This window comes from Nerophis ophidion, linkage group LG20 (assembly GCF_033978795.1).
Source record: "Nerophis ophidion isolate RoL-2023_Sa linkage group LG20, RoL_Noph_v1.0, whole genome shotgun sequence".
Lineage (NCBI taxonomy): Eukaryota > Metazoa > Chordata > Actinopteri > Syngnathiformes > Syngnathidae > Nerophis > Nerophis ophidion.
Genome location: NC_084630.1, coordinates 43331655 through 43620012, shown reverse-complemented (window position 1 = coordinate 43620012; position 288358 = coordinate 43331655). Strand labels below are relative to the sequence as shown.

Below are 288358 nucleotides of genomic sequence, written 5' to 3'. Positions count from 1 at the left end.
AAAAAAACATGTCAATAATCTAAAAGTGCGTGCATGTCTAATTAGTTTTCAACCACTGTTTCCGTGCCGTTTTGAATGTTAAATAGGTGTCACAGTTTCTGACATGGGCTGGCCATTTCAATTTAGATAAAACATAATTCCAATTAGGAAAGCATTGCCGGCAGTAAGTCGGACACGTTTCCAGTGAGGGTTGGACTCCGCCAAGGCTGTCCTTTGTCACCGATTCTGTTCATAACTTTTATGGACAGAATTTCTAGGCGCAGCCAAGGCGTTGAGGGGATCCGGTTTGGTGGCCACAGGATTAGGTCTCTGCTTTTTGCAGATGATGTGGTCCTGATGGCTTCATCTGGCCGGGATCTTCAGCTCTCACTGGATCGGTTCGCAGCCGAGTGTGAAGCGACCGGAATGAGAATCAGCACCTCCGCAAGTCCGAGTCCATGGTTCTCGCCCGGAAAAGGGTGGAGTGCCATCTCCGGGTTGGGGAGGAGACCCTGCCCCAAGTGGAGGAGTTCAAGTACCTAGGAGTCTTGTTCACGAGTGGGGGAAGAGTGGATCGTGAGATCGACAGGCGGATCGGTGCGGCGTCTTCAGTAATGCGGACGTTGTATCGATCCGTTGTGGTGAAGAAGGAGCTGAGCCGGAAGGCAAAGCTCTCAATTTACCGGTCGATCTACGTTCCCATCCTCACCTATGGTCATGAGCTTTGGGCCATGACCGAAAGGATAAGATCACGGGTACAAGCGGCCCAAATGAGTTTCCAGGTCTCTCCCTTAGAGATAGGGTGAGAAGCTCTGCCATCCGGGAGGAACTCAACGTAAAGCCGCTGCTCCTCCACATCGAGAGGAGCCAGATGAGGTGGTTCGGGCATCTGGTCAGGATGCCACCCGAACGCCTCCCTAGGGATCTGTTTAGGGCACGTCCAGCTGGTAGGAGGCCACGGGGAAGACCCAGGACACGTTGGGAAGACTATGTCTCCCGGCTGGCCTGGGAACGCCTCGGGATCCCCCGGGAAGAGCTAGACGAAGTGGCTGGAGATAGGGAAGCCCAGACTTCCCTGCTTAGGCTGCTGCCCCCGCGACCCGACCTCGGATAAGCGGAAGATGATGAATGGATGGATGGATGGAATAACAAATAAGTTAGTGTTTTAGTGTTAAAGTGGGCAACACATGGCACACTAACAAGGCTTAACCTATTGTTATAACAATCTACAAGGTTAATATAGGTGGCTTCTCTTTCTTCCCCTCCATTTATCTGCTTTCTGTTGTATTTCAAGTTATCATTACATATATGTATTGTTGAATTTGAACAACCGTATTGTTGACAATAGAGGTAAATTATCGGTATTGTTCATTATCAATAGTGCTATTTCCATTGATATTTGTATCGCTCCCTTCGTAGCGTAATAATGCTCATTGTCATTTATGTATTATTATTTATTTCACTAACTGCTTCTTTGCTATCACTTTTACTATCATATTTGTACATATCCTATTCCTGATGTTGCTCTATTGTTGTTGTTGTTGTCGCTGTCGTTATTTTGTTTGCTGTTGTTTCTGTTTTATCCCCTTCTTGTCGCCACAATTTACCCCTCGTCTTCCTTTTTTTCTCTTTCTATCCCCTTTAATAAAGTCAAATACAGATAAGGCAACAAGAGAAGTATCGTACGCTTCTCTTTTGTAAAGTCAATCAATCAATTAATGTTTATTTATTTAGCCCCAAATCACAAATGTCTCAAAGGACTGCACAAATCATTACGACTACAACATCCTCGGAAGTACATTTGTACAGCCGATATGGGCATCTACATCAACTATATGATTTACCATGAATTAGCATGAATTGATTTACGTGGACCCCGACTTAAAAAAGTTTAAACAAACTTATTGGGGTGTTACCATTTAGTGGTGAATTGTACGGAATATGTACTGTACTGTGCAATCTACTAATAAAAGTATCATCAATTTGCCTGAGAAGCTGGACAGGACAAAATAAATACATCAAATAAGTTAGTCTTTTTCCACACCTACCATTGTTTTCTGTTTGACTAGTTTCACGTGATCAAACCTATTCTAACATCCGGTAGTGAAAAAGTTGTAACGGGACTCTTCTACTTCTAATTTTTATTGATGAGAGGCCTGCTACCATGAATTGATTAACGTGGACCCCGACTTAAACAAGTTGAAAAACTTATTCGGGGTGTTACCATTTAGTGGTCAATTGTACTGAACTGTGTGAGCCACTAATAAAAGTATCAATCAATCAATCAATCTATAAGACATTCTAAACATACCGTGAAAGCAGCTCAAGACTTTTCGAAAGCAAAGACTTTGAATGGCCTGATTTCACACTAATAGAGGATGCTTTTCATTTGTTCATCCATTTCCTTCCGGGTGGTATAGCTCGGTTGGTAGAGTGGCCGTGCCAGCAACCTGAGGGTTGCAGGTTCGATTCCCGCTTCCGCCATCCTTAGTCACTGCCGTTGTGTCCTTGGGCAAGACACTTTACCCACCTGCTCCCAGTGCCACCCACACTGCTTTAAATGTAACTTAGATATTGGGTGTCACTTTGTAAAGTGCTTTGAGTCACTAGAGAAAAGCGCTATATAAATATAATTCACTTCACTTCCGCTTACACGGGTCGCGGGGGTAGCAGTCTCAGTAGCGAAAACCCAGACTTCACACTTGGGGGGGACACCAAGCCATTCCAATGTCCTCTGGTCGACCTTAGGGCCTCCTTCTGACAGGGCAAGCCTGAAAGACCACACCAGGAGTCAATACGGCTCCTAGACAGACGGTTGCAAGCAATAGTGTCTGGCAAATCATCCAGGACAGTCAATACGGCTCCTAGACAGACGGTTGCAAGCAATAGTGTCTGGCAAATCATCCAGGACAGTCAATACGGCTCCTAGACAGACGGTTGCAAGCAATAGTGTCTGGCAAATCATCCAGGACAGTCAATACGGCTCCTAGACAGACGGTTGCAAGCAATAGTGTCTGGCAAATCATCCAGGACAGTCAATACGGCTCCTAGACAGATGGTTGCAAGCAATAGTGTCTGGCAAATCATCCAGGAAACACAAAAACCGGTCACATCCATGGAATCCAGACTACATCCATTGTCCAAATTGTGACAACAACCCCTGACAAGCCTCTTCAAGACTAACAAATATCTACTGTGTGCAGGTGGTAGAGCGTATCCGAGAAGTTCCTCATCGTACCAGACTATTGGTAGTGGATCGATATACCGACGACTACCTCCAGAGCTGTGGCTTGGAGTGCACAGAGGATTTAGCCATCGAGATGGGATCCCTCTCCCCGCGTCCCTCGCCTGGGCCCTCACCCTCTACCTACCCCGTTCCCCGAGTGATTTCACCCAAGTCCCCCAAATCTGACGACACACTTCCTGCTGCAGACTCGCCCGCTCTCGCGTTCCTTCGAGGCAAGGTCAAGAGCTTCTCTTTGACATCGAGCTCTGTGACGGATACAGAGGTAAGGCACTAAAAAGTATGCAAAAGTGTGTCATAGACATAGTCGCTTTACGGGGAGCATGTACGTAATTGGGGAAGGTTGACATTTAAAAGCCAGTTTTTGTCCCTAGTAGTGTTGTCCCGATACCAATATTTTGGTACCGGTACCAAAATTATTTTCTTTTTTGGTACTTTTCAAAATAAAGGGGACCACAAAAAATGTCACTGGCTGAACTTAAACAAAAATCTTAGGGTACATTAAGCATATGTTTCTTATTGCAAGTTTGTCCTTAAATAAAATAGTGAATATACAAGACAACTTGTCTTTTATTAGTGAAGTGAATTGTATTTATACAGCGCTTTTCTCTAGTGACTCAAAGCGCTTTACATAGTGAAAAAAGATTGGCAACACTAAATGGTCCCTAGTGTGTGAATGTGAGTGTGAATGTTGTCTATCTGTGTTGGCGACTTGTCCAGGGTGTACACCGCCTTCGGCCCGATTGTAGCTGAGATAGGCACCAGCGCCCCCCGCCACCCCAGAGGGAATAAGCGTCAGAAAATGGATGGATGGATATATATATTTTGTGTGTGTTTGTCTTGACAAAGCAGAAGACATCCAAATGTTTATACATAATTTACTGTACTTCTTGTATTCATTCCGCATTGTTACTGATGCAACAAGAGGTACAAAGTGTCCAAAGGCGGCGATGACGTCTTGATGTTCACAATGTTGCTGAGTCCGTCAGAACTTTGTTTAGCCTCCAAACAAAGTGGCGCTTGATCGTCAAGACCAGCGGCTTAATGTATTTGGCTGAATGCAGGGTAAATAGAGGTTGTCCTTTGGCTGGCTGGTGGACTTCTTTTCCACATTCTTGCATAAAATGGCTGCGATATAAACATACAAACCCCGTTTTCATATGAGTTGGGAAATTGTGTTAGATGTAAATATAAACAGAATACAATGATTTGCAAATCCTTTTCAACCCATATTCAGTTGAATATGCTACAAAGACAACATATTTAAAGTTCAAATTGATAAACATTTTTTTTTGTGCAAATAATCATTAACATTACAATTTGATGCCAGCAACATGTGACAAAGAAGTTGGGAAAGGTGGCAAAAAATACTGATAAAGTTGAGAAATTCCCCTCAAACACTTATTTGGAACATCCCCGAGGATGTTGTAGTCGTAATGATTTGTACAGTCCTTTGAGACATTTGTGATTTGGGGCTATATAAATAAACATTGATTGATTGATTGGCCGAGTGTGAAGCGGCCGGAATGAGAATCAGCACCTCCAAATCCGAGTCCATGGTTCTCTCCCGGAAAAGGGTGGAGTGCCATCTCCGGGTTGGGGATGAGACCCTGCCCCAAGTGGAGGAGTTCAAGTACCTAGGAGTCTTGTTCACGAGTGGGGGAAGAGTGGATCGTGAGATCGACAGGCGGATCGGTGCGGCGTCTTCAGTAATGCGGACGTTGTACCGATCTGTTGTGGTGAAGAAGGAGCTGAGCCGGAAGGCAAAGCTCTCAATTTACCGGTCGATCTACGTTCCCATCCTCACCTATGGTCATGAGCTTTGGGTCATGACCGAAAGGATAAGATCACGGGTACAAGCGGACGAAATGAGTTTTTCTTCCGCCGTGTGGCGGGTCTCTCCCTTAGAGATAGGGTGAGAAGCTCTGCCATCCGGGAAGAACTCAAAGTAAAGCCGCTGCTCCTCCACATCGAGAGGAGCCAGATGAGGTGGTTCGGGCATCTGGTCAGGATGCCACCCGAACGCCTCCCGAGGGAGGTGTTTAGGGCACGTCCAACCGGTAGGAGGCCACGGGGAAGACCCAGGACACGTTGGGAAGACTATGTCTCCCGGCTGGCCTGGGAACGCCTCGGGATCCCCCGGGAAGAGCTAGACGAAGTGGCTGGGGAGAGGGAAGTCTGGGCTTCCCTGCTTAGGCTGCTGCCCCCGCGACCCGACCTCGGATAAGCGGAAGAAGATGGATGGATGGATGGATGATTGATTGATTGAGGTGTGCAGGATAATTGGGTACAGGTGGGTGCCATGATTGGGTAGAAAAGCAGCTTACATGAAATGCTAAGTAATTCACAAACAAGGATGGGGCGAGGGTCACCAATTTGTAAGCAAATTGTCGAACAGTTTTAGAACAACATTTCTCAACGAGCTATTGCAAGCAATTTGGGGATTTTACCATCTACTGTCCGTAAAATCATCGAAAGGTTCAGAGAATCTGGAGAAATCACTGCACGTAAGCGATGATATTTCCTGACCGTTGATTCCTCAGGCGGTACCGCATCAAAAATAAACAGTGTGTAAAGGATATCACCACATGGGCTCAGGAACACTTCATAAAACCACTGTCAGTAACTACAGTCGGTTGCTACATCTGTAAGTGCAAGTTAAAACTCTGCTGTGCAAAGCAAAACCCATTTATCAACAAAACCAAGGAACGCCGCTGGCTTCGCTGGGCCCGAGCTCATCTAAGATGGACTGATGCAAAGTGGAAAAGTGTTCTGTGGTCTGACGAGTCCACATTTCAAATTATATTTGGAAACTGTGGACGTGGTGTCCTCCGGAACAAAGAGGAAAATAACCATCCGGATTGTTATGGGCGCGATTTATAAAAGCCAGCATGTGTGATGGTATGGGGGTGTATTAGTGCCCAAGGCATGGGTAACTTACACATCTGTGTAGGCACCATTAATGCTGAAAGGTACATACAGGTTTTGGAGCAACATATGTTGTCATCCAAGCAACGTTATCATGGACGCCCCTGATTATTTCAGCAAGACAATGCCAAGGCACGTGTTACAACAGCGTGGTTTCGTAGTAAAAGAGTGCGGGTACATTCCTGGTCCACCTGCAGTCCAGACCTGTCTCCCATCGAAAATGTGTGGCGCATTATGAAGCGTTAAATACGACAGCAGAGAACGACTAAAGCTCTACATAAAACAAGAACAGGAAAGAATTCCACTTTTAAAGCTTCAACAATTAGTTTCCTTAGTTCCCAAACGTTTATTGAGTGTTGTTAAAAGAAAAGGTGATATAACACAGTGGTGAACATGCCCTTTCCCAACTACTTTGGCACATGTTGCAGCCATGAAATTCTAAGTTAGTTATTATTTGCAAAAAAAAATAAAGTTTATGAGTTTGAACATAAAATATCTTGTCTTTGTAGTGCATTCAACTGAATATGGGTTGAAAAGGATTTGCAAATCATTGTATTCTGTTTATATTTACATCTAACACAATTTCCCAAATCATATGGAAACGGGGTTTGTAATTAGATTACCATAGTAACTAATTAGATGACCATAGTAACTAATTAGATGACCATAGTAACTAGTATATCATGCAAAAGCGCACACTCCAACCATTGAAATACTTTTCATAGTTTAAGACTTACGGTCATTTGAAAACGTAACTGCACATCATAATGGCAACTGAAGTTTCCATCTTAAAGATCTAAAAAAAATTATTTGGGAATGTCCGGCGGGCCAGCTGGAAAAGTTTTACGGGCCGCATGCGTTTCCGGGCATTAATTTGCCCACGTTTGTGTTACCAGGTTTAAAGGAACATATACAGTACATATTCTTCATATGTTCATTATTTTCACAATTACTAATTATATTGAATAAAAATTGCTTGTCAGCCAAGTCTGGCGTTAATGGTTGTCACTCACCAGTGTCTTGTATGTTACTGTAGATGATCGTTGATCTAATATATATTCAATGATTGCTAACGTTAGAAGCTAAACCCTGCCAAATCGCGATAATTAGCTGACAACACACAAAGGCAATGCATCTATGTTGCGGCGTTTACGTGCTTAAAACCAGAAGAGGGTGGGCGGGATTTAATGTTTGCAACACTTTGGTAAGTTAGCGCTCTCAAGACAGCCGCGTAAAAATTTTTGAACCGCCTGTTTAAGTATTTTATTGAAAGCATTCTATTGATCATTTTAAGAAGAAAAAATACTTTTGACAGTAGGTCCCTGTTAATATATTATAAATGATCCATTCTCACAATTAGAACGTAGGGATGGACGGATGTCCAAATACCAATTATATACATATGTTTTATAAAGTACTGCAGACGGTTTGAAAATGCTGAATTATTGCTGATGTTCTCTTAACGTTAGTTTAAGTTTGGCTCTAACTAACCAAGGGAGAAATATTCGCTAACATTCTTCAGTATGTGTTTCCTCTCTCCCACATAGGAGAGAGGAAAATAATAAATATTGTGACAACCGCAACCACATTAGAGCAGAGAGTAACCAGCTAAGGAGAGGGAATTAGCAAGTAGATTAATAAGCCTGTAAAGACGAGAATATCCACAGTGCGGCAACACGTCTGTCAGCTATAGATAGGAATGAGCATATAGACGACACACGTCTTTCAGTCGCAAGTTTATGGTGGCTGGGGCCAAAGTGTCTGAACATTCTGTGGTTTAAGAAAGCACAAAAATCAAATCAAGGATGCCTGCTCGCAATATATATATATATGCATGTATATAAGTACCAGTGTAAGAAACACAAGTGTGCTGGTGAGAACAGCAGCAGCAAATGAAACTGCAGGATTTGAAATAAACTGTCAAGACTTTCATTTTGACTTTCTAACAACATCAGCACATATAACATGTGTGACATTGTTGTTTGTCTAACTATCTGTTTAATATGATCTTTACATTTATAGATTAGATAGTTTGAAATATAAAAGTATTACTTATTTGTACTTCTAATTGTTAATAACCGCATAGATTATCACCTTTATATGATATACATATGTACTGGGGACGGCGTGGCGCAGTGGAAGAGTGGCCGTGCGCAACCCGAGGGTCACTGGTTCAAATCCCACCTAGTACCAACCTCGTCACGTCCGTTGTGTCCTGAGCAAGACACTTCACCCTTGCTCCTGATGGGTCGGGGTTAGGGCCTTGCATGGCAGCTCCCTCCATCAGTGTGTGAATGTGTGTGTGAATGGGTAAATGTGGAAGTAGTGTCAAAGCGCTTTGAGTACCTTGAAGGTAGAAAAGCGCTATACAAGTACAACCCATTTATCATTTATATATATAGTGGCCTTGTGGTTAGAGTGTCCGCCCTGAGATCAGTAGATCGTGAGTTTAAACACCAGCCAAATCATACCAAAGACTATAAAAATGGAACCCATTACCTCCCTGCTTCGCACTAAGCATCAAGGGTTGGAATTGGGGGTTAAATCACCAAAATAATTCCCGGGCGCGGCCACCGCTGCTGCTCCCTGCTCCCCTCACCTCCCAGGGGGTGAACAAGGGGATGGGTCAAATGCAGATGTTCATTTCACCACACCTACTGTGTGTGTGACAATCATTGGTACTTTAACTTTATATATACTCTATATATGGTCTGCGCACTACTATTCAAAAACCGAAAATGCTGCATCACTACATATGTCAGTAGCCAAAGGAAGTGTACAACCATCCATCCATTTTCTACCGCTTATTCCCTTCGGGGTCGCGGGGAGCGCTGGAGCCTATCTCAGCTACAATCTGTCACGTTAGGGTCGTACCTTCCAGATGCAGACAGACAACTCCGGATGACAGCGTGAGGTAGGAGATAATTTATTCATCATAAATCATAGCAAAACAGAAAACAAGCAAAAAGGATGCGTACCGATGGCACGCGGAACCTAAGGCAAAAACTTAGCACAGGAAACATGGAAACAAGAACCAGGAATATCCAAACATAACGGTTGCATGAAACAAACAATGAAGCCTGACTGAGCGTGGCGAGAAAGGTGAATAAATAGCTCTCTGATTAGTGGTCGACTGCAGGTGAGCGTGCTGACCACTAACCATAGGCAGGTGAACCCAATTAATCCCCATAGAAACCAAAACAAACCCAGAGGTGCACAAAACAGGAACTAAGGGAGTCCAAAAATAACAGAAAATAACTCAACAAAACATCATCCGGCCACGGATCATGACACAATGGGGCAGAAGGCGTCTTGTAAATATATTATAAATATAATGAATATTTAAATGTAACCAATCAATCAAGCTTTATTGCAGACTCCAACGTCCAAGTAGACTTTCAATCACATACAGTACATAAGACTAAAAAATACAGTATAAAAAGCATTATGACATAATATTAAAACAGTGCTTGTGCATATTTAATAAATGGCATCTAATAAATAAAAGCAGCAATTAAAAAAAATACATACATATATATATATAAATATATATATACGTAGGTGTGGGAAAAATCACAAGACTACTTCATCTCTACTACTTGATGAAAGCGGATACAACTTCACCCTCACCTATGAACCCACTCCAGGAAACCAACCAAAAAAGAGCAGAAAACGAAACAACATCTTCTGGTACAATCCGCCATTCATCAAAAACGTCTCAACCAATATTGGCCACAAGTTCCTCACTCTGATTGACAAACACTTCCCCAAAGGCAACACCCTAAGAAAAATATTCAACAAGAACAACATTAAATTGAGCTACAGCTGTATGAATAACATACAACAAATCATTTCAAACCACAACAAAGCAATTGCAAAAGGACTGCCTACCCCCAGACTAAACGACTCTTGAAACCAATAAGGAATGTAACCGTCGCAAGAAACCTGATTGCCCTCTCAACGGAGGGTGCTTACAAACATCAGTCGTTTACCAAGCTAAGGTAACACGCAAGGACATTAATTCATCCGACACGTACGTAGGATTAACCGAAGGAGCGTTCAAAACAAGATGGAATAATCACAACGCCTCCTTTAGAAACCAGACTTTGCGGAATTCTACAGAACTCAGCAAACACATTTGGAACCTCAAATACAATAATGTTGAATATTCTATAACATGGCAAATTCTTGCGTCCAGCACACCTTACAACAGTGGTAATAAAAGATGCAACCTATGCTTGAAAGAGAATCTGTTTATTATATATCATCCAGATCTATCATCCCTCAACAAGCGCAGTGAAATCATTTCAACATGCCGCCACAGACGGAAACACCTCCTAGGTAACACATGAGCCAATCACCACACCCTACGCCTGCTTGTACCCACCCACTCTGTGCCCTATATAAACCATTGTATGTGAATGCTTCCATTAAAATCTCCTGATGATTGAGGGAACCCCTCATGAAACAGTTCTGTAGAGATGAAGTAGTCTTGTGATTTATCCCACACCTACATATTGCGCTCTACCACGGTATCGAGCACTATTCTCTGGATAATCCAATCAAGACACACACATATACATATACATACATATATATATATATATATATATATATATATATATATATATATATACTTTAAAAGAGTCTAAACACTATCAAATACATTGAGATTATATAATATCAATATATGACATATGAACAATATACAATATAATAATACTTTACAATGTAATAGTTATATATTTTATATATATATATGTATAAAAAAAATTATTTATGAGGAAATTGAAGCCTCTGAGTCGTGATCGAATCATTAGGTACCCAAAGATGAACACATGTAGTTATGCTTACTTACGTAGAATGAAATGCGTATTTTCACATATTTTTTTTTTAGAAAATATAAAAACAATGTATCTAAAATCGGCAAATTTGCAGCATTGCAAATATTGAACCGTCAATTGTCTGAACAGTTTTGACTTTGTTTTTAATCAAAGTTTTTACTTCCTGATGCAAACCTGGCCAGGAATTGAAACCACGGATACCATAATGCCACCAAAGATACAGGATAGCAAGACAATAAATGTTAATTAAATTGTGATGACTAAATACAATAGTTATTTCCTATGCATACGCAGTGACAAATACCACATTAAATTTCATGGGTCAGGGTGTTTTGCAGTGCGTCAATTGGTTTGGGAGGATGTTACAAATATAGTAATGAGGCCAACGACAGAACTCTGCAGGATCAATGTCCCCACAGCTTGGTGACCTGCTGTCACCATAGCAATCTGTTGCCTCGGTCTTCCTCCCCGTCGCTATACAGCAGGTATAAAGAAACACTGCCAAGTGTGAATCGCATTATGCACAGCTTCATAGGATAGGATAGGATAGGATAGGATATGTCTTTATTGTCATTGCACAAGTACAACAAAACTTTGTTTTCAGCGCAAACCTGTTCAAGATTAGACAAACAAACAGTGTACAGGGTTACAGACCAAGAACGCTGATGGGTCGCCATAAGGCGCCCCGTAAAAGATGGGAAAAAGGTAAACGCTGGGTAAGGATGAGTAAAAAAAATAAAATCTAGACTGGGCTCCTAAGGGGGCCCAGTCTGGAGTGGGAAAAACCCTCCATAGCAAAGCACATATACATAAAACAAAATACATCTTGAGATATCTAGCAACAGAGGGAAGGTAGTTCAAGGGCATGGTGGTAGGCCGCAGCCCTTCAGGCGCTGACCATCCATTCATTACCCCTATGGGATTTGCGTCGATGGCGTTTGGTTGGGTAGGGGGTTGGGGAGGGGTTTGTGCATGTGTGGCATATATTTTTTCGTGGATGTGTGTGTGTGTGTGTGTGTGTGTGTGTGTGTGTGTGAAGTGAAGTGAATTTTATTTATATAGCGCTTTTCTCAAGTGACTCAAAGCGCTTTACATAGTGACACCCAATATCTAAGTTACATTTAAACCAGTGTGGGTGGCACTGGGAGCAGGTGGGTAAAGTGTCTTGCCCAAGGACACAACGGCAGTAACTAGGATGGCACAAGCGGGAATCGAACCTGCAACCCTCAAGTTGCTGGCACGGCCACTCTACCAACCGAGCTATTTCGCCCCATGTGTGTGTGTGTGTGTGTGTGTGTGTGTAAGCCCGCAGTGTGTCTCTGTTCCGCAGCCTTGATGTATAATGCAGTAGCTGGTCCAAAGTCAACAACAACAGGTGTATGTCCATGAGAGACAAAAAGGGAGTTTGTTGTGTCTTCACTCCAGTGACCTTCGGGAGAGTCTCGAAGCCAGGGAAACAATCCAAGTTAGAATGATGTGTTTACGAGTGAAAATAAAATTTGCTTTTCACTCTAAATTGTCTATGACTGGTCCTCAAAATCTGCAGGGTAGACAGTCCGATGTAATCCACAGTTCTTCCCGCATCCTCCAATCATATACAGTACCTCATATACAGGACCTCTATGGCGTTAGGTTATGTTATGTAAGTGTGCGTTGGTGTTCCCATGTTGTTGATGGGGCAGACAAGACTGTGAGAAAAGTCACAAAGCCCTCATGTTGGCTTGGTGACCAGACGGTCACTACCCTGAGGAAGCCTGACGACAGCGACTAATGCGACGACCTGGCACAGAACACGCTCCCTGCCAGCGTCATGTCATGGCCGGCAAGTCATGCAATGTGTCCAAATGTGTCGCCGGTAATTAGGATCAGGATTGTCTCTAATGTTGCTCAGACGGATCCATTCAGTTCATTCTATTCATGTCAATAAGACCTTTGTGGTAGTTACTTTGCACTTTAATGCACCTTAGTTACTTCAAAGGGCTGTTTGCAACCTGTGCAGGCAAACGTCTTAGCCAATTAGTCTACAGATGCTTGCAGATATATGTTGAAATGATCCAACTCTGAAAATACGGTATCATAATGACTTAATAATAAGATGCTACTTTTTCCACCCTCAAAAAAATCTAAAAAAAATAAGGTTTGTCTTATAGTTGGGATCTGGGGAGTTACACATGCAGACAAACAACTTTTACACAAGGAGTCAAAGCTTTTCTTCCTGTCGCTCACCTCGCACACACCATTGAACCGAAAAATCCTGGCAATCCTGGGAAAAAAAGTGTCTAAAGAAAGGTTTGAGCGAGTCAGCAATCAATTGAAGGGGAGTTTTGATGTGTGTGTATATATATATATATATATATATATATATATATATATAAATAAAACACAGAGGCTATTTCATCCCTACAAGCCTGTTTCGCAGGTTTTCTTGCTCTTCAGGGGATTTTATTGAAGTGTCACTTCAATAAAATCCCCTTTTTTAACTTTTGCTTTTTTATTAAAGTGTCACTTCAATAAGATCCCCTAAAGAGCAGGGAAACCTGCAAAACAGGCTTGCAGGGATGAAATAGCCTCTGTATTTTTTCGTGACCTAACCTGTATTCCGCTCTTCCCCAGTATTGAGCACTGTATAACGGATAAACCACAGAAACCTCCACTAATATATATATATATATATATATATATATATATATATATAAATAAAACACAGAGGCTATTTCATCCGTACAAGCCTGTTTCGAAGGTTTTCTTGCTCTTCAGGGGATTTTATTGAAGTGTCGCTTCAATAAAATCCCCTTTTTTAACTTTTGCTTTTTTATTAAAGTCTCACTTCAATAAGATCCCCTAAAGAGCAGGGAAACCTGCAAAACAGGCTTGCAGGGATGAAATAGCCTCTGTATTTTTTTGTGACCTAACCTGTATTCCGCTCTTCCCCAGTATTGAGCACTGTATAACGGATAAACCACAGAAACCTCCACTAATATATATATATATGTATATATATATATATATATATATATATATATATATATATATATATATATATATATATATATATATAAAACACAGAGGCTATTTCATCCGTACAAGCCTGTTTCGCAGGTTTTCTTGCTCTTCAGGGGATTTTATTGAAGTGTCACTTCAATAAAATCCCCTTTTTTAACTTTTGCTTTTTTATTAAAGTGTCACTTCAATAAGATCCCCTAAAGAGCAGGGAAACCTGCAAAACAGGCTTGCAGGGATGAAATAGCCTCTGTATTTTTTCGTGACCTAACCTGTATTCCGCTCTTCCCCAGTATTGAGCACTGTATAACGGATAAACCACAGAAACCTCCATTAATATATATATATATATATATATATATATATATATATATATATATATGTGTGTGTGTGTGTGTATGTACACATTGTGCACACATTATATATATATATTCATACACTTCTGAAGTTAGTGTAGTAATATACTGCAGATATTAAATATATGTCTAATGTGGTAAAATAAAGCATCTAAAATCAATTTAATGTCAAAATCACTACACTTTAGTTGTTTGTTTGTTATTATTTGTTCCAACTCTGTATGCTGTCTCATTCAGGACCTGAGTGCTCAAGTTTACAAAGATGTTTTAACACGTAATCGGCGATCGCAATTACTTAAATCTGCTATGATCCGCTGCCCGGATCATACCATATTCTAGTTTGTTCCGTTTTTGTATCATATTCTGTTAGTGTTTGACTTCCTTAGTTCCTGTTTGTTCGGTCACCATGGTTGCTTATTATTTTCACCTGCCACGGTTTCCAGACGCACACCTGTTTTTGCTAATCTCTGTCCTTATTTAAGACTGCATTTTCTGTTCATTCACTCTCGCTTCCTAGTTTGTGTTTCATGCCGTTTGTGTTTCGCAACAGTGACGACTCTTATACCCATGTTTTTACTTGCTAGCTATCGCGCTATGCCATGGTTTTCCTCTAGCTCCCATGGTAGTAGTTTTTGTTTTGCTTTTTGTGCCTGGTGCAAAGTTTTTCTGTTTTCTAGTCTGTTTTATTTATTAATAAATCATTGTTTCTTACCTCCACGCTGTGTCCGAGCCCGACTGAATCCTTGGAAGAACGAACCCGCATCACCATGCGTTACAAAATCTGCATGTTAATTTCATACCAAATTGAAAAGGGAAAAAATACAGTACAACCTGCGGTAAAGCTCAATTTTCAAGCGTAATCATCATATTGATTGATTGATTGATTGATACTTTTATTAGTAGATTGCACAGTACAGTACATATTCCGTACAATTGACCACTAAATGGTAACACCCCAATAAGTTTTTCAACTTGTTTAAGTCGGGGTCCACGTTAATCAATTCATGGTATGTGCGTGCGCCATATGGATGGCGCACGCACGCACACACACACACACACACACACACACACACACACTTCCTGACTCTTTTTTTGCCACACAACAGAATGTTGGTTGTGACGTAACAACAATAATCTGTAGAAAAATAAAGAACATAAGATTTATAGTAGGATCAGGAAATGACCCAGAGGGACAAGCTCTAAAAAATGGATGGATTAATAAATCAGAGACACTTCAGCTTGAATTGATTAAAGCAAACTTGTTAAAAAGATAAAACAACCACACATGCCTAACTGTTATTAATACCCCCACACATCAGATGCTGACGACACTCCAATATGATTTACAAACGATAAAATATCAAATATTAGGAGTATGTGAGAGTTTGACTCCTACCTTGTTTACTTCCCTGACAACATCCTTAAAGTTTTGTAATCAATCAGAAATATCAAACAGATAAAATGTGCCAAACATGGCAAAGGGCGAAGAGAGTGTTTCTTTTTACCCATCATGCTTTTAATGGGTGTGATTTTTAAATGATGTATTCTGCTTAAACATTTTTTTTATAATGTCCACATAATTCAGTGAGCAGGTTATGTTGTGTGTGACCATACGTGTTGACTTTCTGTTTTGTTTAGTTTATCTAAACCATGAGGGAGAAAGGTTGTCTGGACTGGTCATATAAACTCATGCTGTGCTATCAATATTTGGGAAACTTCAGGGTCATTGACCTAATTTACTACAACTGATCACAGAACATTGTTGAATTTTTAGCAATTAGACTAACTATCCATCCATCCATCCATCCATCCATCCATTTCCTACAGCTTGTCCGTCTCAGGGTAGCGGGGGTGGCTGGAGCCTATCTCAGCTGCATTTGGGCAAAAGGCGGGGTACACCCTGGACAAGTCGCCACCTCATCGCAGGGCCAACACAGATAGACAACATTCACACTCACATTCACAAAGATATGTAAATTTAAGCTGAAAACATCCCACGATCCAGACTTCTTATGAAACTTGTGACGTCGAGACTATACCAGTGGTTTTTAACCTTTTTTGAGGCAAGGTACGTTTTATTAATTAAAAATTCCACCACCAGCAGGAAACGTTAAAAAATTAAACTCCACCAGGTCGTCGTGCCTTATTTTGACTTTGTTGGTGTTTTCCTGCATAGTGCTTTAGTTTTTGTCTTGCGCTGTTATTTTGGTGGCCCAATGCCGAGAATACTTTCACCACACCATAGTGTGTGTGTGACAATTGTTGGTACTTTAACTTTAACTTAACTTCCTGTTTTGTTGGTGTTTTCCTGTAGCAGTTTCATGTCTTCCTTTGAGCGCTATTCCCTGCACCTGCTTTGTTTTAGCAAGGTATTTGAGTTGTTGCTATCCTTCTTTGTGTGGACATTGTTGATTGTCATGTCATGTACGGATGTACTTTGTGGACGCCGTAAGTTTTTGCTGTCGTCCAGCATTCTGTTTACTTGGTAGCCTGTTCAGTTTTACTTGTGTTTTGCATATACATTTGTATGCTTCATTACCTTTTCCTTATGTTCATTTTTTGTTTAAGCATTATATACGTTTTTCCCTGCATATTGTGATCACAATAAACCATCCTCGTCTCACCCGACACATTACGACTTTTAAAAGCAATTAACTACCTGCTGCCACCTCTACTGACATGGAGTATTACGTAGTTACCCTGCCGAGCTCTACACAGCATAGAAACTAAGCAACGGCACATTATTTGCAGATTATAATTATTGATTTGGAAACAATATTTTTGGGACCAATTAGGTGAAGTTGCATAATATGTCACGGCACAGTGGTTGAAAAACACTGGACTAGACAATCTGTGACGGCCAGGTCAATTTCGATTTTTTTTGCCCATATGCGACCTGTATTAAATGTTTGTATGTCAGTGTGAACAGCGCAATACAGAATTATTCATATCCCACCCAGGGCTCTTTTGTATGTGGAAATACATCGGATATATATGCCAGGCGTCCTCAATGTCAACGCTACGGCACTCAGGTTGCATTCATGCGACCAGAACCTCATGAAAATACGATAAGCTTCATAATTACTCCCCAAAATATACGTTTACAAAATGAAAAGTTGACAACGGAGCAGGAAACGAGTAAAATTAATATGTTTTAGGAACTCACATGAAAGTTCCAACACTGCTCGCCCACAGACATGCTCTTCAAGTAGACATCGGAGCAAAATATCCCGTAAAACTGCCAAAGCCAAAATACTTTTTCTTCTCAATCTTCAAGGCGCAATAATTTTGTTCAGAAAATGTTGACTTTGATTGCAAATTCTTGAAATGTCCAATACCGAGGCAAACTAGTGTTAAAGCCATTGTTTACGTTTGTAAACAATGCATGTGCGTGCAATGTCATGGCGTCATGTCCTCATACAGGTCAGGTTGCATTCACGTTAGAAATATATTTTTTTGTAATGTTAACAAGGACATAAATAGATCGGATTTGATAAGAAAAATCCAAATTAGAAATCCAACCCCGTAGTGGGTACGTAGCATAACACTATATGAGCACTCCAGTTAAGATCAGTTGAATGCTCTGAGAATACAATGGCCTGGATGAATGAGAATATTTATATGCAATGACAACCTCGGATTCACTGACAATGTTATTTAAAAAATATTTTTCAATCAAAGGGTCTTAAAAAAAGGGCTTGTCTTATACTCTGGTCAATACAGTATTTGCTTCGGTGTATTATGAGCAGCTGTAAAAATGTTTTAACTATAACTAAACTCAAATGGGTTTCAAGTTTTATATCCAAATTGTAATTTTGTGATGACATTTTGAATCAAACTATATGGTATGTTGAATGGGATCTGTGTTAAGCTTGGTCATGTGCTACTACGAACGGCGACCAGCCAAAAGTTGTAGCCCGCCCTACGGTAACTGGAATAGGTTCCATCTTCAGTGTGACCATGTTTCTTTTATACCTTCTGTAATTTTAAACCATTTGAAACGTTCCCACGTTACAGACGGAGGCCTCGCCAGAACCATCAACCAAGCTCCTTCCCCGCCTGTGTCATCTGGTGAAGGGGGAACACGGCTATGGTTTTAACCTGCACACCAACAAGGCCAAGTACGGACAATTTGTACGCTCAGTGGACCCCCACTCACCCGCCGAGTGTGCTGACATGCGGCCAGGAGACCGACTGGTGGAGGTAAACACGCCAGGGCCTTCCCTGCTTTGTATTTCTATCCCCAAATGATGCATGAGTGGTTCACTTTTCATGTCACATTGCATGTCTTGTTACATGTCACGTTATATGTCACTTTACTCTTCACGTTACGTCATGTTACATGTCACCTTTCATGTCACATTACATGTCTTGTTACATGTCTCATTATGTCACTTGACATGTCCCTTTACAAGTCACGTTACATGATATGTTACATGATATGTTACATGTGACGTTACATGTTACATTTTATGTTGCATGTCATGTTACATATCATGTTATATGTCATGTTACATGTCGCATTGCATGTTATGTTACATGCCCTTTTAGATGTGATGTTATATGTCACTTCACATATGTTACATGTCATGTTTGATGTAATGTTACATGTTTCAAGATATGTTACATGTCATTTTACGTGTCACATTGCATGTTATATTACATGCCATATTAGATGTGATGTTATATGTCATGTTAGACGTCATTTTATATGTCACTTTACATATCATGTTACATGTTATGTTACATGTCACGTTCGATGTCATGTGACATGTCACGTTATATCGGATGTTACATGTCACATTTGCTGTTATCTGACATACCATGTTGGATGTCCTCTTAGATGTCATGTTACATTATGTCACTTTACATGTCACTTCATTTATCATAGTGCTTGTTATGTTACATGACATGTTACATGTAGCATTACATATTACATTATATGTAACATGCCATGTTATACGTCATGTTACGTGTCACATTGCATGTTACATTACTTGCACTGTTAGATGTGATGTTATGTCATGTTATGTCATGTTACATATCATTACATGTTATGTTGCGTGTCACTTAACATGACATATTAGATGTCATGTTACATGTCACGTTATATCGGATGTTACATGTCACATTTGCTGTTATCTGACATACCATGTTGGATGTCATCTTAGATGTCATGTTACATTATGTCACTTTACATGTCACTTCATTTATCATAGTGCTTGTTATGTTACATGACATGTTACATGTAGCATTACATATTACATTATATGTAACATGCCATGTTATACGTCATGTTACGTGTCACATTGCATGTTACATTACTTGCACTGTTAGATGTGATGTTATGTCATGTTATGTCATGTTACATATCATTACATGTTATGTTGCGTGTCACTTAACATGACATATTAGATGTCATGTTACATGTCACGTTATATCGGATGTTACATGTCACATTTGCTGTTATCTGACATACCATGTTGGATGTCATCTTAGATGTCATGTTACATTATGTCACTTTACATGTCACTTCATTTATCATAGTGCTTGTTATGTTACATGACATGTTACATGTAACATTACATATTACATTATATGTAACATGCCATGTTATACTTCATGTTACGTGTCACATTGCATGTTACATTACTTGCACTGTTAGATGTGATGTTATGTCATGTTATGTCATGTTACACATCATTACATGTTATGTTGCGTGTCACTTAACATGACATATTAGATGTCATGTTACATGTCTTGTTACATCTTATATTACATGTCACATTACATGTTATGTGACATACCATGTTACATGTCATGTTACACATCATGTGATATGTCACGTTATGTCAGTATACATGTCACTTCACATATCACATTGCGTGTTATGTTACATGCCATGTTACATGACATGTCACATACATTAAGGAAGGAAGTTGATTGTAAAAGCAGCACCATCGCTCTTTGTATTAATCAGGTCTGTGCACTGATTTGCGGTGTGATTGGATTGAAGCAGATCAGCTGGAATTAAAGTGTGTCTTAGTTAGACAGGAAGTGAGAGAGACAGTGTTTGCAGGGTGAAAGGCCAAAAATCCATAGTTATATAACCAGCGAAGGACATGTTGGTCCCAGACAGATTTTAGTGTTGTAGAGAGGAAATTGTGTCATGCAAATCAACCTGCTTCCACTCAAATTACTTTTTTTATGTCCTGTGAGGGGAGACATGCCTCCCGCTGTCTTGTTGTACAATGGCTACTTCCTCATCATCATAGTCATCACCTCTAGCTCTTCTTTTCTTCACAGTTTCCTATACCATGTCTCCTGTTTCTCAGGTAAACGGAGTGAATATCGAATGCCTGAGGCATACGGAGGTTGTGGCACTCATTCGAGCAGAAGAGCGAGAAGTGCGTCTTCTGGTGGTCGACGAGGAAACAGACGACCTGTTCCACAGACTTGGGATCACACCCACAGCACGACATGTATATTTTCTGTTTGCTTATTTATTTATTTACTTACTTATTTATTGCAGTTTTATACACACACACACACACACATTACATTTTCAGGGACAATAATTGATTTATTTTTCACGTCATATTTAGTATTAAATTATTTTATATAATCACACAGGAACAATGATAATATCTTACAAATTAGGTTATTAAACATGTCAGATTTACAAAAAGTGATTGCTGATTACAATATTGTATTCAAATATTTTCTATCTACAAATGGTACAAAATGGATGGATGGATGGATGGATATTACGCCTTGAGATCGGTAGGTCATGAGGTCAAACCCCGGCAGAGTCATACCAAAGACTATAAAAATGGGACCCATTACATCCCTGCTTGGTACTAGGCATTAATGGTTGCAATTAGGGGTTAAATCACCCAAAAAAATTCCCGGGCACAGCCACCGCTGCTGCTCACTGCTCCCCTCACCTCCCAGGGGGTGATCAAGGGTGATGGGTCAAATGCAGAGAATAATTTCGCCAAACCTAGTGTGTGTGTGTGTGTGACAATCATTGCTACTTTAACTTTTAACTTAACTACATTCGTCCTAAAAGGGTGAAAGTAAAATAAAGAACTGTACTTCCAAGTTGCAACCAGCAGAGGCGCTGTTGCCTCAAGAAACAACAACATGCCAGTAGCTACTGTGCCGTGAGAGATCATAAGGTGTGTTGCGGTAAATTATTCAATGTCATTATTTTATTATATATATTGATAACAATATTAATGTTGAATGACAATTACTTAACTGTCCATCCATCCATTTTCTACCGCTTATTCCTTTTCGGGATCGCGGGGGGCGCTGGCGCCTATCTCAGCTACAATCGGGCGGAAGGCGGGGTACACCCTGGACAAGTCGCCACCTCATCACAGGGCCAACACAGATAGACAGACAACATTCACACTCACATTCACACACTAGGGCCAATTTAGTGTTGCCAATCAACCTATCCCCAGGTGCATGTCTTTGGAAGTGGGAGGAAGCCGGAGTACCCGGAGGGAACCCACGCAGTCACGGGGAGAACATGCAAACTCCACACAGAAAGATCCCGAGCCTGGATTTGAACCCAGGACTGCAGGACCTTCGTATTGTGAGGCAGACGCACTAACCCCTCTGCCACCGTGAAGCCCAATTACCTGACTGAATTTAGCTAATTAATCACACTTTCGAATTTTGATTTATTTAAAAAAGACCCCAATTTTTTTAAGACAAATTAAAATATGTTATCTGAATGTCATACATGAACATTTCCTAAATGTTTTACTAAAATTCATGTCATGTCATTGCTCAAAACGTGTTAAAAGTTTTGTCTAATGTTAGGGGTTGAATTTTTGACCCCTCCTCTTGACAAAATTGGTGCAGCTCAGCTAAATTTGTTGGTTTTCTGACATGGACTTGTTTCCTCAGCATTGTCCACAAGTTTAAGTCAGGACTTTGGGAAGGCCATTTTAAAACCTTAATTCTAGCCTGATTTAGCCATTCCTTTACCACTTTTGACGTGTGTTTGGGATCATTGTCCTGTTGGAACACCTAACTGGGCCCAAGACCCAAACTCCGGGCTGATGATTTTAGGTTGTCCTGAAAAATTTGGAGGTAATCCTCATTTTTCATTGTCCCATTTAAAGCACCAGTTCCATGGTGTGCTGTGGTCAAATCGCTCAATTTGTGTTTCATATGACCATTGAACTTTTCATGTCCAAGTCCATGTCAGAACACCAACACATGTAGCTGAACTACACCAATTTTGTCAAGAGGAGTGGTCAAAAATTCCACCAGAAGCTTGTGGATGGCTACCAAAAGCGCCTTATTGCAGTGAAACTTGCCAAGGGACATGTGACCAAATATTAACATTGCTGTATGTATACTTTTGACCCAGCAGATTTGGCCACATTTTCAGTACACCCATAATAAATTCATTAGAGAACCATCCATTCATCCATCCATTTTCTACCGCTTGTCCCTTTTGGGGTCGGGGGGTGGGGGTCGCTGGAGCCTATCTCAGCTGCATTCGGGCGGTAGGCGGGGTACACCCTGGACAAGTCGCCACCTCATCGCAGCATAAAAGAACCAAACTTCCTGAATGTTTTTTGTGACCACCAAGTATGTGCTCCAATCACTCTATCACAAAAAAATAAGAGTCTGAGAAAATATAGGGAACTCAACACAGCCATGACATTATGTTCTTTACAAGTGTATGAACGCGACAATATATATAAATATATATATATATATAAATAAATAAATGATAAATGGGTTGTACTTGTATAGCGCTTTTCTACCTTCAAGGTACTCAAAGCGCTTTGACACTACTTCCACATTTACCCATTCACACACACATTCACACACTGATGGAGGGAGCTGCCATGCAAGGCGCCAACCAGCACCCATCAGGAGCAAGGGTGAAGTGTCTTGCTCAGGACACAACGGACGTGACGAGGTTGGTTCTAGGTGGGATTTGAACCAGTGACCCTCGGGTTGCGCACGGCCACTCCCACTGCGCCACGCCGTCCCCATATATATTTTTTTTTTTTTTTTGATTAATTGATTGATTGATACTTGTATTAGTAGATTGCACAGTACAGTACATATTCCGTACAAGTGACCACTAAATGGTAACACCCCGAAAAAGTTTTTCAACTTGTTTAAGTCGGGGTCCACGTTAATCAATTCATGGTACAAATATATACTATCAACATAATACAGTCATCACACAAGTTAATCATCATAGTATATACATTGAATTATTTACATTATTTACAATCGGGGGGTGGGGGGGGGGGATGAGGAGCTTTGGTTGATATCAGTACTTCAGTCGTCAACAATTGCATCAACAGAGAAATGTGGACATCGAAACAGTGTAGGTCTTACTTAGTAGGATATGTACAGCCAGCAGAGAACATAGTGAGTTCAGATAACATAAGAACAAGTATATACATTAGAAGTACATTTGATTATTTACATTAGGTTATTTATAAGCCGGGGAGATGGGATGTGAATGGAGGAGGGTATTAGTAAAGGGTTGAAGTTGCCTGGAGGTGTTGTTTTTGAGCGGTTTTGAAGGAATATAGAGATGCACTTACTTTTAAACCTGTTGGGATATATATATATATATATATATATATATATATATATATATAAAACAATTTGTGGTGATTTGTTGTTATTTTAATCAAAATGAGGAAGTAACTTTTAATTGCTACAACCGAGTAGTGTTGTAATGCACATTATTTTGAAGTGGGGTTTAAAGCATGATACTGATAAAGAATTTTCCCTGGGGTCACATGCGCACATTTTTTAAAAAGTCATACGCAAAGTTTGGGCACCCCTTTGTTGGTTCCAGAATTTTCACTGTTTAAAAATATGTATATTTATTTAAAATCTTCTCCTCCTTCCCACAGGTGTACATGGACGAATCCTCTACAGAAGTCGCCTCATCCGCGCCTTCGCCCACCACTGAACACCTTTGTACCCCCGAAGCACCCATCGTACACGTCACACTGGCGGACACCGCCATCACAAACATGTCCCCCAAACCGCGAGCCAATGGGAGCTATGCATCCCAGTCCTCAACCGGCTCTACCACCCAATCCGAAATCAGTAGCTCTGATATGAGCTTCCAGGTGAGAGAGAAAAAAGTGTGTGTCTGAGGTCAATCTAAATAATGAGATATGATTATAATTATGTTTATGTTCAACGATTGAGGTCCCCGATGAGGACGACAGGCGTGTTTCGGACCCTTTCATAGACAGTGGTCTTCGTCTGAGCCCCACAGCGGCCGAGGCGAAGCAAAAGGTTCTTGCCGGGCGCAACAGAAAGAGGGCGCCCCCTATGGACTGGAGCAAGAAACAGGAGATCTTCAGCAACCTCTGAGTGCACAGAACTGAAATAATGCAGACTATGATTTATGAATTCTTATGTCAGCACCATCAACTTGCGAGTAACTGAAACTAACAAGCAAGTAAAAACCGAACACCTCCAGCCATAGCAATATTTTTAAGAAAGTGGGCCCTTCCACTTAAATCGGTTCCATTTGCATCATAAGGAAACTACTTTATCATGCATTTTAACTACATTTCATATTAGAGAAAGTGTTGTGCACATTGATTTAAATGCACATTGGGAAAAAAATTAATTTTAAAGATTAATTTAAAGCACTGGAAAAATTGCAATTTTTTTGCCTGTGCCCGCTTCCTAAAGTTAGACTTGATCATACAATTTCTCTCTTATCCCATTTACTATATTTTATTCTTAAAAGAACAGAGTGTACCCTATTTCCTAGACCAGTGTTTCTCAAATGGGGGTACATGTACCCCTGGGGGTACTTGAAGGTGATTAAAGGGGTACGTGAGATTTTTTTTAAATATTCTAAAAATAGCAACAATTTAAAAATCCTTTATTAATATATTTATTGAATAATACTTCAACATAATATAAATGTAAGTTCATAAACTGTGAAAAGAAATGCAACAATGCAATATTCAGTGTTGACAGCTAGATTTTTTGTGGACATGTTCTATAAATATTGATGTTTAATATTTCTTTTTTTTATTAAGAAATGTTTAGATTTAAGTTGATGAATCCAGATGGATCTCTATTACAATCCCCAAAGAGGGCACTTTAAGTTGATGATTACTTCTATGTGTAGAAATCTTTATTTATAATTGAATCACTTGTTTATTTTTCAACAAGGTTTAAGTTATTTTCATATCTTTTTCCAAATAGTTCAAGAAAGCCCACTACAAATGAGCAATATTTTGCACTGTTATACAATTTAATAAATCAGAAACTGATGACATAGTGCTGTATTTTACTTCTTTATCTCTTTTTTTCAACTAAAAATGCTTTGCTCTGATTAAGGGGTACTTGAATTAAAAAAAAAAATTCACAGGGGGTACATCACTGAAAAAAGGTTGAGAACCACTGTCCTAGACTATAGAGTGCACCTGTATTTAAGCCGTAGCCACCAAATTATAGAAGAAAAAATATTCACTTATTTTAGCCGCACTGGACAATAAAGCCGCAGGTATATACGAGATATTTTTAAATGTTTATTTACATATCTTAATTGTTTCCAAACAATGCCTGTAACACAGCAGTAAAACAGGTGATCGAACAAAACAGAAGTCATCGTTATGGACCCTCTAGCTGCGGAAGCTCTCTCTCTAATCAGCTAAACAGACTCAATAACTTCACGGTGACGTTTTGGTGAATTTACAAAACTGAAACAATACAAAAAATAATGTTATTGTAAGTAATACTCACACAGACATTTGTAAACTTGTAAATGTCTTAGCATATTTTCTAATGCCAAAGACGCTAACCAGATTACACTACGATAGCACGTACAAATATGCATGAAAAAACTCCTACAGACTTTACACATGGGATGGTTTGCTAAGCATGAATTGTTTTAGATAGATTGTAAATACGTACAAACTTTGCTTGGAGTAATGAATGAAAATCCTTTCGAGCAATTGTGTACGATTTTTACTTATGGTTCGAGGAACGAAAAAGGAAGTACATTTTTTAACCAGCAACGCCTGCAGTGAGCGAACTCGTCCAAAAGATGGCACCATAGCACAAACAATAACACACCTTTTCAGTGTGTCTGTCAGTGTAATACAAACCATTTTTGTTGAATACAAATTATTATGGCCGTTAAAGAAAAATCCATAAATTAACCCCACCGTTTTATAGGCCACTGGGTTCAAAGAGTTAGGAAAATGTAGCAGCTTAAAGTCCGTAAAATATCGTAGTTAAAATTCACACTTTATTTGGGTCCCCCCAAGTGGAGGAGTTCAAGTACCTAGGAGTCTTGTTCACGAGTGAGGGAAGAGTGGATCGTGAGATCGACAGGCGGATCGGTGCGGCGTCTTCAGTAATGCGGACGTTGTGTCGTTTCGTTGTGGTGAAGAAGGAGCTGAGCCGGAAGGCAAAGCTCTCAATTTACCGGTCGATCTACGTTCCCATCCTCACCTATGGTCATGAGCTTTGGGTCATGACCGAAAGGATAAGATCACGGGTACAAGCGGCCCAAATGAGTTTCCTCCGCCGGGTGGCGGGTCTCTCCCTTAGAGATAGGGTGAGAAGCTCTGCCATCCGGGAGGAGCTCAAAGTAAAGCCGCTGCTCCTCCACATCGAGAGGAGCCAGATGAAGTGGTTCGGGCATCTGGTCAGGATGCCACCCGAACGCCTCCCTAGGGAGGTGTTTAGGGCACGTCCAGCTGGTAGGAGGCCACGGGGAAGACCCAGGACACGTTGGGAAGACTATGTCTCCCGGCTGGCCTGGGAACGCCTCGGGATCCCCTGGGAAGAGCTAGACGAAGTGGCTGGAGATAGGGAAGTCTGGGCTTCCCTGCTTAGGCTGCTGCCCCCGCGACCCGACCTCGGATAAGCGGAAGATGATGGATGGATGGATGGATTTGAGTCCTCAGATTTTCTTTCACTACTGTTGTCATGACAACCCTTTGAAAAATGTGAAACACTACACAAGTCACTTGATCCACAGGAAATTGCACCATTCAGAAAAAAGAAAATACATTTAAATGTAAATAAATCGATTTTTCTACAAATTGCCATTCTTATTTTTAACGATTATTAATCCATAAAAAAAATAAATTAATTGATTGCTTTGTTTTTTCAAAAATATGTCCCTTGCAGCCACTTTTGTAAATGTTTGGGTAGAATTTTAATAAACAAGACCAGTTTAATTTATAGTAATATATAAATTATTCAGAGTTGTTTATTTTATGGAGGAATGAAGTTATTCGTACAACTGGCACACAATGTTATTTAAAAAATACTGATTTTGAATCTAGAAAAGTTTGAATAGAGAATCGATTCTGAATTGAGTCATTACCCCCAAGATTCAAATCAAAGTGAATCGTGTGGTGCCCAAACTATTCGCATATAAAGGCAGTGCATGTTTTTGCTAATTATATACTTAAAACCCCTGTCTTGTGGCTCAAATAAGTCATCTTGGGCTTAGAAATATTGTTCAAAGACAAAATAAAGTTGCCTGCAATGGGCTGACACATATAAAGAGTAGTTCAATGTCTATTCTCAGTAATCTCATATTTAGAGTTGGAAAAAAATACAGAAATGTAAGAGTATTTTGAGAGAGTTACAATAAGCAAATGGCACTGATTCAGTGGAATGGCCATCATAAACGACTGAAAGTGATGTACATGCATACATGATCTGTTCTGTGAAATGCTCACACTTCACTCGGTGGGCAGACACACACATTAATGACAACTGTGACATTGTGTGGACCATACACATATTCTGTACTGTAAAGTAGTCTTAAAGATATGCTTTGATTTTATCTGCGTGTCTGATTCAGTTCTAGAGGTTTTTGTTGTTGTTGAAGCTTTCGAAGCTATATTGTCTATTTTCGACCGTTGGTCCCTGTCGGGGTTGCGGGGGTGCTGGAACCTATCCCAGCTGCATTCTGGCGGAAGGCGGATTACACCCTGGACAAGTCGGCACATCATCACAGATGCTATGTTATTTAAGTCATGTTAATTTAAACACAAACATATCAACAAAACATCAGCGCTTCAGTGTAAGAGGTGTGTTTATAAAGGGAAGGATGTACTGTAAAAGTGAAATGTTTGCTCAAGTAGACCATGTGATCCTTTCGTGAGAAATGTTCTCTGTAGTCTGCTTGTGTGTGTGTGTGCCTGTGTGTAAAATGCTATAATTAAATAAACATATTTTTTTCAAAACTTGACCTCTTTATTTTTTACTGACACATTAACCAGCATGTGGGAATATCTGCTGTAGACCTGATTGATTATGCTATGAACTAAACCCAGGGGTCGGCAACCCAAAATGTTGAAAGAGCCATATTGGATAAAAAATGTAACAAAAAATCTGTCAGGAGCAGCAAAAAATTAAAAGCCTTATATAAGTATTATAATGAAAGTAACCCATGATGTAAGTGTCTATATTAGCTATATTGCCTACTATGAAAGGCTCAATCTTTGTTGACAGAAATGTTGTATTTGAATTTTTATTCGACACATTTTTGCAGCATTGGAAAACATTAGTAAAATGGAGGCTTCTCACAGGATGAGATAACTCCTTGAAATTACTGGCTCAGAAAAACGTGGGTCCAAGTTTAAGGAAATGGCAGGCTGTCTTCTTCTAATGGATTTACTACAATATTTGCAAGCTGCGTAATGTTTGCTGTGGTCTAGAACAACATGGCACACAAACAACTACAGTCAAGAAAATAAGTATTTGAACACCCTGCTATTTCGCAAGTTCTCCCCCACTTAGAAATCATGGAGGGGTCTGAAATTTTCCCAGTAGGTGCATGTCTACAGTATTAGAGATAACCTAAAAAGAAAAATCCAGAAATCACAATCTATGATTTTTTTAACAATTTATTCGTGTGATACAGCTGAAAATAAGAATTTGAACACCTGTCTATCAGCTAAAATTCTGACCCTCAAAGACCTGTTAGTCCGCCTTTAAAAGTCCTCCTCCACTGTATTATCCTGGATCAGATGCACCTGTGTGAGGTTGTTAGCTGAATAAAGACACCTGTCCACCCCATACAATCAGTAAGACCCAAACATTCAGCATGGCTAAGAGCAAAGAGCTGTCCAGAGACAAAATTGTACAACTCCACAAGGATGGAAAGGGCTCCGGAGAAATTGCCAAGCAGCTTGGTGAAAAAAGGTCCACTGTTGGAAAAAGGAAGAAGCTAAACATGAGGGTCAATCTGAATCGGATTGATTGATTGATACTTTTATTAGTAGATTGCACAGTTCAGTACATATTCCGTACAATTGACTACTAAATGGTAACACCGGAATAAGCTTTTCAACTTGTTTAAGTTGGAGTGGAGCCCCATGCAAGATATCACCTCGTGGGGTCACAATGATGCTAAAAAAAGGTGAGGAATCAGCCCAGGACTACACGGCAGGACTTGGTCAATGACCTGAAAAAAGCTGGGACCACTGTTTCCGTGGTCACTGTTGGTAATACACTAGGACGTCATGGTTTGAAATCATGCATGGCACGGAAGGTTCCCCTGCTTAAACCAGCACATAAGGCCCGTTTTAAGTTCGCCAATGACCATTTGGATGATCCAGAGGAGTCATGGGAGAATTTTTTGTGGACAGATCAGACCAAAATTGACCTTTTTGATCATAATTCCACTATGCGTGTTTGGAGGAAGAAGAATGATGCGTACCATCCCAAGAACACCATCCCTACTGTGAAGCATGAGGGTGGTAGCTTCATGCTTTGGGGGTGTTTTTCTGCTCTTGGGACAGGACAACTGTACTGTATTAAGGAGAGGATGACTCCAGCCATGTATTGTAAGATTTTGGCCAAAAACCTCCTTCCCTCAGGCAGATCATTGAAGATGAGTTGTGGCTGGATTTTCCAACATGACAATGACCCAAAGCACACAGCCAGGAAAACCAAGAAGTGGCTTCGTAAGAACCATATCAAGGTTCTGGAGTGGCCTAGCCAGTCTCAAAAATCTTTGGAGGGAGCCAAAAGTCTGTGTTACTCAGCGACAGCCCAGAAACCTGACCGATCTACAGAAGATCTGTGTGGAGGAGTGGGCCAAAATCCCTCCTGCCGTCTGTGCAAACCTTGTAAAGAACTATAGCAAACGTTTGACCTCTGTAATTGCAAACAAAGGCTACTTTACCAAATATTAATTTTGGTGTTCAAATACTTATTTTCAGCTTTGTCACACAAATAAATTGTTAAAAAAAATCATAAATTGTGATTTCTGGATTTTTCTTTTTAGGTTATCTCTCATAGTGTGGACATGCACCTACAGGGAAAATTTCAGACCCCTCCATGATTTCTAAGTGGGAGAACTTGCAAAATAGCAGGGTGTTCAAATACTTATTTTCTGCACTGTATGAGAAATGCAGCCAATATTACATACAGACAACGTGCCATGAGACATGCAGATATAAATTAAATACACAGAGGACATAAGTAATGGAAGTTAAATGAGCTCAAATATACCAGTAACCATACATGAGAAAATGTATGTAAAGTGAATTGTATTTTGTTGTTGTGAGAGCAAATAGGAGTGTTAAGTTTCACTACTGTGTGCTCACATGTCATTCTCACAATGACCGCTAGCAGTGTTGTGTGTTGAATAAATTGTATGTCCTACCTTTAAATTGAAAAAAGGAGGATGTACCTGTTATGACAACATAAGCTTCAGAGAGTGTATTCCTCTGTATTACTATAAGTAAACCAAAGCCCTGATACCACCATCTCTTTTAAAAATGTGTGTTGTGTTCAGGCAATGGACAAAAACTGTATTTCAGAAACACTCCAAAAATTTAAGCTGTTGTCAGGAGTAATTGTTTGTGTTTGGGTGATTTTTGACTCCTGAACTCCCCCTAAAGCAAGGGTGTCAAACGTACGGCACGAAGGCAGGATCAGGCCCGATAATAGATTTGATCCGACCCGTGGGATGATTTTGCTAAGTATAAAAATTAACTAGAATTTTTTTTTAATGAAAGAAACAGCTGTTCTAAATGTGTCCACTGGATGTCACAATTGCAATTCTTTGTATCTTTGTACATAATGTACAAAATAAACCACATGATGATAGTACATCAGTCGAGGAAAATGATCAAACTACATAAATAATATACTGTAATTTGATTTTTTATTTTTTTTATCTTGATAGATTGACAAATAACACCAAAGAGTTGACTGATGAACACTATCACAATTTATTCAGAAAATATAAATAACGACAAATAACGTAAATATACTATTAACCACAACAACATACTGTAAAAAAGAAAACAACAACATTATGATTTGTACAATTTCCGAATGTGCTTGTTCTATTTTTAAACAAAGAAAACAATCTGAAGTTGTCTGTATTTTTAAGTTATCGTGCCGTGATTTTAGCAGTCCAGCCCACTTGGGAGTAGATTTTTCTCAATGTGGCCCCCGATCTAAAATGAGTTTGACATCCCTGCCCTAAAGCCATGGAAGTTCATTTATTGCGTTTGTGCTGCTTAATTCATTGATTTTATTGTTGTGGATCACAAGGCTGTTGTGTTGTGTTGTGTTGAGTTTGAATAATGGCTACTCTTAGGGTCATGCTACTTTTATTCCTCACACCGGATGAAACACACAAATACGGGAAATGAAGTGATGTGAAAATAATCTGATAATAAATAGCCTCCTAACACGGGATGCTTCTCATTTTGATATGCTAATTTAAGACATTCGTATTTAGTGATTGTTAATTTGCAGTCGGAGAGAACGCAAAATGAGCTAAACATGGAAAAAGTGGAAGAAATCATGAGCGTACCTTGTGTGATGTTGCCAAGATTACAGTAGTTAGTGCATTTATAACACAGGCTGGACCAGAAGGCCGACATGGATGCACCCTGCAGGAGAGCCATCCAAAAAAACTCTTAGATGTTTTGGATATTTTTGTGATGAATCAAGTGATGCAGCTTACATCTACGCGGCAACCGAGGCCCACGGCTGTGGAAGATGAAGTGAAATTAACGCTCTCCACCTGACCAACAGCTGAGGTGGGGTTGGCATTGATTAGCAGTGGAGTGACTGAGCCCAGCTGGTGTAAAACAGAGAGGAGATTATTCACAATTAATCCATTGGAGAAATCTTGCATTTGAGCCCATTGCTTCAATTTGAGTCACAACCATTAATTGATTAACGTGGACCCCGATTAAAACAAGTTGAAAAACTTATTCGGGTGTTACCATTTAGTGGTCAATTGTACTGTGCAATCTACTAATAAAAGTTTCAATCAATCAAAAAAAAACAACGGCTATGTTAGCCTGGCTGCACAGCACAGCAAGCACATATTGTACCTCTGAATTTAAAGTAAAATTATCGTTTCTTACCACATAATCTTCTAGAAGGCGTTTGTGGAGTCAGTCAAGGAGGCATGCGTCCAAATGTCCACAATCCCAAAACGAGGACCAGAGCTCAACACTGAATTTTGGAGGACATAATAGCACACAGTCAAAAAAAAAGCAGCAAAAGCAGGTCTGTTGTCCGCAGGTTGGTCAGGCAGGAGTGTGTGTGTTTCTAAAGAATAGGTTATGCGTTTTCTTGTAAAGCGCTTTTCTACCTTCAAGGTACTCAAAGCGCTTTGACACTATTTACACATTCACCCTTTCACACGCACATTCAAACACTGATGGCGGGAGCTGCCATGCAAGGCCCTAACCACGACCTATCAGGAGCAAGGGGGAAGTGTCTTGCTCAAGGACACAACAGACGTGACGAGGTTTGTAGAAGGTGGAGATCGAACCAGGAACCCTTATGTTGCTGACACGGCCACTCTCCCAACCTTGCCACGCCGCCCTTAAAGGAACACTTTTAGTGAGACGTGGCAAGCGGGCAATCATGTGGCGCCGTGCAAAATTGATTAGCATGACGCTTCACAGTGGTTGTCACTCTAGCAACATGCTTGTGGAACCCATCTGGTCCAGCCTGGTCCAGACCCTGCCTTCGTTCCGCCCAGATCTCGAACCTGTGTCCTTTTGAATGAGAGACTAGTGTGCTAGGCACCGAGCTGAAAGCTCAACTGTCAGCTCAATGTCAATGTCAGCTCTTTAAGGGGTCATGGTTTATTTTGTCTACATTTGAAACACTTCCTTGTCATCAATCAATCAAAGTTGATTTATGTAGCTCTTAATCAGAAGTGTCTCAAAGGGCTGCACAAGCCACAACGACATCCTCGGCTCAGATCCCACATCAGGGCAAGGAAAAACTCAAACCAATGGGCTACAATGAGAAACCTTGGAGGGGACCGCAGATGTGGGGAATCGTTATATAAACATACTTACCATGCACAACAGTAAATTTGTGTACATGGACAACATTTATTTAATCTGATCATCATTCGGATTAGAATGTTACTGCGTAGGTAGACCCTGACAAAAAATGATCTGATTATGACATACATTTTCATGCATCACACCTTAAATTGGAAAACTTTCATGACAAAGTTGTTCTTTTTTCTAAATGTGCTATTTGGATATACACAGTATGAGAACATTTTTTTTAAGGAATTTTACCTTTGCAACCTCATTATACTATCAGCTAAGTTTTATATTCATAAATGTAAGTTTCTTAATACCCAACCTGTTTTTTTTTGCCTTTAAAAAAGAATAAGAACTTTACTTTTAAACGCTTTCTACCTCTAACAACCAAAGCTGTAAAAACTACGATGAGGTGATCCAAATTTGGATTATTTACGGAACTTGTGTGAACCTATGGCTTTACACATATAATTTACAACCCTCTGGCGCTGTATTGTACTGTTTCTGTACTTGTTTTGATTATTATTATTATTTATCTGCTTGTTTGTAAATATTGAAATTTTATAAATAAAGGTTTATTTAAAAAAATATAAATTAAAATACAAATAAAAACTGGAAGACTTTACTCTATGCGCAGAACCTAACACACAAAAAGATGTGTTTTTATTAGGGCTGGGCAACGATTAAAAATTTTAATCGAAGTTAATCGCACTATTTCTCTGATTAATCGCGATTAACTGCATTGTGTACACAAAGCCCAATAATGAATTCAAAAGTAGTGTGTAGTGCACCTTTATTGGAATATTCCCCCACATGAACAAAAGCGCCAAAACATTTGTTGTGCAAACACAATTTAAATCAGTCCTTGTTAAACAGTAGCAGTTAAATAGCATATTTTATGAAAATCAACTCAAAAAATTTAAATACAAACATTTAAGCTTATTGCCACTGCCAGGGTATTTAAGTTATCCTGTTTGTCATGGAAAATAAATATAATCTACATACAAATCTCTGAGCCACAATCATAACATCTGAACAGGCAATTTCTGAGGTAACAGCAGAAACATTTTTTTTATCAGGGATCTTATGTTTAAAAAACCTATATTATAGGTAGTGGGCTGTTTTAGGGAATTTTTGATCAAATTATCCGTAGTAGCAATATTAATAATGTTGTGTTTATTCTGCGTAGTGCACTTAAAATAATTATGACCATATCTAGGAATTGATATGATGGGAATTTTCCGATTGTTTGCTTGGTGCTTTGATAAACTGAACGCATCATATACATGGTACTATACTGTGATGTTATGAGCCAGGGAATAAAAGAACTACCCTACCCAGCATGCAACAGGAGTGGCGAGCATGCGCGGTAGCCCAAGACGGACGAGAGCGAAAGCATTTGCCAAGAATGTTTTCATTAATCAAGAACGAAAGTCGGTATAGGTTGTGTCGCCATGACGGCATCTTGTATGTTGTGATATGCAGACAACACATATACTCCGCTGCTTCACAGGCCGCTGGATGTAGCCGGCAAAGTATTCCCATGCTAGCTAGCAGCTCTAGCAAGCACACGTCATTCAGTCCAAAACGGCCCGATCTATCCACATCCAGAATTGTCTGGCGGTCGTAAGTGATCCCGGAGTGACCACGCTGTAAGCCAGCCATGAAATTTGCAGAATTGTCCAGTATTTTTGCCAAATGTTGCATCTTTACCAAGAGCCCCTCGACGCCGGGCGACGCCATCTTTTTAATAAAAGGCGTTAACAAAATAAAAGCATGTAAACAACATACGCAAATGTGCGATAAAATAATTGTCGGCGTTAATAGATTGATGAGTTAACTCATAATTAACGCATTCATTTGCCCACCCCTAGTTTTTATTTGTGCTATGGCGCCATCTTTTGGACAAGTTTGCTCACTGCAGGTGCTGACTAAGCAGTGACTTCCACTGTAAACTGACATGGTCTATGATGGTGTGTGTATCCATCCATCCATCCATTTCCTACCGCTTATTCCCTTTTGGGGTTGCGGGGGGCGCTGGCGCCTATTCCGCCCGATTGTAGCTGAGATAGGCGCCAGCGCCCCCCGCGACCCCGAAAGGGAATAAGCGGTAGAAAATGGATGGATGGATGGACACACATATATATATATATATATATATATATATATATATATATATATACACACACACACATATATATATATATGTATATATATATTATATATATACTATATATATTATATATATATATATATTTTTTTTTTTTTTTTTGGTATTTATTTATTTTTTTTAATTTTTTTCTTCCCCCTTCTATCCACTACTTTTTTAACTGTATAGTGATGCAGTGTAATACATACTGTAAAGTACACCCTGGACAAGTCGGCACCTCATCACATACTAATAATTTAAATCATCTCCATCCATCCATCCATCCATCCATCCATTTCTACCACTTTTTCCCTTTTGAGGTGGCGGGGGGCGCTGGCGCCTATCTCAGCTACAATCGGGCGGAAGGCGGTGTACAGCCTGGACAAGTCGCTACCTCACTACATGAAATAAAACTTACTTCACTATGTATTTATTTATTCATGTATTCATTCATTATATATTTTTTTCTGAATTGTAGTATATATGGAGTAGATTGTGAAAAAATTAAGGACAGGAAGTGAACAAAAGTGAAATGGAAAGGGGGTTGGATGAAATAAGCTCTGCTTCTTCCTAATCCTTTTCAAACATGTTAAAAATAAAAACTGGAAATGGTAATGCATAATGTTTTAATTGTATCCATGTTCGAAATAAACTCAAACCATAACCACATCATTTCAGTATACAACTGTTGTAATGACACTTGTGTCATGTGGGACTTGATACAAGTCTGTTACTATTTAACAAAACTCATATTTTGATGCATATATGATGATGACGAAGCAAAACTACTAATATTGTGAATACACCAACAGCCAAATTGGCTTGATTACAAACAACTGTAGAGTCAGATATTCAGTTGTTTATATTTTCAAGTAAATGTATATTAAGACATGACAGCAGTGAAATACATGTACATTCTGTAGGGGGGGGGAAATCACTGGTAAATGTTATACCAATAATGTTTGTTTTATAGCATTATTGTATCTGTTGTAAACTAAGTTAATGTGAAGGAAAATGACTCAGTTGACATCCGGGTCACTGGCACAGTAGCTCGCAACCATTTCGCTGGTGGGCATACATACAGTACAATAATCTACGATTCACAAAATATAACCAACAGAAAAATTCACTCTTACTTGTGAAAAGTAATCCCCGTGACGTGTTTCCCACGGTCCGCCGCCTTCTTCCTTGTTCTTTCTGCTGCTCAAAGAGGAGCAGACGACCGGTTCAAGATGGCGGCCGAATTTCCTGCTCCGCGGCGCCCAATGCGGCATCTATTCACCCACCGTATCTAGGGCTTCTCTTGCCCCGCGAATCCGAGAGGGGAACGGTCGAATGTTCGGAATAAAGGTCAGCGGCGTTCCTCCTCGACAATATAAACCGGTGACATTTTAACTTCTGCTTACGTTGTGTTGCAGTGTTAATCTTTTTCGCGCCGTTTTTGCTGGAATGAAAGGATCTAAGCGTGCAGCGAAATAAGCTTCTAAGACTAAGCTTTTAAAAGTATGCTTCATTCAGTCTTACTACTTTAGTTCGTCATTTCTGCTGAGCTTTTCTGCTCTGTGTACTAACCTGACAATCAAAAATGTGTGCACAGTCTGACAGCAGCTGTCACTCATTAATCACTGCCTGTTTTGCATTTAACAGCTTGAAGGAATTGCCAAGCACCTGCCATGGCGGAGCTGAGCGGGAAGGTCCAGACCGTGCTGGGTCTGCTGGACCCGGACCAGCTGGGCCGCACCATGACCCATGAGCACCTGACCATGACCTTTGGGTGCAGTTACGTCCCCCCGCCGCCGGGCGAGGAGAAGATTGCGGAGGACCCCTTCCACATGCAGCACATGCACTGGCTCAGGCAGAACCCGTACAGCTGCCACCAGAACCTGCTGCTGCAGCAGGAGACGGCCGCCGTGCGCGACGAGCTGCTGGCCTACAGGAAGGCCGGCGGGGGTGCCATCGTGGAGAACACCACCACGGGCATTGACCGGGACTTGCCCACCCTGAGGAAGTTGGCCAAGGAGACGGGGGTCCACATTGTGGCGGGGGCCGGCTACTATGTGGACTGCACGCACAGCGACGCCACCAGGAAGATGAGTGTAGAGAAGGTGTGCATTGAAGTTACAGTCGGGCAAAAAAGTATTTAGTCAGCCAGCGATTGTGCAAGTTCTCCCACTTAAAATGATGACAGAGGTCTGTAATTTTCATCATAGGTACACTTCAACTGTGAGAGACAGAATGTGAAAACAAAAAATCCAGGAATTCACATTGTAGGAATTTTAAAGAATTTATTTGTAAATTATGATGTTAAATAAGTATTTGGTCAACCATTCAAAGCTCTCACTGATGGAAGGAGGTTTTGGCTCAAAATCTCACGATACATGGCCCCATTCATTCTTTCCTTAACACGGATCAATCGTCCTGTCCCCTTAGCAGAAAAACAGCCCCAAAGCATGATGTTTCCACCCCCATGCTTCACAATAGGTATGGTGTTCTTGGGATGCAACTCAGTATTCTTCTTCCTCCAAATACGACGAGTTGAGTTTATACCAAAATGGATACATGGATGATACAGCAGAGGATTGGGAGAATGTCATGTGGTCAGATGAAACCAAAATAGAACTTTTTGGTACAAACTCAACTCGTCGTGTTTGGAGGAAGAAGAATACTGAGTTGCATCCCAAGAACACCATACCTACTGTGAAGCATCATGCTTTGGGGCTGTTTTTCTGCTAAGGGGACAGGACGATTGATCCGTGTTAAGGAAAGAATGAATGGGGCCATGTATCGTGAGATTTTGAGGAAAAATCTCCTTCCATCAGTGAGAGGTTTGAATGGTTGACCAAATACTTATTTTCCACCATAATTTACAAATAAATTCTTTAAAATTCCTACAATGTGAATTCCTGGATTTTTTTTCCCCATTCTGTCTCTCACAGTTGAAGTGTACCTATGATGAAAATTACAGACCTCTGTCATCATTTTAAGTGGGAGAACTTGCACAATCGGAGGCTGACTAAATACTTTTTTGCCCCACTGTACACACACACACACACACACACACGATTATGAATCTATTTAGGATCGGACCAAACAATCACAATTCGGGTATGAATTAAAAAAAAATTCAGCACCCCTACACATTCTTCTGCCTTGTACACTTGTTATGTGTAAGTAATATGCAACTATAATTATTTTGATACTTGTTTATATTAAGACATTTGTTCAATCAATCAAAGTTTGTTTATATAGCCTTTAATTGCAAAAATGTCTCATAGGGCTGCACGAGCCACAACGACATCCTCTGCTCAGATCCCACATCAGTTCAATGAAGGACCTGTTACGTGTGTCTCGCTTGTGTGCTATTTTGTGCTCAGCTGTCGTGTAGCTGCTGGCTTCTAGTAGGCAATTAGCCCACCATTCACTATTATATTGCAGGCGCAGTCCTCATTGAAGGATAAGGTAAAATATAGGAAAAGACTCGGCGGGGCCAAATTTAGAGAAAAAAAAGTGTGTCTGTGGGCCGGTATATCTGTTTTTAGGAACACTGATACGAAACCTCACAATTATGTCTGATTGAATGCTAAAAACATTGTCACAGAACCCCCTTAAAACGGAATGGAATTTGATATTTTTTACTGAATGAGACACCCAGAATGTAAATAAATAAATAAATGGGTTGTACTTGTATAGCGCTTTTCTACCTTCAAGGTACTCAAAGCGCTTTGACAATACTTCCACATTTACCCATTCACACACACATTCACACACTGATGGAGGGAGCTGCCATGCAAGGCCCTAACCACGACCTATCAGGAGCAAGGGGGAAGTGTCTTGCTCAGGACACAACGGACGTGAAGAGGTTGGTACTAGGTGGGATTTGAACCAGGGACCCTCGGGTTGCGCACGGCCACTCTCTCACTGCGCCACGCCGTCCCTGTACATAAATAAATAATGTGGGATTAGTGCGTCTGCCTCACAATACATAGGTCCTGCAGTCCTGGGTTCAAATCCAGGCTCGGGATCTTTCTGTGTGGAGTTTGCATGTTCTCCCCGTGACTGCGTGGGTTCCCTCCGGGTACTCCGGCTTCCTCCCACCTCCAAAGACATGCACCTGGGGATAGGTTGATTGGCAACACTAAATTGGCTCTAGTGTGTGAATGTGAGTGTGAATGTTGTCTGTCTATCTGTGTTGGCCCTGCGATGAGGTGGCGACTTGTCCAGGGTGTACCCCGCCTTCCGCCCGATTGTAGCTGAGATAGGCGCCAGCGCCCCCCGCGACCCCAAAAGGGAATAAGCGGTAGAAAATGAATGAGATGGATGGATTTACAATAATAACTATGAACGATAAAACACTGAATATTGACAACCCCCTCTCCATCCACATATTTTACAATCAAGCGAAACGCAACAAAAATGCAACAAACACAGCGAATTATGAACACGAAAGGTAAAAATAAACAACTACCAACAATGTGATACATCACTAATCTTTAGAACTTTTTTTGTAAAAATCTCCTTACGCGTCTGTCCCTGACACCTGCATTTTCAGGCTCGCTCTGGAAACACTCTGTGGAAACGCTCCCCACCCACACTGCTTGGTACCTCATCTGAACTGCTGTGACTTACATTACCATAGTAACTAATTAGATTACCATAGTAACTAATTAGATTACCATTGTAACTAGTATATGATGCAAAAGCGCAGATTCCAACCATTGTAATACTTTGTATAGTTCAAGACTCACGGTCATTTGAAAACATCACTGCACTTAATAATGGCAGCTAGACTTTCCATCTTAAAGATCTAAAAAAATAATTTGGGAATGTTGGGCAGGCCAGAATTTAAAACGGGCCGCATGCTCTGGAGACTCAAAGCGCTTTAACTTTTAAGTAGTAAAACCCACATTCTTTTGACTTATTTTTTGGCTTAAATTAATTCTTGCTTCTGGTTATTGTTTTTATATTGATATTTTATGAGTTGGCGACTTGTCCAGGGTGTACCCCCGCCTTCCGCCCGATTGTAGCTGAGATAGGCGCCAGTGCCCCCCGCGACCCCAAAAGGGAATAAGCGGTAGAAAATGGATGGATTGATTGATTGATTGATTATCTTGATTTTGTATGTACTTTGTGTCATATTTTATTCATTGTGGGACAAGCGGTAGAAAAATGGATGGATGGTACTTTTTTGTCACTTATCGTTTGTCTTTGGTACACTAATGTGTGTATTATAGGCCATTGGTGCTTTGTTTTATTTTTGCAAAAATATATATCTATTTCTATAATGCTCTTTTTATCTTGGGTATAAACAGTACTATGTAAACTCGAAGTTATTGTTTTTTTTTTTCGTTTTTTGTTGTTGCTATTTTTGCATTACACATTTTTATTATTGATCATGTTATACTGCATTGTAGTCTTTTGTTTTGTGGTTGTGTTGTTTTTTGCTTGGACCCCAAGAAGAATAGTCTCCACTGCGGTGTAGTCTAATGGGGATTCTTAATAAACTAAACTAAAACTAAACAAACCGATGTGGGTGGCACTGGGAGCAGGTGGGTAAAGTGCCTTGCCCAAGGACACAGTGACAAGGATGGCATAAGCGGGGATCAAACCTGGAACCTTGGAGCCCCAAGCAAATATGACAATTTATCGGGTAGTTTGTGGCAGAGTGGTGCAGTCAGGGTTTTTGGGCTTTAAACAAGGTCATATGTTAATCATACTGTAAGTCATAATACAAGAGGAACATCTGCATCCATTTGCTATCCTGACTGTAGTGTGTGTGTGTGTGTGTGCATGTGTGTGTGTGTGTGTGTGAGTGGTTGATTGCAGCAACCTTTTTAACCCATATTCAGTTGAATATGCTACAAAGACAAGATATTTGATGTTCAAACTCATAAACTTTATTTTTTTTTGCAAATAATAATTAACTTAGAATTTCATGGCTGCAACATGTGCCAAAGTAGTTGGGAAAGGGCGTGTTCACCACTGTGTTACATCACATTTTCTTTTAACAACACTCAATAAACGTTTGGAAACTGAGGAAACTAATTGTTGAAGCTTTGAAAGTGGAATTCTTTCTTATTCTTGTTTTATGTAGAGCTTCAGTCGTTCGACAGTCCTGGGTCTCCGCTGTCGTATTTTATGCTTCGTAATACGCCACACATTTTCGATGGGAGACATGTCTGGACTGCAGGCGGGCCAGAAAAGTACCCGCACTCTTTTACTACGAAGCCACGCTGTTGTAACACGTGGCTTGGCATTGTTTTGCTGAAATAAGCAGGGGCATCCATGATAACGTTGCTTGGATGACAACATATGTTGCTCCAAAACCTGTTTGGACCTTCACAGATGTGTAAGTTACCCATGCCTTGTGCACTAATACACCCCCATACCATCACAGATGCTGGCTTTTGAACTTTGCGCCTATAACAATCCGGATGGTTATTTTCCTCTTTGTTCCGGAGGACACCACGTCCCCAGTTTCCAAATATAATTTGAAATGTGGACCCGTCAGACCACAGAACACTTTTCCACTTTGCATCAGTCCATCTTAGATGAGCTCGGGCCCAGCGAAGCCGGCGGCGTTCCTAGGTGTTGTTGATAAATGGATTCCGCTTTGCATAGTAGAGTTTTAACTTGCACTTACAGATGTAGCGACCAACTGTAGTTACTGACAGTGGTTTTATGAAGTGTTCCTGAGCCCATGTGGTGATATCCTTTACACACTGATGTTGTTTTTTGATGCAGTACCGCCTGAGGGGTCAAAGGTCCGTAAAATCATAGCTTAGGTGCAGTGATTTCTCCAGATTCTTTAAACGTTTTGATGATTTTACAGACCGTAGATGGTAAAATCCCTAAATTATTGCAATAGCTCGTTGAGAAATGTTGTTTTAAAACTGTTCAACAATTTGCTTACAAATTGGTGACCCTCGCCCCATCCTTGTTTGTGAATTGCTTAGCATTTCATAGAAGCTGCTTTTATACCCAATCATGGCACCCACCTGTTCCCAATTAGCCTGCACACCTGTGGGATGTTCCAAATAAGTGTTTGGTGAGCATTCCTCAACTTTATCAGTATGTTTTGCCACCTTTCCCAACTTATTTGTCACGTGTTGCTGGCACCAAATTCTAAAGTTAATGATTATTTGCCCCAAAAAAAAGTTTATCAGTTTTAACATCAAATATGTTGTCTTTGTAGCATATTCAACTGAATATGGGTTGAAAAGGATTTGCAAATCCTTGTATTCCGTTTATATTTACACCGAACACAATTTCCCAACTCATATGGAAACGGAGTTTGTATGTGAATAGGATGTAATGGATAGGATTGGCTGTTGCTGAATGTCAATAAAAAAATAAAATAAAAACTTATTGGGGTGTTACCATTTAGTGGTCAATTGTACGGAATATGTACTGTACTGTGCAATCTACTAATAAATGTTTCAATCAATCAAAACAAATTTTCTTCCCAAAAAGTTTCTTAAATTGTGGCTTGTGTCCTACTTGTCAGTTGACCGACGTCATCATCAGCGAGGTTCTCCATGGCGCAGACGGCACCAACGTCCGCTGTGGCGTTATCGGCGAGATCGGAACCAACTGGCCCATCACAGAGAGCGAGAGGAAGGTGCTGAAGGCCACGGCGCACGCTCAGGCCCAGCTTGGCTGCCCCGTCATCATCCACCCCGGGCGCAATCCCACTGCTCCGGCTGAGGTGGTGCGTGTTCTCCAGGAGGCGGGAGGTGACATCGGCAAAACCGTCATGTCTCACCTGGACAGGTAAAAAGAGCATTTTAGTCATGGTGAAGGTCCCCAAAAGTAACTTTGTATATGGCCCCTAGAAACAGCTTTGTTATTGTCATGTTCATTTTCAGTGTACAGGCGGGAAAACACTCAGTGTTATGGAGCTAAAACATAGTTTACGACAGGGGTGTCAAACTCATTTTACCTCAGGCGCCGCATGGAGGAAAATCTATACTCAAGTGGGCCGGAATGGTAAAATCATGGCATAATAACTACAGATGTCCGATAATATCGGACTGCCGATATTATTGGCCGATAAATGCTTTAAAAACTAATATCAGAAATGATCAGTATCGGTTTCAAAAAGTAAAATGTATGCCTTTTTTAAAACGCTGCCGTACGTAGTGGTACACGGACGTAGGGAGAAGTACAGAGCGCCGATAAACCTTAAAGCCACTGCCTTTGCGTGCCAGCCCAGTCACATAATATCTACGGCTTTTCACACACACAAAAGTGAATCCATTTCATACTTGGTCAACAACCATACAGGTCACACTGAGGGTGGCCGTATAAACAACTTTAACACTGTTACAAATATGCGCCACACTGTGAACCCACACCAAACAAGAATGACAAACGCATTCCGCACCGTAACACAACATAAACACGACAGAACAAATACCCAGAACCCCTTGCAGCACAAACTCTTCCGGGATGCCACAATATACAACCCCTCAACCTCCTCATGCTCTCGCTTTCATGTGGGTCCCCTTTTACTGTGTAGCTCTTGCTTGGCCCCAGAGTAAACCGTTTGCTTGCCTAACAGAATTGCTATTGTGACATCCAGTTGACACATTTAGAACAGCAGTTTCTTTCGTTCGAAAAGAAAAAAAAGCAGTTCATTTTTATACTTGGCAATCTCACCACGCGGGCCGTACATTTGACACCCCTGGTTTACGACTTGTACTTTGAACACACAGTCAGTATTGTGTCAGTTCTGAATAGATGAACAATATCTACTTTTGTTAGGACCATCTTCAGTGAGGCCGAACTGCTGGAGTTTGCCGAGCTGAGAAGTTACCTGGAATACGACCTGTTTGGAACCGAGATGCTCAACTACCCTTTCCACTTGGACGTAGACATGCCAAGCGACAGCCAGAGAGTCAAGACGTGAGAGACCTTTTCAAGTACTTGTTCCTTTCCATGTCACCAGATGTTGATTCCTGGAACGCAGAACCGAATTGTCTTACTAGAACACCCGTCTTTTGCAAAATCCATTTTTGGACAAAGTTGTATCAGACAACAGTTTAAGACAACTTTTTCACTTCCGATATGATATTGAAACGGAGCCTTGAGTATTGGCAGACACTGGTATTGATCTGATACAATTTTAGCAGGAATCTTGCATCATTTTACTATTTTATAGTTTGGAATGTGGCGGTCCGTTCCCTGTGTGATCAGTGCCAGAGCTTGGTCCGCATTGCTGGCAGTAAGTCGAACACATTTCCAGTGAGGGTTGGACTCCGCCAAGGCTGTCCTTTGTCACCGATTCTGTTCATAACTTTTATGGACAGAATTTCTAGGCGCAGTCAAGGCGTTGAGAGGTTCCGGTTTGGTGACCGCAGGATTAGGTCTCTGCTTTTTGCAGACGATGTGGTCCTGATGGCTTCATCTGACCGGGGATCTTCAGCTCTCGCTGGGTCGGTTCGCAGCCGAGTGTGAAGCGACCGGAATGAGAATCAGCACCTCCAAGTCCGAGTCCATGGTTCTCGCCCGGAAAAGGGTGGGGTGCCATCTCCGGGTTGGGGAGGAGACCCTGCCCCAAGTGGAGGAGTTCAAGTACCTAGGAGTCTTGTTCACGAGTGGGGGAAGAGTGGATCGTGAGATCGACAGGCGGATCGGTGCGGCGTCTTCAGTAATGCGGACGTTGTACCGATCCGTTGTGGTGAAGAAGGAGCTGAGCCGGAAGGCAAAGCTCTCAATTTACCAGTCGATCTACGTTCCCATCCTCACCTATGGTCATGAGCTTTGGGTCATGACCGAAAGGATAAGATCACGGGTACAAGCGGCCCAAATGAGTTTCCTCCGCCGTGTGGCGGGTCTCTCCCTTAGAGATAGGGTGAGAAGCTCTGCCATCCGGGAGGAACTCAAAGTAAAGCCGCTGCTCCTCCACATCGAGAGGAGCCAGATGAGGTGGTTCGGGCATCTGGTCAGGATGCCACCCGAACGCCTCCCTAGGGAGGTGTTTAGGGCACGTCCAACCGGTAGGAGGCCACGGGGAAGACCCAGGACACGTTGGGAAGACTATGTCTCCCGGCTGGCCTGGGAACGCCTCGGGATCCCCCGGGAAGAGCTAGACGAAGTGGCTGGGGAGAGGGAAGTCTGGGTTTCCCTGCTTAGGCTGTTGCCCCCGCGACCCGACCTCGGATAAGCGGAAGATGATGGATGGATGGATGGATAGTTTGGAATGCAAGAAAAGGTTTGCTCAAGAGAAATTAGCCAAGAAGAGAACAATGGTAGGTAATAATTTGCCGTGTAAATTGCTATAATTCTCCGGAGATAATTTCCTCTGTAGCTTAGCTATGTATAATCGAGAGTAACTTGTAGTTTGGCTTTCTACATTTTTCCAAATAGCTTGCCTATCACTGGTCGTGATGCGGTTACAGTGCTGCGGTGAGGACTAAGCACGTGACTTGCAATTTTCTGCCATAACGGGGGGAAAAAAGCAGATCAATCGCAGCCATGTCCACATCGCTGTTAAGATTACACATTTTTTTGAGGTTCACATCCAATAAGGCTGGACATTTAATCAAATTTTGATTAAAATTTTGATAATGGCTTCTCATGATCAGAAAAATATACTAATCGGAAAAAAGATTACTCACTATATGTGTGTGTGTGTATATATATATATATATATATATATATATATATATACACACATACATACATACAGTATATGTATCTGTTTATATATTCTTTTTCAGTTTATTATTATCAATGCATTATTTCAATGCATTATTTCAGTTTTTTTGGGGGGGTGGTATGATGGGGATATAAACAAAAATACTTTTAACATTTAGGGCAGAAAACAGCTATATGATGTATGTGAATATGATGTAATGGATCGAAATGTCTGATGCTGGATGTCAATAAAACAAAAATAAAAAATATATACTAATCGGGGAAAAAAAATGGCCACTCAAATGTGAATGCAAATACCAGCGATTGTAACGGTGAAAAAAGTGCAGGTTTAATAGAAATTTGGGATCTCACCATGGTTGCTACTTTATTATTTGACACAGCACAAGTATGCCTAATCAATATTCACTAAATAAATAAATAAAAAACTCAAGGCATATTATATTCATGTTGACAAAGTCACATGATGGCCAATAAAACGGGATCCACTGTTAAACGCAGAATATCTGGGAAATTAACATAAATGTAAGTGAAATGATATCATTATCAGCAGAAGGAACATTTTATTTGGGAAAATAATGTTTCCAGTACCGCTAAGTTAACCCCTAAAACAGGGGTCGGGAACCTTTTTGGCTGAGAGAGCCAGACAAGCCAAATATTTTAAAAAGTATTTCCGTGAGAGCCATATAATATATTTTTTAACACTGAATACAACTAAATGTGAGCATTTTTAAGTAAGACCAACATTTTAGAGTAAAACAAGTATCTTATTCTTTTTAATAACATTGTTATTCTGAAGCTAACTAACAATAAACAAAATACTTCTTACCATTGAGGCGACTTCTTGAACAGGTGCGGTAGAAACCGGATGTATGGATTGAAATGCATGAAAATGTTTTAAATCTTGAATGTTATTTTTGACACGGTGATTACCAGCGGAATTATTCATTACTTATCGTTTTAAGCAATGTCAGCTAAGATTTATCTGAGAGCCAGGTGCAGTCATCAAAAGAGCCACATCTGGCTCGAGAGCCATAGGTTCCCTACCCCAGCCCTAAAACACTAATACGCCCAATCTTGAACCAAACAATGTCGAGACTGCCACTTGAAACAGCGACTAAACTACGAATCTTAAGCTGACAAGAACAATCCATACACCCACAACACATCTCATCTGCTTGTGTTGTGCACGACACCATCCATGTAACATCAATGTACCAACACAACAGCAGTTGCAACTTGACAGACTTTCGCTTTTTTTACTTACTCGTCAAGCTGGGAACAGCAGCACAGCACACTTCCTGCCGTCACAATAACAGCGATGTGCGCCACATCCTGTCTGATTGCGCTAACAAAATAAAAGTTTTAAAAAAGTACTTTCCACAAGCATCATGTATTCAAAGCACTTATTGACACATTTAGAGAATGATTATGCTTTAACATAAAACATTGGTTAAAATTATCCAAAGATTTAAATAATGTAAATAATTCAATGTATATACTAAGATGATTAACTTGTGTGATGACTGTATTATGTTGATAGTATATATTTGTACCATGAATTGATTTAGGTGGACTCCGACTTAAACAAGTTGAAAACTTATTGGGGTGTTACCATTTAGTGGTCAATTGTACGGAATATGTACTGTACTGTGCAATCTACTAATAAACGTTTCAATCAATCAATCAATGTATTGCACCAATAAATTTAAGGATTCTTGCATTGAATTAACATTTTACTATACTTTATTTTGACGCAAAAAGCATGGACTCTAAGGTGGTAAAATAAGTATAAAAGGGGAAAAAAACAGAAATAAAAACAATTTCAACACAATTAATTAGATTGTTTTTTTATATTGCTATTATTTAAATGTGTTGTTATCACTATTATTATTTATACTTTTTTATGTGTTACATAAATGAATATCTTTTTAATTCAATTATATTTAAAGTTGAGTTTGGGTGAGGAAGAGCAAACTTGTGTCGCATAAACCATGATGTCATAACATAGTAAAGCAAGTACTACTTTTTCCCTTATTGGCGTGTCACAAGAAACCTGTTTGCAATCTGTCTTCTTCAAGCTTTTTTCCAAAGGGAAAACTATTGTCTCATATTTTGGTGAACAATATTTCCATCATTTCATGCGGGAAATATGGAAAAATATCCCAGCAGGCACATAAACATTAAAAGAACGTCGAGAACTTGTTGAATTAGGTCCTGAAGTTGAGCAACTCAAACATAACGTTGAAACATTGACCTTCACGTGTGTGTGTGTGTGTGTGTGTGTGTGTGTGTGTGTGTGTGTGTGTGTGTGTGTGTGTGTGTGTGTGTGTGTGTGTGAGTGTGGTGATTGTGTGCAGCGTTAGTGTGTGTGTGTGTGTGTGTGGTTACTGTGTATGTGGTGGGTGTGTGTATCGTTACTGTGTGTGTGTGTGTGTGTGTGTGTGTATCATTACTGTGTGTGTGTGTATCATTACTGTGTGTGTGTGTGTGGTGATTGTGTGTACCGTTACTGTGTGTTTGTGTGTGTGTGTGGTTACTGTGTATATGGTGGGTGTGTGTATCATTACTGTGTGTGTGTATCGTTACTGTGTGTGTGTGTGGTTATTGTGTATGTGGTGTTTGTGTGTGGTAATTGTGTGTATCGTTACTGTGTGTGTGTGTGTGTAGTTACTGTGTATGTGGTGTGTGTGTGTATGTATGGTTACTGTGTATGTGGTGTGTGTGTGTGTGTGTGTGTGTGTATCCTTACTGTGTGTGTGTGTGCGGTTATTGTGTGTATGTGGTGGGTGTGTGTGTGAGTATTGTAACTGTGTGTGTGTGTGTGTGTATCGTTACTGTGTATGTGGTTACTGAGTGTGTGTGCGTGTGGTGATTGTGTGCAGCGTTAGTGTGTGTGTGTGTGTGGTTACTGTGTGTGTGTGTGTGTGTGTGTATCATTACTGTGTGTGTGTGTGTGTGTGTGTGTATCATTACTGTGTGTGTGTGTGTGTGTGTGGTGATTGTGTGTACCGTTACTGTGTGTGTGTGTGTGTGTGTGTGTGTGGTTACTGTGTGTGTGTATCGTTACTGTGTGTGTGTGTGGTTATTGTGTATGTGGTGTTTGTGTGTGGTAATTGTGTGTATCGTTACTGTGTGTGTGTGTGTGTAGTTACTGTGTATGTGGTGTGTGTGTGTATGTATGGTTACTGTGTATGTGGTGTGTGTGTGTGTGTGTGTGTGTGTGTATCCTTACTGTGTGTGTGTGTGCGGTTATTGTGTGTATGTGGTGGGTGTGTGTGTGTGAGTATTGTAACTGTGTGTGTGTGTGTGTGTATCGTTACTGTGTATGTGGTTACTGAGTGTGTGTGCGTGTGGTGATTGTGTGTGTGTGTGTGGTTACTGTGTATGTGGTGGGTGTGTGTATCGTTACTGTGTGTGTGTGTGTGTGTGTGTGTATCATTACTGTGTGTGTGGTGATTGTGTGTACCGTTACTGTGTGTTTGTGTGTGTGTGTGTGTGTGTGTGTGTGTGTGTGTGTGGTTACTGTGTATATGGTGGGTGTGTGTATCATTACTGTGTGTGTGTATCGTTACTGTGTGTGTGTGTGGTTATTGTGTATGTGGTGTTTGTGTGTGGTAATTGTGTGTATCGTTACTGTGTGTGTGTGTGTGTGTGTAGTTACTGTGTATGTGGTGTGTGTGTGTATGTATGGTTACTGTGTATGTGGTGTGTGTGTGTGTGTGTGTATCCTTACTCTGTGTGTGTGTGTGCGGTTATTGTGTGTATGTGGTGGGTGTGTGTGTGAGTATTGTAACTGTGTGTGTGTGTGTGTGTGTGTGTGTGTGTGTATCGTTACTGTGTATGTGGTTACTGAGTGTGTGTGCGTGTGGTGATTGTGTGCAGCGTTAGTGTGTGTGTGTGGTTACTGTGTATGTGTGTGTGTGTATCATTACTGTGTGTGTGTGTATCATTACTGTGTGTGTGGCGATTGTGTGTACCGTTACTGTGTGTGTGTGTGTGTGTGTGTGGTTACTGTGTATATGGTGGGTGTGTGTATCATTACTGTGTGTGTGTATCGTTACTGTGTGTGTGTGTGGTTATTGTGTATGTGGTGTTTGTGTGTGGTAATTGTGTGTATCGTTACTGTGTGTGTGTGTGTGTAGTTACTGTGTATGTGGTGTGTGTGTGTATGTATGGTTACTGTGTATGTGGTGTGTGTGTGTGTGTGTGTGTATCCTTACTGTGTGTGTGTGTGCGGTTATTGTGTGTATGTGGTGGGTGTGTGTATCGTTACTGTGTGTGTGTGTGTGTGTGTATGTGTGGTTACTGTTAGGGACGGCGTGGCGCAGTGGAAGAGTGGCCGTGCGCAACCCGAGGGTCACTGGTTCAAATCCCACCTAGAACCAACCTCGTCACGTCCGTTGTGTCCTGAGCAAGATACTTCACCCTTGCTCCTGATGGGTGCTGGTTGGCGCCTTGCATGGCAGCTCCCTCCATCAGTGTGTGAATGTGTGTGTGAATGGGTAAATGTGGAAGTAGTGTCAAAGCGCTTTGAGTACCTTGAAGGTAGAAAAGCGCTATAACCCTTTTATATGATAAGCAAGACACTTCACCCTTGCTCCTGATGGGTGCTGGTTGGCGCCTTGCATGGCAGCTCCCTCCATCAGTGTGTGAATGTGTGTGTGAATGGGTAAATGTGGAAGTAGTGTCAAAGCGCTTTGAGTACCTTGAAGGTAGAAAAGCGCTATAACCCTTTTATATGATAAGCAAGACACTTCACCCTTGCTCCTGATGGGTGCTGGTTGGCGCCTTGCATGGCAGCTCCCTCCATCAGTGTGTGAATGTGTGTGTGAATGGGTAAATGTGGAAGTAGTGTCAAAGCGCTTTGAGTACCTTGAAGGTAGAAAAGCGCTATAACCCTTTTATATGATAAGCAAGACACTTCACCCTTGCTCCTGATGGGTGCTGGTTGGCGCCTTGCATGGCAGCTCCCTCCATCAGTGTGTGAATGTGTGTGTGAATGGGTAAATGTGGAAGTAGTGTCAAAGCGCTTTGAGTACCTTGAAGGTAGAAAAGCGCTATAACCCTTTTATATGATAAGCAAGACACTTCACCCTTGCTCCTGATGGGTGCTGGTTGGCGCCTTGCATGGCAGCTCCCTCCATCAGTGTGTGAATGTGTGTGTGAATGGGTAAATGTGGAAGTAGTGTCAAAGCGCTTTGAGTACCTTGAAGGTAGAAAAGCGCTATACAAGTACAACCCATTTATCATTTATTTATAAACATGCTTTTTGATGACATTTATTCAATGTCAGGTAGTGACGTTCATGTTAACATTGAAATTTGGTCATTTCCCAAACATCAACGTATATACTCTAAATTTACAAGTACAAGTATTTTGCAATGTTGTTTGTAGTCAATTTAAAAAAAAAACATGTGTAATCAACGTATCAATGCCAATGCCCTGGTATTCCATCCCAAAGATGGTCACAGCTCTTCAGCTTTCTTTCTGCTCCTCTCTGTCCAGCTTGGCATTCCTTGTAAAAGAGGGCTACGAGGACAAGATCGTCATCGCGCACGACATCCACACCAAGAACCGCTTGACCAAATATGGCGGCCACGGCTACTCGCACATCCTGACTAACATCGTTCCCAAGATGCTAACCAGGGGCATCACGCAGACGCAGGTGGACAAGATCCTGGTGGACAACCCCAAACGCTGGCTGGCCTTCAAATAAATGGCGAGGCAGTTTTTGAATTTTTTTGTTCGTTTTTTTTCATGGAGCAATACATTTACTTTAGAACGCTTCAATAAATCAGTCTTTGAAAAAGAATAGACTACCTCTATTGTCATTGCATTGAAAATACAATGAAATTGGAGTAAAATGTTTTAGCCATACACAAAAACAATCAGCATATTTATTCATTCGCACGGTCAAACACATAAGTTATAAATAGTACAAGTTCTATGAAGAGATAAAGGACTTTTAAAAAAGTGCAGTGCTTTGATGTTTTTTCTCATGATTTTTGTCACTGTTTCGGACAGCCAATACTTCTGGAAGTATTACAGTTGGTACAAAATGCGGCTGCTAGACTTTTGACAAGAACAAGAAAGTTTGATCACATTACGCCTGTACTGTATATACCTTTATATACATATATACATACATATATACCTATACTGTATATACCTTTATATACATATATACATACATATATACCTATACTGTATATACCTTTATATACATATATACATACATATATACCTATACTGGCTCACCTGCACTGGCTTCCTGTGCACTTAAGATGTGACTTTTAGGTTTTACTACTTACGTATAAAATACTAAATAAATAAATAAATGGGTTGTATTTGTATAGCGCTTTTCTACCTTCAAGGTACTCAAAGCGCTTTGACACTACTTCCACATTTACCCATTCACACACACATTCACACACTGATGGAGGGAGCTGCCATGCAAGGCGCCAACCAGCACCCATCAGGAGCAAGGGTGTCTTGCTCAGGACACAACGGACGTGACGAAGTTGGTACTAGGTGGGATTTGAACCAGGGATTGGGCAATGGGGGAAATACTGCATGGTCTAGCTCCATCCTATCTTGCCGATTGTATTGTACCATATGTCCCGGCAAGAAATCTGCGTTCAAAAGACTCCGGCTTATTAGTGATTCCTAGAGCCCAAAAAAAGTCTGCGGGCTATAGAGCGTTTTCCGTTCGGGCTCCAGTACTCTGGAATGCCCTCCCGGTAACAGTTCGAGATGCTACCTCAGTAGAAGCATTTAAGTCTCACCTTAAAACTCATCTGTATACTCTAGCCTTTAAATAGACCTCTTTTTTAGACCAGTTGATCTGCCGCTTCTTTTCTTTCTCCTATGTCCCCCCCTCCCTTGTAGAGGGGGTCCGGTCCGATAACCATGGATGAAGTACTGGCTGTCCAGAGTCGAGACCCAGGATGGACCGCTCGTCGGGACCCAGGATGGACCGCTCGCCTGTATCGGTTGGGGACATCTCTACGCTGCTGATCCGCTTGAGATGGTTTCCTGTGGACGGGACTCTCGCTGCTGTCTTGGAGCCACTATGGATTGAACTTTCACAGTATCATGTTAGACCCGCTCGACATCCATTGCTTTCGGTTCCCTAGAGGGGGGGGGGTTGCCCACATCTGAGGTCCTCTCCAAGGTTTCTCATAGTCAGCATTGTCACTGGCGTCCCACTGGATGTGAATTCTCCCTGCCCACTGGGTGTGAGTTTTCCTTGCCCTTTTGTGGGTTCTTCCGAGGATGTTGTAGTCGTAATGATTTGTGCAGTCCTTTGAGACATTTGTGATTTGGGGCTATATAAATAAACATTGATTGATTGATTGGAAAGAAGCTTTTCCTAAGTCTGCTCGTTCTTGTTTAGAGACACACCGAGGGGAAAAAGTTGCCCACTGACATACCAAAAGACTATCTTTTGGTACGTTTGTGGCTTTGGTGAAAAATCTACAATTTGCAAATTCCTCTAAAGCAGGGGTCGGGAACCTTTTTGGCTGAGAGAGCCATGAAAGCCAAATATTTTAAAAGTATTTCCGTGAGAGCCATATAATATTTTTTTAACACTGAATACAACTAAATGCATGCATTTTTAAGTAAGACCAACCTTTTTAAAGTATAACAAGTCTCTTATTTTTAATAATAAACCAATAATAAATTAAATACTTCTTACCAATAATGCGACTTCTTGAACAGGTGCGGCAGAAAACGGATGGATGGATTCAATTGCATAAGAAAGTTTTATATTTTGAACGTTATTTTTAACACTGTGATTACCAGCAAAATTATTCATTACTTATCGTGTTAAGCAATGTCGGCTAAGATTTATCTGAGAGCCAGGTGCAGTCATCAAAAGAGCCACATCGGGCTCTAGAGCCATAGGTTCCCTACCCCTGTTCTAAACACGGTAGTGGACAAGCAAATCTCGTATCGTTTTTCTGTCAGCCGCTGAGCTCCCAGTAAACCAAACTGTCAGGTTCAAACACTGATGACATCTATTAAATAAGAAGGAAAGAATCATGCAGAGACAGAGTTAAATTTTGCTCAATCGAGGAGAGATGTTTTTTTGGGCTGTACTCTAGTTACAGATCCAAACTACGCTCTAAAGTCCACCCTAGGTGCTTCCTCTATTTATTTGGGAGGTCCCTGGTTACATCACTGAAGCTGTCGCTGAGGGAAAGGGGTAATCTTGACAGCTCCAGTTAGATACAATGTATGACTATTAATGAAATGCAAATGTGTTGATACTCGTGATATCGCCCTGTCTCTGCTCTGTCTGCATCACAGCACTCGATGTTCGGCCTTGGCAGTCAGCAGGCCGATTCTGGAAACAAACACTGATAGAAGACTGGCTTTGCAGCGGATAGAAAAAAAACCAACTTCAGCACAATTGATAGTAACTATAGCAACGGCCCTTAAGCAAAAGAGCTGTGTGATAATATGTACGCTTCAAGGGATGCGTCGGACAAGAACACAGCGTAAGGTAAGAAATAAGTATTTATTAAACTAATAAAACAGGTTACAACAAGTGAATTATATTTATATAGCGCTTTTCTCGAGTGACTCAAAGCGCTTTACATAGTGAAATCCAATATCTAAGTTACATTTAAACCAGTGTGGGTGACACCGGGAGCAGGTGGGTAAAGTGTCTTGCCCAAGGACACAACGGCAGTGACTAGGATGGCGGAAACGGGAATCGAACCTGCAACCCTCAAGTTGCTGGCACGACCACTCCACCAACCGAGCTATGCCGCCCCAAAAATACCGGTGCTAGGCAGAAAAGGCAAACAAATACGGTGTTAGCTTTCACTGTTATGCTGATGACACCCAACTCTACATGCCCCTAAAGCTGACCAACACACCGGATTGTAGTCAGCTGGAGGCGTGTCTTAATGAAATTAAACAATGGATGTCCGCTAACTTTTTGCAACTCAACGCCAAAAAAACGGAAATGCTGATTATCGGTCCTGCTAGACACCGAACTCTATTTAATAATACAACTCTAACATTTGACAACCAAACAATTAAACAAGGCGACACGGTAAAGAATCTGGGTATTATCTTCGACCCAACTCTCTCCTTTGAGGCACACATTAAAAGCGTTACTAAAACGGCCTTCTTTCATCTCCGTAATATTGCTAAAATTCGCTCCATTTTGTCCACTAAAGACGCTGAGATCATTATCCATGTGTTTGTTACGTCTCGTCTCGACTACTGTAACGTATTATTTTGGGGTCTCCCCATGTCTAGCATTAAAAGATTACAGTTGGTACAAAATGCGGCTGCTAGACTTTTGACAAGAACAAGAAAGTTTGATCACATTACGCCTGTACTGTATATACCTTTATATACATATATACATACATATATACCTATACTGTATATACCTTTATATACATATATACATACATATATACCTATACTGTATATACCTTTATATACATATATACCTGTACTGTATATACCTTTATATACATATATACATACATATATACCTATACTGTATATACCTTTATATACATATATACCTATACTGTATATACCTTTATATACATATATACCTGTACTGTATATACCTTTATATACATATATACATACATATATACCTATACTGGCTCACCTGCACTGGCTTCCTGTGCACTTAAGATGTGACTTTAAGGTTTTACTACTTACGTACTGCTCGCCTGTGTATCGGCTGGGGACATCTCTGCGCTGCTGATCAGCCTCCGCTTGGGATGGTTTCCTGCTGGCTCCGCTGTGAACGGGACTCTCGCTGCTGTGTTGGATCCGCTTTGGACTGGACTCTCGCGACTGTGTTGGATCCATTATGGATTGATCTTTCACAGTATCATGTTCTCATATGTTCTCATAGTCATCAGTATCATCAGTATCACAGTATCACGTTCTCATAGTCATTATTGTCACCGATGTCCCACTGGGTGTGAGTTTTCCTTGCCCGAGGATGTCGTAGTGGTTTGTGCAGCCCTTTGTGACACTAGTGATTTAGGGCTATATAAGTAAACATTGATTGATTGATTGAAATGGCGCTAGCATGGGAGCTAAGGAAGTAAACAGACACACTAACATTTGGCACAAAGGCACGAAAAGGGAAAACAAATCAATTAGCATGGGAGCTAGGAATAAACAAAAACGCAGCGCGAGAGCTAGCGAGTACAAACATGGAAAGCAGGTCTTCATCTGTTGCGTGAAAGAAGATTGGGATCCGAGAATGAACTTACAAAAGGGGCAGTCTTAAATTAGGCAGACGATTAGCAAAACAGGTGTGTGTAAACCGGGAGTAGCAGGTGGAAACAATATGCAACCATGGTGACAGAGCAAAACAGGAAATAAGGAGGTCAAACTACAGAATGTAATACAGGAAGGAACAAAACTACAAAATGGAACGATCCGGGCAGCGGATCGTAACAATAATTATTCTAACACTAACATGAGAATGCTCTCTATGGTGGATCGGTAGAAAAGGAACAGCAGTTTTTTGATGGACATAGTTATTTTTTTGAAATCAACAGGAAAATCGCAGCTGTGGCTTTTTCACAATTGTCTGTCCACGTCCGCCTGTTTGAGATGAGGGTTCAAATGAATTTGAAAATTAAATTATATTTTGAAGCCTCCACGCAGATCCTGTTGATGGTCAGCTTCACGCTTCCCGAAGTCAATCAATCAATCAATCAATGTTTACTTATATAGCCCTAAATCACTAGTGTCTCAAAGGGCTGCACAAACCACTACGACATCCTCGGTAGGCCCACATAAGGGCAAGGAAAACTCACACCCAGTGGGACATCGGTGACAATGATGACTATGAGAAACCTTGGAGAGGAGGAAAGCAATGGATGTCGAGCGGGTCCAACATGATACTGTGAAAGTTCAATCCACAATGGATCCAACACAGTCGCGAGAGTCCAGTCCAAAGCGGATCCAACACAGCAGCGAGAGTCCCGTTCACAGCAGAGCCAGCAGGAAACCATCCCAAGCGGAGGCGGATCACCAGCGCAGAGATGTCCCCAGCCGATACACAGGCAAGCAGTACATGGCCACCGGATCGGACCGGAGCCCCTCCACAAGGGAGAGTGGGACATAGGAGAAAAAGAAAAGAAACGGCAGATCAACTGGTCTAAAAAGGGAGTCTATTTAAAGGCTAGAGTATACAAATGAGTTTTAAGGTGAGACTTAAATGCTTCTACTGAGGTGGCATCTCGAACTTTTACCGGGAGGGCATTCCAGAGTACTGGAGCCCGAACGGAAAACGCTCTATAGCCCGCAGACTTTTTTTGGGCTTTGGGAATCACTAATAAGCCGGAGTCCTTTGAACGCAGATTTCTTGCCGGGACATATGGTACAATACAATCGGCAAGATAGGATGGAGCTAGACCGTGTAGTATTTTATACGTAAGTAGTAAAACCTTAAAGTCACATCTTAAGTGCACAGGAAGCCAGTGCAGGTGAGCCAGTATAGGTATATATGTATGTATATATGTATATAAAGGTATATACAGTATAGGTATATATGTATGTATATATGTATATAAAGGTATATACAGTACAGGTATATATGTATGTATATATGTATATAAAGGTATATACAGTACAGGCGTAATGTGATCAAACTTTCTTGTTCTTGTCAAAAGTCTAGCAGCCGCATTTTGTACCAACTGTAATCTTTTAATGCTAGACATGGGGAGACCCAAAAATAATACGTTACAGTAGTCGAGGCGAGACGTAACAAACGCATGGATAATGATCTCAGCGTCTTTAGTGGACAAAATGGAGCGAATTTTAGCGATATTACGGAGATGAAAGAAGGCCGTTTTAGTAACGCTTTTAATGTGTGCCTCAAAGGAGAGAGTTGGGTCGAAGATAATACCCAGATTCTTTACCGTGTCGCCTTGTTTAATTGTTTGGTTGTCAAATGTTAGAGTTGTATTATTAAATAGAGGTCGGTGTCTAGCAGGACCGATAATCAGCATTTCCGTTTTTTTGGCGTTGAGTTGCAAAAAGTTAGCGGACATCCATTGTTTAATTTCATTAAGACACGCCTCCAACTGACTACAATCCGGCGTGTTGGTCAGCTTTAGGGGCATGTAGAGTTGGGTGTCATCAGCATAACAGTGAAAGCTAACACCGTATTTGCGTATGATGTCACCTAGCGGCAGCATGTAGATGCTGAAGAGTGCAGGGCCAAGGACCGAACCCTGGGGAACTCCACACGTTACCTTAACGTAGTCCGAGGTCACATTGTTATGGGAGACACACTGCATCCTATCAGTAAGATAAGAGTTAAACCAAGACAGGGCTGAGTCTGACATACCAATTCGTGTTTTGATACGTTCTAATAAAATATTATGATCGACGGTATCGAAAGCAGCGCTAAGATCGAGGAGCAGCAACATAGATGACGCATCAGAATCCATCGTTAGCAATAGATCATTAGTCATTTTTGCGAGGGCTGTCTCCGTGGAGTGATTTGCCCTGAAACCGGATTGAAAGGTTTCACATAGATTGTTAGACGCTAAGTGTTCATTTAACTGCTCCGCAACAATTTTTTCGAGGATTTTTGAAATAAAGGGAAGGTGAGACACCGGTCGGTAGTTTACCATGAGGTCAGGAACGAGGTTAGGTCTTTTAAGAAGAGGATGAATAACCGCTTTTTTGAATGCTAGGGGAACAGTGCCCGAGGAAAGTAATAAGTCTATGATGAGTTCTTAGGTTTTACTCGTGTCGATTGTCAGGCTGCTTTCGTTACTCCAATCCACCAGCCTTCAGACCTCTGCTCTGTATGCTGACCCGTCTCCCCCTGAAATGAAACCCACTCGGGTGGTGTCTTCTGCGAACTTTACAAGCGTGTTACTGGGGTGGGGCGAGGTCCAGTCATAGGTGTACAAAGATTAGAGGACTCAACACACAGCCAGTAAATAGACAACATCTTGTCTCTTCATACAGACAAATTATTTATACGCTGGACACATCTTGATTTAAAGTGCATTTTTCAATGACAAAAAGTGAATTGTGAGATGTTTAAGAGATATAAATTAGCAATATATGAAAAATTTGGAACATTTTGTAAAAAAAAAAAAATAGCACATTTGTCACATTCATGCCTTATTTCAAGCTAAAGAAAAAAGCCCTACTAATCAAAATGTCCATTTTATGAATAATTGTGCTTTAGTCCATTCATACTGATATTAATTTAATATTGACATTCTATATAGTTGATTGTCTTTGCTCTCATGCAAGGGTGCCCATTACGTCGATCGCGATCGACTGGTCGATCTCGGAGGGTGTGTCAGTCGATCTCAAGCCAGGCATTAAAAAATAGACATAAAAATGAGCAATCATCAATCATACCAAGACTTCACTTTCGTCAGTTGTTTGACTTTCTCGGCACCCGAGGATCTTGTGAGATGACGCTGGCTGCTGCCAGCTCATATTTAAGAAAAAAATCACTAACAGGGCGGACGCAGAGAAACACATTTTATTTCTAGAGACTCCGTACCTACTGTCAAAACTCTAAAGACCGACTGCACACTTCCTGTCTTCACCATAAAAGACCTGTTTCATCCTGCCTGTGCTAACAAAATAAGAGTCTCAGAAAACTACGGAGTTTGATGCCAATGTATTTCTCCCCCGCCCTCAGCGACCGCTTTCTCACTTGCTTGCCCACCCGCACACTCACTGACGTCACTCACCTGCTGCCAGACATCAAAGGGCCACACACAAATGCTACTCTCATAACAAAGTGTTTAAAAAGGAGTATGCAAGTTGGACAAATGAGATGCCAAATCCAATTACTTTCATGTGGTATTGGACAGAAAGGAGGACTTTTTTTTTCCTCCATTTGAAAATGCGGACGTTATCAGCACCACTGTCTAATTCCAATCAATGCAAGTCATCAGAATCAGGTAATACACCAACTTATATTCTTGTCTTCATGAAAGAAAGGAATCTATGTGTGTTAAACATGCTTGTATTATCATTAAACACCATTAACTTGTTAACAAAAATGTCTCTTTCATAAATAAATAAATATAAATTATAAATAGGAATGAGGTAGATCTCCTCGACTTGGTCAATTGAAAAGTAGCTTGCCTGCAGAAAAAGTGTGAGCGCCCCTGCTCTCATGTATCACACCAACAACATTTTTCCTCATCATCAGATACCTGCCCTAGACCCACATGCCAACATATACTATATTGCTAAAAGTATTTGGCCACCTGCCTTGACTCACATATGAACTTGAAGTGCCATCCCATTCCTAACCCATATAGGGTTCAATATGATGTCGGTCCACCTTTTGCAACTATTACAGCTTCAACTCTTCTGGGAAGGCTGTCCACAAGGTTGGGGAGTGTGTTTACAGGAATTTTCTAGCATTCTTCCAAAAGCGCATTGTTGAGGTCACACACTGATGTTGGTCGAGAAGGCCTGGCTCTCAGACTCCGTTCTAATTCATCCCGAAGGTGTTCTATCGGGTTCGGGTCAGGAGTCTGTGCAGGCCAGTCAAGTTCATCCACACCAGACTCTGTCATTCATGTCTTTATGGACCTTGCTTTGTCCACTGGTGCAGTCATGTTGGAAGAGGAAGGGGCCCACTTAAACCGTTCCCACAAGGTTGGGAGCATGAAATTGTCCAAAATGTTTTGGTATCCTGGAGCATTCAAAGTTCCTTTCACTGGAACTAAGTTGTCAAGCCTGGCTCCTGAAAAACAACTCCACACAATAATTCCTCCTCCACAAAATTTCCCACTCAGCACCATGCAGTCAGAAATATAGCATTCTCCTGTTAACCTCCAAATCAAGACTCGTCCATCAGATTGCCAGATGAAAAACCGTGAATCCTTACTCCAGAGAGTCTCCACTGCTCTAGAGTCCAGTGGTAATGTGCTTTACACCCATGCATCCAACGCTTTGCATTGGACTTAGTGATGTATGGCTTAGATGCAGCTGCTCAGCCATGGAAACCAACACCATGAAGCTCTCTGCGTACTGTACGTGGGCTAATTGGAAGGTCACATGAAGTTTGGGGCTCTGTAGCAACAGACTGTGTTGTCAATTTTAAGAAAACGGTCAGTTAAAAAGTTAAAGTACCAATAATTGTCACACACACACTAGGTGTGGCAAATTTATTTTCTGCATGTAACCCATCACCCTTGATTACTCCCTGGGAAGTGAGGAGAGCAGTGAGCAGCAGCGGTGGCCGCGCCCAGGAATCATTTTTGGTGATATAACCCCCCAATTCCAACCCTTGATGCTCAGTGCCAGGGGTCCCATTTTTATAGTCTTTGGTATGACTTAGCCGAGATTTGAACTCACGACCTACAGATCTCAGAGCGGACACTCTCAAACTCAAAAGGATTTACAAAGTACAAATGAGAATAATCCTGACAAACAGCTTTTGAAAAATGAGATCATCTTATTCTTCTGATGAATCACTGGCTTCCTGTGCACTTAAGATGTGACTTTAAGGTTTTACTACTTACGTATAAAATACTACACGGTCTAGCTCCATCCTATCTTGCCGATTGTATTGTACCATATGTCCCGGCAAGAAATCTGCGTTCAAAAGACGCCGGCTTATTAGTGATTCCTAGAGCTCAAAAAAAGTCTGCGGGCTATAGAGCGTTTTCCGTTCGGGCTCCAGTACTCTGGAATGCCCTCCCGGTAACAGTTCGAGATGCTACCTCAGTAGAAGCATTTAAGTCTCATCTTAAAACTCATCTGTATACTCTAGCCTTTAAATAGACCTCCTTTTTAGACCAGTTGATCTGCCGCTTCTTTTCTTTCTCCTATGTCCCCCCCTCCCTTGTGGAGGGGGTCCGGTCCGATAACCATGGATGAAGTACTGACTGTCCAGAGTCGAGACCCAGGATGGACCACTCGTCGGGACCCAGGATGGACCGCTCGCCTGTATCGGTTGGGGACATCTCTACGCTGCTGATCCGCTTGAGATGGTTTCCTGTGGACGGGACTCTCACTGCTGTCTTGGAGCCACTATGGATTGAACTTTCACAGTATCATGTTAGACCCGCTCGACATCCATTGCTTTCGGTCCCCTAGAGGGGGGGGGGGGGGGTTGCCCACATCTGAGGTCCTCTCCAAGGTTTCTCATAGTCAGCATTGTCACTGGCGTCCCACTGGATGTGAATTCTCCCTGCCCACTGGGTGTGAGTTTTCCTTGCCCTTTTGTGGGTTCTTCCGAGGATGTTGTAGTCGTAATGATTTGTGCAGTCCTTTGAGACATTTGTGATTTGGGGCTATATAAATAAACATTGATTGATTGATTGATTGATGAATCAAAATGTACTTAAATATTTATTTATGAGAACATTTATTGTTTGTTTTCTTTTAAGTTACTTATCCCTTTACTTAATTATTTATTCAATGGTGTATTACAGATTGAGTACGAACACATTTGTTTGATATTGCTATGAAGAGAAAAGGGGTAGGATTACATAAACTCTGCTTCTTTCCAGCCCTTTTTGGACATGTGATGAGAAACTGGAAATATGTGATGCATCGCATTGTAATTGTAAGCACGTTCAAAATAAACTTAACACCAAAACCTTTTTTTTTTTTGAAAATCTTGTCTCCATCTCACTTTATTACTTATTTGTTCCCATCTTTTTGGAAAACATTTTTAGAACTTGTGTCAGTTAAAAGACCAAACAGCGGCTCTCTTTTACACACACAAAACACTGAAAATCACAATACAACATCATCCCATAAAATTTTTTATAAGCTTGTTTTTTTATTGTTATATTTGAATAAACAACTATTTTTAATCTCAATAATCACAGTTTAGGTCAAAGAGTGCCGGTGCCACTATAGCCTATATCAGGGGTGCCCAAACTACGGCCCGCCAGTGTCCAAAATCTGGCCCGTGGGAAGTCCTTCGGTTAAAAAAATTATTTTTTAAATGTTTTTATCTGTCCTTTCTAATCTATTTTCTAAACCGCTTGTTACTCTCGGTGTCTCCTAGCCGTTCAGGAAAATCATATTGTCTAAAAATGCATTTTCCCATCGACAACGTGACAATTGCGCCCAACGCAGCCACCGAGTTAAAACGTTTGGGGACACCTGGCCTATATTATTTATTGCATGATGACAAAAAAGCGGTTAAATAGCCAGCTTTTCATCGTGCCGTGATAAATCCACTTTTCACTACCTATACCTACAGTATTTTTCATTAATCATTAAACAATTGACCATGTGCAGATTGATGATACACACTTACTCTTATGATCCAAAAGATATCTGCTCATAAAAGTGTCAGCAATAAATGTACTCGTTCATTGCTTGAAATCAAACAACCTTTGGTCTATTTATTTATATAACTTTCTTTTTTTAATGTTTTATGGATAACCAAAATGTTTTATAACAGGTAAATGCAAAATATGCAATATATAAACAGGTAGCAAAGTGGAATGTTTGAGATTAGGTAGTAATAGGCTTGAACAGGTCAATAATTCATGACGATATTGATTTTGAACCCGCAAATACCATTTATTACATTTTCAGCAGTTTAATGGAAGGTTAACTCATTATGCTTAACAAAGCTCTGAAATGTTTGCTCATGGTTTGCTGGGACCATCTGGTGGTTAAAGGGTTACAGTTACAGCAAAACAATATTTTCTCCCTTTACCAGTCGGCAAGAATAAGAGATGCAATCGGTTTTCATGGAATAAGCATATACAAGGATTGTAAACTGTTTAAAAAAATAATAATTCTAATAGGAGTTAATGAAAGAAGTCTTAAGAAAAAGTGTGTCTACTTTGTAGAGTTTTAACTTGCACTTACAGATGTAGCAACCAACTGTAGTTACTGACAGTGGTTTTATGAAGTGTTCCTGAGCCCATGTGGTGATATCCTTTACACACTGATGTTGTTTTTTTGATGCAGTACCGCCTGAGGGGTCAAAGGTCTGTAAAATCATAGCTTACGTGCAGTGATTTCTCCAGATTCTCTGAACCTTTTGATGATTTTACGGACCGTAGATGGTAAAATCCCTAAATTATTGCAATAGCTCGTTGAGAAATGTTGTTCTAAAACTGTTCAACAATTTGCTTACAAATTGGTGACCCTCGCCCCATCCTTGTTTGTGAATTGCTTAGCATTTCATAGAAGCTGCTTTTATACCCAATCATGGCACCCACCTGTTCCCAATTAGCCTGCACACCTGTGGGATGTTCCAAATAAGTGTTTGGTGAGCATTCCTCAACTTTATCAGTATGTTTTGCCCACCTTTCCCAACTTATTTGTCACGTGTTGCTGGCATCAAATTCTAAAGTTAATGATTATTTGCCCAAAAAAAAGTTTATCAGTTTGAACATCAAATATGTTGTCTTTGTAGCATATTCAACTGAATATGGGTTGAAAAGGATTTGCAAATCATTGTATTCTGTTTATATTTACATCTAACACAATTTCCCAACTCATATGGAAACGGAGTTTGTATGTGAATAGGATGTAATGGATAGGATTGGCTGCTGCTGAATGTCAATAAAAAAATAAAATAAAAACTTATTGGGGTGTTACCATTTAGTGGTCAATTGTACAGAATATGTACTGTACTGTGCAATCTACTAATAAATGTTTCAATCAATCAAAACTAATTTTCTCCTAAAAAGTTTCTTAAATTGTGGCTTCTGTCCTACTTGTCAGTTGACCGATGTCATCATCAGCGAGGTTCTCCATGGCGCAGACGGCACCAACGTCCGCTGTGGCGTTATCGGCGAGATCGGAACCAACTGGCCCATCACAGAGAGCGAGAGGAAGGTGCTGAAGGCCACGGCGCACGCTCAGACCCAGCTTGGCTGCCCCGTCATCATCCACCCCGGGCGCAATCCCACTGCTCCGGCTGAGGTGGTGCGTGTTCTCCAGGAGGGCGGAGGTGACATCGGCAAAACCGTCATGTCTCACCTGGACAGGTAAAAAGAGCATTTTAGTCATGGTGAAGGTCCCCAAAAGTGACTTTGTATATGGCCCCTAGAAACAGCTTTGTTATTGTCATGTTCATTTTCAGTGTACAGGCGGGAAAACACTCAGTGTTATGGAGCTAAAACATAGTTTACGACAGGGGTGTCAAACTCATTTTACCTCAGGCGCCGCATGGAGGAAAATCTATACTCAAGTGGGCCGGAATGGTAAAATCATGGCATAATAACTACAGATGTCCGATAATATCGGACTGCCGATATTATTGGCCGATAAATGCTTTAAAAACTAATATCAGAAATGATCAGTATCGGTTTCAAAAAGTAAAATGTATGCCTTTTTTAAAACGCTGCCGTACGTAGTGGTACACGGACGTCGGGAGAAGTACAGAGCGCCGATAAACCTTAAAGCCACTGCCTTTGCGTGCCAGCCCAGTCACATAATATCTACGGCTTTTCACACACACAAAAGTGAATCCATTTCATACTTGGTCAACAACCATACAGGTCACACTGAGGGTGGCCGTATAAACAACTTTAATACTGTTACAAATATGCGCCACACTGTGAACCCACACCAAACAAGAATGACAAACGCATTTCGGGAGAACATCCGCACCGTAACACAACATAAACACGACAGAACAAATACCCAGAACCCCTTGCAGCACAAAGTCTTCCGGGATGCCACAATATACAACCCCTCAACCTCCTCATGCTCTCGCTTTCATGTGGGTCCCCTTTTACTGTGTAGCTCTTGCTTGGCCCCAGAGTAAACCGTTTGCTTGCCTAACAGAATTGCTATTGTGACATCCAGTTGACACATTTAGAACAGCAGTTTCTTTCGTTCGAAAAGAAAAAAAAGCAGTTCATTTTTATACTTGGCAATCTCATCACGCGGGCCGTACATTTGACACCCCTGGTTTACGACTTGTACTTTGAACACACAGTCAGTATTGTGTCAGTTCTGAATAGATGAACAATATCTACTTTTGTTAGGACCATCTTCAGTGAGGCCGAACTGCTGGAGTTTGCCGAGCTGAGAAGTTACCTGGAATACGACCTGTTTGGAACCGAGATGCTCAACTACCCTTTCCACTTGGACGTAGACATGCCAAGCGACAGCCAGAGAGTCAAGACGTGAGAGACCTTTTCAAGTACTTGTTCCTTTCCATGTCACCAGATGTTGATTCCTGGAACGCAGAACCGAATTGTCTTACTAGAACACCCGTCTTTTGCAAAATCCATTTTTGGACAAAGTTGTATCAGACAACAGTTTAAGACAACTTTTTCACTTCCGATATGATATTGAAACGGAGCCTTGAGTATTGGCAGACACTGGTATTGATCTGATACAATTTTAGCAGGAATCTTGCATCATTTTACTATTTTATAGTTTGGAATGTGGCGGTCCGCTCCCTGTGTGATCAGTGCCAGAGCTTGGTCCGCATTGCCGGCAGTAAGTCGAACACATTTCCAGTGAGGGTTGGACTCCGCCAAGGCTGTCCTTTGTCACCCATTCTGTTCATAACTTTTATGGACAGAATTTCTAGGCGCAGTCAAGGCGTTGAGGGGTTCCGGTTTGGTGACTGCAGGATTAGGTCTCTGCTTTTTGCAGATGATGTAGTCCTGATGGCTTCATCTGGCCGGGATCTTCAGCTCTTGCTGGATCGGTTCGCAGCCGAGTGTGAAGCGACCGGAATGAGAATCAGCACCTCCAAGTCAGAGTCCATGGTTCTCGCCCGGAAAAGGGTGGGGTGCCATCTCCGGGTTGGGGAGGAGACCCTGCCCCAAGTGGAGGAGTTCAAGTACCTAGGAGTCTTGTTCACGAGTGGGGGAAGAGTGGATCGTGAGATCGACAGGCGGATCGGTGCGGCGTCTTCAGTAATGCGGACGTTGTACCGATCCGTTGTGGTGAAGAAGGAGCTGAGCCGGAAGGCAAAGCTCTCAATTTACCGGTCGATCTACATTCCCATCCTCACCTATGGTCATGAGCTTTGGGTCATGACCGAAAGGATAAGATCACGGGTACAAGCGGCCCAAATGAGTTTCCAGGTCTCTCCCTTAGAGATAGGGTGAGAAGCTCTGCCATCCGGGAGGAACTCAAAGTAAAGCCGCTGCTCCTCCACATCGAGAGGAGCCAGATGAGGTGGTTCGGGCATCTGGTCAGGATGCCACCCGAACGCCTCCCTAGGGAGGTGTTTAGGGCACATCCAACCGGTAGGAGGCCACGGGAAGACCCAGGACACGTTGGGAAGACTATGTCTCCCGGCTGGCCTGGGAACGCCTCGGGATCCCCCGGGAAGAGCTAGACGAAGTGGCTGGGGAGAGGGAAGTCTGGGTTTCCCTGCTTAGGCTGTTGCCCCCGCGACCCAACCTCGGATAAGCGGAAGATGATGGATGGATGGATGGATAGTTTGGAATGCAAGAAAAGGTTTGCTCAAGAGAAATTAGCCAAGAAGAGAACAATGGTAGGTAATAATTTGCCGTGTAAATTGCTATAATTCTCCGGAGATAATTTCCCCCGTAGCTTAGCTACGTATAATCGAGAGTAACTTGTAGTTTGGCTTTCTACATTTTTCCAAATAGCTTGCCTATCACTGGTCGTGATGCGGTTACAGTGCTGCGGTGAGGACTAAGCACGTGACTTGCAATTTTCTGCCATAACGGGGGAAAAAAGCAGATCAATCGCAGCCATGTTCACATCGCTGTTAAGATTACACATTTTTTGGAGGTTCACATCCAATAAGGCTGGACATTTAATCAAATTTTGATAAAAATTTTGATAATGGCTTCTCATGATCAGAAAAATATACTAATCGGAAAAAAGATTACTCACTATATGTGTGTGTGTGTGTGTGTGTGTGTGTGTGTGTGTGTGTGTGTGTGTGTGTGTGTGTGTGTGTATATATATATATATATATATATATATATATATATATACACATACATACAGTATATGTATCTGTTTATATATTCTTTTTCAGTTTATTATTATCAATGCATTATTTCAATGCATTATTTCAGTTTTTTTGGGGGGGTGGTATGATGGGGATATAAACAAAAATACTTTTAACATTTAGGGCAGAAAACAGCTATATGATGTATGTGAATATGATGTAATGGATCGAAATGTCTGATGCTGGATGTCAATAAAACAAAAATAAAAAATATATATTAATCGGGGAAAAAAAATGGCCACTCAATGTGAATGCAAATACCGGCGATTGTAACGGTGAAAAAAGTGCAGGTTTAATAGAAATTTGGGATCTCACCATGGTTGCTACTTTATTATTTGACACAGCACAAGTATGCCTAATCAATATTCACTAAATAAATAAATAAAAAACTCAAGGCATATTATATTCATGTTGACGTACTCTTTGACAAAGTCACATGATGGCCAATAAAACGGGATCCACTGTTAAACGCAGAATATCTGGGAAATTAACATAAATGTAAGTGAAATGATATCATTATCAGCAGAAGGAACATTTTATTTGGGAAAATAATGTTTCCAGTACTGCTAAGTTAACCCCTAAAACAGGGGTCGGGAACCTTTTTGGCTGAGAGAGCCATACAAGCCAAATATTTTAAAAAGTATTTCCGTGAGAGCCATATAATATATTTTTTCAAGACAGAATACAACTAAATGTGAGCATTTTTAAGTAAGACCAACATTTTAGAGTAAAACAAGTATCTTATTCTTTTTAATAACATTGTTATTCTGAAGCTAACTAACAATAAACAAAATACTTCTTACCATTAATGCGACTTCTTGAACAGGTGCGGTAGAAACCGGATGTATGGATTAAAATGCATGAAAATGTTTTAAATCTTGAATGTTATTTTTGACACTGTGATTACCAGCGGAATTATTCATTACTTATCGTGTTAAGCAATGTCAGCTAAGATTTATCTGAGAGCCAGGTGCAGTCATCAAAAGAGCCACATCTGGCTCTAGAGCCATAGGTTCCCTACCCCTGACCTAAAACACTAATCCGCCCAATCTTGAACCAAACAATGTCGAGACTGCCACTTGAAACAGCGACTAAACTACGAATCTTAAGCTGACAAGAACAATCCATACACCCACAACACATCTCATCTGCTTGTGTTGTGCACGACACCATCCATGTAACATCAATGTACCAACACAGCAGCAGTTGCAACTTGACAGACTTTCGCTTTTTTACTTACTCGTCAAGCTGGGAACAGCAGCACAGCACACTTCCTGCCGTCACAATAACAGCGCTGTGCGCCACATCCTGTCTGATTGCGCTAACAAAATACAAGTTTTAAAAAAGTACTTTCCACAAGCATCATGTATTCAAAGCACTTATTGACACATTTAGAGAATGATTATGCTTTAACATAAAACATTGGTTAAAATTATCCAAAGATTTAAATAATGTAAATAATTCAATGTACATACTATGATGATTAACTTGTGTGATGACTGTATTATGTTGATAGTATATATTTGTACCATGAATTGATTAACGTGGACCCCGACTTAAACAAGTTGAAAAACTTATTGGGGTGTTAGCATTTAGTGGTCAATTGTACGGAATATGTACTGTACTGTGCAATCTACTAATAAAAGTTTCAATCAATCAATCAATGTATTGCACCAATAAATTTAAGGATTCTTGCATTGAATTAACATTTTACTAAACTTTATTTGACGCAAAAAGCATGGACTCTAAGGTGGTAAAATAAATATAAAAGGGGAAAATAAAAACAATTTCAACACAAAATTAATTAGATTGTTTTTTTATATTGCTATTATTTAAATGTGTTGTTATCACTATTATTATTTATACTTTTTTATGTGTTACATAAATGAATATCTTTTTAATTAAATTATATTTAAAGTTGAGTTTGGGTGAGGAAGAGCAAACTTGTGTCGCATAAACCATGATGTCATAACATAGTAAAGCAAGTACTACTTTTTCCCTTATTGGCATGTCACCAGAAACCTGTTTGCAATCTGTCTTCTTCAAGCTTTTTTCCAAAGGGAAAACTATTGTCTCATATTTTGGTGAACAATATTTCCATCATTTCATGTGGGAAATATGGAAAAATATCCCAGCAGGCACATAAACATTAAAAGAATGTCGAGAACTTGTTGAATTAGGTCCTGAAGTTGAGCAACTCAAACATAACATTGAAACATTGACCTTCACGTGCATATTAGTGTGTGTGTGTGTGAGTATTGTAACTGTGTGTGTGTGTGTGTGTGTGTGTGTTAGTATTGTAACTGTGTGTGTGTGTGTGTGTGTGTGTGTGTGTGTGTGTGTGTGTGTGTGTGTGTGTGTGTGTTAGTATTGTAACTGTGTGTGTGTGTGTGTGTGTGTGTGTGTGTGTGTGTGTATCGTTACTGTGTATGTGGTTACTGAGTGTGTGTGCGTGTGGTGATTGTGTGCAGCGTTAGTGTGTGTGTGTGTGTGTGTGGTTACTGTGTATGTGGTGGGTGTGTGTATCGTTACTGTGTGTGTGTGTGTGTATCATTACTGTGTGTGTGTGTATCATTACTGTGTGTGTGTGTGTGTGTGTGTGTGTGTGTGTGTGTGTGTGTGTGTGTGTGTGTGTGTGTGTGGTTACTGTGTATATGGTGGGTGTGTGTATCATTACTGTGTGTGTGTATCGTTACTGTGTGTGTGTGTGGTTGTGTATGTGGTGTTTGTGTGTGGTAATTGTGTGTATCGTTACTGTGTGTGTGTGTGTGTGTGTAGTTACTGTGTATGTGGTGTGTGTGTGTGTGTGTATCCTTACTGTGTGTGTGCGTGCGGTTATTGTGTGTATGTGGTGGGTGTGTGTGTGAGTATTGTAACTGTGTGTGTGTGTGTGTGTGTGTGTGTGTGTGTGTATTGTTACTGTGTATGTGGTTACTGAGTGTGTGTGCGTGTGGTGATTGTGTGTGTGTGTGTGTGGTTACTGTGTATGTGGTGGGTGTGTGTATCGTTACTGTGTGTGTGTGTGTGTGTGTGTGTATCATTACTGTGTGTGTGTGTATCATTACTGTGTGTGTGTGTGTGGTGATTGTGTGTACCGTTACTGTGTGTGTGTGTGTGTGTGTGTGTGTGTGTGTGTGTGTGGTTACTGTGTATATGGTGGGTGTGTGTATCATTACTGTGTGTGTGTATTGTTACTGTGTGTGTGTGTGGTTATTGTGTATGTGGTGTTTGTGTGTGGTAATTGTGTGTATCGTTACTGTGTGTGTGTGTGTGTAGTTACTGTGTATGTGGTGTGTGTGTGTATGTATGGTTACTGTGTATGTGGTGTGTGTGTGTGTGTGTGTGTGTGTGTGTGTGCGGTTATTGTGTGTATGTGGTGGGTGTGTGTATCGTTAGTGTGTGTGTGTGTGTGTGTGTGTGTGTGTATGTGTGGTTACTGTTAGGGACGGCGTGGGGCAGTGGAAGAGTGGCCGTGCGCAACCCGAGGGTCACTGGTTCAAATCCCACCTAGAACCAAACCCGTCACGTCCGTTGTGTCCTGAGCAAGACACTTCACCCTTGCTCCTGATGGGTGCTGGTTAGCGCCTTGCATGGCAGCTCCCTCCATCAGTGTGTGAATGTGTGTGTGAATGGGTAAATGTGGAAGTAGTGTCAAAGCGCTTTGAGTACCTTGAAGGTAGAAAAGCGCTATACAAGTACAACCCATTTATTTATAAACAACATGCTTTTTGATGACATTTATTCAATGTCAGGTAGTGACGTTCATGTTAACATTGAAATTTGGTCATTTCCCAAACAACGTATATACTCTAAATTTACAAGTACATGTATTTTGCAATGTTGTTTGTAGTCGATTTAAAAAAAAAACATGTGTAATCAACGTATCAATGCCAATGCCCTGGTATTCCATCCCAAAGATGGTCACAGCTCTTCAGCTTTCTTTCTGCTCCTCTCTGTCCAGCTTGGCATTCCTTGTAAAAGAGGGCTACGAGGACAAGATCGTCATCGCGCACGACATCCACACCAAGAACCGCTTGACCAAATATGGCGGCCACGGCTACTCGCACATCCTGACTAACATCGTTCCCAAGATGCTAACCAGGGGCATCACGCAGACGCAGGTGGACAAGATCCTGGTGGACAACCCCAAACGCTGGCTGGCCTTCAAATAAATGGCGAGGCAGTTTTTGAATTTTTTTGTTCGTTTTTTTTCATGGAGCAATACATTTACTTTAGAACCCTTCAATAAATCAAGTCTTTGAAAAAGAATAGACTACCTCTATTGTCATTGCATTGAAAATACAATGAAAGTGGAGTAAAATGTTTTAGCCATACACAAAAACAATCAGCATATTTATTCATTCGCACGGTCAAACACATAAGTTATAAATAGTAGAAGTTCTATGAAGAGATAAAGGAGTTTTAAAAAAGTGCAGTGCTTTGATGTTTTTTCTCATGATTTTTGTCACTGTTTCGGACAGCCAATACTTCTGGAAGTATTACAGTTGGTACAAAATGTGGCTGCTAGACTTTTGACAAGAACAAGAAAGTTTGATCACATTACGCCTGTACTGTATATACCTTTATATACATATATACATACATATATACCTATACTGTATATACCTTTATATACATATATACATACATATATACCTATACTGTATATACCTTTATATACATATATACATACATATATACCTGTACTGTATATACCTTTATATACATATATACATACATATATACCTATACTGTATATACCTTTATATACATATATACATACATATATACCTATACTGTATATACCTTTATATACATATATACATACATATATACCTGTACTGTATATACCTTTATATACATATATACATACATATATACCTATACTGTATATACCTTTATATACATATATACATACATATATACCTATACTGTATATACCTTTATATACATATATACATACATATATACCTATACTGTATATACCTTTATATACATATATACATACATATATACCTGTACTGGCTCACCTGCACTGGCTTCCTGTGCACTTAAGATGTGACTTTAAGGTTTTACTACTTACGTATAAAATACTACACGGTCTAGCTCCATCCTATCTTGCCGATTGTATTGTACCATATGTCCCGGCAAGAAATCTGCGTTCAAAAGACTCCGGCTTATTAGTGATTCCTAGAGCTCAAAAAAAGTCTGCGGGCTATAGAGCGTTTTCCGTTCGGGCTCCAGTACTCTGGAATGCCCTCCCGGTAACAGTTCGAGATGCCACCTCAGTAGAAGCATTTAAGTCTCACTTTAAAACTCATCTGTATACTCTAGCCTTTAAATAGATCTCTTTTTTAGACCAGTTGATCTGCCGCTTCTTTTCTTTCTCCTATGTCCCTCCCTCCCTTGTGGAGGGGGTCCGGTCCGATAACCATGGATGAAGTACTGGCTGTCCAGAGTCGAGACCCAGGATGGACCGCTCGCCTGTATCGGTTGGGGACATCTCTACGCTGCTGATCCGCTTGAGATGGTTTCCTGTGGACGGGACTCTCGCTGCTGTCTTGGAGCCACTATGGATTGAACTTTCTCAGTATCATGTTAGACCCGCTCGACATCCATTGCTTTCGGTCCCCTAGAGGGGGGGGGGGGGGGGGGTTGCCCACATCTGAGGTCCTCTCCAAGGTTTCTCATAGTCAGCATTGTCACTGGCGTCCCACTGAATGTGAATTCTCCCTGCCCACTGGGTGTGAGTTTTCCTTGCCCTTTTGTGGGTTCTTCCGAGGATGTTGTAGTCGTAATGATTTGTGCAGTCCTTTGAGACATTTGTGATTTGGGGCTATATAAATAAACATTGATTGATTGATTGATTGGAAAGAAGCTTTTCCTAAATCTGCTCGTTCTTGTTTGGAGACACCCCGAGGGGAAAAAGTTACCCACTGACATACCAAAAGACTATCTTTTGGTATGTCAGTGGCTTTGGTGAAAAATCCACAATTTGCAAGTTCCTCTAAAGCAGGGGTCGGGAACCTTTTTGGCTGAGAGAGCCGTGAAAGCCAAATATTTTAAAAAGTATTTCCGTGAGAGCCATATCATATTTTTTTAACACTGAATACAACTAAATGCATGCATTTTTAAGTAAGACCAACCTTTTTAAAGTATAACAAGTCTCTTATTTGTAATAATAAACCAATAATAAATTAAATACTTCTTACCAATAATGCGACTTCTTGAACAGGTGCAGCAGAAAATGGATGGATGGATTCAATTGCATAAGAAAGTTTTATATTTTGAACGTTATTTTTAACACTGTGATTACCAGCAAAATTATTCATTACTTATCGTGTTAAGCAATGTCGGCTAAGATTTATCTGAGAGCCAGATGCAGTCATCAAAAGAGCCACATCTGGTTCTAGAGCCATAGGTTCCCTACCCCTGTTCTAAACACGGTAGTGGACAAGCAAATCTCGTATCGTTTTTCTGTCAGCCGCTGAGCTCCCAGTAAACCAAACTGTCAGGTTCAAACACTGATGACATCTATTAAATAAACAAGAAGGAAAGAATCATGCAGAGACAGAGTTAAATTTTGCTCAATTGAGGAGAGATGTTTTTTTGGGCTGTACTCTAGTTACAGATCCAAACTACGCTCTAAAGTCCACCCTAGGTGCTTCCTCCATTTATTTGGGAGGTCCCTGGTTACATCACTGAAGCTGTCGCTGAGGGAAAGGGGTAATCTCGACAGCTCCAGTTAGATACATCCATCCATCCATCCATTTTCTACCGCTTATTCCCTTTCGGGGTCGCGGGGGGCGCTGGCGCCTATCTCAGCTACAATCGGGCGGAAGGCAGGGTACACCCTGGACAAGTCGCCACCTCATCGCAGGGCCAACACAGATAGACAGACAACATTCACACTCACATTCACACACTAGGGCCAATTTAGTGTTGCCAATCAACCTATCCCCAGGTGCATGTCTTTGGAAGTGGGAGGAAGCCGGAGTACCCGGAGGGAACCCACGCATTCACGGGGAGAACATGCAAACTCCACACAGAAAGATCCCGAGCCTGGATTTGAACCCAGGACTGCAGGAACTTCGTATTGTGAGGCAGACGCACTAACCCCTCTGCCACCGTGAAGTTAGATACAATCTATGACTATTAATGAAATGCAAACGTGTTGATACTCGTGATATCGCCCTGTCTCTGCTCTGTCTGCGTCACAGCACTCGATGTTCGGCCTTGGCAGTCAGCAGGCCGATTCTGGAAACAAACACTGATAGAAGACTGGCTTTGCAGCGGATAGAAAAAAAACAACTTCAGCACAATTGATAGTAACTATAGCAACGGCCCTTAAGCAAAAGAGCTGTGTGATAATATATACGAAATTGTGAGACTCGCGTGGCATGTGAGATGTTTAAGAGATATAAATTCTTCCAGGGATGCGTCGGACAAGAACACAGCGTAAGGTAAGAAATAAGTATTTATTAAACTAATAAAACAGGTTACAACAAGTGAATTATATTTATATAGCGCTTTTCTTGAGTGACTCAAAGCACTTTACATAGTGAAATCCAATATCTAAGTTACATTTAAACCAGTGTGGGTGACACCGGGAGCAGGTGGGTAAAGTGTCTTGCCCAAGGACACAACGGCAGTGACTAGGATGGCGGAAACGGGAATCGAACCTGCAACCCTCAAGTTGCTGGCACGACCACTCCACCAACCGAGCTATGCCGCCCCAAAAATACCGGTGCTAGGCAGAAAAGGCAAACAAATACGGTGTTAGCTTTCACTGTTATGCTGATGACACCCAACTCTACATGCCCCTAAAGCTGACCAACATGCCGGATTGTAGTCAGCTGGAGGCGTGTCTTAATGAAATTAAACAATGGATGTCCGCTAACTTTTTGCAACTCAACGCCAAAAAAACGGAAATGCTGATTATCGGTCCTGCTAGACACCGAACTCTATTTAATAATACAACTCTAACATTTGACAACCAAACAATTAAACAAGGCGACACGGTAAAGAATCTGGGTATTATCTTCCACCCAACTCTCTCCTTTGAGGCACACATTAAAAGCGTTACTAAAACGGCCTTCTTTCATCTCCGCAATATCGCTAAAATTCGCTCCATTCTGTCCACTAAAGACGCTGAGATCATTATCCATGCGTTTGTTACGTCTCGTCTCGATTACTGTAACGTATTATTTTCGGGTCCCCCCATGTCTAGCATTAAAAGATTACAGTTGGTACAAAATGCGGCTGCTAGACTTTTGACAAGAACAAGAAAGTTTGATCACATTACGCCTGTACTGTATATACCTTTATATACATATATACATACATATATACCTATACTGTATATACCTTTATATACATATATACATACATATATACCTATACTGTATATACCTTTATATACATATATACATACATATATACCTATACTGTATATACCTTTATATACATATATACCTATACTGTATATACCTTTATATACATATATACATACATATATACCTATACTGGCTCACCTGCACTGGCTTCCTGTGCACTTAAGATGTGACTTTAAGGTTTTACTACTTACGTACTGCTCGCCTGTGTATCGGCTGGGGACATCTCTGCGCTGCTGATCAGCCTCCGCTTGGGATGGTTTCCTGCTGGCTCCGCTGTGAACGGGACTCTCGCTGCTGTGTTGGATCCGCTTTGGACTGGACTCTCGCGACTGTGTTGGATCCATTATGGATTGATCTTTCACAGTATCATGTTCTCATATGTTCTCATAGTCATCAGTATCAACAGTATCACAGTATCACGTTCTCATAGTCATTATTGTCACCGACGTCCCACTGGGTGTGAGTTTTCCTTGCCCGAGGATGTCGTAGTGGTTTGTGCAGCCCTTTGTGACACTAGTGATTTAGGGCTATATAAGTAAACATTGATTGATTGATTGAAATGGCGCTAGCATGGGAGGTAAGGAAGTAAACAGACACACTAACATTTGGCACAAAGGCACGAAAAGGGAAAACAAATCAATTAGCATGGGAGCTAGGAATAAACAAAAACGCAGCACGAGAGCTAGCGAGTACAAACATGGAAAGCAGGTCTTCATCTGTTGCGTGAAAGAAGATTGGGATCCGAGAATGAACTTACAAAAGGGGCAGTCTTAAATTAGGCAGATGATTAGCAAAACAGGTGTGTGTAAACCGGGAGTAGCAGGTGGAAACAATATGCAACCATGGTGACAGAGCAAAACAGGAAATAAGGAGGTCAAACTACAGAATGTAATACAGGAAGGAACAAAACTACAAAATGGAACGATCCGGGCAGCGGATCGTAACAATAATTATTCTAACACTAACATGAGAATGCTCTCTATGGTGGATCGGTAGAAAAGGAACAGCAGTTTTTTGATGGACATAGTTATTTTTTTTAAATCAACAGGAAAATCGCCGCTGTGGCTTTTTCACAATTGTCTGTCCACGTCCGCCTGTTTGAGATGAGGGTTCAAATGAATTTGAAATTAAATTATATTTTGAAGCCTCCACGCAGATCCTGTTGATGGTCAGCTTCACGCTTCCCGAAGTCAATCAATCAATCAATCAATCAATGTTTACTTATATAGCCCTAAATCAGTAGTGTCTCAAAGGGCTGCACAAACCACTACGACATCCTCGGTAGGCCCACATAAGGGCAAGGAAAACTCACACCCAGTGGGACGTCGGTGACAATAATGACTATGAGAACCTTGGAGAGGAGGAAAGCAATGGATGTCGAGCGGGTCTAACATGATACTGTGAAAGTTCAATCCACAATGGATCCAACACAGTCGCGAGAGTCCAGTCCAAAGCGGATCCAACACAGCAGCGAGAGTCCCGTTCACAGCGGAGCCAGCAGGAAACCATCCCAAGCGGAGGCGGATCAGCAGCGCAGAGATGTCCCCAGCCGATACACAGGCAAGCAGTACATGGCCACCGGATCGGACCGGACCCCCTCCACAGGGGAGAGTGGGACATAGAAGAAAAAGAAAAGAAACGGCAGATCAACTGGTCTAAAAAGGGAGTCTATTTAAAGGCTAGAGTATACAGATGAGTTTTAAGGTGAGACTTAAATGCTTCTACTGAGGTGGCATCTCGAACTGTTACCGGGAGGGCATTCCAGAGTACTGGAGCCCGAACGGAAAACGCTCTATAGCCCGCAGACTTTTTTTGGGCTTTGGGAATCACTAATAAGCCGGAGTCTTTTGAACGCAGATTTCTTGCCGGGACATATGGTACAATACAATCGGCAAGATAGGATGGAGCTAGACCGTGTAGTATTTTATACGGAAGTAGTAAAACCTTAAAGTCACACCTTAAGTGCACAGGAAGCCAGTGCAGGTGAGCCAGTACAGGTATATATGTATGTATATATGTATATAAAGGTATATACAGTATAGGTATATATGTATGTATATATGTATATAAAGGTATATACAGTATAGGTATATATGTATGTATATATGTATATAAAGGTATATACAGTACAGGTATATATGTATGTATATATGTATATAAAGGTATATACAGTATAGGTATATATGTATGTATATATGTATATAAAGGTATATACAGTACAGGCGTAATGTGATCAAACTTTCTTGTTCTTGTCAAAAGTCTAGCAGCCGCATTTTGTACCAACTGTAATCTTTTAATGCTAGACATGGGGAGACCCCAAAATAATACGTTACAGTAGTTAAGACGAGACGTAACAAACGCATGGATAATGATCTCAGCGTCTTTAGTGGACAGAATGGAGCGAATTTTAGCGATATTACGGAGATGAAAGAAGGCCGTTTTAGTACGCTTTTAATGTGTGCCTCAAAGGAGAGAGTTGGGTCGAAGATAATACCCAGATTCTTTACCGTGTCGCCTTGTTTAATTGTTTGGTTGTCAAATGTTAGAGTTGTATTATTAAATAGAGGTCGGTGTCTAGCAGGACCGATAATCAGCATTTCCGTTTTTTTGGCGTTGAGTTGCAAAAAGTTAGCGGACATCCATTGTTTAATTTCATTAAGACACGCCTCCAACTGACTACAATCCGGCGTGTTGGTCAGCTTTAGGGGAATGTAGAGTTGGGTGTCATCAGCATAACAGTGAAAGCTAACACCGTATTTGCGTATGATGTCACCTAGCGGCAGCATGTAGATGCTGAAGAGTGCAGGGCCAAGGACCGAACCCTGGGGAACTCCACACGTTACCTTAACATAGTCCGAGGTCACATTGTTATGGGAGACACACTGCATCCTATCAGTAAGATAAGAGTTAAACCAAGACAGGGCTGAGTCTGACATACCAATTCGTGTTTTGATACGTTCTAATAAAATATTATGATCGACGGTATCGAAAGCAGCGCTAAGATCGAGGAGCAGCAACATAGATGACGCATCAGAATCCATCGTTAGCAATAGATCATTAGTCATTTTTGCGAGGGCTGTCTCCGTGGAGTGATTTGCCCTGAAACCGGATTGAAAGGTTTCACATAGATTGTTAGACGCTAAGTGTTCATTTAACTGCTCCGCAACAATTTTTTCGAGGATTTTTGAAATAAAGGGAAGGTGAGACACCGGTCGGTAGTTTACCATGAGGTCAGGATCGAGGTTAGGTCTTTTAAGAAGAGGATGAATAACCGCTTTTTTGAATGCTAGGGGAACAGTGCCCGAGGAAAGTGATAAGTCTATGGTGAGTTCTTAGGTTTTACTCGTGTCGATTGTCAGGCTGCTTTCGTTACTCCAATCCACCAGCCTTCAGACCTCTGCTCTGTATGCTGACCCGTCTCCCCCTGAAATGAAACCCACTCGGGTGGTGTCTTCTGCGAACTTTACAAGCGTGTTTCTGGGGTGGGGCGAGGTCCAGTCATAGGTGTACAAAGATTAGAGGACTCAACACACAGCCAGTAAATAGACAACATCTTGTCTCTTCATACAGACAAATTATTTATACGCTGGACACATCTGGATTTAAAGCGCATTTTTCAATGACAAAAAGTGAATTGTGAGATGTTTCAGAGATATAAATTAGCAATATATGAAAAATTTGGAAAATTTTGTAAAAAAATAAATTAAAAAATAGCACATTTGTCACGTTCATGCCTTATTTCAAGCTAAAGAAAAAAGCCCTACTAATCAAAATGTCCATTTTATGAATAATTGTGCTTTAGTCCATTCATACTGATATTAATTTAATATTGACATTCTATATAGTTGATTGTCTTTGCTCTCATGCAAGGGTGCCCATTACGTCGATCGCGATCGACTGGTCGATCTCGGAGGGTGTGTCAGTCGATCTCAAGCCAGGCATTAAAAAATAGACATAAAAATGAGCAATCATCAATCATACCGAGACTTCACTTTCGTCAGTTGTTTGACATTCTCGGCACCCGAGGATCTTGTGAGATGACGCTGGCTGCTGCCAGCTCATATTTAAGAAAAAAATCACTAACAGGGCGGACGCAGAGAAACACATTTTATTTCTAGAGACTCCGTACCTACTGTCAAAACTCTAAAGAGCGACTGCACACTTCCTGTCTTCACCATAAAAGACCTGTTTCATCCTGCCTGTGCTAACAAAATAAGAGTCTCAGAAAACTACGGAGTTTGATGCCAATGTATTTCTCCCCCGCCCTCAGCGACCGCTTTCTCACTTGCTTGCCCACCCGCACACTCACTGACGTCACTCACCTGCTGCCAGACATCAAAGGGCCACACACACATATGCTACTCTCATAACAAAGTGTTTAAAAAGGAGTATGCAAGTTGGACAAATGAGATGCCAAATCCAACCACTTTCATGTGGTATTGGACAGAAAGGAGGACTTTTTTTTCCTCCATTTGAAAATGCGGACGTTATCAGCACCACTGTCTAATTCCAATCAATGCAAGTCATCAGAATCAGGTAATACACCAACTTATATTCTTGTCTTCATGAAAGAAAGGAATCTATGTGTGTTAAACATGCTTGTATTATCATTAAACACCATTGTTAACAAAAATGTCTCTTTCATAAATAAATAAATATAAATTATAAATAGGAATGAGGTAGATCTCCTCGACTTGCTCAATTGAAAAGTAGCTCGCCTGCAGAAAAAGTGTGAGCGCCCCTGCTCTCATGTATCACACCAACAACATTTTTCCTCATCATCAGATACCTGCCCTAGACCCACATGCCAACATATACTATATTGCCAAAAGTATTTGGCCACCTGCCTTGACTCACATATGAACTTGAAGTGCCATCCCATTCCTAACCCATATAGGGTTCAATATGATGTCAGTCCACCTTTTGCAACTATTACAGCTTCAACTCTTCTGGGAAGGCTGTCCACAAGGTTGGGGAGTGTGTTTATAGGAATTTTCTACCATTCTTCCAAAAGCGCATTGTTGAGGTCACACACTGATGTTGGTCGAGAAAGCCTGGCTCTCAGACTCCGTTCTAATTCATCCCGAAGGTGTTCTATCGGGTTCGGGTCAGGAGTCTGTGCAGGCCAGTCAAGTTCATCCACACCAGACTCTGTCATTCATGTCTTTATGGACCTTGCTTTGTCCACTGGTGCAGTCATGTTGGAAGAGAAAGGGGCCCACTTAAACTGTTCCCACAAGGTTGGGAGCATGGAATTGTCCAAAATGTTTTGGTATCCTGGAGCATTCAAAGTTCCTTTCACTGGAACTAAGGGGTCAAGCCCGGCTCCTGAAAAACAACTCCACACAATAATTCCTCCTCCACAAAATTTCCCACTCAGCACCATGCAGTCAGAAATATAGCATTCTCCTGTTAACCTCCAAATCTAGACTCGTCCATCAGATTGCCAGATGAAAAACCGTGAATCCTTACTCCAGAGAGTCTCCACTGCTCTAGAGTCCAGTGGTAATGTGCTTTACACCACTGCATCCAACGCTTTGCATTGGACTTAGTGATGTATGGCTTAGATGCAGCTGCTCAGCCATGGAAACCAACACCATGAAGCTCTCTGCGTACTGTACGTGGGCTAATTGGAAGGTCACATGAAGTTTGGGGCTCTGTAGCAACAGACTGTGTTGTCAATTTTAAGAAAACGGTCAGTTAAAAAGTTAAAGTACCAATAATTGTCACACACACACTAGGTGTGGCGAATTTATTTTCTGCATGTAACCCATCACCCTTGATTACTCCCTGGGAAGTGAGGAGAGCAGTGAGCAGCAGCGGTGGCCGCGCCCAGGAATCATTTTTGGTGATATAAACCCCCCAATTCCAACCCTTGATGCTCAGTGCCAGGGGCCCCATTTTTATAGTCTTTGGTATGACTTAGCCGAGATTTGAACTCACGACCTACCGATCTCAGAGCGGACACTCTCAAACTCAAAGGATTTACAAAGTACAAATGAGAATAATCCTGACAAACAGCTTTTGAAAAATGAGATCATCTTATTCTTCTGATGAATCACTGGCTTCCTGTGCACTTAAGATGTGACTTTAAGGTTTTACTACTTACGTATAAAATACTACACGGTCTAGCTCCAGCCTATCTTGCCGATTGTATTGTACCATATGTCCCGGCAAGAAATCTGCGTTCAAAAGACTCCGGCTTATTAGTGATTCCTAGAGCTCAAAAAAAGTCTGCGGGCTATAGAGCGTTTTCCGTTCGGGCTCCAGTACTCTGGAATGCCCTCCCGGTAACAGTTTGAGATGCTACCTCAGTAGAAGCATTTAAGTCTCATCTTAAAACTCATCTGTATACTCTAGCCTTTAAATAGACCTCCTTTTTAGACCAGTTGATCTGCCGCTTCTTTTCTTTCTCCTATGTCCCCCCCTCCCTTGTGGAGGGGGTCCGGTCCGATAACCATGGATGAAGTACTGACTGTCCAGAGTCGAGACCCAGGATGGACCGCTCGTCGGGACCCAGGATGGACCGCTCGCCTGTATCGGTTGGGGACATCTCTACGCTGCTGATCCGCTTGAGATGGTTTCCTGTGGACGGGACTCTCGCTGCTGTCTTGGAGCCACTATGGATTGAACTTTCACAGTATCATGTTAGACCCGCTCGACATCCATTGCTTTCGGTCCCCTAGAGGGGGGGGGTTGCCCACATCTGAGGTCCTCTCCAAGGTTTCTCATAGTCAGCATTGTCACTGGCGTCCCACTGGATGTGAATTCTCCCTGCCCACTGGGTGTGAGTTTTCCTTGCCCTTTTGTGGGTTCTTCCGAGGATGTTGTAGTCGTAATGATTTGTGCAGTCCTTTGAGACATTTGTGATTTGGGGCTATATAAATAAACATTGATTGATTGATTGATTGATTGATGAATCAAAATGTACTTAAATATTTATTTATGAGAACATTTATTGTTTGTTTTCTTTTAAGTTACTTATCCCTTTACTTAATTATTTATTCAATGGTGTATTACAGATTGAGTACGAACACATTTGTTAGATATTGCTATGAAGAGAAAAGGGGTATGATTACATAAACTCTGCTTCTTTCCACCCCTTTTTGGACATGTTGTGATGAGAAACTGGAAATATGTGATGCATCCCATTGTAATTGTAAGCACGTTCAAAATAAACTTAACACCATAACCTTTTTTTTTTTGAAAATCTTGTCTCCATCTCACTTTATTACTTATTTGTTCCCATCTTTTTGGAAAACATTTTTAGAACTTGTGTCAGTTAAAAGACCAAACAGCGGCTCTCTTTTACACACACAAAACACTGAAAATCACAATACAACATCATCCCATAAAATTTTTTATAAGCTTGTTTTTTTATTGTTATATTTGAATAAACAACTATTTTTAATCTCAATAATCACAGTTTAGGTCAAAGAGTGCCGGTGCCACTATAGCCTATATCAGGGGTGCCCAAACTACGGCCCGCCAGTGTCCAAAATCTGGCCCGTGGGAAGTCCTTCGGTTAAAAAAATTATTTTTTAAATGTTTTTATCTGTCCTTTCTAATCTATTTTCTAAACCGCTTGTTACTCTCGGTGTCTCCTAGCCGTTCAGGAAAATCATATTGTCTAAAAATGCATTTTCCCATCGACAACGTGACAATTGCGCCCAACGCAGCCACCGAGTTAAAACGTTTGGGGACACCTGGCCTATATTATTTATTGCATGATGACAAAAAAGCGGTTAAATAGCCAGCTTTTCATCGTGCCGTGATAAATCCACTTTTCACTACCTATACCTACAGTATTTTTCATTAATCATTAAACAATTGACCATGTGCAGATTGATGATACACACTTACTCTTATGATCCAAAAGATATCTGCTCATAAAAGTGTCAGCAATAAATGTACTCGTTCATTGCTTGAAATCAAACAACCTTTGGTCTATTTATTTATATAACTTTCTTTTTTTAATGTTTTATGGATAACCAAAATGTTTTATAACAGGTAAATGCAAAATATGCAATATATAAACAGGTAGCAAAGTGGAATGTTTGAGATTAGGTAGTAATAGGCTTGAACAGGTCAATAATTCATGACGATATTGATTTTGAACCCGCAAATACCATTTATTACATTTCAGCAGTTTAATGGAAGGTTAACTCATTATGCTTAACAAAGCTCTGAAATGTTTGCTCATGGTTTGCTGGGACCATCTGGTGGTTAAAGGGTACAGTTACAGCAAAACAATATTTTCTCCCTTTACCAGTCGGCAAGAATAAGAGATGCAATCGGTTTTCATGGAATAAGCATATACAAGGATTGTAAACTGTTTAAAAAATAATAATTCTAATAGGAGTTAATGAAAGAAGTCTTAAGAAAAAGTGTGTCTACTTTGTTTATACCCATTCTACAACGTTACAATCAAAAATACAATGCCATTTTATTAAAGCAAAACATTTTAACAATTCTGGCAAAATTTCAGACCGCTAACATTCAAACTAAATCATCCATCCCTGGTCTACGGCTCGTCATATCACATAAGAAACACATGTAATGCCCCCTTTGGGCCATAAGGGTGCTCAAGGGTTAATGGCTATTGCTTTATGGAAATGTATTTGCTCCTATATTTTAATAAACTGTGCACTTTTGTGTTAAGTCGTCCTATCCCTGGGAAATATACACTGCAGACAAGTGTGAAAACACAGACAGGAAGCATGCTCACAAGGTGGTTCAGCGAGAGCCCCCAATCCCCCGAAAATGAACATATGAACTCTGTCAAACTATCCGAAACATGCTTGAAGACAAACAAAATCTCATGCACGTTCTCTCCACACTCAGACAGGCAATATAGCAAGGTTAGTTGTTGTAAAAGTGCGGATTAGTCGCAGTTTCACAAAGTTGATTTTATTTGCCATTTAGTATTGGGATATTTTCTTATTTTTGCAATTCAAAAGACACTTAAGTTCACAGTGCGGAATGACAAAACACTGACAGGATAAACACGCATTATATGGGAACAATTGAAAATAATACATCTGTACAAAAGGTCAAATAAAAGTGCAAAAAACATTAACTGTAAGTAGCCTCTGTGCTAATTATGACGACTTTGTAATCTTACAATAACAAAAGACATTGGTAGCAGCAAAAAGAAAATAAAAAATAACGTGAACCAGTTCTGAAACATCATAAAGTCAGTTTAAAGTTATTATGGCAGCAAATGGAAATCAATTAAAATGTAGAACTTAATACACACTGTCACACACACACACACACACACACACACACACACACACACACACACACACACACACACACACACAGTCACAGTTAACAGGTGCCAAGGACATTGTGGTGGGAGTCAAGTTTAAGCTGAGTACCAAAAACAATACAAAATTCGCATAGTGGACAGAAAACGCTAACGAGCTTACAAACTGCACATGCAAACACAAACATTTATAGACACGCAATTAACCCTCACTAAGACAATCAAGGGTGTAATTTTTTTCTCTATGATTTCCTACCCTTTGGTGAGAAATCTAATGTTAGCCCTAATCCTCCCTTCATGGAGGAGTGGTGTCAGTGAAGCCACAAAGAGACCCAATAGAGACTTCTCTCTCTCTATTCACATCAGGTAGAAAAGCTGACAAGAACAGTCAACAATGGATAGTTGTGTGAAGCAGCGCTGAGTCCGAATGATGGCGAAAAACATTGCTGGCCCTGGTTATCTTATAGCTAAGCAAAGATTTGGTGGCAACAGATGAAGTAATCCTTATTGAATGCTATTCCCCTGGAAAAGTCAGCAAAAAGTAGTAATAGTCTTGTCTCTAACTGCATGCAAGAAGTTGTAAAAAGTCATACAGTGCCACCCACAGTCAGTTCCAAGTACTGCATGAGCAGCATCGTGTGCAATAAGAGTTTAGTGAGTCTGTAAATGTCTGATTGGTCAAGCTACTCTTACAATTAAGAATCCTGATAAAATCTCCTTCCAACCGAGTAACAGACAGACAAGTCCGTGGCTTTTATTCCCTGCCTTATTGATGAAGTCCCTCCCTCTCGTTCCCTGAACCTTCTCTTTGCCGGTCTCTGTCCCTCCCTCGTACTTTTCCTGTATCTATCCCTCCAACTCGTCTCTAGGTCCCTCTCGCTGTCCCTACCGGTTAGTTTTTCTGTGTCGGGTCCCTGCCTAGTTAATCTAGAGGTGTCCCCCCTGTCCCTCCCATACCCCTCCCGCCCACCCTCCCTCTATGGACAAACACATAAGGGCGTGGGGGCCGTCCATGCGGGGGAGCGGCTAATAGCGTCCCTCTCCCTCCCCCCAGATCAGGGCAGTGCAATACACAGATGGATGAGTTTCCCAATCACCCTCCTCCTGCTGGCTCGCCTGCACACACAGAAGGAAGCGCACGGGGAAAGGTGTGTTTATTTAAGAACAATGCAGAATATGAAATGAGTGCATTTAAAAGCTTAGTTAGTCAGGTGTCTGCGTACCGTTGTTATTATACAATATTTATGTAATTTAATTCATTTTGATGAAGAAAAGTATCTAAATTGCTAAAAAAAAAAATGGTGTAATAATTACAAATATATTTAAAAGCCCAGCAGTTTTATGTTTTGCATTTTGTTACCTTACTTTACCGAAAACTAAACTTGATACAAAGGTACGGTGGAAGTTTGAGATACGAACCCCTCATTGGACAATTGTTTCAATTTATGAAACACGGATAATAGAAATATGCTTCAGTATATGACCTTTGTCTCAGTGTTCCAAGGTTTCATCTGCCCATGTTGTGCCCCGCACTGAGGCCTATTTGTTTGTCAGCTCAGTTTTGCAGAAATTAGCTACTGTGCTACTTTATGGGCTTTTTAAGTGTTTATTTTTCCAACATGTTTCCAGCTTTTGTCCAAAGAAAGCCATGGACAAGCAATGTGTGCTTTGATACGTTCAAGAAGTGTTCACAGCGTTGTCCACACTGCCTCGCCCCTCCTCTCTGCTACACGCCAAGTATATTTTATTTTATTTTCATTCCTAATCATTTCAACGCCCTCACTGCTAATGTGAAGGAGTTTTATGATTCCAAACCAATAGTCCACCTATTGACCGTGTGTGTACATGTCGGCAGGGTGGCTGAATACGAGGAGGACAGTTTAGCTAGCTGATGTTGTTTTAACTTTGTTATTAAATAGAAAGCTGACCATCACCACCTTGTTATGTTTGTTTGATATACTGTGCACTTTATATTGTGTTCAAAGTGAACAAACATTTTCCGAAATATGGACTTTTGTCAAGGCTGGAACCTGTTACTCATATTCATTTTTTATAGGGACTTTTGTTTCCATATACAAACTTTTTTCTTTTTTACAAACCCTATTCAACTATGTATCAAACCATGACAATTCTGTACCCTAACACCCCCACATTAATTAATCCATGTGGGTGAACATGAAAGGAATAATGTCTCTGATTAACTGAAACAATAATAATCATGAATGCTGAGTAAAAAGCTGCAATGTCTTATTCAGATTGCATCGATTTAGATTGGACAATAAAATCCACTTCAACATTGTGAGAAACAAACAAAATCTTTCAACTGAAGGTAAATAACTGGAGTCCCATGGGTTGCTGGCTATGTGGAGATGTTGCAGTGAGCATTCCTCTTGACTGAGGACCTCAGTTTGTGCACTTATCATGGTCTCTTTCAACAGAAAAATACTCCCAATTCCACAAGGACATCAACCAATGGAAGCACAATCTATAAGGACCTCTCTTGTTGGTGCTGTTTTATGGTTATCGGGTTGTACTCATCGTCAGGAAGGGACTCATTTTTTGACATTAAATGATGTGAGTCGAGTTACCTCTTGGATGCATGTGGAGGCTTTAAACACCATAGCAGGCTGCCAGTCGTTCCTTTAGCAGGGGGGGGAACTGCTCTGAGAACTGCTGCCAGTTCTCCTCTCCAACCTGCTCCTTGAAACCATGCAAGATCTGTTTAGGGGAACAGACAAAACAGATCATTTCTAATGAATAAAATCCAGCTAAGGTTGGGTTTACATGCATAAGAAGCAAAATAGGAAGTTCTGCATATCTGCATTTGTATGTAATATATTTTCCATAGGATTAATTTGTAAATACAGTGGATGTATTACAACAGCACTATTAACCCTCTTGTGCCACTTTATAAAAAATAATACACATGGAGGCATCAATAGATTTAAGTTAAAGTACCAATGATTGTCACACACACACACTAGGTGTGGTGAAATTTGTCCTCTGCATTTGACCCATCCCCTTGTTCACCCCCTGGGAGGTGAGGGGAGCAGTGGGCAGCAGCGATGGCCGCGCCCGGGAATTAATTTTGGTGATTTAACCCCCAATTCCAACCCTTGATGCTGAGTGCCAAACAGGAAGGTAATGGGTCCTATTTTTATAGTCTTTGGTATGGCTCGGCCAGGGTTTCAACTCACAACCTACCAATTTCAGGGCGGACACTCTAACAACCAGGCCACTGAGTAGTAGATCTTAATAAACCATTTGCCTAGCAACAAACAAGCAGTTAGTACGTTTTCATCCTCAGTTTCCTTGATTCAGTCTTCCTTTACAAAGAGGAAAACGACATGAACAGTAATAACTGAAAATTATTGTTGTAGGTATTATAAACCTTACCTTGTAGAACATATCTCTCAGATCATCTTTGGGGTTCACCCAAGAAGCGACTGCGTCACAGAAGAAGATGAAGTCCTGAAAATCCAAATCAAACAAAGAATTGTGGTGATGCGGAAGACGTTCAAGAGAAGACGGATCTCGTCTACAAACTGTGAAAAACTAAATCTCACCTGCACTACACCGCCAGGGTTCACGCCAATCATCATGCAAATCCCACGGAACGCAGAGTCTTTCTCCTCGTTGTCTCGAATGTTGCGCAGTGATGTACACCTGCCACACAACAGTGCTAATTAGCATGTTGTATAAGCATCTAAACATTAGCCGCAGCCAGTTGCTGTTATAGCTTCAATGGCGCACTGGGCAAGACATACATGTTGTAAGAAACCCCCCACCTCCAACCATAGTTGCCAACCCTCCTGATTTTCCCAGGAGACTCACACATTTCAGTGCCCCTCCCAAAAATATCCCGGGGCAACCATTCTCCCGATTTCCACCTGGACAACAATATTCGGGGCGTGCCTTAAAGGCACTGCCTTTAGCGTCCTCTCTCACCTGAAAAGGAGACTATTATATATGTCTCTGATATTCATAGGTTTATCTATAACCCATACAGTAGGCAGTCAGGGAGCTATTTCTCAGCGTGTATTTATTCCAGCCGGCACGATAATACCATGAATTGATTAAAGTGGACCCCCGACTTCAACAAGTTGAAAAACTTATTTGGGTGTTACCATTTAGTGGTCAATTTTACAGAATATGTACTGTACTGTGCAATCTACTAATAAAAGTCTCAATCAATCAATCAAAAAACACTGGCACACAACATCCGGATTACCATTATGCATTGCTTCAAAACTACGGCAAGTAGTAATGTCCAAAAACATAACAGAGACGAAGCAGAAGAACGAAGAAGAGACATGGCGACGACAGCACTTCTGTCAGACAAGGTGAAACTACAGCATAACTATCTCTGAAGCTGCCACAAACACATGTTTAGTTTTCCCTTTCTTCTTTCACTTCATACTTGTTCTCAAATACTGACACAGTGTGTAAATAAAGAGGAAGCATTAGGGGTGCATAAAGAAATCGAATCACATTCAAATCGAGATTGTTATCTGCGATAAGGTGGCGACTTGTCCAGGGTGTACACCGCCTTCCGCCCAATTGTAGCTGAGATAGGCACCAGCGCCCCCCGCGACCCCAAAGGGAATAAGCGGTAGAAAATGGATGGATGGATGGATTGTTATCTAAATTGATTTTTTTTTTTAAACCAAAAAAAAAAAACATTTTTAAAAATACATTTTAGACCATCTCCATGCCGTCACCCCAGGAATCTAAATTAGATCAAATCATTAGGTGCCCGAAGATTCCCACACCTAGGAACCATCGCTTAATAAATCCACCAAATAGAAAGACAAACTGCTGTGACCTGGAAACTCGAACACACACAACTCCACCTTTGCCACTCTAAACCAGTTAAATTCCAGAAGACATAGCCTCTCTGTTTTAATCCCCACTAATTAATGACAAGACACAAAAACTATTTTTTTTTCTGTTGGGGGCACACGCTGCCCATTCATCAGTGCTCCTATGCACTCGGCCTGCAGCCGAAATGAGGAGACACAAATTTCGCACTACTTTCATGGATATTTATTACAATACAATGTGTAGCCCTTATAATGATACAATTGTGCACTGCTGTGATGAGTTAATTCATAAAGACGCAGTGGAAAGAATGTGGTAGAAACCAACCCATTCATGAGCAATGCCTGATGGGAAAACTCTTGCTAAATGATTTGGCTGATGGCTGTGAGAAAAAGAGGCTAAGAGGGAACACAGAGTGATGTGGCGAGCCCACAGAAGACGCATGCTGACTGTGCATCGACAGCTTGCCAATGAAACATGAATTTAGAGTTCAAACAGACTCACCAAGGTCGGATAAACTGTGGCAGCATGGGTGCGACTTCCTGGGGACACACGTAGCCAAGTCGTCCAATGGTGATTGCTGGAAGAGAGCAAAAGAAGTAAAGGCTGAGATATATTCTGGCGTCGCGCAGCTTGCGTCCCTCTGACGGCGTCTTGTTTGATTTATAGTTCTTCTGTGGGGGGTGGCGCAAGCCTTGTAATTTTCTCCCAAAACACTAAGGGACAGTATGTCCAGAAGGAGCAACTGCAGCTGTCGTTGAGTGGATATTTACCTTCTTTTGAAGAATTATGAAAACCACAAGATCGACATCTTTGTCTGCAGTGGAACTAATAAATAGTTATTCATTATTATCAGTTTACTTTTAATGGAAGTTTTACCTTTTAACCTGAGGAAAATATCTTTGTGAAGATGGGCCGTGAAACTTCTAAACAACTCGCGGCAGAACATTCTATTATTTGCTATTTGGCCATTAGGGACACGAGAGAGCTTTGTAATTGAAAATAAACAAAAATGTTAAATAACTATTTTAACGACATGCTGGTGTTAATGTGTATGGTAATGTGTTATTGATGTTTTGGCAATTAAAGTTAAAAACAGTGTCGGAGTCATATTTTGTGACTTTCTTCTGGACGCAAAAACACTAAGTAATTTTTTGAGGGTACACCGAGAGTATACAATATCTGTTTTCATGCAAATCTATCTTGTCTTTTAACAAAAAAACAAGGAAGTCACAATCTGCGTTCAATGAATGCTCTTCAATTTGTCATCCCCACAGTAAAAGCTGAACTGGGCAAGAAAGTATTTAGGTTTTCAGCACCAAAGGCTTGCAATAACCTACAATCGAATATTCAACTTCAAAACCTTGTTACATTGAATGAGTTTAAAGCTTCTGTGAAAGGACTGCAGTCTACCTTGTCTGTATGCACATGTGTGATGTGAGCAAGTTTTAATGTTGTCAATGTGATGTTTTATGTCTTGTTTACTGTTTTTATTGTAACCTTGCTGCTGCCCTCTTGGCCAGGTCTCCCTCGGAAAAGAGATCTTTGATCTCAATGGGGTTATTACCTGGTTAAATAAAGGCTAAATAAAATAAATAAATAAATGATAAATGGGTTGTACTTGTATAGCGCTTTTCTACCTTCAAGGTACTCAAAGCGCTTTGACACTACTTCCACATTTACCCATTCACACACACATTCACACACTGATGGAGGGAGCTGCCATGCAAGGCGCCAACCAGCACCCATCAGGAGCAAGGGTGAAGTGTCTTGCTCAGGACACAACGGACGTGACGAGGTTGCTACTAGGTGGGATTTGAACCAGGGACCCTCGGGTTGCGCACGGCCACTCTCCCACTGCGCCACGCAGTGGGAGATGTTTAATCACTGTTGCCTTATTTCATACAATAATTTGTGCATTTCAAGAACAAGAGCAAGTAGAATTACAAAGTAAAATTAGCAAGTAGATGAATAAAACAGGAGAGAGAATAATATCCACACAGTGTGACAAGACTCTCACCCATACATATGAAAGAAAAGATAGTAAATACAACACACTACTTTGAGCTGCATGTAGACAGCACCTGGGGACAAATTGTCTGGACATTTCGTGGTTTCATAGAGCACAAAAGTTAAAACATGGATGCCTGCTCACCATGAATGATTGTAATCAAATCATGAGGTTCTCAAAGATTCCCACCCCTAGTAACTACACTACTTTAGCGGCTACATTGTCGTCATCAAATGGCCAGTAATAACTAACGAACAGTAACAAAAGAGGATTTCAATTTAAGTGTTTGACTGCTCATATACCTGTGTTCTCCAGTAGGGTCTTAGGGGTGTTTGGTCGATTTATGATTTCAACCAACTGGCTCAGGACCATAGCAATGTACGGTTGCATCTCTACACCTGAAAAAGTGTGAAATTAAAATACATGTCTGTCGATAGGCATCTAAAATTTAACCAGGCTCACACAAAAAAAAATTGTTTACAACTTACCCATCTGCATACAGATCTCTCCGATGGCCCAGGTCGCATTGTTGCAGACAGAGATGAACTCTGGGTTCAGATTGGTTCCTAAAATAGGCATGAATTCAGCTGAGGGGAAACAGAGGCAGATTAACAAACAAGACACGACCAAAAACGGAGGCACTCTCTTTGAAATATGGGAATAAATGCATTACCAATGCATGGTTTGACATGAGGGAAGCAAGCCTTGGTCAAGTCACCGAGTAGGGCAAAAGAACTCTGTCTTACTTCGGGCATTGTATCCTGGGAAAACAAACAGAAACAAAGAGAGAGAAATGTGAACATACATGCAAAAACACTATTGCATTTGACAAAATGCCAATCACAGTTTGTACAAATAGGTCAACACATGTCATAAAACATGTGTATTGTACATGGTGTCCCACAGGGGTCAGTAAAGGGTCCCCTTCTATTCGTAACATACATCAACAGCATTTGTATAGCATCAAATCGCAGATATCTTAAATACAACGTGGAAGTCTTACGAGAGCACCTTACAAAAGTTATGGACATTACAAAAGTGCACTGAGAAAAATGAAAAATATTGGGTATCAGGAACACACAAATAGACTTTATAAAGTCATTCAATAAAGTACTATCTATCTATCTATCTATCCATCTATCATACATATCATAAAATGTATCAATCTGATGGAGCTGTTGGATACGAGTGTCAAACTTGTGGCATCATATTCAAAAAGACTTGAGGTGGTAATTGCTGCCAAAGATGTATTGACAAAGTTTGAGCAAAGGGTCTGAATACTTATGTATATGTGATTTTTTAAAAAAGTTTTTTAATTTAATTTAATTTGCAATATTAAAAAAAACTTTCACATTGTCATTATGAGGTATTTTTCTGCCGAAATATGAGCACAAAAATGAGCTTATTCCATTCTGAAATAAGTCTGTAAAGAAAAAATGTGGAAAAAGTGAAGGGCTGTAAATACTTTCCAGATGTATTGAAGATGTTTTTTGTTTGTATTGTCTAGATAGGGGTTGGCCCTTTAGCCCCGCCCTAGTGGCTCCCTGGAGCTTTTTCAAAAATGTATGAAAATTTGCGAATATTGTTTTAATATGGTTTCTGTAGGACAAACATGACATCAACCTATGTAATGTTTAGAAAGCACACTGTTTGATATGTTTGTGTTCATTGTTAACTGATGAGAACATTTGGCGAGCGCTGTTTTGTCCCCTTGCGATGAGGTGGCGACTTGTCCAGGGTGTACACCGCCTTCAGCCCGAATGCAGCTGAGATAGGCTCCAGCACCCCCCGCGATCCCAAAAAAGGGACAAACGGTAGACAATGGATGGAAGGATGTTTTGTCCTAGTAATTTTGGCGGTCCATAAACTCACCATAGTTGTGTGGACTGTGATGCAACAGTTTGTTTACATGTATAACTTTCGCTGATGCAGCCACAGAAAGACATGTTTTATGCCACTCCTCCTTTGTCTCATTTTGTCCACCAACGTTTTATGATGTGCGTGACTGCACAAAGGTGAGACTTGATGATGTTATTGACTTATGTGGAGTGCTAATCAGGCATATTTGGTCAGTGCATGACTGCAAGCTAATCAATACTAACATGCTATTTAGGCTAGCTGTATGTACATACTGCATCATTATGCCTCATTTGTAGGCATATTCGAGCTCATTTAATTTCCTTTACTTATGTCCTCTTTGTATTTAATATATATTTGCTTGTCTCATGATATATTATCTGCATATAATATTGGCTGCATTTCTGATAGTTGTTTATGCAAACATTACCCAGCTTGTCAAAGACTGTAATAAATTAATTAGAAGAAGACACAGCCTGCAGTTTCCATTAGATTAGATTAGATAGTAATTAACTTGGACACATACATCTATACCAGTGGTTCCCAAAGTGGGCGGTACCGCCCCCCTGGGGGCGGTGGAAAGATCTGGGGGGGCGGTGAGGAAGAAGGGGGCGGTAGGGGGGCGGCAGTCCGAAGTCGAAGTCAGAAGTTCGAACGTTTGTTTGACGATTTGTACACAACACGTGCAGCAGGACGAGTCAGTGGACGACGCATCAGGGTCCGGTTACCACACGCCGCTCTGGCCCAGTCAGATCCGACAGTATGGACTACAAAAGCAAAAGCTTAGGTTTGTAATTTCAAGCTTGTAATGTTCAGAATTTTATCTTATAATAAAAACCGCATTCTGGCGGTCAACATCATCTTGAGTTCAAGTCAACATGAAATTGGGGACTCGCCAGAACGTGTGTGAGACAATGAAGGTTACTGGTGGAATGTTTATTTACCATTCTATGTTGCTGAAACAGTTAAAACTGCTAAAAAATACATTGGTTTACTAAATTGGGTTTTATTTGTGAAATACACATTTATGTTTAACCTTTCTCTTTTCAGATTGCAGCATACCAAATATCAAGAAAGAGGTGTTTGTTTCCATATGTGTCTGTGGGGAGCCAAGGGGGCGCCAGCCTGCAAAAGTTTGGGAACCATTGATCTATACCTTTGGCTCCTTTAAGCCAGTAATTTCCAGGAGTTATTTCACCCTCTGAGAAGCCTCTGTTTTACTAATGTTTTCCAATGTTGCAAAAATGTGTAGAAAAAATTGTGTTTGTTGTGTTCAAAATAAAATGGTGAATTGAACTGAACTAAAAGCATATTTGGTCTGACAAAATGTGGTCTTTAATTCCAATCATATCTAATACAAGAGATGGATCATAAATTCTGATTTGACAGAAATGGTGTTACTCTTATGGTTGCAATTTGCATTGCTTTAGAACGTGGCCGTTTTATACCGATAAACATTGTAGTTGACAGAGGGAAAATTAACAACTTTGTCTTACTAGATACAACATGTTTAGTAGATGACAACTCCTTGCCTGCATGCACTGGAAGAGCAGAGTCATGATGTTGCTGCGAGATACAAGCGTGTCCACATGACCGCCCAGTCCCTCAGCCAGGCCGCTCAGGAGATCCAGAGCCACGATCATGAAGTCTTTGTCAGGTGCCTCATACTGATCTGGCTGCTGACTGTACATCTAAGACACAAACATATGGAAAAATTAGAAAATCCTATAATGGCAACAAACTCACAACATACACAACTTTTTTTTTTGAAAACGTCAATGAATGTGGGCGCGACTGACCATGGCTTGTGCCAGAGTCTTCTGGACAAGAGTGACACAACGCTGGTAGACGGGCTCACAGTAGGGGAGGAAGCCACTCTGCAGAGCTGTAGCTACAGATGACAGACATTCAAGCAATGGGAATAGATCTTTATCTTCATCCTTCAACTCATTCCACTTTGAGATCAGCGGAGGCATCAACTTCTGGATGTACTCCTACAAAGAGAAGAGATTTGGCTTGTGCAATTTTTCTTTTAGAGGCTTACAAACTAAATAAGAAGTATTTTGTGAGGGCAATGGAGCTTACAGGCTGGTTCAGATGGTGTCCCACAGAGTCTGCCAGTGTTCCTATGGCATCATAAAGGATGAGCAGGTTCTTGTGCTGGTACTTCCCAAAAGCAAACACCAACGTGTCCAAGATGAAGCTTAAGTAAGGTACCAACTCTGTGCACGCCTCTTCCTCCAGGGTGGCAAAAGCACTTAAAAAAAGAGGTGGTTGGTAAGGCAGAATTAGTGGCGGCACATGGGGTTAAAGAAGCGATTATCTGTCACTGTAGATGTACTAACTCATGTAGATTTCATCTTTTTTGCTCTATTCACAACTACTTTATTAGCCATGCTCTAGGGCTGGACAATTAATTATAAATAATCACGATTATTTTGATTGATAGCATAATTATGATGAACTACACAATTGCTAATTAATTTGAAAACATGAGTATGTATTGTACCGCCAAAACTGTACTTTAAATATACCGGTTTGAAAAAACAGAAACGAATAAGGGATAAATGACAGCAAGTAAAATATTTATAATAATAGCAAGACCAATACATTTAAATAACAATAGCAATGTAGAAAACAATCAAATTCAGTTTTTACGGGTTTTTTTTGTTGATTAGGCATATTAGCGTTGTGTCAAATAAAAAGTAGCAACCATGGTGACATCCCATAATGTGACTCTCGCCAGATCCATGTAGTTTGCTGAGCTCCGGGGCCTTGTAAAAAAAAAAAAAACATTGTATTTGATAGGATAAACCACATGTCCGTTATCTTGAATGACGTGCTACTTCCACCACTCCCATCGAAATCAATCCGTGACGCTGATGAGAGCGATGCTGGGAAATCCAAAACAGAACAGCCGAAATATTGGATAACGACAGAGCGAAAAGTTAGAGAACTTTTACTGAAACGACGCAGCAATGTCAGTAGACGATCGATGTCGCCAAACAGTTGCAATAGCAGAATCAATGTCAGCACACGACTCCTCGCTGCGGGTCGCCATTGTTGTTTGAATCAAACAGTGGCTTCGGCGCTACGTCACTTCTATGAAATCCCGCCCGGCGATCCAAGATGTTTTTTTGTTATCTTGAAGGAGTGTGCAATGCCCTCGATCCCAGAATCTTGTGAGGAGCTCAGCGAACTACAGGGATTTGGCGAGAGTCAGGTTAGACATCCCAACCTTGTCACAGAGACGTGCTCTTTCTTCACTCATTCGCTCCTCATATTTTTTTAATGTCACAAGCTACGAAATTTGCATGCAAATTGCATGCATTTTCATAATCGTGAGAAGCCACATTAAAAATCAAAATTTGATTAATTTTCCAGCCCTACCTTGCGCGTATTAGTTATTTAAGCACTTGTTTGTATTTTTAGTTAATCGATAATATCTATTGTTTACATTGAACACAGAGAGACTTATTTTAAAGGTATATTTTACTATTGTATTTTATTCATCCTTCTGTTCCCTTATTTTGTTTGAAATTTTTTCTTATGTCTGTACAGCCCTTTGGCCAACTGAGGTTATTTTAAATGTGCTATACAAATAAATAAACTGAACTGAGATCGCAGTCTACCAAGTCAAATTCCTTGTATGTTAAACATTCTTGGCCAATAACTGTGATACTGAAAGATTCTAAATCAGTACCTGCAGGCTGCTTCCTGTACCCTCTTGTTGCCATCCAGGATCCGTTTGAGAAGCTCTGTCATAAGAGGCTTCAGGTGTGCGTCCGGGGGCTGGCTGACCACCCAATGAGCGTAACGGCTGAGGGTCCAGCAGGCGATGGAACGAACGAGGGCCTTTTTGTCACATAGACACTGGATGAGGTGGGGGATGAGCTCAGGCAAGTAAGGTACCATACCCTGCATGCATCCTGGAGAAAAAAGAAATGATAGTTCTGAAATACAAAAGTTTGCTCACTTGCCAGTAATATAATATTCTCAAAAATATTCTCAAAACCAAATTTTGTTGTACCATTTGGTCAACGACCTACACCAGGGATGCCAAAAGTGGAGCCTGTTGAGATGTGTTGTTTTGCCCACCAAACGCTGGCTTCCCAAATGTACTAAATATTCATACTGACCTCATTCAGGCTCACACAATCATTATTGGCATGTCTGTAAGACTAACTAGTTGCCAGCAATGGAAAGTGACGGTCTCCACTGCCTAAACAGCTCATTTACGGTGCTGCTGCATGATTACAATGGCTGTGTTTGACCCGCCCTTGGAAGAAAAAGGTTTTTGGCACCCCTGATCTACACTAAACAGTATGAACATTTAAAGGGGCAATTTGTAAACACCTATGACAATTTGGTGTTGTAATACCACTTAAGCCATAATTATACCGATTCATTGAACTTTGAATATAATACAATGGTACCTTTGTGGTATTTTCACTGTTATGCTGATGACACTCAACTCTACATGCCCCTTAAGCTGACCAACATGCCAGATAGTAGTCACCTGGAGGTGGGGACTCAACGAAAATAAACAATGGATGTTCAGCATCTGGTCATTAAGAAAACGGAAATGCTGATGATAGGTCCTGCTCGACACCGGCACATATTTAATAAAACCGCTTTAACATTTGACAACAAAACAATTAAAGCGACTGAGTAAAGAGTCTTGGGATTATCTTCGACCCAACTCTCTCGTTTGAGTCATACATAAAGAGTTTTACTAAAACAGCCTTCTTTTATCTCCGTAATATTGCTAAAATGTGTCCCATTTTGTCCACCACCGGCGCTGAGATCATTTTTCATGCGTTCGCTACGTCGCGATTACTGTAACGTATTGTTTTTGGGTCTCCCTATGTCTAGCATTAAAAGATTACAGTTGGTACAAAATGTGGCTGCTAGACTTTTGACAAGAACAAGAAAGTTTGATCATATTATGCCTACATTGGCTCACCGGCACTGGTTTCCTGTGCACATAAGATGCAACTTTTAAGGTTTTACTACTTCCGTATCAAATACTAAACGGTCTGGATTCATCCTATCTTGCTGATTGTATTGTACCATATGTCCCAGCCAGAAATCTGCGTTCAAATCTTTTTTGTGATTTTCAGAGCCCAAAAAAAGTCTGCGGGTTTTAAAGCGTTTTCTAATTGTAACCTATCGGTTACAGTTAGAGATGCTACCTCAGTAGAAGCATTTAAGTCCCATCTTAAAACCATACACTAGCTATTAAATATACCCCTTTTTAGACTAGTTGGTCTGTTGTCTCTCTTTTTTGCTCTGCCTTGTTATCAGGTGACCACGGATCAGCCGCCACGGAGGACGTGCTAGCTGTTCGAAGTCGGGACCCAAGATGGACCACTCCTCTTCGCATCAATTTGTGATGTCTACTTGCAAGAAGATCCCCACTATACTCTGGACTATGACTCTCACATTATTAACTGTACCTACTCGGCATCCATTGAACCGGTCACCCAAAGTGGGGGTCTCCACATCTGCGGTCCCTTCCAAGGTTTCTCATTATCACTGGGTTGAGTTTTTTCTTCCTCTGATGTGGGATCTGAGCCGAGGATGTCGTTGTGGCTATATAAGTACACTTTGAGTGATTGAATGATTGACACCTAAACTTGAAGTCCCCCAACTTAGGAGTGTTGTGAGATAAGAGCTGTCTCTTGGGTAATTGTTAATCTTTAATTTCCAAACAAAAACTTGATTTACAAGCATCTACGCAATTATTTTGTGTAGCAAATGTCACAGTGAACCCCGTAAGATCCACTCAAAACATCCAGTCTTACTTACTAGCATAAACTTGTAGCTAAAGATGGCGTGGTTTCCCACACATTCATTTATTTGTGGCGGCCCGCCACGAAAAAAATTACGGCCGCCACAAATAAAAAAACATTTTTTTAAATAAATGGTTTTGGGTTTTTTACCGGCTTTTGACTCGCTCGACCGCTCTTAAAAGCAATGGGACTCTGTCTGTGAATAGAGCTTGTAGTTACGTATTATTTAAATATGTAAATATTATATAAATATGTATATAAATATGTACATAAAGTGTTTCAATTATATTCCAAGTCCGCGTTCTTCTTGGTCATCGCCGCCGCCGCTGCTTCTAAGGAAAGGTGATGTAACACATTGGTAAAAATGCCCCTGCGCCAACTTCTTTGCAATGTGTTGCTGCCATTAAATTCTTAAGTTAATGATTATTTGCAAAAAAAATTTTTGTTTCTCAGTTAAAATATTAAATATATTGTCTTTGCAGTGTATTCAATTGAATTTAAGTTGGAAAGGATTTGCAAATCATTGTATCCTGTTTTTATTTACGATTTTCACAACGTGCCAACTTCACTGGTTTCGGATTTTGTAAATGGCAGAAATGCATCCATGCAAATGGATTGTGTTGGTGTGTTTGATAGAGAAGCAGCTGCAAGGAGATACCATATAAGTCTACTCTCCAAGGTGAATGTTGTATATTAATATTACATCAAAAAACTTCCATTGTTTTTATCAGTACATTCTATTTTATTGTTTTTATACAACATTTCTTATTCAAGTTCGATACAATATTTTGTATCTAACTTATCACTTACAAATTGTGCTGTATGGTACCAATTGAATTGATTCCTATTAATTGCAATGAAGACGTTGTGTTACGAGTGTTTTGAGATAAGAGCTCTGTCACAGAACCAATTGTACATTGTCAGCAAAGATATTCATCTCTTCAGTTCACTGGTTAACATTCGAAGAGCTAGAAAAAACGCAATGTGGACAAAAGTATTTGGACATGCTGCCACTACACAGCAACAACAAATTAAATGGAAGAACAATGCAGTCAGTCCACATTTTACAGCAAGTATAACAGCATATTTTGTGTGCATTCATCCAGAAAAACATTTGTAAGGTCAGAGGTGACTGATGTTAGACCTCAATACTACATAGTTCCCAAATTCTTTCCCAACAAACTCAGCCAAGTCTTGTGTATTTTATGTTTATAAACTGGTATAGGGGTTCATTACTTGTACATGCTAAAAAAGTCAGTGTTTAACTGATCCAAAAAATAACAAGCACCCAGATCCATTTCATAGTACTCACTTTGAGTGTGACGAATGTTTGGTTTGGAAAACAAATTCACTAAAATGCCAATAGCAGGTCTCACCCTCAGCTATGGCCCCCAAGACCAGGATACCAGACTCTTTGATGACCCAGTCCGGGTGGAAGAGCAGGCCTTTCAGCAGGGGAAGGAGATGAGGAAGCAGCTCCTCTCGAAACACATTGGCTAGAACATCCAGCGCCGCAGCAGAACATTTCCCTGAAAGTAGGTATCAAATTATAATTAGCTCTGAAATAATATTAAATATCCCTGGAAACCATAATGTGTGAAGGTGTGTGTGAATGGGTGAATGTGGAAATAGTGTCAAAGCGTAATACGAGTTAGTCAATTTTGTACCACACAGAATAAAAGCAATCGAGGAAAAATACAATGATCCAGAAAGGTAGTACTCACGTAGGTTCCAGTCAGACAGAGTATCGTCATCATCGTCATCATCATCGTCAATATCCTCGCCCTCCTCCCCATCCCCTCCTTCGTGCTGCAGAGTGACCGTGCGGGACTTGTGGAAGCGAGGTTTGATGTCTTGCTCGCTGTCTGGAACTGCTTCATCCTCCTCTACGTCACCCTGGAGGACAACAGAGCATTTGATGAACAAGGATAAAAAGGAGTAGGCAGCGGAGGGTATTTTCATGGGGTTAATGGCCTCACCTTAAGAAGAATTATATCAATCTCAGAGTATTTCATCCCATTCACCAATATTGGGATGAGTCTAAAAAGACAGCAGAGCACAATTCTTAGCTGTTGTTATGCATATGAGACGTGTGGAGTTCTTTGTTATGACATTAATCCAGTCCATTGAGCTGCTGGCATGTGAGAACTTACTGGAGCAAGTGGCCAGACAGGGCCTCTTTACAGATGGGCTGTTCAGCCAAAGTCAGCCAGAACTCACAGGCCTCCAAAGCCACATTCTCATCTGGGTCTTGGGTCCGCTGCAGCATGTACTGAAGGGTAAACAACGAGAGGAGGATGATGATGATTGTGAAGAGCAAGAGAAAGCCATCTGAGGTTAACGAAGGTCACATCCTTACCTGGATGATGCTGTGCATGTGCGGGATGAGGCGGTCAATGCGGACTTCCAGCAGCATTACTAGGGCCCGGCAGACATTCTTGCGCACCTCACTGTCCTCATCACCTGCCAGTGCAAAGAGACTCTGGATAGGAAAGAGACAAGGAGAGAGAAAGAGAGTAAATTATTGGATGAGGTTCTAAAGAGGAGCAGCTTATGAAGGAAGGAAAAAATAAATTATATATAAATAAAGATATTTGGTCACAAAAGCCGCACTGGACTTTTTAAGCATAAAAACAGGTACAGTGTAAGCTTGCACCAGCAAATTTAAAGTCACAGACATCACAGCAGTTATACCCACTTATTTTTTTTTCTTGCATACAACATGACGCAGTGGAAAATGGATGGATGGATGAATCACAGTTTTGCTGCAGTGAAACAAAAGTAGTGGTGCAAAACACATTCACACACTAACACCCACAAATCAGTGGTGTGAACTCATGCAGCGGAGGGAGCACTACACAAAATACTGTAGTTATTTCTATTTCTTACACTTTATAAAAGATATTCAGTGTGTTTCTATAATTGGATTAACATGGATAGTCAACGATTAAAGACGTTTTTAATTTACGAACGCACTATCACTAATTATTATAATTGTACAAAAAGAAAAGTAGAATTTGTTATGTATGTGCATATACATATGTGAAATAATAGGCAGGGTTTCCCACACATTCATTTATTTGCGGCGGCCCGCCACGAAAGAATTACGGCCGCCACACATAAAAAAATTAATAAAATAAAAATAAAAAATAAACATTTATTTTTATTTTTTTCCCCCGGCTTTTGATTCGTTTGACCGCTCATAAAAGCAATGGGACTCTGTGAATGGAGCTTGTAGTTACATATTATATAAATATGTAAATATTCTATAAATATGTACATAAAGTGTTGTAATTGTATTTCAACTCCGCGTTCTTCTTGGTCATCGCCGCTGTCACACCCCCCGTCTCCCCACCCCCAGCCGCCCGACCACACCACCACAAATAGATGCCTGACCTGTGGGAAACACTCATAGGACATCACCATTGTTCTATGTAGTTAACTTAGTAATGCCATTATGTCATGAGGGACTCTTCTGAGGGCAGCACGCCAAAGGAAAAGTAAGTGAAGTGAAATTATACATAATAAAACACTCAGTGGAGCAATTAACATTGTTTCTCCTTCCTTTGTAACACTCCTAATGTGCAAGATAACTACAGGGATAAAAGAAAATATTTATTGTCTATATTTATCTTATTGTTGAACAATATTTAATTTTTTTTAACCATTAATCATACATCTTTTGTGTGTTGTTGTACAGTGAATGACTTAAGTTATAATTTAATCTGGGTCAAATTGTAACATATTTGACAACATTTGCGTATCCATGAAGTTTGTACTTAAAAAAAGTAGACATTTTGGTATTTAAATCTGCTGCAACAAATTTAAAATGCTGTTTCTTTGCTCACAAATGACAAGCCACATATTTTTATGACAGGAGCAGCCAAAGTTATTTGCGCATTTGCAGAGCAACAAATGCTTTGATGAAAACATGGGCCAATCTTGTAACATGAATGTAGTTTAGCCACCTTACCATTATCTCCTCATAGTCTTCAAACCAGTAACAACGGCTAAACACGCAGATTTAGCTTGGGAACTGATTTTTTTGATTGGGTCAAAGAAAATATAATTATAACAAGCATAATCCATCAAGTCAATCCGTGTAAAACTTTTTCTAGGAGCAGCAATACTTACTGGAAAGTCTACAAAAACCTTGCAACAAGAAATCAAATTAATAGTTCTTGATTTTTGGGGTTAAGCCGATTTTTTATGCATATACTTGATTACCAACCGCAATCCTGCATTATATTTCTCTCCCCAAATGTCCAACAGTTCTTTATAATGCATGTTTTTTCTTTTCTACTGTTCTGTCTGCTGTAGGCTAGAGATGATACTAGTTCGAAATCGAACGGAACATCATTTGTTTTTACAATAAAGTTAGTAAAAAGTGGAAAATTATACAAGTTATAAAAATAAAAATAAATAAATATAAAAATACCCACCTCAATGAAAGTGTCAATAATATCCATCAGAGCCTGAGCTCGACCAATTATGAACTGGTTCACGCATGCAATAGCGTGGGACCTGAAGGATGAAAATGTCGGGGTTTAATACAGGCTTTAAGTATAGACAAATTCATAATGATAGGAGAAACACTTTTAATGTACAATTATCATATTAAAAGACACACTACAAACTGGAATTCACCAAGAGAAGGACAATAGATCATATTACTGTAGTTATACTTTGTGACAGACATTTTGATCCAGTTTTATTTATCTTAACATTAAAATTATTGGTGAAAGTATTTTTTTAATCAGATCAACCACACATTTGAATTGTGATTAGGGCTGCATAATTAGGTCCCGTTGGACCTAGTTTTCACCAGTAGGGGTTTCCTCACCCATCTTGATCATCATGAATGGGTGAATGTAAAAATAGTATCAAAGCGTTTTGAGTTCCTTAAAAAAGGTACAAAAGCGCTATGCAAGTATAACCCTCTTTTTTTCTTTATAAATAAATAAATGGGTTGTACTTGTATAGCGCTTTTCTACCTTCAAGGTACTCAAAGCGCTTTGACACTACTTTCACATTTACCCATTCACACACACATTCACACACTGATGGAGGGAGCTGCCATGCAAGGCGCCAACCAGCGCCCATCAGGAGCAAGGGTGAAGTGTCTTGCTCAGGACACAACAGACGTGACGAGGTTGGTTCTAGGTGGGATTTGAACCAATCACCCTCGGGTTGCGCACGGCCACTCTCCCACTGCGCCACGCCGTCCCTTTACCATCTTTGCACTGACGTATGCGTTGACCTGATCCGTCTGACCATGTAACAACCCGCCCCGCCTTTCAGGTAACCATCCGCTGTTAAAGTAACAAAGCATATACGGTCAAAATAAATTGCATGATTAATCTGTGTTTACACTTGATTAATGCAATATTTTTGTGCGGTTAATCGCACTTGCTAACTTTCACAGCCCTAACTAAAATTCAAGCATTTTCGTGAATGTTAAGCACCAGTGTGAAGAAATGCTTTTAAAAGGGTGATATCATGTTGGGTTTTTTTCTACATTTAAAACACTTCCTCTTTCTCTACATAACATGTAATAGTAATGCGATTATCAAAATTTTGCATCGATTTAAATATAGTACAGACATACACACTCACGGTTCATACATCCCCACACATTCACTGTAAAAAACATACACAAGCACATACTGTATGTATACCTACACTCATAAATATGATCACGTTTTATCAAATATATACCAACATTGTTCCCCTAGGGAAAACAGGGTAAAACACGGCACACTGTCAAAGCTTTACCTTAAAGCTTATTGTTATTTTAACAATCTACAAAACAAATAAAGTTCCCTTTCTCTTTCTTTCCCTCAATTTTTCTACTTTTTTTTTTTTTTAAATCAAGTTATTATTACATATATGTAATGTTGCATTTGAAACAATTGTATTGTTAATAGAGGTAATTATTCATGATCAACAGTGCTATTTCTATTGCTATTTTTATTGCTCCATTTGTAGTGCAATAATGTTTGTAATTTCTGTGTTATTAATATTTACTTCACTAACTGCGCTGTACATATCTTATTGGCTGATGTTCTGTTAATGTCTCTGTCTTATCCCCCTCTTGTCCCCACAATTTCCCCCTCAGTCTTCCTCTACTTTTTCTTCTTCTGTGCCCAACATTAATACAAAACCATTTAATAAAGTTGGAATTCAAATAATGCAACAAGAGAAGTATCCCACACTTCTCTTTTGCAAAGTAAATCTGTAGAGCAAATATGGGCATCTACATCAACAGTATAATTTGCCTGGGTGGCTGGAAAGGACAACAAAAAATAAATAAATAAATCATCAGATATGAAAAAAATATATATTGTTTTCCGGGTTAAGACTTAAACCGGAAGACGTGAACATTTTTTACACTGTCTGTGATTGAAAAAAGGGCTGGGCCATTTTACTTCAAAACAGAACTAAAGTAACTTGTTGGTTTTGCTGCAACAAACGGTTTTATCATCGGCGCACATCAAGTTTAAAATACCATCTTCAAGCAAAACACATACTCGGATGGCGTATCTGCAGTGTTGCCAACCTTCTTGGCAACTTTTTTTATGAACAGCTACTAGCAACAGATCTAGTGACTTTTCCCGGTGATATTGGACACTTTTTCGTGTCTTGGAGATTCTCAGGTGAAAGCAAACAGCAGTCACCGTCCTCAGTGAGCAGTGACTGGTGCGCCCAAGGCCGATAGCTACATACATGCACAACAAGCAAAGGAAAACGCTACGCCAGAAAAGTTTACTGATTCAATGTTGTCAAGTAAAGTAGCACAACTAAGTTAAACATATGCCTTTGCGAAAAGGGACAGCCATCGCATGTAGGACATCTAACATCATCAAGTCCTGCAAGAAGATGTTTTTTAAACTGATCCGAGGCACAATTACATCAAGGATAAACCAACTGTATTGCAAAAACAGGAGCAGAAACTTGCAACTACAGACTGAATGTGCATTTATTTGGCTTCCTGGAGAACATTGGACATCTGTAAGTAATCACAAAGAGCCGTGGTCGCATTTGACTAAAAAAAGAGATCAGCATTGTCATCTGAAAAAGGCAAAGAAACTTGTTTGCTTCAACAACGGTTTAAAATACAGAAAAGTAAATGGTGCACCAATGTGAAGTTGTTTATAAGTGTGTTAACTTCATTATTAATTATCGGTAGTAACTGTACCTTGTTTGCAAGATTATTGCCAACTTCAAAGACTTTTAAAATGTGCACTTAATTTTTACTATACTTACTCCCAAAATGTAACACGGAACCACACAGGAGGTCTTTCATACCGACAGCCATCAGACTATATAATGCATATGTTCCTTGACTGAACTTAAATGTAGAATATATGTAGAATATATTTATATTATTCATATATTATATATATATGTTGTATATTATTTATTATTATTATTGTCTATTGTGAGCGAACTGTGGTGCTGAACTTCCCCCAGGGATCAATAAAGTACTTTCTATTCCATTCTATCTATTCCTGTCACTGAGTTTTTAGCAAATCAATGACTTGCAGTTCAATAAAACATTTAGAAAGCATACCTGTATGACATTGACTACCAAATTGCATGTGTACCCAAATATTGGGGTATTTTCTTCAGCCAATTTTATTCATTCAAGCAAATAACTCATAACTAATCATGATTTATCACAGGTTTAGAGTATGATTAATCTGATTTTTTAAAAATAACTTGACAACCCTAGTTAAAACTATAGATTATTTTTTATTAGATAATGTCAACAATGGAGGATTTTAGCATGCATGTGCATGTATGGGCCAGTCTGCCCCACAACAAGAGAATAGAGAAAAATAAGGAACTTTTATACTACATCGCCGGACTACCAATTGGATATAAATGGCAACCTCGTGCAAAACTTTTAGGGTAAACCTCTACCTGTACCATATACATTCACAACTTAAGTCTCAAATTCTAAATGGCTCATTTGGAGCAAGTTTGAAAGAAAAATTTTCTTTTTTAAATCTCAGCCATGGCTCCATGGTTTGATTACAAGAATCTGTGAGTTCTGGGAATTCCAAATTCAGGTAAAAAAAATTTGGATTTGCTTGAAATGATCCCATTAACAAAGACACATTGAAACGGTTGCAACCAACCTGATCTTTGGGCTGCAGTGCTTAAAAAACTGCAGGAACTTGGGAATCATGATGTTGAGTGGCCTGTTCAGTGCATCACTCTCCAACAACTCTGACGAGTCTTCACAGATCTTCTGCAAAGCTCCGAAAGACCCCTGAAAGATTGATTCACAAAACCCCACACACAATTGACATATCTACCCACTGTGACAAAAACTTTCATTGTATATGCGACCATGCCAGTCTGACCTCACAAGTGTTGTAGTCCTCCGAGTTCAGTAAATTGCACAGCTGCGGCAACAGTTCAGGCCAGGTCTGCAGCTCGCCTTTGGAGGCAATGGTAGTGATCAGGATACCTTGATGGCAGGAATACAAGCATTAGACACAAATACAAGGTTTCTATATTTCAGAGCATATTATTTAAAAAAAATGGTTACACTACCACATTACCTGCAAAAATGTATCCACCTACATAGCACTCTGACTCACAATGGCTACGCTATCTTTCTTTCCCTCTCACAGCACTCACCAATTGTAGCTCTGATAAGGGGCGAAGGGTCTCCGATGTTGTTGAGGCATTCTCGTTTGATAAAGTCAGCCACATTGGGAGGGAAGTTCTGGTAGTGAGCCTTTACATTGTTCTTCAGTATCAGGCCACTGAGAGATCGAGTGGGCTCGTCTACAGGGGAAAAAATACAACATCAATGAACTAAAATCCATAATAGCATACAACAATACTGCGGTGGCAAAATTAGTTGAGATTACGCACCCTCAGATTTGAGGCTTGTCAGGACAAAGATGAGATAGTTGTTGAAATCTGGAAATTGGTTAAGTTGCTCCAATTTCTGCAGGCTGCGTTAAGGAGCTCAACCAGACACATTGCAAAAGCTCACAAACCCCCACATACCTTGCATGGTTGCTGTATTCTTGAAGACCAGCCTTACAACCAAATCAAGGATTATGCTCTTCTATTTCCCACCTTGGACATAGCGTCTGTAAGGATACTTCTTGCACAGCTCTCTGTGTGGCTGTGTCTGGAGACTGGGAGTCCTTGAGTAGCTGGAGCACTTGCTGCAGACCTTGTTCATCTGGTTGCCACTCCATCCTGCAGCACAGAACCACAACGTTGTTTGTGTAGCACACTCATCACATTGTTAACTTTACCAGTCCTCACAGAATACAGTACAGGATGCACGAGCAAGCCGTCCAATATGCAAACATCCGTTTTTATAAAGAAAGTACGATAATTAATCACATACTGAATTGAACGGGATCTTTCTGTGTAGTGTTTGCATGTTTTCCCCGTGACTGCTTGAGTTCCCCTCCGGGTATTCCGGCTTCCTCCCACCTCCAAGGACGTGCACCTGGGGATAGCTTGATTGGCACCGCTAAATTGGCCCTAGTGAGTGTGAATGTTGTCCGTCTAGCTGTGTTGGCCCTGCGATGAGGTGGAGACTTGTCCAGGGTGTAAACCCCACCTTCCACCCGAATGCAGCTGGGATAGGCTCCAGTCCTCCCGGAATACAGTACAGGATGCACGAGCAAGGCGTCCAATATAAGAACAACTGTTTCTATGAAGCAACTACTAGAATGGATCACATTCATGTGAATACTGAATTGAAGGGGATCTTTTTCTGTGTGGAGTTTGCATGTCCTCCCCATGACTGCGTGGGTTCCCTCCGGGTACTACGGCTTCCTCCCACCTCCAAAAAAACATGCACCTGGGGATAGGTTGATTGGCAACACTAGTGTGTGAATGTGAGTGTGAATGTTGTCTGTCTATCTGTGTCGGCCCTGCGATGATATGGCGACTTGTCCAGGGTGTACCCTGACTTCCGCCCAACTGCAGCTTAGATAGGCTCCAGTCCTCACGGAATACAGTACAGGATGCACGAGCAAGCCGTCCAATATGCGAACATCCGTTTCCATAAAGGAACTACTAGAATGGATCAGGGCAGCACGGTGGAAAGAGGGGTTAGTGCGTCTGCCTCACAATACGAAGGTCCCGAGTAGTCCTTGGTTCAATCCCGGGCTTGGGATCTTTCTCTGTGGAGTTTGCATGTCCTCCCAGTGACTGCATGGGTTCCTTCCAGGTACTCTGGCTTCCTCCCACCTCCAAAGACATGCACCTGGGGATAGGTTGATTGGCAACACTAATTTGGCCCTAGTGTGTGAATGTGAGTGTGAATGGTGTCTATCTGTGTTGGCCCTGTGATTAGATGGTGACTTATCCAGAGTGTAACCTGCCTTCCGTCTGATTGTAGCTGAGATAGGCTCTAGCGTTGCCCGCGACCCCAAAGGGAATAAGCGGTTGGAAATGGATGGATGGATAGAATGGATCACATTCATGTGAATACAGAATTAAAGTGTATCTTTCTGTGTGGAGTTTGCATGTCCTCCCCGTGACTGCGTGGGTTCCCTCCGGGTACTCCGGCTTCCTCCCACTTCCAAAGACATGCACCTGGGGATAGGTTGATTGGCAACAATAAATTGGACCTAGTGTGTGAATGTGAGTGTGAATGTTGTTTGTCTATCTATGTTAGCCCTGAGATGATATGGCGACTTGTCCAGGGTGTACCCTGACTTCCGCCCGAATGCAGCTTAGATAGGCTCTAGTCCTCATGGAATACAGTACAGGATGCACGAGCAAGGCGTCCAATATGCGAACATCCGTTTCCATAAAGGAACTACTAGAATGGATCAGGGCAGCACGGTGGAAAGAGGGGTTAGTGCGTCTGCCTCACAATACGAAGGTCCGGAGTAGTCCTTGGTTCAATCCCGGGCTTGGGATCTTTCTCTGTGGAGTTTGCATGTCCTCCCAGTGACTGCATGGGTTCCTTCCAGGTACTCTGGCTTCCTCCCACTTCCAAAGACATGCACCTGGGGATAGGTTAATTGGCAACACTAATTTGGCCCTAGTGTGTGAATGTGAGTGTGAATGTTGTCTGTCTATCTGTGTTGGCCCTGTGATGAGGTGGTGACTTGTCCAGAGTGTAACCTGCCTTCCGTCTGATTGTAGCTGAGACAGGCTCCAGCGCTGCCCGCGACCCCAAAAGGAATAAGCGGTAGGAAATGGATGGATGGATAGAATGGATCCCATTCATGTGAATACTGAATTGAAGGGGATCTTTCTGTGTGGAGTTTGCATGTTCTCCCCGTGACTGCGTGGGTTCCCTCCGGGTACTCCGGCTTCCTCCCACCTCCAAAGACATGCACCTGGGGATAGGTTGATTGGCACCGCTAAATTGGCCCTAGTGTGTGAATGTGAGTGTGAATGTTGTTTGTCTATCTATGTTAGCCCTGAGATGATATGGCGACTTGTCCAGGGTGTACCCTGACTTCCGCCCGAATGCAGCTTAGATAGGCTCTAGTCCTCATGGAATACAGTACAGGATGCACGAGCAAGGCGTCCAATATGCGAACATCCGTTTCCATAAAGGAACTACTAGAATGGATCAGGGCAGCACGGTGGAAAGAGGGGTTAGTGCGTCTGCCTCACAATACGAAGGTCCGGAGTAGTCCTTGGTTCAATCCCGGGCTTGGGATCTTTCTCTGTGGAGTTTGCATGTCCTCCCAGTGACTGCATGGGTTCCTTCCAGGTACTCTGGCTTCCTCCCACCTCCAAAGACATGCACCTGGGGATAGGTTGATTGGCAACACTAATTTGGCCCTAGTGTGTGAATGTGAGTGTGAATGGTGTCTATCTGTGTTGGCCCTGTGATTAGGTGGTGACTTATCCAGAGTGTAACCTGCCTTCCGTCTGATTGTAGCTGAGATAGGCTCTAGCGTTGCCCGCGACCCCAAAGGGAATAAGCGGTTGGAAATGGATGGATGGATAGAATGGATCACATTCATGTGAATACAGAATTAAAGTGTATCTTTCTGTGTGGAGTTTGCATGTCCTCCCCGTGAATGCGTGGGTTCCCTCCGGGTACTCCGGCTTCCTCCCACTTCCAAAGACATGCACCTGGGGATAGGTTGATTGGCAACACTAAATGGTCCCTAGTGTGTGAATGTGAGTGTGAATGTTGTCTGTCTATCTGTGTTGGCCCTGTGATGAGGTGGTGACTTGTCCAGAGTGTAACCTGCCTTCCGTCTGATTGTAGCTGAGATAGGCTCCAGCGTTGCCCGCGACCCCAAAGGGAATAAGCGGTTGGAAATGGATGGATGGATAGAATGGATCACATTCATGTGAATACAGAATTAAAGTGTATCTTTCTGTGTGGAGTTTGCATGTCCTCCCCGTGAATGCGTGGGTTCCCTCCGGGTACTCCGGCTTCCTCCCACTTCCAAAGACATGCACCTGGGGATAGGTTGATTGGCAACACTAAATGGTCCCTAGTGTGTGAATGTGAGTGTGAATGTTGTCTGTCTATCTGTGTTGGCCCTGCGATGATGTGGTGACTTGTCCAGGGTGTACCCTGCCTTCCGCCTGAAAGCAGCTAGGATAGGCTCCGTGACCCCGAAAGGGACAAGCGGTAAAAAAAATGGATAGAGTGATGGGTGCGTATTGACGCAGTTCAGCATCGCCATTCATGTTTTATCTCCCAGGATCCCAACACACACATTTTACAGTAAATATCCACTTTAAATAGTCAATGAAGATTACATTTTACTCTTACAGCATGAGAGGCCCGGACAATCTGAGCGTAAATGTCTAGCGAACTAGCTTAGCGTCGTTATAACCGTTAATACGTAACTTACAGAGCAAAAACACAGTCGAAGGCAATCTTATGTTTACTATCGTATCAGCGCTTTGTCCGCGGCTCGGGTTATAAACCGAAATCACTGCCACTAAGACAGCAAACAGAGCGCATTAATATTCATAACAGAGCCGTCGGGCAGCTATAAGCAGAGCTAAGCCAGCTAGCATTTTCTTGAATGTTACCGCGAAAATGTTACCTGCTCGCTCCGATGTGTCAAAACGTAGCTTTTCCCTTGGCAGTTCCGTGGCTATGCTGGAACGACGGACATTAAGCGAGCACAAGTGAGATTTGTTGGGACTGACAACCAACTTCGGGTCTCTTGAGATGTGACTGAGGGCTGTGCTGCTCGCTGCTTGTGTGACACAGAGTGCATGCCTGGCTATCAAGCCGGTGATCAGCAGGAAGACACTCGGCTTCCGTACGGGGCGGGTTGGCAAGCTAAGTCACCGACCCGACTTCCATCCATGATGAGGACATACTGCATATAAATCCATCTAACAAACAGCTTGTTGGTCGACTTTTTCAACATTGAACATGTCTTTTTAACGTTGGTAGGATCGTGCTTGCCTCTATGAACATATATCTGCGAGTTGTTTTTTATTGTGTACCAAATCTGATCGCTAGATGGGGTCTGTTTATTTATTCCAGGGGTCACCAACCTTTTTGAAAGCAAGAGCTACTTCTTGGGTACTGATTAATGCGAAGGGCTACCAGTTTGATACACACTTAAATAAATTGCCAGAAATAGCCAATTTGCTCAATTTACCTTTAATAAATGAATAAATAAATTACTATATATATATATATATATATATATATATATATATATATATATATATATATATATATATATATGTAGGTGTGGGAAAAAATCACAAGACTACTTCATCTCTACAGATCTGTTTCATGAGGGGTTCCCTCAATCATCAGGAGATTTGAGGGAACCCCTCATGAAACAGATCTGTAGAGATGAAGTAGTCTTGTGATTTTATCCCACACCTACATATTGCGCTCTACCACGGTATCGAGCACTATTCTCTGGATAATCCAATCAAGACATATATATATATATATATATATATATATATATATATATATATATATATATATATATATCCATCCATCCATCCATTTCCTACCGCTTATTCCCTTTCGGGGTCGCGCGGGGCGCTGGCGCCTATCTCAGCTATATATATATATATATACATACATATATATATATATATATAAATATATATATATATATATACATACATATATATATATATATATATATATATATATATATATATATATATTAGAATTTTGATGAAATGTTTTAAATAGGTTAAAATCCAATCTGCACTTTGTTATAATATATAACAAATTGGACCAAGCTATATTTCTAACAAAGACAAATCCTTATTTCTTCTAGATTTTTCAGAACAAAAATTAAAAAAAAAAATTCTAAAGACTTTGAAATAAGATTTAAATTTGATTCTACAGATTTTCTAGATTTGCCAGAATAATTTTTGGGAATTTTAATCATATAAGTTTGAAAAATATTTCACAAATATTCTTCGTCGAAAAAACAGAAGCTAAAATGAAGAATTATATTTGAAAAAAAAATGTTTTCTTTATAATAATAAAAAAAAAAAAAAACTTGAACATTGATTTAAATTGTCAGGAAAGAAGAGGAAGGAATTTAAAAGGTAAAAAGGTATATGTGTTTAAAAATCCTAAATTCATTTTTAAGGTTGTATTTTTTCTCTAAAATTGTCTTTCTGAAAGTTATAAGAAGCAAAGTAACAAAATACATGAATTTATTTAAACAAGTGAAGACCAAGTCTTTACAATATTTTCTTGGATTTTCAAATTCTATTTGAGTTTTGTCTCTCTTAGAATTAAAAATGTCGAGCAAAGCGAGACCAGCTTGCTAGTAAATAAATACACTTTAAAAAATAGAGGCAGCTCACTGGTAAGTGCTGCTATTTAAGATATTTTTAGAACAGGCCAGCGGGTGACTCATCTGGTCCTTACGGGCTACCTGGTGCCCGCAGGCACCGCGTTGGTGACCCCTGATATATACACATATATATATGTATATATATATATATATATATATATATATATATATATATATATATACATATATATATATATATATATATATATATATATATATATAAGAAATACTTGAATTTCAGTGAATTCTGGCTATAAATATACTCCTCCCCCTTAAACCTGCCCACCGGCCCCCACCCACCCACCCCAATGCCTACATTGTTCATCTTGTACATGCTGAAACTATTTTCTTCAGCTAAACTCAGACAAAACCGAAATTATTGTCTTTGGCCCACAGAAGCAAAGAGAAACTAAGATTAGTCAGTTTGAGACCCTCTCCCAGACACCCAATACCCAGGTTAGAAATCTGGGGGTAATAATGTAATCAGACTTGAACTTTAACAGCCACATTAAGTCATAACATCAGAAGCTTTATGTCATCCGAAAACATTGCCAAAATCAGAGGGATAATGTCTAAATCAGCCTTAGAAAGCGTGCCTTTTTAGACCATTGATTGATTGATTGAGACTTTAGTTAGTAAATTGCACACTACAGTACATATTCCAAAATGGTCTTCCCACTGGGCTCTCTAAAAAATCTGTAATGCAGCTGCAGTACATCCAAAATGCTGCTGTTCGAGTCCTGACTAAAGTGCTTGGGTTACTGCACCGGCTCTCGGTTGATCAGAGAATAGAATTTAAAACAAATTTTGCTTGTGTACAAGTCTTTTCATGGTCTTGTGCAAAAGTAGATCACTGACATGTTAGAACCATATGAACCATCTCATCGATCCGATACCAGGTACTTTGGACACGTATCGCCAGTATCGACACGTTTCACTTGGACATTTTCCAAGAAGATTGTAATGTTTTATTGGTCAGGATAATTATTAGAATCAAACACAAGACAAAGATTTTAGGCAAACAAAAACAATGATCAACATACTTAATTATACTAAAGGGTTATCTATGCGTGTGGGGTTCCTCGGGGCTTGATTCTGGGACCCCTATTGTTCAACTTGTCCATGCTGAAACAATTTTCTTCAGCTAAACTCAGACAAAACAGAAATTATTGTCTTAGACTTAGATTTAGACAAACTTTATTGATCCACAAGGGAAATTGTTCCACACAGTAGATCAGTTACAAAAGATGGAAAGGATAAGGTTGGAAAGGTTAATGCACACAATGGCTCAAAAAGAGGGCAAAAACAAAAGGTATAAAGTGCACTAAAAATGTACCATAGTAACAATATAGATATAACATATATGTAATATTTAGATAGTACATGTACAGTATATACTATATACTGAAATATTATATATATATTGTATACTGTACTTGGCCCACAGAAGCAAAGCGAAACTATGATTATTCAGATTGAGACCCTCTCCTAGAAACTCAATAAACAGGTTAGAAATTTGGGGGGAATAACGGACTCAGACTTTAACTTTAACAGAAACATTAAGTCAATAACATCAGAAGCTTTCTATCATCCGAAAATATTGCCAACTTCAGAGGAATACTGTCTAAATAAGCCTTAGAAACTGTGATCTATGCCTTTTTCTCCAGTAGGTTAGACCATTGATTGATTGATTGAGACGTTTATTAATAGATTGCACAGTACAGTACATATTCCTTACAATTGACCACTAAATGCTAAAACCCGAATAAGTTTTTCAACTTGTTTAAGTCAGGGTCCATGTTAATCAATTCATGGTAACAGTATTGTTCTTCTCACTTGGCTCTCCAAACAACCTGTAAAGCAGCTGCAGTACATCCAAAATGCTGCTGCTCGAGTCCTGACTAAAGTGCTTAAGCTAATGCACTGGCTTTCTGTTGCTCAGAGAATATACTTTAAAAGAAGTTCTGCTTGTGTACAAGTCATTTTATGGACTTGTGCCAAAGTAGATCTCTTACGTGTTAAAACCATATGAACCATCTCAGGCTCTGAGAACCTCAGGGAGTGGTCTCCTGCTGGTCCCTAAAGTCAGGACCAAAAATGGTGAGGCTGTATTTCAGTTTTATGGTCCTAATATTTGCAATAGTCTTCAAGAAGGTGTAAGACAAGCCTCAACGTTGGCAATGTTCAAAAACACATTCATTAAATTGTGCATATAACAACAGAAATAATTGTATCTACACTCTTTGATTCAAATTTAAATTTGATTGTTTTATGATGAATTTATTTTAAGTTTTTCATTTGAATTTTGCATATTTGAATTAATATTTTATTTTGAATTTTGCCTTCTTGTGTAATTTTCTTAAAAGCACTTAGAATTGCCGTGTGTAATTTAACAATGTGCAATATAAGATTACACAAAATAATATGTGTTTCTCATTTTTCCTTACCTTACATTAGTGCTTCTAAATTAAGTTTTGTCATGCCCTACCTCGGAGAACTATTTTGTTTTTCCAGCAACTCAAAGAAAAGAAATCAAAACATTTAATGTGTATGGAAATATAGAAATGTTCTCACACACCCTGAATTGAAATCCTAATAAGAAACTGATAACATTTATGTATTTATTTATTTCTTCATAACCTCTAGACTGAAGGCGTTATGTGTGGATAATTGGTCATGTTAGTATCGGTTCGATACTGACACTACCCTTTTATTAATATCTTATATCAATCCACCCACCTGTATCATTCTACTGCATAAACTAAGTGTGGTACTTTGGTTTCCATAAATCCACTTTTCGTATGGATCACTTTTTAACCAAATAGTTGGGCCCTTTTTGTAGTTCCTTAGCTATATTAAAGTTTTTGACCAACCCATCCATTTTCTACAGCTTGTCCCTTCTATCATAAAATATAATATTAGAGCAAAAGTAAGCATGGTCGATAGTTTTCGATGGACCAGGACCAGAAGATGATTTTTAAGAGGACACAGTAGATTTTTTTTTTTTTTTGACACATGCACTATTAGAACATTTAATATTTAAATATAAATGTCCTTTATTTTGTAGCTTGTATGCAAGTGAATGAAAATCAAAAAACGGTAAAACATAACAAAACAAAACAAAAAACACAAAACATGTGTCCTTATGTGGTCGTCGATGCCCTTCATGTATCGATCGTTTACTCCTCATCAATCGACATTATCAGTCAGCGTGGCATTGAACACACCAGAAATAACAATAACAGGAAGGGAAAACAAGACGTGACGTGCCTTGTTTCCAAACTCACGCTGATTGGCTTAAAAGGGAAATCCATCGAATTTGATTGGCTCATTGAGATATCTCATGTAGCGTTTACTGCAGCTCGTAAAATACAACGGTAGCTGGATCCAAGAGTCTTTTTTTCTTCTTTACTTCGTTTTAGTGACATTTTAACAAGAGGTGACACATATGTACGTGTAAATATGGTTTACTTGGGGCATCAGTTTTTAGACTAACTATTTTAATCGCTATGCTTGTTCACATTTTCTTGTTCCAACCCAAATTAAATAGTTAATGGCAGTGGTCCCCAAACTACGGCCTGGGGGCCGGATATGACCCGCCAGCGCCCAAAATCCGGCCCATGGGAAGTCCCAAGTTTAAAAAACACACACACATATATATATATATATATATATATATATATATATATATATATATATATATATATATATATATATACGTCTTGATTGGATTATCCAGAGAATAGTGCTCGATACCGTGGTAGAGCGCAATATGTAGGTGTGGGAAAAAATCACAAGACTACTTCATCTCTACAGAACTGTTTCATGAGGGATTCCCTCAATCATCAGGAGATTTTAATGGAAGCATTCACATACAATGGTTTATATAGGGCACAGAGTGGGTGGGTACAAGCAGGCGTAGGGTGTGGTGATTGGCTCATGTGTTACCTAGGAGGTGTTTCCGTCTGTGGCGGCATGTTGAAATGATTTCACTGTGCTTGTTGAGGGATGATAGATCTGGATGATATATAATAAACAGTTTCTCTTTTAAGCATAGGTTGCATCTTTTATTACCACTGTTGTAAGGTGTGCTGGATGCAAGAATTTGCCATGTTATTGAATATTCAACATTATTGTCTTTGAGGTTCCAAATGTGCTTGCTGAGTTCTGTAGAATTCTGCAAAGTCTGGTTTCTAAAGGAGGCGTTGTGATTATTCCATCTTGTTTTGAACGCTCCTTCAGTTAATCCTACGTACGTGTCGGATGTATTAATGTCCTTGCGTGTTACCTTTGCTTGGTAAACGACTGATGTCTGTAAGCACCCTCCGTTGAGAGGGCAATCAGGTTTCTTGCGACAGTTACATTCATTATTGGTTTCAGAGTCGTTTAGTCTGGGGGTAGGCAGTCCTTTTGCAATTGCTTTGTTGTGTTTTGAAATGATTTGTTGCATGTTATTCATACAGCTGTAGCTCAATTTAATGTTGTTCTTGTTGAATATTTTTCTTAGGGTGTTGCCTTTGGGGAAGTGTTTGTCGATCAGAGTGAGGAACTTGTGGCGAATATTAGTTGAGACGTTTTTGATGAATGGCGGATTGTACCAGATGATGTTGTTTCGTTTTCTGCTCTTTTTTGGTTGGTTTCCTGGCGTGGGTTCATAGGTGAGGGTGAAGTTGTATCCGCTTTCATTAAGTGCTTTCTGGTACGGGGGGGTTGCTTGGTCGAATTCAGCTTTGCTGGATGACAGCATCGATAGCCTTTTATTAATTCCGGTAGGTATTCTTTTCGTGGTGGTGGGTGGGTGGTTGCTGTCATGGTGCAGGTGTTGGAGTGTTGTGTTGGGTTTCGTGAATGGTTGCTAGCTGTTATTTCTCAGGTTGAAAGTGACGTCGAGGAAGTTGACGGTTTGCTTGTTGGCTTCAATCGTGATCCGTATATATATATATATATATATATATATATATATATATATATATATATATATATATATATATATACATACATATATATATATATATATACATATACATATACACGGCCCGGCCCCCGGCCAAATATTTTTAACCCAATGGCTTCCTCCCACTTCCAAAGACATGCACCTGGGGATAGGTTGATTGGCAACACCAAATGGTCCCTAGTGTGTGAATGTGAGTGTGAATGTTGTCTGTCCATCTGTGTTGGCCCTGTGATGAGGTGGCGACTTGTCTAGGGTGTACCCCGCCTTACGTCCGAATGCAGCTGAGATGGGCTCCAGCAACCCCTTCAACCCCGAAAGGGACAAGCGGTAGCAAATGGATGGGTGGATGAGTATCATTCGACAGACTTGATTGTCCTACCAAACAATCCCACGCGTCGGTGACTCAGTCGTTGTGCTTTTTCAAATTGAGTAGAAATACTAAACAACGCGCCATGGTGCCAAAGAAAGTTGCAAGTGCCAGCCCTAATAAAGAAGGGGAGAAACATATAAATACAGTATAAATTATATATACATATATAAGACTATAAACTGTATACACAATATGTAAATATTGCATCTGTTATATTTTATATTGCTATTATGGTACATTTTTAGCTACTTAATGCCTGCATTATCCTTTCCATCCTTATCCTTTCCATCCTTTGAAACTGAGCTACTGTGTGGAACAATTTCCTTTGTGGCTCAATAAAGATGGTCTAAGTCTAAGTCTAAGTCTAACACTATTGAATTAAAAAAAGAACAAAATACAAAAGCACTTTTTCCCCCAACAACAGTCTTCAATAAAGGTAAAAATGAAGGTATGTGTTAATTTATCCATTTCATCCATCATGTTTATATATATATTTTATATTATTTTCTGCATGTAAAACTATAAATATTAACGTTTAATACAGTTAAAACATATTGAGTGTTGATATTTTTGGGTGTTTTGAATTTATAATCGAATTTATGTTAAAAATAGTGTCAGTTTTCGTGTGATTCAGTCTTCGTCTGATCTTTTGGATTGGATTACTAAGGAAACCGGAGTTGCCACAATAATTTGTAACTTTAACATGTGAACGGTGTTCACTAACAAGCTTCTAAAAACTCTTTCATTGAAGCTTGAAATGTGTTCTCATATTATAGTTTGGTCACAATATTAATACTGCAGCTAAAAATATGTTCAACCTCTAACACCAACTGCAACAGCTGTGGATTTCAGTGCACTAAACACGTTTCATGCTTGGTGTGTTGGCTGCACCGTACATATAATCACTTTAGCACTATTGCACGGACGGGAAATAAATGCATTATGTGGATGTAAAAGAGGATAAGACTTTATTTTTATTTTTATCACAGACAAACATCTTTATTAAACATGCAGTATATATTTGTCTTAAAACCCACATTGACCACATTTGGGCAATAATTCACACATTTATTCACACAATGTATGAACTAGATCAGAGGTTCTCAATAGACCGGCCGACCAGACATCACCCAATTAATGAAAACATAAAGTTTTACAGAAAAAGATATGTGACACCGAGATGAACAAGGAAGCTATGGTACAAATCCCAGTCGAGGTAATTGGTAACATACATAAATATTTTTTTTTTTCATTAAATATTACACTGTAAATATTTCATTGAAAATTCACAGGAAATGACTGGCTAAACAGCAACATTTACTGCAATTTACAGCAACTGCAGAGCTGTGGTTTTACAATTAATTGCAATAAAGTTACAATTAAATGCTGTAACATCACAGTTTTAATTTCATCATCATCATGGGGTATCAGGGCTCTCCAGTCTTCTTTGTCGTCCGCTCTATGTATGAGTTCTTCATTATTGATATTTCCCATAAAATGTCTTAGGCCAGTGGTTCTCAAATGGGGGTATGCGTACCCCTGGAGGTACTTAAATGTATGCCAAGGGGTACGTGAGATTTTTTTTAAAATATTCTAAAAATAGAAACAATTCAAAAATCCATCCATCCATCCATTTTCTACCGCTTATTCCCTTTCTGGGTCGCGGGGGGCGCTGGCGCCTATCTCAGCTACAATCGGGCGGAAGGCAGGGTACACCCTGGACAAGTCGCCACCTCATCGCAGGGCCAACACAGATAGACAGACAACATTCACACTCACGTTCACACACAAATCCTATATAAGTATATTTATTGAATAATGCTTTAACAAAATATGAATGTCAGTTAATAAACTGTGAAAAAAAATGCAACAATTCAGTGTTGACAGCTAGATTTTTTGTGGACATGTTCCATAAATTTTTGTGAAGAAATGTCTAGAAGTAAGTTGATGAATCCAGATGGATCTCTATTACAATCCCCAAAGAGGACACTTTAAGTTGATGATTACTTCTATGTTGAGAAATCTTTATTTATAATTGAATCCATTGTTTATTTTTCGACCAGTTTTTAGTTGTTTTTATATCATTTTTTCCAAATAGTTCAAGAAAGACCACTACAAATGAGCAATATTTTGCACTGTTATACAATTTAAAAAATCAGAAACTGATGACATAGTGCTGTATTTTACTTCTTTATCTCTTTTTTCAACCAAAAATGCTTTGCTCTGATTAGGGGGTACTTGAATTAAAAAAATGTTCACAAGGGGTACATCACTGAAAAAACGTTGAGAACCACTGTCTTAGGCTGTTGATATATGTTATTCGTTGTCCACCTGGAGCTTTCTTTCCTTCTAGTTTTCCTGTTAACATCAGTTTTTCTAATCTGTCTTTTCAAATGATATGTCCGAGGAATTTCAGCCGCCTATTTCGAATCGCTGCAATTAGAGATCTTCTTGTTTTTGCCTTTGCCCGTACCTAATAATTTTATTTTCAGTCTGTGATATTCTGAGTATTTTTCTGTAAAAACACATTTCAGTTGCCTCTAAGTTTTTCAGTTGTTGATGGTTTAATGTCCAGCATTCACAGCCGTAAATGAGGACAGACCATACATACGTATTGAGGACTCTGAGTTTGGAGTCAATTGAGATGTTTGTATTTTTAAATATAAAACTCATTTTGTTGAAGCGGTCTATTGACATGGCAATCCGTTTATCATTTATTTATTTTATAGTTATAAAATAAAAAGACATGCTCTGACGTCACAATTGTAATGAATTGTTAATTACTCTCTCTCGTACAGTATATACCACTATATACTGTACAAAGGTGCAATTAGATTGATTGAAACTTGTATTAGTAGATTGCAAAGTACAGTACATACAGTACAATTGACCTCTAAATGGTAACACCAGAATAAGTTTTTCAACTTGTTTAAGTCAGGGTCCACGTTAATTAAATTCAATGTAGTCTACAGATCCCCTTAGGAGACAAATCTGTTAGAATTTATATGAATGTGTTATGATGTTGCAGAGGACTGGGATTACAGACTTTTACCATGCAATAACAGCTCACTTCTGTGAAATATAAGGTTACGGTACAGAAATTAACTGTGAAATCCCAGAACATTTTTAAAGCTTATATATATTTGTACCAACATACATTTACATTGTAATTTTTTGAGGGTTTTTTATTCCTGGCCCTTGGGCAAATGTAATTGAGAACCCCTGTACAAGAAAGGCCAATGTTTTTTAGCATAGGGAGCTGATTTCACTCTTACTGCAGCCCCATTTGCAGCAAGCATTAGATAGGCCCACCACCACATCGCGCCCTTTCCTGTCTACACTTTGTAGGGCCTCTAGGACCTCCTGGGAAATTGGCGAGCGAGCCGAGCGGCGAAATTCCGCGGCCACAGACGCCACATCTATAGTCTGTTCTTTCCAAATGTTGGACGATGCAGCGTCCTGCTCACCGGCGAGTTGAGGGAAAGGATTCGCGTTCCATTGGTCAAACGCCTCGTCTCCAATAAGAGCTGATTAAAAAAGGGAACGTATAGCTCTCAGAATGAGTATTTTCATATAGGTCATTTTGCAGTCTTACCTGAGTCTCCCACACTCCTCCTCCAGCGGGAGCCCCCACAGGTAAAGATGACAGCGCGTATAAACTCTCTGCCGCACAGCTTCATCCCATAGAAAGAGGGATGAGCTTCGTTGAGCCGGACCCTGTCCACCAATGCCACCAAGAGACAAAGAGTCAAGACGGCTGCTTTCCACATGGCGCTCAAAAAAAAAATCTCCCTGTGGACGTCTTAGAGTGTCGGAAAGGACTGTATCGGGTGGTTTGCGTTTCATTTCATTTCCGACCTCTTATATACGCCTTGTCTTTTCTGACTGGTATCTCTAGCTTTTGTCATACCCAAAGATAAGAGCTGAGACCTTTCTGGGCAACAATGCATTAACAGAAAAGTTGTGACTATACGTAGAGAATGATGAAGTCACCAGACTTTTCTGCAATCTAATCATCCATGACCTTTTGTTTGGCCTTTTTGCTCCCGATGTTGTTCGGTTAAGCTTTGTTTGTAAGACAACAATATCACCGCCACCGTGTCGCCCCGACAGGAAAATGATGGAGATGAGCTTCAACTGCATTATCTTTTGTTTCGACTCTCTTTTCTGTATTTCACATGCACGCTTACCCAAACAGTTGGGGGTGTTTGTAACAAGCAGGGCCATGGCATAATCACTTCATGGTTCTTTAATGGCGCAGTTGGAGCAGATGTGACATGTCGCGCTGTAATTGTTAAGCCGGAAGTACGCTATATTGCCAAAAGTATTTGGCCCCCTCCCTTGACTCACATATGAACTTGCAGTGCCATCCCATTCCTAACCCATATAGGGTTCAATATGATGTCGGTCCACTTTTTGCAGCTATTACAGCTTCAACTCTTCTGGGAAGGCTGTCCACAAGGTTGCGGAGTGTGTTTACAGGAATTTTCGAGCATTCTTCCAAAAGCGCATTTGTGAGGTCACACATTGATGTTGGTCGAGAAGGTCTGGCTCTCAATCTCCGTTCTAATTCATCCAAAAGGTTTTCTATCGAGATCAGGTCAGGACTCTGTGCAGGCCAGTCAAGTTCATTCACACCAGACTCTGTCATCCATGTATTTATGGACCTTGCTTTGTTGGAGCAGGTGTGACGTGTCGCGCTGTAATTGTTAAGTCGGAAGTACGCTATATTGCCAAAAGTATTTGGCCCCCTCCCTTGGCTCACATATGAACTTAAAGTGCCATCCCATTCCTAACCCATATAGGGTTCAATATGATGTCGGTCCACTTTTTGCAGCTATTACAGCTTCAACGCTTCTGGGAAGGCTGTCCACAAGGTTGCGGAGTGTGTTTACAGGAATTTTCGAGCATTCTTCCAAAAGCGCATTTGTGAGGTCACACATTGATGTTGGTCGAGAAGGTCTGGCTCTCAATCTCCGTTCTAATTCATCCAAAAGGTTTTCTATCGAGATCAGGTCAGGACTCTGTGCAGGCCAGTCAAGTTCATCCACACCAGACTCTGTCATCCATGTATTTATGGACATTGCTTTTTTGGAGCAGTTGGAGCAGGTGTGACGTGTCGCGCTGTAATTGTTAAGCCGGAAGTACGCTATATTGCCAAAAGTATTTGGCCACCTGCTTTGACTCACATGTGAACTTGAAGTGCCGTCCCATTCCTGACCCATATTGGGTTCAATATGATGTCGGTCCACTTTTTGCAGCTATTACAGCTTCAACTCTTCTGGGAAGGCTGTCCACAAGGTTGCGGAGTGTGTTTACAGGAATTTTCTACCATTCTTCCAAAAGCGCATTTGTGAGGTCACACACTGATGTTGGTCGAGAAGGTCTGGCTCTCAGTCTCTGTTCTAATTCATCCAAAAGGTTTTCTATCGGGATCAGGTCAGGACTCTGTGCAGGCCAGTCAAGTTCATCCACACCAGACTCTGTCATCCATGTATTTATGGACATTGCTTTGTTGGAGCAGGTGTGACGTGTCGCGCTGTAATTGTTAAGCCGGAAGTACGCTATATTGCCAAAAGTATTTGGCCCCCTCCCTTGACTCACATATGAACTTGAAGTGCCATCCCATTCCTAACCCATATAGGGTTCAATATGATGTCGGTCCACTTTTTGCAGCTATTACAGCTTCAACTCTTCTGGGAAGGCTGTCCACAAGGTTGCGGAGTGTGTTTACAGGAATTTTCGAGCATTCTTCCAAAAGCGCATTGTTGAGGTCACACACTGATGTTGGTCGAGAAGGTCTGGCTCTCAGTCTCTGTTCTAATTCATCCAAAAGGTTTTCTATCGGGATCACGTCAGGACTCTGTGCAGGCCAGTCAAGTTCATCCACACCAGACTCTGTCATCCATGTATTTATGAACCTTGCTTTGTTGGAGCAGGTGTGACGTGTCGCGCTGTAATTGTTAAGCCGGAAGTACGCTATATTGCCAAAAGTATTTGGCCCCCTCCCTTGACTCACATATGAACTTGAAGTGCCATCCCATTCCTAACCCATATAGGGTTCAATATGATGTCGGTCCACTTTTTGCAGCTATTACAGCTTCAACTCTTCTGGGAAGGCTGTCCACAAGGTTGCGGAGTGTGTTTACAGGAATTTTCTAGCATTCTTCCAAAAGCGCATTGGTGAGGTCACACACTGATGTTGGTCGAGAAGGTCTGGCTCTCAGTCTCTGTTCTAATTCATCCAAAAGGTTTTCTATCGAGATCAGGTCAGGACTCTGTGCAGGCCAGTCAAGTTCATCCACACCAGACTCTGTCATCCATGTATTTATGGACTTTGCTTTGTTGGAGCAGGTGTGACGTGTCGCGCTGTAATTGTTAAGCCGGAAGTACGCTATATTGCCAAAAGTATTTGGCCACCTGCTTTGACTCACATGTGAACTTGAAGTGCCGTCCCATTCCTGACCCATATTGGGTTCAATATGATGTCGGTCCACTTTTTGCAGCTATTACAGCTTCAACTCTTCTGGGAAGGCTGTCCACAAGGTTGCGGAGTGTGTTTACAGGAATTTTCGAGCATTCTTCCAAAAGCGCATTGTTGAGGTCACACACTGATGTTGGTCGAGAAGGTCTGGCTCTCAGTCTCTGTTCTAATTCATCCAAAAGGTTTTCTATCGGGATCACGTCAGGACTCTGTGCAGGCCAGTCAAGTTCATCCACACCAGACTCTGTCATCCATGTATTTATGAACCTTGCTTTGTTGGAGCAGGTGTGACGTGTCGCGCTGTAATTGTTAAGCCGGAAGTACGCTATATTGCCAAAAGTATTTGGCCACCTGCTTTGACTCACATGTGAACTTGAAGTGCCGTCCCATTCCTGACCCATATTGGGTTCAATATGATGTCGGTCCACTTTTTGCAGCTATTACAGCTTCAACTCTTCTGGGAAGGCTGTCCACAAGGTTGCGGAGTGTGTTTACAGGAATTTTCGAGCATTCTTCCAAAAGCGCATTTGTGAGGTCACACATTGATGTTGGTCGAGAAGGTCTGGCTCTCAATCTCCGTTCTAATTCATCCAAAAGGTTTTCTATCGGGATCACGTCAGGACTCTCTGCAGGCCAGTCAAGTTCATCCACACCAGACTCTGTCATCCATGTATTTATGAACCTTGCTTTGTTGGAGCAGTTGGAGCAGGTGTGACGTGTCGCGCTGTAATTGTTAAGCCGGAAGTACGCTATATTGCCAAAAGTATTTGGCCACCTCCCTTGGCTCACATATGAACTTAAAGTGCCGTCCCATTCCTGACCCATATTGGGTTCAATATGATGTCGGTCCACTTTTTGCAGCTATTACAGCTTCAACTCTTCTGGGAAGGCTGTCCACAAGGTTGCGGAGTGTGTTTACAGGAATTTTCGAGCATTCTTCCAAAAGCGCATTGGTGAGGTCACACACTGATGTTGGTCGAGAAGGTCTGGCTCTCAGTCTCCGTTCTAATTCATCCCAAAGGTTTTCTATCGGGTTCAGGTCAGGACTCTGTGCAGGCCAGTCAAGTTCATCCACACCAGACTCTGTCATCCATGTATTTATGAACCTTGCTTTGTTGGAGCAGGTGTGACATGTCGCGCTGTAATTGTTAAGTCGGAAGTACGCTATATTGCCAAAAGTATTTGGCCACCTCCCTTGGCTCACATATGAACTTAAAGTGCCATCCCATTCCTAACCCATATAGAGTTCAATATGATGTCGGTCCACTTTTTGCAGCTATTACAGCTTCAACTCTTCTGGGAAGGCTGTCCACAAGGTTGCGGAGTGTGTTTACAGGAATTTTCTAGCATTCTTCCAAAAGCGCATTTGTGAGGTCACACACTGATGTTGGTCGAGAAGGTCTGGCTCTCAGTCTCTGTTCTAATTCATCCAAAAGGTTTTCTATCGAGATCAGGTCAGGACTCTGTGCAGGCCAGTCAAGTTCATCCACACCAGACTCTGTCATCCATGTATTTATGGACCTTGCTTTGTTGGAGCAGGTGTGACGTGTCGCGCTGTAATTGTTAAGCCGGAAGTACGTTATATTGCCAAAAGTATTTGGCCACCTCCCTTGGCTCACATATGAACTTAAAGTGCCATCCCATTCCTGACCCATATAGGGTTCAATATGATGTCGGTCCACTTTTTGCAGCTATTACAGCTTCAACTCTTCTGGGAAGGCTGTCCACAAGGTTGCGGAGTGTGTTTACAGGAATTTTCTAGCATTCTTCCAAAAGCGCATTGGTGAGGTCACACACTGATGTTGGTCGAGAAGGTCTGGCTCTCAGTCTCCGTTCTAATTCATCCCAAAGGTTTTCTATCGGGATCAGGTCAGGACTCTGTGCAGGCCAGTCAAGTTCATCCACACCAAACTCTGTCATCCATGTATCTATGGACATTGCTTTGTTGGAGCTGTTGGAGCAGGTGTGACATGTCGCGCTGTAATTGTTAAGCCGGAAGTACGCTATATTGCCAAAAGTATTTGGCCACCTGCTTTGACTCACATGTGAACTTGAAGTGCCGTCCCATTCCTGAACCATATTGGGTTCAATATGATGTCGGTCCACTTTTTGCAGCTATTACAGCTTCAACTCTTCTGGGAAGGCTGTCCACAAGGTTGCGGAGTGTGTTTACAGGAATTTTCTAGCATTCTTCCAAAAGCGCATTGGTGAGGTCACACACTGATGTTGGTCGAGAAAGTCTGGCTCTCAGTCTCTGTTCTAATTCATCCAAAAGGTTTTCTATCGGGATCAGGTCAGGACTCTGTGCAGGCCAGTCAAGTTCATCCACATCAGAGTGTGTCATCCATGTATTTATGGACCTTGCTTTGTGCACTGGTGCACATTCATGTTGGAAGAGGAAGGGGCCCGCTCCAAACTATTCCCACAAGGTTGGGAGCATGGAATTGTCCAAAATGTTTTGGTATCCTGGAGTATTCAAAGTTCCTTTTCACTGGAACTAAGGGGCTAAGCCCAACTCCTGAAAAACAACCTGACACCATAATTCCTCCTCCATCAAATTTCACACTCGACACAACGCAGTCCCAAATGTACCGTTCTCCTGGCAACCTCCAAAACCCAGACTCTTCCATCAGATTGCCAGATGGAAAAGCGTGATTCATCATTCCAGAGAAGGCGTCTCCACTGCTCGAGAGTCCAGTGGCGGCGTGCTTTACACCACAGCATCCGACGCGTTGCATTGGACTTGGTGATGTATGGCTTAGATTCAGCTGCTCCGCCATGGAAACACATTCCATGAAGCTCTCTGCGTACTGTACGTGGGCTAATTGGAAGGTCACATGAAGTTTGGAGCTCTGCAGCAACTGACTGCAGAAAGTCTTTGCACTATGCACTTCAGCATCTGCTGACTGTCAGTATACGTGGCCTTCCACTTGGTGGCTAAGTTGCTGTTGTTCCCAAACTCTTCACTTTTCTTATACTAAAGCCGACAGTTGACTTTGGAATATCTAGGAGCGAGGAAATTTCACGACTGGATTTGTTGCACAGGTGGAATCCTATGACAGTTTACAATTACTGAGCACCTGAGCGCGACCCATTCTTTCACAAGTCTCCATGCCTAAGTGCTTGATTTTATACACCTGTGGCCAGGCCAAGTGATTAGGACACCTGTTTCCCATCATTTGGATGGGTGGCCAAATACTGTAGTGTATGTGTGTGTAAGAAGGTGGCTTGACCAGAAGCCAGTGTCATTAAAGACAACCTCTTGATTTCCTCGTTACAGTCTGTCTTTTCTGCTAAACTTAATCTAATTACAAAACCTTTGTTACACAAACCAGCGTATTTAAATTTCGGATAACGGCGCTGTGGAGAGGCGTAGTCGATGCTGGAGCCCAGTCCAAGATGGCGGCATGGAGGCGGAGAATACAAGCGACCAGCGAGGGGGGCGTGTCGGGAGCGATGCCGCAAGCGAGATCAGGTGCGTGGATCGCACAACGGGCCACAATTAATGTATCTCCTAACTATGTATAAAAGGGGAGAAGGAGGAGAAAACGGGGCAGAAGGAGTTGGAGAGCCTGCAGCAACGGATGAAGAGCGGAAGCGAGAGAGAACAGGACGGCGACGACGAATACGTGGCCGACTAAGGAGCGACACGGGGAAGCAAGCAGGGGGAGCGATGACGGCGCAAAATACTTTCTTTATTGCAAAATAAACGAGAGTCAAACCTGCAAAAGCAATGTCCTTCCTTGGTGGTCAGTGGAACCCGCACGACGGCGCCAAGAGACTGTCACAGGCGCTGATGTTACTTTTTGTGCAAACTCCCTCTAGTTTGTGCGACGATAGTTGGCGACATGAACGACATCTTGAAGTACTTGGTCTTCCCAGATGTTAATGTCCTACGTGTGGTGTTTAGAAAAGGCCTTGTTGAATTTATCCGTGGTAAACGCAAATAAACCCAACCAGCGTAGTTTGTTGTCCTCAGTTTGCTGTCCATTGAGCATTCATGCTCGCGTCGCCATCTTCACATTCATGTTTCGCTCTAAGATGCTATGCTATTGATGTGCGCCGATGATAAAAACGTTTGTCGCTGCAATTAAGTAACTGAGTTTTATCTAAAGTTCCATCGGAGTTTTGAGTTTTTCCTTGCCCTGATGTGGGATCTGAGCCGAGGATGTCGTTGTGGCTTGCGCAGCCCTTTGAGACACTCGTGATTTAGTGCTATATAAGTAAACTTTAATTTATTGAGTGTGAATGTTGTCCGTCTAACTGTGTTGGCCCTGTGATGCGGTAGCGACTTGTCCAGGGTGTACTCCGTCTTCCTACACCAAATGCAGCTGAGATAGTCTCCAGCACCCACGCGACCCCGAAAGGGACAAACGGTAGAAAATGGATGGATGATTGATGATTGAAAAATATGTGTTTATCTGTGTGATGACAAATTGAACCGGAAGTGGTATTTTAGCTTTTCTTTTGCATTTAGCATGTTTTTTTTTAGCATAACGTTCAGCAGGCGTCCTATTGTCGTTTTTTAAAAGTGTCATTAAATAGTTGTTCAACTTTTGTTTCAGAAATGAAGATAGAAAAAATGGTCCGAAATTTGTTTTTTGATTTGCATTCAATAATTGGAAATAGAATGAACGGAAAGTACACGAACCCAAAATGTTTGTGACACTTGTTGAAAGTACAGTATGTTTGAAATAAATTAACCATCATTTTTTTTTAAATAAATTATGCAACTTATCCAGTGATGTGTGAGTAATTTAGATTAGGGGCAGCACGATGGAACAGGGGCTAGTGCACGTGCCTTACAATACGAAGGTCCTGAATTCAATCCCGGGCTCGGGATCTTCCTGTGCGAAGTTTGCATGTTCTCCCCTTGAATGCGTGGGTTCCCTCCGGGTACTCCGGCTTCCTCCCACCTCCAAAGACATGCACCTGGGGATAGGTTGATTGGCAACACTAAATGGTCCCTAGTGTGTGAATGTTGTCTGTCTATCTGTGTTGGCCCTGCGATGAGATGGTGACTTGTCCAGGGTGTACACCGCCTTCCGCCCGAATGCAGTTAGATAGGCTCCAGCACCCCCCACGACCCCAAAAAAGAGACGAGCGGTAGAAAATGGTTGGATGGATGGATTTAGATTAGTTTATTTCAAAGGGAACAATGCAATCTCATAAACCACATGACCACACATGGTTAAAAAAAGCCAGAATTAGCCAGAAGGCTAGTTTTCATCTGTAGTCCCCTGGACATGATGTACAAAAGCAGTACAATTAAAATTTAAAAGAAAAAGAAAAGAAAGAGAGAGAAAAAGAAAAACAGCAAACAATACAATTTAACATATTGTTTACAACGTCGGGCAGCACGGTGACACAGAGGATAGTGTGTCTGCCTCACAATACGACGGTCCTGAGTAGTCATGAGTTCAATCCTGGGCTCGAGATCTTTCTGTGTGGAGTTTGCATGTTCTCCCCGTGACTGCGTGGGTTCCCTCCGGGTACTCCGGCTTCCCCCCACCTCCAAACACATGTACCTGGGGATAGGTTGATTGGCAACACTAAATCAGCCCTAATGTTTTGATTGATTGATACTTTTATTAGAAGATTGCACAGTACAGTACATATTCCGTACAATTGACCACTAAATGGTAACACCTGAATAAGTTTTTCAACTTGTTTAAGTTGGGGTCCACGTTAAAGGCCTACTGAAATGAGATTTTCTTATTTAAACGGGGATAGCAGGTGAATTCTATGTGTCATACTTGATCATTTTGTGATATTGCCATATTTTTGCTGAAAGGATTTAGTAGAGAACATAGACGATAAAGTTCGCAACTTTTGGTCGCTAATAAAAAAGCCTTGCCTGTACCTGAAGTAGCAGACGATGTGCGCGTGACGTCATGGGTTGTAGGGCTCCTCACATTGTTTACAATCATAGCCACCAGCAGCAAGAGCGATTCGGACCGAGAAAGTGACGAATTCCCCATTAATTTGAGCAAGGATGAAAGATTCGTGGATGAGGAACAGTTTCAGTGAAGCACTTAAAAAAAAGAAAAAAAAAAAGAAAAGAAAAGGCGACGGCTCCAGGCACGGCAGTGTGAGCGACTCAGATGTTATTAGACACATTTACTAGGATAATTCTGGAAAATCCCTTATCTGCTTATTGTGTTAATAGTGTTTTAGTGAGATTATAAAGTCATACCTGAAAGTCGGAGGCCTGCGGTGACCGCCAGTGTCTCTGAGGGAAAATGGAGGAGCCAAGATCACAGCTGCCTTTTTTGACAGCTGCTGCAGGAGGTCGCATAATCCGCTCAAGTCTCCGGTAAGAGCCGACCTAATATCACAATTTTCCCATCCAAAGCCTTGCTGGTTGACGTAGAGAAACATGTTTGCTTTACTGCTCTGTGTTAAAGCTTCACAACAAACAAAGAAACACCGGCTGTGTTTCAGTTGCTAAAGGAAGCTGCAATCCACCGCTTTCCACCAACAGCATTCTTCTTTTTTGATCTCCATTATTAATTGAACAAATTGCAAAAGATTCAGCAACACAGATGTCCAAAATACCGTGTAATTATGCGATGAAAACAGACAACTTTTAGCCTTAAGTGGTGCTGGCAGAACAAGTCCGCTCCAACCAATAACGTCACAAGCACGCGTCAACATAAGCGTCATCATTCCGCGACGTTTTCAACAGGATACCTCGTGGGAAATTTAACATTTCAATTTAGCAAACAAACCGGCCGTATTGGCATGTGTTGCAATGTTAATATTTCATCATTGATATATAAACTATCAGACTGCGTGGTCGTTAGTAGTGGGTTTCAGTAAGCCTTTAAAGAAATTAGATTTTCTTATTCAAACGGGGATAGCAGGTCCATTCTATGTGTCATACTTGATCATTTCGCGATATTGCCCTATTTTTGCTGAAAGGATTTAGTAGAGAACATCCAAGATAAATTTCACAACTTGAGAAAAGCCCTGTCTTTACCGGAAGTCGCAGGCGATGACGTCACATGTTGATGGCTCCTCATATATTCACATTGATTTTAATGGGAGCTTCCAACAAAAACAGCTATTCCGACCGAGAAAACGAGAATTTCCCCATTAATTTGAGCGAGGATGAAAGATTCGTGTTTGAGGATATTGATAGCGACGGACTAGAAAAAAAAAAAAAACGTGATTGCAATCGCGTTGCATTGAGACGGATTCATATGTTTTTAGAGACATTTACTAGGATAATTCTGGGAAATCCCTTATCTTTCTATTGTGTTGCTAGTGTTTTAGTGAGTTTAACAGTACATGATAGTCGGAAGTGTACGTCCACGGCCGGGTGTTGACGCGCAGTGTCTCGGGGAAGTCGACAGAAGCTCAGCTGATATCCGGTAAGTGGCGACTTTTTACCCACAATTTTCTCACCGAAACCTGCTGGTTGACAAATGGTCGGGATCCATGTCCCCTCTGATCCATAGTTAAGTTTAACCAAGGAATCACCGTGTGTTTGTGTGGCTAAAGGCCAAAGCTTCCCAACTCCGTCTTTCTACTTTGACTTCTCCAATATTAATTGAACAAATTGCAAAAGATTCAGCAACACAGATCTACAAAATACTGTACTGTGTAATTATGCCGTTAATGCAGACGACTTTTAGATGTGTGTGTGTGCAGCGCTCATATTCATAACAGCCCGTGACGTCACACGTACACGTCATCATTACGTGACGTTTTCAAGAAAAAAGTCCCGGGAAATTTCAAATTGCAATTTAGTAAACTAAAAAGGCCGTATTGGCATGTGTTGCAATGTTAATATTTAATCATTGATATATAAACTATCAGACTGCGTGGGGAGTAGTAGTGGGTTTCAGTAGGCCTTTAATCAATTCATGTTAAATGTGAATGTGAAATTTGTCTGTCTATATGTGACTTGTCCAGGGTGTACCCTGCCTTCTGCAGGAATGCAGCTGAGATAGGCTCCAGCACCTACTCAGTGGCCTAGTGGATAGAGTGTCCGCCCTGAGATCAGTGGGTCGTGAGTTCAAATCCCAGTTGAGTCATACCAAAGACTATAAAAATGGGACCCATTACCTCCCTGCCTGGTACTCAGCATTAAGGGTTGGACTTGGGGGTCAAATTACCAAAAATGATTCTCCCCTCACCTCCCAGGGGGTGATCAAGGGTGATGGGTCAGATGCAGAGAATAATTTCGCCACACCTAGTGTGTGTGTGTGACAATCATTGGTACTTTTAACTTTAACCCCCCTGTAACCCTAAAAAAGGGACAAGCGGTAAAAAATGGATGGATGGGGTAGTGCAATTTCATAAAACACATTACCACACATGGTTAAAAAAGCCAGAATTAGCCAGAAGGCTAGTTTTCATCTGTAGTCCCCTGGCCATGATGTAAAAAAAAAGCATTAAAATTACATTTTAAAAGAAAGAGAGAGAAAAAGAAAAGCAGCGCACAATACAATTTAACATATTGTTTACAAAGTCGCCCTGGGGGGTTTTGATTGTAAATTGTTAAAAAGTTACGTAAAAAGCAATAAAACATAAGTACAGATGCATATTATGTGTTATACTCAATCTCAGAGGGATTTGTGAGACCAGACCAACTGGTGAATCCGCATTGAAAACTGGAAGTGGTCATTAGACGCTTGGCCCCGGTGAGAGTGATTGACAGGAAGAATCGACCACTCAGCAAAGAGTATTTTCCATGACGCACGGCCCACCTCCGTAATCAGCCAATCAGCATGCAGCAGGGGGCCGGGCTTCAGCAAGAGGCTAGCAACAGTTGCCCCGGTGAAGGCGAGGCGCCATAGTCACGGTAGTCCTGGCGACAAGAACCAAGCAACGGGAGTCAACAACAACCCTCATCTAAGAGGGAAACTTAGGACCAAAAGGCCAATATCGGGAGGAAAAAAGCAAAGGTGAATGATTAAATAATGATTTGAAATGAATGTATGCTCTCCAAAGTGCCCCGCGTGAAAGCGGCCGAGCGTGTCGCTGATGAAAGTGGTTGCTAGCTTCTCGCGCGCGCAGGCGGTTGTTATGGCGATGTCACAGATCTCTGATAGGAGCACAAGATGGCGGGTGTGGTATAATGATATGGACTCCGGCACTTCTCCTCCACGGCGGGCGTCACGCCAGCCCGTGTTTGTGTGGACGCGGAACTTTCGAACGCCGCGGAAGTTTACAAGTTTCACGTCGTGTTCCGCGGAAGGTGTACACGCAAGCTAGCACGGGGCGCTAGCCGAAAGCTAGCGACTATTATTGGCTACTAGCAGTCAAGCTATCGTATCGCCAACTCCGCACGAACAAATATCACATAAAATCAACCACTTAAAGCGATTATGTGCTTAGTAATGTAAATATTTGGAAGTGGCGAGTTTGATATTTCTTTACGCAACTTGAGAAAAGTTTTTCGTTTTGACATTGTGGACACTCTGCGAGCTTGGTGGTCGTCCGTGCGCCGCGTAGACCGAGTGGGAACTTCCACTGCCACGCAGGAGTGGCTTATCTTCGAGTGGGACGGTCTAAAGTCCAATCATTCAAATCGTAAACCAGGGGTCACCAACGCGGTGCCCGCGGGCACCAGGTAGCCCGTAAGGACCAGATGAGTCGCCCGCTGGCCTGTTCTAAAAATAGCTCAAATAGCAGCACTTACCAGTGAGCTGCCTCTATTTTTTACATGTTATTTATTTACTAGCAAGCTGGTCTCGCTTTGCTCGACATTTTTAATTCTAAGAGAGACAAAACTCAAATAGAATTTGAAAAGCCAAGAAAATATTTTAAAGACTTGGTCTTCACTTGTTTAAATAAATTCATGTATTTTTTACTTTGCTTCTTATAACTTTCAGAAAGACAATTTTAGAGAAAAAATACAACCTTAAAAATGATTTTAGGAGTTTTAAACACATATATCATGTTAGACCCGCTCGACATCCATTGCTTTCGGTCCCCTAGAGGGGGGGGGTTGCCCACATCTGAGGTCCTCTCCAAGGTTTCTCATAGTCAGCATTGTCACTGGCGTCCCACTGAATGTGAATTCTCCCTGCCCACTGGGTGTGAGTTTTCCTTGCCCTTTTGTGGGTTCTTCCGAGGATGTTGTAGTCGTAATGATTTGTGCAGTCCTTTGAGACATTTGTGATTTGGGGCTATATAAATAAACATTGATTGATTGATTGATACCTTTTTACCTTTTAAATTCCTTCCTCTTCTTTCCTGACAATTTAAATCAATGTACAAGTATTTTTTTATTATTTTTATAAAGATAATAAATACATTTTAATTTAATTCTTCATTTTAGCTTCTGTTTTTTTGACGAAGAATATTTGTAAAATATTTTTTCAGACTTATGATTAAAATTCAAAAAAATATTCTGTCAAATCTAAAAAAATCTGTAGAATCAAATTTAAAGCTTATTTCAAAGTCTTTTGAATTTATTTAAAAAATTTTGTTCTGGAAAATCTAAAAGGAATAAGGATTTGTCTTTGTTAGAAATATAGCTTGGTCCAATTTGTTATATATTATAACAAAGTGCAGATTGCATTATAACATGTCATCAAAATTCTAAAATTAATCTTAATCAGGAAAAATTACTAATGATGTTCCATAAATTCTTTTTTATTTTTTTTCAAAAACATTCGAATTGGCTAGTTTTTCTATTCATTTTTTTCAGTTGAATTTTGAATTTTAAAAAGTCGAAATTGAAGATAAACTATGTTTCAAAATTTTATTTTAATTTTTTTCTTGTTTTCTCCTCTTTTAAACTGTTCAATTAAGTGTTTTTTTCATCATTTATTCTCTACAAAAAACCTTCCATAAAAGGAAAAAAAATGTACGACGGAATGAAAGACAGAAATGCCCATTTTTTTTATACATATAGATTTATTTATTAAAGGTAAATTGAGCAAATTGGCTATTTTTGGTAATTTATTTAAGTGTGTATCAAACTGGTAGACATTTGCATTAATCAATACCCAAGAAGTAGCTCTTGGTTTCAAAAAGGTTGGTGAACCCTGTCCTAAACATTATGGGTACAACTATTCGACAGCGTGGCGTGGTTGGGAGAGTGGCCGTCCCAGCAACCTGGGGGTTCCTGGTTCGGTTCCCACCTACTACCAATCTCGACACGTCCATTGTGTCATTGAGCAAGACACTTCACCCTTGCTCCCGATGGGCATACTTGCCAAACTTGAGACCTCCGAATTCGGGAGATGGGGGGCGGGATTTGGTGGTAGCTGGGTGTATATTGTAGCGTCTCGGAGGAGTTAGTGCTGCAAGGGTTTCAGGGTATTTGTTCTGTTGTGTTACAGTGCGGATGTTCTCCCGAAATGTGATTATCATTCTTGTTTGGTATGGGTTCACAGTGTGGCACATATTTGTAACAGTGTTAAAGTTGTTTATACGGCCAATCTCAATGTGAGCTGTATGGCTGTTGATCAAGTATGCCTTGCATTCACTTGTGTGTGTTTGTAAAAGACGCATATATCATGTGACTGGGCCGACACGCTGTTTGTACGTAGGAAAAGCGGACGTTACAGGTTGTAGAGGATGCTAAAGGCGGTGCATTCAAGGCACGCCCTCAATATTGTTGTCCTGGGTTAGTGCTGCAAGGGTTTTGGGTATTTGTTCTGTTGTATTTGTCGTGTTACGGTGTAAATGTTTTCCCGAAAGGTGTTTGTCATTCTTGTTTGGTGTGGGTTCACAGTGTGGCGCATATTTGTAACAGTGTTAAATTTGTTTATACGGCCACTCTCAGTGTGAGCTGTATGGCTGTTGATCAAGTATGCTTGCATTCACTTGTGTAGTTTGTTTTAACGATTCGAATCAGAATTGGTTGTTGACGATATGATTCAGGGACGATATACATATATATATTTTTAATAGCGATACCAAAAACTATAAAAATGGGACCCATTACCTCCCTGCTTAGCACTCAGCATCAAGGGTTGGAATTGGGGGTTAAATCACCAAAATTATTCCCGGGCGTGACAACCGCTGCTGCTCACTGCTCTCCTCATCTCCCTTGAACAAGGGGATGGGTCAAATGCAGAGGTTAATTTCACCACACCTAGTGTGTGTGTGTGTGTGTGTGTGTGTGTGTGTGTGTGTGTGTGTGTGTGTGTGTGTGTGTGTGTGTGTGTGTGTGTGTGTGTGTGTGTGTGTGACAAGCATTGGTATTTTAACTTTTTAACTTTAAAATGATACGATTCAGTGAGTTGAAATCGATTTACTAACTTTTAGCAAAACAATTCAAGCAGTGTACATTTTACATGTCAACTGCCATGCTTGCAATGATAGGATTGGAAAATGTATTTCCGGTAACATTTCTTGAGGTTCTATTTTTGTGTGCTAGACCCAAGCAGGAAAGTCTAAAAAAAATTGCATAGCTGTTGAAAAGACCTACTTCCTCCTATGTCACACAAAGACACACACACACACTGAGGTTCATGTGGCAATAACATACAAGTAAATGAATACGCTGCAAAGACATGTTTATAGCTATTCACCATTGAGAACAGTCTCCCTCTTTTTATGTACAGAATTAGTGCCTCAAAGCATTGGTTGCCATGGCGACTTCTGGATACTCAGAAGACCTCCAGCCTCAGCAGACCAACACAGTAACCATAGCAACACCGGCTGCCACCACACCCTCATCCGCCAAGACATCAGCACACTTCCTGGCCGGACTACCACTAACCTCTGGGAGCGTTGCAACAGCAAACCAATCAGCCATGGCCTCCAAAACTGGACAGGATGCACTTTCTTCCCAAGCCCCGCCCACCCAGGCTAGGAGCCAGAAAGCAGCGGTTTTGACGGCTCCCCCACAACAGTACATTAGTCCCGAGATCCAACACACTGTGTCCCAGAAGAGTAATGGTCAGAGCACATCACCCCAGTACATCATTGTGACGGTTACAGGTGAGTGACTTGCACCTGACACAAACAAATACAAACATTCTCACGGGCTAGCTCACGCAATCATTAAGATTAAGGTAGGCAAGTTTCATGAAAAATATTTTTGCAGCGTAAGCAACACATCTGATCATATTTGCTTTGGCACGATATTGTTTTGGGAAGGGATATATTTATTTTTAAAATATGATAGTTGTGTATAGGGTTAATAATGTAGTAAACCCTCTTACTCCTTAACGATCATTACCTCTTATTTGTTTTTTTTTTTACACACCTTTCCTTTTGACACAGTAAAACAGTAACCAGACGGACAAAACGAGCGCGAATACACTAAAAATACAAAACCAATGTCCACCAAACTTTGTAGAGAGGTAGAGCATTGGCTGGGGAAATAAATAAAACATTTTGGGGGAGAATATCTTATTCAACAGAGCAAACACAGGGCTACACCAAATAAAAACAATCATTACACAACTCCACATATATTATAATGTAGGTGGCTGAGCGAATCCATTACATTTTAGTGAGGAACTGTAGAAACATGTTTTAAACGTTTTACCACAGTTTATTTATTTGACAGGGACAGTACACTAAAAAATTGCTACCCATAAGTAACCAATGTCAAAGTACATAAAACTTCTAGCCCCAGTTTGAGTCACTTTGGCATCAAAAAAATAGCTCACTCACTCCAAGAATAATAGTGGCTATTTGTCATCCTCCATGAACCAGGAAGTAGCCATCTTACTAACAAACAGTTGGAATACCAAACACCATAATTGCAGGGTTTCCCCGACATTGCCAAGATGCTTGTAATGGTGGGGGAGTGGTCAATAGGACATCATAATGTTATTTGCAATGATGCATATATTTTCTTTTAAAAGACAAAAAAGGTATACAAACACTTAAAACAAATCTATCATTAATCATTGAATTAAAATGTGTTTTTCTTAATATTGTTTGCTCTATTTTCTATCGTTTTGCACTTTTTTTTTTTTTAATATAATTGTTGTTGCTTATTTTACAGTGTCCTTGGTTGAGAATTGTTTTTCTCCAATCCTTTTAGTCAGTCTTTCTTTATCAAAAACGACCGGCAACAAATCTATTATCTAGTTCTGGTGTTATTGTAGTCTGTATTCGTGTTTAGAGACTCTTTACTCATGTCGCTGCTGGGATCCTTTCTCTCCTGAGTCATCTTAAATTTTGAATATCGCTGTTCGCGGGTATATCGCCAATACATTAAAATACGTCCACTTTGCGGACATGCTCCCTTTGATCCAGACAACCCAGTATGTATTGCTAACGTCATTACAAAATTCGGCTTCGGCAGCACTGTTCTGGTATTTAAAGTATGTCTTTCTTCAGCGGCCAAAGTTTCTGTACATCACTAGTCAATAGGGCGAAAATAATAAACTATACTGTATACATCCATTCATACTGTAACTACCTGCTAGTGTTAATGTGTATGTTAGTGTGTTAGATGTTAATTTTTCCAATCGTCTGTGAACAAACAGTCGGCGGAGAATGAGGAAGTGTTTTTGTGTGTTTGGGAGTGATGCACGGAGACGTGTGTGCATGGAGGAAATACTTGTTGGAATTGGGCCTGTTGTTAGCTTACAATTGGCTATGACTGCTTAAAAAACATCAGACTTTGTGTGGACGCCACAGTGTAATATATTTTTGGGTTTTGTTTACACGTTAAAAAACAACAACTAATTTTTAAGTTGTGGCGGCTAATATGCTGCCGTTGCGCACTGCTGCAATCAAATACATTAAGGGGAAACCCTTAATTGTTTGTTCTTTAAAGTGTTGTTAAAGGGGTCATATCATGATTTTTATTATATTTTTAAAACAATTAATTTTTGGCTACATAAAATGTAATGATGGTTGTTTAATCAAAATTTTGCATAGATTTAGCGGCAAAGACCTATTTTTAAGCAACTTTTGGACTGCATCTAGTTGTTTTGAGAGGCGAGGTTGTTAGATGCGAACGAAGACCTCCTCACGCTGACTGGGCTTTCGTCCCTGCCTCGGCAGTCTTGTTTTATGAAATATTGACACCAGTGTTTGCCACCAGCCATCTAATTTTTACTTGACTTTCACTACAACACAACATCCCATTCATACAAGACAAGATCCCAGGGGATTAAGGGAGACCAGCGGCTCACCGTGGTTTGTTGTATGAACCAAGGAGCAGACGATGCGGCGGACAGAAAAAGGAAGACCGGCTTCAAATCTGGTACTATAAACTGGCTAAGGTTAAACTTCTCTCTCCCTTCAGTGCCAAATCCTGGAAATATACATGTGTATATTGACAGTAAAATTATTTTATATTCTCTATCATTTAATACTTTCACTGCTGCTGCTTTGACCACTTGTAAACAATAAAAGCTTGAGCCGTCTATACTAGGCTGACCATATTCTGAAATCCCAAAGAGGACACATATACTGTATGCGTGCCAAGGCGGGCAGCACGCCAAGGCCGGGACTAGGTGAAAATTTGCCAATGATACTCGAACTTGCTTTATAAATAATATATTTATTTAAATAAAGCATTTTTTTCCCCCTCTGTTGACGGCTGTGTTGGCGGTAAGGATTTCTAAAATGCGGTGCCAGGGACCCCATCAAGTTATAAAAATGGGGTCCCACAGCAAATTTTTGGGGTCCCACTTTTTTGTAAGCGTTTTGAAAACAAATGATAAACGTATTCATTATCCTGTTGTATCTCACATTCTATATCGTGTTTTGGAAAAAGATTGTCATAAATGTTACTTAATTCATTTAAAAAAATAATAAAAAAAAGAAAACAAATGTGTATACATATGTAAATGTATTCGGTTATAAACATTCATTCACTTTCTTCTTTCCTTCATGGATCTAAACCTTACCGCTGCTGGTAGTTTTACCTAAGTTTTTATTTAATAAGTTGTAGGTGTATTTATTTCAGTATAAAAGTGTAAAAGGTGTTTTGCTTAGGTCATGAAATGATAATAATGGTGTGCCAGGGCATACATACATACATTTTATATTTAACGCTTAAATCTCCGGAGTCTTACACTCACCTTAGTGTTTACCAAGAAGTCTATTTCCTTTTCCCGGCGAAACTCGAACCAACACTTCCTGTCAATAGCGTCACTTCCCTAACTTCCCCGGAAGTCCCGCCCCCAACCAAAGCCATTGGCTAACACCCCGTAGCCAGCCACTACAATATTTACAGGTAGTGTTATGTTATGAGCCAGGGAATTAAAGGACTACACTACCCAACATGCAACAGGAGTGACAAGCATGCGCGATAGCCCGGTAAAGGGGGGTGGTGTGTCGCCATGGCGGCATCTTGTATGTTGTGATAAGCACGCTCTGAAAGTAAAAGTTAAGAACTCAGCCAACAAATACACGCAACCCTAATTCAAAATGCCGGTGCGCGCTCCCGCGAGGGGGTACATTTTACGGCGGGGTTGCATAATTCGGCACAACACCGGACATTTGACGCATTAAAAAAAAAACGCCCGGACACGCCTGACAACGCCCCAAAAGAGGACATGTCCGGGGAAAAGAGGACATGTCCGGGGAAAAGAGGACATGTCCGGGGAAAAGAGGACATGTCCGGGGAAAAGAGGACATGTCCGGGGAAAAGAGGACATGTCCGGGGAAAAGAGGACATGTCCGGGGAAAAGAGGACATGTCCGGGGAAAAGAGGACGTATGGTCAGCCTAGGCTATACAGTAAACTATGCTATGAGCCACGTCGCAAATGTAATAACAGATTGTAATACTAACTGGTCCATTGCCAAACACACTAAAGTTGTTTTCAGGAAAATCATTCTTTATTTTGGCGGTGGACTGTGACACTGGTGTCTTATTGTAGAAGGCTAAGCTAGCTACACAACAATTCAAACTAACGATGCTGATGTATCATTCAAACATTTCTAACACTGCTATTACTTACCGTTTCTTTAGCCACATGTACATGGACAGCATTTATGTATTCTGATCGTCATTTGGATTAGAATGTTACTGTGTACTTGGACCCTAAAAAATGATCTGTTTATGATATAAATTTTCATACGTCACAATATAAATCATAATACTTTACTTTTGCAGAACCATGGCTTTGTGCATTTCTGCTTGTCCGACGTTATCTTGTCTTTATGTTACAACTTTCTGTGTATGTGTCTGAGGCTAGCAGTTAGCACTTGAATTAGCTGTAAAGTTGTAAATAAAACAGCTTGTTAAGACAAGTGGATCCCTTCTTTTATTGTTATATCAACACATGAGACTTCAGACCATATTGTTGTTATTGCTACTCTCATTTTAAAGCAACAAACTCAACAGCATATAACGCTACTTCCGTACATGTTGAATGGGGGGAGACAACAGCAAGACAATCCCTTCACCTACTCAGTGGCCTAGTGGGTAGAGTGTCCACCCTGAGATCGGTAGGTCGTGAGTTCAAACCCCGGCTGAGTCATACCAAAGACTATAAAAATGGGACCCATTGCCTTCCTGCTTGGCACTCAGCATTAAGGGTTGGAATTGGGGGTTAAATCACCATAAATGATTCCCGGGCGCGGCACCGCTGCTGCCCACTGCTCCCCTCACCTCCCAGGGGGTGATCAAGGGTGATGGGTCAAATGCAGAGAATAATTTCGCCACACCTTGTGTGTGTGTGACAATCATTGGTACTTTAACTTTTAACTTCATTCTGAGACTATTAAATGTAGTTCCCACTCCACAACCAAAGTACTGTATAACTTACATCAAAGAAAGCGCAGTAAGGATAATCATAACCCAAATTTTGAAAGATGAGTTTTCATGTGCTACATTCTGAATGACTTTCGGTGAAACAAAAACAAATATTCCGCCAAACCTTTATACAGCTTTGTCCCATTCACATTATAATAAGTAAATTGACTGAAACAATGCTGATGCATCAATTTTGTCACAGTTTAAATCCGCCAAATTAACGCCGTGTAATCTGCTTCTGGGACTTTGGAAACATTTTTAGCCACTCGCATGAGCAGCGCTACATACCTGAACATGTCAGACGGTGACTCAACGCACGAAGGAGCAACATTGAAAGACGAATAAAAAAATATACACGTCGAGACTCCATCGATAATTGTGTTTTTGGGTTAAATATCGCCAAAAAGTTCTATCCCTATTTTGTCACACCCCTGGTGCTGTACGTATGAGTGTCAAATTTGATATCCTCTTTTTCTAGCTTGACTCAGCAAAGTCAGTAGAGTGTAGAACTCCGCCAAGGCTGAATTCTTGACAAAATTGGAGTGAGAGAGGAAGACAATGCAATCTTATGAATATAGTTTTCAAGGCTACTTTGTTCCCAATCTGCTGGATCCAATGCAGCTTTTTGCTCTTGCTAGAAAGGCGGTGTAATGATGTAGGCCATTAAACATCATCAATTCAAAGTTACTTACAAAAACGTCTGTTTCCGTGGCAACTACTGTGTACCCGGTGAGTAGTGTCTTAATATGAGGTCTAAAAAATGTATCCCAGTTCTCCTTAAGTGTGCACAGTCAACCCAAAAACTAATCCTAAATGTCAAAGAATGTAGTTGGCATTTTGAAGATCAGCTCTTAACCAAAAGAGAATGTGGACTTAGTCTTGTTTGCCTGGGTGTTTATTTTTGGGAGGTCTATTAGTAGATATTTTTGTCTGCTAGTATCAAGTAACAGCAGCGTACTTTCACCCACAAGTCACAAGTGAGAGTAGGAGACGGGCAGCCTCGTCCGTGTACTAATGAGAAGGCCTGATAAATCATCGTAAACTCGGCGCTTATTTAAAGAGAGCATTAATTCAAGCAGATTATCTCATTACAGCTAATGCATTAGCCAAATTGCTGCAATCATTCACAACAGATAGTGTCATTTAAGTACATCTATGAATCCAAACACGTTTGATAGCATACTGGGCTGTTTGTAGAATTTCAGACTTGCATGCTAAACACGCACCTTAAAATGTCTGTCTTGTCCTAACAAACTGAATCATACAAATGATTCAAAGTATATTGTACATAATTCATGTAGATGATTCAAATGTATCTTTTGAATTGGAGTTAGATGAGAGCACACTCACAATCCTATATATTTTAACACAACTTATTTCTGTATGTTTGTTTCTGTTGTTGACAAGAACAGGGCCTTGAACAATAAATAGTCCATTCATATCTCATGATCTGTATACAGCTGTGCTTTCATTTCAGATTTATTGACAGGTTAAAAGCAGCAGAAGGTCTATCACATCTGTCAGCCATTCACTGAGAAGAGTAGTAGCAGAGAGTCCATTGGGTGATACAATCACTGTCCTCACAGGAAAGGTGTTAAGGTTTGTTCCATGAGTCACAAGAAGCAGCCCTCTTCAATAAGTGGGTGTAGTCAGGGGTCTTGGAGTGCGACATTTAGTGGTAATACGTGGTACATGTTTTCAAACTATTATATACCACTAGAAACATGAATTTGAATTGAGTAAAGTGTGGCATCACCGCAGATATATGACTGGTTGAAGTCGGAAAATAACAGTAGTGCAAAGTTTAGTCAAAGAAGAGAATAATTAGCGTTAAAGGCTAAAAGGAAGTGCGTTTGAGCCACACATCCTCTCTTTGAACTGTATCCAATACCCCACCTCATGTGTTGTGTGCCCTTCTCACATTTTATGTGCATGTTTACAAAATGGAGGGATTTCTCTCCATCTGGGGAGATTAACTGTCCAAAGCTGCCCTACCATACGCAAGATACTGTATAAGGCAGGAAGGAAGGTTATGGTATATTCACTGCCACTTTCTCCTTAGCTCAGCAAACAATATGTTCTGTAGTGGCTTTTATTTCCACTTTGATGCTATGGCCCGTGAGTACTCATATTTGTGCATGCTTGGTCTTTAACTTGAGACCTTCTAATTCCATTCTCTCCCCTTTGTTTGGTGGCCAGAGGGTTCTGTTCACTCCAATGACAGTCGGTCAGACTCCAGCTCGCCTGCCCCAGGTGTGTCTACACAGGTGGGCCAGCCAGTGCAGACCACCCCCCAGGTAAGCAGACACTGTACAATCTCTGAGCAGACTCATCAGTATTTCCCAATCAATGTTTCATTGCATTTTTTAATTTGAAATGCATAGTAATACAACAATAATCCCCATAAGATAACTTCAGACATAATAGCTCATTTAAAAAACAAAATAAACATGCAGGGAATATGAGAACATTTATGAAGCATAATTGCCTCATAAATTGAAATTAAATGATCTTGTACACTCCATAACTTCTCCAATTATGTCCAACCATCCATCCATCCATTGTCTACCGCTTATTCCCTTTGGGGTTGCTGGTGCGTATCTCAGCTACAATCGGGCGGAAGGCGGAGTACAATTATGTATAAATCAAATAATATGTTTGTAAATGTTGTTATGAATACATTTTAAAAGTTAATGATGGACACCTTTGTGTACATGAAATGTTTACTGTGTGTAAAATATATTAATTTACTGAATAAGCAGATGCTTCAGCCTACACCTTTTCACTCAAATAAAAACATGTTAATTTTATTTTAAAACATACAAGTATAGAATGTATATAAATGTGTACTTGACAGGTAAAAAAACACTGAACTAAACCCGATTCATCATGAGCTCTATACACAAATTAAATAATCCTTGGAGAAACAACAATATAGATACATATGAACACCCTTACAAGAATATACCAACTTATCATTGCACTAAATTTAGTTTCCCTACTCATTGTTATGGGTTGTACTTGTATAGCGCTTTTCTACCTTTGACACTACTTCCACATTTACCCATTCACACACTGATGGAGGGAGCTGCCATATCTGTTGACAATATACATTTTTAAATATTTATTTAGAAATTATGTGATATCATTTTCTTTCTCATATAGGGATTGTTGTGTAATTTCAGTTACTTGGTCCTATTTACAAATGTATTTTTGCTCATTAGAGATGCGCGGTTTGCGGAGTCCGCGGATAAATCGCGGATCGGGCGGTTGACATGACGAAAAAATAGATTTTAATTTGATTCGGGCGGGTGGCGGTTGAACCATCCGTAAATATTTGATATGCATGGTTCTGTGATCGGTATCCTTTGCCATTCAAAGTGCCATTTGAGACCCGTGTCATAAAGCGAAGAAGTCAATAAGAGACGCAATTATTCTCCTGAATGACTGCCGGCAGTCACCAGATAATAAGTATTAGGGCGTGCTATGAAGCATCATGTTGTGTGTGGCTTCCGTGGCAACACGCACACGACTGCAAGGCGTACTGGGTGACACAGAGTACACTAATGGATGTGATATAAACAATTTTAACACTCTTAGTAATATGCGCTACGCTGTGAAGCCACACCAATTAAGAACGACAAACACATTTCGGGAGAACATCCTCACAGTAACACAACATAAACACAACACAACAAATACCCATAATCCTTTGTATTCATGACAATTCCTGACTATTTTATACACCCTGCTAGCAGTAAACCCTCCGTGCGTCGGTAAGGTGGGCGGGGTTGGGGGCGCTGGGGTGTAAAATATATTCATGAAGTGTCACGGATACAAAGGATTATGGGTATTTGTTGTGTTGCGTTAATGTTGTGTTACTGTGAGGATGTTCTCCCGAAATGTGTTTGTCGATCTTGTATTGTGTGGCTTCACAGCATGGCGCATATTAGTAAGTGTTAACGTTGTTTATATCACAACCATCAGTGTACTCTGTGTCACCCAGTATGCCTTTCAATCTTGAACGTGTAATTGCGTTAGCTGCACACAACATGTTGCCGGACCAACAATCGGTCCGTACATGTTGTTGAAGGTGTCTAAGGCAATGGCTTCACAGCACGCCCATATTCTTGTAATCAGGATGAATGCTATTGGATAGTCGCGGGAACGTTAGTGGCTCCAATTGTCTTCATTACTCTGTGAAACAGGTTTAAATAGTAAGTGGTAAAGGCGGACAATCTGTGATGTATTCCAGCGGGCGGTTGGCGGGCGGGTACGGTCCTGATAAAATGTTGGTTCGGGTGGACGGCGGGTGGATGACGACGTTGGTGATGCGGATGCGGATGATACAATTGCCTATCCGCGCATCTCTATTGCTGATGTTATTTATGCCAGTGAAGAATAGTGACAGACAGACAAGAGCAATTAAATGTTCTTGCACTAACTAGGTGGCTGGAGGTACATACATTAAGTAACCTGCCTATCAATCTGCTTCCATTCAGACAACATGTCTGTTGGGTGGAGACACTTTGAATTCAAATATGTGTATTGACTTACTAAAGGTTGTGCAACACTGATGTGACGTAAACCTGAAGGTGATGTTTCCTTATGCACCAGCAGAGGTCAGTGTTGCAGGCGGTGTCACAGGCTGGCAAAAGGATCCAGTCCACGCCCATCAACAACCTACAGGCTGTGCATATCAACCAGGAGGTAAACATAAGTTCTTATTAGCTATTAGTCCTTCATCGTCATTATTCTCTTGTAACTCTAAACTTGTTCAAGGACAGATTATCATTTCACCTTACTTCAAACAAATAATAAATGTAGCATAATCAACAGAGCAGGGCCCTCATGTAATGAGAGTTGTGTGGCTTTCCTACTTCATAATTAACAAATCATATCTAAAGTAACCATGTTTTTGAGCTCGGCATGGTCTGACCTATCACAAGTCTGTAGGAGGTGCCTCTTTCTCGTGTTTCAAGTAAACAGCGGAGAGATTGTTAGCCTGTCGTTGCAGTGTTTCTGAGAACTGAATAAAGGCTTGAATAAAGAAAAGAAATGGTCGCGTGTCCCCCTTTTTTACATATAAATGTAAACCTTTGACATTTAAAAATGCCAACATATCACAAAGGATACGAAAGACTTTGACTCTTTTTTGATAACTAAATTTTTTAATACGACACAAGAGAGCTTCGTGGTGGTAGCAGCCGTTTACGTGACGTGACATCCTCTTCAGTCTCCGGTGCCGTGACTGCCCACTGCTGCTGTGGATTGTCACAGGAACACGTTTTGACAGCTATTGCTTGGATTTTACTGACGTCACATCCAGCTCATGTCCTGCCCATTGAATTTGCGTGGTGGTCAACCTCGCTCTGTTTTCAATGTGTGCTAGGCGCCATTTCGCATTTTTCGAAGACAAAATGCCCTATTCTTGTGTTGTTTTCGGCCGTATGAATCGTTCAAATCGCGAAACGGATAAACTATTCTTCAGATTTCCTCGAGAGGTCATCCAAAAGGGCAGAAGAGGGCAAGATTTTACGAAACAACGACAGGAAACGCATGCAGCTCACACTCTAGTCCAAGGGAGCGGAGTCGAAGAATGCATAAGTTTGCAGTTATCACTTTGTTTGATATACTTTTATTATTTCCCATTTAATTATTATCCTGATATTATTTGCATATTTTAAGCACATGTTTCAAAAAGCACCAACTACATAAAAGAAAGTAAATGTGTGCAAAATCTAAAATGGTTAAGCTTTTACCAAAGGCAACAATCATAAACCAAGCTTTCAGCACATACACAATGTTGCCATTTATAGTTATATTTTGATAAAGACGGGGAATAGACGCTACTCGTAAACGCAGCGTGTTACAGCAACAAACATCAGTAGACGCAAAGTCAAATCATGAAATACAACCATACTCGAGCAAAAATGATGTAGGAGAGTTGATACCAATTTCATTGACACAGCCACACACAAAAAAATGTTAGACCTCCATGCTTTTTAAAGTTTCCATCTGTTTTGTCATGTAGAATTGTGGCTGAAGCACAACAGTCCAGTATGTATGAGAATGCGACCGACGTATAATCCTTGAAATTACTCGAAAAATATTTTTTTGCTAAAGTATAGGGATCTATTCTATTGCATTGTTATATTTTTTGCTCAAATCTACTTTTTGCAGGAAGATTCAAGCCTCTTTTGTACTCAGTTTGTGCGCTGCTTGCTGTGCAACAGCCATCTCGGCTTTGTTGACCACTACTTTTCACTTACGGGAGGAAGTCATATGTCGGAATAGAAGCAATAGGTGGTAAAATGATCACTTAGATAAATTACTAAATTGTATGTCCCTACAAATATTAATTCGAAGCAAAAAAGTGAATTTTGTGTCCTGGCCTCAATTTTTTTTACATTGTTAAAATCGAATGTTTGCAAAGCCCAAACAACCACTACTGTGTTTAGCCAAAGACACCACAGCCTGTAGTAAATGTGTGTATGTCACCAAAGAATGATCTCATCTTTGCTGTGAAAGAGGGTGTTCGCCAGGTGTTTGTGTAACATAAAGCTTGTTACATGAAGAACCAGGTGTGTTAGTAACTAGCCTATTGCTGTTTTCTGCTCATGGCATGAGAATTACATTTTCTGAGCTTTGACAGTACAGTATAGGTATGTGTAGTCATACAGCTACTGTGTTAATGATCTGCCTAACAGGTTCTACAAAATGTGCCTCCTAAATAAACATCTCCACCCAGCTGTTGGCAGCAAAATACTTTCTCCCGCTTGTAGAGCACACAAAGATTTAAATTGTGAACAAATTGGATCGTACATGATTCTATTTATGTTTACTAAACTAAATATCAACAGGTTTCACCCTACAACATTTAATAATGGTCTTTTAGCATAACGATTATGTCTGATGCCAAATCTCTATTAAGAAAGTATTAGTGTAGTTGTGACTCTTGTATTTTTTAATGATTTGTCTCTGTAATGGTGCCGAGGTTTATTGTTGTCGTGTAAGGAGTAAATATAACTTCTTCTGAAGGTGGAGCAGGTGTATTCTGGCCAGGTGCAGTATGTGGACGGAGGAGGCGCCGACGCAGCTTTCAGCATGTCCGCTATGTGAGTTAAAAGAGACTTTGCCCATTATGTACATTATTTTACATGTGCCATTATTTGCCTCTCTTCCTTTCAGTCGTTCAGCCAGTTATTCCTTTTCCGGCTCGCCCCTTTACTCGCAGACCCCTCCCGCATCCTCAAACTTCTACGAGGCCACGTCCAGCTCGGAGTCCGACATCAGCGGCTCCGCGGCAGTCTCGGGTGCCGCGAGTGGGGTCACCTCAGCGGCAGGTGCCGGCTACGTCATTCAGGGGGCTTATGTGTTGGGAGGAGGGGCAGCGACAGGAGGACAGAGTTACTCCAGTCCTAATTCACGTGCTCCACCAGCCACCGTGAGTACTCCATATATTAGGAGTGTTTATGGCAGGACATAACCGTTATATGGCTGCAGGTGCAGTGGCTGTGTGATAACTACGAGGGGGCAGAAGGGGTGAGTCTACCACGCTGCACCCTCTACTACCACTACCTGCTACACTGCCAGGAGCAGAAGCTAGAACCAGTCAATGCCGCCTCCTTTGGCAAACTCATCAGATCCGTCTTCATGGGCCTGCGCACTCGAAGGCTCGGGACCCGGTCGGTACACACATGTTAATAATTATCAAACATTCAGTCTCGTAACTCTTCACATGCTCGTTTCAGAGGGAACTCCAAGTACCACTACTACGGTCTCAGGATCAAATCGGGCTCCCCTCTGCTTCGACTGATGGATGAACAGCAGCACATGGCAATGCGACAGCAGCCTTTCTCACAAAAGAACAGGTGTATATACCTTTTATAAGACAACACACTAACCCTCAATGTCAGGGCACTCAAACAATTGCAACTGGACTGTTTGGTTTGTCTAAGAAGACATTTCGCCTCTCATCTGTGTAGGCTTCATCAGTACATGCTTATAGACTTAGATTGGTCAGATCTAGTCTAGAAGGGGGATTCAGACTATTTTGAACTAGTAGTAGGCGATCCACATCGGTTGTTCTGCCACACAATACCACAATGCTAACGAGGGGAAATTACACTTCATCGACTGTCGTTGGCATTGACAGTAGCAATGCTTGTTTGCATCATAACAGTTGTTTTTCTCACTACGATAGAGCGACACCATCCTTGCACAGGCACACCCTCCTGGTTTTGGAGTGCAACTATTTGGGGTTTTGGCACCAGCCGCTAGACTAGAGCTGACCAATCCAAGTCTATGAGCACAAACAGATGAAGCCTATCCGGATGACAGGCGAATCGTCTTCTTAGACAAACCAACCAGTCCAGTTGCGATCAATTTAATGCCCTGAGATGACAATGACCTGAATGAAAGGTACATTCATAGACCTGACCCTCAATGGCGTGTGCTCTGTCCATTAGGATCAAGTCAGTTCAGAAAACACAGGGCATCACCAACGGGACATCTGGGGGTTTGGGCCAGCAGCAGACGGCAGTGGTTTGTGATATTTCTGCACAGGTGCAACAGTACCAACAGTTCCTGGGTGAGGAATTGGAACATTCATTTTACTGTGCTGTTTTAACTACAGAATATGCTACCGGTCTTAGAACATCTTATTTATAGCAATAATTATGTCCAAACAATTCACTGCTGCTTGAAATTTAACAATGTTTAATACTGAACATCTTTTGCTGTCAATGTTGATTTTAAACTCAGAAATCAGTTAATCAAAAATATACAGTGGAACCTCAAATTATGAACCCCTCTATTTGCAAACTTTTAGATCGCGCCAAATATGCCTGTGTGGACCATATCTCTGTGTATGAACATTTTATTCATTCATTTTGTGTGCCGCTGGCAGCCATTTAGTCCTTGCTCGTATTAAAGAGATAGAGGAGGCCGGCTTTGTACCACAAGTTTTTAATTGTGATGAGACCGGACATTTCTGTAAATACAGGCCAACGCGGACTTATTTCACAGCGGCGGAGAAGACTCTCTCATTCCGTTTTATTGGCCAAGTATATAATGTAATGGAAGTGGAGTTTACTTTTTTGAATGTTTCTTATTCTAGCAATATGGTCGTTAAAGTTAAGGATATTTGTGATTTCTGATCGTTTGTGAGGGCACCAAAGGGACATCTGTGTGTGTGTGTGTAAGCAGAGGAGCGCATACAGGACAGTTGAGCTTGTCATCGTTGTTTTGGCTTCAAAATAGAGATTCATCTCCTCCTTGTTATGTTTGTTTGATAGACAGTACAGTATACTTACTGTACTGTGTTCTTTTATATTGTGTTTAAAGGTAACTGAAATAGGGACTTTGTTGAGGCTGGAACACGTTATTTCATTCTTTCTTATCGTTAAATTTGCATGTATACATATCTATATATAGATATATACACATATATATGTGTATATATATACATACACACACATATATATTGGTTGGTAGAGCGGCCGTGCCAGCAACTTGAGGGTTGCAGGTCCGATCCCCGCTTCCGCCACCCTAGTAACTGCCGTTGTGTCCTTGGGCAAGACACTTTACCCATCTGCTCCCAGTGCCACCCACACTGGTTTAAATTTAAAAATTAGATATTGGGTTTCACTATGTAAAGCGCTTTGAGTCACTAGAGAAAAAGCGCTATATAAATATAATTCACTTCACACACACATATATATATATATATATATATACATATACATTTATTTCACTTCACACACACATATATATATATATATATATATACATATACATACACATACATATTTATAGCTGTCTTACGTCTTATTTATGAGCATGCCTCTGTTGGATCCTAAGAGTAAGTGTGTACAGTCAGTCTTAGCTTGCGTTGTATTAGAGGGACTGACAGAGAATGTCCTGTGGAGGCTTCATGTCAGATGTGACAAGTGTGCTCCATCCTGTATAGAAACTTCACGGCCACTGCCTGACTTTGTGGACATGAATCTGCAAGAGCGTGGTCTGCCTGATGGGATCCTCCCTGAACACCTGAAGGCCTTTCAGATGCTCTACAGGGAACACTGCGAGGTAGGCAGTAAGGCGGCCACGTTGAACCTGTTTGGTCCCCCCCTAATCCATTAAAGCATGTGTTTGTCCCAAAAGGCCATTCTGGATGTGATGGTAAACCTTCAGTTTACGCTGGTAGAAACCCTCTGGAAGTCCTTCTGGAGGTTCAGCCAAGGCGGCGACCCAGAATCTCTCAACCTGTGAGTGTGTAAAGTAGAAGCGTGCAGCCTTTTGCTGCTCGCAGGGTGTAAAAAATCTGCTGTTTTAGGCACAGTGAGTCGGAGAAACGTCTGCCAAAGTCGTGCCTGGTGCTGCTGTGCAAGTTTGAGCCTGTGCTGCACTGGACCAGAGAGTGTGACAACCTGCTCTATCAGACCCTAGTGGAGATCCTCATCCCTGATGTGCTGCGACCCATCCCCAGTAAGTGTGCCAAGGTATAACAAAAGTGAGGGAACGTTTCTAAATCTTAATGCCTCTTTTTTTAGGCGCCTTAACTCAGGCCATTCGGAATTTTGCAAAGAGTCTAGAGAGCTGGCTGTCAGGCGCCATGATGAACATCCCAGAGGAGATGGTCCGCATTAAGGTGCGTGGTCACACAACCTGAGTCATTAAGGACCACATGTACACCGGAAGACATGTTGTCTTCATCCCTGCAGGTGGTGTGTGTGAGCTCCTTCTCCCAAACACTGCGTCGCTACACCAGCCTCAACCATCTGGCCCAGGCAGCCCGAGCAGTCCTCCAGAACTCGGCCCAGATCAACCAAATGCTCTCCGACCTAAATCGCGTTGACTTCACCAACGTTCAGGTGTGTAAGCATTAGCCCCAAGTTCAGTCCATTGCAGCTGCTGTGTAGAGGAACTTGGACCAGTGTAAACACATCAGCACTTGGTGAGCTACTGGTTCAAATATACGCCCTGAGATCGGTTGGTTGTGAGTTCAAACCGGCCGAGTCATACCAAAGACTACAAAAATGGGACCCATTACCTCCCTGCTTGGCACTCAGCATCAAGGGTTGGAGTTGGGTTTAAATAACCAAAAATGGTTACCGGGCGCGGCTACCACTTCTGCTCACTGCTCCCCTCACCTCCCAGGGGGTGAACAAGGGGGATGGGTCAAACGCAGAGGACAATTTTCACCACACTTACGTGTATGTGACAATCATTGGTACTTTAACTTTAACTACTCAGTGGCCTAGTCGTGAGTTCAAATCCATGCCGAGTCATACCAAAGACTACAAAAATGGGACCCATTACCTCCCGACTTGGCACTCAGCATTAAGGGTTGGATTTGGGGGTTAAATCACCATAAATGATTCCCTGTTGCGGCACCGCTGCTGCCCACTGCTCCCCTCACCTCCCAGGGGATGAACAAGGGTGATGGGTACAATGCAGAGAATAATTTCGGCACATCTAGTATGTGTGTGACAATCATTGGTACTTTAACTTTTCAACCTCCTAAAGGCCAGCGTCATCTACACTAATCGCACCTGGGAAGAGGCTCATGTAAAACGTCAATGAATGAATGAATTACAGGGCACTTCAAATGAAATCTTACCAAACTTATTCCTGCTCCTTCACTGTTCTAGATGTGATAGCAAATGTTTGTCAATAAAGCCAGTGTGGCAAGAAGCTGTAAGCCATGTCCACACGAACATGAATAGTTTTGGAAAAACATATTTTCAAGGTTAAAACCATCTCCATCCACACAAGTGTAGTTTTTTAAAACTGTCTGTCCAAACACAAACATAGTCATTAGCTGCCATGCACATTTGGTCCAATCAGAAGCCTGGAGAAGCAGCCACAGCTGAGTGTTATGTTTATTTTGATATACTAAACATACAATGACATTATCTTTAAAACCAGCCTGCACTTACAGAGCCCTGGGGACATTATGCATCTCTTTTAGTGTTTAAAGCACACATATGTGCCTGTGCTGCTCAAATCCAACATTTGTGGAATTACAAGGTTTAATCAGCAACACAGTGGTAATTACATGTGCAATGAAGTGTACATTATTTCTAATATCAGTGCACACTAATAGAGAGCCAAGGAATATTCTTAAATGTATTAGTGCCTAAAGCCAAACACATTTAATCATCAATAAAGTGATAGAAGTGCAATGAAGTGTATAACGTCTTTAACATCAGTACACTCTAACAAGGACGCTACATCATGATTTTTTTAGTTGCTCACGCGCGTATATAAATAAACACCAACACACGTCAGTTAACTTCATATGTCAATAATAAGGGCTAAAAACATGAGCTGGATTTACATATTTCTTATGACAAAAAGTAAAAAGTCTTGCTTATCCCATCAGCTGGAGGTCCTACAGCTCGAGGTGAGGGAATTAATTCATTTTTAGATGCATCGCAATTCAGACATGGACGATTATAAAATTGGTTATTAAACATCAATAATCGTTAACTGATGTATTTATTGTAAATATTAATGTAATGCAGGCAATATTACAATTTGGCTGACTGCAACGAGCTACCTCACCGAGAGATCCAACCAGCTCCTTTATTTTGGGGTTCTTAAGTTCCAGTTTTGCACATATTTCTATTAAATTAATAAATGTAACAGTAATTAATTCAGCTGTTTCTTAATACAAATGATCAACATTAAAAGGAAATGGCAATCACACACTTTTTCTGTTAAATATTATCGGAGGCTGATCGAAGTTGTTTTGTTTTTGCATACAAAATAGGTCTTAATTAGGTCCAACATATGCATTTAAGGCAGCACGGTGGACACAGGGTTAGTGTCTGCCTCCCAATACAAAGGTGTTGGGTTCGATCCTGCGCTCGGGGTCTTTCTGCGTAGTTTGCATGTTCTCCCTGTGACTGTGTGGGTTCCCTCCCACCTCCAAAGACATGCACCTGGGGATAGGTTGATTGGCAACACTAAATGGTCCCTAGTGTGTGAATGTGAGTGTGAATGTTGTCTGTGATGAGGTGGCGACTTGTCCAGGGTGTACGCCGCATTCCACCAGATTGTAACTGATGTAGGCTCCAGAGCCCCCCGCAACCCCGAAGGGAATAAGCGGTACAAGATGGATGGATATGCATCTAATTAAAATAACTTTCAGACACCTACTATCAACTTCTACTTAAGGTCCCAAGCGTCCATTGCAGTGGACATGCTAACTCTAACAAAAAAAATCTACCACCAAGAATGCTGGTTCTCAAAATAAGACTAAATGTGAGAGAAGTCCAGCCACTGGTCCTTAGTTTTTTGGACATGTGGCCTGTAGAAGAATTTAGTTAAACATCCGTGGTTCGGAGGAGTAACACCAGTCCGCCCCCCAGGAACAAGCGTCATGGGTGTGTCAGTGTGAAGATCGCATCGTGCAGCGGCTAGAACAAGACTTCAAGATGACGCTGCAGCAGCAGAACTCCTTGGAGCAGTGGGCCTCCTGGCTGGACGGCGTCGTCTCGCAGGTCCTCAAACCTTACGAGGCTAACCCCGTCGCCCTCCCGAAGGCTGCTAAGGTCTTCCTGCTCAACTGGTCTTTTTACAGGTGAGCGGCAGCGAAGACGTGCGTGTGTTTGTTTGTTTGTGCGTGTGTGCGACATGTCGATCACCTGTCCTTTGCCACCAGCTCCATGGTCATACGAGACCTGACCTTGCGCAGCGCGGCCAGCTTCGGGTCCTTCCACCTGATCCGCCTGCTGTATGACGAGTACATGTACTACCTGATCGAGCACAGAGTGGCTCAGGCTAAAGGAGAGACTGCGATCGCGGTCATGGGAGAAGTGCGTGCCAGCACATAAGTCAGAAGACGTGTTCTCCAAACCTTGTCTAATCTTTGTTTCCTCCCAGTTTGCCAACAGCGTCAAGAGCAGATCTACCCCGGACCCGGAGAAAGGTAAGATCCCCGCCACTCAGTTTCACGCAGCGTCACAATGCCTTTCTCCTGTAGATGAGGACGAGGAGGAGGATGAGGAAGAGAGCGAGGAGGAGAGTGCAGACTTGGTGCTGCAGTCCACCTCCCTGAGTATTCTGGAGGACAAGGAGCTGCTGGAACCGCCGGCCAAGCAGCCCAGGACCACTTTGAACATGCACAGCCTGACAGACACACCGCCTTAATCACACTTTTGTTTTGACATCATGTCATCCTGCTCTCTCGTGTGGTCTTCTCAAAAAGATAGTTTGTTGTTGAGCGTGAGTGTTCTTTATGCCAATCATGTATTCTGCCATTTTTCTTCATCTTCCTTCAATCATGTATAATCCCTGTGCCTTCCTGGAGCATTTGGTGGCCAGCCCATCCCTCATTTGCCGTATTTACTCGATATAGTATCTATATTCATGAGTCTCTCTTGCCCAAATGATGCAGAGAAATATATCACATTGCGTACTTGGGCAATGTCTATGCAGGGGTCTTGCAGGCACATTGATGGATGCCATATTTTACTTTCTGTTCCTTCTAATTTGGCCAATTGATACGCTGTGCCTTTGAGAGCTTGCTAGTTGGAAGAAGCTTGTATTCTATATATTCTGTATCGTTGGATTAATAAATGGGGGTTCTGTGAAGTAGTCTCGGCGTCGTCTTGAACTTTTGCAGTTATTAAAAAAAAAATCAAGCCTTGTTAGTGTGCCACCTTTGTCATCACCTTTTTTCCCATCCATTCATTCTCACCATCATCACCTCACACCATGTCAGCGCTACAGCCAATCAGAAACACGTACTACACTGTATCCATGGTTACCAGCTGCAGTTGTGCAAGTTTGTCCTTGAAAAGTAGATTTTGTATCCCTGTGTGTCATACACGTCCACTTTGTACGTCATGTTTGACCATAACTGCCTTAGGATACGTGTTGTGGTAACTGTGGTCTCTATCCAGACTACCAAAATATTTTTAATGTGATGATGGACCAAGCCTTCTAATCTAAGATGACCCTTTACCAAGAGCACAGACAATGTAAAACTTCTATGAGGATTTCACTAAATTATTTTCCGAAACCACTTGATATAAAGTTATTTGTTGTGTGATTCCTTCCATAATGCTGTACCTTCAACAAGAGATCCTTTGATGTTCCTCTTAAGCCTTTGTACAACCTGTGATCTTTGTAGCTTTAATCTCATTGTTAAAAGGATGTGATTACTTTCTGTGTGCATATTGTCTTGTTTCTGGCAACAAAAGCCTTTACTCAAATTTAAGAAATCCCCAAAAATATTGTCATATTTTATTTTGGCAAAATATCTTTTAAGATTCTTCCTTCTTTGCCAGTGACATATGATGCTCGCACACATTGAGTCACGCAGATTCACTTAGTACTTTTTTAAGAAATATTGCATCTTTATGAGTCAAGACAATGCTGGTTCCACTACAAAAGTGACAACCACCTGGACCTAACAATCTAAACAGGAGAATTATTACATCAAAACAAAACATTTCAAGTACACTCACGTTTTGAAAAAGACATCCAACTAATAATTTGTTCAGTCCAGCTCGTGCTTATTGTCGTTACAACAAAACATACATGACACAAATAACGAAAAGTGTCAAATGTAATTATGTACAAACTTCCAGTTCAGTTTTGATGTGTTTGTGTGATCACAGTGCAGTTCTAGTCCATTTTAGTTAAGGATGGTGCTCACCCTTCAGATTTCCTTTCCTTGTTCGTTTTTTGTGACGTTATCGCAAAACGATCCAAGTGCATCTGTCACTGTCCGCCAACACCTGACGAGAAGATCCTAAATGGGAGAGAGGAGAAAGAATCATAAGGAACACACATGTGGAAAAGTGTCACAAATAATAAAGTTGTCACAAAAAGGGTCATAGGGAGAAAATATGGGACAGTTGGAATAGTGGTCAGAAAAAGGGTGACCAACAATCCCTGAACAGACTTCTGCGACACCATCTAACGACAACATACAACAGTGTACTTTCAATCCTTTCTAAAAGTCTGCAATTTAACCTCCAACAATTAACAGGAGTTAAAAACAGCATGGAATGGTTACACGGGGGGAGTCCGACTATTTTGGACTGGTAGTGGACGATCCACACGATACTTCAATGCCAACGAGGGGAAATGACACTTCAACCACTGTTGTTTGACTGTAGGATTGCTCGTTTGCATCAAAGCACTTGTTTTTCTCACTACAATAGGGTGAAACCATCCTTGCCTAGGCACACCTTCCTGGTTTTGGAGTATAAATATTAGGAGGTTTGGCACCAGCTTCTAGACTAGATCGGACCAATCTAAGTCTATGAGCATGAACAGATGAATTGCTCAAAAAAGTTATGTCTTCTTATTCATATACTATTTCAAATGTTCTTTAATCAGACCATACTTTGGGTATATTAGATGGAATCTTTGACCTGACATGTTTTGACAGTCATCTGCAGTCTTCTTCACCAGGTGACTGCAGATGACAGTCGAAACATGTCAGGTCAAACCTTCCATCTAATATACCGAAAATATGGTCTGATTACAAGAAAATTTGAAAAGAGTATATGAACTGTTGAAGTCTACTCAGACGAGAGGCGAAATGTCTTTTTAGACAAACCAAACAGTCCAGTTGCGATCGATTTAATGCTCTGAGATGACAATGACCTGGATGAATGACAACATTCATTAGGGTGCTCAAATATGGAAAAGTGTCAAATTATAAACTTATCACAAAAAGGGTCATGGGGTGCAAAAATATGGACAAGTGCCAAATAATAAACATGTCACTAAAGTGATCATAGGGAGAACACATATGGAAAAAAGTGTCAAATAACAAAAGTGTCACAAAAATGGTCTTGGGGTGCAAAAATATGGACAAGTGCCAAGTAATAAACTTGTCACTAAAGTGGTCATAGGAAGCACAAATATGGAAAAGTGTCAAATAATAAAAGTGTCACAAAAAGGTCATGTGGTGCAAAAATATGGACAAGTGCCAAGTAATAAACTTGTCACTAAAGTGGTCATAGGAAGCACAAATATGGAAAAGTGTCAAATAATAAAAGTGTCACAAAAAGGTCATGTGGTGCAAAAATATGGACAAGTGCCAAGTAATAAACTTGTCACTAAAGTGGTCATAGGGAGAACACATATGGAAAAAAGTGTCAAGTGTCACAAAAAGGGTCTTGGGGTGCAAAATATGGACAAGTGCCAAATAATAAACTTGTCACTAAAGTGGTCATGGGGAGAACCACATATGGAAAAAAGTGTCAAATAATAAAAGGGTCTTAGGGTGCAAAAATATAGACAAGTGTCAAATAATAAACATGTCACTAAAGTGGTCATAGGAGAACACATATGGAAAAAAGTGTCAAATAACAAAGGTGTCACAAAAAGGGTATTGGGGTGCAAAAATATGGACAAGTGCCAAATAAACTTGTAACTGAAGTGGTCATAGAAAGCACACAGGGAAAAGTGTCAAATTATAAACGTGTCACAAAATGGACCATAGATTGCACAAATAATTAAATATTTGTCATTCTGACGGCAATTCAGCCAAAATGCCTTTACTAAAAAAAAAAAACACTTCAAAATTAATTTTTGATGAAAAATAAATGCAAACCAGTGTGTTATCCAAAATACCCTCACAAAGAGAAAGAAAAACCACAAAGAGAAGTAATGGTCTGACCACTGTGTACTCCTTCGTTGGTCATTCTGTTGATGCTGCGAGAGCCGCTCTCAGGCACCATCCACTTCATGAGCGTGTTCACGCAGGACTTCCTGTAAGAGCTCCAGACACCCCCGCTGACAACACAAGACAACCACTGGACTTAAAACAAGGTGAAGGCAAGAGTGGACACCAGAAAATGTGTGTGTGTGTCATCGTACGTGGTCTGACCCTTGATCTCTGTGAGGTCACCAACTCCCACCGTGCAACACACGCCCGAGTTGAGGTCCCAACTGACATGCAGGTTGGAGTGGTAGGTGTTGGGCCTGAAGATAGACTGTGATTAAAAAGGAAGTCAAATGTCACTGGAGAGAGGAGAGTTGTTAGTTATTACCTGTACTGTTCTGACGGAGGGAAGGCAAGTAGCAGCAGGCCGATGCTAATCATGACCAAGTTGGTCTCTGGACATACCTTATATAAACAACATAAACAATTATTCAGATGCCAGTGTAAATGTTTATTAATACAACCCCTGGAAAATAATGGAATCACCAGACCTGGAGGATGTTCATTCAGTTGGTTCATTTTGGAGGGGAAAAAAGCGAATAAGGGACTAACAGATTAACTTTCTGGCTTTAAAATACTAAAACAAATCAAGTGCACAAATCATGGTGGTCAGCAACAGTTTCATTTGTATATCAAGCAGAGTGAAACCATTAAATAGTCACTCAATTCTGAGGTAAGAAATATGAAATAACCCTGTATATTGTCATTCTCAAAGCAAACACCTGCATCAGATTAAATCTGTTCATTAGTCTGCAGTTATTTACACCTTGGAGAGCTGTGCACCAGATGGACTGACATGAATCATGCTCTTCAATACAAGACATGTCAATTGAAATTGTTTTTATCAAAATTCAAAATGCACAGCGAATCCAATGAAGAAGAAACAGTAAGAAACAAGTCACCATTTGTGACCGAAATGTAAGCAACTGCTCGAAGGAAATGGTATTTAAATACAGAAAAGCGGTCAGTAACACCTAAACAGAAAAAAAACGGTTTTACTGGGCTGAGGAAAACAAATCGTGGGCTATAAAGGACTGTATGGGGGTCAAGATAATAAGGCAAGCGGGCAGTAGTTCTGAGCCAGTGAGTTTCTTAAACAACAACTTTAACACAAAGTGTCCCCTCACATACACAACAGGCCAGAAGTTTGGACACACCTTCTCAGTAAATGCCTTTTCTTTATTTTCATGACTATTTACATTGTAGATTGTCACTGAAGGCATCAAAACTATGAATGAACACATGTGGAGTTATGTACTTAACAAAAAAAGGTGAAATAACTGAAAACATGTTTTATATTCTGATTAATGCTTTGCACACTCTTGGCATTCTCTCACTGAGCTTCAAGAGGTAGTCACCTGAAAGCGTTTTTCACTTCACAGGTGTCATAGTTTCGATGCTTTCAGTGACAATCTACAAGGTAAATAGTCATGAAAATAAAGAAAAAAGCATTTAAAATGAGACGGTGTGTACAAATTTTTGGCCTGTACAGTATGTGGTCAATCTGGTGTTGAGAACACTTTGTGCCCGCTACAACTGGATGAAAGGAGAAGATTCTGGAACTTTTGTTGGTGCCATTCCAATGAGATTTATGAAGACGACTGCCAGAAGAAAACATGTAAATGTCCACAGTCATTGATGATATGAGGCTTCATGTCAGTAATGGCCCTGGGGAGATGGCTGTTACATCTTCAGTAAATGCAAACGATTACATTTATATTTTGGACATTATTCCATTAATCAAAAGGATGTTTAGTGAGGATTTTATTTTTCGAGATGATAATGTATCTTGCCGTAGAGGAAAAACTGAAAACAACTTTACATGATTAAAGATACATAAGGTCAATGTCATTGCCTGCAAATAGCCCAGATCTCAATCCAAGTGAAATGAAAATCTGTGATGAAAATGAAAGAAAATGGTTCATGACAAGACTCCAACCTGCAAAGCTGATCTGACAACAGCAATCAGAGAAAGTTATCTCAAGATTGATGAAGAGTACCGTTTAATACTCGTTAAGTCCATGCCTCAGAGACTAACAGCTGTTATAAAAGCCAGAAGTGGTGCAACAAAGTTCTACTGGTGTGTTGTAGTGTTTTTTGTTTTTCATAATTCCGTAGTTTTTTGTTTTTTTCCTCAGAATTAAATGACATATTTTCACTCTGTTTCATCCAAAAATTAATCTGTTACTGACCTCCATAATTTATTTTCATGTTTTTAAAGCCAGAAAGTTAACAACATAACACAACTATACTATTCCAATGTTATCTACTTATTACCATAAATTAAACAACTGAATGAACATCCCCAAAGAATAGTGATTTCATCATGTCTGCCTTGGATTGTAGGGCTGTAATGGTTTGGCATTGTTACAGTTCTGTACGTATGTTGGTATAAAGGTCACGGTTCAGTTCAATTTCATTACAGCCAGTGAACAAAATTTCAAACATTTAAAAATAAAAAAACTACTGAGGCAGACTTTCTGTCCTGAACTGAATGTCTCGTACCAAAAACGTGCGATAAGAATACATGTGGCGTTACACACCAACTATTGCATGTATGTGCACTCACCTCTAAGATGACCACATCATAGTCGCTGAAAGAGCAGAACCGAGGAGCCCAGGCAGCATCTCTCCTGATCACCTCATTAATAAGATACTCAAAGTCCAGCGTCAACTGCTCCACACACACACTCTGGGTAAGAAGAGGAAAACATACTTATATTCACTCTTCTTAATAATAGAAGAATAAAACATGGAACTTTATAATCCACTCATCCAATGTATGCTTTATTAGACTTAAAAATTGATGAGAACAAATTAGTTCACGTAAAAACTTCTAGTAAGCAATAATTTCGTCATTAGAAAATGGTATGTTGCATAGAAATCACATTCATTTTACCCGCTTAACGAGGCATTTCCCCCTAACTATGAGTGCATGTGCCTTTAAAAAGAGGTGGAGGGGTCGCACTAATATCCAATGAAAACCTTAACCATAGCCCTTTGAGAAGCTTACTATGAGGTCTGTCACACCGCTACCTCTCTATCTATCACCTAGGCCCTATTCAGACTTCATCAGTAAATCTTCTACACGCTAGAAGATCCCCAGCTGGCCCCAGTATGGACTGGACTCCCACATTATCAACTGTAGCCACTCGGCATCCATTGCACCGGTCATCTGGGGCCCCTTCCAGGGTTTCACGTTGTTCCCATTGGGTTGAGTTTTTTTCTTGCCCTGATGTGGAATCTGAGCCCAGGATATCGTCGTGGCTTATGCAGCCCTTTGAGATATTCGTGATAAGAGCTATACAAGTAAACTTTCATTGACTGATTGATTTTGGAATTTTACTACCTCCTGATGTGGCCTGAATCTCATGCAAAAAGATCAGATTTGAAGCACTTCCGAGCCTTTAGACTGGAAAAAAAAACCCATCCGTATCACTTGAGGGCAAAAAAAATCTGATTTACTGCACAGTGTAAAGGGGGCCAATGACTCATCTTATTGGATGAGGTGTGTCCAGCCTATATCGACATATTATTCAGAATTGCCAATTTTGCTGCATAAAGTATTATATTTGTGTGTCTAAATGATGCTGTACAGAGTCATGGGTCCGAGTGTTTAGTTAGAAATGCAGCTCATTAGAAGAAACACTTACCTGTCCATTGTGTGGCTCGCTGACCAGCTGCAGGCTGCGTCCTTTAAGATCTGTCACCGTGAAAGGCAGTTGTACTTTATCGTCCTCATAGCCTAGATTGATAAATCCAGGGATCAATGGGAGGTTTTAAATAGGAGAATCTGACAAAAGTTGGGATGTGTTAAAGCTAAGTCACCTGCTGCAGCTCCTGTATTTTGCTCTAAGGAGCCGGGCTGTTGGTGGCAATAGTGCAGACGGGAATAGTTGACATAACCAGGCTCACTAGGCTCTGCCTCCTGGGATGTGGATGGCGCTATAGGGGATGATGGTGATGAAGACGCAGCAGGAGACATCACATGTTCAGATAAGTGAACCACACTATGTCCAGATGTTTGTGGCAAAGTAGTTCGTGTATCTTCCTGCGTCCTCTTTTGACAATCCTGTTCCTCGTGCGGGAAGCTTATTTGCGGTTCTCCTGGTTTCCGGGCTGCTTCTTTGTCACCCACACATAATCCTCCATGGGCCCGTCGAAATAGGTCAGCTGCAAACTCTCTGGCTCGCAGCACCGCTTGCGACTGGCTGGGAGATGAGGTAAGCGGGGCCACCCTGCTCGGTTGTGATCGGCTGTCAGGAGAGCCCTGAGGCAGTAAGGAGGCTGAGATAGTGGAGGAGGAAGACGAGGACGGCTGATGGGACAAAGGTGCTCTCTTGGTGTAGAGAATCTGGGACAATTCACCTTGCTTCCCTGAAACAAACAAAGCCATAAAATAAAACAATGCAATAAATTAAAAAACTCAGTCTGACACTCACGAGGCCTATGAACATCAATAATTTTGGGCCCCCAATGATTGTTTTTCAGGTTAGAATGATTACAATATTTTAATATTATGAATTGGAGAGTAAAATTATATATTTTTGCTTTTAAAAATGGAAACACACAGGGAAAGGAAAAATCCTTTCCCTGTGTGTTTGTGGTCAAACCAAGAATTCCCAAATCAAAGCTTGAACAATTATTTGCTTGCAAAAATAGAAACTGAAGAAAAGTGCAATAGTAACTCAGCCTTAAAGCTCAGTTTGTTCCATACCAGGGCTCGTAACTCAAATCACTTGTATCTGAAATCAGGCACGCCCATTAAGATGAATTGGAATTAATTGAATTTGTGCTTGGCCCTCCAGCACAATTATAACATGTTATATGTCTTACAAAAAGAAAAACAAGCTTTTAGACATGAAATACTCCTTTAAAAACATTGCAATAGCATGTACTGCAAACAACTACAGAAGTTTTATGAAATGACGTAATAATAGACTTTTGCTGATTGCCCGTCTTGTAACAATAGGAACTGTTATTGTTGGTTATGTTGTCCACAGACGTCTGAGTGACGGACTTGAGGTCAGAGATGAAAATGAACTGTGTTTTTGTACCAGTGGTAATATTTGACTGTCCAGTTTGTTGAGTCAGGACTTGAAAGAAAGAACTGAAATATGTCAAACACAGCATCTGCAGCCTCTCCATATTTTTAATGGATGGAGTCATTTGTTTAGATGTTCGTTGCTTCATGCCGCAGAGGTTGGCTGTGGTTTGCGGGATGCGGTCGGGCTGACTCATTTGGACAGCTAACAAGTAGGACAAGTTTTATACCTATTTGGCTCTTTGGTTTGGTTGTCCCGCTTCTTCTCCTTTGCACTAACTTTCTCAGTCCTGGTGTCTGGAGGACAAAATTGTGTCCATCTCTGACTGTTGGCTGTGGACAATTGCATCTTCAACCGGCGGCAGGGAGGGTCGTAACTCAAATTGCTCGCAATTTAAAGATTAACAAAAAGCAAAAGGCAGCTGGCAAATTAAAATACCCCTAAGTCGAGGTACCACTGTACATATACTTTGGATGCAAAAAAAAAAACACTTAAAAAAAAAGTCTTGTAAAAGTTATAAAACATGTTAACTAAATCTAATTATATTTTCTGTGTTCAATTTAAACTCATTCTACATGTGCAATTGTATCAATAAACTTAACTAAAAAGACTTTAGGTTGTTGCAAATTACATTTTGGCTCTATAATTTAATAATCAGGATGCAGAATGCCGCTGCCATCAAATCATAAGAGTGTTTTGTACCAATACATAAAGAAATATGATCAAGTGCTCAATAGTATTTCAAATTGGGGGTCTTGGAAAAAATTTTATGTGCTGATCATTTGGCCACTGATCAGTATCGGCAGATTTTTCCGAAAAAGTATGTGATCGCCATTGCTGATTGTCTTTTTTTATGTTATTTTTTTTTAACATGTCCTATCCAGCCAACTAGGCAACTCATATTGTTCATGTACACATCTGCTTTACACATTTGCTTTACAAAAGAAAAGCGTGGGATATTTCTCTTGTTGCCCTATTTGTATTTGACTTTATTAAATGTTAAACAGTTTGGCCATATCGGACCAAAGCAGGATGGGATGAAAAGAAAAAAAAAGAAGACATAGGGAAGTTGCGGCGACAAGCGTAGATAAGACAGAGTCAGTCAGACTGTTTCAGAGATAAAAACAACAGGACTACATCAGCAAATACCATATATGCAAATATGATACCATAAATCAAAAGGAATAACCACTCGAAGTAGATAGTAATAACACAGTAATGACAATCACTGAACTCTGTCACCTGGCTTTTTCGCCCAATGCAAAGTGAGTTTGGACTGATGAGTGGTTGTTTTTCAAATGGGCGTTGTTGTAGTCGCGCACATTCAGCAAACTGACTTCTCGGTCGCTAAAGGCTCTTCTTGTTGCAAAGGTTTAAACTGAAATATTCCCACATTGGTGTGGTGGAATTTGGTTTTGTGTTCATTTTGTCCATGTTAGCAGCTCTATGCTAATTAGGCCCCGCGTCGCTTTATTAAGATTCAAAGACAATAAGGACAAAATAATTCACCCACTTCTTTTCTCTCCGCAATGGTACAAACGTGTGTAACGGCTGAAAGTGGCAAAAAGCGTTAATGCTCTTGAAACATGCACATGGCGATTTATTGACACTGGACAACTTACCAACTTTAATTTTCATTTATTGTCGGTTAAGTGACTCATCAAATATCGGCGCAGTCCTAATGAATTGTAAGTATATGAATTAGTTCATTGCTCTTTCACATTGGATTACAGAAAATGATTAAACTAACTAATACACCAGCAGCTTCTCTATTGTTCTGGGTAAACTAATTAAAAATAATAACAATCATAACAGCCATTTTTCAGATTTGCCATCGAACTGTTTTCTTGCAAAAGGTGCAGTGTGCTTCATATCAAGTGTTTTCATTCAACAAGCAGAATGTCAGCAGTGGCAGAGGAAAGCGCAACGTTATATTGTCTGTGAAAGGAAACGTTAGAGACTCTGCTAAAGTTATATAGGTAACTTTTGCAAAGATTTTTGTGGCTGTCATAGTAGAGCGAGCAAAAACATCTACAATACTCCTACTGTATCTGCACAAAGTTGTGAAAAACAGAATGCAGAGCCAATGTCTAAAAAAGAAGGGGATTATGGTTTGCAAGCCTCAAACAAAATTGGGATATTGCGCCAAACAATATAAATCCATTTAATAAAGTCAGATACAAATAAGGCAACAAGAGACGTATCCCACACTTATCCTTAAAGTAAATTGGTACAGCAAATATGGGCATCTACATCAACAATATGATTTGCCTGAGTAACTGGATAGGACAAAAAAAATTGTATTAAATACAAATTTTAAAAAGTACTCTTAAAACATGTGATTGGTAGTGGTATCGGCCGATCTCACTCCTTCGTGATCAGTATTGGAATCAGCAGCCTAAATTCCTGATCGAAACATTCCTAGATAAAATATTTAAGGATTCTTAATAGGACTAATTGTTAAAGATCCCTAAATATTCAGCACAACAATTAAATGGGGTTGGAGGTGTCCTCTTGGGTGGGGTGGAGTTTGGCAATAATCATGTAGTGCCACCAGTACAACACATCTTCAGTTGTGTTCCCCGACGTCATTGGGCGTTTCGGCCATTTATCACAAGACACCCTCAGCCGAGGTTGGCCTACCACAGGCTGATCAGACCTGGGTGCGTGTCGCATGGTGGCACCACGTGGCTATTTGGCAGTCCATGCTCATCCCTGCGCTTCAGCCACAGCCAGTGGCTGCTACGTTCTGCTGCAGTGGCAAGTTCTTTAATAGCCTTACGTTGGGCCTGTCCTCTCATTCCTAATTCATTCAGGAGCATTGTGGTGGAACTGGCTACAAAGCCTCTACAGCCCACCTCCACAGGCCACACCTTCACATTCCAGCCCCGTCCTCTGCTTCAGCTGCCAAGTTGGCATATCGCAGCTTCTTCCGTTCGAATGCTTCACCGATGGCGTCCTCCCATGGGACCGTTAGCTCAGCGATGAAGACACGGCGGCAGGAAATTGACCAGAGGACCAGGTCTGGACGCAGGCGGGTTGCTGCAATTTCGGGTGGGAAGATAAGCCTCTGGCTGAGGTCTACCCGCATTTCCCAATCTCGGGCAGCGTTCAGTGGGCCTAAGTCTGGAGGTGATGGCTTGGTCCGCCGTTTCTCTCCTTCCCGGATGAAAGTTGTTTTGCGTGGGAAGGTAGCCTGAGCATTTAGGGGCATGGCATTGGTGACAACTCTCTTGTTCTCAAGTTCGGCAGCCAAACACTTCAATACCTGGTTGTGGCGCCAGGTGTATCTCCCTTGAGTCAGACGGGTCTTGCAACCTACCAAGATGTGTTTGAGGGTTGCTGGGGCTGTACACTGGAAACAGGCTAGGTCCACTCCATACCAGAGATGTAGGTTGGTTGGAGAGGGCAGGACATCATATGTGACTCTAATGATGAAACTTAGTCTACTAGACTCCATGCTCCATATTTCGTTCCACTTGATTGTTCTCCTCTCCACGCCCTCCCACCTCATCCAGCGGCCCTGCTGGGCTTGGGAGACTGCCTTGGCACACCTGGCTGCTTCCTACTGGTGGCGCACTTCCTCCATCACCATGTGCCGCCATATGGTTGCAGTTGCCTTTTGCCACGTGGGTGTTGTTGCTTCCAAACCAAGGCCCCCTATGCCATATTGAACATGCCCCACTGTCTGAGGGCAGGCTTTGCCAATGCGCCTGCTGCAGATGGATTCCATTGCCTCCCTGCCGCTAGGGTTGGAGCAGCACCTCTGACAAATGGGTTGCCATATTGAACATATTGCCATATTGACTCACCCATTCTGTGTGAGTCATTTCCAGCCTTGATTTGGCACATTTGTACTCCTTCACCACGCTTGAGATCGGTAGGGAGAGGGCTCCGTTGACATACAGGCCTACGCTGCTAAGACATCTCGGCAGTCCAAGCTATTTCCTCACTTTGTGCAGTCGCCAGCCTCTCCAGCCGATTGGCAGGGGATAGAGCGATCTCATAGATGGAAATTGGCCACATGAGACGGGGCAGCAGCCCAAACTGAAAGCACCACAGCCTCAGCTTCCCAGGGAGAGCGGTGTTATTGATCTAAATGAGGCCACTGATTGTATCCTGCCTGAGTTGGTCCACCTGCTTCGAGTCTTTGAGTTCTGCGCTAAACCAGCGGCTAAGGCTTTTGATAGGCTTTTCTAGAACTGTTGGTATTGGCTCGTTGTTGATGTGGAACCTCTCATTGGTGAGCTGGCGCTTGATGATGGAGATACTGTGGGATTTGCTTGGTTTAACCTCCATTCGTGCCCATTTGATGTTTCCCTGGAGTTTATCCAGCAGGCGTTTGGTGCATGCATTTGTTGTTGTTATTGTCGTCATGTCATCCATGTACGCCCTTATTGGAGGAAGACGCGGCCCGCTCTTCAACCGCTCACCTCCAACCACCCATCGGGATGCTCGAATAATGAGCTCCATTGCCATGGTAAACGCCAGTGGAGAGATGGTGCAACCTGCCATTATGCCTATCTCGAGGTGCTGCCAGGCACAAAAACTTGGATGACAATTCAGAGACAAACCACAGAAACCTACATTAAAGACATATTTGATCGCGGTAAAATGACCATAACACAATGTTTTTAGTTTTCCTCTTATGTCATTTATGATCAACAAAATTCATCAAATGCCAACCACTAATTGCAATTATATTTGACAAAATTAGATTATAGAGTAAAGGATATAATCTGTGCAAAAAACCCTACCTGGGCAGACTGAGATGCTGCAAGCCACCAGAGAGTAACTAGTATTCAACAGGATGACCTGGTCCTTTTTCAGCTGGAAAGCAGGTTGGAAGGTGGGAAACGGGTACACCACCTGGCACCTGCTGTTGAGGACATAGCCGTGCTCCAAACACTCGCCACTCCCTGCAGAGACACGAGACCAGTAAGAGGAGATATGCTAAAAGAAAATGCATTTACAGTCAGGTCAATTAATATATTTCATCTTCCCACTCTACCCACCACAACAATAAATTATAAATATAAGATGTGCAGACTGTCGGCCTTAATTTGAGGGTATTTTCTTGTCAATCACATGAACGGTGTTGGAATTACAACAGTTTGTATATGTGCCTGCTACTTTGGTGTTTTGTGGCAATGTGTCAACTGTGAGGAAGTCTCTCTTTTTTAATGCAGTTTTCCAAAAAATGACATAATTGTGGGGCTAGTGTATACTATTTATGGCACTACCATTTATAGAAATAGCATGTCAAATAACAGTAGAGTACCTATTGGTACCTGCTAATGTGTATTTGGGATCTGCATAATGCTGTGTTCCAAGTCGTACCTGGTAATTACATCACTGCGAGTTGAGAGCGTTTCAATTACAAAGTTGGAAATCAAGATGGCCACAGTCATGAAAACTATTTTTGCGCTTGCCTAGTCTGAATATAAACAACTTATGTGAAAATATGCACTCTTTCTGCAATCTTCACACAATGCCTGAAAAGGAAACACAGACGCTTATGCTAACAACGTAGAGCGTATATACCACATTAAATAAATGTAGTTTATACTACAGGGACGTAACCATATATAAACGTACAACAACACATTAGCTGTGTCCCAATTCAGGGTCTGAATCCTTCGAAGGGTGGATTTGAAGGCCGCTTATGTCACAACGCTGCGCGAAGGGTGTCCCAATTCATTTAAATACGAAGGCTCCTCCACATGCAGCCGACGAATGCGCCCTTCTTTTCCCTGTATTTGGAGGATGCCCCGCGACAATCCTTCGTGGCCTCCCATATCCCAAGATGCTTTGCACGCCTTTGTTCAACACAGATCTTTTTGACGATGGCGGCAAATACAAGCAGCAGCACCGGCAGCGAATACACTTTCAAATGTAAGTAAGTATTCTCCGCAGGATGGACTGTCACGTTTAACAATGGGTGACACATCCTTCGCAGGTACCTCCGAAGGTCCAGCCTTCTGAGACTATATAGGCCGGGTCCTCCAAAAGATGCAGACCCTGAATTGGGACACAGCTAATGTATATGGCTGATTTACTGCGCCATTTTCAATAAGCTCTTTTTTCTCTCGCTTTCTTTTGTTGTGATGCATTCATCGTTTGCTGTTGCCATTTCATTTTTTTTTTTTTCCCCTTGGCCTCAGTCTGCACCCCCACTCCAGGGCCCAGGCTAAGACCGATTTTTTATTTATTTTAATTTTATTTTAATCTTCTATTCTAACCCCCCCCCCTGTTTACATGTATGTCATCTTTTTTGTAAGGGGCGCTGGAAGCCGGCAGACCCGTCAGCGATCCTGTTCTGTCTCCCTGTAATGTTTGTCTGATCTTGAATGGGATTGTGCTGAAAATTGTAATTTTCCTGAAGGAACTCTCGTGACGGAATAAATAAAGTACTATCTAATCTAATCTAACAAAGCAGCGTACATAGTTCTAATTTATGTATAAGTAGACTCGCTATGGAATTGCTAAAAACTACCGGTGCAACAAAGATGACAGGGAAACAACGCTGTCGAAATGGAGCCACGTAAAATAGACCGGCCTCAAAATGGCGCAACCCGAAAACACGGTCAGAAAGTGGCTTGAAGATGGTCTGTAGACATAATCCATGCAATCCTTTAACCACCATTACATATTCTGACCACAAGGAAGTGTTTTTAAAATGCAGAAAAAAATATGATTTGATCCATTTAATGCGCTTCTAGTATGAACAATAGACCTGAATAAACCAGTTCATCGACAGTGCGCCTTATAAGTAAACATTGATTGATTATAATCCGGTGCACCCTGTGGTTTTATGCTTCATTTCAAGTCCATTGTGGTGGTGTAAAGAGCCAAAGAGACGACGTGTGTGGGTGTCACAATATTTATAAACCTCACTGTATTTGTGTTTACCATTGCGTATGGACATAGTTGAGGGGAGCCTGCAGCAGTCAGGGCAAGGCTTAGGAGAAGGCATGGAGACGATGGTTAAGTAGATATCTCTGTAGTTCTCAGCACTCATCAAGTTCATAAGTAGAGAGCTGACAGGTAATAAGACATAATCAAACAGTTAATCGTCACGTAGTCTGCATTGAAATAATGCTAGATCAAGGTGCCTACGCTTTATGAATATGTCTTACTTAAAGCCGAATATGACAATTTTTGATTGGTCATTGGGCCACCCACACACCATGAGGTAGAGGTCATTGTAGATTTCCTCGCCTGCAAACAGTCGCACATATTGGACCTGGAGTAAAAAGGGGAAAAAAGCAGATTAGCGAGAAATTTAAGAAGACAGCGTTTCGAGTTAATGTCACAATTCCTAAACCAAAATCAAGAAATCTGTATTGCAGGGGTCAAACTGGTAAGTAAGTCTAAAGTATTTAATCCCACGTCTCAACTAAGGACATGTAAATTCAAGTCTAATCATGTCGAGTCAAGACTCAAGTATCTGTCAGCATGACAGGCCTCAAATTTTAACTTTATAAGGTCAAGGAAAGTGTTGTCTTAAAAGAGGGCTCATATTTTAGGACAAGGCAAACATTATTTTTCTTTTGAGGCAAGGGCTAGAAAGCATGCGTGTGCATTTCATGATGCTTTTATCTCTATTTTTACATTTTGATAGAGGGAAGTAGTTTGCTGCTGGGATAGGCTCCAGCCACCCCGAGAGGGCAAAGCGGTAGAAAATGAATGGATTTACATGTACATTTGAAAGTACAACCTACAACATATTTTGAAAACATCAACTGCTATAATGTAGAGCTGAGAGATTAAACTTAATTTTTAAAATAGGACTTTTAAGAGGATATCAGAGTAGTACTTTGTGATGTTACAGTATTTAATTCAACAAGACATACAAAGAAGATTTGGGCGACATCTGGACTTCCTTCACGAGCGTGTTTCTGAAACAGTGCATCATCAAGTGAGCGAAGCTGATGGTTGTCTCCCTTGTTACATTTAATAAAAAATAAAAAAACAATCATATAATAAATCTTCCATAAACTGTATCAGTAATTGCTTTAAAGTTATTTTAAATTGGTTTGTGAAAAGAACATATGCATATTAATATATTAAATATTTAATAAATAGCAGTAATATATCCAAATAACATATTAGAATCAGAAATACTTTATTAATCCCTGAGGGGAAATTAACATTTTCAGCACAATCCCATTCAAGATCAGACAAACATAACATGGAGACAGAACAGGATCGCTGACGGGTCTGCCAACTTCCGGCCCCCCTTACAAAAAAGGTGAGATACACGTAAACAATGGGGGAGTTGAGGAAAAAAAAATAAAATCTGTCTAATCATGGGCCCCTTGAGAAGAAGTCAAGACTGAAGCCATAACAAACATCCCTCTTATTTGTGTGTAAGAGGGAAACATCAAACATCAAAGATGACAAAGAACATTAAAGACATTAGTGCTGATATATACTGCATATATAAAAGCCAATAGAGAAAGTAACAGTTGACCAGAGAACTCTATGAAGTTGTCAAAGTAGGTTACTCTATTATGTTTACCAATACAATATTTCTTTTGAGCAGGAGAATCTGCCAACAGCAACACATACAGGCCTACTTTAGATAAAAGGTAAAATAACTACTTTTGCTTCATAATTTCATGTTTTGAAGCATTTTTTTAAAACTCAATTTAGAAGCCCTCGGTACTCCTTTCTTCTTCTACGGTGTTCACTTGCATGCTTAAGTCCAAGAAAACTGCTTCTGGGTAATCTTGTTGTAAATCCCGCCCACAGGCACCCGCTTCTCATGGTAAAACTCTGCCTATATTTTGAAAGGGTAAAAAAAAGAAACTAAACCGTTAAAAAAAAAAAGAAGCGTTCATAAAAACCTTTAAAATAGTGGTCCCCAACCTTTTTGTAGCCGCGGACCAGTCAACGCTTAATAATTTGCCCCGCGACCCGGGGGGATCCCTTTTTTTTTTTCTTTGTCATGAAAAAGGGAGGTTTTTGTGGTTGGTGCACAAATTGTAAGTGTATATTGTGTTTTTTATGTTGATTTAATAAAAAAAAAAAAATAATAATAATGTTGTTGTTTTTTTTTTTTAATAAAAATGAATAAAAAATTATTCTGCGGCCCGGTACCAATCGGGCGGCCCGGTGGTTGGGGACGACTGCTTTAAAACACGCAAAAATAAACATGTCCAAAAATATGAATATTGGCATCGAAAACATCCACCAAAAAATATTGTATTTTTTCAATGTAAGTATTCTTTTGTTGCCAAAACTTATTTCGGTGCCAATATAACTTTTTCTACATTGTCAACCCCCCCGCCCCCCCAACACAGCAAAGTCAATTTACCAATACTATATTTATTTAACAGTTATTAAGCAGTGGCACAAACATTGATGTAATTTCAAAACAAAGTGCAAGATTGTCAGAGACATTTTAAAACAAGCTATGAGTGCACTTTTGTGCATGTCACTAAGATGACATATCAAAACACTAAATTAAAGTGCACTTTTTGTACAGAACGCCGCTACAATACTTTAATACAAATAAAATGCACATTTGTACAGAACGCCGCTACAATATTTTAATACAAATAAAGTGCACATTTGAGCATGATGTCACACAAGATATTTCAAAGACTGTGAAATAAAAATGAGCTGCATAATAGGAAATCAAATAGTGTATGTCCTTCGCTATGTGGTAGGTTCCTGCGGACGTGATCTCATTCTGTTTTTGAATATTTCTTTCATGCAGTGTTGATGTGGAAATGGAAGACGCCAGGCTCAATTGGTTCAGTGCTGGTTGTTTCGGCATTTTATTGGGTGTGGCACCGACCGGAGATGTTGACAAGCGGAGTTTCAAGCACTCCTTATTCTTTAGCGGATGAATATTCAAATGATGCTACAAATTAGTAGAGCTGCTCCTTTTTTAGCAACGCTTTTGCCAGTAACTTGACATATTACGGTTGTCTGTTCAACATCTTCCCGCTTGAAGCCAAACCAACACCAGACGATGGACCCCGTGCTGTTTTTCTTGGGAAATAATTCTTCCTCCATTTGTTACCAGATTTGCACCTTCTCTCTCTCGTATTACCACTCGCACCGCTCTGCTTGCACCACCTGCCCCAGCTAACGTTACTCATGTCGCTACCTCTGCTCCTGTATGCCATAGCACGCGCGACAGTATTTGACGTATGTAAGAAGGTGCGCTTGTTTTATCTCTCTGTGAGAAGGAGACAAGAAAGAGTGAGAAAAGCCCGTAGTGTAATGCTCGCAGCTAAAGGCAACTGCGTGAGAACTTATACTCGAATACTCACGAAAGTCATTTTCTACATCGCACAGAGACAAACATACGATATATCGAGTCCATTCGATATATATTGCCCAGCCCTAGTTCGAAGTGTGCAACCTTAACTAAAATATGGACTTTTGTCGAGGCTCGAACCCATTATTCATTTTTACATTGTTTCTTATGGGGAACGCCGCTTCACTATACTATTCGATTAATGAGATTGTGAATTGAGGTTCCTCTGTAAATTAAAAGAACGAAGCAAACGTTCATCCACTGTTTTACCTGTTTGAGTCTGCTGTGCAGATTGAACTCCCACCAATAGAGATGGTAGTTGTAGAAAGAGAAATCATCGTCCTCTCCACAGTCTCTGGTGTAGGACAGAACATAACGTCCGCACTTGGTGAAGCCGAGAAAAATGTGCCTGGAATCACACAAGTAAAACACCACTGTAACACACTTCTTGGATAGATTAGTTTGTTCAATTTAGTAAGAGGTCATGCACTTACCCTGCCCTGAGGAACTCCTCGCTGACAATGTTCTTTAATGGGACACACACTCGAGGTGGGAGCTGCCTAAACAGAGGCTGAGATAACTGCCCAGTAATCTGCAGGATGGCAAAATTACAGTATTGTATTAAAAAAAAAAGGCAGTTAGCTTGACACTGCTACCTGCTCAGTGGTCTTGTGGTTAGAGTGTCCGCCCTGCGATCGGAAGGTTCCGAGTTCAAACCCTGGCCGAGTCATTCCAAAGACTATAAATAATGGGACCCATTACCATTACCTCCCTGCTTGACACTCAGCATCAAGGGTTGGAATTGGGGATTAAATGCCTACTGAAACCCACTACTACCGACCACGCAGTCTGATAGTTTATATATCAATGATGAAGTCTCAACATTGCAAAACATGCCAATACGGCCTTTTTAGTTTACTAAATTGCAATTTTAAATTTCCCGCGAGATATCCTGTTGAAAACGTCGCGGAGTGATAACGCTTATGTTGACGCGTGCTTGTGACGTTATTGGTTGGAGGGGACATTTCAGCCCAGCACCACTCACGGCTAAAAGTCGTCTCTTTTCATTGCATAATTACACGGTATTTTGGACATCTGTTTTGCTGAATATTTTGCAATTTGTTCAATTAATAATGGAGACAATAAAAAACAATGCTGTCGGTGGAAAGCGGTGGATTGCAGCTGTCTTTAGCAACCGAAACACAGCCGGTGTTTGCTTGTTGTGAAGTTTTAACACAGAGCAGTAAAGCAAACATGTTTCTCTATGTCAACCAGCAAGTTTTTGGATGGGAAAATTGTGATATTAAGTTGGCTCTTACCGGAGACTTGAGTGGATTATGCAACCTCCTCCTGCAGCTGTCAAAAAGGCAGCTGTGATCTTGGCCCCTCCATTGGCTTCTCTCAGAGACACTGGCGTTCACCGCAGCCCTCCGACTTTCAGGTATGACTTAATAATCTCACTAAAACACTATTAACACAATAAGCAGACAAGGGATTTTCCAGAATTATCCTAGTAAATGTGTCTAATAACATCTAAATCGCTCACACTGCCGTCGCCTTTTTAAAAAAAAGATTTTGTGCTTCACTCTAACTTTCCTCATCCACAAATCTTTCAACCTCGCTCAAATTAATGGGGAATTTGTCGCTTTCTCGGTCCGAGTTGTTCTTGCTGCTGGTGGCTATGATTATAAACAAAGTGAGGATGTGAGGAGCCCTACAACCCGTGACATCACGCGCAGATCGTCTGCTACATCCGGTACAGGCAAGGCTTTTTTATTAGCAACCAAAAGTTGCAAACTTTATCGTCGATGTTCTTTACTAAATCCTTTCAGCAAAAATATGGCAATATCGCGAAATGATCAAGAATGACACATAGAATGGACCTGCTATCCCAGTTTAAATAAGAAAATCTCATTTCAGTAGGCCTTTAAATCACCAAGATGATTCCCGGGCGTGGCCACCGTTGCTGCTCACTGCTCCCCTCAGCCTCCAGGGTTGTGATGGGTCAAATATAGGGTAATTTCACCACACTTAGTGTGTGTGACAATCATTGGTACTTTAACTTGTATTTACTACAATGGTCAAAAGGTGCATAATAATAACAACGCATTTAATAACCATCATCTTGAGGACTAGTGTTTAAGTGGCGCTGATATAAATAAAGTTAACACAAAATTTCACTTTGTCACACACAAATGTTTATTATTTTACTATGGCTACCTGGCTATCATCTACCACGTTTCTTTGTGCAAACCACAACAAAAAACACAATATAGCTAAATATAGCACGCATTGGAAAGCGGGAATATCACTTTTGTAGCACACCTCAGAGAATATCTTCCCTTAATTAGCCTTCTTTGGCAGCTAGCCTACAAGCTAAGTAGCAGCTACGAGCTAGCCTCGGATGCTAGTGAAAACAAGGACGCTTGCATCAAAGGAGGCCTGGTTTACTTCAAAGCCAGTATTTGTATTTGTCGCCATTACAGTTAGTAATCCGCTCACCTTCCCTCGCACGAGGAGCTTTACAATATGGTCCTTGTGTTTTCTCTGAGGTTTCTGCTTGCCATCCTTCTTTTCGGATTTCGAGCTGGGCGCCATCTCGAACTGAACTGTTGTTCGCGTGAAGCTCAGCTCGCCGCTGATTGGTCCGCTGCAGCACGAGACTGTAAAGGCCGGCCAGAGGCGGTAGTTCGACCGAGTGATGCGCGCGCTTGCGCATTACATACTTACTTAGACAAAAGAAAAAGTAGTTCCCACCAATTGCGTTTCTTTTAGATAAGATCTCAACGATTACTTCACACTGTATTCCTGTTATTGCTATAAAACAGTCGCCAAACGATTTTGACTTAGGGGCCACACTGTGTTAAAATAATTTGGCTGGTCATTGACTTTGGGAGGTGGGGTCCACAGTCACAACCTATTGTGATGGAGGGAGTTGAGGTACAGACCGTGGACTCATTCAAGTACCTCGGGGTTTGGGTGGACAATAAGCTGGACTGGACTGTTAACACGGACCACCAGTACAAGAAAGGACAGAGCAGGCTGTACTTCCTCAGGAGACTGCACTCCTTCAACATTTGTAGAAAACTCCTGTGGATGTACTACCAGTCTGTGGTTGCCAGTCTTCTGTTCTACATGGTAGTGTGCTGGGGGGGCAGTACATCTAAGAAGGACAGCTCCAGACTTGAGAAACTGATCAGGCGGGCCGGTTCTACAATCGGAATGAAACTGGACTCACTGGTGAGGGTGGCAGAGAAGAGGACTGTGGACAAACTAGTGAGCATCCTGGATGATGCCAGTCACCCTCTGCATAGTGTTATCAGTAGCCAGAGGAGCCTGTTCAGTTCTAGACTGCTTCATCCCAAGTGCAGGACTAATAGACTCAAGAACTCCTTTGTCCCACACGCCATTAGACTGTACAACTCCTCTCTGGGACGGGGGGCGGGGGTTACTAGGATGACAGGGGATGCAAAACAATAACAGTGCAATACTTTTTCATAACATGGTCACTACTGCCTACTTTGTCTTGTTATATTCTTATTTTACTGTTATATTGTTATTCCCATTATTTTTATTCTTTTTGTAATATTTCTCAATTTTGTTTCCATTTAAATCCCCATTATTTACTTTTTACTTTTTTCTTTAAATTGATCTCAACTCTGTACACTGCTGCTGGAATTTTAATTTTCCTGAAGGAACTCTCCTGAAGGAATCAATAAAGTACTATCTATCTATCTATCTATACAGTGGGGCAAAAAAGTATTTAGTCAGCCAGCGATTGTGCAAGTTCTCCCACTTAAAATGATGACAGAGGACTGTAATTTTCATCATAGGTACACTTCAACTGTGAGAGACAGAATGTGAAAAAAAATCCAGGAATTCACATTGTAGGAATTTTAAAGAATTATTTTGTAAATTTTGGTGGAAAATAAGTATTTGGTCAAAAACAAAAATTCAACTCAATTCTTTGTAATATAACCTTTGTTGGCAATAACAGAGGTCAAACAATTACTATGGGTCTTTACCAGGTTTGCACAAACAGTAGCTGGTATTTTGGCCCATTCCTCTATGCAGATAATTCTCGAGAGCGGTGATGTTTTGGGGCTGTTGCCGAGCAACACGGACTTTCAACTCCCTCCACAGATTTTCTATGGGGTTGAAGTCTGGAGACTGGCTAGGTCACTCCAGGACTTTCAACTGCTTCTTACGGAGCCACCTCTTCGTTGCCCGGGCGGTGTGTTTGGGATCATTGTCATGCTGGGTAGACCCAGCCACGTTTCATCTTCAAAGCTCTCACTGAAGGAAGGAGGTTTTGCCTCAAAATTTCATAATACATGGCCCCATTCATTCTTTCCTCAACACGGCTCAGTCGTCCTGTCCCCTTAGCAGAAAAACAGCCCCAAAGCTTGATGTTTCCACCCCCATGCTTCACAGTAGGTGTGGTGTTCTTGGGATGCAACTCAGTATTCTTCTCCCTCCAAACATGACAAGTTTATACCAAAAAGTTCTATTTTGGTTTCATCTGACCACATGACATTCTCCCAATCCTCTGCTGTATCATCCATGTGCTCTCTGGCAAACTTCAGACATGGACATGCACTGGCTTAAGCAGGGAGACACGTCTGGCACTGCAGGATTTGATTCCCTGTCAGCGTAGTGTGTTACTGATGGTAACCTTTATTACTTTGGTCCCAGCTCTCTGCAGGTCACAGATGTGTAAGTTACCTATGCCTTGGGCACTAATACACCCCATACCATCACAGATGCTGGCTTTCGAACTTTGCACCTATGACAGTCCAGATGTTTTTTTTTCCACTTTCGTCTTCTTTGGACGTCCACAGTTCCCAAAAGCAAATTGAAATGTGGACTCGTCAGACCACAGAACACTTTTCGACTATGCATCAGTCCATTTTAGATGAGCTCGGGCCCAGCGAAGCCGGCGGCGTTTCTGGGTGTTGTTGACGAATGGCTTCCGCTTTGTATAATAGAGCTTTAACTTGCACTTACAGATGTAGCGAAGAACTTTAGTATACTGACAGTGGTTTTCTGAAGTGTTCCTGAGCCCATGTGGGGATATCCTTTACACAATGATGTCGGTTTTTGATGCAGTACCACCTGAGGGATCGAATGTCACAGGCATTTAAAAAGAAGTTCCCACCAATCCTGTTTCTTTTAGATAAGATCTCAACGATTACTTCACACTGTATTCCTGTTATTGATATACAACATTCCCCTAGCTTTTTTGACTTCGGGGCCACTCTGTGTTAAAATAATTTGGCCTATATACATATATATATATGTATATATATGTCTTGATTGGTTTATCCAGAGAATAGTGCTCGATACCGTGGTAGAGCGCAATATGTAGGTGTGGGAAAAATCACAAGACTACTTCATCTCTACAGAACTGTTTCATGAGGGGTTCCCTCAATCATCAGGAGATTTTAATGGAAGCATTCACATACAATGGTTTATATAGGGCACAGAGTGGGTGGGTACAGGCAGGTGTAGGGTGTGGTGATTGGCTCATGTGTTACCTAGGAGGTGTTTCCGTCTGTGGCGGCATGTTGAAATGATTTCACTGCGCTTGTTGAGGGATGACAGGTCTGGGTGATATATAATAAACAGTTTCTCTTTTAAGCATAGGTTGCATCTTTTATTACCACTGTTGTAAGGTGTGCTGGATGCAATAATTTGCCATGTTATTGAATATTCAACATTATTGTCTTTGAGACAATGACAATATCATCCCTCAACAAGCGCAGTGAAATCATTTCAACATGCCGCCACAGACGGAAACACCTCCTAACACATGAGCCAATCACCACACCCTACGCCTGCCTGTACCCACCCACTCTGTGCCCTATATAAACCATTGTATGTGAATGCTTCCATTAAAATCTCCTGATGATTGAGGGAACCCCTCATGAAACAGTTCTGTAGAGATGAAGTAGTCTTGTGATTTTTCCCACACCTACATATATGGATATATACATATATATATACATCACACATTTTCAATGGGAGACAGGTCTGGACTACAGGCAGGCCATAGCCTAGTACCCACACTCTTTTACTACGAAGCGTGCACGTGCAGAATGTGGCTTGGCATTGTCTGGCTGAAATAAGCAGGGGCGTCCATGAAAAAGACGTTGCTTGGATGGCAACACATGTATGTACCTTTCAGCATTAATGGTGCCTTTACAGATGTGTAAGTTACCCATGCCTTGGGCACTAACACACCCCCATACCATCACAGATGCTGGCTTTTCAACTTTGTGCAGATTGTGACAGTCGCTTACTGTCGTCGTGCGGGTTAAATGGACCACCCAGGAAGGACATGCTTTTGAGCAGGTTTGACTTCTTTATTTTGCAATAAAGGTTGGTTGCAGCTCGGATCGCTTTTCAGCTCCTTCCTCCACTGCTCGTTCCCAGTCTGCTTTTCAGCCGCCGTCGTCGTCGTGCTCGTCTTGCGCTCTGTGTTGCTCTCGCGTCTCATGCGCTGCGGACTCTTCTCCTTCCTCCTCAATCTCTCCTCTTTCTCCCCTTTTATACAGTGTCAGGAGAAATGTTAATCGTTTCCCGGTGTGTGAGCCACGCACCTGAATTTGATTGCTGTGGCGTCGCTCCCGGCACGTCCTCGGCTCTCCGCTCTGGCGCATTCTAAGCCTCCTTGCCGCCATTTTGGGCAGGGCTGCATCGTGCCCTACCCCGCCGTCGGCTGCGCCTCTCCACGCAGATGTAGCGAAGAAATGTAGTTACTGACAGTGATTTTCTGAAGTGTTCCTGAGCCCATGTGGTGATATCATTTACACACTGTTGTCAGTTTTTGATGGCAGTACCACTTGAGGGATCAAAGGTCGGAGGCATTCAATGTTGGTTTCCAGCCTTGCCGCTTACGTGCAGTGATTTCTCCAGATTCTCTGAACCTTTTGATATTACGGACCGTAGATGGGGAAATCCCTGAAATTCCTTCCAATAGCTTGTTGAGAATTGTTAAACTGTTCGACAATTTGTTCACGCATTTGTTGACAAAGTGGTGAACCTTGTCCCATCCTTGTTTGTGATTGACAGAGCATTTAATGGAAGCTGCTTTTATACCCAATCATGGCACCCACCTGTTCCCACTTAACCTGTGGGATGTTCCAAATGAGTGTTTGATGAGCATTCCTCAACTTTCTCAGTCTTTTTTGCCACTTATGCCAGCTTACTCATTGTCATCCCACTGGGTGGAGTTTTTCCTTGCCCTGATGTGGGATCTGAACCGAGGATGTCGTTGGTGCTTGTGCAGCCCTTTGAGACACTTGTGATTTAGGGCTATATAAATAAACATTGATTTTTTTGACACGTTGCAGGCATCAAATTCCAAATGAGCTGATATTAACAAAAAATTTAGTTTTCCAGTTCGAACGTTAAGCATCTTGTTTTTGCAGTGTATTCAATTGAATATAGGCTGAAAAGGATTTGCAAATCATTGTATTGTTTTTATTTACGACTTACACATGTCAACTTCACTGGTTTTGTATGTATCTATATATAATATATACACACAAATGTATATGTGTATATATATACATATATGTGTATACATACCCACATATACTTGTGTATAGTCAAAAGCATAAACGCAACATTCTTGTTTATGCCCCCATTTTTCATGAGGAACTCAAATATGTAAAATTTGTAATATATTAACAAAATAATCCTCTCATTGTTCACAAATCTGTCTAAAACTGTGTTAGTGTGCACATCTTCTTTGCCAAGATAATTCATTCCTTCCCACATATCAAGATGCTGATTAGACCGCATGATTATTGCACAGGTGTGCCTTAGGTCGCCCACAATCAAATGTGCAGTTTGGCTTTATTGAGGTTCAGAAAAGCAGTCAGTATCTTGTGTGACCACCATTTGCCTCACGCAGTGCAACACATCTTCGCATAGTTGAGGTTTTTGATTGTGACCCGTGGAATGTTGGTCAACTCCTCTTCAATGGCTGTGCAAAGTTGCTGGTAACCGGCAAGAACTGGAGCAGGCTGTTGCATACGGTCCACAGCATTTCAAACCTGCTCAATGTGTGACATGTCTGGTGAGAATGCTGGCCATGCAAAAATTGGGTATTTTTTCCAGTTTATCCAGACTTGTGTACAAATCCTTGCAACATGGGGCCGTGCGTTGTCATGCTGCAACATGAATTGCACGATGAGCCTTCAGATTTCGTTACGGTATCTCTGCATTCAAAACGCCGTCAAGAAAATGCACTTGCGAACATTGTCCATAACATACGCCTGCCCATACCAAAACCCCACACCCACCAAGGGGCCACTCGATTCACACTCTCCCACACACACAGTCTGCCATCTGCCCTGAACACTGAAAACCAGGATTAGTCCGTCAAGAGAACACCTCTCCTAAGTGCCAGACGCTATCGAATGAGAGCATTTGCCCACTCAAGTCGTTCCAACGAAGGACTGCATTTAGCTCGAGACCCCAATGTAGACAAGCATGCAGATGAACTTCCCTGAGTTTCTCAAAGTTTGTGCAGAATTTCTTTGGTTTGATGGCTGGTCTCAAACAATAATGGAGGTGCACCTGCTGGATGAGGAGGTCCTGAGTTAGTGTGGTTACATGTAGTCTGCTGTGGTGAGGCTGGTTGGATGTACTGCCAAATTATCTGAAACGCCTTATGGTAGGGAAATGAACACTCAATTAATAAACAACGGTTCTGATGGACATTCCTGCAATCAGCATGCCAACTGCACATTTCCTCAAAACTTCCGACAGCTGTGGCATTGTGCTGTGTGATTAAACTGCACATTTCAGAGTGGCCTTTTATCATAGACAGCCTAAGGAACAACTGTGCATTAATCATGCTCTTGAATCAACAGCAGTTTGATATGCCCATCCCTATGAAGTGGGATGGATGGATTATCTTCGCAAAGAAGAAATGCTCACTATCACAGAATTGCGAACAATATTTGAGAGGAATAGCTATAGGGAGAAGTTTTAGCTCTTTGGGTTCATCTCATGAAAAATAGGAACAAAAACAAGTGTTTATATTTTTGTATACTCACACACACAATTACGCACAGTTACAGTAACAATCAACATTATGTTATCAATGCAGTAAACTAACCTACACATGGAAGTGGAGCTCCACCCCTCTGAATGCAAGTGCGCCAGCAGGCATTTGCTCTAATGAGTATGGCTCACGGACATCATGGATGAAATAGTCTTGTCAAGAGGACTAGTAGCCCTGGCTTTGTACTTTCCATAACGTATCCTTTTCTTTGTCCATTTCCGCTTGCTAATTTACCCCTGCTTGTGGCTCAACAGTAACTGAACGCATACATTTTCCAACACTACGGAATGGGCAGAGGGGTCAAACAGGACGCACGAGTGTTAATCATGCGCCAAAAAAAATTGTGAAGTGTGAATTATATTTACATACCGCTTTTCTCTAGTGACTCAAAGCGCTTTACATAGGGAAACCCATTATCTAAGTTACATTTATGCCAGTGTGGGTGGCACTGGGAGCAGGTGGGTGAAGTGTCTTGCCCAAGGACACAACAGCTTTAACTAGGATGGCAGAAGCTGGGATAGAACCTGGAACCCCCAAGTTGCTGGCACGGCCACTCTAGCAACTGAGCTACATCGCCCCTGTGCTTTTAAAGGAAATTATACTCAATGCGTTACCTTTGACAGCCCTAATTGAAACAAATCGGCATTAACTTTTATAATGCAGAGAAACATTTGTGATTAAAGAGGTAATTAGATCTGAATGTTTTATTTTAAGTATTTAAAAACAAGCTGTAAAAAACAACAAAATACAATGACAGAGCCTATCGGAACAGAAAAAAAATATTGTCCATCAATTACGTTGTAGAAATAAGCAGAGGGCAGACAAACCCACACATACATGCACACACAACCAGCCAACATATGAGATGCCATATTACAGCAAACTTGCACACATTCTCCTGTTCAGTAGCATTATTGCTTACAGAGTACAGACACACACACAATCCCCTTCTGAAAAACTTTTGTTTTTTTTGTTTGATTTTTACAGTGAATCAAATAAAAATTAAGAAATGCATGGTCAATTACAACTGCAATTTCAGCACTGATACTTATTTTAAATGAGGTTTAAAAAGTACCAAAAGTAAGAAAAATGTTGCCATCAAAGCAGAATTTTAACATAAAATATACTGCAAAGTGATACCATTAACCTGAATGTGAAACTTGAAATGTATAATTGTGAAGCCTCTGCAGTAAAGAGACATATTTTACAATGTTTTGAAAAGGTAAATTAGACTTATTACACAGTGTGGGTGAGTTGAAGGAGCAGACAGATTCTATCAACATTATTTAGTGCCTTGTTGCAATGAATGAGAAAAAGTTTCCCCCTTGTTCTGTTCGAGGGAGTGGGGTGGGGGATAGTAGCTCAGACAACTAGCAAGGTTTGATTTAAAAAAAAAAAAATAGAAAAAAGAAAAAAAAGGGAAATTGTGAAATAAGGGTCTTAAATTGTTGAAGCCAAAATGGAAATCTCTATAAGCAGAAGTCCCAGGAGCCAACAAAACCATCCACACGGTCATGACATCTTTACTGGGCCTGAAATGAAAAATCACATATGCCACGCGACTGGTTGAGTGAGGTATTCTAGTGATGACTGACAACACAGTTGTTAATTTACATTATATAAAGAGTCAACGGAGTCTCTTTGGTCATTCTTGAGAAATAAAAAAAATGTACCTGCTGCCCTTGCTGTGGAGCAGCTGGTTGCCCGGGTGCCTGCCCTCCCTGCCCATAGTAAGCAGCCTGCTGTCTGTAGTACTCTGCCCAGGCCGCGCTGTAATCCTGCTGGCCTCCAGGTGCTGCTCCTCCAGCTGCTGCAGGAGCAGCCGCTGTTCCTGGAGCAGCTGCTGCCCCTCCTGCAGGCTGAACTGAAAAAACAAAAACACAAGGTACATTTACATCACGTGTTTAATTTGTCAAAATACTACTGTTATTATGTTGAAATACTACAGCCTCACTTGTACTACACTGAGTTTACTAAGTAACAAAAGTTGTTACAGACTGGAACCATTGATGCAAAGAAAAAAAAAAAAAAAAAAAAATGCTTTAAAAGCCATAAGCTCCCTAGAGCCACTAAAATTAGCCGTAACATGTTCACATTTTTAATGTTAATGAATGACTATATACACATCTTACACTTAGGGATAAATTGTTAACATGCATACCATAGGCCTGGGCCGATAATTTTTTTCTTGATGACATATTGACCTTCAAATTGTCAAAATATGTTATTGCCATTATTTTTATGAGACCAAATTAACCATTGATGTAATATTGCATGTGTATCCTTTCAAATGCAATAAACTTGTATTTCTCCTGAATTTTAATATTGTAATTGGAATGAAAACGTTTAAATCTCTAAGTTAAATAAAACAAACAAATAAAATATACTTTGCCTGTAAGGAAAATATTGCGCTTGAATAAAAATTATTTTAAAACTATATTGATGGGGAGAAATATACACAACCATAACAATAAATAAAAGAGCTAAATAATGTATTGACAAACAATGTTGCACATGTAGGCAGAGGTGGAGTTGTGCATTAATTGACAATCAAGTTAGGACCTTCTTAAACGAAAGTGCAAAGTAACAACATAAACACTACAGTAGGGCTGGGCGATATGGCCTTTTTTTAACATCGCGGTACTTTTAGGCCATATCGCGATATACGATATATGATACGATATTTTGCCTTGGCCTTGAATGAACACTTGATACATATAATCACAGCAGTATGATGATTCTATGTGTATACATTAAAACATTCTTCTTCATACTGCATTCATATATGCTACTTTTGAATTTTCATGCAGAGAGGGAAATCACAACTAAGTCAATTGACCAAAAGTGTATTTATTAAAGTTATTAAGCAATGGCAGAAACATTCAAGTCATTTCCAAAACATAAAGTGCAAGATTGTCAGAGACATTTTAACTGTCAAATAAAAATGAGCTGCATAAGAGGAAATCAAATAGTATTCGTCCTTCACTATGTGGTATGTTACTAAGGTTATGAAAGTCTCTTCATTCTCTAGCGAATGACTTTTCAAATGATGCTACATATTAGCAGTAATGCTACTTTTTATAGCAACGCTTGTGCCCCACACTTGACAAATTACGGTTGTCTGTTCGACATCTTCCCACTTGAAGCCGAACTACCGCCAGACGATGTTTTTTATTGGGAATTACGTCTTCCTTCATTTGTTACCAGATTCACACTTGATCTATCTCGTATTCCAACTCGTACGGCTACGTTAGCAGCTAACGTAGCCCGGTCTGCTAACTCTCTGCTCCGCGAGGGCGGACACGTATGTGACGTATGTAAGAATGTGCGCCTGCTTGTCTGGGAGAATGAGAGACAGGAAGGAGTGGGAAGAGCCTGAAGTGTACTCGAATATTACGATATAATCATTTTCTATATCGCACAGAGACAAACCCGTGATATATCGTATATATCGATATATCGCCCAGCCCTACAATACAGAATAAACAGGTCATATGCAAAACAAAATGAAGTTTGGCAGATTCCGAGTGAGGAACACTGATATGACTGCAAAAGCTAGTTTTATAACTGTATATTTTCAGCCTGTCTTCGGTGATATATTTATCCACACTTTGAGCACACACAGTTTTGCACCGTTTTGTTTGAACTGAACTGACCTGTTCGCCGAACACAAAGTCAGTGTGGACTGTTGGGTCAATGTGTTTCAAGTGGGCATGCAGGTTTGTTTTAGTAGCACACATCCAGCAAACTGGCTTCTCGATGTTGACAGGCTCATCTTGTTCCAAAGGTTTATTTTGTCCATGTTAGATGCTATATGCCAACTAGTTGCACTGTGTGATGGTAGCGGTCCAGCAACCCCACGGCACTACACTAAGAGTCAAAGACATTTAACGAGGATAAGATGATTCACCCCCTTCATTTTTTTTTGCTATGGTACAAACGCGCGTAGACGCTAAACGTTACGAAAAGCCTGAATGCTCTTAATGCATGTACATGGCGATTTATCAACGATGGAAATCTTTCCGACTTTAATTTTCATTTATTGTCGGTTAACTGACTTAATAATATCAGCCCAGGCCGAGCATACCACATAAATTCTTACAGGACTAAAAACTAATAAGGCTGCTTACCCATGCCCATCTTCTTGTAGTATTCCTCCCAAGCCTTTGTGTAGTCTGGCTGACCACCACCAGCAGTCTGTGCTGCTTGGTTCTGGTCCCCTGGTGGTCCAGGATCTCCCGGGGTCTGGGCTGGCATGGCACCCCCTGGCTGCTGACCATAGTACTGTGCATAATAGGCTGCCCATGCGGCATTTGGATCTGCTGGTGCCTTATCTGGTGGCAGGAGGGATGGGAAGAATCAATATTCTACATCTAAAAGTTTAACATTAAGGAATATAAATTGATTAATTATATGTTTGAAAAAGGGGTACTCACTAGGGTCCTGTGGCCCAGGGGCCTGCCATTGCTGGTAGTTGTTCCCCCAGCCCTGAGGATGGTACTGGGGACCACCGGGTGCACCACTACTGTAAAGAGGGAGGACAACTCAGTTAATTAGGGACAGCATTTCGGAAAATTCCCATATTTAGGTGTGTTCATACTGGGGTGCTCCACCAGGGGTTCCTGCATTGAATGGGTTGGGGTTGTAGGGGTCCATTGAACCACCGGGACCTCCTGGACCAGGACCACCACCCACAGGACACAACTGCACCTAAAAAACATTTTAAAAGGTGAGCCCATGTTGTCATTAAATGTTTAGTTGCAGCCCATAACTGTACCTCAATCTTCTCTTCTATTAGCTGCTTTGCATAGTCTATCTGTTGAGGGGTTCCACTAATGGTGAACAGTTTGAAGCTTGGATCACCATCTGGTGGTGGCTGACGTAGCATCTCAACAAATGCACCAGTCTGTTGGTTAATGGATTTGACGTTTTCTCCTCCTCTGCCAATGACAAGTCCACACTTGTGAGCAGGAATGGAGAAGGTCATCTCTTCACCAGATGGACCCCAGTTGCCCTGGCCTCTACTCCGTCCTCGTCCTCCAGGTGGCATCCCTGAACCAGCGGGGCCCTGCAAAAAAGTCTCTTGTAAGATTGTAGGGTATACCAATATTAATAGAGTAGCGCGGTACTAATGAATTCAAAACGGTACTATACTGCCGTACAGAGCAGAAGAGCATGTGAAGTGTATCAGAGCGCACAAGAAGAAACAGTGAGGAGAGGAAAAATGGTAAACAAAGACAATTCTACTGGTTAATTTAGAGGTTGCGTGAAGCATAATGACGGTATTTGGGTTTCAAACCTATCAATAAAGAGGACGCTTTAAACACAGAAGTTCAGCGCGACTTTAAAACATGCCTCGCCATGTCTGTTGAATGTCCAACCTGAAACTAACTTCACCTCGGTGTGCCAAAGGTGGCATGATCAAAGTATTACCACCTATGCTTAAAAACTAAGCTAAACAATGAAATAAGCAGTAAGATGAACAGCTAATAAAGTTAACTAGCTCCTCTGTTCTGCACATACAGAAACGTAGATGCGCACACATCTGTTTGGGTTGATGCCAAATACAGTATTAGCGATGTCCAAACTGCCCATGCATGCAAGTAAAATGACTGAATTTCGCAACAAATTGCTACAATTTGTGTTTTATCTTTAACAATGTGTTTTACCTGCTACAAGTCTTATCTATGCACTTTCAACTATAGTATTGCTTTTAGTGTTTCCTATCCAACCAACCATTTTCTACCGCTTTTTCCTTTCGGGGTCACGGGGGCGCTGGAGCCTATCTCAGCTACAATTGGGCGGAAGGCAGGGTACACCCTGGACAAGTCGCCCTTATCGCAGGGCCAACACTGACAGACAACATTCACACACTAGGGCCAATATAGTGTCACCAATCAAACTATCCCCAGCTGCATGTCTTTGGAAGTGGGAGGAAGCCGAATGATTTTATATTTCTTAAAGCATAGACGTTTTGCATAATGCACAGCATAGTGGCAACCATAAATCATAACGTCAATAATACGTTCTATTATATTCTAACCTAAACGTACAAAATGTAATATATGAAATTGTTCTTTGAGTGCAACAAAAAAGCCCAGTGTGTTTACTGCCTTTACATTTTAATTGTATTCATTTTAAATTGTTCTTTAAGTGCAATAAGAACCATATGTTTAACACATTTTAAGATTTTCTGTCAAAATAAAGCCAAAAATGATTTTTTCTGTGGTGCCCTTTAGTTTGTTAAGTATCAACATATATTTTGGTACCGATACCTTTTGGTACCGGTACAACCCTAGTCTCTTATCAAAATGCTCAGCAGCAAAAGACGGTTTAAAACATGGGTCGTCTCTGCCCATTGCTTACTTACCCCCTGGCCTCCCTCATCTCGGTTACGAATACTCTGAAGCAGATCTGTGATGATGGAGGCTGCATGTTGACACTGGTCAGGAGGACCCGAAATATGAGCAATCTTTTCAGGAGCAGTGCCATCATCTGAAAAGTAAAGTCAGTTTAAAAAAAGTTTAACGGGAGCGGGATTCTTAAAGACAAGAGAATGCGAGAGGTAGTGCAATAACAACACCAATTTGTTTTTAAAAGAAAACATACAATTTTGAAAGGCACTCACCTGGTTTAAACTGTATTTTAACTCCAGCATCACTCTGGATCTTTTTAATCATCTCCCCGCTTCGTCCAATTACGACACCCACTGCATGGCGAGGAACAGCTATCTGTAAAAACCCAACACAAAATAGACATAACAAAACACACTTTTGCAATTGTGAGATTCAAGTTCATTTTTAAGATTACCATTATTCAAATAAATATAAAAAAATATTATTTTGTGAGAGTGATAATGTGCCTTTCCATAACTTTCAAGTAAGTCAGTCAGTCAGTCAATCAAACCTGGACTCAATCTGAATACTCAATATAATGTCCTCTAAAGTAATTCTTAAACCTTTACAAAACTACTTACTGAAATGTGTGCGGGCGCTTCAAGAGAGAGCTTTAGATGTCTATTTGGTGTGTTAATTTTGATAGATTGTTGATTGACTGCCTCTCGGTCATCCTCCTAACATACAGACGAGCTATATTTTATATGACTACAAAAACATCAGAATTCAGGAGACTTGTAGCTTGAGTCAGGATGTCGGTAAACAAGAGCAATTTTGAGTCTGAAAAGAGTTGATAAGTCTAAAGAGGGCACGTTTCCCAACATTATCATACATATTTAATGGGTAATTTGGTACAAGCAGGTTTTAATAGCTAAATTGGTGCCATTTTTAGTCATATGCAGCATTGGATGAATAAAAAGACAACTCCTTACGTGAACTACTTTTCTGAAACAATTATTCAACTTGGTTTCACCGTCATTGAATTTGTCAAGCGCTCCAAAGTAGGGCTGTTCTGATCAAGCTTTTAAGCTGCAGATTTTGATAATTTATAGTGAGATTGCCTGATACCAATAATGATCACATGCAGTAGCTATGGATTTTTTGATTAATTTATTAGCAAGTGCTATTGACAGTTTAACCATATTTAAAATAAGTTCCTTATTCTCTTTTCTTCCATAAAACTGAGCAAAACAAAGTGAAAAGTACTAAATAACTTAACAAAAGCAAACACCACTATATGCTAGTCTTTTGGTTTTTGCCCTAAAAAGTTCTCCCGTGTCCAGGGAATTATTCCCCAAGTTTGGAAATAAACACTTTTTTTTTTTTTTTTTATAAATATCAATCTGATCACTATTACTGATCATATACTGATAATATCAACACCACCAATTCAAGTATTGATCCGCCCTCTTACATGTCGTTTGCTGACTGACAATGCTGACACCAACAGTTGACATATTATCCTATGTCTTGGTTTTTATATATCTACTTGTTAATAGCTGCTTACTTTCGACTGTAACATGGTTTCATTTACACATACGTTGTTACTATGCACTAATTTCATGGTGATGTTTAACACCAAGAAAAAACATAGTAAAGTTTAAGAATGTTTGTCCCTTTTTTAAAGGGGAACTGCACATTTATTGGAATGTTGATAATCATTAACAATCCTTATGTGAGACCAACACGCATCTGTTTTATTTATTTTTAATGCGTTCAAACTTGTAAATAAACGCTAGCAAATTCCAGCTCACAATGGAGGTAATGGGAGTCGCTCTATTTCGCTTATATAGCGCTCCAAACGAAACCTCCAACGTTTTATATACACACTATCCAATCCAATCCACTTTATTTATATAGCACATTTAAACAACAAGAACATTTCCAAAGTGCCGCACAGCTATGTTAAAATCAATACTAAAAACAACATTATGCTCCACCAATGACTGAATAAAAACAAAAAATAAATAAATACAAAACCAATATAAAAATTTATATGATTAAAAACAATTTTAAAGGGTAAAAGCAATTAAAACAGTAAAATAGAAAATCAAAATGTATAAAAAAACACAGAAGACAACAGAGGACCACACAACTCACGTAGTGTTAAAAGCCAAAGAATAAAAGTGGGTCTTAAGACGAGAATTAATACACTCCACTGTGGAAGCAGTTTGAACATGGAGGGGCAGAGTGTTCCAGGGCTTAGGGGCCGACCACAGAGAAGGTCCTGTCTCCCCTGGTTTTAAGTCTCGTCTTGGGCACCACGAGCTGGAGCTGGCTATCAGACCTCAGAGCGCGCGCCGGAGTGTACATTTGGATGAGGTCCGAGATATACTGAGGTACCAGTCCATGTAAAGATTTAAAAACAAACAGCAACGTTTTAAAATCAATTCTAAAATAAACAGGGAGCCAGTGCAAACTGAAGAATTGGGGTTATAGCCTGGCCCCTGTTAAAAGTCGTGCTGCCGCGTTCTGGACTAACTGCAACCAGGAGAGAGCTTTTTGGCTAATGCCAGCATAAAGTGCATTGCAGTAGTCCAGGCGACTTGAAATAAAAGCATGCACAACTTGTTCAAAAAGGTTAAAAGATAAAAACGGTTTTACCTTTACTAAAAGGCGAAGATGATAAAAACACGATTTTAAAACGCCATTGACTTGTTTGTCAAGATTAAAAATCGCTGTCTATAGTGACGCCAAGGCTGGTACACTAAGAATTAGAGGTGTGACTTTTTGGGCGTCTCAGTTTTTCATTTAACTAAATTAAGCGTTTATCACTTGCAACTTTAAAACCAGTGCATTGAAATATAAATGTGTGCAAATCTGGAACATAAGTGCCCTAAAATAAAAGAGCTAATCGGATGTCTTAGTGAGTCAGTCAGTCAAATTTAGAACTGTCTGCATTACTTTATTTACAGTAAATAAATCGATTTTTTGACGTTTACTTATCTATTATATTATCGTAAATGTCCAAATTGCGATGCATCTAAAAATTTATTATTTAACCTACCTCTAGTAAGTATATATGTTGGTTTATAGTCCCAACATTCTACTTTACAAGCGAGAGGCACAATTTAAAATCTAGAATTAACTTATACAGAGGCAATGCAACAGCTCACCGTCTCAGTATGTCAACAGCTGCATAAGCTACTGTGACCACGGCGCCACTAAATGTACAAACCCCGTTTCCAAATGAGTCGGGAGATTGTTAGATGTAAGAATAAACGGAATACAATGATTTGCAAATCCTTTTCAACCCCTATTCAATTGAATGCACTACAAAGACAAGATATTTGATGTTCAAACTCATAAACGTTTTTTTTTTTTTCAAATAATAATTAACTTAGAATTTCATGGCTGCATCACGTGCCAATGTAGATGGGAAAGGGCATGTTCACCACTGTGTTACGTCCCATTTTCTTTTAACAACACTCAATAAACGTTTGGGAACTGAGGAAACTAATTGTTGAAGCTTTGAAAGTGAAATTCTTTACCATTCTTGCTTGATGTACACCTTAAGTTGTTTAACAGTCCGGGGTCTTGTTGTCATATTTTACGCTTCATAATGCGCCACACATTTTCGATGGGAGACATGTCTGGACTGCAGGTGGGCCAGGAAAGTACCCGCACTCTTTTACTACGAAGCCACGCTGTTGTAACACGTGGCTTGGCATTGTTTTGCTGAAATAAGCAGGGGCGTCCATGATAACGTTGCTTGGATGACAACATATGTTGCTCCAAAACCTGTATGGACCATTCAGCATTAATTGTGCTTTCACAGATGTGTAAGTTACCCATGACTTGGGCACTGATACACCCCCATAACATCACAGATGCTGGCTTTTGAACTGTAACAATCCGGATGGTTATTTTCCTCTTTGTTCTGGAGGACACCAGGTCCCCAGTTTCCAAATATAATTTGAAATGTGGACTCGTCAGACCACACAACACTTTTCCACTTTGCATCAGTCCATCTTAGATGAGCTTAGGCCCAGCGAAGCCGGCGGCGTTCCTGGGTGTTGTTGATAAATGGCTTTTGCTTTGCATAGTAGAGTTTTAACTTGCACTTACAGATGTAGCGACCAACTGTAGTTACTGACAGTGGTTTTATGAAGTGGTCCTGAGCCCATGTGGTGATATCCTTTACACACTGATGTCGGTTTTTGATGTAGTACCGCCTGAGGGCTCAAAGGTCCGTAATATCATCGCTTACATGCAGTGATTTCTCAAGATTCTCTGAACCTTTTCATGATTTTACGGACGGGAGATGGTAAAATCCCTACTAAATTCCTTGCAATAGCTCATTGAGAAATGTTCTAAAACTGTTCGACAATTTGCTTACAAATTGGTGACCCTCGCCCCAGCCTTGTTTGTGAATTAATTAGCATATCATGGAAGTTGATTTTATACCCAATCATGGCACCCACCTGTTCCCAATTAGCCTACAAACCTGTGGGATGTTCCAAATAAGTGTATGAGTATTCCTAAACTTTATCAGTATTTATTGCCACCTTTCCCAACTTCTTTGTTACATGTTGCTGGCATCAAATTCTAAAGTTAATGATTAATTGCAAAAAAAAAAAGTTTAACATTTTGAACATTAAATATGTTGTCTTTGTAGCATATTCAACTGAATATGGGTTGTAAAGGATTTGCAAATCATTGTATTCCGTTTACATTCACATCTAACACAATTTCCCAACTCATACGGAAACAGGGTTAGTAGTTACTCAGCGTTCTTGCTTATAATAACAATATTGCTAATACTTAGTTAATATTCAGGTGACATAATGTAAATGGGGTATTGATGGCTGTTTTAGAGGGCTTTACAGGCGCAATAGATGACTCCATTAGCTTCACTGTTAGCTACCTCTGATTGCTGTATATTACCAAGTCTGTAAAGTTAACTGAAAAGTGACATCACTGTAATCTCCTCAGAGTAGTTGTAGAACTGTGTGAGCTATGTAACTGGAAGAACTGAGGACACAGTGCATTGTTGCGAGCACACACAAACAAAAGCAACAGTCTCTCTCTTGCTGACCGAGAGTTTGACAAATATGTTGTATTGCCTAAGAAAATCCATAATTCTCACTTACATCAATGCCCCCTCCGCCTCCACCTCCGCCTCCGCCCATTCTTGAGCCATATTCGTTCCTTTCTCCAAAACCGGCGTGATCCCGCTCCCGGAGAAGCTCATTGACCATCTCCTTAGCTTGCTGAAAAACAACCAACAACCAAATGAGGGGAAAAGAAAAATGGAGAAAATGTTTTTCTAGGGCTCTTAAGTACCTGCACTTTGAAAGGGTCTCCAATGATGCGCAGAGGTTTATCCACGTTTGGTGGCTGGGATCCATCTTGAATGAGGATCATTTTAACTCCAGCTCGTTCCTTTAATGTTTCACAAACACGAGAGAGACGTACAGGTAAATAAATGACTGAAGCAAGGAACTCCAAAAGTCAAATTCTTCTAATCCTCCAAATCAAAAACCAACCAAATCAATTTTGAAAACTATAATTAGAAGTTACGTATATGAATATATTTTAATTTATATTAATAACTTGCCATAATTCTATAATACCTGTCTGACCGTAAAAATATTACTTTGACATTTTATTTGAAGTTAAAATTATTAAAACTTAAATTGTATAGTTTTGGTAATCAAGTTTTATAACTGGAACAAATCTATTTATTTTATTTCCTTCGGGTAAAATTAATTGTTCCAAATCCCAACAATAGTTTCTAAAAATGAATGATGCTCAAACTTAGAGGTAGCATTGCATTTTCACAATCAATAGATTCTTTACACTCTCCAAACATAACCAGACTTTACAGTCTAACCTGTAGCTGCTTGATGGTTTCGCCTCCTTTGCCTATAATGAGGCCAGCCTTGCCCGCAGGGATGATCATCTCTTGCATGGAACCAGACTGCCCGTTGGACGATTCAGGGCCCCTTGTCACAATGTCATCTATGAGTGCCTTGGCTCTCCTGGAAGCAGATAAAGTGTTCGTTCACATTATAAACCTTAAAAAAATTGTTGTTTACTTGCTTGTATCCATAATTCATTCATACCTAATTCCTTTACAAGAAATAACAAGAATATAGAAAACTTCATCTGCAGTGTCCAGGTTTTTCAGTCACACTGCTTGAATTTTAGGCTAAAAAGTTACTAAATCAATTTAAATTCACTGAGTGGTTTCGGATCGTATTGTCATCCATAAACTCATATTGCCCCCGAAACAACACGGCAACCTCTAATTATGATTCGAATCGCTGAAACCAATGGTTACACCCACTTTCTTACCTTTATGTTTAAATAAAAGTATACGTTAATTATTTTCTTCCACTTTAGAGTCCTGTGAGAGTTATAGTAAATCAGCAAAGCCCACAAGTGAGCAAAGCATTTTTTGGGATATTGTCTCTGATTATTGTGATCCGACTCACTTAGGAGTAGGGATGTAATGATAAACGGTATTGACGATAACCGCGGTATAACATTTAGTAATACTGTTAACTTCAAATGATCGCAAAACTTGATAAACCCGCAGACAGACTAGTGTTTGCTTGCTAGCTTAAATGCTAACATGAATACAAGATTAACATATTTTCCCATTAAGAAACTACATATCCCAATCTAAAATTAAATACATTTCTGTCTGAGTAACTAACTAAGCTATTTAACTGTGCACAGTGATCCTATGAGCTGAGTGCTCTTAGCCCAGAGTGATTGATTTATATTCGGAGGAATAAGACACAAAGGTGTTTTTACTGTGCATTCGAGGACCTCGGAACAAAGTAGGACACCACAACGCCTACCAGAACCATACTTGCTAACCTTACCGATTTTCCTGGGAGACTCCCGAATTTCAGTGCCACTCCCAAAAATCTCCCGGGATAACCATTCTCCCGAATTTCTCCCAAATTACCCCCGACAACAAGGCGTCCTCTGCAACCAGTTGTCACGTCCGGTTCTCCTCCATACAAACAGCGTGCTGGCCCAGTCACATACCATATGCGGCTTTTACAAACACACACACAAGTTAATCCAAGGCATACTTGATCAACAGCCATACAGGTCACACTGAGGGTAGCTGTATAAACAACTATAACACTGTTACAAATGTGCGCCAAACCGTGAACCCACACCAAACAAGAATGACAAAAATTTTTGGAGAACACCCGCACCGTAACACAACAGAACAAATAACCAGAATCCCTTGCAGCACTAACTCTTCCGGTACGCTAAAATATACTTTAACTTTAATACAGCACCTCTTTTGGGGCTTTGTATTAATAATCCCAAAATTGGGATTTGACTTTACCCACAGAGAACATGTGGCCCAGCGTGAGACGGGGCAATTAGGACAGTTAACAGGAAAGCGTTACCTTGACACATACTGCAAATACGAAAAATGTGTTGAGATTCAATTAGCTTCTAGGAGAGTCCCTTTCGGGGAAAGGGTTTCTCCTAGAAACTCATGAAATTATTTATTTTATCAGAACAGCAGACTATTGACATTTAACGACATGAATGAAAACAGCTCACAGACTGCGCTTTCATTTCGTTTTAAATAGGAAACTGAACTTACTGTATGGCTTCGGCTGAACCTGTCAAAGAAACATTTCGTTCCGTGGTACCAGCGCTGTCTGTGGAAACATTTATGAAGAACCAGGGTTAGCTGAGAGACTTGCATAACTAATTCACTTCAAAAGGTAAATGTTAGGCTGCCATCCGACTCACCATGTGCAATCTGGACCTTACAGCCAGAGTCCTGCTGTATTTTGTTGATCTGTTCACCCCCTCTGCCGATGACTTAACAGGAAAGAAGACCAATATATTTTGGGGTTTAACAATTGCAGGACAGCATAGAGGATATGGGCTTTAAATAAGTGTACTTACTGAGACCAACCATGGCGTCAGGCACTCTGCACTCTTCTGTCATTGTGGAGGACCTGATGCTGCAGATAATTACACACAATGCATCCCATCACTTTTGTGGCAGAAGACTAAAAAAACTTTAATATGAAAAATAACCTCATACCTTTGCTGAGACAGGGCAGCCAGTTGCGCTCCGATGGCTGCAAGAAAAGGAGACATTTTTGAGTGGCTGGAAAGCGAGATAATCCAGCGTTTGTGAGGAATCAAAGTGCATATTTAACGTACACAAAGAAGAATCTCTTTCAATCTGTGACGCTACCTTCTTGGCGTCAGGTTCGTCTAAATAAAAGGAAAAGGTAAGCCTTCTAATGATAATGGCAGTTTTAGGCAAAGAGAAAGGGACAGTGTGAGTTTTATTCCAACCTGCTTCTTCGAGCGATCGTTTCTGTGCGGAAAACGGGTACCCCTCCGCTCCTCCATTGTTGCCTGCCAGATGAGCAGTCTCACCGCTGATTTTAGCTGCGATCTAGAAAGACATAGAAAACAAGCTTGATTGATGATCCATTTACATCAGGTTTCGGACAAAAGTGTTTAAAAAGGCGGACTGCAGCAATCATGCACAGTTGCACTATGTAATGACATTAGCAAATTTTGGATTTTCGGGACAACTTAACTAAAGAACAGGAATTATGATTTAAATGAAGAAGCAAGCTTGAGTCTGGGACATAAAATTATATAGAATAGATCAATGGAACCCATGTTTTAGTACAGTGGTTCGCCACTTTTTTTAAGTGATGTACCCCCTGTGTACCTTTTTTAAATTCAAGTACCTCCTAATCAGAGCAAAGCATTTTTGGTTGAAAAAAAGAGATAAAGAAGTAAAATACAGCACTATGTCATCAGTTTCTGATTCATTAAAATTGTATAGCAGTGCAAAATATTGCTCATTTGTACTGGTCTTTCTTGAACTATTTGGAAAAAAAGATATGAAAATAACTAAAAACTTGTTGAAAAATAAACAAGTGATTCAATTATAAATAAAGATTCCTACACATAGACGTAATCAATTTAAAGTGCCCTCTTTGGGGATTGTAATAGAGATCCATCTGGATTCATCAACTTAATTCTAAACATTTCTTCACAAAAAGAGAAATCTTTAACATTAATATTTATGGAACATGTCCACAAAAAAATCTAGCTGTCAACATTCATTTTGTTGAAGTATTATTCAATAAATATATTTATAAAGGATTTTTAAATTGTTGCTATTTCTAGAATATCTTTTAAAAATCCCACGTACCCCTTGACATACCTTCAAGTACCCGCAGGGGTACGCGTACCACCATTTGAGAACCACTGTTTTAGTACACGACCCTTTTTGCATGATTAAGTTTTCAATAAAAAATGATGTCAGGTATCATGCACCTAAATAGGGTTTGATACCTTCACCCGATACGGTACCAATTCCTGGAACCTGGAAACAAATAGTCGTACTAAACTGCAACAGTTTTTGGTACTTTTGTGTGTGTTCGAATGGTAATTGTAGGTGTTCAAAGGGGAACTGAACTTTTTTTTTTAATTTTGCCTATTGACAATCTTTATGAAACACATGATGGATGGATTTTTTCAAATGCATTCTAACTTGTAAATAAATGCAATCAAAAGTCCGCTTACAATGGAGCCTATGGAAGGCGTTCAATTCTGCTTAGAGAGCCCCTAAAAAAACATCCAAACACCTCCATTACGGTTTTACATTCATGATGTAAGTATAGATGTAATGTAGTAACTGGCACATTTAAAATTTTCAGTATTTTGATAATTTTAAGCATTAATTTAAAAAACAAATCACAATGATTGCTTTTTTTCTCTTAGTCACCGATTACTGCTCACTTTATGAGACCCAACAAACAAAACAACACTCACAGTATAAGACATGCTGTCTTTAAGAGGCCAACTGCTAGGATGTTTATATATTCCAATTTAGGTAAAGAATGTCTCATAATCCTCGTGCGAAAACTGGGTGGGGGAATCTGCGTTAGTGTTTATAATATTATCATCCCTAATACTTGGTTAATATTCAAGTCACCAAATGTAAATAGAGTATTGTTGGCGCTTTTTGAATGGTCATTTATCAGAATTTTATGAGCGGAATAGAGGAGATCCCACTGGTTCTGCTGTAAAAGGACTTTTATTTACATTTATTTAATATTTAGAAGACACTAAAAAAATCCATTTGTCGTCATGGATTTCGTAATGATTATTATTGATAGGCAAATTCTAAAAAAGTGCAGTTCCCCTTTAACAATTAATCTGAATACAGTTCGATTCGATTCAGAATTTCCGGTTGCCGATGCGATTCAGGGACGATTACTTTTTTGAAAGCATGGAACAATATGCCTCTGCACATTAGGGCTGCTCAAACAGAGCCTTTTAAAACCCTGCTAAAAACTAATTTATTCTGTCAGGCATTACGCAAATAACACTTTGGATTTATACTGTTTTTATTTCAACAGTTTTTAAACAAAAACATGTTTTATTAGTTTATTCTATTATTTACAGTTTTGTTGCTTTTATTGTCTTCTGTGCCGTGTGCAGCACTTCGGTCAACTTAAGTTGTTTTAATGTGCTATACAAATAAAGCTTGAATTGGCTTTTAAAATGATACGATCTGAAATGATTCAGTCAGTTGAAAACGTTTCAGCAATTTTTTTTGCAAAAAAACTCAACATGTGTGACTGAGAAATAAACTGCACACTGCAGGTGAAGTCTCCTATTTCCCTGTTATTTATTGTTTAGTAATTCTTTTTTTTTCTTTTCATAGTTTATTTAGAACATGAGCACATTTACAATGCAATACACCACACAGTTTCATATCACCTTACATCGCATCATGTCCGAAAAGGAGTAGGAAGAAGCAAAGCTTATTTATTAATCCTACCCCTTTCCCACGTCAGAGCGCCCACAAATACATACATTCATCTACTGACTCTCCTTACAGCAAAATATCAAAATGACATCCGTGAAGGAGTAATACAACAGTTCTGTAACATGTAATTAATTAATTCAGTCAGTCATTAGTAACATACTGAGATGAAGAATATCTTATTTTCAATAAGGTTGAAAGTGTTTCTCATAATTCTTCTTCTTTGTACGTACTATTAATTTGAACATCCTCTTAAAGTGGATCATATCAGTACAATGTTTAATTTCTTTACTTCATCCATTCCATAATTTAATTCCACATACTGATATGCTAAAGGTTTTAAGTGTTGTACGTGCATACGAATGTTTTAAATTAGATTTTCCTCTATGGTTATATTTCTCCTCATTAGCTGAGAAGAATTGTTGTACATTCTTTGGTAGCAGGTTATACATTTGCTTTGTACATCATTTTAGCCGTTTGCAATTTTATCAAATCATCGAGCTTTAATATTTTTGACTCAATAAATAAAGGGTTTGTATGTTCTCTATATCCAACATTATGTATTATTCTAATTGATCTTTTTTGTAACACAGTTAACGAATGTAGCGCACATTTGAAGTTGTTTCCCCATATTTCTGCACAATAACTCAGATATGGTAACATTAGCGAGCAGTAGAGAATATTAAGTGATTTTTGGCCCAGGATGTATTTTGTTTTATCCATTATTGAAATATTTTTTGCCACCTTATGTTGTATATTTTGTATATGAGATGTCCAGTTCATTTTATCATTTATCAATACTCCCAAAAATCTGGTTTCATTTACCCTTTCAATATCTACTCCGTCGATTTGTATTCGTGTCTGATGCTCTTTTCTACTGTTACCAAATAGCCTTATTTTAGTTTTACTGAGATTTAAAGATAGTCTGTTTCTATCAAACTATTTTTTTTAATTTGTTCATTCCTTCCGTTATTATTTGTATTATCGTGTGTGTGCTCTCTCCTGAACAGAAAGCAGTTGTGTCGTCTGCAAATAAAACTAATTTCAAGTCCTTTGTAACTTTACAAACGTCGTCTATATAAATATTAAACAATCTTGGTCCCAGTATTGATCCCTGGGGTACACCACAAGATATATCCAACCGTGTTGACATATTTTCACCCATCTTCACATATTGCTTCCTGTTGGTTAAATAGCTTCTTACCCAGTTCAATACCAAACCTCTGATGCCATATCATTCTAGTTTTTGTATCAAAATATCATGATTAATTGTGTCAAATGCTTTTGCTAAATCCATGAATACTGCGGCTGCACATTCCTTACCGTCTATTGCTCTGGTAATGTCCTCTGTTATTTTGATTAATGCTATTGATGTTGAGGTATTTGCTCTAAATCCAAATTGGTTCTCCACAAACGTTCCACTTTTGTTGATCCACTATTGAATAGTTTTTCCATGATTTTGGAGAAATGTGGAAGTAATGAAACTGGTCTGTAGTTAGTGAACTGGTGTGTGTCTCCATTCTTATGAATTGGTACAACTTTTGCAATTTTCATTTTGTCAGGGAATTTGCCCGTTACAAATTATACGTTACTGATATATGTAAGAGGTTCTGAAATGTCTTCTATAACCTTTTTTATTGTTACCATATCTATTCCATGACAGTCGGTTGAGGTCTTAGATTTACAATTTTTTTACAAATTTTGATTACTTCTTCTTTTGTCACCTTCTTAAGAAACATGGAATTGGGATTTCTGTCTATGAGCTCACTCAAGTTCTCAACTGACCCATCATCTGCATTTGGAATTCTTTTTTCCAGATTTTTTCCGATATTAACAAAGTAATCATTAAAATGTTCAACTATTTGGTTCATATTGTCATTTTTTTTATTCCCATCTAGAAAGTACTTTTACATTTTTAATGATGCTATTTAGGATGCCCCATGTTGCTCTCATGGTGTTTCTGTTCCTGTTTAATAATTGACTGTAGTATTCCCTCTTAGATATTCGTAGTATACCAGTTAGCTTGTTTTTATATTTCTTATACCTTTTTTCTGCCTCTATGGATCTCTATGTTATAAATATTCGACATGTGTTTTTTTGTGACATGCATTTCTCAGTCCTTTTGTCATCCATGGTTGGTTGTTTTTCTTTTGGTTCTTACTAAGTTCTTTCCAAGGACAATGTTTATCATAGAGTGAGTGTTAGAAAGGTGTTGAAAAAATTCCCATATGCATCATCCACATCATATTCATTGTCCCAAGTTTGTTTCCTCAAATCCTCCTTGAAGGAAATTATTCTTTCCTCTGTGCATTGTCTTTGAAATGTCTTTTTGTCAATGTTCTTCCTCTGTTCACTTTTTGCTCTTAAAGCCCCCTATACCCAGATATTTAATTCATCCATCCATCCATCCATTTACTCATGAGATTGTAAAAAAAAACAAAAAAAAAAACAACAAAATATATTTTGAAAGTAAAAAATTTTGCTCTAACCACTATGGTATCGATTTGATACAAAACAACTTGACAATATCACCGTTGGTATTTGTATTGATCCGCCCATCTGGGTTTACATTCAAGAGCTCTAGCTTGGGGTTAGCTTATCCTCCTGTAATGAGTAGTGCAGCATGTTTAACTACCTATAATAAATAGTGTAGCATGTTTAGCTAGTCCTTTTCTTCCATGGATGATAAGAGGGATGTAATTTGCCACCATTGAGGCAAGGATTGTTGACTTAGAAGTGGCTTTACTCTGTGGATGGACATTATCCATTAGCAAGGATTTTATATTGCTTTGCGGACGCCTTCCTTTGCTAGTTGCTGTCAAATTTGCTACAATGTGTCATTAAAATGCAGTATCACGATATAACGATAGTATTAAAGGCTCCATCGTTGGCCAAATGTATATAATTTATATCGTACACTGCACAATCCTAGTGACTCAATCAAAATAACCCCCATTGGCACCAAAGAAAGTTGCAAGTGTCAGCACTTTGATTAAGACAATAAGAAACACTATTGAATTAAAAAAATAACTTGCGAAGTTCAAAAGTAGCGTCCGCTTCACCCATCCCTCACTTTCTACTCATCGTCTTTAAACAATAGGACAACGGGTGAAAATTAGCTATTGTGCCAACTACGTCTTATTTATATTGTTGCTTTATGTTGATGAATATGCATTGTCATAATTCAAATAAATAAAAAGGTAAAAATGGTATTAAATTTCTACGTATTTCACATTGTTTCCTGCATGCATAACAATGATTCTCTATAAAATGTGTTGTGTGGTAATATGTTTGGGTGTCTGGAAGAGATCAACTAAGTTCACATTAGGGATGTCCCGATCCAGGTTTTTGCACTTCCGATCCGATACCGATATTGGTTTTTGCACTTCTGATCCGATACCGATATTGTTTTTGCACTTCCGATCCGATACCGATACTGGCCTATCCGAGCATGTATTAAAGTTTAAAGTTATTTTGCCTACTTAGTTGTCAGATTCATGTTGAAAAGGGGTTTAGTACTCTTAATAACAACTAGCCAGTCTAATTAGGTAAGTTTGAATAATACACAATGGTTGGTAATCAAGGATAAACACAAAATATCAAAAATTGTACATGACAAACAGAAATGCCATCATTAAACAGTAAAAACGTGAACAGTATAAAGTGCAAATAATGCTGTAAACAATATTATAAAAAAGGAAAACACACAAACAACCTGAGTGGGATAAAATGTCTATAACTCATCATCAAATGTAAACTTAAAAAAAAAAAAAAAACTACCTACATACTCCTTTCAATTGTTTGCCCCAGTCAGGGGGGGGGGGGGGGGGGCAAACAATTGAAGTCCAAGCATAATGGGGAGATTCTTTCTAACAAAGACGAGCACTTCAAGATGCTCAGGTGTCAGCCTGCTCCTGTGTTCATCAATGATGAACACAGCTTGACCTTATTGAGGCATGTTTTGTACTCCGCCTCTTCATCTTTTTCGTTTTGTATGGTCAAATAATCCCACACAGCTGACATATTTACCGTAACTTTTAATTCACACAGCCTTCTTAACGGTTAGAACACAGACCTGCGGATGTGTTGAAGGTGTGCTGGAAAATGCGGAATGGAGCAGCAGAAGAGTGAGATGTATTATTTAAATCGGTGCGCTGGAAAACACGGACTGGATTATTTAAAAAAAAACTGGATCTGGATCGGCATTTTCCCATGCCTTGCCGATACGCATTTTTGGCAAATATCGGCGGCCAATCCTATCCAAATATCGGATCGGGACAACCCTACTTCCCATATTTTTTTATGGGGAAAGTACACAGTATATTGGAAATCTAGACGGACAAAACCGCCCAGCCTTTGGCTATCAGGAGACATAACCAGCGATAGTGCCATAGAAAATCACTTGAGATCTGTTTGTACATTAGACATCTGTTTATTCTTAAAGTAAAATTAACATTTTTAATGATACCTTTATAACATACACCAAGGCTTACTTTATATTGACTTTCAATTGGATAGGTTATTCATCTTTAATGCACAAAATGTTTCAAAGAGGCTCTCTACCTCTTATATTCTGTACATTACATAATATATATCTTCCCATTTTTGAAAATTTTATTTAACTTGAGGCCCTGCGATGAGATGGAGACTCGTCAACGTGTACCCCGCCTACCACCCGAATGCAGCTGAGATAGGCTCCCGCGTGACCCCAAAAGGGACAAGCGTTAGAAAATGGATGGATGGATGGGTATCTAAATTGATTAATTGAAAATCAAACTGCTAACCCTTTTTCTAATTTACACTAAGGTGTCCTGGAGAGGATGCTACACCGGATCGTCAAATCTGGCTGCAGGAGAAGCAGTATGGTTCTTGTCCTGATCGTGGTACTGTGGACCCCGGCAGGGTCCTTGAGGGTGCATGAGCATTTGCCCTACTCGTCTACACGTGTTTTGTGGACTTGGAGAAGACATTCGACTGTGTGCCTCAGGAAATCATGTGGAGTATGCTCAGAGTGTATGAGGTATCGGACCAACTGATTATGGCAGTCATACCTGTATGATCAGTGAGGGTTGGACTCCGCAAGGGCTGCCCTTTTTCACAGATTCTGTTTACAACTTTGAAAGACATAATTTCTAGGCGCAGTCAGGGGTTTTAGGGATTCCGGTTCCACTGGAGAGAACCAGGACACGGTGGAGAGACTGTATCTCCCAGCTGGCTTGGGAACGCCTTGGGATCCCCTGGGAGGGAAGTCTGGGTATCTCTGCTTGGGCTGCTGCACACTTTAACAGTAATGTGTATTTTAGGAAAATCAGTGGTTGCAATAACAAAATGTTTTTATTTTATGAAAAATGCATATTACCATTAAAATTGCAATTTAAATGGGTGTAATAAATAAAAATAAAATGACTAAAACTTTGTTGCCTTTCACAACAACGCTCATATTATTATTGCAGCGACAGTGCGAAAACTATGTCCGCTTACATAAAATTCCGGGTATGAATCAATTTTTTTTAAATTACACTTATTAAAAGATTAATCGAGGCAAAATAATATAAAGACAAATCTTTTCTTTAATCAAATGATTTGCTAAATTGTTGCAGCCCTGAATACAACTCCAGTATAATATCTATTTCTGGATGTCTGAAAATTACTGCAACATTGATCTAACCATGATAAGATTTAAAAGCAGTGTTTTTCAAAATATTTTGGACCAAAGCACATTTTTTTGCGTTGAAAAAATCCAGAGGCACACCACCAGCAGAAATCAGTGAAAAACAAACTCAGTTGACAGTAAAAAGTCGTAGCAATTGTTGGATATGACTTTAAAACAAAACCAAGCATGCATCAATATAGCTCTTGTCTCAAAGTAGGTGTACTGTCCCCACCTGTCACATCACGCCGTGACTTATTTTGAGTTTTTTGCTGTTCTCCTGTGTGTAGTGTTATAGTTCTTGTCTGGCACTCCTATTTTGATGGCTTTTTCTTTTTTTGGGGCGTGGGGGGTATTTTCCTTTAGCAGTTTCATGTCTACCTTTGAGCCATATTTCCCATATCTACTTTGTTTTATCAATCAAGAATATCTTTTGATTGTATCCTTCTTTGTTGGGACATTGTTGATGTCATGTTCGGCTGTACATTGTGGATGCCGTCGTTTCTCCACAGCAAGTCTTTGCTGTCGTCCAGAATTCTGTTTTTGTTTATTTTTTAGCCAGTTCAGTTTGAGTCTCGTTACGCATAGCCTTCCTTAAACTTCAATGCCTTTTCTTAGGGGCACTCACCTTCTATTTATTTTTGGTTTATGCATTAGACACCTTTTTACCTGCACACTGCCTCCCGCTGTTTCCGAAATCTACAAAGCAATTAGCTACCGGCTGCCACCTACTGATATGGGAGACTATTACACAGTCACTCTGCCGAGCTCTAGACAGCCCCGACACTCAACAACACATAACCTGCAGACTAAAAATACTGGTTTGCAAAAAATATTTTCAACCCAAATAGGTGAAGTTAGATAATATCCCATGGCACACTAATGATTTAGAGCAGTGGTTCTCAAATGGGGGTACGCGTACCCCTAGGGGTACTTGAAGGTATGCCAAGGGGTACGTGAGATTTTTTTTTAAATATTGTAAAAATAGCAACAATTCAAAACTCCTTTATGAATATATTTATTGAATAATACTTCAAGAAAATATGAATGTAAGTTAGTAAACTGTGAAAAGAAATGCAACAATGCAGTATTCAGTTTTGACAGCTAGATTTTTTTGTGGACATGTTCCATAAATATTGATGTTAAATATATTTTTTTGTGAGGAAATGTTTAGAATTAAGTTCATGAATCCAGATGGATCTCTATTACAAACCCCAAAGAGGGCACTTTAAGTTGATTATTACTTCTGTGTTTAAAATATTTATTCATACTTGAATCACTTGTTTATTTAAAAAAAAAATTAAGTTAATTGTTATTTTTATATCTTTTTTTCCCAAATAGTTCAAGAAAGACCACTACAAATGAGCAATATTTTGCACCATCATACAATTTAGTGAATAAGAAACTGATGACATAGTGCTGTATTTTACTTCATCTCTTTTTTTCCAACCAAAAATGCTTTGCTCTGATTAGGGCAGTGGTTCTCAAATGGGGGTACGCCTACCCCTGGGGGTACTTGAAGGTATGCCAAGGGGTACGTGAGATTTTAAAAAAATGTTCTAAATATAGCAACAATTCAAAAATCCTTTATAAACATATTTATTGAATAATACTTCAACAAAATATGAACGTAAGTTAGTAAACTGTGAAAAGAAATGCAACAATGTTGACAGCTAGATTTTTTGGGGACATGTTCCATAAATATTGATGTTAAAGATTTCTTTTTTTGTGAAGATATGTTTAGAATGACTGCGATGAGGTGGCGACTTGTCCAGTGTGTACGTTGCCTTCCGCCCAATTGTAGCTGAAATAGGCACCGGCACCCCCCGCGGCCTCAAAGGGAATAAGCGGTAGAAAAAGGATGGATGTTTAGAATGAAGTTGATGAATCCAGATGGATCACTATTACAATCCCCAAAGAGGGCACTTTAAGTTGATGATTACTTCTATGTGTAGAAATCTTTATTTATAATTCAATCACTTGTTTATTTTTCAACAAGTTTTTAACTATTTTCACATCTTTTTTCCAAATAGTTCATGAAAGACCACTACAAATGAGCAATATTTTGCACGATTATACAATTTAGTAAATAAGAAATTTATGACATAGTGCTGTATTTTACTTATTTAGGTCTTTTTTTTCCCCAAACAAAAATGCATTGCTCTGATTAGGGGGTACTTGAACTTAATTTTTTTTCTCAGGGGGTACATCACTGAAAAAGGGTTGAGAACCACTGACAAAGAGGATATTGTCCGCCCTAAGATCGGTAGGTCGTAAGTCCAAATCCCGGCCAAGTCATACCAAAGACTTTAAAAATGGGACCCATTACCTCCCTGCTTGGCACTCAGCATTAAGGGTTGGAATTGGGGGTTGAGGATGTTGTTGTGGTTTGTGCAGCCCTTTGAGACACTTGTGATTTTGGGCTATATAAGTAAACATCGATTGATCCCCATAAATGATTCCCGGGCGCGGCACCGCTGCTGCCCACTGCTCCCCTCACCTCCCTGGGGGTGATCATGGGTGATGGGTCAAATGCAGAGAATAATTTCGCCACATCTAGTATGTGTGTGACAATCATTGATACTTTAACTTTACAAACAAGTATTTTGTTGAAATTTGTTTTTGGTTTTAATTGCTTTAATTAGTTACACATTCGGTTTTTTTACGTCTCCTTTGAATGAAAACATGAGTCTGTTCAGGGATCGTTTGTGCATCCAAAGCATTTAGTCAAATGTGCTTGTATATTTGTAAAACTGTAAATTATAACAGTTAATTCCTAAATACACCGTATTAACATTTAAAGACAGTTCCACACGCTTCGGTTGTTATAACGGCAGTAAACGTGCGTTTCATCCGTGAGCAAAATGTAGCAAACATACGTGGTGGTGGTAGGGTGTTAGACCATAGATAACTGCTTGTTAAAACGTCTAACGGCTGAAGTTGGACGTATTGTAACGATTTGGCGGTGTATTTTGTCATTAAAAAAGCGCCGTAGCCTAAAGAATAAAACACAGAAGACCTCACAAAGCCTTAAGCGGGACGCCGGTTAGCATGAAGGCTACAAGCTAGCGAGCGAACTGAAGCTAACGACAAGGATAATCCAGCTAGCGGCTATGCTAACGCATGCTAACCCGCCCGCCAGTCTGCTAATGTTTGTCTCTACCTGTCTGGCTCGTTCCATGGCGTCCGCAAACGCATCCTTTTTAGCTCCGCCGCCGACGCCATTGGTCGGCAAAGATCCGTAGTCGGACATGCTTCGTCTTCTCCTCGCGATCGACAAAACACACTGGGGGGGCAGGCCGGGTGGCTTTGGCCGGGTCGGGCTGCGCAGAAGCGGGAAGGCCAAAGCTGGTGTGCAGCGACACGAGAAGACCAATGTGAGGGAGATCGCTTAGCACGCCGGCAAAGTTCCCTGCTTAAAATAACCAATCAATGCACCCTTGGCCCTCCCCCGTCCGGCCTTTACGAAGCCCGAACCCCAAGCTTTGAGATCCAACGTTCGCGATACGAACTGCGCCGCCCCCTGGTGTGGAGGATAGTTATGTACTATACAATATGGCTGCCGCACGTCATTTATGACGTGTGTGTTATATTGCATAATACAAATGTATTAACGTATTACCCCCTTATAATTACTTTAAATTATTCAAATCTTGGAAGTGGAAAACCCCCAATGTTTTATCTTCATCGGAGGTATTTAAGTTGTTTGAAAAAGCCGACGTTCCTTTTTGTACAAACCCCGTTTCCATGAGTTGGGAAATTGTGTTAGATGTAAATATAAACGGAATACAATGATTTGCAAATCCTTTTCAACCCATATTCAGTTGAATATGCTACAAAGACAACATATTTGGTGTTCAAACTCATAAACATTTTTTGTGTGTGCAAATAATCATTAACTTTAGAATTTGATGCCAGCATCACGTAACAAAGAATTTGGGAAAGGTGGCAATAAATATTGATAAAGTAGAGGAATGCTCATCAAACACTTATGTGGGTCGGCATAGCTCGGTTGGTAGAGCGGCCGTGCCAGCAACTTGAGGGTTGCAGGTTCGATTCCCGCTTCCGCCATCCTAGTCACTGCCGTTGTGTCCTTGGGCAAGACACTTTACCCACTTGCTCCCAGTGCCACCCACACTGGTTTAAATGTAACTTAGATATTGGGTTTCACTATGTAAAGCGCTTTGAGTCACTAGAGAAAAGCGCTATATAAGAATAATTCACTTCACTTCACATCCCACAGGCGTGCAGGCTAATTGGGAACAGGTGGGTGCTAAGTAATTCACAAACAAGGATGGAGTGAGGGTCACCCCTTTGTAAGCAAATTGTCGAACAGTTTTACAACAACATTTCTCAACGAGCTATTGCAAGGAATTTAGGGATTTTACCATCCAAGGTCCGTAAAATCATCAAAAAGTTAAGAGAATCTGGAGAAATCGCTGCATGTAAGCGATGATATTATGGACTTTTGATCCCTCAGGCGGTACTGCATCCAAAACCGACATCAGTGTGTAAAGGATATCACCACATGGGCTCAGGAACACTTCATAAATCCACTGTCAGTAACTACAGTTGGTCGCTACATCAGTAAGTGCAAGTTAAAACTCTACTATGCAAACCCAAAACCATTCATCAACAATATCCTGAAACGCCGCCGGCTTGGCTGGGCCCGGGCTCACCTAAGATGGACTGATGCAAAGTGGAAAGGTGTTCTGTGGTCTGACGAGTCCAAATTTCAAATTATATTTGGAAACAGAGGACGTGGTGTCCTCCAGAACAAAGAGGAAAATAACCATTCGGATAGTTACAGGCGCAAAGTTCAAAAGCCAGCATCTGTGATGGTATGGGGGTGAATTAGTGCCCAAGGCATGGGTAACTAACTATATATATAAACATATATATATATATATATATATATATATATATATATATATATATATACACTTTGTCTTCTATTCATAACTTTTATGGACAGAATTTCTATGCGCAGTCAAGGCGTTCCGGTCTGGTGACCGAGGGATTAGGTCTCTGTTTTTTGCAGATGATGTGGTCCTGATGGCTTCATCTGGTCGAGATCTTCAGCTCTCACTGGATCGGTTCGCAGCCGTGTGAAGCGACCGGAATGAGAATCAGCACCTCCAAGTCCGAGTCCATGGTTCTCGCCCGGAAAAGGGTGGAGTGCCATCTCCGGGTTGGGAAGGAGACCCTGCCCCAAGTGGAGGAGTTTAAGTACCTAGGAGTCTTGCTCACGAGTGAGGGAAGAATGGATCGTGAGCTCGACAGGCGGATCGGTGCACGGCGTCTTGAGTAATGCAGACGTTGTATCGATCTGTTGTGGTGAAGAAGGAGCTGAGCCGGAAGGCAAAGCTCTCAATTTACCGGTCGATCTACGCTCCCATCCTCACCTATGGTCATGAGCGTTGGGTCATGACCGAAAGGATAAGATCACGGGTACAAGCGGCCCAAATGAGTTTCCTCCGCCGTGTGGCGGGTCTCTCCCTTAGAGATAGGGTGAGAAGCTCTGCCATCCGGGAGGAGCTCAAAGTAAAGCTGCTGCTCGTCCACATCGAGAGGAGCCAGATGAGGTGGTTTGGGCATCTGGTCAGGATGCCACCCGAACGCCTCTCTAGGGAGGTACTTAGGGCAAGTCTAACCGGTTGGAGGCCACGGGGAAGATCCAGGACATGTTGGGAAGACTGTCTCCCGGCTGGCCTGGGAACGTCTCGGGATCCCCCGGGAAGAGCTGGATGAAGTGGCTGTGGAGAGTAAAGTCTGGGCTTCCCTGCTTAGGCTGCTGTCCCCGCGACCCGACCTCGGATAAGTGAAAGAAGATGGATGGATGGATATATATACATATATATACACACACACACACGTATGTATATGTATACTGTATATATATACATACACACACATATATAAGTATACATATTAGCTCATTTGGAAATTAATGCCTTTTGATGATATTATTGACCGTAGATGGTAAAATCCCTAAATTCCTTGCAATAGCTCGTTAAAAAAATGTTCTTAAACTGTTGGACAATTTGCTCACTCATTTGTTTACAAAGTGGTGACCCTCGCCTCATCCTTCTTTGTGATTGACTGAGGATTTCATGGAAGCTGCTTTTATATACAATCATGGCACCCACCTGTTCCCAATTAGCCTGTTCACCTCTGGGATGTTCCAAATAGGTTTTTGATGAGCATTCCTCAACTTTCTCAGTCTTTTGCCATTTGTGCCAGCTTTTTTGAAACATGTTGCAGGCATCAAATTCCAAATGAACTAATATTTGCAGTTTTCCAGTTTGAACGTTAAATATCTTGTCTTTGCAGTCTATTCAATTGAATATAGGTTGAAAAGAATTTGCAAATCATATATATATATATATATATATATATATATATATATATATATATATACATACACACATAATTGTAATTCTCATTTGTTTATGTGTCTTATATTTACTTTTACTTTCTTTGACAGGATTGGTTTTCATAAGGATTGTAATTAATTAGATGTATTTAATGTTACAATGTAAATTGCTCAGCCTGGTGTAAAATACTGAATCGCATTGTATTGAAAGTGTTTTAATGTGTTTGTACAATACGTATGCAGGTTTAATTTGTCAATTAAAAAACAAACACACAATAGCCTCTTCTTTCTGTTTTCTTTCTTTTCATAATATTTAACTATATTCATGTACAGTATGTGTCTGTATGTACATCTGCATATATATATATATATATAACAATATATATATATATATATATATATATATATATATATATATATATATATATATATATATATATATATATATATATATATATATATATATATATATATATATATATATATAAAACAACAACATCAACAATATATATATATATATATATATCTGCGTTCAAAGGATTCCGGCTTGTTAGTGATTCCCAAAGCCCAAAAAAAGTCTGCGGGCTATAGAGCGTTTTCCGTTCGGGCTCCAGTACTCTGGAATGCCCTCCCGGTAACAGTTCGAGATGCCACCTCAGTAGAAGCATTTAAGTCTCACCTTAAAACTCATTTGTATACTGTAGCCTTTAAATAGACTCCCTTTTTAGACCAGTTGATCTGCTGTTTCTTTTCTTTTTCTTCTATGTCCCACTCTCCCCTGTGGAGGGGGTCCGGTCCGATCCGGTGGCCATGTACTGCTTGCCTGTGTATCGGCTGGGGACATCTCTGCGCTGCTGATCCGCCTCGACATCTCTGCGCTGCTGATCCGCCTCCGCTTGGGATGGTTTCCTGCTGGCTCCGCTGTGAACGGGACTCTCGCTGCTGAGTTGGACCCGCTTTGGACTGGACTCTCGCGACTGTGTTGGATCCATTGTGGATTGAACTTTCACAGTATCATGTTAGACCCGCTCGACATCCATTGCTTTCCTCCTCTCTAAGGTTCTCATAATCATTATTGTCACAGACGTCCCACTGGATCATTATTGTCACCGATGTCCCACTGGGTGTGAGTTTTCCTTGCCCTTATGTGGGCCTACCGAGGATGTCGTGGTGGTTTGTGCAGCCCTTTGAGACACTAGTGATTTAGGGCTATATAAGTAAACATTGATTGATTGATATAAATACAAACCCCGTTTCTATATGAGTTGGGAAATTGTGTTACATGTAAATATAAACGGAATACAATGATTTGCAAATCCTTTTCAACTCATATTCAATTGAATGAAAAAAAAAGTTAATCAGTTTGAACATCAAATATGTTGTCTTTGTAGCATATTCAACTGAATATGGGTTGAAAATGACTTGCAAACCATTGTATTCTGTTTATATTTACATCTTACATAATTTCCCAATTCATATGAAAACGGGGTATGTGTATACATATATATATATATATCCATCCATCCATTTCCTACCGCTTATTCCCTTTCGGGGTTGCGGGGGGCACTGGCGCCTATCTCAGCTACAATCGGGCGGAAGGCAGGATACACCCTGGACAAGTCGCCACCTCATCGCAGGGCCAACACAGATAGACAGACAACATTCACACTCACATTCACACACTAGGGCCAATTTAGTGTTGCCAATCAACCTATCCCCAGGTGCATGTCTTTGGAGGTGGGAGGAAGCCGGAGTACCCGGAGGGAACCCACGCATTCACGGGGAGAACATGCAAACTCCACACAGAAAGATCCCGAGCCTGGATTTGAACCCAGGACTGCAGGAACTTTGTATTGTGAGGCAGACGCACTAACCCCTCTGCCACCGTGTATTCATATATTCTATCATATTCTGGCATATTCTATGCCATCATATATTCTAATTATTGATATTAGTCAAATAGAAATATGTGTTGTTTTTTGTCTTCTACCCCGTTTTGTGTTGTGTGGGCCTTTACATTGCCAACATTTTAATGTATACTGCTGTAAATGTGTTGTAAAAATTGAAAATCTTACATGAATCTATAAATAAATAAATAAAAAAATCTCCATATATCCATTTGGATGACCACAGTTTTTGAGTTAAGTTTTCTTCTGTTCTCTGCTTCAGTGTTTGGATCATTTCAGCCCACTTTATATAAGTCTAAAACACATGTTTTGATGCTGGATTGGTGGTTCTGCAAGCCATCCATCTTCTCTACAGTTCACCTGTGAGTGAGAGAAAAGGCTGTATAACCCTCTTGCGCTTTCCAATACACACCATGCCTCACGGTACACATTCTACCTGTTGCCTTTCAGGTAAGTCCATGCAAGTCTTGACGGCAAGTTTGTTACTTTTCACGCAGGTAACAACTGCTGGCATGCCGTGCAATGCAACTCACACATTCAACTGTTCACAACAGCTGCCAGGTCAGGTGAAGTCATCCAAAGGCAGGGATGTCAAATCTCTTTTGCTATTTTTCCATCCTCAAGGCTTACAATCACAGGTCGGTGAGTTCATCCATTGTCAAGGTCCATTTCCTCATGCAGGTTTCAACAGATCTGTATGTTCTCGCAGACGAAAACCACAACAAACCATCTACACTTTCCCTCTACTCCCCCGCCTACCCTCCACATCCACTCCCAGGGCTATCCTTGTATATTCGTACGCCACGTAGGACACGCTGACAGCAGGGATGACTTTCAGCAAATTGGGGGAAATTCCACGATAAAGACCTGCTACACCCTCTCGGGTGACAATGGTGTGAATCAGGGTGGACATGGAAAGCTTAGGGGATCCTTTCACGGAGTCTGTGGGGAGAAAAAAAAAGTTCCATCAGCATACTCATTTGTAATGGGTGTCATGTAGCATGTCAAATGTTTACTAAATTTGGAATGATTAAAAATGTGTGCATTGCCCGGATCGCAAATAGTGTCTACACCTATGATCTTAGTGTTACATGGCTTTTAGCACCAGTCCCTTTGCAGGTTACAGTGATGTGTGAAATATCTGTCCATGTAGAAAGTACGGCATACATGTGTACAACAGTATGCTTGTCCAGATTTTCTATAATTTTCAAAACAATTAAAAATTTGAGTTTTACACAGAAAATCATGCAAAGTACATACAAATGACAAATGACATCGACAAATCAACATTCAACTAGGTTTGTACGGTATACCGGTATTAGTATAGTGCCGCGATACTAATGAGTCATATTCGGTACTATACCGCCTCTGAGAAGTACTGGTCCAATAGAATGGAAAATGACACAATATGTTACTGCATATGTCAGCAGATAAATTATGAGCCTTTGTTTGCTTAATTACTAATAAACATACCGGTATGTTTAATGTACCCTGAGATGTTTTGTAAAATAGAGCCCATCCCCATCCATGCATTTTCTACTGCTTGTCCCTTTTGGGGTCGCTGGCGCCTATCTCAGCTGCATTCGGGCGGTAGGCGGTGTACACCTTGGACAAGTCGCCACCTCATCGCAGTGAAAATAGAGCCAATAATGCAATTTTTTTGTGGTCTCCTTTATTTAGAAAACTATCAAAATAATTTTGGCAACTTTACCGGTAGAAAAGTCAGCCTGTGTGGAAATAGAGACAAAGCACTTTGAGTACCTTGTAGGTAGAAAAGCGCCATACAAGCAGTGGCGGGCCATGCGTTTCCCACCTAGGCCTTCGGTAATGTCCGACTTCAATGATTACCTGATGATGAATGATGAATGTTTATTTATATAGCCCCAAATCACAAATGTCTCAAAGGACTGCACAAATCATTACGACTACAACATCCTCGGAAGAACCCACAAAAGGGCAAGGAAAACTCACACCCAGTGGGCAGGGAGAATTCACATCCAGTGGGACGCCAGTGACAATGCTGACTATGAGAAACCTTGGAGAGGACCTCAGATGTAGGCAACCCCCCCCCTCTAGGGGACCGAAAGCAATGGATGTCGAGCGGGTCTAACATGATACTGTGAAAGTTCAATCCATAGTGGCTCCAAGACAGCAGCGAGAGTCCCGTCCACAGGAAACCATCTCAAGCGGATCAGCAGCGTAGAGATGTCCTCAACCTCTCAAAATACCATAATTTATGTCACCACATGACCATTGCTGGAGAAATACTATCCAGAAACACATTTACTGTGCATTGAATCATCTCAACAGTCTACAAAATGGGCTATTCTCCGGAGCATTCGAAAATCAACAAACCTGCATTAGCAATGAAAATATATCTGGTGGACCACTATCAAAACTTAAAAATAAAAAGGTCTTTGAAATGATCTTTCTAAAAACATTTATTTAATAAGTCTACACAAACAAAAGCCACACATTGGCAACAACGACACAATAAACACGTCTCAAGCCACTTTTTGATGACAAAAACGTGACATACATTGCCGAAGAGCAAGATAGTTTTCTTCCATTTTTAGTATATTTGTCATTTTAATTCGTTATTATGGATATGATATGAATGAAATAAATCATAAAAACATATTAACCGTGAAAAAAAAACATTAAACGTGGAAAAAAAATGAATAAAATGTTTGCACTCACCAAAACGGCTGTGTCCCCCAAAATACTTACTGTTTAAATATTTAGGGAAAGTAAATTGAAAATTACTTTTATCTTTAATTATGATCATGATTTCTGGTTATGATAGGCCAGCAGAGAAGACCTTGTTGCCCCTGACGGCACACCACTGGATACAGGTATAACCCATTTACCATTTTTTACAGTCACCTCAGTGTTAAGTATCTCCCTGTCGTCATAACAAAAACACAAAAATACATCATTGTAAGTCGCTCAAACTTGGCCATTTTTCCACCTATTTGAAATCTAAAAACAACGGAACGTTCTCCGAAGCCTTCAGGCACTGAAGGTGTTTTCAATAAATCGATTCTTTGAAGCGTTTGGCCACAATCAGACTTTGTTTGACGTTGTGTTTTCAGAAAATTACACAGACACTGCTGTGTCATAAGGAAGACAGCAGCACACCAGCGGCAGCCAATGAGACAAACTCTTTTGAAGTCACATGACAGACGCTCCCCTGAGGAGTTTCTCAGTTGAACCTCTATTTCCTGTCTGTTTCATCTATCGATTTTCTACCGCTTATCCCTCTCGGGGTTGCAGGGTTGCTGGAACCTATCCCAGCGGCAGTGGCTGTTAAACTATTAACTTCAATGGGCACGGAACATGTGCCTCCTTAATAATATGAATTTAAGTTTGGTTGATAGCAGCACTTCAGTCATCAACAATTGCAGCATCTGAGAAATGGACATTGAAACAGTGTAGGTCTGACTTCGTAGGATATGTACAGCGAGCAGTGAATATAAGAACAAGTATATAGATTTGATTATTTACAATCGGGGGAGGTGGGATGTGAAGGGGGGAGGGGGTTAGTCTAGGGTTGAAGTTGCCTGGAGGTGTTCTTTTAGTGCGGTTTTGAAGAAGGATAGAGATGCACTTTCTTTTACATCTGTTGGGAGTGCATTCCACATTGATGTGACATAGAAGGAGAATGAATTAAGACCTTTGTTAGATGGGAATCTGGGTTTAACGTGGTTTGTGGAGCTCCCTCTAGTGTTGTGGTTATGGCGGTCATTTACGTTATGGAAGTAGTTTGACATGTACTTCGGTATCAGGGAGGTGTAGCGGATTTTATAAACTAGGCTCAGTGCAAGTTGTTTTACTCTGTCCTCCACCCTGAGCCAGCCCACCTTGGAGAAGTGGGTAGGAGTGAGGTGTGATCTGGGGTGGAGGTCTAGAAGTAACCTGACTAGCTTGTTCTGGGATGTTTGGAGTCTAGATTTGAGGGTTTTAGAGGTGCTGGGGTACCAGGAGGTGCAAGTGTAATCGAAAAAGGGTTGAATGTGAGTTCCCACTAGAATCTTCATGGTGCTTTTGTTGCCCAGAGACGAGATTCTGTAGAGAAATCTCGTTCGTTGGTTGACCTTTTTGATTACCTTGGTTGCCAGTTTATCACAGGAAAGATTAGCCTCTAGAATTGAACCTAGGTAACTTTTAATCATGTTAACTTTTTCTTTATTAGCATACTAATGTTAGTATGCTGAATGTTATGCTAGCATTGTTGCTAATTACCTTCCTATAAACCTACAATTTTGATACCTTGCGCCGTTTTGCAAGTATTGGTTCCCAGTGGGTTTTATGGTAGCTTTTTAGGTTCTATCGACCCGGGCCCAGAGGTTCAAAGCACAAATAGCAGGCCCATCAAAATTTCCGTGGGAATTTTGTAATCTATAACTATGGTATTAAGACTTTTTGGGGGTATATTTAGACATTTGTGAGAAATTAGACATGCACCTGGGGATAGCCTGATTGCCAACACTAAATATTCCCCACCGAGGGAGTGTGAATACGTATCTGTCTATTTGGGTTGGCCCTTCGATGGGGTGGAGACTTGTTCAGCAGAACGCTGCCTTTTGCCCGAATGACTCCAAAAGGGACAAGCAATAGAAAATGGTTGGATGGATGTATTAGAGGTGGTTCATGAATCATGGCTAAAAAGTGTTTAGTTATTTCACAGAGACTTGCAGACACTGCGGGCAGCAAAAAAACATAATATTTGTTTGCACTCCTAACCTTGTGCTTGCATTCGGGTGCGGATCAATGCAAGAGGGTAACTTGCCAGCTGCCCACAGGTACTGGAGACGGCACCACAGCCAACCAGTACCATGACCCCTGGGTCAGCCACGCCTCTGTTCCTATTCAGCCAAGCAAACTTTAGAGTCTGAGGAATAGAAGCATTAAGAAGGAATTCAACAAGATGTATATATAAAGAGAAACATGCTACTGTCATGTTGGTCTGACCTCGTAGACTGCCAGGTCAATGCCGGCGTATGGCACAATGCTTAATATGTTGGGAACATAACCCTTGTAGAAGGCCGCAATGCCTTCCATCTGCAAGATTTGCTTGGCACAGTCAGTCATTCCTGAGAATTGGCCTGTTTTTCTTAGTGTGAGACGAGTCTTCAGGACCTGTCAATATTGTACGGGTGAACATTTGTGTATATTGTGGTGTTGGATTGTGTATTGACCTGATATTACCTCCAATGGGTAGATGGCTGTCTGAGCTATTGCCCCAGCCAAAGAGCCAGCAAGAAATCTCTCATAAACCCTGAGATTTTTGGTATCCTTTCTGCCACACATTACGAGCTTGATCTAGAATATTAATAATAAATGTTAACAATGAGATATAAAACGAGGACACATATTAAAGTTACCATATTTTTTCAGAATATAAGCCACTACTTTTTTTCCTACGCTTTGCCCCCTACGACTTATAAAACGGTGGGGATAATTCATGGATTTTTCTTTGCCTACGACCGTAATGCTTTGTGTTTAACAAATAGTTATTAACATCAACACTGACACAGACACTGAAATGGGGTGTTATTGTTTGTGCTATGGCGCCATCTTTTGGACGAGCTCGCTCACTTCAGGTGCTGGATTTTGAAAATGTACTTCCTGTTTCGGGCCTGGAACCAGAAGTATATCCCGTTTCGTCTACTACATTTCCACAGTGCTTCTGCTCCAAATAATTCTTCATTCATCACACCAAGCAACATTTGGAAGTTTTAAAATATAACTGAAATAATTCATACTTACGAAACCTTCCCATGTGGAAGTGTTTTCATGCATATTTGTACGCGCTATCGTAATGTAATCAAGCTAGCGTCGTTAGCATTAGCAAATATGCTAACACGTGTCTGTGTTTGTGTCATTAACTTACAACGGCTTTCCTTTTGGAAATGTTTCAGTTTTGTAAATTCACCAAAACGTCACCATGAGGTTATTGAGTCTGTTAAGCTAATAGGAGAGCTAGCTTCCGCAGCTCGTGGGTCTATGACAAGGACTTCTGTTTTGTTCGATCACCCGCTTTTTCTTCCGTGTGACAAGAATCGTTTGGAAACAATTAAGGCATGTAAATAAACATTTACAGAATCTTTCTTACCTGTATACTGTACACGCTTTCTCATTCAATGGGTTTTCTTTATTTTCATGACTATTTACATTGTAGATTTTCACTGCAGGCATCAAAACTATGAATGAACACATGTGAAGTTATGTACTTAACAAAACAAGGTGAAATAACTGAAAACATGTTTTATATTCTAGTTTCTTCAAAATAGCCACCCGTTGCTCTTTTTACTGTTTAGCATCCTCTCGATGAGCTTCAAGAGGTAGTCCTGTGAAAGTGTTTTCACTTCACAGGTGTCATAGTTTTAATGCCTTCAGTGACAATTTACAATGTAAATAGTCATGAAAATAAAGAAAACGCATTATAATGAGAAGGTGTGTCCAAACTTTTGAGCTGTACTATATATCTGCGGCTTATTGTGCGGTGCAGCTAATATATGTCAAAATATTAATTTCTTTTCAAATTTGGTCGGAACGGCTTAAATACCGATGTGCTCCATAGACAGCTAATGAAGAATATGGATAAGATTTGGATAAGACTGCAGATAGTGCTCATGTGTGTCGCGACATCGCCAACTACTGGCCTGGCATGCATACTACACTGTTTTTTGCAGGTTAGAGTGAACTGGGATCATTTTTACATGATTGTCTGGAATTAAAAAAAAACAAAAAACAAAAACAATACAAATAAATCCTGTTTTTACTAAACCGTTGTTGCGTAAACGTACAATAAGTAGGCCATGCCCCCACAGACAGTGTTATGTTTCAATCAAGGAACGTGTCAATTCACCTGTTCATAAGCTGTAAACTTGATTGCGGTCTCTGGGGCAATTTTAAGGACATTGATACCATTGCCTCTCCAAAAGGACTGCACTCCTCCTTCTTTCACCATGTACTGAAAACCACTCAGCACATTGCCTCTAAACATTGACGAACCATAAACCTGCCAAAGCACATCAGGAAGATATTATCACTAAATGGCCATGAATAGACACAATAATGATGATTTAGTTCTGATAGAAGAGGTACACTAACAACTTCCAAACTCACCTGTCGGAATACTTTGAGCCGGTCTAATGGGGCAGTCCCACTCCGTGATACTGATCCGGCCAAAGCTCCCGCCATTAACTGTCGCCACACATAACCAGACTTCTTCTCCTCTTCTGAAAATTCATCTGGAATGGTCAGCTGCTCGCCTAAATCCAGCATCTACTGAGGACAACAATTCAGAAAGGACATAATACAGGGGAACCACTCTACTTGCAAACTTTTTGATTTACGAACTTTTAGATCGACCAAAATATGCCTGTGTGCGAGCTATGTGTCTGTGTACGAGTGCCTAGTCACTTCTCAATGTGTTTTTTCGCCTTCTGAAAAGTTTTGTATATTTTGCTAACTCAATATGAGTCCCAAAAAGACAACAAACAGACCAGCATGGAAAGAAGTAGGGAATTACTGTGAAGAAGAAAAATACACTATTTGTAAGGAGTACATTAAAGGGGAACAGCACTTTTGGGGGGATTTTGTCTATCATTCATAATCCTTATGTAAGACAAGATCATGTATGTTTTTTTTTTCCAATGCATTCTAAATAATAAATAAATGTGATTACTTACAATGGAGCTTATGGGAGTCGCTCTATTCTGCCTATAAAACGCTCTAAAAACGTCCAAACTCCTCAATCAAGGTTTTATATAGACACTGTACGTATATATGTAATGTACAGTAGTAAACAGGTACATTCATAGTAACATGTAATATTTACATATTTATATCATTTTAAGCATTCAGCTGCGCATTGATTTCAAAAACGCATCACAACATTTTCTTTTTTTCCCCCAACAACACTGAAATCTACTTCTTACTGTACAATATCTACCGTCATACAGACTGATAAGATGTTTATTTAGTCTCGTTCGGATGAAGAATTACTCATAATGCTCGGGAAGAAAAAAGGGGTGAAACCAAACACAGACCAGGCGTCTTTTCGTGACTTTCTCACCGTTTCTCCGTCAAAATTCGATGCCAAAGTTGACCAACTCGTCAGATTATGTCTTCATCCTTCTACTGTCCAAATAAGAGACATTGTTTATTATCTAAAATAAAATTTAGAGCACCGAGACCTGAAAGCAACTCACCGCAGCCGCTAATGTCAATACAGCCAGCACAAGCTGTTAGTGATCTGTGATCACGGCGCCGCTAAAAATAGTTAGTCTGCGTTAGCGCTTATAACAACAATATCACTATTATTTGGTTAATATTCAAGTAATAAAATATAAATGGAGTATTGTTGGCACTTTTTGGCTGTTTTTTTAGGGGGAATTATGAGCGGAATAGAGGGCCTCCCATTGGCTCCGTTATATACTTACTTTTATTTACGGTTATTAATGAGTTGAATTGCACTACATCCGTCGTCTTGCCCCCCATAAAGATTGTGAACGATAGGCAAAATTCCCAAAAAAGAGCAGTTACCCTTTAATGGGGCTTATAAGCATGGAAGAATCGATGAGGCAGGCTTCGTACCACAGCAAGATTTAATTGTGATGAGACTGGACTTTTCTAGAAAAATATGCCAAAGCAGGCATTTGTCTCTTTTAGCACACACACACACGGCCCCTCCCCACATTATCTCCGTCTGTCTGTCTGCTCCTTTCTCGTCAGCTCCTCCTTGTCCATTTTCGGGTAAGTGGTATTACTTTTTAAAATGTTTGTATGGTAACAATATCGTTGTTCAAGTGAAGGAGTTTTGTGATTTCCAGTGTTGGTCATCTTACCTTAAAAAAGTAATTATTATACTTACAAATTACTTCTACCAAAAAGTAATTGAGTTAGTAACTGAGTTACCTCATTGTAAGAGTAACTAGTTACTCAGCAAAGTAACATGGACATTATTTTTCATTTCTTAATTATAAACCTTGTTATGTTTGACAACAACTTTAATGTCAAAGGTGTCTATATCATCTGATCGAAGAATACAAACATTACATACAGTATTTTACAATAATTGACATTTCCACCCACCCATTTTCTACCGCTTGTCCCTTTTGGGGTACATTAATCTGAATGTATAATATTGCCGTGTGCCATATGATATACATAAAAAAATTAAACGTATTATAAAATAAATATTGGGGTCTTTTCTTAAGCTATTTTTTTATAATGCAACAGGGCCAGTTCTAGGCAGGCATATATGAGGGGGCAGTCAGAAATGTGAAGGGGACAACACACTGTTCAATCATGCTCCAGCACTTTTTTTTCCTTTGCTAATACTATAGTAACATTGCTGCCTTCTTCATTGAATTTGGTCGTTAGGTACAGTATGTGTCCAACTCCAACCTGGAGAAGTGGACTGAACTTTGTTAGTTGTATCCATCATCCACATGTTACCAACCATCACAACGTTTATCTTAACTTGACGGCATAATTCTTAAATTGAATTTAACCCGAAGTTGGACTTCTCACACAAACGTCAATATTTACGGAACTAAAAAATACAATAATATTATGAATGATACAAAAACATTCTTCTTAAACTTGTTTATCATCAGGTCAGCTTTATCATGCCTCAAAGTTTCTGTATTCTCCACTTATCTACACAGAGGAACGTAAAACATATTTTAATGCTGTGTGTGTTGTGAAAACGGAGTTACAATGCAAGCCTTCATCATAATTTGTTCACAAGTGCGGTAGAAGCAGCAAATACATAAAGCTAACTTACAGTTGTGTAGATGTCACGATCAATGACTTGCCTGCTGCAGGTGGCATCATATAGCGTCAAAAATAAAAAGGTGCTGCGACGTGGGACAATCATATTTTTTGTTTTGGCGCTGCTGCCCAGGTGAGAAGAATTTCAACTTCCTCATCCGACCTATTCAGTGTCCTAGTGGTTAGAGTGTCCGCCCTGAGATCGGTAGGTTGTGAGTTCAAACCCAGGCCGAATCATACCAAAGACCATAAAAATGGGACCCATTACCTCCTTGCTTGGAGGGTTGGAATTGGGGATTAAATCACCAAGAGTTATTCCCGGGCATGGCACCACTGCTGCCCACTGCTCCCCTCACCTCCTTTGGGTGTGAACAAGGTCAAATGCAGCTGAGATAGGCTCCAGCGCCTCCCACGACCCCGAAGGGAATAAGCGGTAGAAAATGGTTGGAAATTTCACCACACCTAGTGTGTGTGTGTGCGTGTGACAGTCGTTGGTACTTTAACTTAACAAAGAGAAGAATCTAATTGGCTCAACTTTGACGCTAACTCCCACCAATCTGTCATATTTGACGCTACTAAAGAACGGTGATTGGAAATATTCCGAACTTGTCCCAAATATCTACAAGACTGAATTAAATACGATTGGATTTTGTTCATGTTAACATTTTCGTCAACACTGGTTTACTGAGGGCTGAGAAGAGGGGTGTGTCTGGGTGTGCGCGGATTAACAGAGCGCTGACAACCGAGATACTAGTGTATCGTATCCCTTTTTTAGCAGGTTTCTCCACAACTGCCGCTAATTTTGTCATAATCACTCTTGCTCTCTGATGGGTGGCCGAAACCTGACACTGTGTGCGCTTCATTTAACCAAACTGTAATAAAGCACAACTGTACATTTTCAGTAACGGCAACGGCATTGCAGTGAGGAGAACAGTAATTAATTAGATTACTCGTTAGTGGAAGAAATAACACCATTATTACCAACGCTGGTGATTTCTGATTGTTTGTGAGGGCACCAAAAGAACTTCTGTGTGTTTCCGCGCTTGTTGGTAGAGCATTGCATACATAGAACAGCAGCTAATTGTTGTTGTTTTGGCTTGTTAATAAATACAAAGTTGTTCCAGCAGCCCCTTGTTATGTTTGTTTGACATACAGCACGTTATATTGTATTCAAAGAGTTAGTTAGTTTGAGTTTATTTCGTACATGCATACACTACAATTACAGTGCATGCAAATCTTCACTAAAATATAGACTTTTGTCAAGGCTAGAAGCCATTGTTCATATTTAAATTTTTTCTTATGGAGAAATTTACAAACCCTGTTCAAAATCCAATTAAGTTCGCAAATTGAGATCCCACTTTCATTACGTACTGTGTCAATGCGTTTTATTGTCATTAACAAGAATGTGTTTGCTTGGACGCCACAACCACAATAAATCTTAGTCAGTGCGTGTAGCCTTGCCATTGAACGTTTCCAGTAGCGTGCCACATCCTCCATGTTTGTGAGTGGGTTAAACAGGAAGTAGTCACGCCACTCATTCCAGTCAATGGTCATGGTCCCGTCCTTGTCTATACTGGGTGACACACATAAATACAGAGGTAGACTATTTGATTGGGAATCCGAGCCTCAACATTTTACATGTATCTTACGTAAACACATACAGCAAAGCAGTAAACAGCACTTTGGCTCACACCTGACATGGTTAATATGTACTCGCACTGAAATCGGGTGGACAACTTGATAGATAATGCAAGTTTTGGATTGATTGACAAGGTTAAGCAATAGTAGCCATAGCACTCTGGAGCATTTAGACTGGCAAATAAAAAATCTGATCTGTGCCACCTGAGGGCAAAAAAATCTGATTTGGTGTGCAGCATAAACGCCCCGAATCAGATTTTTTGGACTGTATTGTGAACGATAGGCAAAAACAGTTCTCATTTAAGACACAGTAACCACACACCTTTTTAAAATCTTGGTTGCGGCCCTTAGGCTGATTTTCAAGCCAACAGCGTGGAGAGACTGCTGGATCTCTGCAGCGTCGATAAGACCTAGAAGCAGACACACTTCATGTCCACAAAAACATATGAAACCATTCGGATGTGTTCGGGGGACTTCCACAGACCATCTTTGTTCTTGTCCAGGTTATGAAACATGAGTTTGAGCTGCTCTTCATGAGTACGAAGATACTGGGTGAACTCCTCAAAGTCAAGCACTCCATCCTGGTTGATGTCCCCTGCCTCCACAATCTAAAAACACAGACATATAGTTGAGACAACATTTGTGTCTCTCTCGGGGAAACTTAAAAAACAATTGTTTTGTACTGTATTTCCAGTAGGATTAATAGACGCAAGTATCAACATATTACTTACCACGTAACAACAAAGGTAGTTCTGCTTCTGGTTGTTTCATTTTTAATATCGGCAACACACATTTAATGTGGGGGAGCTTCAGGAGGAAAAAACAAATTTGATTTCTGAAATTACAGTACCAGGTGGGTTCCACTGTTCTTATATTTTTTGTTTTCATAGAGAATGCTACCCTGCCAGCCTTTTGGCAAGTCTCCGTGCTCGTATGCCATTCTCATCTTACAAAGTCCTGCTCCTTGGAACCAAAATAGATATCATGTTGGCCTTTAGATTTGCACAATAACACAGACACTGAGCCAAGTGCGTGGCCCACATGTTATGCCAAAACACATAGTTAAAAGGATCAGATTGTTATTTATTTTCAACATTTAAAACATTACCCTGTGGTCTACACAACAAGTAATGGTGGAAATAGGGTCAAAATTTAGCGAAGATTTAGTTTTTACAGACCATCCTCAAGCAGAATGTGCGGTCTTATTTATGTGCAAAAGTCTTCTTCAATGCCAAGCCCACGTCAACTGCGTGTAAACTCCGTTAGCCATGTTGTATTTTTTAGCGCTTCCATATCGAGTCCCCTGACGAACATTTTTCTAGAAGAAATGGAGAATTTTAGCATGCATGTGCATGTACGAGCCAGTCTGCCCCACAACAAGAGGATAGAGAAAAATAAAGAAATTCTAACTACAACTTTGGACTACAACTGGATAAAAATAATGGACTAGCACAAAGCTCTTCGGGTAAACCTCTACCATGTAAGGAGACATCCGTTGGAACTAAGGCAAAATACCCCCAAATCGTCTGAAATTCCAAAGGACTCGTTTAGAGCAAGTAGGAAGAAGGCAAAATTGTTCTATAGATACCTGCGCCGTTCCTCTGTGGTTTTGTTTAAAATTTTCGGCACTTATGGGCATCCCAAATACACCAAAACAGGTGTCATCAGGTAAGAACATTTGGTTTTGCATAACAGGTCCCCTTTAAATGAAGACTGAGAGGACAGATTATGTTCATATAATATGTTTATGTTGTGTACAGTTGCTGTTGCATTGCAATACTTTTCATACTTCAATGCTGTGAGTCATCATTAAGGCCTTAACTTGCATTGCGGAATAGTGTCCAAACATTTTTTAACAAGCTTCTTGTGTGACGTTTTTTTTTGTCAGCTGCGAATGCTGGTGTCTTCAGGTAAAAACTGGTCTAACCTTCTCAAATGAAGCTTTGGACAGCCCTCGGCCCGCCAGGCCTTTGCGCAGTTCATCTATGTCAATGCATCCATCTTTGTTGACATCCAGCTGGTCAAACAGCTCTCCCCAGTACTCCTCCCTCTCCTGGTCCTGTGCAGGGTCTGCATCGGGCTGGCAGTGGGCCCTCTGGAGCCAGATCCTTGCAGGGGCCATTAAAGCCTTCAGTTAACTGAGTGGAATATAAATGAAACAATACATACATCAATTAAAAAAAACATCATATCGCATTACCAAAAAAATACATTGTACAAGTGCAATTCAATAGAGTTAAAATATCATATGATGTTTAATTCAGACTAAGAGTTCCCACTGGATACTCCGGCTTCCTCCGACCGCCAAAAACATGCACCTGGGGATAGGTTGATTGGCAACACTAAATTGGCCCTAGTGTGTGAATGTGAGTGTGAATGTTGTCTGTCTATCTGTGTTGGCCCTGCGATGAGGTGGCGACTTGTCTAGGGTGTACCCCACCTTCCGCCCGAATGCAGCTGAGATAGGCTCCAGCAACCCCCCACAACCCCAAAAAGGCACAAAATGGATGGAAATACTGTACAACAATTGTTTTTTGAGTATACCCAAGAGAGACACAAATGTAGTATCAACCATCTGTCTGTGTTTTTAGATTGTGGAGGCAGGGGACATCAACCAGGATGGAGTGCTTGACTTTGAAGAGTTCACCCAGTATCTTCGTACTCATGAAGAGCAGCTCAAACTCATGTTTCATATCCTGGACAAGAACAAAGATGGTCTGTGGTAGTCCCCCGAACACATCTGAAATGTTTCATATGTTGTTGTTGACATGCCGTGTGTCTGCTTCTAGGTCTGATTGAGTCAAAAATACAACTCACTATAATTCTGAATTAGTGGAAACCCTTGGCTTGTTCCTTTGCAATGAGATGCAAATGGAAATCAGCCTTTGGCTACAATATGTCACTTTTATATTTCATCCATCCATTTCTACCGCTTATTCCCTTTTGGGGTCACGGGGAGCGACTTGTCCAGGGTGTACACCGCCTTCCGCCGGAATGCAGCTGAGATAGGCTGCAGCACCAACCGCTGCCGCAAAAGGAACTAGCGGTATAAAATGGATGGATGGATGTTATATAATGTGCATTGCCCTGTGATGAGGTGGCGACTTGTCCAGGGTGTACGCCGCCTTCCGCCGGAATGCAGCTGAGATAGGCTGCAGCACCAACCGCTACCGCAAAAGAAACTAGCGGTATAAAATGGATGGATGGATGTTATATAATGTGCATTGCCCTGTGATGAGGTGGCGACTTGTCCAGGGTGTACCCCGCCTTCCGCCGAAATGCAGCTGAGATAGGATCCAGCACCCCCCGCGACCGCAAAAGGAACTAGCAGTATAAAATGGATGGATGTTATATAATGTGTATTGCCCTGTGATGAGGTGGCGACTTGTCCAGGGTGTACGCCGCCTTCCGCCGGAATGCAGCTGAGATAGGCTGCAGCACCAACCGCTACCGCAAAAGGAACTAGCGGTATAAAATGGATGGATGGATGTTATATAATGTGTATTGCCCTGTGATGAGGTGGCGACTTGTCCAGGGTGTACGCCGCCTTCCGCCGGAATGCAGCTGAGATAGGCTGCAGCACCAACCGCTACCGCAAAAGGAACTAGCGGTATAAAATGGATGGATGGATGTTATATAATGTGCATTGCCCTGTGATGAGGTGGCGACTTGTCCAGGGTGTACGCCGCCTTCCGCCAGAATGCAGCTGAGATAGGATCCATCACCCCCCGCGACCCCAAAAGGGACAAGCGGTAGAAATAGATGGATGGATGGAACTTGTTAACAAAAACGGATCTTTCATCCAGCCATCCATTTCCTACCGCTTGTCCCTTTCGGGTTCGTGGGGGGTCGCTGGAGCCTATCTCAGCTTCATTCGGGCGGAAGGTGGGGTACACCCTGGACAAGTCGCCACATCATCGCAGGGCCAACACAGATAGACAGACAACATCCATCGATTCATCCATTTTCTACCGCGTGTCCCTATTGGGGTCGCAGGGGGCGCTAGTGCCTATCTCAGCTACAATCGGGCGGAAGGCTGCGTACACCCTGGAAGAGTCGCCACCTCATCGCAGAAGACAGACAACATTCACTTCAAAAATAAATAAATACAAATTATATATATGAATGAGGTCAATTGAAAAGTAGCTTGCGTGCAGAAAAAGTGTGTCCTATAAACACATTCATCTTAAAAATGCGATAGCTTGATGCTAATTTACACTGGATTTACCATAGACATGCTAAAGATTAGCATCAGCAATGGCGATAGACTTGTAATGGAACGCTACAATAAAACAGATGGTGTGTAATAAATACAATACTTAAAGTTTAAACTAAGGTTTTCAAAATTAACGAATCAACCAAGCATGGAATTGATCACAAAATATTATTGCATGAATCCTGTATCAACACAGATTAATCACCCAGTTTGGTTGAGATACGACAGAGGTATTCAAGTTAAGTGTTTTAGGGGCCTAATTTGCAGAAAGCTAAGGACCAGGCAGCCAGACTTATTTAATGTATATTCCGGAGAACCAACGTCTTCTTCTTGGGGCGGTATAGCTCGGTTGGTAGAGTGGCCGTGCCAGCAACTTGAGGGTTCCAGGGTTCGATCCCCGCTTCCGCCATCCGAGTCGGTGCCGTTGTGTCCTTGGGCGAGACACTTTACCCATCTGCTCTCAGTGCCACCCACACTGGTTTAAATGTAACTTAGATATTGAGTTTCACTATGTAAAAGCGCTTTGAGTCACTAGAGAAAAGCGCTATATAAATATAATTCACTTCACTTCACGCTTTCCTCCTCTCTAAGGTTCTCATAGTCATTATTGTCACCGACGTCCCACTGGGTGTGAGTTTTCCTTGCCCTTATGTGGGCCTACCGAGGATGTCGTGGTGGTTTGTGCAGCCCTTTGAGACACTGGTGATTTAGGGCTATATAAGTAAACATTGATTGATTGATTGATACATTAGAAGTAGATTTGAGTTGTTTATAATCCGGGGAGATGGGATGTGAATGGAGGAGGGTATTAGTAAAGTGTTGAAGTTGCCTGGAGGTGTTGTTTTTGAGCGGTTTTGAAGGAATATAGAGATGCACTTACTTTTATACCTGTTGGGAGTGCATTCCACATTGATGTGGCATAAAAAGTGGGTGTTAAAAACAAAACAAAGATACAACAGTAAGTAAATTCATTGCACAAACAATCTCAGTATTATAAAATATATATTTGTATGTATTTCACAAGCAAAAACATCTGACTAATATTAGAACAACTGACTTGCTGTTTCCCCTTCAAACCTTTCAAGGCATGGGGATAAAGAAAGATTTTAAAGCAGACTCACCAGAAACCGAAGTGAAAGCAGACTCACCAGAAACCGAAGTGAAAGCAGACTTGATGGGGGACCAGCATGGTCTGTAAATGACGCATGTTTGTGTTTTAGTCTAGCCCAAAATGAAGCTCTCCAGTCGGACACACTTACTGGCGACTCCTCCCGGCGAACCAGGAAGTCACGTGATCAGTCCCGCCTCTGGTGTCAATCACAAGATGGCCGTCGCAGTTCGTGTGTCTTACGGCAAGACAAGAAGACTCGTACATTGGAGATGTTCTCACAATTATTCTCAGATGTTTCACTTTTCTTCATGTTTTCACATCGAGTACAGGTTAGCCGCTACTGCTGTTTACTGAGGTTGCGGGTCGATACGAATAATGAATGTGTCGATACCAATGGCGGCAAAAGTGTTAGTTTGATACGATGAGAGGATATTTTTGAGTTTTTGTTTATTTTTCAACATAATCAATTAATTATTCAAACCAGGGGTCGGGAACCTTTTTGGCTGAGAGAGCCATGAAAGCCAAATATTTTAAAATGTATTTCCGTTAGAGCAGGGGTCACCAACCTTTTTGAAACCAAGAGCTACTTCTTGGGTACTGATTAATGCCAAGGGCTACCAGTTTGATACACACTTAAATAAATGGCAGAAAATAGCCAATTTGCTCAATTTATCTTTAATGAATAAATCTATAAATGTAAAAAAATGGGTATTTCTGTTTGTCATTCTGTCGTAGATTTTTTTCCTTTTACGGAAGTTTTTTTGTAGAGAATAAATGATGAAAAAAACACTTAATTGAGGAGAAAACAAGAAATCCAATCCAATCCACTTTATTTATATAGCACATTTAAACAACAAGTTTCCAAAGTGCTGCACACCATGTTAAAAACAATATTAAAAACAATGTTATGCTCCACCAATGACTGAATAAAAACAAAAAATACATAAATATAAAACCAATTTAAAAACAATATAAAAATGAATATGATTAGAAACAATTTTAAAAGGTAAAATCAATTAAAACAGTAAAATAGAAATCAAAATGTATAAAAAACACAGAGGACAGAGGACCACACAACTCACGTAGTGTTAAAAGCCAAAGAATAAAAGTGGGTCTTAAGACGAGACTTAAAAAAGAGGAGAAAACACGAAAAAAAAATGAAAATACAATTTTGAAACATAGTTTATCTTCAATTTCGACTCTTTAAAATTCAACCGAAAAAAATGAATAGAAAAACTAGCTAATTGGAATCTTTTTGAAAAATGTTTAAAAAGAATTTATGGAAAATCATTAGTAATTTTTCCTGATTAAGATTAATTTTAGAGTTTTGATGACATGTTTTAAATAGTTTATAATTCAATCTGCACTTTGTTATAATATATAACAAATTGGACCAAGCTATATTTCTAACAAAGACAAATCATTATTTATTCTACATTTTCCAGAACAAAAATTTTAAAAGAAATTCAAAATACTTTGAAATAAGATTTAAATTTGATTCTTACAGATTTTTGTAGATTTGCCAGAATATTTTTTTTGAATTTTAATCTTAAATTTGAAAAAATATTTTACAAATATTCTTCGTTGAAAAAACAGAAGCTAAAATGAAGAATTAAATTAAAATGCATTTATTATTCTTTATGATAATAATAAAAAAATACTTTTACATTGATTTAAATTGTCAGGAAAGAAGAAGAAGGAAATTAAAAGCTAAAAAGGTATATGTGTTTAAAAATCCTAAAATAATTTTTAAGGTTGTATTTTTTCTCTTAAATTGTCTTTCTAAAAGTTATAAGAAGCAAAGTAAGAAAATACATGAATTTATTTGAAAAAGTGAAGACCAAGTCTTTAAAATATTTTCTTGGATTTTCATAGCTCGGTTGGTAGAGTGGCCATGCCAGCAACTTGAGGGTTGCAGGTTCGATTCCCGCGTGTGCCATCCTAGTTACTGCCGTTGTGTCCTTGGGCAAGACACTTTACCCACCTGCTCCCAGTGCCACCCACACTGGTTTAAATGTAACTTTGTAACTTAGATATTGGGTGTCACTATGTAAAGCGCTTTGAGTCATTTGAGAAAAAGCGCTATATAAATATAATTCACTTCACTTCAAATTCTATTTGAGTTTTGTCTCTCTTAGAATTAAAAATGTTGAGCAAAGCGAGACCAGCTTGCTAGTAAATAAATAAAATGTAAAAAAAATAAATAGAGGCGGCTCACTGGTAAGTGCTGCTATTTGAGCTATTTTTAGAACAGGCCAGCGGGCGACTCATCTGGTCCTTACGGGCTACCTGGTGCCCGCGGGCACCGCCTTGGTGACCCCTGGGCTACACCAGTCAAGTCCAATATAGATACCACACTTGATATTGATTCACTCGATATCCGTATCACCCAACTCCCCTCAGTCCCACCCTGTTTGCGGAAGTGAAACATTGCAGTTTCTCAAGGGCGACGTAAACCGCTGGAAAGGTTTCAAAAATGACAATGAGCAAACTGTACGTCGTACAGCAGGACCTTGTTGCAGCCATCCGCGACGCCTTCCAGCTGGCCGTGGACTCGGCTCTCAGAGATGTGATGGGACTTGTCGGCAAGGCGACGAGCAGCATCTGCGAGGATCTACGGAGAGAAAACGAGTCTTTGAAAGAACAATTGGAGCGAGCCGCGCTAGACCAGAACCGAAGTGCTGGTCTTCCTGTTTCAAGGCGTCCACTTTATGCCTCCGATCCCACCGATCGACTCCTGCCTCACATCGGCCCGAGAACAGACGGAGAAGATATATGGAGGACGGACACGGGTGGATGTTCTACCGCCAAAGTGGACCATGAGATCTGTGACGACGTGCATAGGTCGGACTGTGCTGGAGAGACACACAGTGATGGACTTTTCACTCAAGGTATACGAGTTTTCAATTGGTAAACAATGTGTGACTGTGTGAAAGCATAATGTAAGGAAAAGTTGATAGGGAATTCCTGTTTTTCAACCACTGTGCCGCGGCACACTAGTGTACGTGAGATACAGTCTGGTGTGCCGTCGGAGATGATCTAGTTTCACCTATTTGGGGTAAAAAAATATTTTTTGCAAACCAGTAATTATAGTCTGCAAATGATGTGTTGTTTTTGAGTGTCGGTGCTGTCTAGAGCTCATAACTCTTCCATATCAGTAGGTGCCTGATTAGCACTCCAGCAAATCAATAACATAAACAAAGATACCCTTCGTGCATTCACGCACAGCATAAAAAGTTTGGTGGACAAAATGAAACAAAGATTTAGTAGCATAAAACACATCTTTCTGTGGCAGCATTGAAGAAAGTTGTGCATGTAAACCAGGGGTGTCCAAAGCGCGGCCCGCAGCTAATTGTTTACCGGCCCGCCACACATTCTGGAAATGCTACTCAGTGGCCTAGTGGTTAGAGTTAGAGTGTCCGCCCTGAGATCGGTAGGTCGTGAGTTTAAATCCCGGCCGAGTCATACCAAAGACTATAAAAATGGGACCCATTACCTCCCTGCTTGGCACTCAGCATTAAGGGTTGGAATTGGAGGTTAATGCGGACGTTGTACCGATCCGTTGTGGTGAAGAAGGAGCTGAGCCGGAAGGCAAAGCTCTCAATTTACCGGTCGATCTACGTTCCCATCCTCACCTATGGTCATGAGCTTTGGGTCATGACCGAAAGGATAAGATCACGGGTACAAGCGGCCGAAATGAGTTTCCTCCGCCGTGTGGCGGGTCTCTCCCTTAGAGATAGGGTGAGAAGCTCTGCCATCCGGAAGGAACTCAAAGTAAAGCCGCTGCTCCTCCACATGGAGAGGAGCCAGATGAGGTGGTTCGGGCATCTGGTCAGGATGCCACCCGAACGCCTCCCTAGGGAGGTGTTTAGGGCACGTCCAACCGGTAGGAGGCCACGGGGAAGACCCAGGACACGTTGGGAAGACTATGTCTCCCGGCTGGCCTGGGAACGCCTCGGGATCCCCCGGGAAGAGCTAGACGAAGTGGCTGGGGAGAGGGAAGTCTGGGCTTCCCTGCTTAGGCTGTTGCCCCCGCGACCCGACCTCGGATAAGCGGAAGATGATGGATGGATGGATGGATTGGAGGTTAAATCACCATAAATTATTTCCGGGCACGGCACCGCTGCTGCTCACTGCTCCCCTCACCTCCCAGGGGGTGATCAAGGGTGATGGGTCAAATAAATGATAAATGGGTTGTACTTGTATAGCGCTTTTCTACTTTCAAGGTACTCAAAGCGCTTTGTCATTACTTCCACATTCACACACACATTCACACACTGATGGAGGGAGCTGCCATGCAAGGCGCCAACCAGCACCCATCAGGAGCAAGGGTGAAGCGTCTTGCTCAGGACACAACGGACGTGACGAGGTTGGTACTAGGTGGGATTTGAACCAGGGACCCTCGGGTTGCGCACGGCCACGCTTCCACTGCGCCACGCCGTCCCAATGCAGAGAATAATTTCTCCACATCTAGTATGTGTGTGAAAATTATTGGTACTTTAACTTTAACTATTGCAATAATAAAAAAAGAACATTAAAAATATTGGAATGAGGTGAAATCAATTGAGAAAAAGTTGCAATGTTGACACAAAGCTGCCACGCAGCGAGTTTTTTTTTTCTTTTGTCTTTATTTTTTTATTTTTGTGCCATTGCTCCAAAAAACAAATAGTGACACAAAAATGAATTATTTTCAAAGTTCCAATTAGTTCAAATATTTCACTTTAAAATGTTTTATGTGGTAAATATTGCATATATTGTGTAGTTGCCATATAAAAACATAAACGTTTTATTTGACGAAAGAGCAAAAAACAAACAAAATGATAGTTTAAACGTAAAATCGACAGAGATATCTGAAGTTGATCTTTTAACTTAAGTGTTGAAAGTAAAAAAAAAACTAATAAAAATGTATCACTTTTTGAGTGGGGCACCTTTTGGATCCCAAATATATTAAGTGGTATTTTATTTATCTTTTCACTGTGATTACTCAAAAATAATAAATAATTAAAACCAATGGTGTCCTGCATTATTGATCTTTTAGGGCTCTAATTACTAAATACTGCATATTTCAGTTTTACTAATAAAAAAACAAATATGTTTTTGAAAGAAAAGCCATAAAACCTTTTTTAAAAAAAAATTGATATAGAGCAGGGGTCACCAACCTTTTTAAAACCAAGAGCTACTTCTTGGGTACTGATTAATGCGAAGGGCTACCAGTTTGATACACACTTAAATAAATTGCCAGAAATAGCCAATTTGCTCAATTTACCTTTAATAAATAAATCTATATGTATAAAAAAAATGGGTATTTCTGTCTGTCATTCCGTCGTACATTTTTTTTTTCCTTTACGGAAGCTTTTTTGTAGAGAATAAATGATGAAAAAAACACTTAATTGAACGGTTTAAAAGAGGAGAAAACACAAAAAAAATGAATATAAATTTTTTAAACATAATTTATCTTCAATTTCGACTCTAAAATTCAACCGAAATTCGAATCTTTTTAAAAAAAAATTAAAAAAGAATTTATGGAACATCATTAGTCATTTTTCCTGATTAAGATTCATTTTAGAATTTTGATGACAGGTTTTAAATAGGTTATAATCCAATCTGCACTTTGTTATAATATATAACAAATTGGACCAAGCTATATTTCTAACAAAGACAAATCATTATTTCTTCTAGATTTTCCAGAACAAAAAAATTAAAAGAAATTCAAAAGACTTTGAAATAAGATTTAAAATTGATTCTACAGATTTTTGTAGATTTGCCAGAATATTTTTTTTGAATTTTAATCTTAAATTTGAAAAAATATTTTACAAATATTCTTTGTTGAAAAAACAGAAGCTAAAATGAAGAATTAGATTAAAATGTATTTATTATTCTTTATGATAATAATAAAAAATACTTGAACATTGATTTAAATTGTCAGGAAAGAAGAGGAAGGAATTTAAAAGCTAAAAAGGTATATGTGTTTAAAAATCCTAAAATCATTTTTAAGGTTGTATTTTTTCTCTTGATTGTCTTTTTGAAAGTTATAAGAAGCAAAGTAAAAAAAATACATGAATTTATTTGAACAAGTGAAGACCAAGTCTTTAAAATCTTTTCTTGGATTTTCAAATTCTATTTGAGTTTTGTCTCTCTTAGAATTAAAAATGTTGAGCAAAGCGAGACCAGCTTGCTAGTAAATAAATAACATGTAAAAAATAGAGGCAGCTCACTGGTAAGTGCTGCTATTTGAGCTATTTTTAGAACAGGCCAGCGGGCGACTCATCTGGTCCTTACGGGCTACCTGGTGCCCGCGGGCACCACGTTGGTGACCCCTGATATAAAGATTCACTGTACGCGTAAAATGAAAAATAATAATACAAATTTGACATATTTCTAACATTTTAATAACTGAGACCCTTTATGGTCCCCGGGAACCCTAAAGTTAAAATACATTTTACATATATATAAATACATATATTTTGTTATGGTTTGAAAATGAAAAATATCAAAATGGCCCCCGCATGCTTTAATTTTTCCATGTGCGGCCCTCAGTGAAAAAAGTTTGGACACCCCTGAATTGTAAACAAACTACGATGAGTTCAAGGATCAGTGAAATTAGTACGACTAAACGGTGCTGGCAAAAAACTCTCATCAGTGAAGCATGCTTAACAAAAACAGTGAGATTTCTAACAATTAGGAAGACCTGTGTCACGTTTGTTGTCCTACAGAAAATATATTTAAACAAAAAATATATTTTTTTCTTCATCTTTTTCCATTTTCACACATCTCTGAAAGAGGTCCAGGGAGCCTGTAGGTGGCGCTAAAGAGCGGCGGGTTGCTGAACCCCGGACTATGGGATGGAAGACTAATGGGCTTTGAGCATCTAAAATGATTAATGAATTACCTTTTTCTTTATTATGTCACAGAAGAGCTGTCCAATGCATGTGTCGTGAAGGTAGAACGCCTAAACCCACTCTGCCAGTACCAACCACACCACCAAACACCACCGCCTTGCGCTGCAGACAGCGCCATAGTGGAGGAGATGACCTTAAAGAAGGAGAGTCCAGAAGAGACGAGGGATGCCTCACCTCCACCAATGGATTCACTGCAAGTGGAGGACTTAAGCACAGAGTGTTTGTCCACCGTCCGGTCAACTTCATTGCAGGAGTGGATTGCAGAAGCGCAGGATTTTCAGCTCCAGAACTCACAACAAAGTAAGATGACAATCATGTTATTTAAGTATTTTTTTGTTTTATTTTACACTGCTCCGTTGAAAACTGAATTCAATCAATCAATCAATCAATGTTTATTTATATAGCCCCAAATCACAAATGTCTCAAAGGACTGCACAAATCATTACGACTACAACATCCTCGGAAGAACCCACAAAAGGGCAAGGAAAACTCACACCCAGTGGGCAGGGAGAATTCACATTCAGTGGGACGCCAGTGACAATGCTGACTATGAGAAACCTTGGAGAGGACCTCAGATGTGGGCAACCCCCCCCCTCTAGGGGACCGAAAGCAATGGATGTCGAGCGGGTCTAACATGATACTGTGAAAGTTCAATCCATAGTGGCTCCAACACAGCAGTGAGAGTCCCGTCCACAGGAAACCATCTCAAGCGGATCAGCAGCGTAGAGATGTCCCCAACCGATACAGGCGAGCGGTCCATCCTGGGTCCCGACGAGCGGTCCATCCTGGGTCTCGACTCTGGACAGTCAGTACTTCATCCATGGTCATCGGACCGGACCCCCTCCACAAGGGAGGGGGGGACATAGGAGAAAGAAAAGAAGCGGCAGATCAACTGGTCTAAAAAGGAGGTCTATTTAAAGGCTAGAGTATACAGATGAGTTTTAAGATGAGACTTAAATTGTATGAAAAATAATGCAAATCAAATCGATCCGGTCTTGACAAAACACTTCGATTGAAAATAATTAGAGTTTTTACGTACAAAAATTATGCGAATGAAATGTTTAGGTTTGACCTATTTAACTATTTCACCTCTTGACGGCAATGAGCAGCAGGGACGGGTGGTTCTTGTGGGGGTACATAAAACCCACTTACGTATTTTGCGATGATTTCGTACTTCTTTTTTGAAATTCAGTAGTGTTTTTGTGGACTTAGAGAAGGCATTCGACCGTGTCCCTCGGGAAGTCCTGTGGGGAGTGCTCAGAGAGTATGGGGTATCGGACTGTCTTATTGTGGCGGTCCGCTCCCTGTATGATCAGTGTCAGAACTTGGTCCGCATTGCTGGCAGTAAGTCAAACACATTTCCAGTGAGGGTTGGACTCCGCCAAGGCTGTCCTTTGTCACCGATTCTGTTCATAACTTTTATGGACAGAATTTCTAGGCGCAGTCAAGGCGTTGAGGGGATCCGGTTTGGTAACCGCAGGATTAGGTCTCTGCTTTTTGCAGATGATGTGGTCCTGATGGCTTCATCTGACCGGGATCTTCAGCTCTCCCTGGATCGGTTCGCAGCCGAGTGTGAAGCGACCGGAATGAGAATCAGCACCTCCAAGTCCGAGTCCATGGTTCTCGCCCGGAAAAGGGTGGAATGCCATCTCCGGGTTGGAGAGGAGACCCTGCCCCAAGTGGAGGAGTTCAAATACCTAGGAGTCTTGTTCACGAGTGAGGGAAGAGTGGATCGTGAGATCGACAGGCGGATCGGTGCAGCGTCTTCAGTAATGCGGACGTTGTACCGATCCGTTGTGGTGAAGAAGGAGCTGAGCCGGAAGGCAAAGCTCTCAATTTACCGGTCGAGCTACGTTCCCATCCTCACCTATGGTCATGAGCTTTGGGTCATGACCGAAAGGATAAGATCACGGGTACAAGCGGCCCAAATGAGTTTCCTCCACCGTGTGGCGGGGCTCTCCCTTAGAGATAGGGTGAGAAGCTCTGCCATCCGGGAGGAACTCAACGTAAAGCCGCTGCTCCTCCACATCGAGAGGAGCCAGATGAGGTGGTTCGGGCATCTGGTCAGGATGCCACCCGAACGCCTCCCTAGGGAGGTGTTTAGGGCACGTCCAACCGGTAGGAGGCCACGGGGAAGACCCAGGACACGTTGGGAAGACTATGTCTTCCGGCTGGCCTGGGAACGCCTCGGGATCCCCCGGGAAGAGCTAGACGAAGTGGCTGGGGAGAGGGAAGTCTGGGTTTCCCTGCTTAGGCTGCTGCCCCCGCGACCCGACCTCGGATAAGCGGAAGATGATGGATGGATGGATGGAGTAGTGTTTTTTACCGTATTTATCAAAGTGCAAGAGCATGCACTCACATGACTTTGTTAACATCAACTAGGTTTGTAGATTTAGTTTATTTAAAGGAGTCTTATTATGCAAAATCAGCTTTTCTTACCTGTCAACATCAAGCTAGGATGTAGATGTTTTGTTTAGATATCTTAACATATATCAGCTATGTTTTAGCCTCTTTAATGTATTAAAGTATTCCCCGCAGCCTTCCATTTTTTTCCACCATTCGGGATTCCCTTTAAATCTAAGTTTAATGCGGATTAGTGATGTGCGATACCACTGATTTTCTTTCTGATCTGATACCAACTAAAATTCAGGCTGGTATTGGCGATACCGATACTTTGTGCAAATATACCTAACTTGTCTGCTAAAATTTTAAAAGTTGTGTATTTTTATAAAAGAACATATCTGCCTAAAAACAATTGTCAAAATATTAGAAAAAAGAGCAACAAGTCTGAATACAATGGGGGAAAAGCTGACATTTTTAAACTAAAATTAATAATAATATACTTAGTCACCTGTAACACAAAGTTTTGTTTTTTCATGTATATATCCATCCATCCTTTTTTTTCTACCGCTTGTCCTATTTGGAACCGCGGGGGGTGCTGGAGCCTATCTCAGCCGCATTCGTAGACCCTGGACAAGTCGCCACCTAATCACAGGCCCAACACATATAGACAGACAACATTCCCACACACATTCACAAACTAGGGCCAATTTAGTGTTTCCAATCAACATATATATATATATATATATATATATATATATATATATATATATATATATATATATATATATATATATATATATATATATATATATATATATATATATATATATATATATATATATATATATATATATAATGTGTATATATATATATACACAATATATATATATAGAATGTGAAGTGAAGTGAATTATATTTATATAGCGCTTTTCTCAAGTGACTCAAAGCGCTTTACATAGTGAAACCCAATATCTAAGTTACATTTAAACCAGTGTGGGTGGCACTGGGAGCAGGTGGGTAAAGTGTCTTGCCCAAGGACACAACGGCAGTAACTAGGATGGCACAAGCGGGAATCGAACCTGCAACCCTCAAGTTGCTGGCACGGCCACTCTACCAACCGAGCTATCCCGTGTATGTATATATATAATGTGTATGTATATATATATATATATATATATCTATATATATATATATATATATATATATATATATATAGATATATATATATATAATGTATATATAATATATATATACATATATACACACACATACATTCACACACACACATACATTCACACACATATATACATACATACATATATAAAATCGTTTAGCGTTTTTATTTTTTATTTTTTTCAATCCCTTTCTTCATTCTTGGCTTGTCAGTATGCGGTCATTGATGGATCTAAAACATTAGAAGCTCTCAAAATAAAAATGCAATATACTTAAAATATAAACAAAATTGAGTTAGTTAAATAAAAAATGAAATAATACTAACTTATGAATTTTAAAAGTTTTAACAACCATTATAAACATAATCATTAAAATTTGTGAACAAGCAGAATTTTGGACACATTAGTCATATTATTTTTTTTTTATTCTATTCCCTACATGGGGGAAAATAATAGTAAAAATAAAAAAAAAGAGTAAAAAAATAGTTATGTAATGAGAAAAAGCTAAAATGTTGTAAATAATAATTGATAATAATATACCTAGTCACTTATAACACATAGCTGACACGATATCTGATTTGAGCATTTTTTAAATAAAAATATCAATATGGCCCCCGCATACTTTGACTTTTGAGTATGCGGCCCTTGGTGGTAAAAGTTTGGACACCCCTGATATAAAGTGTCATAAGTATCGATATTTTGAGTTGAGGATTGATATTAGAGCATAGAAATCTGATATCGGCGGTATCAATATTTCAGTATCAATCCGCACATCACTAACTCGGATACTTTAATAAGTTTATTAAAACATCTCCATCCGCACATGTACAGTACCTTATCAAGATTTATCTTTGTCCCCATGCAAACACATACACAGGCTGTCATATGCAATCTAAAAGGCACTGCAACCAAGGTTTATAAGCTCATATTGACGCCTCTTTTTGTCAGTGTACAGCTAAAATAGTAGTATATTTACGCTTAAACATACAATAAGTCCTTACAGTATGTATACATTGAGCAAGACGGGCTGCACATCAACTATTTTAGTTGTCGAGTAAGCCAGGTAATACTCTACATGTATTGTGGCGCACCGCCATGGCAAAATTAACAAAGCCATACATTTTTTATATAATTTTGCAATGTATGTATACATTGTTTTGCCTTGTTAAAGAAAATCATATAGCATATTATACAACGATGTCGCAATGACCACACCCCTACCACCACAGGTATCTTGGCAATCTAGGGGAAACCATGTAATCTATCGATTAGTTTGTTCAAATAATCTAGTAAATGGATAATACACACCTTATAACCTCAACGTGTATTTTAGGCAAAAATAAACAACAATATTTCTGCATGTCACATACCTTTCATTCTTCTTTTCTAATGAATGTACAACATCAACATTGAAATTGCACTGTTAACATGTTTACATTAATATAAATAAAAACTATATTCTGGAAACTGTGCCCATTCGGTCTTGATATTTTAGAAATGATAAATCATAAATATATACAGTACAGGCCAAAAGTTTGGACACACATTTTCATTATAATTTGTTTTCTTTATTTTCTTGTCTATTTACATTGTAGAATGTCACTGAAGGCATCAAAAACTATGACACCTGTGAAGCGAAAACCCTTTCAAGTGACTACCTCTTGAAGCTCATCGAGAGAATGCCAAAAGTGTGCAAAACAGTAATCAGAGCAAAGGGTGGCTATTTTGAAGAAACTAGACTATAAAGCATGTTTTCAGTTATTTCACCTTTTTACATTTTATTTTGTACATAACTCCACGTGCCCGCGACCCCGAAAGGGAATAAGCGGTAGAAAATGGATGGATGGATAACTCCACGTGTTCATTCATAGTTTTGATGCCTGCAGTGACAGTCTACAATGTAAATAGTCCTGAAAATATCAATCAATCAATCAATGTTTACTTATATAGCCCTAAATCACTAGTGTCTCAAAGGGCTGCACAAACCACCACGACATCCTCGGTAGGCCCACATAAGGGCAAGGAAAACTCACACCCAGTGGGACATCGGTGACAATAATGACCCAGTGGGACGTCGGTGACAATAATGACTATGAGAACCTTAGAGAGGAGGAAAGCAATGGATGTCGAGCGGGTCTAACATGATACTGTGAAAGTTCAATCCACAATGGATCCAACACAGTCGCGAGAGTCCAGTCCAAAGCGGATCCAACACAGCAGCGAGAGTCCCGTTCACAGCGGAGCCAGCAGGAAACCATCCCAAGCGGAGGCGGATCAGCAGCGCAGAGATGTCCCCATCCGATACACAGGCAAGCAGTACATGGCCACCGGATCGGACCAGACCCCCTCCACAAGGGAGAGTGGGACATAGAAGAAAAAGAAAAGAAACGGCAGATCAACTGGTCTAAAAAGGGAGTCTATTTAAAGGCTAGAGTATACAAATGAGTTTTAAGGTGAGACTTAAATGCTTCTACTGAGGTGGCATCTCGAACTGAGTACTGGAGCCCGAACGGAAAACGCTCTATAGCCCGCAGACTTTTTTTGGGCTTTGGGAATCACTAACAAGCCGGAGTCCTTTGAAGGCAGATTTCTTGCCGGGACATATGGTACAATACAATCGGCAAGATAGGATGGAGCTAGACCGTGTAGTATTTTATACGTAAGTAGTAAAACCTTAAAGTCACATCTTAAGTGCACAGGAAGCCAGTGCAGGTGAGCCAGTATAGGTATATATGTATGTATATATGTATATAAAGGTATATACAGTACAGGCGTAATCTGATCAAACTTTCTTGTTCTTGTCAAAAGTCTAGCAATAAATAAATAAATAAATAATAAATAAAACCTATTGAATGAGAAGGTGTGTCTAAACTTTTGGCCTGTACTTTAGGTAAATTTTATTTGATGAATGTGTATTAGTTAACACGCAAACAATAAATCAAAGCAAGAGCAATATAAATTGAAGCTTTTGATCATTGTGGCCCTAAACCCATTGTTTAATCCGTCCTCACGCACACACTGAAGACAGACTTTTGAAGCTCTTAACATTGGCCAGTGTGAGTTGTTAAGGACAAATGTATGTGTTTGCATGTGGAAAAGAGGCCATACTGCACATACAAGTATGTGTTTTTAAAGTACCTGTGTTCATGTGGCCATGGCCTAAGGAGGCTCTTTGGAACTTGTTCAAGGTTACATTCTTCAAACATTTTAACAAGAACACCACCATCAGGCTTATATTACCATTAGCAGTTTAACAGAACATATATTTTTAAAAATGTTTATATATTTTTTACAATAACTAATTAGATTGAATAGGATCGGTTCGCAGCCGAGTGTGAAGCGACCGGAATGAGAATCAGCACCTCCAAGTCCGAGTCCATGGTTCTCGCCCGGAAAAGGGTGGAGTGCCATCTCCGGGTTGGGGAGGAGACCCTGCCCCAAGTGGAGGAGTTCAAGTACCTAGGAGTCTTGTTCACGAGTGAGGGAAGAGTGGATCGTGAGATCGACAGGCGGATCGGTGCGGCGTCTTCAGTAATGCGGACGTTGTATCGATCCGTTGTGGTGAAGAAGGAGCTGAGCCGGAAGGCAAAGCTCTCAATTTACCGGTCGATCTACGTTCCCATCCTCACCTATGGTCATGAGCTTTGAGTTATGACCGAAAGGATAAGATCACGGGTACAAGCGGCCCAAATGAGTTTCCTCCGCCGGGTGGCGGGTCTCTCCCTTAGAGATAGGGTGAGAAGCTCTGCCATCCGGGAGGAGCTCAACGTAAAGCCGCTGCTCCTCCACATCGAGAGGAGCCAGATGAAGTGGTTCGGGCATCTGGTCAGGATGCCACCCGAACGCCTCCCTAGGGAGGTGTTTATGGCACGTCCAGCTGGTAGGAGGCCACGGGGAAGACCCAGGACACGTTGGAAAGACTATGTCTCCCGGCTGGCCTGGGAACGCCTCGGGATCCCCCGGGAAGAGCTAGACGAAGTGGCTGGAGATAGGGAAGTCTGGGCTTCCCTGCTTAGGCTGCTGCCCCCGCGACCCGACCTCGGATAAGCGGAAGATGATGGATGGATGGATGGAGAATAGAATAAATTGCCTGTCTTAGAGATTTGTAAGGTTGCATATACAGATTCTTGAATTAAATGATGTGATTTTTATTTTATAGATTTTCTACCAAACCCGGAGGCCTCTTCACTTCTTTTCGGAGCTCATTCCCATAGCGACCATCCCAACAATAATAACCGCATCTATACATGCAAGTCATGCAACAGGTCTTTCCAGAAGCCCAGTGACCTGCTGCTCCACTCCAACCATTGCCAACAGAAGACACTCGCGAGCAAAAAACGGGCCGGCATTCACCGTTACCCACCTGGAAGCAGTCCTTTCCACTGCCCAGAGTGCAAACGAGAGTTCAACCGCAGGGAAAACCTCATGACCCACCTTCGCATCCACACAGGGGAAAGGCCTTTCACCTGCTCGGTCTGCTTGAAGTGTTTCCGTCACTCCGGGGCACTCACCAGACACTTCCGGATCCACACCGGTGAGAAGCCATATATATGTGGACAGTGTGGGAAGTCCTTCAGGAATGGTGGAGGGCTCAAATTCCACCAGCGCCTACACAACACATGACTGAGTGATATCCACAAGTTAGTAGAAAAGTATGTTGCTATGTTTCAATGTAAGTTTCTGTGTTTTTTTTTACTCATTACATCATGAATGTTTTTCATGCCTACATTCACAATAGTCAAAATGAACTGTTGGTAACACTTTAGTATGGGGAAAATATTCACCATTAATTAGTTGCTTATTAAAGTAACAAAGACTTAATTTTGAGTTATTTGGACACAAGGGGAACATATAAGGGTTAGGGTTAGGGTTACGAATCAGCAACAATTCTGAGGTTACTGAAGGAAGACTCTTAGTTAATGGCTTACTGGTTGGACCCGCTCGACATCCATTGCTTTCCTCCTCTCCAAGGTTCTCATAGTCATCATTGTCACCGATGTCCCACTGGGTGTGAGTTTTCCTTGCCCTTATGTGGGCCTACCGAGGATGTCCTAGTGGTTTGTGCAGCCCTTTGAGACACTAGTGATTTAGGGCTATATAAGTAAACATTGATTGATTGATTGATAATAAGGCCAGGCAGAATATGGCATTAGTAAGTACTTAATAATGACTAATTAAGAGCCAATATGTTACTAATTTGCATGTTAATAAGCAACTAATTAATGGTAAATATAGGGCTGGGCGATATATCGCAGGGCTTCACGATGGCAGAGGGGTTAGTGCGTCTGCCTCACAATACGAAGGTCCTGTGGTCCTGGGTTCAAATCCAGGCTCGGGATCTTTCTGTGTGGAGTTTGCATGTTTTCCCCGTGAATGCGTGGGTTCCCTCCGGGTACTCCGGCTTCCTCCCACTTCCAAAGACATGCACCTGGGGATAGGTTGATTGGCAACACTAAATGGTCCCTAGTGTGTGAATCTGAGTGTGAATGTTGTCTGTCTATCTGTGTTGGCCCTGCGATGAGGTGGCGACTTGTCCAGGGTGTACCCCGCCTTCCGCCTGATTGTAGCTGAGATAGGCGCCAGCGCCCCCCGCGACCCCGAAAGGGAATAAGCGGTAGAAAAGGGGGAGGGAGGGAGGGCATATGATATATCGCGGGTTAGTCTCAGTGCGATATAGAAAATGACTATATCGTGATATTCGAGTCTACCAGGGGTCGGCAACCTTTACCACTCAAAGGGCCATTTTGACCCGTTTCACAAAATAAAGAAGACAATGGGAGCCACATCCATTCTCACGAATATCTGCTGGTGGTCACCCAGATAACATTAACAAGGGCGTGCTATGGAGCCGTTGCCTTTGACGCCTTTTACAACATGAACAAACAGCTTGCCAGTCAGTAACATGTTATATTTGGCTTCCGCAGGTACGAGATTGCAAGGCATACTGGGTGATACAGGTTACACTGAAGGTTGTGATATAAACAACTTTAACACTCTTACTAATATGCGCCACACTGTGAACCCACACCAAACAAGAATGACAAACACATTTCGAGAGAACATCTTCACAGTAACACATTATGAACGCAACATAACAATTACCCGGAATCGATGGATCCATGACTCTTCCAGGCTATATAATACACCTAGCTGGCACCAAACCACTTCCCCCCCATCCGTGCGTCGGTTGAGGTGGGCGGGGTTGTGGGCACGGGGGTGTATAATATAGCCTGGAATAGTCATGGATGCATGGGATTCTGGGTAATTGTTATGTTGTGTTACGGTGCGTATGTTCTCTCGAAATAAGTTTGTCATTCTTGTTGGGTGTGGGTTCACAGTGTGGCGCATATTACTAAGAGTGTTAAAGTTGTTCATATCACAACCTTCAGTGTAACCTGTATCACCCAGTACGCCTTGCAATCTCGTACGTGGGGCGATAGAAGCAGCGAGATGCATGCGTCCGGCCGGTGGCTTAAAGGCGGGCGCGATGACATGTTTTAGAGGACGCTAAAAGTAAAGCCATCACAGCATGCCCACAATATTGTGGTCCGAGTGAAAATTGGGGAATGTTGACCCGGGTGATGTCCGGGAGAGGCACCGAATTCCGGAATCCCTCTGTAACAACCGGGGGGGTCGGCGATTATGCAGCTGAGCCACATCAGAGTGGCCAAAGAGCTGCATGCGGCTCCGGAGCTGCGGGTTGCCGACCCCTAGAGTATACGTTCTCAAGCAGTTGCTTTTATCTGTGGGCATTACACTACAGGCTCTTCCCACTCCTTCTTGTGTCGCCTTCTCACAGACCGTATGCGCAGCTTCTTACATACGTCACATACTGTCACGTCATACGTCACATACGTATACGCCTTTGCGGAGCAGAGAGGTAGCAGCCTGCGTAATGTTAGCTGTGATGCTAGCGGAGCCGTGCGAGTGGTAATACGAGAGAAAGAAGGTGCGGATCTGGTAACAAATTAAGGAAGAATGAATTCCCAAGAAAAACAGCAGGGGGTCCGTTGTCTGGCGGTGGTTCGGCTTCAAGCGGGAAGATGTCGATTTAATTTATTAAGTGTGGGGCACAAGTGTTGCTACCAAAAGTAGCATTACTGCTAATATGTAGCATCATTTGAAAAGTCACCAGCTAACAACTGTTTAATAAATACAGTTTTGGTCAGTTGACTTAGTTGTGATTTTGTTCTCTGCATGCATGTTTAAAATGAGTATATATTAATGCAGTATGAAGAAGAATGTTTGAATGTAGACACATAGAATCATCATACTGCTGTGATTATATGTATCAAGTGTTCATTCAAGGCTAAGGCAAAATATCGAGATATATATCGTGTATCGCGATATAGCCTAAACATATTGAGATATTAAAAAAAGGCCATATCGCCCAGCCCTAGGTGTTCCCCATACTGAAGTGTTACCGAAATGTTTAATTGTGTTCACTGCTTGTCATCGGTGGAAATACTAACACAAATGAGTGATAATGTGGTGTGATTGGCCTAAATGCATCCTGTATTTTGAGTTTCAGTGTAATTTATTAATAATGTTTGGAGAATATTTTCTAACCATGGGACAGAGTGAATTGCACAAGAAGTCTCACTGGTTGTGCAGTACATTATGATCAAGGACATAACCGTGAATACACCCTGTGTTTTTTATCTTTGCAAATACACACACATTGTATCTTATTTAGATTGACACAACATTAAACATACATACGCATCCTTTGAAATTGACTTTGAAACCACGTTGCAACTTAGGTGTGTTTGTAAAATTGGTACAACATTGATGACCCAACGTTGGATCCACGTTGTTAATTGGGAAATGACCAGATTTCCTCTGTCTAGTCAACATCACAACCTGACATTGAATAAACGTTGTTAAAAAGCATGTTGTTTCAACATTGTATTTTGTTGTAAAATATTGGTTGGGATATGACTAGAATTCAACGTCGTCAAAGAGCATGTTTCAACGTTATGTTTGAGTTGTTCAACATCAGGCGACCATTTTCAGAGACTGCTTTGAACTTTAGACTATTCGGTCCTCTCACCAGCGCTGGTATTGCTACTGTTTATATTTACCGTAGTTTTTGAACGATAAGGTGCACTTAACATCCATTATTTTCTCAAAACTCAACAGCGCACCTTATAACCTGGTGTGACTAATCCATCCATCCATTTTCTACTGCTTGTCCCTTTCTGTAGGTATTCATTCTGGTTGTGCATACAAACGTTGCAGCATTTTTATTTGGTACATGGTGTGATGATAAGTGTGACAATTATAAGGCAGTCACACATAAGAGATACCAGAGCCGTGTATAACGAGTATGGCCAACTTGGTTTTAAAGATGAGACAAAACATGGCACCCCGTAGTCATGTGAGGGGCTTTTGACCAATCAGAGAGAGTATGGCCAGACGATTTCTTAAATGATTGGTCAAAAGCCCTTCAGGGGACGACTGGGCACCATGGCTGGTTTCCACTTTTGAAACCGAGTTGGCCATACTATCTCTATAAACAGCTCTGGACTGCAGGTTGACTGACGCCTTAAAACGAGGCTAGCAGGTACGCCCGTAAGCAAGCAACACCAAAACTTTGATGTTCAATTGAGAATATAGAACATAACATACGGTGCTCAAAAATCCGTCAAAATGTTTCAGTTTGACTTTGGTAAGATACAATGCCGAATCGATTGAGGCAACGCGGCGCATTACGACTACCATAGTTAGACGTACTGTGCTTCAACATACGGGTCTTATTATGGCTTGTGTATAAGAACCCCAAAATGGCTCCTATTAGGAGACATACTTTCTGGTGTTTTGTTTTGTAATATTATGCAAAAAAAACTTTTCTTACCAATTGGTACATGCTGATGTGTATTTGGGAAATGCATAAGTCCCGAAAATGTGGACGCATTCGCCATTGTAGTCCGCACTGTAGTCAGTAAGGTCCTTCTTTTTCTCCATCCTCTTGTTTTTGGGGCATTCATCCTCCGCCGTTTCCATTTCTACTATAAAGTAGCGCGCAGTTCTAACTTATATTTGTCAGTAGACTCGCTATGGAAGCACTAAAAACTACCGGTACTACAAAAATGACGGAGAGAAGACCTTGTTGAAGTGGACCCACGTAAATAAGACCTTCCACAAAACGACACATCCTGAAGAGATGGAAAGAAAGCAGCTTAAAGATGGTTTTGTCAAACATAATCTATGTTACACTTTGATCAAAGAGTCACCATTATATGTAGCGTAAACCACAAAGAAGTGTTTCAAATGTACAAACCCTGTTTCCATATGAGTTGGGAAATTGTGTTAGATATAAATATAAACTGAATGCAATGATTTGCAAATCATTTTCAACCCATATTCAATTGAATATGTTACAAACATATTTGATATCCAAACTGATAAACATTTTTTTTGTGTGCAAATAATCATTAACTTTAGAATTTGATGCCAGCAACACGTGACAAAGAAGTTGGAAAATGTGGCAATAAATACTGATAAAGTTGAGGAATGCTCATCAAACACTTATTTGGAACATCCCACAGGTGTGCAGGCAGGATAATTGGGAACAGGTGGGTGCCATGATTGGATATAAAAACAGCTTCCCAAAAAATGCTCAGTCTTTCACAAGAAAGGATGGGGCGAGGTACACCCCTTTGTCCACAACTGCGTGAGCAAATAGTCAAACAGTTTAAGAACAACATTTCTCAAAGTGCAATTGCAAGAAATTTAGGGATTTCAACATCTACGCTCCATAATATCATCAAAAAGTTCAGAGAATCTGGAGAAATCACTGCACCTAAGCGATGATATTACGGACTTTTGATCCCTCGGGCGGTACTGAATCAAAAACTGACATCAGTGTGTAAAGGATATCACCACATGGGCTCAGGAACACTTCATAAAACCACTGTCAGTAACTACAGTTGGTCGCTACATCTGTAAGTGCAAGTTAAAACTCTACTATACAAAGCCAAACCCATATATCAACAATATTCTGAAACGCCGCCGGCTTGGCTGGGCCCAAGCTCACCTAAGATGGACTGATGCAAAGTGAAAAAGTGTTCTGTGGTCTGACGAGTCCACGTTTCAAATTATATTTGGAAACAGAGGACGTGATGTCCTCCAGAACAAAGAGGAAAATAACCATTCGGATTGTTATAGGTGCAAAGTTCAAAAGCCAGCATCTGTGATGGTATGGGGGTGTATTTGTGCCCAAGGCATGGGTAACTTACACATCTGGGAAGGCACCATTAATGCTGAAAGTTCCATACAGGTTTTGGAGCAACATATGTTGTCATCCAAGCAACGTTATCATGGACGCCCCTGCTTATTTCAGCAAGACAAGTGTTACAACAGCGTGGTTTCAAAAAAAATAGTCCGGGTACTTTCCTGGCCCGCCTGCAGTCCAGACCTGTCTCCCAGCGAAAATGTGTGGCTCATTATGAAGCGTAAAATACGACAGCGGACTGTTGAACTACTGCAGCTCTACATAAAACAAGAATGGGAAAGAATTCCACTTTCAGAGCTTAAACAATTAGTTTCCTCAGTTCCCAAACGTTTATTGAGTGTTGTTAAAAGAAAAGGTGATGTAACACAGTGGTGAACATGCCCTTTCCCAACTACTTTGGCACGTGTTGCAGCCATGAAATTCTAAGTTATTTATTATTTGCAAAAAAAAATAAAGTTTATGAGTTTGAACATAAAATATCTTGTCTTTGTAGTGCATTCGATTAAATATGGGTTGAAAAAGATTTGCAAATCATTGTATTCCGTTTATATTTACATCTAACACAATTTCCCAACTCATATGGAAACGGGGTTTGTAGAAAAAAAATTCTAATAAGACCCCTTTAGTGCGCCTTCTATAAAGACCTATCCTATCCTATCCTTATATGAAAGTATGAAGTATGAAAATAGACTTGAATATAGCCTCATTGGCAGGGCGCTTTATAATCTGGTCCGAAAAATAGGGTACTGCTTTGTAGTAAAATCAATTGTTGTTCAATTCTAATCACCTCACTTTTTTCACACAGCCTTTAGAAAACAGTAATCTGGGAGGACCTTGCCCTAAAAAGAGAGGACCCAAACAATAACGAATGTGTGGGGAATTCTTCCCTTTTCTGTATTTGTTATATGGTGGGAATTGTATTTTTATTTGCATATGATTGTGTGTGTCTATTTTAACAACAACACAGCAAAACCATTAAAGTCAGCCTTATTATGTTTTTCTACTAAAGTGTTTGTTATTTAAATAAACAGCTTTTGGGGAACAAAAATATATTCATTTGTAATGAAAAGCGATAAACAGTATCTCACAGACGCAAATACAATTTTTTCAGCAAACTATCATATTTTCTTCAAGGCACAATATGTTACAAAATGAAACTTGTATATAGAGTGGTACTTCAACTTTAGAGGTCTCTATAGGCTAATTGTTAAGCTTTATGTTGCAGACAAAAATTTGAGTTGCAAGCCTCCCCGCAATTTTCAGCAAATGCCACAGTGAACCCCGCAAGATTTGCCCTAAACATACAGTCTTGCTCATTGGCATTACCCTATAGCTAAATATGGACATAGTTTTGTTTTCCGACCATTGAAGCGTTTACGGTGAGAGAAGAAGTGGATCATCTTCATTGAATTAAAGAAAGAAATAATCAAAAACATGTCCGAGTGTGAAATCAAAGCCGTAAAGCGTATCACTGCTAGTCTGCACCATAGTAAAGCATAATGAGTCTAATGTCAATCAATCAATCAATCAATGTTTATTTATGTAGCCCCAAATCACAAATGTCTCAAAGGACTGCACAAATCATTACGACTACAACATCCTCGGAAGAACCCACAAAAGGGCAAGGAAAACTCACACCCAGTGGGCAGGGAGAAGTCAGCCAAGAATGGTAGAATACTATTTAAACCTAAGCCATTTATCCATGAAAATATGGAGACGCTGCTGATGGTGTGTTTGACGTAGAAGCAACTGGAAAAATATACTGTAGAAGTCCACTCTCCAAGGTAAAGGCTGTGTATTTTTATTACTATAACACTGGTGGAAGTGCGACAGACAGAAATGCTTTACAGACTGTTTTACCTGTGGTCACCACTAATTACATGTCTTCAAAAAGTACTCTAGTTGTTCACACTATTCCACTGTATTGTTTTTCATACAGTTTTTCTTATATAAAAGTGTGCTTCTCTTTAAAATGCATTCTACATGCTACAATTGTACTGTTTTGTTGGGCGAGCATTGAAAAAAAATAGGTTTTAATTTATTTTTGTGGGCGACTTTAATTTGTGATACAAGTGTTTTGAGTTAAGAGGTCTGTCACAGAACCAACTAAGCTCACAAGTTGAGGTGTGACTGCAACTTAGAGAAGTCAGTGTACAGCTTGGACATCGGTATAGACTGTTGCGCATGGTACGTGCTGCTGAGAAGGTCATTGGCTGCAGGCTCCCATCCCTCCAGGACCTGTTCTCCTCCAGGACCAAGAGGTGTGTGGGTCTGATCACAGCTCACTCTTCTCACTCTGGACACAAACTATTCTCACTTCTCCCCTCAGGCAGGAGACTACGGTCCATCCAGACCCACACCTGCCGCCACCTGTACAGTTTTTTTCCCCTCGGCCATCACACCCATGAACAATAACTAGATCAGAAAGCTCAGTTGCAGCTCATTTTTATTACCTATTCTGGTTTATATGTCTGCGATGAGGTGTCGACTTGGCCAGGGTGTAAACCGCCTTCCGCCCGAATGTTGCTGAGTCAGGCTCCAGCACCCCACATGACCTCAAAAGGGGCAAGCGGTGAAAAATAGATGGATGGATGGTTTATATGTGTTTTATGTTGCACGATTGCCATCCATCCATCCATCTTCTTCCGCTTATCCGAAGTCAGGTCGCGGGGGCAGCAGCCTAAGCAGGGAAGCCCAGACTTCCCTCTCCCCAGCCACTTCGTCCAGCTCTTCCCGGGGTATCCCGAGGCGTTCCCAGGCCAGCCGGGAGACATAGTCTTCCCAACGTGTCCTGGGTCTTCCCCGTGGCTTCCTACCGGTTGGATGTGTCCTAAACACCTCCCTAGGGAGGCGTTCGGGTGGCATCCTGACCAGATGCCCGAACCAACTCATCTGCATGTTGCATAATTACGGCAAGAAAAATTGCTAGTTTGTGAACCCGTTCTCAAACAATGGCAATAAAACTATTCTGATTCTCTGATTCTGAAAATGGATCCACTGAAAATGATTCAACATACAATCCCTATTGTTCTAATACCTAGCACTGACTGCACTTAAATGTAGAATATATGTAGAATATATTTACATTCTATTCCATTCTATGTACAGTAGATGGCAGTATTTTCCTGTTTAAGAGGGTCACAACATTGCTGAGTCAGGTTCTCATGGAGCTGGAGGGGGCGTGGCCTCCAGCTCCACCTGAATTTCAGATAATTTTCGGGAGCAAATTTGTCCCGGGAGGTTTTCGGGAGAGGCGTTGAATTTCGGGAGTCTCCCAGAAAATCCGGGAGGGTTGGCAAGTATGGGCTAGGTGACATCATACGCAAATACAGTGTTATCTTTCACTGTTATGCTGATGACATCCAACTCTACATGCCCTTGAAGCTGACCAACACGCTGGATTGTAGTCACCTGGAGGCGTGTCTTAATGACATTAAACAATTTTGTTTTTTATTTATTATTTTACTTATTTTTTGTCTGGTTTGGTATTTGCTCTGTATCATTCCGTGAGGTGTATATTATATTATTACTATTATTTTCTTGGTTTGGTTTATACTTTATGAAGTTTTGCACTTGTTGTGTTTTTCTTGTGTTTTTTGTTTTTGATTGTTTCATCACATTTGGATATATGTGTCGGCTTAAATGATATTCATGAAGTAAGATAATGTATTATGTCAAAGGGGGCAGGAAATTATAAGATTTTCTTCATCCTGCTCCTTCTCAGGAATTGTGTAAATTTAAATTGTATAATTGTGATATAATTATTTATCGTTCTAAATGCACATCAATGAATGAGATAAATAAAAATGAAAAATGAAAATGAAAAATGTCCGCTAACTTTTTTGCAACTCAACGCCAAGAAAACGGAAATTCTGATTATCGGTCCTGCTAGACACCGACATCACCCACATCTGCAGTCCTCTCCAAGGTTTCTCATAGTAATTCACATTGACATCCCACTGGGTTGTGAGTTTTTCCTTGCCCTTATGTGGGATCTGAACCGAGAATGTCGTTGTGGCTTGTGCAGCCCTTTGAGAGACTTGTGATTTAGGGCTATATAAATAAACATTGATTGATTAATTGATGGGCTTCACGGTGGCAGAGGGGTTAGTGCGTCTGTCTCACAATATGAAGTTCCTGCAGTCCTGGGTTCAAATCCAGGCTCGGGATCTTTCTGTGTGGAGTTTGCATGTTCTCCCCGTGAATGCGTGGGTTCCCTCCGGGTACTCCGGCTTCTTCCCACTTCCAAAGACATGCACCTGGGGATAGGTTGATTGGCAACACTAAATGGTCCCTAGTGTGTGAATGTGAGTGTGAATGTTGTCTGTCTATCTGTGTTGGCCCTGCGATGAGGTGGCGACTTGTCCAGGGTGTACCCTGCCCTCCGCCCGATTGTAGCTGGGATAGGCGCCAGCGCCCCCCGCGACCCCGAAAGGGAATAAGCGGTAGAAAATGGATGGATGATTAATTGATTGATAGTATTGTCTCTTGAACTACAATATAAGTAATATGTTTTTATTATTTATACTATGAATTACATTAAAATATACTTTGTTCGCATGTCCTCAGGCAGAATTGATGATTCATTCAGCTATCGACTATGTTGAATGTACACAGTACAGTACAATACCAGTCAACTTTTCGGCAATCGATTGCTCAGCCTGAAAGAACAGGAAGTGGACACGACATAACTAGCACGGCTATCCGGAAGAGGTAGCCACCCGAAAGCAAAACAGTGCTAACAGTTCAATGGTTTAGTGATTAATAAATGCTTTAAATCGCACATATCGGTGCTAATGTAGTAGGATAGACTGCTGTCATGTTGCCGACAAATTTGGAGGATATTTCCTTCCTACAGGAGGATGAATTCGTGTTGCCTTAGCTTCGTGCTGCTCATTCTCCTCAAGTTAGCTGTTTGTGGAAACGTCGCCCCGGTAAGTTGTCTTACTTCTTCTGTGAATGTGGACTACATTGAACTCCTTCATAATAATCATAATAATAGTACTCATAATGTTGAAGTCTTGAGAGCAACTTTTGGATTTGTCCGCATCCTACTTGGCTAAACACTTCGTGTTGACTATGTGGCTAACGTGGATTTAGACTGGTGATTGAGTCCATGGCTTCTTCAGTCCCACATCGATCCAACTTGAATATTCTTGCAAGTCGGGGGAACATACACATACTGTATTTGTGTACGACGTAATTTAAAACACTACAGGTCGTGGAACAACTAATCAATCAAAGTTTACTTATCCATCCATCCATTTTCTACCGCTTAGTCCCTTTCGGGGTTGCGGGGGGCGCTGGCGCCTATCTCAGCTACAATCGGGCGGAAGGCGGTGTACACCCTGGACAAGTCGCCACCTCATCGCAGGGCCAACACAGATAGACAGACAACATTCACACACTAGGGCCAATTTAGTGTTGCCAATCAACCTATCCCCAGGTGCATGTCTTTGGAGGTGGGAGGAAGCCGGAGTACCCGGAGGGAACCCACGCATTCACGGGGACAACATGCAAACTCCACACAGAAAGGTCCCGAGCCTGGATTTGAACCCAGGATTGCAGGACCTTCGTATTGTGAGGCAGACGCACTAACCCCTCTGCCACCGTGAAGCCAAGTTTGCTTATATAGCCCTAAATCCGAGTGTCTCAAAGGGCTGCACAAGCCACAAGAACATCCTCGGCTCAGATCCCACATCAAGGCAAGGAAAAACTCAACCCAATGGGCTACAATGAGAAACCTTGGAGGGGACCGCAGATGTGGTGACCTCCCCCCGGGGCGACTGGTGCAATGAACGTTGAGTGGATCTAGTTAATAGTCAATCAATTAATCAATCAATAAAAATGTATTTATACTAGTGATTTAGGGCTATATAAGTAAACATTGATTGATTGATTGATATAGCCCTAAATCCGAGTGTCTCAAAGAGCTGCACAAGCCACAACGACATCCTCGGCTAAGATCCCACATCAAGGCAAGGAAAAACTCAACCCGATGGGCTACAATATAAAAATTTGGAGTGGACCGCAGATATGGGAACTTCCCCCCGGTGCGACCGGTGCAATGAACGTCGAGTGGATCTAGTTAATAGTCAATCAATTAATTAATCAATGAAAGTTTATTTATATAGCCCTAAATCATGAGTGTCTCAAAGGGCTGCACAAGCCACAATGGCATCCTCGGCTCAGATCCCACATCAGAGTCAGGAAAAACTCAACCCAATGGGCTACAATGAGAAACCTTGGAGGGGATCGGTGCAATGGATGTCGAGCGGATCTAGTTAATAGTCAATAAATCAATCAATCAATCAAAAGTTTACTAATGCAACTCTAAATCACAAGTGTCTGAAAGGGCTGCACAAGGCACAAGAACATCCTCGGCTCAGATCCCACATCAGGGCAAGGAAAAACTCAACCCGATGGGCTACAATAAGAAAAATTGGACTGGACCGCAGATATGTGGACCTCCCCCCTGGGCGACCGGTTCAATGGACGTCGAGTGGATCTATTTAATAGTCAATCAATTAATCAATCAATAAAAATGTATTTATTTAGCCCTAAATCCGAGTGTCTCAAAGGGCTGCACAAACCACATCGACATCCTCGGCTCAGATCCCACATCAGGGCAAGAAAACTCAACCCAATGGGCTACAGTGAGAAACCTTGGAGGGGACCGCAGATGTGGTGACCTCCCCCCGGGGCGACCGGTGCAATGAACGTCGAGTGGATCTAGTTAATAGTCAATCAATTAATTAATCAATAAAAGTTTATTTATATAGCCCTAAATCATGAGTGTCTCAAAGGGCTGCACAAGCCACAATGGCATCCTTGGCTCAGATCCCACATCAGAGTCAGGAAAAACTCAACCCAATGGGCTACAATGAGAAACCTTGGAGGGGATCGGTGCAATGGATGTCGAGTGGATCTAGTTAATGGTCAATCAATCAATCAATCAAAAGTTTACTAATACAACCCTAAATCACAAGTTTCTGAAAGGGCTGCACAAGGCACAAGAACATCCTCGGCTCAGATCCCACATCAGGGCAAGGAAAAACTCAACCCGATGGGCTACAATAAGAAAAATTGGAGTGGACCGCAGATATGTGGACCTCCCCCCTGGGCGACCGGTTCAATGGGCGTCGAGTGGATCTATTTAATAGTCAATCAATTAATCAATCAATAAAAAATTATTTATATAGCCCTAAATCCGAGTGTCTCAAAGGGCTGCACAAGCCACATCGACATCAGATCCCACATCAGGGCAAGAAAACTCAACCCAATGGGCTACAATGAGAAACCTTGGAGGGGACTGCAGATGTGGTGACCTCCCCCTGGGCGACCTGTGCAATGGACGTCGAGTAGATCTAGTTAATAGTCAATCAATCAATCAATCAATAAAAGTTTATTTATATAACCTTAAGTCCGAGTGTCTCAAAGGGCTGCACAAGTCAAAACGACATCCTCGGCTCAGATACCACATCAGGACAAGGAAAAACTCAACCCAATGGGAAATAATGAGAGACCTAGGAGGTAACCGCAGTTGTGTGAACCTCCCCCCTGGGTGACCGGTGCAATGGATGTCGAGTGGATCTAGTTAATAGTCAATCAATCAATCAATAAAAGTTGACTAATACAACCCTAAATCACAAGTTTCTGAAAGGGCTGCACAAGGCACAAGGACATCCTCGGCTCAGATCCCACATCAGGGCAAGGAAAAACTCAACCCGATGGGCTACAATAAGAAAAATTGGAGTGGACCGCAGATATGTGGACCTCCCCCCTGGGCGACCGGTTCAATGGACGTCGAGTGGATCTATTTAATAGTCAATCAATTAATCAATCAATAAAAATGTATTTATACTAGTGATTTAGGGCTATATAAGTAAACATTGATTGATTGATTGAAATAGCCCTAAATCCGAGTGTCTCAAAGGGCTGCTCAAGCCACATCGACATCCTCGGCTCAGATCCCACATCAGGGCAAGAAAACTCAACCCAATGGGCTACAATGAGAAACCTTGGAGGGGACCGCAGATGCGGTGACCTCCCCCCGGGCGACCGGTGCAATGAACGTCGAGTGGATCTAGTTAATAGTGAATCATTTAATTAATCAATAAAAGTTTATTTATATAGCCCTAAATCATGAGTGTCTCAAAGGGCTGCACAAGCCACAATGGCATCCTCGGCTCAGATCCCACATCAGAGTCAGGAAAAACTCAACCCAATGGGCTACAATGAGAAACCTTGGAGGGGATCGGTGCAATGGATGTCGAGCGGATCTAGTTAATAGTCAATCAATCAATCAAAAGTTTACTAATACAACCCTAAATCACAAGTTTCTGAAAGGGCTGCACAAGGCACAAGGACATCCTCGGCTCAGATCCCACATCAGGGCAAGGAAAAACTCAACCCGATGGGCTACAATAAGAAAAATTGGAGTGGACCGCAGATATGTGGACCTCCCCCCTGGGCGACCGGTGCAATGAACGTCGAGTGGATCTATTTAATAGTCAATCAATTAATCAATCAATAAAAATGTATTTATATAGCCCTAAATCCGAGTGTCTCAAAGGGCTGCACAAGCCACATCGACATCCTCGGCTCAGATCCCACATCAGGGCAAGAAAACTCAACCCAATGGGCTACAATGAGAAACCTTGGAGGGGACCGCAGATGTGGTGACCTCCCCCTGGGCGACCGGTGCAATGAACGTCGAGTGGATCTAGTTAATAGTCAATCAATCAATCAATAAAAGTTTATTTATATAACCTTAAATCCGAGTGTCTCAAAGGGCTGCACAAGCCACGACGACATCCTCGGCTCAGATACCACATCAGGACAAGGAAAAACTCAACCCAATGGGAAATAATGAGAAACCTAAGAGGTAACCGCAGATGTGTGAACCTCACCCCTGGGCGACCGGTGCAATGGATGTCGAGTGGATCTAGTTAATAGTCAATCAATCAATCTATTAATACAAGTTTTTTTATATAGCCCTAAATCACGAGTGTCTCAAAGGGCTGCACAAGCCACAACTACATCCTCTGCTCAGATCCCACATCAGGGAAAGAAAACTCAACCATATGGGCTACAATGAGAAAACTTGAAAGGGACCGCAGATGTGGTGACCTCCCCCTGGGCGACCGGTGCAATGGATGTCGAGTGGATCTAGTTCAGTGGTTCTTAACCAGGGTTTGATCGAACCCTAGGGGTTTCGGTGAGTCGACCTCAGGAGTTCGGCTGAGGTCAAAACACACCCGACTCTTCGTGTAAATACAAACTTCTCCTTGTTGGCATATTACGGATACGGCAACTGCTGATTGATTTGTAGGTGTGTAATTTGTTGTGAGTTTATGCACTGTCTTGGTTTTGTTGATTGAACAAGGTGACTTTCATGCACGGTTCATTTTGTGCACCAGTAAAAAAACATGGTAACACTTTAGTATAGGGAACCCATTCACCATTAATTAGTTGCTTATTAACATGAAAATTAGTCACATATTGGCTCTTAACTAGTCATTAAGTACTAATTAATTTCTTAACCTTCTAACCTTGACCCTAACCAAATAACTCTAAATTAAGTCTCTATTACTTAGAATATGTTCCCCTCGTGTCCAAATAACTCTAATTTAAGTCTTTGTTGCTTAGAATATGTTCCCCAACATACTAAAGTGTTACCAAAAACATATAACTTAGTCTTGAATTTGAAAAAAACCCTACTTTATTTTCCACTAAAGAAGGTTTCGGTGAATGTGCATATGAAACTGGTGGGGTTTGGTACCTCCAACAAGGTTAAGAACCACTGCTTGAACCCTAACCCTAACCAAAAAACTCTAAATTAAGTCTTTGGTACTTAAAATATGTTCTCCTAATGTCCAACAACCTCTAAATTAAGTCGTTGTTACTTGGAATATTTTCCCCAACATACTAAAGTGTTACCAAAAACATATAACTTTGTCTTGAATTTTAAAATGTTTTATTTTTTATTTTCGACTTAAGAAGGGTTCAGTGAATGCGCATATGAAACTGGTGGGGTTCGGTACCTCCAACAAGGTTAAGAATCACTGATTTAGTTAATAGTCAATCAATCAATAAAATATTAATTATATAGCCCTAAATCACGAGTGTCTCAAAGGACTGCACAAGCCACAAGGACATCCTCGGCTCAGATCCCACATCAGGGCAAGGAAAAACTCAACCCAATGGGATACAATGAGAAACCTTAGAGAGCAGCGCGGATGTGGGACCCCCTCCCTGGGCGACCTGTGACACCCCTGCCTTAGATGCAGCATTAAACTTAAATGAACCTTTTATAAACTTTTATATGTCCAATTGTTTGATGTGTCAGTATTTTAAGCACAACTGACTGTTTTCTATCAAGAATTCGAACAGCAAAATTCACAACAGCTGTGTGATCCATAGATCTAACAATATATTTTCTGGTTCTATCAGAATTGGGGTGGTCCTGCTTGTATTTCTGTTCACATTTTTGATATATTGAGATCAGGAACGTCCTAATAATTGACCAACCGTACCTTGACATTTCCAGGCTTGAAATAAGATGTTCCTGACGGAATAAATAAAGTACTATCTAATCTAATCTAATCCAAAGTTTTCAGAGGGAAGTGGCTGCTGAGCTTAGTGTCACATGGTGTCATGAGCAGCAGATCGCGACAGAGACACTAGAGCAGGGATCCCAAAACTACAGCATGCAAAATCCGGTCCGCGGGAAGTCTCAAGTTGTTTTTTTTTATTTGTCCGACCGCTTCTATGTTAGCTACCTTTCTTTGTTTATAATGTCTATTTACTGCTGGATCTACTTTCTATACTGTCTTTTTAGGCTGCAGCTGTTACATATATTGTAATACTGTACATCAGGGGTGTCCAACTAATTTTAGCTCAGGGGCCGCATGGAGGGAAATCTGTGCACACGTGGGCCTGAATATTAAATTCATGGCATTAAAATAAAAAAAATAAAGACAACTTCAGATTTTTTTCTTTGTCATACTTTTGCCAAAAACAGAACAAACACATTCTGAAAATATTACAATGAAAGTATAGAAAAAAATACCCAGCAGCACTAAAGTTTAGATCAGGGGCCCCCAAACTATGACCCAAATACGGCCCGCCAGCGTCCAAAATCCGGCCCGTGGAAAGTCTCAAGTTCTTTTTTTATTTGTCCTTTCTAATCTATTTTCAACCGATTGCTACTCCCGGCGTCTCCTCGCCGCTCAGGCAAATCATATAGTCTAAAAAGCCATTTTCCCATCGATAACGTGGGTTGGGGTGTACGATTCCTTGTAACAATAGGATTGATTAATAATTTGAGGTTGCTGATATGATTCAAGGCCAATATTAGTTTATTCAAAACAATAAGATCTGTAATGATTTAATGAGTTGAAAAAATTTCAGTAACTTTTTTTTTAGCAGTGTGACTGTGGAATAAATACTGAATACTGGACGCTGCAGGTGAAGCTTCCTATATTCTTGTTGTTTCTTGTAAGGGTATTAGATATAAATTATAGATACAAACAATTATTTGCCAATGCCTTCACATTTATTTGAATAACGTGTAACCAACACTTCAAGTTGAAATACAAAGGAAAACTTTTTTTTGTCTTTTTTTCAACATTCAAGACATTTTTAATTGAAGTACATTAACCAATTAACATTAACCGGTAAACTTACCTGCTACCCTGCGATGAGGTAGCAACTTGTCCTGGGTGTACCCCGCCTTCCGCCCGATTGTAGCTGATAGGCACCAGCGACCCCATAGGGAATAAGCGTTGGAAATGGATGGATGGACTTACCTGCTACCTTTGCTGTCGTTTTTCCAACATAAAAATAATACAATATTAATATAAGAAATCACGTGCAACCAACATCTCTTCAGGTTGAATTAACAGTAGGTTTACCTGACAAATTAAGTGCAACCAAATCTTTCCAGGTTAAATGTGCAGTGGTTTGACCTGTTACTACTCTCATTTTAATAAACAGCTACATTGACCAAGAAAACTTAAAAAAACGCAAACGCCACAACACAGCAACGGAAATGACAGCGGACAAGTTTTCGCCGCTGGACTGAATTCCTGAGGCGGAAAACGGTATAATGAACGAAGTTGGAAAAGTTTGTGAATTGTGATCACTTTTTCAGTCCTAAATAACTTTTTCAATAATACTACTGTACTATGTTCATTAGACTGTTTACAACCTTTTGTCACTTATTTTGTGGCTTAAAATCGTGGTTTGGCTTAATGTTATTGAGTTGTGGTGTTTATTTGTTGTGGCTTTTGTCATTTGATGCTTGCAGACCAACAAAGTAGCCTTTTTTTCCCCTATCAATTTTCTCCATGTCAAGCATATAAACAAAGCCAAAAAAATAATGAAAATGTTGATAAAATTCAATTTCTACATGAAAAATGAATATGACACATAGCTAGTTAATACATCTAATTACTGACAAAGTCTGGGAAGGCGAGCCTAAAGAACTGGCTCCCTTAAAAGAGCCGAACTTCCCATGATGACAATAAAGCAGGTTTTGTAGCATTTTTATTAAGCTGTTAAGTAGCCAGTCAGAAGTGAAAATAACACTTTAATTGTCTGCTTACACTCTTGTTTCTTCTTTTCGTACAGGAATGATAATGCACGTTACGGCGGCATCACAGGACGCCTCCCATGGAGTAGGGGAAAGGGGGGGGCTGGTCCACACAATATCCAAGGAGACTCTTGGGTCTCCAGATGCTTCCGAACTGGGAAGCCCAAGATCTACACAAAACTTTGACCTCCTTAACATGGTCGTGTCCTATAAGAGAATAGCACTTTTTTTAGAACCAGTGATGGATGCAATGGAGTTGGTTCGCTTTGTGCTCGGGTGTGTATTTTTTCTTCAGTGAGGCCAAGCGCCATCCATTTCAGAACACAAATTTAGAGCTGTTTTTTCCCCATTAAAAAAAAAATAAATTTTTTTCTCAGGTTAAAATATTGTCTATCATAAAACTTGTATTAACTCAGTGCTTCTCAATGATTTTCTGTTATGCCCCACGAGAAAGAAGAAAACATTTTGCGCTCTCAGACCCCCACAACTATAAATAGTACAATTTGTCTATGAAATTGTTGTAAGTACACCTCTGCGTAACATTCTAACCCTATTGAACATTGAATAAAACAAAAAATCAAACAATATTGATGAACATACAACAAATAATAACTTGATAACTTATTTAACATTGTTGTTTTAGTTTGTAACAGAAAAGATAGATTGTGCATCAATTTGCCTGAAAAAATAATCCTTATTCAAATTAAAAACAATTTTGGACCAACTTGAACCATTTGGTACTGAAAATATTCAAATTGATTAGCAACATTAACTCAGGAGCACAATATGTGAAATTATTTAACCAACAAAAGAAAAATAAATAAAACCATTTGTGCTGACTTTTGTTTTTATTAGAATGAAATCAGAATAATGGCTACAATGAGCATGTTTTGTAGTGCACAGCTTTTCGAAGGGAGGTTTGAAGCATGATGATGCTGCATGATGCTGAAATCAGGATTTTCAGAGTTTTGGCATCGCACCGCATCACCCCCTAGGGGGCCCCGACCAACTATTTAAAAATAGCTATATTAACAGCATGAACTATAGCTTTCTTGACTCTCGGGCAAGTGTAGAATTAATTAATTATTACAGCTACTCGCCATTTCCATGAAGGACATGCATCTTTCGGAGAAATAGGGAGTTAAAACCTCAATTTGATGTTGGGAATAGTAAAAACATACTGGGAGTTAAATCTCACATAAAGATTAAACATAGCTGACTTACAAGTGTACATTTCACTTTACTCCTTTGATAGTTGATGTCATCTTATTGTCACATTATTGTACTGAGAAGCCAGAGCAAAGACACTTTTTACGGTAGTGGTTCTATTGTCATCATCACACTTTAGCTTTTTACCATCACGGATACCCTACTTTGTTGGAATCAAACACAAAAAACACAATTCTTACTTAACCAAAGTCTTAAGATGTATGCTAAGGTCTTGCAAGATAGTAAGATCAAATTTTGTTCTTCAGGTGGAAAATGCCCATCTGCTCGCTGCTTGTCTGTATATTCCTCAATGTCTTCTTCTGCACTATCAACGAAGGTAAGTTGAGTCTTCAGCAGTCTGGAGCAGTGGACTATTGGTTAATCTACTGCCGTCTTCTCTCTTCTGTCAGTGGGCTGGTTGTCATTGTGTTTGGTGGCAGTGACGGCACCTGCTGCCCTGGGCTACCTGCAGGACAGGTGCTGGGGCAGAGCCTCAGAAGCTGAGCTGCGGGGGAAGCGCTTTCACACTGTGCACCGCCGAGACTTGCAGATGGTGCACCTCAGTAAACAGGAGGCCATGCTGGAAGTCAAAGACCTGTAAGAAAAACTGCATTTTTCTGTTTCTAAAAAGAATTGAAATGAAAATCGCATTTTTAAGACCGTCTTCTACTCAAAATGTTCAAAGTTGAATCTCATTTGTTAGATTTTGTACATATTCGACTCTCAGTTGAACATATGGCAGGATTTTTTTTTAGATAACCTAACTGGGTACACTGACTCTTCATTAAGGGTCAGTAATGTCACATGAATGTGCTCTAGCACTTACACAAGAATATTCCGAAGGTAATTCAAGATACTTATAAAAGGAATACAGTCTTTAATTAAAGGCCTACTGAAACCTGCTACTACCGACAACACAGTCTGATAGTTTATATGTCAATGATGAAATTTTAACATTGCAACACATGCCAATACGGCTGGTTTAGTTTACTAAATTACAATTTAAAATTTCCCGTTGAGTTTCCTTTTGAAAACGTCGCGGAATGATGACGCAATGATGACTCGTGTTTGTGACGTTATTGGTTGGAGGGGACATATTAGTTCAGCGCCACTTACGGCTAAAAGTTGTCTCTTTTTATTGCGCAATTAGACAGTATTTTGGACATCTGTGTTGCTGAATCTTTTGCAATTTGTTCATTTAATGATGTAAAAGTCAAAGTAGAAAGATGGAGGTGGGAAGCTTTTAGCCTTTAGCCACACAAACACACGGTGTTTCCTTGTTTAAAATTCCCGGAGGTGAAGCTTTACTATGGATCAGAGCGGTCAAGCGAACATGGATCACAACTACATGTCGACCGGCAGTTTTCAGTGAGAAAATTGTGGTAATAAGTCGCCTCTTACCGGAGATCAGCGGAGCCAGCGTCCTCCTGCTGCCGTGACTTCTTTCAGAGACTCTGCCGTCAAAACACCCGTGGCCACACCCCTCCGACTTTAAGGTACTCTTTAACTCACTAAAACACTAGCAACACAATAGGCAGATAAGGGATTTCCCAGAATTATCCTAGTAAATGTGTCTGAAAACATCTGAATCGCTCTCACTGCCCTGCCTTTTTTTCAATTATTTTTTTTTTAACTTTTTTTTTTTTTTTTCTAGGCCTTCACTCTAAATTTCGCCATCCACAAATCCGAATATTTCTAAATGATGGAGGCTCACATTGTAAACAATATGAGGATGTGAGGAGCGCTCACACTGGTGACGTCATCGCCTGCTACTTCCGGTACAGACAAGGCTTTTTTTATTAGCGACCAAAAGTTGCGAACTTTATCGTCGATGTTCTCTACTAAATCCTTTCAGCAAAAATATGGCTATATCGCGAAATGATCAAGTATGACACATAGAATGGACCTGCTATCCCCGTTTAAATAAGAAAATCTCATTTCAGTAGGCCTTTAAAGTGAACAAAACGAAGATCTCTTTGGCAACTTTTTTTTAACTTAAAACCCCCCCCAAAAAACTAAACCACAGTTTTGTGAGGTACCGGGCTCTATGCTGCACCAAGAGGACATAAAACTTGAATAAATCTAAGTAAAAGTTTCAGTAAAGTTTCTGTCTGTGAAGTTGTGGACAAATAATGACCTTTTTCAAGATAAAAGCAACTCAATTCCGTTTTGGCCCCAACACCGTGTCCAATTTTCAGCAGTTTCACTGGGGTTGATGGTGGGATTTCAGTTGTCCTGAGGCGCGCGTTGGTACAGTGAGCTCCGTGACTGACTACATAGCACCCCGACACGTCTGAAAGAGTAAAAGAAACCCCATTTTGGGTGTAATAATGGATGAGAACATTAACTAGAAATCACATAACAAATATACAAAAAGGTGGCAGGAAGTATGTCCACAACGAATGAAGCAAAATATGTGCTGGACCAAAAATCACTCCATGTTCTCTACTACTCGCCAGTGTTACCATGTATGAGTTAGTGTGCAGAAATATAGGTACATATTGCTTATTGATTATACTTGCTCACTTAACATGTTACAAAAAAGAAAGAACGGTTAAAATAATACATAATGAGTGATACATACAATGATTACAAATACATTTAAGGCAGCCACCACAGTTGACATACTTCACACACAGTTCACAATTTCACTGTGATTGTTGATCCAAAGCGAATGAAGATTTCAGCAGAATGAGCGTAAGAAGTTTTTTTTTTTGGTTCTTTGTATTTTTTTTATGCGCCGTCGGGTGCGTGTTAGAGTGCTTGCTGGTCACGAAACACAGAGAGCGTCAAATACGGCCACAAAATGTTACTTTCACAAAATAAAAGCATGTTTTATTGTAAGTTTATGAGCTGGAGAATGTTTAGAACTACTGTGTATATATATATATATTGTGAAGAACTCCCTTGATAAAGAGATTGTTAATCTCAATTGGACTTTCCTGGGCAAGGGCTGAAAAAGAAAAAAATAATGTTTTTTGTTAGAAAAACTAATGTCAAAACAACAGCAGTTGCAGCTGCACACGTCCTTGGTGGCAGTCATGGCGCCTGTTGTTTAGTTGGCCATACTCTCTTTATACACCACTCTGACAAGTGGTACACATACCACAGTTTGCGAATCACTGCACTAAATGGTACAAAAAGATACAAAATGTTATATTTATAGGATTTTAATATATATAATATAGAATTGGAAATGGAAAATACTTAAATTTGTATATGTTTTAATTTTTTGGGTAGCACGGTGGAAGAGGGGTTAGTGCATGTGCTCACAATACGAAGGTCCTGAGTAGTCCTGGGAGTTTGCATGTTCTCCCCGTGACTGTGTGGGTTCCCTCCAGGTACTCCGGCTTCCTCCCACCGCCAAAGACATGCACCTGGGGATAGGTTGATTGGCAACACTAAATTGGCCCTAGTGTGTGAATGTGAGTGTGAATGTTGTCTGTCTATCTGTGTTGGCCCTGCGATGAGGTGGCGACTTGTCCAGGGTGTACACCGCCTTACGCCCGAATGCAGCTGAGATAGGCTTCAGCAGCCCCCCCGCTACCCCGAATGGGACAAGCGGTAGAAAATGGATGGATGAATGGATGTTTTAATTTATTTTTTTACGTTATGTTTTTAGTAATGGTATTTTCCTTGACATGATCTTGATAGACATTATTGTTGTTTGAAATAAAATAAATGAAATGGGGTAAGTGTAACCACAAATTAAGTATGTGTAACAGGAATTCAAATGATTCTATTTCTCCATCAGGTTGAAGCACCTGGATGACTTGCTTTCTACGGCCTGTCAATCAGCAGACAAACTATTCAAGGTCCTGTATTGGGACAATCACACCACATCATTAAGGTCAGAACACACACACACACACACACACGCAACGCACACAATGGATGTTCTAATGGCCACATTTACATGTAATTATTGTGTAAATAATTACAAAGAGTAACATATTAAATACAAGAGACACATTTATTGTAAAGAAGTCAAGTTAAAGAATGAACATGCGAAGCACAAAAAAACTATTTTGTGTTAAATCATCAGCAGTGCACACCAATTTGGAACGGTATGATATATTTTTATTTTTTTTCCAAGATGGCGCTGCTGTAGTGGCTGCTGTAGGCAGGAACTCTGTGCTCTTGTGTCATCCTTTTGTGTTTCCCTCTTGTTTTCATGTCTTATTATATTTTTTTGCCTTTTGGTCCGGGACCCTTTGGGACTGTGTGACAAGGGGTGGCACTTTCGTGACCTCTGTGGTGCTTTTTTTGTGGAATTCTGGATCTGCCTCCCGGGAGCCTTTTGGCTTTGGAGACCAGCTGCTGGGTGTCTGCTACACCAGAGTATGTTTGGATGTACTGGAGGAGATGCGGATGAGGGGGACAGGGCTGCGGAGCTAGCACTGAGCGCTGGGACGGAGAGGCTTTGCGGTGTCTTGACTGGGTGAGCAGGTGTCGGACACCTCAGTCACCTTGGACGTATCCTCGCTCATCCATGCGGACTGGACACTGGTCGAGAGTGGAGTCGGCTGTCTTGGTTGCTTTGTTGGGTCTGCTTCTGTCTCTGACCATCCTCCCTCCACCCCAGCAGACGATGGCGTGGAACATATCCACCACAGTGGATATGTTTATTTTACTTTTTATTCATAGCTGTATGTAGAAGTGTCTGCTTGTATCTGATGTTTTAATGTCTTTAATGTCCTCTGTGTTCTTTGATGTTTCCCTCTTACACACATGGAAGAGGGATGTGTACCATGGATATGAGTTGTTTTTTTATTTTTTTGTTTTTTTTCCCCTTGGCCTCAGTCTGCACCTCCTCTCCTCTCCAGGGCCCAGGCAAAGACCGATTTTTTAAATTGTATTTTAATCTTCAATCCCCCCCCCCCCCCCCCTTTGTTTACCTTTATCTCATCTTTTTTGTAAGGGGCGCTGGAAGCCGGCAGACCCGTCAGCGATCCTGTTCTGTCTCCCTGTAATGTTTGTCTAAACTTGAATGGGATTGTGCTGAAAATTTTAATTTTCCTGAAGGAACTCTCCTGACGGAATAAATAAAGTACTATCTAATCTAATCTATCTAATACCTGCACACATTTTAGGCAATCCAAAGATGGCAAAAATGCATTATTTAAAAATGTTGAGCCAAAAAATAAAGATTATTGATATTTGCTTATTTCTTCTTACCGGTCTTACGCTTCATTTATGATACTGATATCAACAGATACGGATATATGCAGCAGCTCCTCTGTTGTAATGAATGAACACATTATGCTGCTTTTACTTTGATTGTACTTTAAGCTTTTCCCAAATAACACTTAAAAACTTAAGAGAACTACTGCAATGTATGTTATAGAAACAGTTCAAATGTTAAACATTTGTTTTTTAACAATTTGTTACAACAAAATAGTTATACAAAGAATTACTATCAATAGTCAATGCAATTTGAAAAGCTTTACATTTCCATTTGACACAAACATCCTTTTACAAAGTAAAATACATTTTTGGTTGCTTTTTTTTTTCCTGCATAAAACGCTGCGTGTGACTAAGTGATTCTTCCTGAGGTGTGAATTTGAATAATAAGTATTAAAGGAAGACCCTTTATTCCCCACTTGCCTTAACCAGCGTTTAACAGTCATTGCAAATCGCATATTATTCCAGGCTTGAGCTGGCAAGGTTTTTACTGTGTGGAGCATAGCACAGTTTGATGAGTTCATCCCTTGTGTGCCAAAATCCAGACAATATTTTTTCCGATGTTATCAGCAGAAAAAAGGGCCGTACGGTCATTAAATATTTAATTTTTATGCCAATATTGGACAATCATATCCACACCATCAAAATGATAAAAAACAAGATTTTTTATGGTATAAGTCAACATGTAATTATTCTCTCTCCAGATTCTATGGAGGAACATTTACGGTGGTGTGTCTTCTCTACCTTGCTCCTGTGGGCTGGGTGCTTGCTGGGTTGAACAGCACCGTCTTCCTGTGGAATAGAGACTTCCACAAAGGTCAGCTCACCCCTATAAACCTTGTAGCAACATCACAGATTTAGATAGTTTTCAAAACAAAAGTTGTCACTGTGTTTTTTTATTGGCTTCCAGTTTTGTTGGACCTGAAGAAGATGTTCCATTTAGGCCAGGCCTCCACCTCAAAAGCAGTGTGTGAAGAACAGGGGCACAGCAACATAGCGGACAGAACACCTACACCAACCAGTGTGGAGGTGAGAAACCCTCAGATTGTTATGATGTACAGGACTGTGTAAAAGTCCTAAGCCATCATTGGTTATTTGCGATGATTAAATGCCCGCATCTCCATTTAATTTCACTGTTCTTTAAAATCAAATATAGCCGTAAGCTTCTTATCTAATCTATACGCTTCATTTATAAATGCAGTACCATCAAGCAGGTCTATGCATGGATTTTAATGCACCAGCTTATTTCTGTTGAATTCTAATTCTCCTGCCTAATCTTATGGAATGTGAATCCTAAGGAAACAGTTATAATGATGGTCTGACTTTGTGGAAATCTGTGCAGTATATTTTACAGCAGGGGTGTCCAAAACTTTTGTAGATAAAAAAATGAAGAATGGAGTAGTTGATACATTTTGTACATTTAAAAGTTACCAAAACCAATTTAACGTAGGTTACAAATATGCAAAGCTGTCTGAACAAAACATCCACATTTTAACTACGTGTTAGCTACGGCTACAGCATTCTAGTGTAATATCTAAAAATGTGAATGCATACACAATCATTAATCTGATTAAACATTTTTATGCAGTTAACTACCATATTTTTCGGATTATAAATCGCACCGGCCGAAAATGCATAAAAAAGAACAAATATACATATATAAGTCGCACTAGAGCAGGGGTCACCAACGCAGTGCCCACGGTCACCAGGTAGCCCGTAAGGACCAGATGAGTCGCCCGCTGGCCTGTTCTAAAAATAGCTCAAATAGCAGCACTTACCAGTGAGCTGCCTCTATTTTTTAAATTGTATTTATTTACTAGCAAGCTGGTCTCGCTTTGCTCGACATTTTTAATTCTGAGAGAGACAAAACTCAAATAGAATTTGAAAATCCAAGAAAATATTTTAAAGACTTGGTCTTCACTTGTTTAAATAAATAAATTTATTTTTTTACTTTGCTTCTTATAACTTTCAGAAAGACAATTTAAGAGAAAAAATACAACCTTAAAAATTATTTTAGGATTTTTAAACACATATACCTTTTTACCTTTTAAATTCCTTCCTCTTCTTTCTTGACAATTTAAATCAATGTTCAAGTATTTTTTTTTTATTATTGTAAATAATAATAAATACATTTTAATTTAATTCTTCATTTTAGCTTCTGTTTTTTTCGACAAAGAACATTTGTGAAATATTTCTTCAAACTTATTATGATTAAAATTCAAAAAAAATATTCTGGCAAATCTAGAAAATCTGTAGAATCCAATTTAAATCTTATTTCAAAGTCTTTTGAATTTCTTTTAAAATTTTTGTTCTGGAAAATCTAGAAGAAATAATGATTTGTCTTTGTTAAAAATATAGCTTTGTCCAAATTGTTATATTCTAACAAAGTGCAGATTGGATTTTAACCTATTTAAAACATGTCATCAACATTCTAAAATTAATCTTAATCAGGAAAAATTACTAATGGTGTTCCATAAATTCTTTTTTTTTATTTTTTCAAAAAGATTCGAATAAGCTAGTTTTTCTCTTCTTTTCTTTCGGTTGAATTTTGAATTTTAAAGAATCGAAATTGAACATAAACTATGTTTTAAAATGTAATTTTCATTTATTTTCATGTTTTCTCCTCTTTTAAACCGTTCAATTAAGTGTTTTTTTTCATCATTTATTCTCTACAAAAAACCTTCCGTAAAAGGAAAAAAAATGTACGACGGAATGACAGACAGAAATACCCTTTTTTTTTTAAAAGGTAAATTGAGCAAATTGGCTATTTCTGGCAATTTATTGAAGTGTGTATCAAACTGGTAGCCCTTCGCATTAATCAGTACCCAAGAAGTAGCTCTTGGTTTCAAAAAGGTTGGTGGCCCCTGCACTAGAGTATAGGTCGCATTTTTTGGGGGAAATTCATTTGATAAAATCCAACACCAAGAATAGACATTTGAAAGGCAATTTAAAATAAATAAATAGTGAACAACAGACTGAATAAGTGTACGTTTATATGATGCATAAATAACCAACTGAGAACGTACCTGGTATGTTAACGTAACATATCATTGTAAGAGTCATTCAAATAACTATAACATTTAGAACCTGCTATACGTTTACCAAACAATCTGTCACTCCTATTTGATAAATCTGATGAAATCTTCTTCCTCGGCGTCGTTTCTAAAAGACTCTACCAACTCCAAATGTAGACAATACGCCGCAATGTGTTAAGAATTTCACACATAAATCGCTCCAGAGTATAAATCACATCCCCGGCCAAACTTTGAAAAAAACTGTGATTTATAATCCGAAAGAATACGTTAATCTGTAGCACAAAATGCCTCAAAATCTCTGAAACGTCTCATTTGCATTTTGGGCAGTTTGTCCAAGTAGTGTTACCATTATCATGCACAAATGTATTGTTGATGAGGTAGTGACAGGGTGCAAAAGCAAAAAGGTCAAAATGAAAGGCGCTATACAGCACAATGTCCTCCTACATGGAAAATATGAGTAAGCAGTCAACCGACGTAAAGTATTGTACACACTCTGCAGGAAGGAGCCATTTAATAAACACGTTACGTGCATATAAATATATATGTATATCATTTTTTTTTTACCTTCTTTCTTGAATGTTTGTTTTCATGCAACAATAAATACCATTAACATCTAAATTAATCATGTAATTAATCTGATAAAAAATGACAGCACTATTAAACATATACTATCCACTAATAATCAAATAATGACATTTTTTAAGTATGTCGATGAGCAATAAAAGCGAAAATATCCCCCTGGGCTGCACTTTGGACACCCCTGATTTACAGTACCGGGTTCTGTCATTAATGAATTAATGTGTCGTTTGTAGGACATGTCACCTGGCAGTGTAGAGGAGGCAGAAGAGGCTGAGCCTGATGATGAATTTAAAGATGCAATTGAGGTATTATATTTTTCAATCATGATTTTAAACTTTATGTTATAGGAAGTGGGCATACCTTGCAATACCATTTGTAATGGAATTATGGAAACATAATTATATACATACAGTACACTGTAATTGGTTAGCTATCACAGTATCAGGTTGAAATGCACATTAGTAGCATAGCTAATATAACACCACCAACATAATAAGTAATAATTTTCCATCACAAACACAAAATCTATGGGCGGAAAACATATTGATGATGTCATTCATGTTTTTCTCCTGCTTTCCTCTGAAATCAGGAAAGTTCAATTCATTTGCAGGTGAGTGCTGCCCCCACTGCTTAGTAATCTTGGCTTTTCTAATCTTCTTGTCACACTATGTTGTGTGAGCTGACCTTCGTTTAGACCAGGGGTGCCCACACTTTTTCTGCAGGCGAGCTACTTTTCAATTGACCAACTCGAGGGGATCTACCTCATTTATATATATCATTTATATTTATTTATTTATGAAAGAGACATTTTTGTAAACAAGTTAAATGTGTTTAATGATAATACAAGCATGTGTAACACATATAGATGTCTTTCTTTCACAAAGACAAGAATATAAGTTGGTGTATTACCTGATTCTGATGACTTGCATTGATTGGAATCAGACAGTAATGATGATAACGCCCACATTTTCAAATGGAGGAGAAAAAAAATTGTCCTTTCTGTACAATACCACATGAAAGTGGTTGGTTTTTGGCATCTAATTCATCCAGCTTCCATACACTTTACAAGAAAAACATTGGCGGCAAATTCCGTAGCTTGCTTGATTGACATTCACGGCACCCGAGGGTCTTGTGAGATGACGCTGGCTGCTGCCAGTTCATTATTATGAAAAAATGACAGAGAGGAAGGCGAGAAACACTTTTTATTTCAACAGACTTTCGCGCCGTCCCTTCCGTCAAAACTCTAAAGGCTGACTGCACATTTCCTATCTTCACAATAAAAGCCCTGCTTCATGCTGCCTGCGCTAACAAAATAGGAGTCTCGGAAAGCTGGCGTGCACAAGTGATGTGCACGCCAGCTTTCTGAGGGATCGCTTGTGCACGCCAGTTTTCCGAGACTCTGTATTTAGTTAGCGCAGGCAGCATGAAGCAGGGCTTTTATTGTGAAGATAGGAAATGTGCAGTCGGCCTTTAGAGTTTTGACGGAAGGGACGGCGCGAGAGTCTGTTGAAATAAAAAGTGTTTCTCGCCTTCCTCTCGGTCATATTTTCATAATAATGATCTTGCAGCAGCCAGCGTCATCTCACAAGACCCTCCGGTACCGTGAATGTCATTTAAGTGACGTCTTGGTGAAGATTGATGATCACTCATTTTTAGGTCAATTTTTTTTAAAAGCCTGGCTGGAGATCGACTGACACACCCCCCGCGGTCGACTGGTAGCTCGCGATCGACGTAATGGGCACCCCTGGTTTAGAAGCATGTTCTTTGGTAGTAACTTGGGTGGTTGTGGTTTAAATTGTGTTCTGTTATCCTGCATTCCACTAAGTTCCCCTTTGGTGTTAGTGGTAAGTGGATTTTTCAGTACCTCCCATTCATCCTTTAATCTGCCAACGGTAATGTGTAATGTTGTGTGCACTTGAAATTACTCTACCATGGTTGTAAGTAAAGAGGTCTGCAATATTAGATGTGTTGAGCTTCTTTTGTTTTCTTGTCACAAACTACCGCTAGTTTGTAAACATAAAGAATTTCAGTCATATACAATTGAGGTTTAATAATTTCAATTGCAACTGTATATTTATTTTTTCTGCATGGGGAGTTTGATCCTCGGTCTTAGATATAATTTGTTATCCTTTTTCATCCATCCATCCATCCATCCATTTTCTACCGCTTGTCCCTTTTGCGGTCGCGGAGGGCTGCTGGAGCCTATCTTAGCTGCATTCGGGCGGTACGTGGGGTACACTCTGGACAAAAGCCACCTCATCGCAGAGCCTTTCTCATTTAAAAGCATTTTAGTGAAATCGAATATGGGGTTGATTCTTTTAACTCACCATAAGTTTTTGCTTATGTGTGACTGCCATTTGCTTCTTTTTTATGTTTATTTCTTTATGCTCGTTTTTTTTGGCTAAACATCTACAGTGGAACCTCTAGGGCAGAGGTAATTTAATATTTTTTGGGGAGGCACGTTTCCAGAAAATTAAGAACTAGGGAGCCAGACATCGGCCATCGCTATTAGTCATACTTTGTATATTCCGGACAACTAACGTCCTCTACAGTGGACATTTGATTTTGGTCTTTATTTTTTAAGTTATATGAGTGCTCTACTGTTTTAAGAAACTTCCACAAAGAAATAAGTCAAAGATCATCTCTATGACAGCACTCTAGTGATTTTAAAGAATCTGCTGCAAAATTCTGACAAGTTTTTGGAATTGAACTTGAGGGCCACTAATTGAATAGCCCAAATGATGAAAAAGAGATGGCCTGAAATGGAACCTTGAGGAACACCACTAGTATAACTAAAGAAGTTGAACAAATGACTACTGACTGCATCTGAAGTAAACAAGCTATATAGCAATACCTTAGTTACATAAATTATGAAACACATTTGGGGAATTTTCTACAAAAATTTTAGTCAGTCCCAAGTTTTGAAATGAACGGAATGGTGTCATTCCCGGTCCCCTAATTGAATAGCTGTGCTATAAGACCCATCACAGTCCATTTGGGTCAGCTGCAAATGTGTACTTTAGAACAAATCCGCCCTGTAAAAAATGATGTAAATTGAATTAATTAATTGCAGGCTAAAGCTGGTCACAATCTTTTTTTAACTGTGCAAACATTTTTTTACTTTACATTTTAACTATCATAAGAGTTTCAATCAATCAATGTTCTACGGGCTGTAGAGCTTTTTCATTTCGGGCTCCAGTACTCTGGAATGCCCTCCCGGTAACAGTTCGAGATGCTACCTCAGTAGAAGCATTTAAGTCTCACCTTAAAACTCATTTGTATACTCTAGCCTTTAAATAGACTCCCTTTTTAGACCAGTTGATCTGCCGTTTCTTTTCTTTTTCTTCTATGTCCCACTCTCCTTTGTGGAGGGAGTCCGGTCCGATCCGGTGGCCATGTACTGCTCGCCTGTGTATCGGCTGGGGACATCTCTGCGCTGCTGATCAGCCTCCGCTTGGGATGGTTTCCTGCTGGCTCCGCTGTGAACGGGACTCTCGCTGCTGTGTTGGATCCGCTTTGGACTGGACTCTCGCGGCTGTGTTGGATCCATTGTGGATTGATCTTTCACAGTATCATGTTCTCATATGTTCTCATAGTCATCAGTATCATCAGTATCACAGTATCACATTCTCATAGTCATTATTGTCACCGATTTCCCACTGGGTGTGAGTTTTCCTTGCCCGAGGATGTCGTAGTGGTTTGTGCAGCCCTTTGAGACACTAGTGATTTAGGGCTATATAAGTAAACATTGATTGATTGATTGATATTTATATAGCCCCAAATCACAAGTGTCTCAAAGGGCTGCACAAGCCACAACGAAATCCGCGGTACAGAGCCCGCTTAAAGGCAAGGAAAAACTCACCCCCAGTGGGACGTCGATGTGAATGACTATGAGAAACCTTGGAGAGGTTTAAAAATCAATAACAGTAAAGAACAGGTATTGCCTTAACTTTTACCGACAAATATTGGGTCGCATGTTGGCCTCACACGGGATTAATGGTTCAAATATTTCTCTCTGTGGAGTTTGCATGTTCTCCTCGTGCATGTGTGGGTTTTCTACATGTACTCAAATTTCCTCCCATATTCCAAAACTATGCATGTTAGTTTGATTGGAGACTAGAAATTGTCTATGAATGTGAATAATTGTTTGTCTACAATCTGTCCTGTGATTGGCTGCCGGCCTCTCACCCAGTCAGCTTGGATAGATTTCAGTTTATTCTTGACTAATGAGGACAAGCAATACAGAAATTGTATGGATACACAGTGCAAAAACTATTAGATTGTAAATTCTACAAGTCTGGAGAAATTCTAAAATCAAGGTCTTGAAAATTAGTTTCTATTCTATAAAGTCTCCCTTGTAATAATTGTATGATGCTTTGTTTCTTTCTCTCTTCCTCCCTTTTTTAGGAGGACGACGATGGTCCTCTAGGAGCTCCTGAATTTGACACAGTCTCTGAAAATGGTCTCCTAAGTCGTAACGAACCGATTCGCAGCAAAGTGTCCAAGTTGACAGAGAAACTGCGCAAGCGCTACCCCACCACTAGTGCAGGTCAGGCTGCTGTGACTGGAATTATAAGTTTTAAAGTCGCAGATGCCAATATTAGATCTTATAACTGGCTCCTCTTTCTCCACCACAAAGGCAACTGTTCAAGCTGCAATGCTGTCTTCTCAGTGCTGAAGAAAAGGGTGAGACTTCGACGAATTGTAATATCCAGCCATTGTTTTTTCCATTTTTGCCTCAACACATCGGGTTCTTTCGCTGTTGTAGAAGAACTGCAGTAACTGCGGCAACAGCTTTTGTTCGCGATGCTGTTCTTTCAAGGTGCTGAGATCTTCCATGGGGGCCACAGGTATGCCAAAAAAAAAAAGTCTAAAACCATAGAATTTTAAAGGACACTTGTTGACATATAATTTATTAGTATTATTTTAATTTGAAGCAATTTTTCCTGCCAATTGTCGTTACCGTACAGGGAGGTTGCAGGGCATTACATCGATCGCAACTTTGACTGGTCAGGTTGTTTTCAAAGACAACAAAAGTCCGGTTGCAATCGATTAAATGCCCTTAAGGTACAAGTGCCTGAATGAATGAGAATATTCAGGCAGCCTTTGAACATTTGAAGTAAACTTTCAACATTCTTAACAGTTCTATAAGTATAAAAAGTTTGTGACAAGTTTTTAACAAAAAAAATTCAGAAGAGAGAAGGAAGGCTTTCTGAAAGTGAGTCAAATTGATGATTTGTGATGAACATTTTTCACTGTCATACACGTGTAAAAAGAAGTACTTCACTGTTTAATCTAATTGTATACTCCTTAAAGTTCCACTACATTTAATGCTCACGGCAGCAGGTTATCCTGATTATAGAAAGTTAAAAGGGACACATTTGGTCTTTTCTCACATCATGTTACATCAATGCCAAGACGATAAATCATAAGAGTCATGGGTTTTGGTGTGAGCTTGAACTCAGTTTTGGATGCCTTTGTTCGTGGGCTTTTGCAGTCTTTCTTGTTGTGATGTTACAGCAAGTTCCATCCATCCATCCATCATCTTCCGCTTATCCGAGGTCGGGTCGCGGGGGCAGCAGCCTAAGCAGGGAAGCCCAGACTTCCCTATCTCCAGCCACTTCGTCTAGCTCTTCCCGGGGGATCCCGAGGCGTTCCCAGGCCAGCCGGGAGACATAGTCTTCCCAACGTGTCCTGGGTCTTCCCCGTGGCCTCCTACCAGCTGGACGTGCCCTAAACACCTCCCTAGGGAGGCGTTCGGGTGGCATCCTGACCAGATGCCCGAACCACCTCATCTGGCTCCTCTCGATGTGAAGTGAAGTGAAGTGAATTATATTTATATAGCGCTTTTCTCAAGTGACTCAAAGCGCTTTACATAGTGACACCCAATATCTAAGTTACATTTAAAGCAGTGTGGGTGGCACTGGGTGCAGGTGGGTAAAGTGTCTTGCCCAAGGACACAACGGCAGTAACTAGGATGGCACAAGCGGGAATCGAACCTGCAACCCTCAAGTTGCCGGCACGGCCACTCTACCAACCGAGCTATGCTATGAAGGAGCAGCGGCTTTACTTTGAGTTCCTCCCGGATGGCAGAGCTTCTCACCCTATCTGTAAGGGAGAGCCCCGCCGCACGGCGGAGGAAACTCATTTGGGCCGCTTGTACCCGTGATCTTATCCTTTCGGTCATGACCCAAAGCTCATGACCATAGGTGAGGATGGGAACGTAGATCGACCGGTAAATTGAGAGCTTTGCCTTCCGGCTCAGCTCCTTCTTCACCACAACGGATCGATACAACGTCCGCATTACTGAAGACGCCGCACCGATCCGCCTGTCGATCTCACGATCCACTCTTCCCTCACTCGTGAACAAGACTCCTAGGTACTTGAACTCCTCCACTTGGGGCAGGGTCTCCTCCCCAACCCGGAGATGGCACTCCACCCTTTTCCGGGCGAGAACCATGGACTCGGACTTGGAGGTGCTGATTCTCATTCCGGTCGCTTCACACTCGGCTGCGAACCGATCCAGTGAGAGCTGAAGATCCCGGTCAGATGAAGCCATCAGGACCACATCATCTGCAAAAAGCAGAGACCTAATCCCGTGGCCACCAAACCGGGACCCTTCAACGCCTTGACTGCGCCTAGAAATTCTGTCCATAAAAGTTACAGCAAGTTGGACCTATTTATTTAGACATTCAGTAAACTTGTCAGCCAGAGGAGGACGTTAAGTAAACATATCAGCTAGAGCTGGACGATATGGACCAAAACTGATACTGCAGTATTTTTAATTTGAACACCGGTATCCCATGTACATTTGAAAAAAAACGTTCAAAGTGCTTAAGATTGCCTCATGGCTAGGAAACCAGTGTTGAGAGCACTCAGATTATTTTTGTTGTAAGTAGTAATGAAATGTATTGTTTATTCTTTAAAAAGTATCAATCATCAATCAATCAATGTTTACTTATATAGCCCTAAATCACTAGTGTCTCAAAGGGCTGCACAAACCACTACGACATCCTCGGTAGGCCCACATAAGGGCAAGGAAAACTCACACCCAGTGGGACATCGGTGACAATAATGACTATGAGAACATGCTACTGTGAAAGATCAATCCATAATGGATCCAACACAGTCGCGAGAGTCCAGTCCAAAGCGGATCCAACTCAGCAGCGAGAGTCCCGTTCACAGCGGAGCCAGCAGGAAACCATCCCAAGCGGAGGCTGGTTGGCTGTTACTATGGCAACACGTTTGTTTCGGAATTTTAGGTTTATAACCTCACTCTTGTCCACGGGATAGATGGTGCTCAGTGCGGTGAAAGCCGCTGGCTGTTCTGCTAAAACTACTTTTCAGCCACCCAGTCACTATACTACAGTAGCTCAGTCGGCATAGAATATGGGTAAAGGCACTTTTTAAAACGGAGTTGTAGTTCAATATTTGATACACCGAGCAAGCAGCAGAGAGGAGCTATCGTTAGCGTTTGTGCTAAGTGGGTAACAGAAGTGAACAACATAAACAGATGAGATTAATGATGAAGTCGCTAAAAGGAGAGCTATATGTTATCAAGCATATTGGTGTATGTGTAAATAAAGCTGTAGTCACTCACCAAAAGCCAAATGCAATCGCTGACCAAAGCATATTATAGTCTGGACTTGAGAAGTCGGCACTGTGCGTGCCATACTTTTTTAAAAGTTTGATGCACAGCGCAGGGGTGAGCAGTCGGGTGTAATGAAGAGCAAATGGCCGTTAAAAAGACACTTCTATCACGGTTTCATCTCAAATATAATATCCATCCATCCATTTTCTACCGCTTATTCCCTTTCGGGGTCGCGGGGGGCGCTGGCGCCTATCTCAGCTACAATCGGGCGGAAGGCGGGGTACACCCTGGACAAGTCGCCACCTCATCGCAGGGCCAACACAGATAGACAGACAACATTCACACTCACATTCACACACTAGGGCCAATTTAGTGTTGCCAATCAACCTATCCCCAGGTGCATGTCTTTGGAAGTGGGAGGAAGCCGGAGTACCCGGAGGGAACCCACGCAGTCACGGGGAGAACATGCAAACTCCACACAGAAAGATCCCGAGCCTGGATTTGAACCCAGGACTGCAGGAACTTCGTATTGTGAGGCAGACGCACTAACCCCTCTGCCACCGTGAAGCCCCTCAAATATAATACTACTTTTTAAAATGTACCCATATGTATAAAAGTAGTATATCGCGCATGTTGGCATGTGCATAACATCGACGTGTGACATGCAGTGGCGTACAATGCTGGTAAAAGCAGCTTTTTTCAAATGCAGATTGAATCCATTGGCGAGTGTGCAGGTTTACCTACTGTTGTGACCGGGTGACTCTATATTATGTTTATGGAGTTTATATTAGAACATGTCTGGAAAAGAATTGCGGTGATGACATCAAGGTCTATATTGAAACTGAACATTTTAAAAAGATTACCTATGATACTTTTGGAAAGTGTGGGGTGTGGTTTCATTTGCAATTTGGGAACGCCTCTGGAATCTAACATTGCAGACAGACTCAAAAAATAAAAGTAATCTGTGAAGCAACATTTACAAGAAAGCACATTTAATACATATCTAGACCGCAACAATTTTTTAAAAATGTGCATTAAAATCATCAAAGATCCCCTTTAACATTTTTCTTATTGTTTTGCTTCCTCAGCTCCAGAGGCCCAGAGAGAGACGGTGTTTGTTTGTGCCGCCTGCAATTCTTCCCTCATCAAGTTACAATGACGAGACATGTGTGCTGCTAGCCCAGCAAGGTGTTAATCACGGTTTGCTCCTAAGCTCCTTACTAAGTTTCTAAACCCTCAACCTTACAAATTCTGACCCGACTTTCCTTTTCAAGTTCCGACCGCCCTCATGTCAGACGATGCTGACTTTAAAGAATCTTAGTTCGTCCCATTGCTAAGCAGAAGGACATGTTGGCATACACAGGATTACACTCGTACTACCAGGTGTCGCTTACTAGATCAATGATTTGAAATGTTCTGGCTGGCCAACAGCAAGATCCAGTTTGATTGTCTTCAAAGTGCAGCAGTGAACTAAAATAATGGTTTACCAAAAAAAAACAATCTGTGAGTTACATGCTTGATGATTTAATTTATTTTGACCAGAATGCTTTGTTTGCTTCATGCTGTTTTTGGCCTTTTAAGAGTTACCTGCGAAGTCACATTTTTACTGGATCAGAAGTTAAGTGAACTGGAGTCATTTGATAGGACATCCTTGCCTCACACTTACAAGCTGGACTTACAAAATTGACGTGGAGGCGTTCTCACTGAAGACAGGCCCTGGGTGCAATGTTGTTTTTACCTTTATGCAGACACTGATGATTGTAATGTTTGCTTTGCTTTTATTGGAATTATAATTACACCGTAACTGTAATCCCCTTTTCTAGAGCTAATATATTTAATTTAAATTTCCAGAAAATGCAAGTTATTTGACTTATGTCTTTTTTTCTGTGTATATATTGCTTCGTCTTTTACAAGTGAAATATTCCGTTATTAAAATAAAACTCTGAAGTCGCACTTGTTATGGTGATGAATGCTTTGGAAGCAAAAACACTCCAGCAGCTGCATAGTTCATTTTAGAAAACTTTTAGAATCTTTATTTTACTTATCCAATATAAAAGTAACAGTTTTATACTGAAAATGTGAGGCACCATGAGTTACCTGGAACATTGCTGTGTTCTCGTATCCACTGATGTGCTTAAAACAGTTTTATAAACATATAGCATGAGTACAAACATTTTTTCTCGCACTTTTCACAGATCAGGAGTTACCAGATACCCCAAATGTCAGAATAAAGACACAATTCATAAGGTCAAGTTAATAGTGGTTTTCGTCCTGGTCGTGGAACTGTGGACCAGCTCTATACTCTCGGCAGGGTTCTTGAGGGTGCATGGGAGTTTGCCCAACCAGTCTACATGTGCTTTGTGGACTTGGAGAAGGCATTCGACCGTGTCCCTCGGGAAGTCCTGTGGGGAGTGCTCAGAGAGTATGGGGTATCGGACTGTCTTATTGTGGCGGTCCGTTCCCTGTACGATCAGTGCCAGAGCTTGGTCCGCATTGCCGGCAGTAAGTCGGACACGTTTCCAGTGAGGGTTGGACTCCGCCAAGGCTGTCCTTTGTCACCGATTCTGTTCATAACTTTTATGGACAGAATTTCTAGGCGCAGTCAAGGCGTTGAGGGGTTCCGGTTTGGTGACCGCAGGATTAGGTCTCTGCTTTTTGCAGATGATGTGGTCCTGATGGCTTCATCTGACCGGGATCTTCAGCTCTCGCTGGATCGGTTCGCAGCCGA

At 40.7% G+C, this 288358-nt stretch overlaps 11 protein-coding genes and 1 long non-coding RNA gene across 31 annotated transcripts in view; 5 read left to right on the top strand and 7 right to left on the bottom strand.

The window, feature by feature from the left end:
* The window catches only part of LOC133539177 (Na(+)/H(+) exchange regulatory cofactor NHE-RF2), a 31313-nt gene extending 2717 nt beyond the window's left edge, over positions 1-28596 (top strand). Inside the window, exons 2-6 of the mRNA XM_061881313.1 lie at positions 3183-3488; positions 18369-18554; positions 20687-20833; positions 24266-24487; positions 24570-28596. Coding sequence (XP_061737297.1) covers positions 3183-3488; positions 18369-18554; positions 20687-20833; positions 24266-24487; positions 24570-24737 — 1029 coding nt within the window. The 3' untranslated portion in view covers positions 24738-28596. The remainder of the gene's footprint in view (positions 1-3182; positions 3489-18368; positions 18555-20686; positions 20834-24265; positions 24488-24569) is intronic.
* tsc2 (TSC complex subunit 2) overlaps positions 1-37109 on the bottom strand; it is a 103386-nt gene extending 66277 nt beyond the window's left edge. Inside the window, exons 1-4 of one of the 2 annotated variants that reach the window (XM_061881306.1) lie at positions 36965-37109; positions 32753-32843; positions 32344-32460; positions 32191-32269 (exon numbers count right to left, since the gene is read on the bottom strand). The gene's annotated coding sequence lies outside the window, so the exon portion shown is untranslated. The remainder of the gene's footprint in view (positions 1-32190; positions 32270-32343; positions 32461-32752; positions 32844-36964) is intronic. The other variant, XM_061881307.1, reaches the window with a different exon arrangement.
* pter (phosphotriesterase related) lies at positions 36902-72693 on the top strand. Of its 4 annotated transcripts, XM_061881320.1 has the most exons (6): positions 36944-37178; positions 37247-37331; positions 37476-37933; positions 43333-43598; positions 44592-44732; positions 51993-52299. In XM_061881320.1, exons 3-6 carry the CDS (start codon positions 37502-37504, stop codon positions 52201-52203), a joined length of 1050 nt encoding a protein of 349 aa, XP_061737304.1. In that variant the 5' UTR covers positions 36944-37178; positions 37247-37331; positions 37476-37501; the 3' UTR covers positions 52204-52299. The 4 variants fall into 4 exon arrangements, with proteins under 4 accessions (XP_061737303.1, XP_061737304.1, XP_061737302.1 ...); XM_061881319.1 differs by lacking the exons at positions 43333-43598; positions 44592-44732; positions 51993-52299 and adding exons at positions 65193-65458; positions 66464-66604; positions 72386-72693 and having other exon boundaries at positions 36902-37331; XM_061881318.1 differs by lacking the exon at positions 37247-37331 and having other exon boundaries at positions 36945-37211.
* Positions 72694-87064: 14371 nt separating this feature from the next.
* On the bottom strand, positions 87065-113810 carry tnpo2b (transportin 2b). Its single transcript, XM_061881304.1, has 24 exons — positions 113601-113810; positions 109704-109803; positions 109468-109543; positions 109228-109377; positions 108948-109054; positions 108720-108853; positions 105018-105099; positions 102935-103057; positions 102729-102847; positions 102555-102615; positions 102300-102471; positions 101952-102104; positions 98484-98709; positions 96866-97037; positions 96580-96774; positions 96313-96471; positions 93597-93684; positions 93412-93510; positions 93226-93321; positions 91417-91492; positions 89658-89757; positions 89488-89562; positions 88680-88809; positions 87065-87207 (listed from the first exon to the last, which is right to left on the bottom strand). Exons 2-23 carry the CDS (start codon positions 109800-109802, stop codon positions 88702-88704), a joined length of 2670 nt encoding a protein of 889 aa, XP_061737288.1. The 5' UTR covers position 109803; positions 113601-113810; the 3' UTR covers positions 87065-87207; positions 88680-88701.
* A 7843-nt stretch (positions 113811-121653) lies between these two features.
* rln3b (relaxin 3b) lies at positions 121654-124443 on the bottom strand. Its single transcript, XM_061881303.1, has 2 exons — positions 124269-124443; positions 121654-124200 (listed from the first exon to the last, which is right to left on the bottom strand). The coding sequence occupies exons 1-2, from the start codon at positions 124441-124443 to the stop codon at positions 123920-123922; spliced, it is 456 nt and encodes a 151-aa protein (XP_061737287.1). The 3' UTR covers positions 121654-123919.
* Positions 124444-132274: 7831 nt separating this feature from the next.
* Positions 132275-143613, bottom strand: LOC133539173 (uncharacterized). Of its 2 annotated transcripts, XR_009803201.1 has the most exons (3): positions 143123-143613; positions 135875-135975; positions 132275-132685 (listed from the first exon to the last, which is right to left on the bottom strand). It is a non-coding gene; the product is annotated as an uncharacterized LOC133539173 (long non-coding RNA). The 2 variants fall into 2 exon arrangements; XR_009803200.1 differs by lacking the exon at positions 135875-135975.
* rfx1b (regulatory factor X, 1b (influences HLA class II expression)) lies at positions 135912-159464 on the top strand. 6 transcript variants are annotated; one of them, XM_061881298.1, is made up of 18 exons: positions 135912-136072; positions 139691-140069; positions 147002-147099; positions 149423-149512; positions 151844-151920; positions 151994-152249; positions 152309-152490; positions 152557-152676; positions 153274-153395; positions 154776-154894; positions 154970-155073; positions 155142-155293; positions 155359-155456; positions 155530-155679; positions 158185-158396; positions 158478-158631; positions 158699-158744; positions 158799-159464. In XM_061881298.1, the coding sequence occupies exons 2-18, from the start codon at positions 139718-139720 to the stop codon at positions 158963-158965; spliced, it is 2499 nt and encodes an 832-aa protein (XP_061737282.1). In that variant the 5' UTR covers positions 135912-136072; positions 139691-139717; the 3' UTR covers positions 158966-159464. The 6 variants fall into 6 exon arrangements, with proteins under 6 accessions (XP_061737282.1, XP_061737279.1, XP_061737284.1 ...); XM_061881295.1 differs by having other exon boundaries at positions 149420-149512; XM_061881297.1 differs by lacking the exon at positions 135912-136072 and adding an exon at positions 136211-136235 and having other exon boundaries at positions 149420-149512.
* dcaf15 (DDB1 and CUL4 associated factor 15) lies at positions 158013-180510 on the bottom strand. The gene is made up of 13 exons (XM_061881302.1): positions 180327-180510; positions 178319-178416; positions 178095-178233; positions 174688-174794; positions 174461-174588; positions 172306-172467; positions 166332-166880; positions 166157-166248; positions 165073-165195; positions 162832-162908; positions 162659-162763; positions 162459-162574; positions 158013-160574 (listed from the first exon to the last, which is right to left on the bottom strand). The coding sequence occupies exons 1-13, from the start codon at positions 180420-180422 to the stop codon at positions 160516-160518; spliced, it is 1851 nt and encodes a 616-aa protein (XP_061737286.1). The 5' UTR covers positions 180423-180510; the 3' UTR covers positions 158013-160515.
* Positions 180511-187592: 7082 nt separating this feature from the next.
* khsrp (KH-type splicing regulatory protein) lies at positions 187593-213276 on the bottom strand. 3 transcript variants are annotated; one of them, XM_061881293.1, is made up of 18 exons: positions 212910-213276; positions 201597-201699; positions 201459-201512; positions 201337-201373; positions 201195-201253; positions 201036-201107; positions 200884-200941; positions 199135-199282; positions 198585-198683; positions 198392-198511; positions 193532-193634; positions 193274-193398; positions 191681-191971; positions 191504-191613; positions 191340-191425; positions 191034-191237; positions 188577-188767; positions 187593-188435 (listed from the first exon to the last, which is right to left on the bottom strand). In XM_061881293.1, exons 1-18 carry the CDS (start codon positions 212997-212999, stop codon positions 188427-188429), a joined length of 1959 nt encoding a protein of 652 aa, XP_061737277.1. In that variant the 5' UTR covers positions 213000-213276; the 3' UTR covers positions 187593-188426. The 3 variants fall into 3 exon arrangements, with proteins under 3 accessions (XP_061737277.1, XP_061737276.1, XP_061737278.1); XM_061881292.1 differs by having other exon boundaries at positions 191340-191428; positions 212910-213275; XM_061881294.1 differs by lacking the exon at positions 201459-201512 and having other exon boundaries at positions 191340-191428; positions 212910-213275.
* Positions 213277-218134: 4858 nt separating this feature from the next.
* On the bottom strand, positions 218135-235111 carry slc25a23a (solute carrier family 25 member 23a). 6 transcript variants are annotated; one of them, XR_009803199.1, is made up of 12 exons: positions 234821-235110; positions 231384-231594; positions 229941-230064; positions 229779-229866; positions 229280-229391; positions 225164-225322; positions 224904-225056; positions 223241-223354; positions 223004-223171; positions 222776-222923; positions 218466-218971; positions 218135-218389 (listed from the first exon to the last, which is right to left on the bottom strand). XR_009803199.1 is itself a non-coding variant. In XM_061881285.1 (12 exons), the coding sequence occupies exons 2-12, from the start codon at positions 231576-231578 to the stop codon at positions 218379-218381; spliced, it is 1455 nt and encodes a 484-aa protein (XP_061737269.1). In that variant the 5' UTR covers positions 231579-231594; positions 234821-235111; the 3' UTR covers positions 218135-218378. The 6 variants fall into 6 exon arrangements, 5 of the variants coding, with proteins under 5 accessions (XP_061737269.1, XP_061737267.1, XP_061737268.1 ...); XM_061881285.1 differs by having other exon boundaries at positions 218789-218971; positions 234821-235111; XM_061881283.1 differs by having other exon boundaries at positions 218135-218971.
* On the top strand, positions 234969-253090 carry LOC133539167 (zinc finger protein 135-like). 2 transcript variants are annotated; one of them, XM_061881290.1, is made up of 3 exons: positions 234969-237674; positions 241698-241982; positions 249357-253090. In XM_061881290.1, the coding sequence occupies exons 1-3, from the start codon at positions 237260-237262 to the stop codon at positions 249818-249820; spliced, it is 1164 nt and encodes a 387-aa protein (XP_061737274.1). In that variant the 5' UTR covers positions 234969-237259; the 3' UTR covers positions 249821-253090. The 2 variants fall into 2 exon arrangements, with proteins under 2 accessions (XP_061737274.1, XP_061737273.1); XM_061881289.1 differs by having other exon boundaries at positions 234971-237674; positions 241695-241982.
* Positions 253091-260082: 6992 nt separating this feature from the next.
* Positions 260083-287583, top strand: zfyve27 (zinc finger, FYVE domain containing 27). Of its 2 annotated transcripts, XM_061881281.1 has the most exons (13): positions 260083-260368; positions 268071-268308; positions 269508-269578; positions 269652-269838; positions 272996-273091; positions 275130-275242; positions 275336-275454; positions 278273-278344; positions 278629-278649; positions 282447-282588; positions 282679-282725; positions 282808-282889; positions 286719-287583. In XM_061881281.1, exons 2-13 carry the CDS (start codon positions 268073-268075, stop codon positions 286787-286789), a joined length of 1257 nt encoding a protein of 418 aa, XP_061737265.1. In that variant the 5' UTR covers positions 260083-260368; positions 268071-268072; the 3' UTR covers positions 286790-287583. The 2 variants fall into 2 exon arrangements, with proteins under 2 accessions (XP_061737265.1, XP_061737266.1); XM_061881282.1 differs by lacking the exon at positions 278629-278649.
* The last annotated feature ends 775 nt before the right edge of the window (positions 287584-288358 follow it).

Bases quoted from the DNA above. Each gene is read 5' to 3' on its own strand.
- zfyve27 (XM_061881281.1), top strand. From the start codon at position 268,073: ATGATAATGCACGTTACGGCGGCATCACAGGACGCCTCCCATGGAGTA. The intron at 269,579-269,651 runs GTAAGTTGAGTC...CTCTTCTGTCAG, and splicing joins CTTCTGCACTATCAACGAAG to TGGGCTGGTTGTCATTGTGT. The intron at 278,650-282,446 runs GTGAGTGCTGCC...TCCCTTTTTTAG, and splicing joins AAAGTTCAATTCATTTGCAG to GAGGACGACGATGGTCCTCT.
- slc25a23a (XM_061881283.1), bottom strand. From the start codon at position 231,578: ATGGCCCCTGCAAGGATCTGGCTCCAGAGGGCCCACTGCCAGCCCGAT. The intron at 229,867-229,940 runs GTCTGTGGAAGT...GTCTGCTTCTAG, and splicing joins CCTGGACAAGAACAAAGATG to GTCTTATCGACGCTGCAGAG. The intron at 225,323-229,279 runs GCAAGGCTACAC...TGTCCTCAGTAG, and splicing joins GCTACTGGAAACGTTCAATG to ATGCTGGATTTAGGCGAGCA.
- dcaf15 (XM_061881302.1), bottom strand. From the start codon at position 180,422: ATGGCGCCCAGCTCGAAATCCGAAAAGAAGGATGGCAAGCAGAAACCT. The intron at 166,249-166,331 runs GTGACTTAGCTT...TTATCAATCTAG, and splicing joins AAATACAGGAGCTGCAGCAG to GCTATGAGGACGATAAAGTA. The intron at 160,575-162,458 runs GTCAGACCATTA...TCTCCCATTTAG, and splicing joins CAACGAAGGAGTACACAGTG to GATCTTCTCGTCAGGTGTTG.
- pter (XM_061881319.1), top strand. From the start codon at position 37,502: ATGGCGGAGCTGAGCGGGAAGGTCCAGACCGTGCTGGGTCTGCTGGAC. The intron at 37,934-65,192 runs GTGTGCATTGAA...CCTACTTGTCAG, and splicing joins GGAAGATGAGTGTAGAGAAG to TTGACCGATGTCATCATCAG. The intron at 65,459-66,463 runs GTAAAAAGAGCA...TACTTTTGTTAG, and splicing joins GTCATGTCTCACCTGGACAG to GACCATCTTCAGTGAGGCCG.
- rln3b (XM_061881303.1), bottom strand. From the start codon at position 124,443: ATGTGGAAAGCAGCCGTCTTGACTCTTTGTCTCTTGGTGGCATTGGTG. The intron at 124,201-124,268 runs GTAAGACTGCAA...TTTTTTAATCAG, and splicing joins GAGGAGTGTGGGAGACTCAG to CTCTTATTGGAGACGAGGCG.
- LOC133539167 (XM_061881289.1), top strand. From the start codon at position 237,260: ATGACAATGAGCAAACTGTACGTCGTACAGCAGGACCTTGTTGCAGCC. The intron at 237,675-241,694 runs GTATACGAGTTT...ATTATGTCACAG, and splicing joins TGATGGACTTTTCACTCAAG to AAGAGCTGTCCAATGCATGT. The intron at 241,983-249,356 runs GTAAGATGACAA...TTTATTTTATAG, and splicing joins GCTCCAGAACTCACAACAAA to ATTTTCTACCAAACCCGGAG.
- tnpo2b (XM_061881304.1), bottom strand. From the start codon at position 109,802: ATGGAGTGGCAACCAGATGAACAAGGTCTGCAGCAAGTGCTCCAGCTA. The intron at 109,055-109,227 runs GTGAGTGCTGTG...CCTGCCATCAAG, and splicing joins CCTTATCAGAGCTACAATTG to GTATCCTGATCACTACCATT. The intron at 105,100-108,719 runs GTTGGTTGCAAC...TTCATCCTTCAG, and splicing joins CACTGCAGCCCAAAGATCAG to GTCCCACGCTATTGCATGCG.
- rfx1b (XM_061881295.1), top strand. From the start codon at position 139,718: ATGGCGACTTCTGGATACTCAGAAGACCTCCAGCCTCAGCAGACCAAC. The intron at 155,074-155,141 runs GTGAGTGTGTAA...CTGCTGTTTTAG, and splicing joins GACCCAGAATCTCTCAACCT to GCACAGTGAGTCGGAGAAAC. The intron at 155,294-155,358 runs GTAAGTGTGCCA...CTCTTTTTTTAG, and splicing joins TGTGCTGCGACCCATCCCCA to GCGCCTTAACTCAGGCCATT.
- khsrp (XM_061881292.1), bottom strand. From the start codon at position 212,999: ATGTCCGACTACGGATCTTTGCCGACCAATGGCGTCGGCGGCGGAGCT. The intron at 201,374-201,458 runs GTACGTTAAATA...CTTTTCTTGCAG, and splicing joins TGAAAGAGATTCTTCTTTGT to CCATCGGAGCGCAACTGGCT. The intron at 193,635-198,391 runs GTAAGTGAGAAT...GGGTTTTTACAG, and splicing joins GAGGCGGAGGGGGCATTGAT to ATAGCTGTTCCTCGCCATGC.